This window comes from Rhinolophus hipposideros, assembly GCF_964194185.1.
Source record: "Rhinolophus hipposideros genome assembly, chromosome: 17".
NCBI lineage: Eukaryota > Metazoa > Chordata > Mammalia > Chiroptera > Rhinolophidae > Rhinolophus > Rhinolophus hipposideros.
In genome coordinates, this window is record NC_138063.1 from 13721510 (window position 1) to 13964039 (window position 242530).

The following is a 242530-nucleotide window of genomic DNA, read 5'->3' on the forward strand; positions in this document are numbered from 1 at the left end:
CGAAGAAAGTCAACATGTTTGTAAAAAGTACATACAAGAAATCATAACAGAAGTAAAACATTACAGTAAATTGGAGGTTGGAATGTATTCTGTAGGCAATGAATTGGGTTTCCATTTCTCTCCATTAGATATTTGCTGCAGTAGATGACACTTTGGATAAACTTCTAAAAATATAGGATACGTGCCCAAAAGCAGAATGAGTCATTAAAAGGTATGAACATTTTTAAAGGTTTTGGACATAAATATTGCCAAATTGCTTTCCAAAAAGATGTAGCAATTCAAACTGTTTTCGGCAATGCATACAGTTCCTATTTCTCGGTATCCTTGCTGGTACTGGAGATGAATTTCTACAACCCGGCAAGTGGAAAATACTACCTCATTGTTTTAATTTGTGCTGAATTACTGTTGATGACAGAGAGACATAGGTGACTACATGGATGGGTAGATATATGGATAGGTAGGGTAGGTAGGTAGGTAGGTAGGTAGGTAGGTAGGTAGGTATGTAGATAGGTAGGTATGTAGATAGGTAGGTAGATAGATAGATAGATAGGTAGGTAGGTAGGTAGGTAGGTAAATTCTAAACTTTAAAAGGTGAAAACTTTTCTACAACTGAGAGCAATCAAAAGAATATGCCAGAGTCAGAAAACAAAAAGGAGAATTTCAACAGTGCCGTGAATGATAACAGCATTGCTAAGATAACAATGTTCAAGGATCATTTATTCAGATAAATAACTACACATGTTTATATTTTAAGAAAGGAAGTACACATTTGCATTGGATTAGTGTGAATCCTACCCTGTTTCCCCGAAAATAAGACCTAGCCGGACAATCAGCTCTAATGTGTCTTTTGGAACAAAAATTAATATAAGACCCAGTCTTGTTTTACTATAAGACCAGGTATAATACAATACAATACAATACAATACAATACAATACAATACAATACAATACAATACAATACAATACAATACAATACAATACTGGGTCTTATATTAATTTTTGCTCCAAAAGACGCATGAGAGCTGATGGGCCAGGTAGGTCTTATTTTCGGGGAAACACGGTATATACAATAATATGGGCAAAACACTTGGTGCCTAATAGGAGGTCAGTAGGTGTTGTGTGCTTTTAAAAAGTCACATTATTTTAGAGACATACCTCAAAGGTATCAGATGTATTAGCAAATATGGAAAGTGCAATAAAGATGAAGCTCAGGAAGTGACAGTCATGAAAAACACTGATAACTCTCCAAATGCCCCAAGGATGAGCAAATTAACCACCACCATGGGGAACCACAGAAGCTCTCCAACAAGATTTACCATGAGATGTTTACAAAAGTAACCACAGTGTTCAAACCAGTTGATCCAGTTACTGCCCACATATCATACCTAGATTCTGCTAGCAAAAATCTAGAAAATAATACAATAGTCCAAGACTATCGTACCAAAAATGTTGTTTAACACTATGTTTAGCAGAAGAGAACACAGGTAACTGAATTGTCAGGAGGGACTTATGAGTAGATGCTCTTATCCAAGCAAATTAGTCTTAGTTATAAAATATTACTTCTATAAATGTACATGACTATCCTACGGTGCTTTTAAATTTTAAAAATTCTTTTATACCCAAGTGCAATTTAAAAAAAAAATTTATTTGGCAATAATGATGGATCCACAAAAAGTTGCAGGAGAAAAAAAAGTGTGCAGAGGAGTCCAGGATACTCTCTGTCCAGCCTCCCTCTGTTGTAACACCCACAGGACAATATCAAAACTGGGAAATTGACATTGATATGATCCACAATCCACAGAACTTACCCACATTTCATCGATTTTACAAGCTTGTGTCTGTGTTTCCATGCAATTTTATCCCATGTGTAGCTTTATGTACCCACCAAAACAACTAAGATAGAGAGTTGTTCCACCATCAGAAGGCTGCCTCATGTCCCCCTTTTATATCCCCCCAACTCCCATTGTAAGCCCTGCAATCACTCACCTCTTCTCCACATCTATATATCTCTAATTGTGTTATTTCAAGAATGTTATATAAATGATATCATACAGGATGGCTTTTTTTTTTTCCCCTGGGGAAAGGGCTTGGGGGTCTAGAGTCTCCCGCTCCTCTTGGAGGAACGGGGGCCATCTTTCCTTTTTTGCTGCTGGGGTCCTGGCCGAAGACCAGCAGAGGACTGAGGCTGAGGGAGATCAGCAGACCCAACCTGTACCGGGCGTGAGAACTACAGCCTCATCCCCAGAACCTCTCCCTGCAGCAGGAATAATATTGTGTTGTCTATATAGACACATTCTTTTTTAGTAAATTTATCTCTGTAGGAAACAGACGGGGCCAGCAGTTTTGATTACTGAAGAGCATACCCAGAATGCTTCAGAGCAAAAGGAATCCATTAGGTTGGGCAAAAGCCACCCCCCTAAACGGGCTGTCACTGTAATATGAACATGACCTACCACCAGGGGCCTGACTGACCATCCTTTTCCCATGTAGCATTAATTGGGAAATTCCTGGTTGGAAAAGAATTGTTAATGACTTAACTACATTAACAAGAAGGCAGCTAGTAGCACTGTGATGACAAAGCATGCCGCTGCTGGACCAGATCCAGGATGAGATCACCGATGAGCCTCGACTCATGTGCTCTGAGGCCACCTCAAAGTGACGGGAGAAGCTTTAAGTGGAAACGCCTCAGTGACAACTATGCAAAAGCAGCCAACCTCTGCTGACGGCTCTGGTAACCAGTTTTTCCCGGTGGAGGCATTGCCTCCATAAAAAAAAGGGGGGGAAAATTCCCAAAGGAAATAACAGTGTGTTCTTTGAAATAAAAAGGGTGACGCCCAAAAATAAGACAATGTAAGAAAATTCCAAAGGAAATAATCTGTCTCCACTTAGATATGTGAGAAGTGACTTCAAGCAAGCCAATAAGAATGAAAGTGACCAATGGTGGGGAGGTTCTTAGGAGTCTCAGGTATCAGGACACTTTCTCTGGGATCACTGCAACTCTTGGTTTATGCTTTCCTTGGAGCAGAGACTTTTGTCCTGTTGCTCTTTTTCTGTATTTAATTGGCATTTGTGAACAGAGGCTTATCTAGTTACTCTTGAACGGAATAGATTTATGCTCTTGAATCCAGAAACATTAGTGGAAAGATCTTAGAACTGAGATTCAATAGGCCCAGGATGGAATCCTCCTCTTCCTCTTACCAGCTTGGGCAAGTTATTTGTTTATACTGGCTCAGCTTCATTGATCTCATTGGTAAAATGAAGCTGACAATATCTACTGCATAGGATTATTGCAAGGATTACATAAGCTAGTTAGTGTATGTAAGTGTCTGGTTAAAGGGGCACTCTGTAAGTGTTGGTACCTACTTGCTTTCTGTATTTATAAACCACGGGATCCCATTATGAGCAAAACGAGGCAATGGCCCGCCCTCCAAGAGCTTCAGTCTAGCAGGGAGGCAGATCTTAATCAAACACTCACAAATGTCCAGTTGAACCTGGGTTAAGCTCTGTGACAAAAGAAGGATACAGAATGTTATGAGAATTATGAGGGGTATGGATGTGACTGTCAGGAATGGTTTCTCTTGGAAGAGACGGCTGACCTGGGACTGAAAGACAAACAGGCATCAGTCAAGGGAAGAGAGAGATGGAAGATTGTTCCAGGCAGAGGCCCCCAGTGGAGAGGGCAGGGACCATGGCAAGTAACAGGGCTTGCAAGAAGAGGAGGACAGTTGGAGCCAAAAGAGAGAAGCCGAGACAGTGGATGGGGAGGCCCAATCCGGGGCAGTGCTGATAGAACACCCAGGAGTTCTATCTTTGTCCGAGACCAAAGGAGGGTGGGAAGGTCACTGTTGAAGCCTAACTTCACATTTTAGGGATGTTCCCTGGAGCAGGAGGAAGAGGATAGTAGACTGGGATGGGGGTGGCAGAGATAGAGATATAGAGATGAATTGGAATGCTTTGGGGGACATAAAACCCTAGGCATCAAGTGGCATTTGCTTTATTCATATTTGTAGAACATAAGTCATTGGCATTATTTATTGTCAGATATTGGCCTGGATGTCAACCTGAAGCACATGACAAGTGATCTATGTGTATAATTTGGCTATAAAAAAGGAAGGAAGCACACCCTATAACACAGATGAATCTTAAAAACATTACGTCAAATAGAGAAGCCGGTCACAAAAGACAACATATTATATGATTCCATTTGTATGAAATGTTAAGAATAGGAAAAAGCTATAGAGACAAAGCAGATGGGTGGGTGCCAGGGGCTGAGGGACGTAGGGAAATTAAGGAGTGCCAGCTAAAGGCTTCTTGAGGCGATGAAATCTTTAAAACTTGAATGTAGAGATGGTTGAACAACTATGAATATACTAAAACCCACTAAATTGTACACTTTAAATGGGTAAATGATATGGTTTTCAAATTGTATCTCAGTTATAAATGCATGTATGTACATACCACGCCATAAACACTGCTGCCCATTGCCAGAATACTCCCTTGGGCCTGACCTCCAAGGTGCCAAGGTTGGCATTTCCTGACACAGTGTCCTCGGGGGAGGAAAGCATCCCTGGCTCTTGACCATGACTTCTGACTCCTTCCGGAGCAAATGAGACAGAACCGTCCGCAGACTTCAAGGGATGGAAGAGAGAGGGCATTTTATTTTTCGAACCACCTCATTGCTACCTACCTCAGTCTATGGAACTGGAGTGAACAACTGTCACATGACAGCAGCTACCACTGAACAGTGACTAAGTGGAGGAAGAAACTCCTTCAGGTCTCTATTTAAGATGTCACCTTCTTCAAGAAGCTTTCTGTGACTTCTAAGAATGAGTCAGGGGCCCCTCCTGTCCTCCTACCTGCCTTCCCCCTCAGGGGTACTTCCCATCCGGGTGATGATTGCTGTTGTACTCCCAGGTCTACTATAGGGGCTCGTGCACAGGACGTGCAGAAATGAAACAAACACAGCCCTGAATCCTTCCACAAAGACGAAATCCCCGCTTCCCAAAGATGGCTCACGAAGTCTTAAACCAGGAAAGATTTTGTAGCCACAGCAGCCGAAACAGATTGGTCTGAGAGAGGTGCAAGGGAGCCAGATCCTTCGGGAACAAAGAGAATGTGAGTCAGCCTATGGTCCCCAAAGCAGGGATTATGTTCGCATTGCTCAAGCATTGGGAAGCTCACTTCCATCCAAAACAACTACAGATTGTAACACAGGTGACATGTGACTGACCCACTTGTCTTCTACCTTGTAGGGGGAGAACAATAATCCACTAATGCTAATAGGAAGGTGTTTCCATTTTCCCCCCCTTTTTCCTTGGAATATACAGTCTAACTTGCTGGGATTTGGGGTTTAAATAAATGTCTCCTTGAGTGAGTCCCAACAGAACATTGTCTAGGAAAATGGATATATACTTCCCTATTTTGGTTTCTTTAAAGCTACAAATGTTCAACATGCCCACCATCTCTGAAAAAGTGTCCTTCGGCTGTATTAATAGCTAAAAAGCATTTACATTATTTGGAACAATTCAAAGGGGAAAGTGGAATGTAACAGGGGGCCATTGAAACTGTTAAGTTTGCTTGGCTCTGCCACACCCTCCCCTGGAGCCTTGGTTTCCTCTGTATAAAAGGGTGGTTGGTTGAGAGTTTCAAAGTTGTTTCTATCTCATAGGATATATTATATTTTTACTTGCTGACTTCTTTCTTAAAAAGGCAGACTTTTACCATATGGTCTTACCTTACCACAGTGAGGAACTATATTCAGCTATGAGAGAGTTAACTGAAGAATAGTGGCTTAAACACACAAAACCTTATTTTCCCCCCATAAAATAAGTTCAGAGAGGGGCAGTCTCAGCTGGTGGAGTGGCATTGTGATGTCTTCAGGGACCCACACTCCTTGTATCTTTCTGGTCCACCCTCCTCAGCAAATGGCTTCTATTTTCAAAGTCCCCTCAAATCCTAGATGGCGATCAGCTCAGCAGCCATCGTGACCACCAAGCAGATTAGAAGACTAAGGGAAAGGGCATGTTTTACTGACCTTGAGAGCCTTCCTGGACATCCCATCTGACACCCTGCGTCATCATCCAGAACATAGTCACATAGCCACATCTAGCTGATGGGAGCCTGGGATATGTGGTCCTTTCACTGGGCACATTGCTGCCACAAATAATGTCAGGGTCTGTGACGAGGGAAGAAATAGAGAATGGATGTGGGGCTGGCCAGCTGAAGTCTCCACCACACTACTGTTTTACCTAATAATCATGTTAGTGCAAGTGACATTCGAGTGAGATGAACTTCCCCTTGTGCCCGTGGTGACAGGACTCTTGTATCCTTCAACCTGGATTGATCGATTGCTTCCAAAACAATGGGCAGTGGCCCCTGGTGACTTGAGGGGTTCTGAAAGAATGCCTGCTTCAAGAGCTGCATGAGGTTTTTTTTCCCTCAGACTTGACTGCAGCCACTGCCAAAAATTTCACCCCTAAAGACTTATGCCATTGAAATAAAACATTAATTCTCTTTAAAATGAAGATACTTTTGGAAGGGTTAACATATAGCTATAACCTATTGTTTCTCTCTTTCAACAGATATCTAGTGGGAGAGGAGATATTGAATCATGGGGAGAAGAGAGAGCCATCTCATCGCAGTCACTGAAGTCCTTGCTTCGAGAAGATGGGCCAAGTGGAGCCTGGGCAGGGCCCCGATGACAAAGGAGTGGCATGAAGTTTTCCAGCAGGGAGGAAGAACAAGCCTGGGGATGCAAGCCCTTGTGAGAGAATATACGAAGTGGCTCCAGGGGACTTTGGATCCAAGATTTTTAGTTTTGAAAGGGACCTTGGTGATCCCATTTCAGAGATAATAAAACCAAGTCTGAGAACGGTCAAATGACCTCACTGCGGCACTCAAATGGCTGGTAGCTGGCACAGGCCTTAGAGCCAATCTCATGATTCCTAGTCCATCATTGTACCAACTCACAACTTGTTTTTTATTTGGTTTCACAGAGTATTGGGTTCCATGGAGAGGGGCTACAGAGGAGAGGGGGAGGGGAGAGGCGCGGGGGCTCTGCCACAGGTGGAACCAGGTTTCATGGAGCCTGAAGTTTATACAACTGGTGGACAGGTAGTCTCTTTAAAAACAAACACAAGCAAACAAAAACTCTACAAGTCTCCCTGAAGTCTTCCTGAAGTTAAACGTCATCAACTTCCTGTAAACCTGCCACTGGGGTCCCACCATTGATGTAAACAGGTCAGCTCCTCCTACCTCTGTTTCCCACATGATACACGTGCTTTAAAGATATTATATTAATAGTTTAAAAACAACAACAACCAACCAAACAAACAAAAAAACTTGGCAAAAAGGTTTGAAAATTACTGCTCTGCACGTGCTGTCACTCAGCATTGCTTAGGACCAGCCAGCATAGCAGACATAATCACCTGTCAGCGTTTGATTGTCAACATTTTAAAGAAATTAAATGATTTTAAGTGAGTCATAGGACATACACGCTTATACAAGACTTAAGTGCTGGGACTCAGGGAAGCACAGTAACCTTCAACACACAGGATGGAATTTGAGTAATTCCTGATCGGGGCCCTACAATCAGATGTCACAGATTGTTTAGTTTTCATACGTGTAGATTTAGAAATTGCTTTCAGATGAAGCATACCTTAAAAAGCCAAAGATTTTTGGGTGTGAGTTTTAAATACTGGCATTTATTTCCGTTAGTGGAGAGGGGAAGAGTCAGCTAGAATTCTCAATGTATGAAAATGTGAGAAACATCCTCATCTTAAGGAAAGAGCGGTATTGAAGCAACAAGTTTTATGTACTAGCAGGTCCTTGCTAATCTAGAGGACAAAGCTGTCTTGAGTGTAGCATGGGTTTTGTTAGTTAGCTCTACCCCTTTGTCCTTCTGGATCATTCTTGGGGTCTAAAAATGCTGTGAGGTCCACATGTCAGTGATCTTGACCCTACTGAAAATATAACAAGACTCTTCCCCCCGCCGCCCCCACCCCGCCCTGTAACTGCATTTCTCCTTCTCCCACAGCCCCAGGACAGCTTTCCTTGCTTTGAAGCTCCAAGGACCTGTGGATGGCAGTGCCTGATAGAAGACAGTAATTCTTTGGGGATGCAACATATTTAGAGCCACTGGTGGCAGCAGGAAAGGAATGCAAGGTGCTTGCTCCTGGTCCTCAGGCAGCTCTGTCTCTGAGCCCTCTCTACTAAGCTGGCCTCTGGGGACCGCCTGACTGACATATTTGAGGAATTTGTGGAACTCTGAGCTAGCAGATGAGGGGCAGACCAAGGAAAACATCAGAGAGATGAGTTTTTGCTGTCACCTCAGATTCAAATTCTACGGAGGTAGTCACACCCTGTTAACATGACTCACGGATGTAAACACTGCTCCTCAAAAAGCATTAATCCTGTACTAATCAGGAGACAGCACTACTGCCAAAGCGCCTTTCACTGAGCAATTTCTGGTAACTCCCAGGAGCAGAACAACAGGCATTCTTGGGATGATGATGAAAGGAAGTCCTGCATGGCAGCCATCTATCCATACTGAAACAACGGGACAAGAGGCAACAGCCCGGAATGTCTCAAGGGGGAGAAAAGGGAAACTGATACATTACTTGTTTGACTATCCTGTGAGAAGGTTTATGGTTATGTGAGAAAATTGGGGACTGAATTAACGGTAGGAACATGGGGGGACAGTATATGGGGGTAAAGGCCAATTATTCACTTTAAATATCTTCTGAGAAAGAAAATGAAATCATAGTATACATGGCTTAGCCGTAAACAGTATTTCCATACTCATAATAATGTGCCCACTGAATATGACTTAATTGTAAGTGGAAATTTAATTATGACGAGCAAATGGAGGGAGTGTGAGTGTTTGTGCACAGAGGATGTGCTGGGAGTGGGATACGTAAGGGAATTAAATCATCTTCACCCATAACAGGAAGTCAATAGACAATGTCTAACACAGCCAAACATCAAAAATGGCAATACAAAAAAAAAGGCAATACAAGCATGTTACTAATAATATGAAAATGAATGTAAGAACCAACTAAAAGTTAAAAATGATTGTCTCTGGGAAACAGCGTGAGAAGTGGTGGGTGAGGAATTGTTGTCTTTCATTAGAAATTTTGTAGTGCTACTTGAGTTTTTAAACTATATATGTGTTATGACTTTGACCAAAATAAGAAATTAAATTTTAAAAATTATGCAGAACCTAGTAAAACAAATTTCAACCATGTGAAGACATTTGTGAAAAATTAGTCTCCTTCCATAGAGATAAGGATTTTTACCTATTTCTTGTGCCTCTTTCTAGTTTATATGTTCATCTCATATAAATATAACACACACATACATATTATTTAAATGTTACACAAGTGGAGACAACCTATAAAAATCCCACACATAATTTAGTTACACACATATACTCTTCTGTACTTTGCATTTCTATATGATAATACGTCTTGGAGCTGTTCCAAACGACAGCATAACTAGAGCTCCTTAAAATTTTTTTAAAAAATGGCTGATTATTATTCCATTGTATGGCTGTGACCTCCATTAATGGACATTGAGGCCACCTCTGGTCTTTTGCAATAAATATCTATGCACATTCACCTTTGTGTTAATGTTCAAATACATCTCTAGGATAAATTCCTAAACATGAATTTTTGGAGCACCAGGCATGTATCTTTAAAATTTTACTATGTTTCTGAATTTTCTTCTGAAGAAGTTATACAATTTGCACATCCACCAACAGCATATGAATGCCTGTTTCCTCATAATCATTGCCAGTGCATAATAGTTCCAGAATTTTCTTCTTTGACAATGTGATAAGTAACAATTTATTTCTCACTTTTTTTTTTTTTTTTGCATTCAATTTGTGTGCCTCAGTGAGGTCATGGGAAGGCTATCTGTCTATCTATAATATATAAAAATATAAATATTTTAACATACACACATATGTTGTTTATATGTTATACAAATAGAGACAACCGATAATAGGGACAACCTATAAACATCACACACATATGTTTTGTTTATATACACATACTCTTATAATTTGTTTTTTTTTAAAAGATTTTATTGGGGAAAGGGAACAGGACTTTATTGGGGAACAGTGTGTACTTCCAGAACTTTTTTCCAAGTCCAGTTGTCCTTTCAGTCTTAGTTGTGGAGGGCGCAGCTCAGCTCCAGGTTCAGTCGCCGTTGCTAGTTGCAGGGGGCACAGTCCACCATCCCTTGCAAATCTCGAGGAATTGAACCAGCAACCTTGTGGTTGAGAGCCCACTGGCCCATGTAGGAATCGAACCGGCAGCCTTCGGAGTTAGGAGCACGGAGCTCCAACCGCCTGAGCCACCGGGCCGGCCCCCAATACACATACTCTTTAGACAGTTTAGGAAACTAAAGAAGGCAGTATTCATCCACAGCATAGAATGCTATAACTTTATGGAAGAACTTGAATACCATTCTTTCTATTGCTCCAGTGACAGCAACAAAGGCTTACATGTGTCCTAATTCTAATAAAGCAAAACCTTTTCCTGTACCGGAGGCACACTGTTTCTAGAATGACGTAAAGAAGATCAGATCACAACCCACAAAATAATAGGAACCAGAGAGAAATAAGATGTTTAGAAGCCCTTAAAATAGTGGTGGGTTGTGATTGGTCAGATATTTTTGGAAACCAATATGGAAAATGCATAAATGTTCCACAATAGCAAATGATGAAGTCATCAGTAGAAAAAAATACTGTACAGCTATCAGCACACACACAGAGACTGTGACAATGCAGACCATTCACTCATTCTACAAGAGTTAATAGGCAGGTGGAGAGGTTCTATGCCAAGAGAGACCAAGAAGAAGAAGACTCCATCTTGGGTCTCACAGTGCATTGGGTAGGAGACAGATAAACAGTTAAAATACAATGAAACAAAGGCTTCCCCAGAAGTAAGGTGCAAAATGCTATGGAAGGTACTGTCTGGGGGAGAGTATGGCAAATATTACCCAGAGGAAGTCACTTTGGAGTTAGAGATCAGGGAGAAGAGAACAACTTTTCAAGCAAAGGGAGTATCACATGCTATTCAGAATTCAGTGAACTGCAAACAGTTTGGGATGGGGGGAGCTTAGCATGTCAGTCATAGGGGATGAGGGGTAAAGTTAGAAAGGTAGACATGTTTTCATAACACAATGGTCAATTGTGAAAATAGAGCATAAGGTAATACATACGCACTTCTTACAGCTACATGAAAACATGGCTACACATACTAACGATGATCACAGGACATTTGGGACATTTATTCATTAAATTAATTATGTAAATTAAGTTTAACTGGTGTTATATTATCAACATAAGTTCAATGTAATGTTCATTTCATTCTATGTAGATAGTAGGTTATTAATGTATCCTGTAGAAAAATGTAGATTAATCCTATACATTTACATATCATGAATATGAAAGAAAGAGAAATGAATTTTAATAATGTGCCCACAAATAATACTTCTCCTAACCTTTCATAAATATTAAGCCAAAATAATAGACACAATTACCTGACATTTAATGTTACTTTTGCAATACAATTTTTTAATTTAAAATGTTGGTCAGAAAAAAGAAGTCATTAAATAGAAAAGGAAATGAAAAGCATGTAAGGAATTTGGAAAATTATTTGGCAGAGATAGAATATATCATCTGTATCTATTTTAAATACCACTTAAAAGAAAGTAGGCAGGCTATTTGAAGCTGCTAATTTTACTTATAAAAATGTCAGATTCATATAAGAGGTACCTTCGTATCATGTGTAAAATTCTGGAGCTGGTCTAGACAATGGTTGTGAAGAATTCACCTGCCAACTGAGTGAATCTTGACTGCCAAGCATGGGTTACAGTAACACCTAGTGGGCCACGACTACCTTTCCATTGGCATTAAATGCTTTAGCTTAAATGACCACTGAGTTTAGCAAAGAACTGAATCCAAGCAGTATCACCTCCCTTTAAACATATCTTTTATCCCTTAGCTCTTATCTCGTAGAAAAATATTCTAGGAAATGCATTTTCAGTAAAAGTGAGCTAGTTCTCTTGGCAACCTCCCCAACTTTTCTACCCACATCATGGAAATACGCGGGAGTGTTGCCAAGAAAAGAAAAAAACACACACACACAGTTGAAGGAAATTACGAACTACAAAAGCTGAAAAGCATTGTCACCCGTTTAGAAATGACTGTTTCTTTGTTGCGTGCGTGAGACACTTTCAATGATTGACCTGACAAGGCACCCTGAAATCTGGCACAGTTCTTTCAGAGAGAACAAGGGTCAGGATTTCCAGGTGAGCCACTTCAGTTATCAGCAACAGCACAGCAGCTGACATGTTCTGAAGAGTTCCTTCCCAATGACCAGGAAGGCTCGGAAGGCTTAGGTGAGGGAAACTCACCAGGACAAGGCTTGAGCATGCCCTTTTCTGGTGGGTTCCAGGCAAGATGGGCCTTCAAAGAATTTCTTTCACTGAGAAAGAAACCCCCTCACCTTGCAAGTCTTTTTCAAATGCAGTTCTTTATGAAGCCTACCCTGACCACATTATTTAAAATTGCAACTCACTCTCCCACTCCTAATCTCTTTACCCTGCTCTATTTTTATGATTTTTTAAATGGACACATCTTAAGTGTACAGGTCAATGGACTCTTATCTCTGCATACACTCATCTAACCACCACCCAGATCAAGGTATGGAACTCTTACAGCACCCTAGACGGCTCCTTTAGTGGCCTCCTGCCAACCAGTCCTGTTCTATTCTTTCCCAAAGCATTTGTCATCTTTTAAGATACAATTTGCCTGATTGGTTCACTGATTTATCTAAGTCACCAGAACAGTGCCTAGCACATAGTAGGTACTCAACAAATATTTCTTAAATAAATGAATCTTTGAAACAATACCCATCATGTCCCGTTGCCTACCTTCCCCCCTCCATGTGGTCTGTGAGAGCAGCAACCTAACTTGAAGTCTTCAGTGTCTATTCACAGGTGTTAAATGCAGCTGAAGGAATGGTATTTATCAAACCGGGGTGTGGGTGTGGTGTGGTTTGGATGTATCCTAGCGTAGTCTCTCTTCTAGGCAGTGTTTTCTTAGACAGATTGAGCACTTGCTGATAGATCTGGAAGAAGGATTGGGTCCTTCCTTTAGTCGAGAGTCGCCTCTTGATTCCTAGGTTTACTGGCATTTCTCCTGGCAGGGGAGAGCCCCCTCAGCAGCCTCCCTCCTTCTGACTCCGCTGTTCCTACTAATGCCATCACCCAGCCTGGAGAATGTGCTCATCTCCTATGCTTCCATCTGCCGGGCACTTGCAGGCTGTGGCCACTCTGCGTCTCGGCCATTTCTCCTCGGGATGTTCCTGGATGCGCCTCTGCCTTTGCACTTCCACTGGCCACTCTTTCAGGCCCACCTTATGTTGCTATAGTAGCCTGCCAGATGGTACCCCCATGTTCAGCCTTGCCCTATTCCAATCTATTTCCACTCCTTTTCCTTGACCAGGTCACTGCTGTGGAGGTAAACTCCCAATGGTTTACAGGTGCTGCCAAGAGCAAGCCCAACGTCCTTAGCCTGCATTCCAGGACTTCTGGGCCCCAACTCCCTCACTGACCTTATGCCGGACCATTGCAGTGCCAGCCAACTGGTCTACCCCATTGTCGCTGAACAGACCCTGTGTTTTCAGGCCTCTGTACTTTGCTCTGTTGTTGGGCTCTGAAAATAAGCACTGAAAGGAACCACTTGAGATCATCTGGCGCAGTCTCATTTTACAGATGAGGAAACTGAGGCCCTGAGAGATTAAATGACTGAGCATCACTACCTATTCAAAGATCAAGTGTGACTAATGAAAAAGAAGCCCAGGGCAGTCTAGGGTTTAACTGTATCAGTTGAATAGTTCATATACCTTCATATACCTGAAGGTCAAATCAGTGGACCACTTTTTTATTTTTTAAAGACTAAATAATTTTTAAAAAAAAATTTTTTGGGGAATATTGGGAAACAGTGTGTCTCTCCAGGGCCCATCAGCTCCAAGCCGTTGTCCTTCAATCTAATTGTAGAGGGAGCAGCTCACTGGCCCATGTGGGAATGGAACCGGCAACACTGTCATTCAGAGCTCCCTCTCTAACAAACTTAGCCATCAGGCTGCCCCAGTAAACCACTTTTTGAATATCTTCTTCATGCAACTCTGATTCCTAAACGTGTGAGTCTTTGGATGTCACCTCAAGCATGGCCTCCTTGCTGAAGTCTCCCGTAAGCCTCCCCTTTGCAACTCTGAGCTCTTAATCCAATGACCTGAGCCTCTCTGACCTGCAGGTAGGTGAAATCCTATCTCCCCTACTACATTTTAAGCAAACTGTGATTCCTCTTCAACTTTCCTTCATTCGTATCCCAGCGGCGTGTCCTTAGCTAGTGAGCAGTAAAATTCTTCTGGTGTAAGGAGTGTACTGTACTATATATCCTGCCAGGGAGACCCGTCTCACATGCCCAGACACCAGCTATCAGCCTTGCATGCCTGTCCAAATTTTCCAACCACATCGTGCCATTTACATGCCATACCTTGACTCCTATTGACCTGTAAAGGTGAGGGAGTTTGGTCTCAGCAGAAAGCCTGCTGCTGCAATTACAGGATAAGTTTCTCGAAGTCTTTTGGCGGTGTCTCTTTCCCCACCCTCCGCGCGTCCAACCGCGACGCGCATTTGGTGACCTATCCGGGAACGTGACTTGGCATCGAGAGGGTACAGCTCCCCTTACCGAGGGAGCTCAGGTCCCGGGCGAGCCGTGGCCCGCCAGCTTTCCGGGCTGGCGCGGTCACCGACCCCGGGTGGTGGCCAGGACGGCCGAGGGCTGCGGGAAAGTGACGCGAGTCTGGCGGGGCGGGGTGGCGAGCGCGGCCCCCTGGGAGGCGGGAGCACCCGGGGCGCTGAAAGCGGCCACGGCTGCCAGGTCGCGGAACGGACGAGGCGGAGGCCACGGCCGGGGGCGCAGCAGCAGCCGGGGCGCACGGAGGGCGCGAGGCTGGATCTGGGCCGCGTCGTCCGCCCAGCGACTCGCGGTCCAGCCCCTCTCCGCCCCCAGGAGGGACAAAAGGAGGGCGGACGGCTGGGCCCGCCCCTAGCCCCTGCTGCGCGCCGCGGCCGCCGAAGGGAAACTGGAGGCACGATCCCGGAGCGGAGAAACCAGTTTGGCCGGTCCCGAGGAGCGGAGGGAAAAGGGCGGACGCGGAGGAAGGGCGCGCGGACGCGGGGCGGGGAAAGGCGAGGAGCCATCGGCGAGCTGCGAGAGCCCGAGGAGCCGCCGCCAACTGCACGAGCTTCCCGGAGCCCCGGGCCAGCCCCCGTGCGCCATGAAGCGCTAGCGCCGCGGCCAGAGCGGGGGCCGGGCGGGCGGGCGGCGGCGGCGGCGGCGGCCAGGTGCGCAGCGAGCGCGCGGACAGGCGCGCGCCCGGCGGATGCCCCAGCCGGGCCCAGAGAGCGCCAGGTAAGCAGGGGCGCGGCGCGGGGGTGCGCCGGCCTTCCCCTCCTCGCGGGGAGGCCCCCGGGTCAGCGAACTCTGGGGCTCCGCGCCGCGCCCCCGGGCTCCGGAGTCCGCACGGGTGGGATTTGGGTGGGGGGCCTGGCGCGTTCGCGGCCTCGGGGACGGGGGAGCACAGCCGGCCCGGCCAGCAGCGCGGTGGAGCGGTCCGTGGGGTTTTCCACCTGCCGGGAGGAGACGGAACCCCACGGAGGCGTTGGGGTTCTTCGCTCGTTTGCTGACACGCACGACCAGGGCTAAGCTCCGAGGGTCAAGCCTGGCGGGGCTTGCGGGTCCTCGGGAAGGGCCGTTGGCTTCCCACAAAGTGTCAGCTGCCCCTCTGGAAGTCTCCCGTGACCGGGCTCTTCCGGAACCCCCTTTGGGAGCCGAGGCCAACGCGTCCGAGAAAGACCTTAGGGCCAGACGTACCTGACCGCACCTGCGGGTAGGGATGGAGGGTGAGATCGCCTCCCCCGGGACCAGGCACCATTGGACATCTTCTGTGCGCTTTTACGCAGGTTGGGAGGTGGTGGGGAAAAGGGTTCCTTTGGCGATTGTAGGGTCGTATCCGCCAGCTCCCATCGTACTGACGGCTACAGCCCGTCTCCGTGCCTTCCCAGTTTGATGGCCAGGGCTGTCACCTCGGTTTATGCGTGAGGAATCGCGACTTGTAGGGCGTGGGTGGTGTTGCAGAGAATGGCAAGTGTTTTACCTCTCACGTCCCCATGCCTCCCCAAGTGAAAGAAAAGCTAGAACTAACTGTCCGCGCAACTTCTCCCAGGAGGTGTGCGCGCCTGGTCCCCACGCGGGGAGCCTCGGAACGTAGATTCGTGACAGCTGCAGAGGTAGGGCGAGGAGGCAGAACCGGAGAGCGGGGTTGACATGCGCAGGTAAGGGGGACCCGGGCCACGTTTCCGCCCAGTGACTCCCCCTCAACCTCACCGACCCTTTCGGCCTGCCGGAGCCGCCTCTGACGGGCTCCAAGTCCTGCTTGGGTCGCTCCGGACGCCGCGGAGTTCCCCTCCCGGAAACCCGTCCGCCCTGTTGGCTTGAGAAGAGATTCCGTCCCATCTTCCACGTTGCATTGCCTTCAGATGTCTTTCTCCACTCCTTGAGAATTAAAAGAGACAACGTAGGCGAAGTGCTTGAACTTTATCCGCCAAACAGTAGGTTAGGGACCAAGGTTAACGGCTTCTAGGAACAGAAACTGAAAAATGATGAGTGATAAAAAGTCTGCAGTGATAGTAAATACAAGTGCGTATAAAAAGAGAAAACAACACAAAACGTGAAATAGAAGTTCTGATTTTCATCGTCTCAGGAGTACTTTTGTGTTAGACCTAAAACACCATTGATTAACTCTGGGCCTATTATTGCAAGCCTTAAAACAAACTAACAAACAAACAAACAAAAAACAAAAGAAAAACTATTATAAATGCATGGACTGTGCAAAAGATGATTAATAGTTATTAGCTGATTACTGTCTGGGGAGAAGTCAGTCTGCCTGCAATTACCCCTCTGAATTCTCTTAATGGTTTTCATTATGTAGTGAAGGCCTCCTAATTTTATAATAGGTAAGGAACCTTAACAGCTTTTTTCACTTGCCATTTTCTAGTGGCTGGTGCTCTGGTAACTTTTAGTGATTTTTCATGTCTGTTATTGAGGGCCAAACAAGACCCATGTGGGTTAATGCTAATGAACACAAATACCATCTGTGTGAGAGCAGCTCTGGCTACTTTCAGGCTTCTGGTTTTTGTTTTAAGGAAAATGCATGCAAGTGTGCACTTACTACCTGTTAGTGATAGAACTGGGAGATGTTTTGTTTTTAGTTTTTATAACTGACGCTTTAAAAATAATGAATTGGTAAAGCATATGGCTTAACGAAAAGAAGCTGCAGGTGTAAGTCAAGTAGGACTAGTTCCGTGTTTAATCTGGATTTCAGTCTCTGTGATCTTAGCATCAATGACACTGACCAGATCTGACTGTAAAATGTTTCTTTCCCTGTCTGTCTGTATTTCCTTCCTTCCTTCCTTCCTTCCTTCCTTTCTTCCTTCCTTCCTTCCTTCCTTCCTTCCTTCCTTCCTTCCTTTCTTCCTTCTCTGTCTTCCTTTGAAAGCAAGGAGCAGTGGAAAACATGGATTTAGATTCCCACAGATTTCATTTCTTTTACTTAAATTGTATTTAATTTTTACAATTTATTTTTATTATATTTATATACTTTTTAAATTGTATAACCTCAGATGAATTCCTAAAATTTCTGAACCCCAGTTACTGGGGGGAAAAAGATAATTATTAGCCTGCTTGGGTTGAGAGAATTAAATGAGAGAACAGGTGACTGATCCATATGTTTTCTTGTTTTCTTTATTAAACTGACATTTTTTAAATTAGTATGATGCCTAGGTAGTTGGTATATTTTAAATAGTGTATTGCCTTACTAATCTCAATTCCATTTTGTTTTTCATAAACAGCACTCATGGAATCCTGGTGACCCTTATAACCCATTCCAGAGAGATTTTAATCTACTAGTTACCTTTGCTCTTTAGTTTCAATCATTGTAAAAGAAGCCTATGCTCTTTTTTTTTTTTAAGGGATTAAAGACTTTTTTTTTTTTTTTTATTGGGGAACAGTGTGTTTCTCCAGGGCCCATCAGCTCCAAGTAGTTGTCCTTCAATCTAGTTGTGGAGGGCGCAGCTCACTGGCCCATGTGGGAATCAAACTAGCAACCCTGTTGTTCAGAACTTGCACTTTAACCAACTGAGCCACCCAGCCGCCCAAGCCTATGCTCTTATGAATGCAGACGAATTTGCTTTTTAGGTACCAGAATGAGTTTTATGGGGCCCATTCATGACCCATATCTCTAAAGAGAGGTGATGTTGAAGTTTCTTAGGACTTAATTTTAGAATTTGCGTCTAGATTAATTTCTTAGGAAGTTTTTTTTTTGTGAGGTCTTTAGGTATCTTGTGAGTTTTCAGGTCTGGTTGTTGGCATCATTCAATTAAATTAATTGTTTTCATGACTGCAGATGTTTTGTTACCTTATTAAGATAAGAAAAATTAATTTGCTGCAAGGAGAATTTTAATAACACACAAAAAGATAGCTTATTCTTCTTTCTTCTGTTAACCAAGTTACTCCTGAATAGCCATCCCTGTGCCCAGATAAAAATAATGCCCAGTCTAAGATCTTTTGAAGTCCTATGTCACTGAAGACCTGGCATTATGGAGGAAGAGTCGAGAACGCATACACACACACACACACACACACACACACACACACACACAGAAGCACAACAGTCTTGTTTCTCACTGTTATTCTCAGAAAACAAATTTTTATTATCTGGTCATTTTGGAACACGTAAATACTGTTTTTAACATTTCTAAATGCATTTCATTTTAAAATAAATTGTTGCCAAAACCATGCGCAATGGGAACTAGTATATTTGATAACTGGTCGCTGCACACACTGAGCCCAGAGGTGGCAGTAAGAAGAGGTTAGTCGTACTCTTTGGATTCCTTTGACCTAACCTTGGAATCCAGGCCTCACCACTTCCTAGCTGTAAAACCTAGAGCAAGTTACTTAATCCTTATAGCTTCAGTTTCCTTACTGTAAAATGAAATAACAACAGCAGGACCTCATAGGGTTGTTTGTTGAGTTCCAAATGAAAGAATTTAGCTAAAGGGGCTTAGCACAGAGTTCCACAAACAGTAGACATTACTGTTGTGTTGTTGTTGAGATCGCGCAGTAAATATTTATCGCTCTTCCCGCAATTCATTGCCTTTGTCCTAGACGGTGTAGGAAGCAGGGATCTCTTATATGTTAGCATTTATTTAGCAAACGTAGGTACCTATTTGCATCAGGCACTGGCAAGAAAGTCCCCTAGGTAGGGGTGAAGTTTTGAACCTCCAGATCCAGGGCTTGCATTCTGGAGTGGGGGCTCTGGGTAGCACAAAGAACTGGGCTGCTAGTGACCTAGGGACATGCCCACTCAGTCACAGCCATGTGGGTCCCTGGCTGCTCTCACCTGGGTGCTCTTCCTTCTGCACAGTGGAAGCCCTTGAGACACACTGAGTGCAGCTATGTCTCCTTTAACCCTCACTTCCTGTCTGTCTTCCCTCGCCCTCAGCCGCCATACTTCCGATTTATTTTTTTGGTTTTGTTTTGTTTTTGTAAATTACTCTTTCCTGTTCAAAATTCAGGTGTTTCTGCACCTTGAGCCTTCTTTAAAGGATCTGTGCTCTCCACCTGGTTTCTTAGCGGTGGCACCTGGTAAGTGTCGCTAATGACAGACACTTGGTACAATCCCATTCATTCAGTCAGTCATTGATTTTAAAATGGCTTGAGCATCTTCTCCCCAGGGGCTATGCAGGGGATTACCTCCCTGCTTCATGGAGGCTTGTGAGGTTTTCAGAGGGCCTGAGTTGTGGGTTTTTTTTTTTTTTTTTTCTTCTTTGGTAAGAAAGTTGATCAAGTGTTCTCTCTCTCCCTGCCCTGGACATTGTCCCTCTCTGCGAGGAGAGTTTGTTGCGTTAGACCCTGGAGGATGGCCCAGGCCACTTCCAGCCCTGAAGCTGTGTGTTTCATTATCAGTCTGTCTCCAAGTCGACTGACTTTGCATTTCATAAGGGAGTGCTGAGCCTGGATGCTGTGGAGGGTCAGGGTGGGAAGCCCGCTGACTCCTAGGGAGATGGAAGTCACCCTTGTTCTAGAGCAGTCCTTCCTTGGTGACAACCACCTCCCCACGGTGTGACTGAGAAACCTGGCACTTCTGCATGGAGCACATGTGTAGCCTGACCTTTGGCTGGTAGCTTTGGTCTTTATTTACAGGGCTGTCGTTTATGGCTTTGTCTCTTTACTGAGTGGCTTTTGTTCCACCAGGGTTGAGGTTTGTTTGATTTTGTGCAGGCCGTGTTTGAAATCAGTTTTCTAACCTTTACTCAAATTGAGTTGAGCAGGAATATCCTCATTGGAACGCCTCAGGCACCAAGCACTATCCACTGTCCTTACACACAGCCTCTAGCCGTCCATCCTTGCTGTTTGGGAAAGCGTCCATGGGTTGGGTGTGTTACTGATTTTATAAAGTGTGAGAAGACTTGTACCCAAATCCTTACTCTGTCTTCTTGGGACACAGTGAACTACTGAGACCATTCTCTGAAACCTGTATGTGATCTGTGGACCCAGAAAAAAACATTTCATATTCTTTATAAGAAAATAGATAATCATTTGACTTGAGTGATTTAAATATTCACTCATGTGGGAGATGGATGGGTCAGGTTTTGTACATTTCATGCTGGAAAATGTTGGCCCAACTGCCATATTGGAAATAAATGTGAGAGCCTCTAAACCAGGCACTAAGAATTTTTGTGGGCCTCTAAGTCTCCAGAATTTTTGATAAAACAGTGAAACTAAGAGTGGGGTTTATCAGTCTACAGAGATTGTGAGAATTAAGTGAAAATATACTTTTGGCACCAGAACAACTTTGGGAGGAGAGGAGGTTCTCCATGATCTCACCTTAGTGCAGAAGTTTATTTCATGGGGGTTTCTTAATTGTGATAAAATGCTTAGGAAATTTACCATTTTAGCCATTTTAAAGTGTGACTTCAGTGACAATAAGCACATTCACAATATCGTACAACTATTACCACTATCCATCTCCAGAACTTTGTAATCATTACAAACAGAAACTCTGTACCCATTCAACACATACTCCCTATTTCTCCTTTCCCTCAGCCCCTGAGAATCTCTGTTCTATTTGTCTCTATGAATTTGGCTATTCTAAGGTACCTTATATAAGTGGAATCATACAATATTTGTCCTTTTGTGACTGGCTTATTTTATTCAGCATAATGTCCTCAAGATTCATCCATGTCATAGCCTGTGTCAGAATTTCCTTCCACTTCCTTTGCAAGGCTGAATAATATTCCATGGGTAGGTACAAACTACATTCTCTTTACCCATTTATCTGTCGATGCGCACTTGGGTTGTATCCACCTTTAGCTATTGTGAATTGTGCTATTATGAACATGGACATACGAGCACCTGTTCATTGTGGTTTTTGAGATCTTATTCAGTTTTGTGAGATTTCTGTTTCATAGAAAGTGGTTAAGATGGGCAGAGACATGTAGTATTTAATACCACACTTTCCTCCAAAACAATTTGGAGATAAGAACTTGGGGAACTGCTGGGAGGATGGTTGTGGTGAAGACACGTGAAGAGCAGCCACACACTTCTCCTTTTCACCAGCAGCTGCTCTGACAAAGCTGGTAGTCCTTTGGCATTCCATCACCCAACCGGCCTGCGGTGTGGCTGACACTGCTCTGTGCCAGGGCCGGCGTAAAAACTCAGGAGACCTGGCTCCACGACCTGGAGACCTCTGCAGACCAAAGCTGCCTTCTGGAAAGGACCTTCTGTCGTGGAGAAAAAAATCCTTAACTTTCCTCCAGAATTGACTTGGATAAAAATACTTTTTTTGTTTTTGATGGAGGGAAGTTTAGAATGTGAGAAAAACTGATTTTTAGATGTTTAAAAAATTGAATACTTAAAAGTCATTGTTTTTTACCTTAGGGTAGAAACCAAGATTTTCAACATGAGCTTTAAGGCAAGTTACAGACTATAAAGTGGCAGAACAATCCAATGTTGCGTCTGTGTCGTGATAATGGGTTTGTAGGTGGAGCAGCATAAAAACCAGAAGACTTTCTGTATTGATGTCCGTCTATGTTACAGGCATCTTAATCTATATTTTCTAGACAACAATACAGTCCCATGTGAGTGGATGCTCATACTGTGCCCTGAAAATTAATCCAAATAAGGATTTGCATGTTTACTTTTAGCAGGGTTTTTTGTTTGTTTGTTTTGTTTTTAAGTAAGAAAAAAAAAAGTCTTCAAATCAGCCCCAAATATCACCATCTTGGGTATCATTCCACCTTCCTATCCAATGCTAGTCCCAGCCAGAAAAAGGGTACTGTCACACGGCTAATCTCTCAGAGGGTTGATACTTCCTGTAGCTCAACTTGTTTAAGATCATTTAGAATTTTTTTTTTTTAAATCAGTCTTAGGCTTTCCCTCTTACATAGAGAAACATGGTGAACATTTTTAGAGTCAGTTTGAGAACCTCAGACTGCGTGAGCGGTGACATAAGTCACATCCAATGTGTCTTTGCGATTACTTGGACCAACACTGTTTTTAAAACTTGAAGAAAGTTTGCTCAGGCCCTGAACTCTTAGTTAACTATTGGTCTCATTTCCTGAGTTCTAGCTTGAATGGCCAAAGAAGTAAACTCCTCGGGAACTTCCTGTCTCCTCAGTCATTCCCCCCGCTTTAGCTTTACAGTGTCTGAAACAGAGGCCTCACTTAGCCAGCCCCACGGTCAACAGATACTTATGGAGCATATCCAGAGTGCCAGGCACTTGGCACCTGTCAGTGAATCAAGGCGGTAAAGAGCCGGCCCTCAAGGTGCTCACATTCTAGGAGGGAAGAGAGACGGTAGAGAATGAAGATAATAGATTCTATGGTATGTTTGAAGATAAGTGCTACATGGGATAACAAGAGAAATCTGAGCAGGGTAAAGGGATTGGGGGCCCAGGCATCAGGATGCAATTGTAGAGTGGAGGAGATGACGCTGAAGAAAAGATTTATGAGGGACGAGTGTCCAGGCAGAGGACAAACTTCTTGGTGCAGAGGCCCTAACATGGGCATGCCTGGCTCCTCTGAAGTCTGATGAACAGGTAGTAGGCTGTTCTTCATACCTGGGTTGGGGCGGCAGGAGAAGACGAGAGCAGAGAGGTAGGGGAGCCTCCCTTGTGCAGGGCTTCCAGAAGCTGGTGAGGACTTTGGCTCTTTGACTTTGTGCAAAATGGCCAGGGGATGGTGTCGGTGTAGGACATTGCGCATTGGAGAAGCGAGATCTGTGATCTGAGTTGAGTTTTCAAAGGTTCCTTCTGATTGCTGTGTGGAGACCGTTTAGGAGGCCTGGACCCAGGTGAGATGTCTGAGAGAGAGAGAGAAGGTTGTGGATATATTTTAAAGGTAGAGCCAACAGGATTTCCAGACAGCTTGGATATGAAGTGTGAGAGAAAGAAAAGCCAAAGATAACTTCCTTGGCAGAGCCTGGGTAGCTGACGAAAATCTGAGTTTCCAAATGCTGTAAATTCAGTGGGCTGCGTTCAGATCACTCATAATAGGTTATAAAGAGGCCCTTCAGAAATATGTGTATTTGTATAAGTTTTGGTTCCGAGAACTTGAACTGTGTTTATCAGCAGATCATGTCTTCCTCCTTTGGTGGAGGAGAGGGGTGGTGTTAGAAAAAGGAGAGGATGTGCATGAAACAGAAGCCTTTACTGGTATTGGAAGGAAGATGGTCTGTAACTCACAGGGTACTTGGGGCAAGGAGGCCTCCTCTGCAAGAGAAAACGCTGCCCCTCCAGGTCTGCTGCCAAAGGTGCTGACAAGGCTCTACTCCCTTCCTCCCCTGTGTGGTGCGTTATCTAGTTGGGAAGGCAAGCTCTTCCCAACCCTCCAATACACAGGCTGGCCACCCCCATCTCAATACACATATGCTGTCTTTTACAAACAGCTGTATTGAGATATAATTCATATACCATACAATTCATCCCTTTAAAGTGTACAATTCCATGGTTTTTAGTATATTTAGAGTTGTACAGCCATCACTACAGTCTATTTGAGAAACTTTTCAGCACCCCAAAAAAGATATCCTGTAGCCTTTAGTTGTTGCTCGTATTCCCTTCTGCCCTCAGCTCCTGGCAACCTCTAATCTACTTTCTGACTCTGGATTTGCCTATTCTAGACAGTTTATATAAGTGGAATCATACAATATGTGGTCTTCTGTGATTGACTTACTTAGCATAATGTTTTTCAGGTTCATCCGTGTGGTAGCATTTATTTTTATTTTTAAATGTTATTTATTTTAAGTGTGTTTTTCCAGGACCCATCAGCTCCAAGTCAAGTAGTTGTTTCAATCTAGTTGTGGAGGGTGCAGTTCACAGTGGCCCATGTGGGGATCGAACCGGCAACCTTGTTGTTAAGAGCACTGCACTCTACCAACCATGTGGTAGCATTTATCAATACTTACTTAATTTCTCTATATTGACGAATACTGATGTTATTTTTGCACATGTTGTGTTCTTTTTTTTTTCCAATTACAGTTGACATTCAATATTTTATATTAGCTTCAGGTATACGGCATAGTAGTTAGACATCTATACAATTTACAGAATGATTCCCTCTGATCAGTCCAATACCCAGTATGCATAGTTATTACAATATTATTGATGATATTCCCTATACTGTACTTTACATCCCTGTCACTATTTTGTAACTACCAATTTGTACTTCTTAATCCCTTCACCTTTTTCACCCAACACATGATGCATTTTTGAAAAGAACACAGGAAATGGAAAGGTGTGCTAGTCACAAATAGACTGACACATTATAAAGGGAATTGGTTGTGCCCAGAAAGCTAAATGTGTGTGCGTATGCATGCACGCATTAATTTGTTTTCTTTTTCACAGTTGAGTACAAAGTCCATGGAAATTGCCAGTATATCTAAAGACTGGTGGCTTTCTAGTGGCCGAATGATTTTCTTTCATTCAGGGATTCAACAATTATTTATTAAATAATTATTTAATAAATTACAGTATTACACTGCGGGCCCTGTGACAGGTACTGGTGATTAATACAGGAATGAAAAAAACAGACATGGTCCTCCCCCTCGTGTGGAGTACACAGGGTTGTTGGGTGGGGTTGGGGTGGCAAGAGTAGATATTAAACAGAATATTGGACAAAAGAGATGTGAAACAAGCTGACATTATTAGAATTACAATCTATGATAAGCACTTAAAGGACAATAAGACGTTACTAAGAGAATAATGAGAGCTTACTTTAAAATGGCCCTAGAGCAGGGGTGTCCAAACTTTTTTCAATGTTTTTTACCAAGGTCCATATGCGGTAAAATACACAAACAGCCGGGCCACTCACTCAAGGTGAAGTACTTATTGCCTCACCTGATTTATTTAAGTAAACTAAATATATTTTTGGAATTTGCTGCAGGCCAATTAACAATGGATTACGGACCTCAGTTGGCCCTCGGTCCGCAGTTTTGACACCCCTGCCCTAGAGGAACCCAAATGGCCTTTGGGGGAAGACTGGATAAACAAAATGTGATGTATTCCTACAATGGAGTGTTATTCAGTCTTCAAAAGGAAGACTGACACATGCTACAATGCGGATGAACTTCAAGGATCTTATGCTTCCTGATGAAGGCAAGATACAAAAGGACAAATATTGTACGATTCCACTTATATGAGTACTTAGAATAAATAGACAAAATCATAGAGACAAAGTAGAACAGGGGTTACCAGGGCCAAGGGGAGGGGGAATGGGGAGTTATTGTTTATTGAGTACAGAGTTTCAGATTGGGATGATGAAAAACTTCTGGAAATGGATGGTGGTGATGGTTGTACAACAATGTGAATGTTCTCAATACCCCTGAACTGTCCACTTAAAAATGGCTAACATGGTAAATTTGTTGTTGTGTATGTTTTACCACAATAAAAATGAGCTCAAGAGGGTCTCTTGGAGGAAATTATACTTAAGTTGAGACCTGAAGGATAGGATAAGAGGTCACCCATCAGGCCTGCCTTTAGTGGAGCCAATGGGAACAGCATCTGCAGAGGCTCTGTGCTGAGAGCTTAGTGCTGTGTCTCGGGAACTGAGAAGGGAGTGATGATGGCTCCAAGAAGTATGGAATGAGGTGTAGGCATAGACCAAGCTGATAGGAGGGCATTAATGTGTTTTTAAGCAGTGGAGTGACCAGGTTTGATTTCTGGTTTCAGTTGATAAGTCAGGCTATGATGTGGAGAATGGGTTGCTGGGAAGAGACCAGTCAGGGGGCTGCTGCCAGCGATGATGGAGGCTTGGCCAGGATGATGTGAGTGGGAATAAGACATGGAGCGTAGGAGCTGCATTTTAGAATTGGAAGTGGAATCTTGGTCTTGGTGAGACATTGGATTTGAGGACCTCCTAGAAGGCAAGTGCCAAGTGATTTTCAACTTTCTTAACATAAGCGGCTGAAGGTAATGGTGTCAGAGACAGAGCACCAGGCTGGAGGATTAAGAATTTAGCTTTGGTCATGGTAAGTTGCAGTTTCTGGGGCACCCAGGAGTGGCTAGAGGTCAGGCTTTGACAGATTCAGAACTCCTGGCTGGAGACATGAAACCTTCAGAACTGGAAGTGAAACCTTGAGAACTGGCAGTTCTCAATGGACTTGGGTTTGAAGAGCTCCACAGGGACACTGGGGAAACTTAGGGAACAAGTGCTTCCTATCCTTAGGGTCAACCTTTACATTTTGACAGATTTTGTGGAATCAGACATTTAACTGTTTGTTGAGCAATAAAGCATTTAAATTTGAGCCCCCCCCCCAACTCCCCCCCAAAAAAGCACTTGTGCAAATGCGTACGCCCTGCCTTCTGGGGGAAGAGGACAGTGGAAAGCTGACTTAGTATTGTCTAATAGACTGGACCACCATACACAGCTGAGAATGTTTATCACATGCAGGAAATGGCCAGTTTGTATGTAATGGGAACTCACTAAAGTCAGTCAATTTCTCATGGAAAATAGGGTATTTGAATTGGCTTGTGTGGCCTCACCTAAAAAACAAATCACTCTAACAGCGTGTATAGGGTAATATGACAAAATGGTGCTGCCTTTGCTGGCAAAATCCTGTGCTTTCCACATGTAGTATTTATCCACTCAGTCATGTGGTGTATGTATTTACTGGCCTCTTTTTGCAAGTGAAGGAACTATAACTTGCCTGAGGTCTCAGAACTAGTAATGGACAAAACCAGAAATTGAACTCAGGTTTCCAGACTCCCATGATGAGGGTTCTTTCCCGGACCTCACAGCTGATACTTGGAAAAACAGTACAAATGATCCATAAATAGGTTAGCAAATAAAAATACAGGGCACAGGGTGAAATCCGAATCACAGATAAACAACAAATAATTTTTTTAACATAAGCATGTCCCGGGCAATATTTGGGACATACTTATACTAAAAATTATTTATTATTTATCTAAACTTCAAATTTACCTGTGTGTCCTATATTTTATTTGGTAGCACTACCCAGAAATGAACTTTTGGAATATGGACCTGTTTGTAGTTTGAGGACTATCTGTATATTTAAGCTCCATTTGACAACTCCTGGATCGTCTATGCATTTTTAAAAACTGGGGCATGGGAGTGAAAGAAGGATTGATTTATTTGCTAGTCTCTCAAAATGGCTGTTGTGTTAATTCTCCTGGTCTTTAAGGAATATTCATAATTTGTAATAACCGGCAGTCTGGTATTGATTGGGCACACACGTCCTGGGTTCAGACAATGCCGGATCTGGCCAAGTCACTCACCAGATGTTTGACCTTGGTTAGTAATAACAATGCTTGATGTTTTGAGACCACTACATACATTTCAAATCTTCTCATTTGAGGGTTGTTAGGACAGATATGATCCCCATGGAACAGAAGAGAAACGCAAGGGTTTAGGTGCATAATCAATGGCTGGGACTGGGCTAAGACACTCTTCCCAAAGTTCAGAGATCTTCAGTTCACTTTCTAAGTTTCCATTTCCTTATGCTTCCAATATGGCCCTGATGTTTTATAGGTTATCCTTCCACTGTCATTCCATGACTTTCTGTGGTCTCATTGGCCATAAAATTCCAATTTTCAAATATACATGGTATACATAATTTCAAGCATTATAGGTTAAGAAGTCAATGAAACATACAGTTTCCTGAGGGCAGATAAGTACCGTTGGTTCTGTTTTGGTCATTCTACATTCACTTTTATAAAGTATGTTTACATCTACACAATGACTACTACACATCCCTTGAGAAAGTTTATAAAATTTCAAATGAGGCTTTAAAGGTTTTCTTCCCTCCATTTTGAGAGATTATAAATCTTTAGAAAAATAGAATTATACTAACATTTGTGTACCTGATCACTGAGGTTTGACAAAATTTAGAGCATTTTAAAATGACAAGACTTTTTTTTTTTAAGTTGAAAATCCATAAAGCTGTGTAGTCAATGAGGCACTAAAAGCCAGTTTTGAAAAAGCAACTCATGGCGGGGACCAAGCCAGAATGACAAGAGGAAATCCTTGGTGTACCCCGTGCTACCCAGCTTCAGCGTTCTAGATGGGATTTTATGCTTTTTCTCAGATGAAGTTATGTCTTCTTATAGGGTAATAGGATCCTTTGCATGTATCATAAGGAAATCAGTAAGTATAACATGGCTTTAATTGCACTTGGCACGGGACTAAGGTTGGTGACTGTTGCAAGAACTAAAGTACATTTTACTTGCTAGTAAAATTTTGTTTTACTATGTTGTCTTAGGCATTGCACAATGATTTCCAGTCCAGAGTACTCTTAGAACTTCATATTAATATCACGTTTATTGTCTTCAAAATTTTATATTTGAATACTTCAAATCTTTCAAATAATATTTCTCTTTTAACGTCCTGTTGGCAGTGCCGGGAGTCTTCAGAATTTGACGAAGCCGTAAGTTGTTACAGATAATTTTTCTGTCGCAACATATTCAAAGTCAGTGTTATCTTCCATATCTGGCTGTATTTTAACCCCTCTTACTAGACAAAGATGATAGTACCTGTCCTTTGTACTCAAGCAAATCTTGATTTTTTGAAAAACTTCCTTTAACATGTTTTGGAATTCCTAGTTTTCACTGAACCTTTAGAAGGCCACATTTCTTTATTGAAATGAAGGGGCTTAGTTTAGGAGATAACCAGCAAAATTCCCAGCTCTCACATCCTTGTTTGTGTTTAATGTACTGGATCCATCCCTTCCCTACCTCTGGCCCAGCCAGTTTCCACTTAAAAGGTGATCCTGAGATTTTTTTTTTCTTGGCTCATTTCCTGGACTGTTGCAGACACTGCCTTTCACAGAGCACCCCACGTGTGCACATATCCTTAGTGATGTTAAAATGTCAGGGTTATTACTATTTCATAATCCTGGCATTGTAATACACTCTTTTAAAGTGTGGGCTGTTGTTTGAGGAGGAAAGCATTCAGTGCAAAAAGAAAAAGGATGTCAATGAAATAGAGTGGACCCTAAGGATCTGCATGGGATTGGTTCCAGGACCCCCTGTGGATACCAAAAATTCGTAGATGCTCAAGTCCCCTATGTAAAATGGTGTGGTATTTGCACATAGGCTACAGCAGGGTGTCACTTCATTCGGGTAGATTCAGCGTTAGTGCTTGGCACGTGGCAAATTCAAGTTTTGCTTTTTGGAACTTTCTGAGATTTAAAAAAATATATTTGTGATCACTGGTTATTGAATTCATGGGTGTGAAACCTAGGGATACGGAGGGCCGACTGTATTTGATCATTAAAATGCTTTCAGTAGAAGGAATGTTTTCATTCCTGAGGTTAATGGTGCAGTTGCTTCTGCTAACTTTGCCTGATATCAAATTTCCCTTCCCTTGTTACCTAGAGTTCTGTTGGGACAGAGCACGCTCCCTCTGTCTCAGGGTCTCTGCAGTGACTCTTTGCCCTCTCCCCTGTACCTGCTGACCAGGTGCGACTCCCTCCTGGAAGATGTTCTAATCCTCCATCCTTACCACCCTTCCTCCCTCTGTCCTAGGTCATAGCGAGGGGGCCACTCCCTTGTTCTGGTGGCTCTCTGTGCCAACTTGGATCGTGCCAGCTCAGAGATGGTAGCTAGCTTCTATTTCTTGAGCTAACTTAGTTCATTTACTAGTGGTGGCCTAGACACTGGTTTTCAAAGTATGATCTCTGGACCAGCAGCATCTTGGGCACCCCCCCGAGACTTACTGAATCAGACACTCAGGGATTGGACCCAGTAGTCTGTGTCTGAACACAGCTTCAGGTGACTCTGATGCCTGTTCCAGGTTGAGAACCACTGGCCTAGAGGTTTTTGATGAGTAGATTGCAACATAGTGTCCAGCCACCCCGGGGTAGGGTGCGTCAGGATTCCTTAGTAAGCTCACCTTAAGCAGGTGAGAAGCAGGACAGATGTGGGCCCAGGGGTGTGCCTTTCCTGAACTGTGTTTGTCTGTCTGGACTAGGTTGCACCTTGGTGAGAAGAGCACCTTTTTAGGGTTCATTAATGTAGCCCCGTCTCCAGCACAGTGCTTAACGTGTAGTAGCTGTTCTACAATCACGTATTAAGCAGTGGAGTCAGAAGCATGCCTTTTTCCACACACAGTCACTGGCTTTAACTGCCATTGTTGAAAGATATTCTAAGAGAGAAGGCATTGAAGTTGGTTGTATCTGATAAAAAGAACCCACCATGGCCTGATCAAGTAAGCTTTATGGCTTTCATTCCTTCGGTAAGATGCCAGAGAAGAATAACCTAGTTCTTGGAACTTAATACTTAGTAAAATAGTCACAAATGAAAATAGATATTTCAAGATTTTTGCACCAATTTTTGGTGCATGTTGCCGTGCTTTGCAAATACCACAAAACGCCAGGGATTATTTTTAGTTAGCTCGTACTTGGGAAAAGCAGACTCTTGTGATACCTTCGCCCAGGTTAGAGATCTTTCTTTTTCTTTGAAACTTCCAGACCATTCTATAACTCTGAACTATAAAATATTTGTACACAAGGGAAAAACAACCAACGCCTATATTTACTCACTGTTCTGGTTTGGGTTTATGTTATTGTCAACAAACAATAAAGATAAAGACTTTTCAAGATCTGGAGGGTATTTTGGGGTTAGAATAACTACAATGGTTTCCTCTTAGATGGAGCAAAGTCAAGCTGTGTATTAGGACTGGTTTTATTCAATCAATTTCAGGTGCTTGTCCAGAAAACCAGAACATGAGAAAATTGAAATGATTTGTGGAACTCTTATCCTGGGTTGGCTATGAAATTTTTTGAGACAGAAGACAGGTACCATGTTTATTAAAGATTTTGCAAAAGTATTTCTAACCTAATCCACCAGAGACGATTTTGGCCTCTAGGGGACATTTTAGTTTGGCACAACTCAGGAGGTGCTGCTGTGCCACCAGCGTTTGATGGTAGAAACATCCTGTAATGCACAGGACAGCCCTCCCCCGCCCCCAGCACCCAAGAGGTCGGGAGCACCGAGGCTGGGAAACGGCTGCTCTAAACTAGAGACAGGCATCATCTTAAATGCTGGCGTTCTTCAGGACTGAGTCCCAGGCCACTTCTTACTTTCTGAGGTTATCTCCTCCATCTCTGTGGTTTTCAATACTATCAATGTGCTAATTCCTGCTGAATGCACACTGTAGCCAGCTTTTTCTTTCTACCAGCCTGTTATCTCCAGAGCACCCCAGACACAGCACATCCAGCAGTGAACTCCCAACCAGCTTAGAAGATGACTCCTCTCTAGCTGGTGCTTAAGCCAGACACTTGGCCTTGAACTGCGACCCCCTTTTCTCCCAAACTTCACCACCTTGCCCTCCATTTCCAGTCTATCTCCAGATCTGTTGTTGCTTCTACCTCAGAAGATCTCGAATCTACCTGATCATCTCCCCTGCCGTCCCCTTAGTTCAGGCCACCACCCTCCCTCTCCTGGACCACCCCAGGATTCTCCTAACTGATGTCTCCATTTCCACCCAGAGCAGCCCATCTGATCCTGGAGCCCATCCACACCCAGCTGCAAACTCTGTCATCATTGCAGTTATAACAACATTTCCCTCCTTTCAGGCCCAGCCTGCTCTGACCTCTGCTTCCTCCCTGCAGTTCCATTCTTGTCCTGCTTCAGTTTCTGGAGCATGACATGCCATTTCCTGTCCTAGGACTACACATCAGTTGCTTTCTCGCCTGAAAAGCTCTTCCCCTGATCTTTTGCTTTTCAGCTCACGTGTCATTTCCTCAGCGCATTCCCTGACCACCGTAATTAAAATAGGTCTGTCCCGGGGTATGCCCTCGGCCCTTTTTCTTTTGCTCATTATAGATAGTGTAACCCTTCATTTATTTGTCAGATGGTTGTACTGCTCCATGAGCCTGGAAGCTTCTTGAGGAGGGACCATGCCTATCCTGCTCACCACTGCTCCGGGGCTGACAGAATAGCTGAAGCTTATTGTCTGATTACTATTAGTGGAATCTAAGTGGGAGTAGTTGCTCCCTGGGTCGGTGAGTGAATGAATGGAGACAAGCCTGAAGTGGTGAGGGTGTGGGAGCACAGAGAAGGGAATTACTGGAATTACTAACTCAGTTTAGGGGTGTTTGGGAAGCTTCCCGAGAAGGGGTTACATTGGAGGGCAAGCTTGCAGGATGATTTGGGGTTCATCAGATCTGGGAAATAATAAGACGTTCCAACTGGGGTGGGGGAAATACTTGAAATTAAATGGACCCTAAAGAAAATCTGGCCTCCAATCATGCTCCCACATGGATGCGATGAACGGTCCAGAGCGCAGCTACTTCCACAGTGTTGACCAGTGGCTTCTCAATCATTAATGTGCAAGCGAGTCTCCTGGGGGCTCTTGTTAATATGGGGCTCTCAAACTTGGCTGTGCATTAGAAATACCTGGGAAGCATCAAACATACTGGTGCCTGAGCCCCCACCTGGAGATTCTGTGTCCAACCAGGGCACATCTGGGGTGATTCTAACGTGTAGTCAATGCACAGAGCTACTGCTTGCAAGGTAGATGCTGCAGGAGTGTGCCCTTCATGGGGTGTCTTTTGTTAATATGTAGATTCCGGGTCTGGTGGGTGGTGATGTTTTGCTGTTCTCACAAATGCTCAATGCTCGTTTTGTACACCTCACTTTGAGAAGCAAGGACACAGGGGAGGGGGAAGACCAGCTATATTGTTGAAAGGATGACAGCTCAGTCATCACATGCCCTTTGATATGTGGTAGAGGAGATGGCTTTTGTCTTTTCTCCAATTCTTAATTTTCTTTTGGACTTTTTCTTGTGCATCACATAAAGAAGCATTTTATGGCTTCATTTTAGGCAACATCTACCAGGCATATCTGATATCTTTAAAGTTCTTGTTTTACATAGGCCTTCCTATATTATTAAATGAACTAGAAACATAAAGAAGAGTTGTTTTGAGCCTACCCTGTTACATGTCTGTCATCAGTTGCAAAGGATTGCAAGAAGCGCATTAGTACCTTTGTTAAACAGAAATCCACCTAAATAGCTAATCCATGCCTGCATTCCTCCAGGTGTACTCTCTCCCCTGTAGTCTGCACATTATCTATTTTATGGTTTCTCTGCGGAACATTTTTAGTCTGGACAGTCTGTTCTCTGCCACCCGTCATACTTCTGGGTACCCCCCACTCCCCGATCAGCCTGTGTATCTTCAGAAAGACAGACTAATATTAATCCAGGCCAGCCACCATTCAGAGGGTAAATCTGTTTTCCTAAAAGAACCATTTTACAGATGGATCTCACTTATCTTCTCTAAGATGTATAAACCAGAAGTGACTGAGGAACTTTCCACATATAGGAGTGTATCGTCCATTCTTGGCTTTGCAATAAATGGGGTTCGCAAACTTGGCTGCGCATTAGAAATACCTGGGAAGCATCAAACATACTGATGCTGAGCCCCCACCTGGAGATTCTGTGTCCAACCAGGGCACATTGGGGTGATTCTAACGTGTAGGCAAGGCACAGAGCTACTGCTTGCAAGGTAAATGCTGCAGGAGTCTGCCCTTCATGGGATGTCTTTTGATGTGTCAAAATTCACTCGGGTTCATGGAAATGTCTAGATACAAACATATGGGGTAAGCAATGGAAGTGAATGAGTAACTCAAAGACATCACATTGGATTCTATAAGGCATCAGCGAGGGGTGGCCTTGATCCCGTCACTTAATAACCTCGCAGCTGACATCTGGGCCATGATTTGCCGATTACAAAGCACCGTCACATGCAGTATCTTATTTTCACAAGAATTCTAAAGAGAGGGCAGGGCACCTTTGCCCCTTCTGCCCTTTTCTCTAGGGAACACAGTTCTTCATTGTTTGGATTCAGCTGCAGAGTCATCCTGGCCGGGAGCCCCTCTCCCAGACTGGGTTTAGGCACTGCTTCCCTGTGTTTCCACCTCACCTGGGGCCTGCCATCCTCTGCTGGCACTGTAATAGTCTGTTACAGTTTCTCTCCCCTTAAGGGGAGGGTCATCATATTTTATTCATCCCGAACACCCATAACCTAGTAGGCATTCAATAACTTTGATGATTTAATGAATACATTAATCACCACTTTATAGATGGGGACACTGAGGCACGGGCAGACTAAATACAGGCCCAGCGCTCACCTCCCCTAACCTTTCTTAGCTCTAGGTTCTTGTAAAAATGATGAGTTGGATATTTTCTCTAACAATCCTTACAGCTCTAAAATAGGTACTTCTCTTCTACATGGTAGTGTTATGAAAACTCAACAAAGCTCTTTAGACAGATGTGGAACAGTCTCAAGAATAAAGAGTGAAGAATATGATCAAAGTAACCCATTTACTGGCAAGAACAGAAATTCCTATTTATACTTTAGCCTAGACCAGTAACCCAGTTACTACTATGCTTCGAATGCACCTCAAGAGATTGAGAAAGTGGAAACTCATGTCTGTCCCTTTTGTTTCTCTGTGGTTCCCCAAGTTGTTTTGAATACACCATTTGAGGCTCACTTTCTGGTGTTCTGGAGATTGCTCATATCTGACCATCAGTCGTTCTGTGAATGGTCTTTAAGTCTGTTTTTATGAATTTTAAACAGCTGGCTTACACAAACACAGCCCCATTCGAGCAGCCAGCATTGGTCAACCACATACATCATACACGCATTCCTGAGACAAGGGAATTGTCTTCCGTCCCAATCATGATGGAATCAGGGACGTGGCTACAGAGACTGGACTTTTGACCACTTAGATACCATTTCCCAATCAGCTAGGTTGAGGAGGAGGGGTGGGTGTGCTAGAAAATGGAAGGGAAAAGGAAATGTGAAACCACATCTTCCTTCTTTTAGGGTAAAACCTTTCACAGAAGAGTTGTTTTCAAGTATTGTGTACACTATTTCCATCAGGCAACCCCTTCGCCTAAAGCCAATTAAGAGATTTTTAAGGGTTGCAAACTGTAAGGATTAGGTGAGTATATCTGAGAATTTAAATGACATAATTTCGCTGGCCTTGAGTAGGACTGGCAAACTATTGAAAATCCATATTCAGATGTAATTGTGATCCCCACCCCATTTTTCGAGAAGTTTTCTTTTTCTTGGTCTCCCACCAATCCAACTGTGAGGAAGCCAGCCTATCATAGTTTAGCAGTATGATAAGATCTGAGACTTTTAATAGTTAAGTTCCCAAAGCTGTTAATATATGTAAACATAAAACAGGATGTTCCTTACAGCTGCACACTTGACTTGGGAGGCAGGCCAGAGGGAGACATTTACAGAGTGAATCCTGTAAAACCTTCAGTAATGGTCAGAGTAATTGTGAACTTACACATTTTCATTTTAAAAGGATTTTTAAAATAAATTGACAAGTTGAATATTTTTTAAACCCTTTAAGGATTTATATGAGTAAAAGATAAAAAAGATCTTGTTTGCTTTACCTTCTCCAACTACAGATTAAACATAAAAAAAATTCTCTATATTTATTCACATCTCCAAGACAAGTTGTGAATATGCAGACAAACTTGTGAATTTGAAATTCATAGTGATCAAATATGAGGATCAGAAATGTGGACTTCAGAGTCAATTGATTTATTTAGCTTTTGAACTCTAATACTTATATACTGCAGTAATTTATAATCAGCTTAGTAAAAAGAATGTTTAATATTATACCTGAGTGTTTCGTTTCTGTTTTATTGCATAACACGAGAATTGATAATTAATCATTCCAAAAAAAAAAAAAATAAGATAGAAACACCATGTTTTGTGTTGCTAAAATAAAAAAGAGTGCATATCAGACCATAGCTGATACCAACTTTGATTTTAAGTTAATTTTGAATTTTATTTTTGCCTCTTCTGGCAGCCTTCCAGCTCTGTCTGTCAGTGCTTTTCAAGCTTTGCATTTCCTGATTCTGTATAGAGTGAAGTCATGTCTCTCTGGTTTTCATTTTACCACTAGACCTCTCACGCTTGTTCTGTAAGAGTTGTCTCAAATGACCAAATTTGGGTCTAAAATGTCCCAGGATTCTCATTAAGTATAATTTGTGGCTTCTTTTGTTTCTGGGTATCCTCTCTTCTTGAGTGCAGGCTGGACTTGGTGATGTGATTCAAATGGATAGAATAGGGTAAAAGGGGTGGGATGTCACTTCCAAGACTAGCGTGCAAAAAAAGACCCTCCTTTGACTTGCTCTGAGAGAAGCCAGCTGCCATGTTGTGAGCTGCCTAATGGAGAGACAGATGTGGCAAAGAACTCAGGGTGACCTCCAGCCAGTAGCCCATGAGCAACCGAATCCTGCCAACAGCCCTGTAAGTGATCTTGGAAGTGGCACCTTCACAGGTGAACCTTCAGATGACGGCAGCCCTGGCTGACACCTTGACTGAGCCCTGCCCAAGAACCTGAGCCACCAAAACTGAGGTCATACTTCTGTTTTAAACTGCTACATTTGGGAGTAATTTGTTATGCAGCAATAGATAACTAACGCAAGGACAGAGAATGTAAGGTACAATTTAAAGTGTCCCCTGATTCCGGGAGCTCACTACTGATCCCGTAAGCTCTACAGTTGGTAAAGCATCGCTGGTAAACTGAGATGTGAACTCATCATTGTTAGTTTTGGATGAAGAGCTCCAACAAAAATGGTTTCCAAGCTTCAGTTTGTTCCACATATTTTTTGTTTGTTTTCCAGTTTAATTTTATGAATAAGTACTGCATGCAAATGATATGAGGTTCAAAAAGTATGGAAGGATATAAAGTATAAAGTAAATCTAACTGCTCCCAGTACCTCCTCCCAAAGACAACAGCTATTACCAGTTTATAGGTTAACCTAGTACCGATAATCTTTGCATTTATAAATATGTCCATACATATTCCTCCCTACCCCACCCCCCAAAAAAATCCAAATCACAGTGGAATTTGACTTTCAACTTGGACTTGAAATTAGGAGTATGGTCGATACACCAACAAATTGAAATCTTACGTAATTTCTGCCAATGGATTCTACTCTCAACTTAATAGATAAGAAATTAACTTGAAGAAAACATTGAAAAACCTTTGAGAGAAAGGAAAATACCATATTAGGGCTGGAGTGGGACCTAGAGAAACTCTGTTTTGTCCACTTGCCTTCAGGCAAGATAGTATTTAAACATCCAGATGAGCTTTTTTTCAGTGAAGTATCTTGTTGATCTTTTGGGGGAGAAGGGGGTGAAAGTAACTCTCCATATCAGAAAATGCCCTAGACATTTGTTCCAGTTTTTTCTCCCCTTATTTTCCAACCAACGTCTCCTTAAGAATCCTTCAGTGAAAAATTAGGTGTGTGTGTGTGTGTGATTTGCTTCTGGTCACTTTAGGGAACTAAGAGGACCATGGATTAGATATGGAATGAGCCCTGAGAACAGATAGGAAGAAGGAAGTGAGGGCTTGCTCTTGCTGCCTTTCTACTTCTTTCTATTCCCCCAGTGGTGGAGACTGGGTAACTGTTGTTAACAGTGTGGGTGGTGACCCAGGCCTGCAGAACAGGACTTAACTACTTTCCCAGCTGGCCCTGAGTTCTTGGCCACACATCTTAACCTGTTCCATTTCCTTTATGCAAGGTGAAGGTGATTAGACTGGGTGATGAAACCATAAATTTCAACAATGGCAGAAGCCTAATTACCATGGTATATGACGAGTAATAAATGCAGAAGAAAGGCACCTTATGAATTTAAAGTGATATTATTTTTACAGTCATTGCCTTTACAATTACAGGTGGCGTACCAAACAAATCGCAATGGAGGTGAAAGAGTAATTGGGCAGAATTCAGCTGAACACAGATGTTAGTTTTGTTTCCTTAATGTGTAGTATTGACTTTAAATTGAACTGAGTCATAAAGTATACTCACCCAATTTGTTATGCCGAATCACAAGGTTGGCCAATCCTTTGAATTTATTATTCAGAGAACCACAGAAGAAAGCAGCCTACAAATAATGATGATAATTGTTATTCAGTGACTCATGATTCCTTTGATTAGAATCCAGTGCATTGTTTGTTTCTTGTCTTGGCATCATTACTAGATATTCCCTTTTATTTTGACTAAAGGATCACATGAATGGATAGGTTTTAAATGAATGTTTACTTATTTCACTGCTCCCTGAAAGAATCTCCATATGTAGAAGAACCAATTGTTTCAGGCCACTCATCAGTGACCCTGATAATATGGAGTGAAGATTCTTTCCTTTCTCTTTCTCTCCCTCTTTCCTTCCCTTTCCCCTCTCCTTCCCTCCCCTCCGTCCCCTCTGCCTTCCTTCCTTCCCTCTACTCACTTACCAAACATTTAGATTCTATTCTCACATTTAGTGAGAATCCAAAACTTCTCACTACCCACCAACTACCTAGTTCTAGATACTCTGGATACAGCAGAGTGAAAGAGAGTGTGAGGGAAGAACAAACTTTACTCCACCCTCAAAGTTCTTCTGGCTGATCTAACAAAGAGACATAAGAAAGATTAGCAAGAGAAAATAAGCAAATTTAATACATACACTTGTATAGTAAGCCGGCATACATGAGAGAGTCAGGAACCGCACATGTTCTCAGGAATTTTTTCCGCTTTCCCGTTCCCGAATCCCGAGAAAAGTTGGTCAGGAAATCAGGAAAATCGGCTCCTTGAACCCAGTAATACCCACAATGGGAAATAAACATACTACTCACAATGTATCTCTTAGACATTTTTCCTATTTATCCCTAGATTTTCTGGGCAGGAATTCCCTCCTATTCTCGGGAATTTTCTTCGCTTTTCTGTTCCTGAATCCCGAGAAAAGTTGGTCGGGAAATTGGGAAAATCGGCTCCTTGAGCCCAGGTGGTTGGTAGTATCAGCAGTCACTTTGTGGAAACGATTCATCATGGAGAACAGAAAACAGTTAATATCTTGGGATTCAGGAACAGGAAAGCAAAATAAATTCTTGAGAACGGGTGGGAATTCCTGCCTCTGAGAGGTTGAGAGCTAGAAAGGGAATGTGGGTATGTAAGACAGTCTGAGCTAGGGATGAGGTAAGGTACCTCAGGGGCTTCAAAGGGTCATTGCAGGATGATGAGAAGAGCAGATGTTTAGTAAATAGAAGTTTGCCCTGCTATGTAGTGGATCTAAAAGGTGATTGCTGATAATAATTCAAATTCTGCTAGGCAGTTAAAGGGAGGGGCAGAAGTTTCTCTTGAGCCTAAAGCTAAAATTGCCTATAGCTCAAAGTAATCTGCATACCACAGAGGCACATTTTGGAGTGGCTTGTTCTGAACTCCCACAAGACAAAATCCCTGCCTTCATGGAGATTACATGCTCATGTGAAGAGACAAAATAAGCACTCTAACAATTCGTATGTCGGTTGGTGATAAACACAATGGAAAAAATAAATCGGGAAAAAGGGAGTCAAGAGTAAGGGTGAAAGAGGGCATTCTGTTTTATACCGGTGACTAGGGGAGGCCTCGTTAACAAGGTGACCTTTCTTCCAACCCACAAATATCTGTAACATACCTACTGTGTGTTGGGCTCTGTTCTAGGTGCTGGGGGGTATATCTGCACAAAAGAAAGAAAAATCCCTTTCTTCGGTGAGTGTATGTGTTGGTGGGAAGAGATAGATGGTACATGAACACATTTTAATCTGTTAGGTGATGAGTGGTATGGGAAACTGTAAGGGAGGATAAAAAGCATCAGGAAGGTGGGGCTGCACAGTTTAAATGTGCTCCTAGTTGTGTAGGTCCTCCCAAAAGTTGACATTTGGGCTCTGACAAGGATGAGAGAGGGGCTGAGCTTTGTGGATACTGTGGAACAGTGTTCCAGGCACAGAAAACAGACACTGCTTGGCCCCCAGACATTCTGGGACCAGGAGGGAGCAGTATGGCTGGAGCAGAGGGAGGGAGGGTGGTGGAGGTGAGGCGGAGAGGTAAAATAGCAGGAGATGCTGGGTTTTTGTTCTGAGAGAAACAGGAATCTATAGCAGGGTTTTAAGCAGAGAAGTCACGCAATCTGAATTACCTTTGGAAAGAATACGTCTACCTTCTACGTTGAAATTAGGTAGAAGGGGAACAAAGACAGAAGCAGGAGAGCAGTCTGGAGGCTACCTGTAATCCCGGTGAGAAAAGACAGTGGCTCAGTCAGGCAGCTAGCATGGAGGCGGTGAGAAGTTTTAGATCCTGGAAACTTCTGGAAGGCAGAGCCAGTAGGGTTTCTGATGACGTAGGTACAGTGCGTGAGGAAAGAGCAGAGTCAAGCACAACTCCATGTGTTTGCCCTGCGCACCTGGAAGAATGGAGTCGCTTTTTACTGAAATGAGGAAGAACGGGTTTAAGAGGGAAGACGAGGGGTTCCATATTCGTTAAGTTTGAGTAGCGACCTGAAGGTCTAAATTTAGCTTTCTTTTGGTAATGTGGAAACTCTCAGGGGAACCACCTTTCTCTAACAAAATGCTACACCCACATAAAATGTTCCTAACATGTTTCTCAACGAGAAGGTAAAACTAAGAATATTCCCTGTGTTTAGCTGCTCGGGTAAGAGCAACAGTTACCCAAGCTGGAAGCCTGGTATCTTCCCTGATGTTCTCTGACCCGTTACCCCAACTAAATGCGTTGGGAAGTGCTGTTGCTTCTTCCTCTGTAAGTTTTGGTCTTCCACCTCCACTGCCTTCACCTCTGTCTCTGTCATCCACAGGCCAGAGGAACCATAGGAACATCCTGCAATCTTATCTTGGCCACAAATTAATACCATCTCCCTTTAAAGTAACCGGTCAGGGTTATCCTTTCTAAAATGCAGATCTGATTAGACCAGTTCCTGTTGAATGGGCCCGAGGCTCTTTGCATTGACTGCTCCTAGAACAGTGCTCCCTCTCTTCTGCCACGGTGCTTATGCTTCAAATCCCAAGGCTGACCTCATTTTTCTGAGATGTCTTCTCTATCCCATCACAGTGTATATACTTCTGTGGGCCACATTCCTGTCTGTCTCCCCCCAGATTTAAGCTTCAGCAGGACAGAAGCCTGTCTTGCCCACCAGCAGCTAACTGAGTACCTGTCCCATAGCCCAGAGACATTTATTTTTAAAGCATGAGAAGCCTCTAACAGCCTCTGCTTACTTAGCACATGAATTCCAAATGCCTCTAACCTGCCAGGCTTTCACAGCCGTGCTTCAGTCCTCACCTCTCCAACCTCCTCTTCCAACCATCTTCTTCCTGCACCTGCCTGCACTTCAGTAACTCAACTAACCCTGTGTACTTTCGTGCTTTGGAACTTTCATCCCCAGGGTTTCCTCTCTTGAAATGCCTTTCTCCTCTCACTTCCCATCTCCCAACCTGCTGATGGTCCAACTTGACCTTCAAGGCCCAACTCAAATAACATCCCTCCTCTCTCTAAAGGTCTTCTCTAAAGTCCCTGCTCATCAGGTATAATTGACTGCTCTCTCGTATGGATTCTCCTAGCACCTGTCACACCGAGTTATAGTGGGTGTGTATTTGCTGTTGTTGCTGCACAGGTCTATATTTCATATATTGCTATACACTTTATATACTTTAATATGCTTCATATACTTTATATCATTATATATCTCTATACTTACGTATTTTGTGAGTATAGAGATATATGTCTCTATCTTATATACTTTATATGTAACTAATAACTTGTTAATTGCATTGGCTTTCAGACTAATAGAATAAATGGAATTTTACACTTTAGGAGACTTGTTCCTTATGAAGAATCTTAATGCTTTTGTAAAGCACTGATGTAACTAACAAGATTACAGGTTTGACCTTAGAGAAGCATGTTTTTTGTGGTGGGAACCTGGGGCTTTACATCTGGTTTATTTGTCTCAAAACTAAAGACAGAGCCTGCATGTTTCCTCCCAGGTATTTTATCATGAGTTTCCGGGCCTTGGGCTGCGTTGCCTTCTGAATGTGATTTTTCAGGTTGTTTCAAGAAAAATGCTGAGCTTGCCCCTTGATGGGACTGGAAAACTAACTTGTCTGGTACTATTCAAACTGTTAGAGACTGGATGTGTTCTGATCAGCTCATTAGTTTTTCATGGTTGGGAATCCCCGTTCAATTTAGACTTGAGCCAGCTGGACCCAGAGTATGCTGCCTCTGTGTGTGGCCAGAGTGAATCATAAGGCTCATTTCTTATCAGAAAGGAAACACTGCAATCAACGTTTAAAGTGATGATGCCTAAAAATGACTCCTCAGCCTGATTTTTGGAAGCTTAAGTAAGGGAAACCTGGTAGTCTCCGATCATTCAGGAATTATAAAGAAGGTGCATCGAAGGGTCAGAAGTAAGGCAGAGGAGGGAATTATCTCCAAATATGAGAAGTGCAAAGCCCAGTGCCGAGGAGTAGACTATATCGTGAGCAATAAAAACCATCTGTATGGGCAAAGGACTACTACCATATCCTCGAAAGCAGGCAGTTTCTCTCCAACAGAAACAGCTCTATTTTGATTTTTTGAGGTAGTTGTGAAAAAAGAACTACCATCTTAATTCTCCCATCAGTTGTACCAGCACTAAGTCCCAATTGCCCCCTGAAAATTAAAGTCCATATCCCTCGTAGAGAGGAGACTCCAACCCATGTCTAACTGTTCCCTTTCCTGTTCTTCTCTCTTTAACATGAGGTCATATCAAGATGTTTTCACCTATACGTATATTGCCATGAACTTGAAACATGCAGCCATCGGTAGGCCCCTATGTACCTGTTCTTTCCACGTTTGCCCTCATGAACAAGCCACCCCATTGACTGTTTCTTTCCAAGATGCCCCTCCCTTTAACATGCTTGGGCTCCGAGAATGTTGAACAAAGAAGTTATATGTGGTCTGTCTTGGTACCAAAGCCACCTGTGCCTTAGCATTAAGCCCAGAACAGCAGGCAACCTGGGAGGACCTTCTAGTCACTGGGAACTGTCCTACCAGATTCTTCAACGGGAGTTGGGGGTGGGTCTTGGGTGTTGCCTCTCTACTCAGTCGGGTCAATTGCTTCCTGAGCAGCTGGGAAAATAAAAACATCTCTGGATTTTTATTTGCAGAAATCATCCACCGCTGGCTTCTTGGGTTTGTTAGCTAGCTAACAACAATTGCTGTTACGGTCCGCTCATGGGTTAAACCTTTCTCTTGGGCGTGTGTTTCATTTCACAGCATAACTCATTTCCTCCCTACATCAATTTCCAGTTGTGTCCTTGGCTTGGGGTTTGTTACCCATTTGGCATGAAATATGTCTTGCCTTTTATTTTTAGAACTTAGAGTGAGTGTTAGTAATGTAATAGTATGAATCCTGTGAACTGAATCACAATAGAGAAAAAGCCTTAAAAGGTTAGCTTTTTCGGAACATAAGCAGTCACAGTGGCCTTTTAAAATTTTAATCTATGGTGTATTATCCTCTCTCAATTCCCTTGGCCAGTTATTCTGAGTATTTAGAAATGGCTTTGAAGAATAAGTGTGATTCTAGGATTCTTCTTAGAGGCCTGGAAAAAAATATTCCTTCTATCTTCTTATAAAGTGATTTCTAGGGTATTTGTTGCTTGAGTATATATTGTAAGGAACTGCCAGTTGTCTAGGTTTCTGCTCTGTAATATAAAAAAGTTGATTTTGAGCTGTGTGAGTGTGTGTGTGTGTGTGTGTGTGTGTGTGTGTTCATGAATGACGGCCCAAACTAGTTTCGAGCTGGTTTAATGCAATAAAACAAAGATGTCTGGAGGGCCTTAGATCCAATCCTGCTTCTATCTCCCAGACCAGTGCTGTCCAATAGAACTTTCTGTGACGTGATAAAAGTGTTCTACATCTAGCCACGTGAGCACTTGAAATGTGCCTGGTGCAACTAAGGAACTAGCTTTTAATTTAATTTTAGTGAATTAAATTGAAATCGCCTCACTTGGCTACTTGTAGGAGACCTCACAGCGGACCTGGACTATTCTGACCTGAAAGAGCCTGGAGCTCAGGCAGCATTTGGCTTTCTGAGGAGCTAGAGCTTCTGTAGGACATTGGGTGGGATGGTTCAAGTCAGAGGGGCATGGGATATGTGCCACTGCCTCCTCCCCAGCTCTTCAGGCAGTGTCTCTGCTTGATGTAAGCTTTCCCTGGGATGTGATGACCCAGCCTTAGAGCATAAACCCTTGAATGCTGAAAGCACTTCGGCTTCCTGTTGCCCTGCAGGTAAAATCTAGGCTCCTTATGCCCTCGATTATCTGTTCACCACTTGCTCATCACTTTCCCTGTCACTCTCTGTCTTCCCATGACATGGACAGACTTGCATTCCAAGAACAGGCTGTGTGTGTTCTTACCTCGAGACCTTTGCAAATATTGTGACTTCTACCTGGAATGCCCTTTCCTTTCCCTTTACCCACATGTCCTGTCAGTCTCAAATTAGATGTCAATTCCTGTAGCATTTCCTCTGGGGAAAGCTTCCTTGATCCTTCTTAGGACAGATAGGTGCCCCTAGATGTACCCCCATCATAGTACCTACACCACTTGATTGAAAATCACGGATTTACCTACAAGTCTCTCCTCTTACACCAGAGCTTCTCAAAGTGTGGTCCCTGACTGGCAGTGTCAGCATCACCAGGCAGCCTGCTAGAAATGCAGATTCTCAGGCCCTAGCCTAGACCCTCCTGAATCAGAAAGTCTGAGGGTTGGGTCCAGAAATCTGTGTTTTGTAAGCTCCCTAAGGCAGTCTGTTGCCATGTAAAGTTTAAGAACCACATAGCCCCATGAAGGCAGGGATGCATGACTTTATTTGTCATGGTGTCCCTAGCCTTTGGCACACTACCTGGCTCAGAGTAGTAGAGTCTCAAGAACACCTCCAGGCAGGATATTCCACTTATTCTTTGGGCAGCTTCTCCAGTCAGGAAATTTTTAGCTGAGATTAATTTATATCTCTCCTTCTTTCTCCAGAGGAGATAAAGAACAATTGAGTACTTTGTTAAAACATTGAGGTAAAATACACATAACATAAAATTTACCATTTTAAGTGTACAGTCCAGTGGCATTAAATACACTTATAGTGGTGTGCGACCATCACCACCATCCATCTCTAGAACTTCTCCATCTTCCCAAACTGAAACTTCATCCCCATTAAACAGTGTCTCCCATTCTCCCCTCCCCCAACCCCTGACAACCACTGTTCTACTTTCTGTCTCTATGAATTTGACTACTCTAGATACCTCATATAAGTGGAATTATAGAGTATTTGTTCTTTTGTGACTGGCTTATTTCACTTTGCATAATGTCCTTGAGGTTCATCTGTGTTGTAGCCTGTGTCAGAATTTCCTTTTTAAGGCAAAATAATGGTCCAGTTTGTATATATACACTGTGTGTAAGTACACAGTTTGTTTATTCATCCATTGATGGATACTTGGGTTGTTTTTACCTCTCGGCTACTGTGAGTAGTGCTGCTGTGGACGTGGGTGTACATATTTCTGTTTGAATCCCCACTTCAGTCCTTTTGGGTACATACCCAGAAATGGAATTGCTGAACTATATGATAATTCTCTACTTAATTTTTTGAGGAGCCAACCATACTGTTTTCCACAGTGGCTGTGGAAATATTCCTACCAGCAGTGCACAGTGGTTTCAACTTTTCCACATCCTCAACCAACACTTATTTTCTGGGTGTTTTCTTTTTTTCCTTTTTTTCCTTTTTTCACAACAGAGTACGGTACTTGAAAGAGAAAAGTTAATTTAAGGATAATGTCAGAGAAAGAGCTCCTAACTTTCTTCAATGCATTTCTTTGGTTAATTAAAACCATACCTATTATAAAATAAGTTGTTATATTAAAGGAAATAAGATCAGTAGAATTTATTTCAGTTGAAAGAAATGTTAGAATTTGGGGGAAAAAATGCATGTGGAAACTTAAATGTTGAAATGTTGCTACTAGTTCCTGATACAATTTGTGGAAGGAGAGCTTCATTTTTAGAGAACAGTGTTTTGACAACTAGTCTATCCTTAGAATTTATGCTAAGAAAATAATTGGATTACTGCACAAAAATGTATGTTCAAGGAGCTTCATTTTCACTTATAAGATTCTCGTTATTTTAACTCATGAATTTCAGAGACCTTCAAGTACCAGTTATCTTTGGATTAGGAGAAGAAATTTCTATCAATGTCTGGTTGCTATTTCTTAGATTTCTTAAAAATTGTGTCAGGTTATAAATTCACAGAACCTGTGGCTTATATTTGGGGAACACATTACCTTATCATGGAACACTTATGGGTTTGGTAGTTTAAGTAACAGATATATTGTAGGCAAGATTGTAAGTGCTGAAAAGGAAAAAGGGAAAAGTTTATGGTATTTGGCTACATAGACCGTTGTTCAATCTAAATATCTTTGATTTGTCCTAATTTTAGGGTCAGTGGACATAAAACAGAATTTCCTTTTGTCCTACGGCCTTTTTCTGTGCGTCCACTCTTTTTTAAATTTATTTATAGCTTTTTAAATTTATTTTTTCAATTACTTTTCAATTGACATTCAATATTATATTAGTTTCAGGTATACAGTGTGTATATCTGATTAGACATTTGTATACCTTATGAAATAATCACCCTGATAAGTCTGGCACCTAACTGACCCCACACATAGTTATTACAATATTATTGACTATATTCCCTATGCCATACTTTACATCCCCGTGACTATTTTTATCACTGGAAATTTGTACTTCTTAATCCTTTTCACTTTTTTTGTGTGTATTCCTCTCTTGAGAGTAAGACTTACAAGTATTCAAGAGGGTAGTGTTTAAATTAGAAAACATAGATGTCATTGTACCTTTGTCAAACCTCATAGCATGTACAACACAAAGTGTGAACCGTGATGTAAGCTGTGGACTTCAATTAATAAGAATGTACCACACTAATGCAAGATGGCAATAATGACAACAAGGGAGAGAACTGGGGAGTCATATGTAAGGAGAAATTCTATGTACTTTCCACTAATTTTTCTGTAAACCTAAAGCTTTTTTATTTTTTTTTGGTCTAATTAAGAAAAAATTTTTTTTTTAAATCTGATGGAAATTTAGTGCCAGACAGGATCTCAGACATCTTCTAGAGAAGCCCCAGGATAGTCATCTCCCATTGCCCAGTCCAGTTTCAGGTCTGGGTTCAGGCTCGGCCATCTGTGATTTTTAAAAGCATTCCATGGGATTCTGATGTGTGTGATCCCATTTTAGGACCAGTGATCTGGTTGAAACCTGTCACCTACAGATGATAGTCGGAGCCCAGGTGGGGATATGACCTGCCTAGGGCCACAGAACCCGTGCTGGCCTCACTCCATTACTCTGTGTTATCTCAGGAACCTCAGAGAAGCCGTTGCATTTTAACCTAAAAATTGCTTGAAGCATAGATAGCACCGTTTTCCTGGTTTCTCTCTTGCGCTTTCGCTTTCTCCCTCTCCCTCTTTAAAGGAGATGATTCAGCCCGCTGGACTAGTCCTGTTTTCTCTTATTTCAAGCAAATCCTTTTCAGCGAACCACCCGTCTGGGAAGGTGAAGATATTTTCATGACTTCTTCCACTTTTAGTAATAAAAGTGCTCACTGATTACTGATTCTCGGACATGTTATTCCAGTTAGATGTTCTGATCCTTTTAAATGCTTTCTCTAGAACGGAAGCAATTTTTAAATGGTAGAAAAAAATTACATTAGAATCCACTAAGTACAAATTTGAGGTGCATGAATTATATCTGTTTCTGCTAGGGATAGTTCTCTTTTTTTAGGAACAATTTGGGGGCTTTAAAATCTTGTTTTTACAGGGCCGGCCCGGTGGCTCAGGCGGCTGGAGCTCCGTGCTCCTAACTCCAAAGGCTGCCGGTTTGATTCCCACATGGGCCAGTGGGCTCTCAACTACAAGGTTGCCAGTTTGATTAAAAAAAAAAAAAAAGTTTAAAAAAAAAGTCTTGTTTTTACAATAGAGAACATTATGGTGAACAAAGGGAAGGATAGAGTATGACCTTATTTCCTTGTCAGAAGTTTCATGAAGTGGAAAGGATTTTGCAGGAGGTCCAGGATTAAATTCCAGGACGTGCATTCCCCATGAGCTGTGTCTTATGGAAACCACTAGCTTTTCTTGCCCTCCACTTTGGGGAAGGTGAGAGAGAGAAGGTGAAGGTGGAGATGGGCTGGCCGCAGGAGGGGTCCTCAGGCCTGCTGGAGCTCGCTGTGCTCAGCCTGCCATGTTCCCAGCCAGGAGGGTCCGGTGGACCCTCAGATGTCTCATCTACCCAGACTTTACCTAATAGTGACTGCGTTTGTGTAATATCAACCCCCAGGACCATTAATTATGATGTTACTATACCGAATTCCTCTGCACCTTTCTTTCATTTGTATTTCCATATGCTCACTAAAATCACCATGGTGGGAAACACTTCTGACCATTATTTTGTCCCCTGACCTTTGTATGTTGGAGAGTTTGGCCAAGTTGAAAAAGCCTAGTACCACCACACTCACCCCCTTCCTGTCGCTGTGTCGAGAGTTTGGAGTGCAAGTTCTCTCCAGCGCCTTTGAATTTGGGTGTGGGTGACAAAGTGTGAGGAACTCCTGGCAGCTCTCCTCCGTGATGGGAAGGATGGGAGGGTGTGAGCAACACCAGTCAGAGAAAATTAGCCTTGAACTGCTGTTGACGTGCCAAGGGCAGGGCTAGGAGTGGGTTTCCCAACAGTGGCTTGATTTGTTTTGAGTCATCCTAATACCTTTTTTTTTTTCCTTTCCTGGTTCTTTTTATAGCCATTTGACTTGAGTTGCCAGATACCTATCAGGGATTAAAGGTTCCCAAAGTGATCTTTCTTTTTTATTCCCAATGAGTGAATAGTTACTTAGTTGCTCCCATTGGGACCACCACTTTAGATTGAAATTTTATCTGGGAAACATCCCTGGAAGTCATAAGTATCGTACCTGGATGTTAACACATTCATGGTAGCCCTGGTGAAGTCGGGTCCCTGAAGGAAAGTCAGACCTTAGGACATGGAGTGGTGGGTGATGGCTTCTGTCTTGGAGACCAGAGAGCAGAAAGAGAGAAACGCATGCTGGGATTTATGGATTTCTTTAAAAAGTTTTCCAAGGAAATGATTTATAGACATACATAAGTGTTTCTGTGTTTGTAAACAGTGCCTGAAAAATGACTTCTAGTGATTTCCAGAAGCAAAGAACAGAGGAACATATGTATTCTACTTCTGTATACGAAAGACAAAAACTTAGAAATACATATAGCTACTTATTTTTACAAAAAGAAGCACACGAAGAATAAACAAAACAATAAAGTTGATTACCAACAAGGGATGTGTGGGAACAAGAAGGCGATATATGAGGGAGGGCCACTTGGCTAAGTGTGCCTTTTAGCAATGTTTTAACTTTGGGGAGCATGTTAACGTTCTACGTATTCGAAAAATAAATTTAAATTAATAAAATGTGAAGGAGGGAAAAACCATAAAACTGAAAGTCAAATGAAATGAACAAGCCCAACTGTATTTCAAATGAGTACCACAACCATAGTGAAGAGTGGGGGGAAAGAGAAAGAATCCAAGGAACGATGAACACAGTATTTTACTACGAATGCGTGGTCTTAGACAAGGTGTGGGAGAAAAGCAAAAAAAAAAAAAAATCCTAAATGATTTATAGTGCTATTGGCAAAGCAATTCTGAAAAAATTCTAGATGTATGTTAGCATTGAGCAAATGAGTAAATGTTTTGGGGAGCCAGGTTTCTCATTGAGGAAGAAAGGACCTACAGGTAATATGGAACGGAAGAAATTTTGGAGACTAATTGGAACTGGATGTTTTGGTATGAATGCATTTCTGAAATATGTGCGTGCAGAAGCATTCTCATGTAACATGTATGCATGTATGTGTTTGTATGTATATTTGTATGTACATGGACGTACTGCTTAACTCTGTCCAAAAAAGGGCCAAGAAGCCAAGACACCCCAGTAGCAATGAACACCTCTAGTGCCCAGACCTTGGTCTCTAATATCACTAGAAGGCACAGGTCTGGGGCAGGATAGGTACAATGAGCCCAGAACATCTTGTTACTGCTACAAAGTATGGAAACGCTCAAAGAGTAACAGGGGTCTTTCACAAGGACATATGTGCCAGCTTAAAGGGACTCCCTGTGGCCTAACCTGGGACAACTTGAACACTAAAGTAATTATGAGCAATAAGGAATTATAAACCATTAGGAAAAATAGAATATATACATTCACACTGACAACCAATCAATAAGTAGACAAAACAAGTGTGACTGAGGGAGACCCTGCTTAAAAGGAAAGGCCCAGGATGACTGATAAATGTGGAGGGAACGCTGGAGCTGGGAAATCATCCTGTGGTAGACCTTGTCGTAAAGACCCGATCAGGCAAGAATCATCAAAGATGCCACATGTTGGAGGAAATTTAGGGAAGGAGTAGGATGTTTGCATTGTCTTCAAATGTCACCCCACAGATTGCAAGTTACAAAAAAAATACAGTAGAGAAATGAGACGACACCTTGACCGAGTGATGGAAATTAAATCACCAGTGAGGGGTGGAGGACGTGTGCCTCCAGAGGTGATGTCCTGAGAAGGACACAGCATCACCGGTGGAGTATTCTAGCAAAGACGCATAACCTGGATTCAACCACGAGGAAGCATCAAAGCCCAAAAGAGGACCGTTGTTTTAAAAAAAGGGGTGGGGTGGGGACTGTATTCTTTAAAAATGTCGGTGTCATCAATGACCAAAAAAACAGGTTGTGAGAGTGTTCCAGATTAAAGGACTTGGCCACTTAAAGTAATTCCTGATTCTAGACTGGATTCTGTCTTGGAGGACAAATAATACTGTAAAAGACATTATTGGGTCAATGATAAAATAAGAATATTAGATAACCTATTACTGCTAAATTCTCATGACTATTTTATGGTTATGTAAGAGAATGTGAGAGACTACGCCTGAAGTATTTAGGGGTAAGCAGTATGATGTGACTTACCTTAAATGGTTCAGAGGGAAATACACAAGTACACCCGAGAGTGAGCTAAGAGTAAAGCAAATGGGGGAAAAAGGTAACGACAGATGAGCCTGAGTTAACAACAGAAAAGATTGCTAATTAGAAATGGTCGCTGGTTCTACAGCTGGCATTTCCTTTCTTTTCCCTTCCTAAGACGGTTATGGCAGATTGTTGCTATCTTCTATATTCTAATTCAGATCATCATATATTGATTAACTTTAGAGGGTGCCTTCTCTTTTGCAGATAGAGAATTTGAAAATTACCCAGATGTGTCTATCCTGCCCTTTGATGTTCTACTTCCCTTGCTAAATGGGGACATGTGAGCAACAGAGTGAGGGAGTTAAAGACTCCAATTTGGAATGAAACAGAGCTGAGTGCAGTTCCAGCTTGTCACTTACTAGTTGTGTGACATTGAAGAAATCACTTCATCTCTTCCCCTCCTCGGTTCCCTTGTCTGTAAAATGGGAATAGTAAACATATTTGACCGACGGGCCCCCCAATTCAATTCCTACAAGGGCTGGGGAGGGTACACGGCTGCTGGGTGAGGACTCTGGAAACTGGGGAGAACACAGCACTCAAAAGGGGCAGTTGTTACCCAGCCCCCACTGATGGTTGCCTTGTCCAAGGGCTGCCAGATTTCCCGAGTTAAGAAAATCTGGAAATCTGGATTTTATGTGAAATCAACAGATTTTTTTAAATAAGTGAACTAACATTTAAACAAGAAACCCTGTAAGCCAAACAATCCACTGCTGCAAGCTGCACTCAGCCGCCAGCTGTTCCAATTCCGGGAGGCCCACGTCTGCTTCCAGAAGTGCTGTTCCTGTGTTATAGGTGGAGGTTGGTGGCATTGGAAGAGCGCTGCTGGGACTCTAGAGGAGGGAGAGAATGTAGAAGGATTCTCTGTGTTGAAGGCCTGGAAGTGATTAGGATATGGACCACCTCTGCCCATTCTTTAAACAGTTAAAAGTTAAAAACTGCCTCTGGGAGCTTGCCTGTGTAAACAGGTGTGACCAGGATGGTAGCTCAGCCTGGGAGCCAGGGATAGAGAAGAAATCAATCATTAAACATGCAGAGAACCAGGGGTTAAATTTGATTAAGCAATCGAGATGAGATTGCCAAAACCATAGGAAATTTTATCAAGGATGTTTATCTTGGTCGGAAAAAAATGAGAAGATTCAGTCTGTTATAATCTTTCCCATCCCAAATGTTGACGTGGTTGCATGCTGCATGAGTTTTACTTTTTCAATAGGATGCTGTCATAGGAAGAGTTGAATAAAGCAATTCCGATGGGAGTGTAATATGTGAACATAAGAATACGTTCAGCTCAGGGTTCTCCAATGTACAATTTACACATTGTTGATAAACAACCTGAGACTATTTTTGGCTGGCTGGTATAGCATGTCTTTTTTGGCAAGATATACACCGTATATTGTGGCAGAGGTGTCAGATGTAAAGACAGTTTCTGTTTCTGAAAATAACCCTCTCCCTTTCTGAAAAAAACATCCCACTTTTATTCACAATGCAGAAACGGACTGTAAGTTATTTTGTTTGTATAGTTTAAATTCTAGAGTGTGGATTTTGTGACAGGTTTCCCCTTTGCTCAGGAGATTTGAAAAAGGAGGTAATGGATACAGCCAGGCTGCTTTGTTGTGAGCAGCTGGGAGAGTAAAATATTTAATGTCTCTCTCACTACTAGGGTGACATTTTCCTGCGGCCTGAGCATAGCAGGTTACGAGCGAGGCATTCCCCTCGCCATCAATGATTCAACACATGAAGGTAAATGTGAGCTGCAGCATGGGCTGTAGTAACTTCTCAGTTGTTCCTTAAGTGTCAATTTGGTTACACATTTCTTCTCCTAGTGTTTAATCCTCTCACATAAGAATAGCAATGGCTAATATTTATTGTACCCTCCCTTTGGGCCTGGCTCTGTTCCAGGAACTTTTCTAATATTGATCGTCTCATTTCATCCTCACAGCAGCCTGAAGAGGCAGGCACTATTATTTTACCCATTTTATAGATGAGCAAACTGAGGACCAGCAATGCTATTTAATGAGCTTTTCTGAAGTCTCACAGCTGGCAGGAAGAGTGATTCCAGAGCCCCCACTCTTTGCCGCCGCACTAGAATGAACTGTGGGCATGCTGGGGATGCTGTATGGTGCTCGGTGACAAGACCTTGACAACAGGAGAATTTGGACTTGGTTCCAATTTTAGCCCTAATGCAACCGGCTAGCTACGTGTACCTTTGAGCATTCCATGAGACCTTTCTCAGCCTCAGTTTGCTCATCCGTGAAATGGGGTTAATAATATTTTACTCACATACTGAGGGAGGAAAAAAATATGATAAAGATTGGGAACAGTATTTGAGCTAAAAATGATTCTTAAAATGTAATGCACAAAAACAAAGTAAATGCTAATGTTCTTAGTGATCCAAAGAACAAATATGCCTCCTCAGATATCATACAGATGGTACCTGAAATTAGGCATGCTCTAATTTGTAAAATGTTGTAGCTCTCTGGGACACTTTCACTTTACTAACTATGAAATATTTAATTTTATTTATAAATATTCTTTTAACTTTGAAAACACTTATTTAATATCTTGAGTTCTCAAGATGAGCCAATGGCTGCACAAAGCTTGGGGTCCCTTCTGAACTGGTGAATAATTAAGACACATATGTCTCATACATTGGTGACCTAATGTTAATATATTAGTTTCTTTTAAGGCTAGTTTTTTGTTTCTCTTCTTTTAATTGAAAAAGATTTCAAAATATATCAAAATAGAAACAGTTGTATAATGAACCCCCCCTGTTCACGGTCGTGGCCCATGGTCTTCTATCTGTACTTTCATCTCCCTCCCCCGTATTATTTCAAAGCAAATGCAGCCACTTCGTCTTTTCATTAAACCTGGTTTTGAAATTTAAGTTTGTTTCACTTGTTCATGCCATGATAAAGATTGTTTGCTATGCAGACTGAGGAAAGCAAAAATCTGCATTTAAATTTAAGTAGCTAGATTACCAAGTATAACTCTTCCCTAAAGGACACAAGAGTGATAGTTTTGTTTCTTTGTTTAATTAGGGTCCACTTTTAAGTGGACCTTGAGCTATTATCATCTAGAAAATATATAGTTCTCTGGGATCTTATCTCAGTGCCAAGAGACAGGGTGATGGAGGTGGGCGTTAGGATTTGGATGTAGTTGGTAAGACCTGGTTTTGGTCCTCTGCCTGTTATGGGCTCTGAAGCCTGGATACAGTGTTCAACTCTGAGCTTTATTCCTCATTTGCAATGTGCACTCACTGAGTAATTCTTTAGTAAAGGTCCACTGTGTGTCAAACACTGGTCTGGGCCTTTGGCGACATCACGAGAATAAAACAAAAATAATCTACTTTTCAATGACATTGTATAGATCAAGTACATTAATGGTACGTGAAAACCTTTTGCAAACTGAAGTGAAATATAAAGGTTACTAATACATTTATTTTCTAATTCTGCTTTTCACTGGGAAACTTCAGTTCCCAAGTATTCTAGGCTTATGAGTTTATATTAGGTTGGTGCAAAAGTAATTGCGCTTTAAAAGGTTAAAAATAAATGCAAAAACTGCAATTGCTCTTGCACCAACCTAATAATCAACTAAAGTTTTGTTGAGAAAAATATTACTGTTCTGTCTTGCTGCATTTCTGATGAAGTGGATCACTGAAATTGCTCACTCAGTTGACACTTGTCTCAGGTACTGTGCACACTGCTGAGGGTTTTACGTGATATCAAGACCGAGCTTCCCAAGGACCCTGTAAGGCAGGCATTATCTTCATTTTGTAAATGAGGAGGCTTAGGGAGGATATTTTTCCTAAGGTCTTCTAGTCTGTGAGTGGTTGAGATGAGATTTTAGCTCTGTCTGTCTCTTTGTCTGTCTTCAGACAGGAGCCCTTACCCTTTTCTTGAGTCTGCCCCACTTCGGAAATAAGAGAACTAGGGCTTGGTCCTGAGTCTTTGGAATTTACACTCTATTAGAGACAAAAACAGCCACAATGCAGGGCAGAATACAAAGAATGGGCCGGGCAGACAGTAACGTGTTCGAGTGCAAATGAAAAAACCATTACATGGGGATTTGAGGATCTGGAAAAAGAATGAAAGTGCCTTGTTCCTTTGTGTGTGTCTCTGTGTGCCATCAGGACGAGGCTGGAGTGAGGCACAGCCTGCGAAGGGCGGGGCCAGAACAGATAGACACAGCCTCTCTGATTTCTAACGCAGATGGAGAACTCGAATAATTTCCAGAATGGAGCATGACAGAAACCATCTGTCGCTAGCTTTGGAAGACAATCTGAATAATCTCACCGATTCTCCATCTGACCTATGACAGCCATTTTTTGAGAGTCACTGATTAAGATTTCAGAATATGTTGAAATAATTGTAGTTTGTATTTGGTCTAGACAGCAACCTTTAAATCTCATTCGAATGATTCTTGTTGATAGCCTGAGTGTTTAAAGCATGACAAGCGTTCTTAGTATGTAAATCCTCATGTGATATATATATACAAACATCCACAGTGCTAGCAACCCTCAGGGTTAGGGCAACAGTGTTTTCTGGGCATAGGAGTTAGACTTTGGAAAGCTAAGGTACAAATTCACCATACCTAGATCTCCTAAGGTGAAGGATGAAAAGCAAACTGTGGCCTCGGAGCGTGGGTTGGATGTTAGCCAGTGACGAGCCCAGGGACCAACCTGCTGGGGCAGGTCTGGCCCAGGAGTGCTTCTAGGTGGCCCGTTGTGCGGCTGAACTAATAACTTTGGGACTGGAGTGTAGTTTGGCTTTTCATTGACTATGATGACAGAGCATACAAGGTCTGACAATTAAGTTCGTGAACTTGTTGCCATGATGGTGCTAATCTTTTTTGATATCAGAGGGATTGTTCATTATGAATTTGTACCAACTGGACAAACAGCTAACCAAGTTTACTATTTGGAAGTGCTGAAAAGGCTGCGTGAAAAAGTTAGACGACCTGAACTTTTCGCCAACAATTCATGGCTCTTGCATCACGACAATGCACCAGCTCACACGGCACTGTCTGGGAGGGAGTTTTTAGCCAGTAAACAAATAACTGTATTGGAACACCCTCCTTATTCACCTGATCTGGCCCCCAATGACTTCTTTCTTTACCTGAAGAGAAAGGAAATATTGAAAGGAAGACATTTTGATGACATTCAGGACATTAAGAGTAATATGATGACAGCTCTGATGGCCATTCCCGGAAAAGAGTCCAAAATTGCTTTGAAGGGTGGACTAGGCCCTAGTGTCAGTGCATAGCTTCCCAAGGGAAGTGCTTCAGAGGTGACCAGAGTGATATTCAGCAATGAGGTGTGTAGCACTTTTTCTAGGATGAGTTCGTGAACTTAATTGTCTGACCTCGTATGTGTCACAACTGGAATATCGAGGGATGGCCTTAGGTAAATCTAGATTAAATCTAGAGCACAGTCTTTTCAGAGGGCTTTTAAAACATGCTTTGAAAAGATTTTAATTAGTTCCAGATATGTACAGTAAAGTTTCTTTTTTTTTTTTAATTTTATTAGGGAATATTGGGGAACACTGTGCTTCTCCAGGGCCCATCAGTTCCAGGTCGTTGTCCTCAATCTAGTTGTGGAGGGCACAGCTCACTGGCTCATGGGGGACTCGAACTGGCAACCCTGTTGTTCAGAGCTCGCGCTCTAACCAACTGAGCTACCTGGCCACCCTACAGTAAAATTTCAATCCAGTGGTATTTAAAGGCTGTTAAATAGTCTTTTGTCTTGGGTTGTGCGCTATGCAAATGCTCTTGGTTTGTTCCTTACTTGGCTATGAAGATTTATGGATTATTTAAGCCCCTCATTTATTGTTCATGTTCTTGTCTTTATTCTTAACACTTTTTTTCTTATTTCAAAAGCTCTGGGAAGTCAGGGGAATTATTGTGTTGAAATATCAAGTTCAGACCAGTTAGACTTGCTACTTGTTGGGAATGTATCCCTGGCACTCGTATATGATGGACAATTGAAAGTTTGCTCTTCAGAGTAGAGGTGGAGTGGGAGGTAGAGGGGTTGGGCGTGAGGGGAGTCTTCTGGACAACTCACCCAGACCTACAGAGGATAACAGTGAGCCCTGTTTCTTAAATAAATAGAAAAGTTCATTATCATTAATAATTAGTCAGTAATATATGATAAAAGTTATCAATAGTATGGTAACAAGAGGGTTGAAGAAGTAATTTTTCCGTCATTAGAGTCCAATTGCATTCAAGAAAGGCCTTGCAGGGGATAAGGGTTGAAGTCTGGGTCTACAGAGAAGAGGGGATGTGAAGAATAAATAATAATCAAATGTATTTTGGTTGGTTGTTTTATATTTTATTTCACTTCAGTTTATAAAAAATGTTCTCTCTGTATTACCTTATGTGTACGGGGGTTGGGAATGGGTAGGTGTGGGTAAATCAAACCCAAGCCCTCATCACAGGGTGCTTTTGCTCCCCAAAAAGTACTCTGAGAAATTTTAAAGGGAAGCAAATATTGATTGAGAGGAGAAAATGTCAGCGCAGAAAAAAGTTCTGGAATGAAGTGGCATTTTCCCCTAGAGCCATGTTTTTTAAGAGATGCAGTAGAAAGCTTATTTAATTGGCACCTCTTTAAAACCTCAAAACGTTTTGAGGATGTTTTAATAAATGTTGGAGATTTCTGTGGGTTTCTGTGTTCTCTTAAAATGTAGATCAGAGTACATGTTTGTATGGGGCCTGAGTTAGTTATCTCTATTTGAGCAGCCAGTCCTTATTTGCATGAAATACTAGTTGTTTCTTCCGGGTATGCCCTGCAAATAACTTTTATACCATAGTTAAGTGGCAAAAAAAATAGCATGTTTCATGTTTGGGAGAGAAAAGAAAATGGGGTCATCTATGTCTTGATTATATAACTTGTTACAAAAGCTAGCCACAGCTTTTCCTTTTAGGTACACAAGTCATCTGGCGAGGTGAAATCTGAATTTGTAGACATAAAGTAAGCAGTATCTGACTGTAACACCCTCTGTTTGTAGGAATTAGAAACTTAAATTTTTAAAACTACACATTGAAACGGTATGATTCGTTTGCTGGGACGGCTGTAATAAAATGCCTTAATCTTAAAACTAGGTGGCTTAAATGACAGAAATGTGTTGTCCCACAGCTCTAGAGGCTCAAAGTGCGCGATCGAGGGCGTGCTCCCTTGGAAGGTGCCAGGGAAGGATCAGGTACAGCCCTTTCTCCAGCTGTTGGTAGTTCCTTGGCTTGTGGCAGCACAGCTTCAATCTTTGCATGTGCATATGACTATCGCTGTGTCCAAATGTCCACATTCATAAGGACACCAATCACACTGGGTTCGGACTCATCCTAATGACCTCATCTTAACCAATTCCATCTGCAATGACCCTATTTCCCAATCAGGTCACATTCTGAGGTCCTGAGGGTTATGATTTGAACATATGAAGAGGTGGGTGTGGGGGAAACCACACAGTTCCCCCCGTAGCAGGCAGTGTGACACTGGGAACAGAGCAAAAGCCCACGAGTTGGAGACTGGCCAGCAGTGGTGTACCCTGAGTCTTTGGCACACACTGCAGCTCATTTTTTCACACCCCTCCGCTATAAGATAAAATTATTTTCAGGTAACAATCCTGAAATGAAATGAATCAGAATAATGGCTGGAAAAGAAACCCAGGCAGTGAAGTCTCTTTTGAATTCATGTTGAAGTTTTGGAGATAAGTCAGAACTCACTGTATCTTTCACCTTTTTAAATTTCTGGATACACATTAAAACTCCAGGTGGTCACAGAGGGTGACAGAGTAGAAGGAAGCATTCTGTTTTCTGATCGGTTGTTTTAAATTTAATTTCTTCTGTCTCGTCTTCATAATTGCTTTTTTTTTTTCAACTCTGCTGTATAAGCTCTGGAATATAAAATAGCAAGGGGTGGGAAACACTGACTGCCTAAGCGAGCATCAACAAACTCCATAAACTTAACTTTGGCCACACGTGCCGCTGAACCGGCCTATGACAGGTGGGCTGTGCAACCAGTTCTCAGAATCAGCTTCCAGAGAATCCAGTGTTTATCACAGGATAAGTCACTTCTTTAAAGTGCTTATTTGAAGTTTATGTATTATTAAAACTGAGCAGTAACTACAGCAAAGAGATTTTTAAGGGGAGGAGTATTTTACCACTGACATTACCCATTGATGATAATCATAAAGTAAAACAAATTATACATCTTTTTAGTCAGTTTTGTTAGTTTTTTGAATCCTCTACAGAGGCTGTTCTTTCTTACTACCTGCAAGCTGGGCCAACCAATGCCCCCTCCCCTTCGTAGGTCCCTGTTGGCCTAAGCAGCCTTTCCTTGACCAGCTGTGGGAGTTTAGATGAGTCACATGAATGATTCTACACCCAATTCCAAAGTGTGGATGCTTTTCCCACACCACCAGGCTCTTCTCCAACACCAGCTGGGTATTCCACAATTCAACACAATTCTGACACTATCTACCTGGAGATAGCATCAGATTCCACAGGTTAAAAGCTCAGTCCTACAAACCTCCCCGCCCCCCAACACCTATAGCAAGTTCAGGCTGTCATCTGTACTTCTGACTAGTTATGGATTGGAGGTTCCAACAAGCCCCTTTTTGTGTTCAATTAATTTGCTAAAGTGGTTCACAGAATTCAGAGTAACATGTTACGTATTAGATGATTGATTTACTGTAAAAGGATATAACTCAGGAACACCCAGATGGAAGAGATACACAGGGTAAGGTATGGGAAAAGGACATGGAGATTCCATGCCACTCTCCCTGAATACCCACGTGTTCACCAACCCAGAAGCTTTCTGAACCCCATCTTTTTGAGTTTTCAGGGAGACTTCATTACCAAGGCAGGATTGATTAAATCATTTGCCATCGGCAACCGAACTCAATCTCTGATCCCCTCCCCTCCCCTGAGGTCGGGGTGGAAGTGAGTATTCCAACCCTCCAATCACGTGGTTAGTTCTCCTGCCAACCAGCCCCCATCTTTAGGTTACCTCGCTGGTCTCCAAAAATCACCTATACTACTCTCATCACTTAGGAAATTCCAAAAATTTTAGGAGCTCGGTGCCAGGAACAGAATGAAGACCAAATATATATTTTGAATTATAAATCCCACTATCACACACATGATCTCTCGTTCTTAGTTCCCTGGGAGAATGGACTAAGGCAGGGGTTTTTGTATCTTTTTTCTTTCAAGCCATAATTCCTAAAATAAAACTGCTGTGGTATTCCATAGTCAGATTTGAAAGAGATAGCAGCTGAACTGCTGGGTCCCGCTGCCCTAAGGGCTCTGCCAAGGGGCACCTTTGGGAAGCCGTCTGACCAGTCAGTGTGGGGGATGGATAGGGCAGAGGGCAGGAGAAAGTAGAGCAGGAAACCAGGCAGCTCTAAGCACTGCCTCCCCCAAGAGGGCAAAAGACATTTCATATATGATTAGAGACCTAGATTCTAGGTGATAGTGGAGAAATTCTCTTGCAAGGATGAAAACATGCTTGCCAGCAGTGACCTCCACTTCCTGCCTCTCCCCCTTCCTCAGTTTCCCCAGCGGTCAAGTCCTGAGCAGAGAGAGCAGAAGATGTCAAGATGACTGCACGCCCCCCCCCCATTCTAGCTCCAACGCAGATTTAACTGCATGTCCCTTAGTTATCTGTCTCCAGCTATAAAGTGGATGGATTATCTCTTCTCCAGCTTACCCCATATGGATGTTAGGTACAATTAAGGCACTGAGTGTTGTGACTAAGAGCATAGACTTGACAAGGAATTTTATGCCAGTTACCACCTACACATCCTGGGGCCAAGAACGTAATGTCTCTTAGTGTCAGTTTCCCCATCTGTAAAATGGGGATGATAATTTGACTCTCAACAAATAAGATAATGCACGTCAAGCCCTTAGCTCAATGCCTGATACACAGAATATGTAGTCAGCTCTCTTGTAAATGCTTAGCACCATCATCCCAGGAAAACATGGTCCTTAAACCTATCAGATATGCAGAAACTCAGACACTCCTGTTCATTGACTTGTTCAAAATCTACAAGCCAGAATGGATAGAATTGTTGACTGTCTATAGGAAACTCTGGAGATCGTTGAAGCCAGATGTGTTTCCCAGGGACATAAAATATTAACCATGTGTTTGCACTGTGTTCTTGGTCCCAAACCTCAGGTGTGAATTCAGCTGTCTGGGAAGAGTTTGTAATCTAAGTTGAGTCCTGTAAGCTGACGTTAAGTGCCACAGAGGAGACGGTGATTAAACGCCAGATGTGGCCTTCTCCCCTTAGACTTCTGGGACCCCGAATTTGTGAAGGTGTTAACTTTCCAATGGGATGAGAAGTCAGGCTCTGTGACCAATCCAAGGCATAAAACCATGGCAGTGTCTAGAAAAGGTACCAAGAAGGTGTCCTAAGCCTACTTGATGTGCCAATCACACATAGTGCATATGAAACGTATTTACATATGAATAGATGCAAAATTTGAAACATTTACATGTAAAAACATACCGTAAAGGAGTTTGTGTGTTCAGTGCAAGTCACAGACCTTTGGCATAAGGAACCACTAACTTTATAAATCACTTTGTCACTGGACCTCTGCCCAGGGACCTTGAGGCCTGTTGTCCTTAGTGCACGAGGCACAGAGTAACTTTGGTGAAGGTCAGTGGTTTGGGTTCCACTTGCACATAGTGTAGGTAGGTCAGCAGGGCTTCCTAGAGGAAACGATGGACGCAGAGTGGATTTCATGGCATCTCACGATCTTTAGGAGAGGATTGGAGTCTTAGGTTTATTGAGATACTGGGAAGATGCGATGATACAAAAGACAAAAATTAATAGGTTTCATGTCTCCCTCCCTGACATGCAAACCATCTCTTCTCTGAGCTCAGAGACAGCCTCTGGATGAAACCAACCAGCTTGCATGCTCCTGTTTTTGGTTTTGTAGTCATTGGCAGGGATAGGATGGTAGTAAATTAAGTACGGGTGAGCATGACAGTAAAGAAAGTAATACCCTGATATAACTTTTCTTCCCCTTTGAACAGCTCTGTGACAAATTTTAAGAGATTTGGGGGCAAACAGACCTGGTTGATCTCTCACTGTATGACCCTGGAGAAGTCACCTAACCTCTATAGAGCCTGCAAAATGAGGACAATCCTTCCTTTTGGGTGTGATGTAAGGATTTAATGAAATGATTCCAGCACATAAGTAACAGTTCAGTAGTCTTCAACAAGGGGAGGGTAGGAGGTCTCAATCGCTGATTATTTTGGAAAGAGAAACATACACAGTGGATCTTTCCTTTCAGAGCAAAATTTCTTTTCTAAAGTATACATATGTGTTATTTACAATGCTGCAGTAATAGGAAACGATTCTGATTTCTGTCTTCTCCCCTTTTCATATTAATAATATTAATATCAATACTAATATTATTTCCATGGCTGTTGTTTTTAATTGCTACACTAAAATCATAATTTATAAAATCATTATCATGTAGGACTTTGAGGTGGTTTTTATTCCTGCTTTTTTAGCTAACAATGACAATAAAAAATTTCATTTGAATACTTATTTTACTCATTTAATTATTTCTACTGGGATCATTTGTATAAATGAGATTATTGGGTCACATGTTATAAATATCTTTATATTGTTCTTGGTACATAAAGTTTTGCTATATTGCCATAAGGAATGTACCAATTTCAGTGCCAGCAGCAGCAGGGATGTGTGTGTGAGTGCATTCATTCAGCTTTACTACAGCCAGCATTCAATGTACTCATTGAATATTAACAGGCATAAAACGTATCGTATGTTTCCATCAGTTTGCCTTTGAATTGCTAGTAAGAGTAATCTTTTCCCTGTGTGTTTATTATTTCCATTTACTTCTCACTCCTGCCCCTTCTATACCCTTTTATTCAAACCAGCAGTTCCTATTGGATCTGAACGGGGAATATAAATGGTCTCTTGGTAGAATGAAAATTTTAAGTTTTATGTTTAGTTCTGGCAAACTATGCTGATTCTTTGATCTTTCTTTAGTGTAACCTTTGTTAAATGCAGCCATCTATCGATAGGTTGATGACTTTTCAAACATTAAAATTAATTAAACTTGAAAGACTTATTTTTTTAAATTTTACCTTGGAGGTTTTGCTTCCAGGCAGCCGTCACTTTCAAACCTCTATGATTTTATATTATTTAAGCATGAATACAATTTTTAAAAACCTAATCGTAAAAACAATACTGACGAAGTAAAATGGGACCATTGTCCCTAACAAGTAAGCATGAAACTTGAATGTAAAAATAACAATGCTTTTCTCCTGGTTACTTTCAGTGTTTTTTATAAAAACAATTGTGGATTGAGAGTGAGTCTCCAAAATAAACATTTGGGGGAATTCTGGCATTATTATCCTTCGGGAACCAGTTCTAGTCTTTTGTTTACTTCTTTTCTTAGTTTTCCAGACAAAAGAATGGCAACCCCACCCTGTCTTAATTTTAAACACATTTTTTCTGCTTGCCACCACCCTAATTCCTGTATTCCTAAAGCCTGGATTCCTTCTTACTCCAGCTACACTCACTATGAGCGTTGCTGATCGTGGCTGCAGAAGTAATATGACCAAACTACTTGGTTTTACAGATGACAAAATGGTGACTGGGATATTCTTAGGGTCCACTGTGACCTCTGGATGGTCTCCCTGCCTGGCTCTCACCTTCCTGGTCACCCCCCTCCCGCCCCCGCCCCATCAGATTAATCTTCCTGAAGAGCTGTGCAGATCAGATTCCTTTCCTTGCAGACATTTTCAATGGTTTCTTCTGCTCCCATTAACAAAGCCTTGTCAAGGCCTCATGAGCTGGGGAAGGTGACTCCGGCCAGCCTTTCACCAGCTCTTGCACCCCTAAATCTCTCAGTTGCGCATGTGCCTGGTACTTCCCACTACTGCATCTGCGTCCCAGCTATTCCTCATGCCTGGAAAGCGCCCTCCCATTCATCCGAGTTGTTGTTCCCCTCTGCGACTCCCATACTGCCCAGCTCAAAACACTTCACAAGAAAGTATTCACTTAAGTACTCCCTAATGTGAAATAAATTGAGAAGCAGTTAAAATTTTACCATCACTCGTTGATGTAAGAGAGGCCTGTCTGCAGACCGCAGGGTTTGCTCTATTCTGCTGGTCAGTTTCTCCATTTCCTTTGCCTAGGTTTTTCTTGTGACTAGTGAGGCTCTAAGTTGGTAAGTGGAAGGGGAAAGCAGTTGACACTTGCAATGGGGGAGCAGGCGCTGATGTGCCCCACCCCCACAGAGCTTGAATTCCAGTCTGAATCCAGGTGTGTGCACTGCACCACACCACACACCGATTTGGCTTTGCAGAGAGCGGGGCTGAATCCAGTCTGACGTTACCACTTCTGACGTTACACTTAACAACGTCATCGCAGGGTTACCACTGAAATAACCTTGGGCGAGTTCCTTAACCACCTCAGTTTTCTCATTGCTAAAATGGCAATGCTATTGGCCACACATCTCAGAATAATTCCATGACAATTGTGTGAGATGATGTGTGTGAAAAATACGTAGGGAACTGCTAGGGCCTGCCTAATATTAATGAGAAATAATCATCATTATTAGGAGATGTTGGGGGGCCCATAGCAGAGTTGGACCTATCATCAAGAAATCCTTTAAGTTTTAACAGAAAAAAAACCACACACACAAAATAACCTTCTCTGAAGGGTCCAAGTATTGAGTTTCCCTGCATCTTTTTCACTGGTAGCCATCGAAGTTACGTAATGTGAAATGTTTGTCAGTCTTTTGTGTGGCAGAGGGCACAGGGGAGGACTTTTGCAGAACAGGTGAAGCTATGGACCCAGAGAAGCCTTTTCTATCATAAGTAAAGGTCCAGGCTGACTTGTCCCCACAACTGTGATATTAAAATGGTCCCTTAGTTTTACGTTAGTTATTCCATGCTTCTAGGTTTCCTAGGCTTCAGTTTGGGAGGAAATAAAAAATATAACCCCGTTTGTCCTGGGGACAGTAATTATGTCTCGATAACGGTATAAAGTTTAAATTTAATCTAGATCCTAGATATGTTTTATTACTCTTGCTTCATCAGATTCTCCATCTAATTACAACTGTCATCAAGCTTGTCAGATTTTAGTCTCAAGAGTATTGGGCAGATTCCAAACAGGGTGCGGCGTGTGTGTGGACTAAGTAGGATAACAGGGATTTGTGCTGCCTCTTAGATGGGGCTCTTCTTTAGAATAAGGTGGAAGCATTAGTGGCCATATTAGGTACCTCACCATAGAATTCTTATTATTATTTGTGATTAATGATATGTGTATTATCTATTGCTTACGTAACAAATTACTTTAAAACTTAGCAGCAAAAACATCACACATTTGATATCTCCCAGTTTCTATGGAACGGGAATCTGAGCACAGCTTAACTGCCTCCTCTGCTGCAGCGTCTCTCTCAAGGCTGCACTTAAGGGTCAGCCCAAGCTGCGGTCTCATCTGAAGGATGGACTGAAGAAGGACCTACTTCCAAGTTCATGTGGTGGTTTCACTTTTCAAAAAAAAATTTTTTTCCCAGTTTTATTGAGCCATAATTGACATAAATTTTGCATTAGGTGAAGGTGTATAATATTGCGAAATGGTCACTGTCAGGTCAGTCATAGTGATCATTTTGCAATATATACATAAGTCAAATCATTATGCTGTCCACCTTAAACGAATGCAAATTTCTATGTCAATTATGTAGATCGACCTCACAGAGTTACAGTTTTTTTCTTGTGATGAGAATTTTTAAGATTGACTCTCTTAGTGGCTTTCAAATGTGCAACACTGTATGGTTAGCTGTAGTTACCATGCCATACACGGACAAAATTCATTTCCGTGAGGGGTGTGGGACTGAAGACCCCAGTTCCTTTCTGCCTATTGGCCGGATGCTCACTCCGTTTCTTGCCATATGAGCCTCTTTGTAGGGCAGCAGCTTTATCAAAGCCAGGAAGAGGGGAGAGCTGGCTGGCAAGAAGGAAGTTACAGTCCCTTGTAACCTAATCCTGGGCGAGACATGCCATTACCTGTGCTGTATTCTGTGGGTTAAAAACAAGGCACTGTGTCCAGCCCGCTCTTATGGGGAGGGGGCATACAAAAGATGGTGGGATCATTGGAGACATCTTAGATTATGCCGGCCAGAGTTGTAATTGGTTATATAATATCGAGCATATAATATAAACATACATAGTATATGTACATACAGAACATATAGAACATACAGAAATATAACATCCAAATTTACTATATCATGATATGTTACATATTTTATATTTTCTTTAATAATAATCATAAGCAAATGAAATGAACAAAAAACACATTTCAGAAATACCCTTTCTTGTTGAGGACTTTAAAAGCTGTAAAAAAAAAAAAAAGATGACAAAGAATGAACAAAAATGAATATTGTGAATCTTACTTCCTGTCTAAGCTTGGGTCGCTCTGGACATGAATTAAGTTATACAACAAAGACATCATTGATCAGTGACTCTTGGCCTTTCTCAGCCTCTGAGTTCCCCTTGCTGTGTATGCATACAGATTATACCCTAGCAGTGGCAAAACTCAACTTTCTTGGTCCCCACTTTCCCTTCATTTGAATCTGGAAATCTTGTGATAGCAACAAAAGTTTGTGCTTTCATTCCTTCTGACTTCAGAGTTCTGTTGCAAAGGCTTTTCTGCAAAGGCAGACAGGTGATTCTTTTTGCCTGGGTTCCCTTCTGCTCTCTCCTTCAGGGCCTCCTCCCCACAAAGGGCTCAGAGGATTTCACATATGCGTTCATGTCACAAGTATTTCATAGCCAACCATCCAAAGATGACAAATAATGGATGTTAGGGGTTCAAGTTTGGAAATCCTGCCATTTGCCCCTCTTGTCTTCTGGGGTTTATGACCAAGAGAGCTGAACACTACAGAAGGCAGGATGGGAAAAGAGGTACCACTTGATTAAAAGCTGGAAAAGCCCCAAACTAAGCTCTGGGACAAATGATGCCTCTTAGTTCCTACTCTTCCCCCTTCTCCCTCTTACCCCAGCCTTCCCAGGTTATTTTCAGGCAGGCCTGCAGAAAAGCCTAGAGTCCACTAGCCAGACAATTGCCTGTTGGGGGACAGAACAGAGAGGGGAGCTGCCAGAAGGCAGACCCCGTCCTGGGGTGTTGACCACATGGAGATGGTGAGGTGGGGAACAACCCATGCAATATCCTGAGCTCTAAAGTCAGGTAATACAGTTACATGACCCCTCCTACCTAGTGCTCAGGCTCTAACCAATGTGTTTATCATGGGCCCTTCCTTAGGGAGGAGCAGGTCCGGGGGTGGTGGAGAGGGGGCTGAGGAGTTTCGTTCCTCTATGGGGGATATCGTTTTTGAGTCTTTGTCTTGAAAATTGTTGTCTTTCATGAGCACCGAGAAGGAAGGAATGGAAACTAACGTGCGGGAGAATGGCATGAGTCTGGTGGCCACGTGGAGGTTCATTGCAGGAAGTCCAGTTAGCTTGCACGTGCGGCATCTCAGAGGAAAGATGACAGTAGTCTGAATTAGGGTGGTGGCCATGGAGATGGAGAGGAGGGAATGGTTTGGAGGTGTGTGTTTGGGTAGAAGTGACTACGGCTGTCCTGCACAGTTTACTTATGTGTATCCCTCAATAACCCGGAAGTCTCTAAGTGGTCTGTTCCCAGGGCCTAGTGTAGTGGCCTACACCTTGCTTTAAGGAGGTTGAGTAAATGCACTCGTGTGTGCAATGTGCTGGAGTGGTGGTAAGAGACATTACAACATTTCCAAGCCCATATTATCTAGAGTGCCGGCCTCACCGGGATCATGGCTCAGACCTGGAAACTGCTTTATATCAGCTAGGGCTTCGAAGAAATGATTTCTTTTTAATTTTCCTTTAGTAATCCTAAAATGACACAGCTAAACTAGTCCCATGTGTGTCTACATTACACACACATATGTACATACAGCAGGGAGCTTCCCACTTAGCTTGGTGCTCCCTGCCCGTGCTTTCCAGGTCGGCCTGCGTAGATCTGGCCTACGGTGGACGTTCAGGTGGTGAGGTGGTTGGTTATGCAATGCCTTGCTTACTTTGGATCACATACTCATGTTTATCAAGTCCACTTCTTTTTGCTTGTGTCCTCTTTAACCTTGAAGGACTGGATCCAATCTTAACATGGGACATAAGCATGGAGATGCGTGGCAGTAATGATGATGAAGTGATCGCTTAAAAGTGTTTTTATGCAATGTGCTTAATGCCACACTGACCTGTACACTTAAAAATGGTTTCAGTGGTAAATCTTATGTATGTCTTACTACAATCAAAATGTTTCTATATGGTACTTTCAGACTTTTCAACATTTTATATGCCCCTATAATGGAGAGATTATGTCCTGACCCTGCCACCCACCAGCTGAGCCTCAGTCTACTTATCTGTAAGATGGGATGACAATATTAATATTTACCTCATAGGGTTGTCCTGCTCCACACATAATAAGTGCTCAATGAGTAGTAACCACTTTATTATTTTTGTTCTGAAAGATTTCCGGTGGAAGTTTTGCCTTTGAGAGCCTGGGGATTTTTAAGAGTGTATTAAATTTAAATACTAGCATAGAAGTCACTATATTACAAAACCACAAATAAGGCCAATTAAACACTTGTGAAATCCTAAGAAATAGCCATTTACAAGGGTTAATAGCAATTAACAGGTTTTATACCGAAAATGCCTGTGCTTAACTGTGCTCATATTTTATAATAGTCGAATATTTTGCCTCCCCGTGAGGGGCAGGTGTGTTTTAGAAGTGATTTTTGGACATGGAACAGCCCCAATGGATAAATCCCCGTACAGTTCCATTTGTTATTATAACTAACAGTTTTCTAGTTAGGGAAATGTTAACAATAGCACTGAGTAACATTTGAGGACTTACTGTAGGCTATTGACTCGAGCACTTTACATGCATCGTCTCACTTAAAAGCATACATGGCAATTGTTGGAATTTTGGAAAATGAATAAATGTGTGTGGAGTAATGGGGACTATGCTGTACACATGGATCATTCATTCACCTTTCAACCTAATATGTCTGGACATTTGCAATGTCATTAAAACCCCTTCTCTTCATGATCTAAATTGTGGTCCACTGTCCCATCGCATGAGAAAGCCACAATTTATGTACACACTTGCCAATCATTGGACATCCAGGTTGCTTCTGGGTTTCAGCATTTTAAATAACGCTGGACAAAATCCTCATATAACTATTGGAACATTCCCTCGATGTAGACTTATGGCTATAAAAATTTAGATGTCCAAGAGGCTAGATTTGGTACAAAGCGTACAATCAGCTCAGTAGTCCCACTCAAGGCTACTCACACTCGATTCAAATATGTAACCAACTAACATAATAGTAGAATATAGAGAATCTCTCCTTGGAAAACAATTGATTTTGACGCAAAATTTTAATGATTGTCATGCTGGTTATTCAACATTGCAGAGTTTTGCTGTTCTCCTCTGTAGTAGGAATGACAATAATACTATACCCTTACCACGGTGGTGTGGGAAGTTTCAAGGAGCTGCTGTCTGTAAAGCATTTCAGGCAGAGCCTGGCATGCGGGCAACGCTAAATAAATATGAGCAGCTATTTTTAACAATACTGAGTACGTGGCAGCGTGATGCTTATGTAAATAATACCAGGCTGTAGGTCTGTCCTGAGATATTTGTGTACATATTTTCCTGATATAAATATAGCTAAAGTTGTCCTTGTCACTTGTGTAGTGTCTCTGTATACCGTGGTATATACACAAACACAAATTCTAGATAGAAAATGTGGATGGTGCAGGAAAATTGGCTGGGGACTACTCCCAGGAAGTCATTAGCAAAATTTGAGGCCTAAGCTTGCCTAGAAAATGTATCAGAATAAAGGCTCAGAATATTAATGTTAGCAGAAACCAGATAATTTAGGGAAGTATTTTTCAAATTCTGCTAGCAATCCACCGTCAGAAATTCAATTTCATTAGGCCCACGATGCAATTAAATGTGTGTATGCGTCGTTTTTGTAAACTGTTACACCAAACAGCACTAACTCTTATAATGCCTGCTGTACTCTGACATTTTATAATCTGTTTCATTGTGTTTTAATGTTGGTTGTGAACTAATTACATTGATTTCACTGGGTAGAGATGCACAATCAGAAACACAATCTTAAAGTTTGTCTACCCCCTTAAAAAAATTTTTGCAGCTCTATTTTTGTTGTTAATTCTCACCCAAGCATTTAATCAATAATGAATGGTTTTGTTTTTATTTGCGTGACAATTTGAACTTTTGGGTCATTATTCAGACATATTTACATGTTAGTAAGATAAGGTTTTGTTTAAAGGACATGGTAACCAGACACAGGCAATATTCAACCAAAAACTGGGATTGGGTCAGAATTCACTCTGGTTTCCCTTTCTTTTAACCCAGGTAGTTCCAATCTGCCAGCAGAATGAGTACAAAAAGAGACTCAGAAACGACATTTGGGGAGGATTCTCAGCCTAATGACGAAGTGGTTCCCTACAGTGACGATGAAACAGAAGATGAACTTGAAGACCAGGAACCTGAGGTTGAACCCGTACAGAATCGAGTCAACAGAGAAACAGAGGAAAGACGGGAGACGTTCAGAAAAGGTAACTAACTGAGCTGGGACCAGGAGACTAGGCACTGTCCTCGACCATCCTCACGTGAGCAGTGGCAATGGCTGCAAAGGACAGATGGCCCATTTTACATCATGCAGGAGGCTTTTTCCTGCTCTTCTCATAGGATGCAGTTGGGAGAATGTTGATGGGCTAGCACAAGTACATATCGTCCTCAGTATGTGGGGCTGGTCGACCATATCTGACCAGTTCTGCCAAGAAATAGAAGTTAGTGTCTCTGTGTTTCGGGGGGAGTTGTAGATGGGAGAATGTACTTGTTAGTTCACCCAGGAGCCTCAGAGTTCCCATACCTTTTGTTCGGTCATTTGTGAATATCAAATGGTTTTGGCTCTCTGTTTCTCTAGGAAATTTTTTTATAGGTCTCTGCTTGCCATGTGGAGCCTGTTATATAGCAAACTGAGCTACCTGCCCAGAATCAGGGCACTTTCAAGGCAGGGAATAGACCAGTGGTTTTCTCTTAGGAGCCAGAGAGTAAATATTTCAGGCCCTGTAGACCATACGGTCTCTGTTGCAATTACTCAGCTCTACTGCTGTTTCCTGAAAATGACCACAGACAGTCCGCCTTTTAGGATAACAGAACGTACCTTAGTTTTATGATTATGCTTTTTCCCCTGTGGCTTTTCTGTTTCATTTCCTTCTGGTTCTCTTACCCTGACAAATAAATGTAGCTTTTCTGCTCCATGAGGAAGCTGATCCTTTTCTCTTTGGATTCCAGACTTGTTCCAAGTTGAAAATGTTTCCTCAAGATCCCTCGAATTCCAGCTGAATAACTTCAGTTTCCCATTCACAGAAATCTCCATGAAATTGATCTGTTTCAGACTCTCCAGACACACCTCTCCACAGCCTCTATCAGAATAACCTCTGGCTTTATCCAATTTCCTCAAAGTCTCCATCATAGCTGGTTTGCCCCCCTAGGTCTCCCAGAAGTCTGCTTTTCCTCATGTCACTCCTTGCCCCTCACCATTCCTTCCGGGTTCTGCTTCCTGGTTAAGCTGGGTTTGTTTTTTTTTGGGGGGGGGGTGACGGTGTGTGTGGGGGGTGAGGTTTCCAAACAGTTTTCACCTGTAGAAAAAGTGATAAGGCATGGAATCTGATTTAGGTAGTGATTACTACTGGTCTGGTCAAATGATGCCGCTCTTCAGCTCTTCTAGGTGGGGAGGTTCTGGATGTTGGTGAGTGCACGTGTCCACGTGGGCCCCCTCCCACCACAGTCTCTGAAACCTGTGGAGGCCATTAATTAGTGTATATCAGTTGCCTCTCCTCAGCTTTCCACATCAAGCATGTAGACTTTTTAGACCTTACTGTGGGTTTCTGGCTGTAATGTTAAGCTATTGAGTATTAAGCTTCAATGCGTTCTGCTTCTAAGTAGAAAGTACTGAAATCATGATAATTGAACGATATTAAAATGGAATCACTGCCAATCTGAACAGGAATGTGGCCTTTGTCATAACAGGTCCAGACTGGATATTGGTCGAATGGAGATAGAGCTGAAGTAGCCCAACAGGTTAGCAAGGGAGTTCTAGCTGATTGCCCAAATAGTGAATAACATGTTTCTTCCTCATTCCTTCCCCCACTGTCCTAAGTTTCATATCACAATCTTAGAATCTCTGCCCTATGTGAGTATCTGATGAATTGGCAGAGAGGTGACTCAGAGGGGTGAAGGGTGAACTTTGCTGTTGGTGCTTGCTGCCACGGTATCAGCTCTGTGGGTGACGACGCAGCAGAGGGACTGACTGGGGTTGGGTGGCTGGAGAAATGTCAGGCAAGCACGTAGGGGGTGGAAGCCCTCAGCTCTGGTTTTTTCCAAGTACACCTTCACTTTCTGGCGCTCAGGGCTCTTTCCTGACCGTTCAGTGTGGAGGTCAAAACACAGGTATTGAGGGAACTCAGGCTTGGTCTTGGCCCTTCATCTTTTCCAGCAGTGGCTTCTATTTCTAAAAGAATTTGGTGTTTCTCATGTCTCTCAACCCCTGTCAAAGGACTTTGGCTGTGACTTTTCAAAAACACCTCTATCTGCCCTTCCCACTAGACCTCTCCACCCCCACCCACTTCCTACTTCTGCCTGGCACCCCCAACCAGTCTGCTTCCTCTCCTCTCTCCTTCCCTCCCGTCTTCCTCTGTACCCCCTTTTCCCCTTTCTTAACTTTTTTTTCATATTCTCACTTGGGCGTATTCTCAATCATGGTTATTGTTGCTCTCGTTAACCATCATCTGTCTGTCTTGACATTTTACATGAAGGACAATTTTCTTCAAAGAAGGCCATTCTTTAGAGCGTGAATCAGTGTGAAGTGCCATTGGGCCGAGTAACACCAGGGGCCAGTACCCATCACAGCAGAACAGGGCCTAAAAATGCGTGGCCCACATTTGTTTCTTTAACAATAGCACCTTAGTACAGAAAGTTGGTTTTCTTTTTTTTAAAGATGCCCTAGACCAGCTGAGCTTTAGTGTTCACGAGAGAAACCGTCCATCACAAGTGCTTCTCAGGTGAAGGACATTTACTGTGTGCCGTGAAGAGCGAGAACAAGGGAAAACGTGCAGGTGAAATATGCCGTGGAGGAAGAGAGAAGCCCACAAGTTATGCTAAAGGAACTTTTCCGGTAGTTCACTTTGAGCAAAAACAGACGAAAACCAGTGGGGATGTTTTCCATGCTATGGGACGAACATCCTTCTTTCCTGATGGATACACGAGGACAGTATTTCCTAGAGTGTGTTCTGGGAAACACTAGTTCTGCCAGATGCTCCAGGACACGAAGACTGTGTAAGCACCTGCAACGAGAAACTCAGAATTCTTTATCCTGTTCTTCAGTTTAAGGTCGTCCATTAGCATAAAAGTATCCAAGAAGTTTGGGCTTTAAAGAAACCAGTTGAATTTTATTCAGCCATCGGTTCCTTAAATTCCTTGACTTTAGAATGCTGGGGGTTTTTTGTTTGCTTGTTTATTTTGCTTATGATCCCACTGTCTTGGTGTCACTGAGGTCAAGCCCTTGGGTAATTCTGTGACAGTCAGGAGCCAGGTTAGAGATGAAGTCGTTGGGAAGAAATACGAGCTCCGGAGAGGGTTCCTGGATCAGTGCAAATTGGCTCCTTTTTCTGAGCCTTGGGACGGAATGAGAAAGCTGTCTCCTGCCTCCTTAGCCACGTTGCTTTATTAATGAACTCTCCCATCTTCCCACTCTGGCTGGCTTACAAATACACTCACAGCTGCATCTTACCCGAATCCTGCTTGCTGCCTCTGGCTGGTGTCTGTCCCCTGGTCTCATGGCCAAGCTTCTAGAAACCAGTTTCTCTCCCACCACATCCTCCTGTTCCTTTGGGTTCCTCCCCTCCGTGGGCCGCCCGCCACCTTATTAAAGGTTGCCAAGAACCCCGGTGCCAGGTCCAGTGAGCTTTTTGTCAATCATCTTCTCCCAGTCTCTGTTTTTCCCTGAAGTGCTTGACCTTTTCTCCTTCAGGAAATGCTGACCTCCTTGGCAGGTCATGACACCCTCTTGTCCCAGCACTGCCGTTTCTCCTTCCTTCTGGCTACTCTTCCTCCCACCCTTAAAATGTTCGCATTTCCGTTCAGACTCTGTTTTCTCTCTCTAGGCCTTCCTTTGGCAGGCTAATTCCCTTTAATCGGCTTCATGTACCACATCTCTGTGAGTGACTCTGAGACATAATGTATGTGGTGGGAATGGGGGAGGAGACTGGATGTGAACTATGTTGGTTTCAGCTTTGGCTGCCCCGCTTTCTGGTTGTGTGACCTTGAGGAGAAGACTTCTCTCTGTGCCTCAGTGTCCTCATCTGTAATATGGGAATAAAATTAGCATCTATTTTATTGGGGGATTGTGAGGATTAAATCAGAAAATAACTGTAAAGGACTTAAAACAATTTTAAGCATGCAGTAAGCATTCAATAAATATTAGATATTATCACCCATACACATACACACACCCCAATTCCTTCCTTAATGTCTTTCGTATCAAACCTAAGTTATCTACCCCCCACTCATCATCTACTCTCTCATCTTTTCATCATCAAATCTTCTTCTTGATCCGTCTGCTTCCCTTTGGGATATTCAGATTCTCCTGGACCCTTCAGGCTAAAGCTGCAGAGTCATTCTTTTTTGTTGTTTTTAATTGGGAAATATTGGGGAACAGTGTGTTTTTCCAGGACTCATCAAGTCAAGTCATCGTTTTTTTCAATCTAATTATGGAGGGCACAGCTCAGCTCCAAATCCAGTCGTTGTTTTCACTCTAGTTGTGGAGGACGCAACTCACTGGCACATGTGGGAATCGAACCAGCGACGCTGGTGTTATAAGCACTGCGCTCTAACCAACTGAGCCAACCAGCCACCCCCAGAGTCATTCTTTTTAACAGATCCTTCTGTTCCTAAATTCAAGTACAATGAATGGATGGAGAGATGAATGGAATGACGAACAGTTAATTTTACCAGCAATAAATTTGCCCACATATTGAGGAAAATTTTGGTGATTTAGCGTCATCCCTGCTCCTGGGATGACCTTTCCCTTTAATACAGCCTTCTCTTTGTTTGCCAACCTGTGGACGCATGCTAACCCCACCCGCAGGCTTTCCTCTGCCCCAGTGGTTTTTTTTCAGATAAAACCTTTGACTGAGTCGCAGATAGTTCAGCACACCAGCAGGCAGTCAAGACAAAAGTCTATTTAAAGGCAGAAAACTATATTTGGGGAAAAGTCCACCCATACAAATATAAAACTATGGGGACAAAACAAAAGCTCACAAAAAGAGCCTCACTCATGCAATGACTTAGTCTTTAAATAGATTGACCTGTGGTTCCCTGCAAGAGCTGTGACAAAGGAATCTGCCCTGGATGGGGGTCAGGGACAGCTTCCTTGTAAAAAAAGTCCTGCCTCAGCTGCCAAGTGAAAGATAAGGAGGATTTAATTAGGGAAGTGAGAGGCAAGAGGGTCCGGAATAGGGGACCACATACAGAGGTTCTGTGGCAGGAGGAAAGGTGGCATGTGGAGGAACTGAAATTAAGCTTGGGGAAATGAGAATATTATGAGAAGGGAGGATCACCTCCCTTCACTCACCTCCTTGTCAGCACTTTAAAAACTGAGTGACTGGTTGTATGTTGCCCATCTAACAGCTACTCAGCTAGTGCTACAAGGCCCCAGAGTCCAATCTGTCTCACTCTGAGCTGGTGTCAGGACACGAGGCTCTGGGCCTGGCATTTGGAGATGCTTGGTGGGCATTTGTGATTGAATGTGTTGGCATGCTTCATCAGAAGTATGAGTGGGGAGCCAGGTGAGCAGGGAAGGCTTCCTGAAGGTGCAGATCCCCGGGGTGACTCTTGAATAAGTGTGAGAGGTAAATTGACCCCAGTGGTCTCAGGAGTAGGACACTCCAGGCTTGGGCAGTGTAAAGGAAGGCTCCAAGGAGCTGAGAGTTCAGGGAATTGCATGTCATTCTTGGAGCCTAGGTGATGAGGTAGGATGGTGGCCATGCTGAAGAGTTTGGATACTTCCTGAAGGCCCCAGGGAGCCATTAAAGCACTTTAGGCTGCAAATAACATGCTAAGGTGTGTAGTGGCCTCCTCCCACTACAGCCTCTGCACAGCCGTGTTTGCTCCTCTCAATCCAGTCTTCATCATGGAAAGACACTGCATTGTACTTGGAATCTGATTGCAGCTCCCTCCCTTGGCTGCTCCGGCCCATGTGATTTGGCCCTGTCCTCCTATCCCAACTGAGCTGGTTGACTGCAGCTTGCAGCCTCACTCACCATGCTCCATCCACCATCTCCTACCTTCAGTTCTTGATTCATGCAAGCCTTTCTCTCCTTCACGACTTTCCATTCACTCTTCCCACTCCCTAGGGCAGTCCCTGCCCTGTGACCAGCTCCTTCAGGTCTCAATGTAAGGGTCACCTCCTTACAGAAGCCTTCTCGGACCCCACCCCCAGCCTGAGGACGCCCCTTGTTGTATGATCCCAGAGCCCCTTGCACCTCCCTTCATTCCCCTGAGGTCATTTATGATTATGTCCTTGAATGACTCTGTGACTAATGAAGCTTTCCCCCACCAGACTGTTGGCTTCATGAGAAGTGAGGCCACATTTATCCCATGCAGAGCGCATAACAGGCACTCAACAAATATTTATTGGGTACATGAATTTATTTTAGAAATCCTATGTTGTCAGAAGTGGGGAGAAGGGAGTAAACAATAATTCAAGTAAAACGTGGTGAGGACCTAAACCAAGATGGCCAGGACGGAGGGAATCATGATATACGTTAAGGATTCGGCATTCTCAAGTCCTATTTGATCTGAGGGTCGAGGTTAAAAGGAGGCCTGAGGAGTAATTTCTGGTTTAGGCACCCCAATGGGTATTCTAGTTAAGTATTGCTGCATTAAAACACACACACACACAACAAAACAAAAAAAAACCCACTCCAAACTTACTGGCAGAAAATGACTATTTCATGATGTTCACAGATTCTGCGTCAGGAATTCAGACAGAGCACAGTGGGTATGGCTTCCTTCTGCTCTAGGATGTCTGGGACCTCAGCTGCGAAGGCTTGAACAACTGAGGTGTTTTGAACGGTTGTGGCCTGGAATCATATGGAAGCTTTTTCACTCCTTTCTCTTCTGGCACCTGAGCTGGATGACTCAAAGGTTCAACTGTGTCTTCCGATGGCAGCACCCTCTCGCGTGGCTGTGGTTTCTCCCAGCATGGCGCTGGGCTGCAATGGTGGGAGAGTCCTAAGAGGGACCACCTGGAGAAATAGTGCCCCAAGAGATCAAAGCAGAAGCCAGTGGAGGAATTCAGGCAGCAGCACTCATGCTATTTGTCTTGGTTACAGGAGGGTCACTGAGGCTAGCCCTGATTCAAGGGAAGGGAAATCAGATTCCACTTCTCGATGAGGGAGTAACAAGGTCACATTGCAGGATGGAGGATACTGTTTCAGCCATCTTTGGAAAGTGTTTTCTGCCTCAGTGGTTAACAGATGTTTGTGGGGATGAGTAATGGCAGGGGTAGGAGGAGAAGCCCCTTTGTAAGTCAAGGGGAGGGTGCTTGTTTTAAACCTGATCAGTTGTGGATATTTACGGGACATCTGCTTGTGCTGCTGGCTGGCTGGCAATTAGAAATATAGGATAAAGAAATGACCAAGAATGGTGCAGCCTTGTCCCTGGGAAGTGACAGAATTTTAAATTCTTAACCACAAGGTAATAGCACTGAGCTCTCATTCTCCAGACTGCAATCCTTAGTGAGAATAGTTGATCAACTTTTGGGTTTTCCTGGACCCATGTAAGTGGCATATTAGGGAGAGGGGAGTTCAGGTAAAGGCTTTAGGAGAGGAGTACCTGCCCCCACGCCCTCCATAAGCTCTCGTGCACCCCCACACCCACACCTGCAGCGCCACACAGCTGTCATCAGCACCTGGGCTTCCCAGGGTATACACAGGCTCCATCTGCATACATTCCTGTGCTTGTGAGGTTAGCAACGACATGCAACTCCTGCATGTTAGATCTGACAGATTCAGATTCCTCATCTTGGACCTGGAGATGATTCAGACAGAGGCTACAGCATCCCTTATCTTTATTTTTTAAGCTAAATAATACTGTGAACAAGGTCATGTGGGGCACGCTAAGCCACTGGTGGAGCAGTTTGTAGGAAGCATGTGTGTGCCCCTGTGAGCAGTGGGTGGGCTCTGCAGTCTCCTCTGAATGGCCTCTCCTCATTCATTAGAGGCCGTCTCCCAAAGAGCTTTCTTCTTGACTGGGTTGGGTTGTTCTCTGTGCTTAAAAATATAAAACTACATTGCTTTAAGTATTTTCCAACTCAGAATTTTTTTCAGGGGCGAAATGATCATTTTAGCTGACAGTATTTCAGATGGAATCGCTACATTAGCTTCAGGACAGAGAGGAAATTCTGTCTCTCAGTATCACTTCAAACTAGATGTGGTATCAGCAAAGCAGATGTAGCCATAAACCAAGGGAAAGTGCTCTCTCAGAGAAGAATCTGGAGTTAAGGATGTGGCTCTCTAGAGCATCTATGAATTAATTTTTTTATCCTAAATTTTTATTATTTTTTTATTTTTCAATTACAGTTGACATTCATTATTATTTTATATTAGTTTCAGGTGAGAATTAATTTTTATCTGAAATCAAAACATAGATTAAGCTAGTCAATTGAAATATGTAGATGCTAGGAAATCCTTGAAATGTGCTGAGGAGCTGTTTTTCCCTTCAATTAAATGCATTTTGCATTTTTGACCATACCTAACATCTGGAAATTCCACTCTGACTACTTACTTCTTTCTCTAATTAGCCCTAGACTGCCTTCCACCACTTCAGCCTGGAGAATAGCACAGTGAAATTTCACAGTGGAAGCTTGTGAAATAAAGGGTGTGTGTGTGTATGTGTGTAGGGGTGGGGGTGGGGGATTCCTGGGTGATTTGTAATGGGGGAGGGGTGGCGGCACTCTACCATCTCATTATACTACAGAACTTGCTTTTGAGTAATGTCATTTATGACCAAACCTCGAGCGGGAAACTCTTGCTCATGGAGACCTAATGCGGCTTTTGTTTTTCTTACTGTGAGCTTGGAACCTCTAAAGTAGGTTTTTAATGATAGAGGCACCGTAGGAGGACAGTCATCTTGGAATCATTGGGGGTGCTCAACCCTGCTGCTGTATCAAAATTACATGTGGGGCTTTTAAAACTCCAAAGGTGCCCAAGCCCAGTTCCTGGAGATGCCAATAGAGTACGTCTGGAGTGCGACAATGGGAGAATCCATGTTTCAAAATGAATTCCACCAGTTTCAACTTCACATCAGTAGAAAAGTCCATCTCATGCCCTACCTAGCACACCTGCTCCTCAACACATGGTGGTCCACTAGCTACTGTGTTTCCCTGAAAATAAGACTGGGTCTTATATTAATTTTTGCTCCAAAAGAGGCATTAGGGCTTATGTTCAGGGGACGTCATCCTGAAAAATCATGCTAGGGCTTATTTTCCGGTTAGGGCTTATTTTCAGGGAAACATGGTAGCCTCCCTGGGGTGCTCATTAAATGCAGAACCTCCCGCTCCTCCCAGCCCAGCCAATCAGAATCTGTTAACGAGGTCCCCAGGATTCTCAATGGGAGTGAGGGGCATTTATTTCAAAAGACAGTTGAAAACCCAAAGGGCTGCGTTGCTCAAACCCTGCAGTGTAGTGCTCCAGTGACGAAGCATACGGTTGGGCGGCTTGGTCACCCTCAGGTGTGAGGAGGCAGGAGAAAGACTGAGAAACACCTGTCTTGGACAGTGGATCACAACCTTGGCTGCATATTAGGGCCGCCTGGGACCTTTGCTGTGCTCGCCCCAGACTACAGCAGGAACCCCTGAGAGTAGAGCCCAGGGCGTTGGGGTATGTTTAAAAAAAAAACACCATCTTGGGAATTCTGTTAGGATCGAGAGCAGTCCAGGTACATAGGAAGCCATCTGGGATCTCGTGAAAATGCTGATTCTGGTGCTGGAGGTCTGGGGTGTGGCCTGAGGCTCTGCATTTCTAACCAGATCTCTGGTGACACAGCTGGTCCCCGCTTTGTGTTGCAAGAGCCGGGAACAAGGAGTGAAGTTGGGTGGTTTTTCTTTTCTTTTCACAGCCAAGTGCAGCATTTGGCCTTTTGCTTGGCTTTCAATCACTCCTCCACCCACTACTATTAATGAGTATTGGGTTTTTTTGGCCACAGAGCTGAATGCTAGCAAACACCACACCATCAAGCAGGTTGACACGATTGATTCTTGATTCTGACCTCTTACCTGCCCATCGTTAGCTCTTTTTTCCATTTTTCTCAAACAACCATTCCTACCGTTACTACTGTCCTAAAGGTCCCACTTTGCGCCACCTTATGCTTCATGACTCAAAAACTCACGCATCTTTCTCAGCCACTCACCCGGGGAGGAGGAGGAGACCACCCATCCCGCCTCTCTACAGTCCCCCACCCCCAGCCATTGCCTCTCTTCCTATCTCATTAACCAAACCCCTCCTGGCTTCTTCAGTCTCCCCATTCTAAAAACACCTTCTACTGAGCTCCCTTCCAGAAACTCACCTCGATAAGGGCGCTGATGTGATTATCTGATCACCAAATCGCTGGGTATCTTTGTCCTTTCTTGCTGGGCACAGCTACACTCTTGCTCACGCCCTCTCACTCTGTAACACCGGTTCCCCTGGCTTCTCCCTGAGCCTCGCAGACTTTCGTGGATTCCTCCTCCTCCACCCACTGCTGAAACATCTCCGTCCACTCTTGGCTCGCTGCTCTGCCTCCTCCCTCGCTTCCGATGTGATCCATTCATGCTCATGCTTTCAGCTAGCGTCTGAACGTCGGATACCCTCAGATCTGTGTCTCTGGCCTGCACCTCCGTCTGGAGTTCCAGATTTGATTTTACAGCTCCTGGATGTTTCCATCCAGGTATCCTACAGGCATCCTCAGTTCACCACATCAAGAGGCACTGTCCTCCCCACTAGGCACCCCTCCTCCATTCTCTAACTCATCTGTGGTGCCTCTGTCCGTCCAGCCACCCAAAGGACCATCCTGGAGTTCACTTTGTTTGTTTCTTTTTTTCTCATTGTTTTCTTGCCCACATTCAGTCAGCCGTCCTTCTGTAGTTCTTGAATCTGTGTTCTCTCTCTTTCCAATCCCTTAGTTCTGGCATATGCTCTCATCAGTTCTGCCTTCCATGACTATAGTAGTCGCTGCCTCTAGACTGTTCCTTTCAAACACATCCGGCTCGCTGACGCTAGTGTGACCGGTCAACCACCGTCTAACCGTGCCACTCCCCGGCTGAGCCCCATAAGGTCTCCCCTGCACTTGGCATGCACTTGGCCATGCCCCATCCATCGGCCTAGCTTGCAGGTCCTCTCCTGGGAACCACTCTGTGGTCCCCTGACACCCAGCTCTTTGCATTTGAACCCAGGCCAGGCTTCGCTGCCTTTGTGCTTTAGGTGCTGTTGTATCTATGCCTAGAATGCCCTTTGACCCCTCTCCTCTCCCTGTACAGGTATAATATTGGGATAGTTTTAAAGAGCCCACTCAACGGGCACCTCTTCCAACAAGTGTTTCCAGACATCACCATCCCCTACTGTTCCTTAGAATTTTAATATTGCCAAGTGTTTATCTTTATCGTTACATTGTCTTCCACTGATGTATGTGCTTAGGTGTCTGTCTCCCGCAACCTGGCAAGACAACGGGCTCCTTGAAGTAGGGACTGTGTCTGATGGATAGATGGTTTTTCTTGGAAATGGGTTCTAGCTCTACCTTGTTCCAAATTAGTGGTTCTCAAACGTGAGTGTGTGTGAGAATCACTTGGAGGGCTTGAGAAAACACATTGCCAGCCCACTCCCAGAGTTCCTGATATGCTGGTTCCAGGGTGGTACCCGAGAATTGCATTTCTTACAAGTTCTCAGATGACGCAGCTGATCTGGAACCCTCACTTGGAGAACCACTGCTGCCAAGAATATTATTGCTGCTGACCTGCATTTTCTCCATATTTAGGAGACTGTGAGTGTGGCATAAAAGTTGAGCCTAATCTAGGAAGACTAATCTAAGAATGTACTCTTCCGAGGGGAATGAACTCCATTAATTTTCCCTGGGCGGGGTTCATTTTATTATTTGTTAAGTCTCACCTTTGGTCCTACCCCTTGTGGCCTGTTGGCTGTTCTGTGCCCAGGTTAGAGTGGAAGGACGCAGTACGTGTACGGCTCAGTGACTGATATGTAGCAGTGACTCAAGAGAGGTAGAACCCCTCCTGACAGCAGGAGGGACGAGCACACAAGGCACACTGCTCTTCTTCATGCCTCTGCCCCTGACCATGCCTCCCATGCTACACCATCCGGAGCCCCTAACGAATGCTTGCCTCAGCCCACTGTTAGGTCACGGCTTCTCCCATCCACCTATGCTGAATTCTTTTTGCTGTCATCTGCATCTGGGCTATTTCCCTTCTATCACTACCTTTCTTTTTAGCCTATTCTTGCCTCCTTTTTGATTTGTTTTCCTATATTTTTAAATACTAAAAAGTGCATAAAACACAAGCATATATTAATAGTTTCACAAATAGTTATTAAGCATGTTTGACGGCTGTTGCCAGTTTCTCAAATGTCCTTCCAGAGATATACACTCATGTGTATGTGCAAAGAATACTTCCAAACATGTGCCCATCTATAGCCATACATACACATACACATGTGCAAGTGTGTGCCCACGCATGCATTCCTACTGTGCATTAATTCCATGTGTCACACGGCTGAAAGCACAGTGTGGGAGACACCCTCTGCTGTTGTCACTTAATGTAATTTGGAGATGTTTCCTATCAGGACACATAAAACTGCCTCCCCTTTTTCTGAAGGCTTTCATTGTGTGGCTATTTAATCAGGTGCTCATGGTGGCATTTAGGTTATTTCTAATCTTTCAGATAAACAGGGCTGCATTGAATAGCCCTGAGATATATCATTTCTCCTGTGCACGAGTACACACATGGGGATGAATGTCTAGAAGTGGGATCGTTCAGTTGGTGTGTGTGTGTTAAAGTGTGATAAATCTGGCCAAATTGTTCTCTGCAGAGACCGCTAAGAGGGCCTGTTTCTCCACCCTCTTTTCAATTCAGTGTGTCAGAATTTCTTTACTCTTTGCTGATATGTTGCCACTGTAAGATGAAAACTGGCACCCCACTGAAGCACTGCACTTCTTTTTTTATGAGCTTGAGTATCTTGCACATATTTATGAACTATTTGAATCTCCCTGTGCATGCACTGTCTGTTTATGTCTTTAACCCATTTCTCTCTTTGGTTGTTTGTGTTTTTTTCCTCTTTGATGTTGAACTTTTGATCTTTTTGTTTTACTGGTTTGCTGTAGTTTGTACCAACCAATGCAGTGTTTTGGTTGTTGGTGTATCTGTGAGCAAGAATTCAGAACCAGCAATGACAGGCTGAGCGGCCAGGCCTAGCTTACTTCCTTTTCCAGACGGTGATGATCAAAGGACTTGGTGACCGTGGGAAATCTGAACATCATGTAGCAATATTTACATGTTTTAAGTGCACATTACCAGGCTCGGACCTGATCTTGAACTCCAGCCTTCTGTTAAGCACATCTATGGGGACAAATGCATTGATGGTTTTGCTAGGCACTACCCTTGGGTAGTTGGTATCTTTCTAGCTTTTCACTAAAGGGCCATACGGTGAAGGTGTATTTTCTGCTGGTAAATATCTTAGTTCTTCTTAGTCAATATTTCCATTCTAGAAAATGGGGCAAGATTCCTTCTTTTTCTATAAATTAGCCTTGTGGTCCAAGCGTCTAGTAGTGTTCTCTGTTCCAGTTGGATACTTAGTAAATATTGGATCAAAAAGACAAATATCTCCAAGTACCATTTTGCTGCTCTTTATAATGGCCTGTGCTTTAGCACAGCAGTTCTCAAACCATATTATTAGGTGTTCTGTGATTTAAAAAAAAAAAAAAAGTGCCTGTGGTCACATTAATTTTGGGAAAAAACTGAGTTAAATAAGTTTCTTTACTACAGGACTTCTCAGAACCTTTAACATACCTGTGGGTTCACTGAATATCCAAGAAAGGGATGCAGCATGCTGTCTTTCACAAATGTATTTGACCACAGAACACTGTTTTCACTTTTTTTTATGGTCTCTAAGGAGGGGTGGAGGGTTTGTAGGGGAAGAGAGCTTCCTGGGTCACCCACTTGCATGGGTGTCACACAAGAGAAGTTCTTCCGGCGTGCACATTCGAACACAAATCAGTGGGGAACCTAATGCCAGAGAGAGAGTCTTCCTCAACGTTTCTTCCTAATTTATCACATCCTGGTCCTGAGCTTTCACAGCTTTTATGCCTTCCTGTTAGGAGACCAAGCACAGCCTGATTCTCGGGTAACAGTGGAAAGGTTGAACCTCTACTCCTAAGTGACCCTCCCAAGTCAGCTCATTGGCAGAGCAGTTCTCATGGTGGCTTGGAATATAAGTCACCAAAAAAAGAAAAGGCCCAGTCAGTACAGGGAGGTATATGGAGCAGCCCCTGCCAGACTTTGATTCTCTCACAGGTCAAGTCATTGATCCTGTCTTGCCTCAGTTTCCTCAGCTGTAAAATCGAAATGTTAACTACTCAGTATGGTGCCTGGCACATAGTAAACACTGAACAAATGGTAGCTATAGAGCTATACATCATGGGACAGTAGAAGTCAAGAGCAGATAGGTGAAGACAAAACAGGTGGGTAGATGGGGGGGTGACAAGTAGCTGTGGACCGACTAGGGATGACAAAAAGAAACAAGTCTGGAGCAGCCCCGGGGGCAGCAGCCACAGCCCCACCACAAAGAATTCTAGGACATCCCACAAAGCAGGGAGGAGCCCATCTTCTGCTAATTCAGGTTCTGGAAGTACTAGACCCACTGGGTGGCTCTTCCTGGAGGAATTGCAAAGCCAGCCCTACCACAAAACAGTGGTCCCCGTGAGGTAGAGAAGTGGATGTTGTGCGTAAAGCCATGAAGGAGAGGAACATGCAGGACACGATGGAGATGACAGGATGGCCAGGGAACTGTGTGATGTCACTGTGCTGCGGCCTGAGTCCCGTCTCCAGCCAGGCGACCCCACCTCACACTCATGCTAGTCAGAGCTGGTATGAGGGCACTGCCTTGCCTCAGCCCTTCCTGGCTTTGGTTCCCCAAAACTGTAGCTGAAAGCCACACACCATCACCTCCCTCTCCTATTCTTCCTTCTTTCCCACCGCCACAACGGCCCTTGAATGAGGACTGGACTCATATCACTTAAGGTGACATTCAAGAGAGTGAGGAGGGTACATCAAGATTTGTGGGCAACCAAGAGGAAAATCATCATCTAGAGGCTTCCACAGAATTGAGAATTGTTCTGATAAACCAGGAGACAACATCTGATAACTCTGGGGGGTGGGGTCTAGGGAGAAGCTGTGGATTTTCTCAAGTTCCCTGGAATTTAGACATGGTGATTGAATGGTGGGATGCAACATTAAGTACATGAAATGAACTCACAAAGATGACAGACATTGGAGACCAGGATAAAGTACTGCATCACGCTGATCTGTGATCAGGACTCACAAATGCTGACTTCATTGGTGATGTCCCCCTTTCTTTGGTTTATTCATTCGCTAAATATTTAATGGGTTATACATTTTACACACCAAGTCAATGAGTTGGAAAAAACAATTTAATTTAGCTGTGACCTTCTGGGGCTCTGGGACTTTTGTTTGGGCCCTGTTTAATGAGACGTCTTTTAGAGTCTAATGTTCTATGAGCAGTTGGTCCAAGTTACAACATGTTCATTTGTTTGCTAGAACAATAACAAAGCGCCACGAACTGTTTTAAAATGTCTTGTCTCACCGTTCTGCCAGCTAGAAGTCTGAGATCAAGGTGTTGACAGTTTATTCCTTCTGAGGGCTGGGAGGGAAGGATCTATTCAAGGCCTCTCTCCTTGGTTTGTAGGTCCTATCCCCGTGACTTCATTTTCTTTCATATCCTTGTGATTATTTTCTCTCTGTATCTCTGTGTCCAAATTTACTCTTTTTATAAGAATGTTAGTCATATTGGATTAGGGCCCACCCTAATGACCTCACTTTAACGCGATTGCACCTGTTATGACCCTATTTCCAAATAAGGTCATACTTTTAGGTAAAGGGTGGAGGTTAGGATTTTATATGAATCTGAGGACACAGTAACCATAACAGCATGCTAATTTTCTACTTTATGGACTTTTTTCCTTTCTTTTTTTAAGATTGTACATGGCAAGTCAAAGCAAATGATCGAAGCTTCCACGAACAGCCTCATTTTATGAACACAAAGTTCTTTTGTATTAAGGAGAGCAAATACGCAGTAAGTTGATTTTTAACTGCCTAAGTGATCTTTATTAAAAGCCAGTTTTTTTTCAGTGGCTATCATGCACCTGCCCTAGCTTCTGGTAGTGGTCAACAATTTTGATCATTCCTTGTCTTCTAGAAGCATCACCCTCATCTCTCCCTCTGTCTTCACTTGGCCTTCTCTCTGTGTCCAATTTTCTCCTTCTAAGAACAGCAGTCCATGGAGTCGAGCTTACCTTAATCCAGGACTCTCTCATTGAAACTTGATTACATCTGCAAAGACCCCATTTCCAAATACGATGATATTCACAGGATCGGGGTTAGGACTGGGGCATATCTCTTGGGGCACACAGTTCAACCCACGACAGTGTCTTTTCCTCTTTCTTACACGGTAGCCTCCATCCCTCCCCCTTAAATAATAGTGAGGTTCCTGCTTTGCCGCCCATATTGATGTCTCCTTTTGTCCCGGTTTTCTAAGAGGTTTTAAGGGTTCAAGGTTCTGACGGCAGGGCCCATTTGGTCACAGTTGGATTTGCGAGAGTCTTTTGAGGTGAAATATCTGCATCTTGCTACTGTCTCTGACATAAGCCTCCAAGGAGTCTTTTTGAGGCCTGTTTAGAATGAAAGCTTAAAGGAAATCTCAGTATCTTTCTGACTGAGAAATGATGTCCTTGTGTCTCTGAAGGCCATAGGACTCCGTGACTTTTGCAGATGTGTGTACATTGTGATAAATGCGTGGTGTGACTTAGAATAACTTTCTTATTTTTTCCAACAGAATAATGCAATTAAAACATACAAGTATAATGCGTTTACCTTTCTACCAATGAATTTGTTTGAGCAGTTTAAGAGAGCAGCCAATTTCTATTTCCTGGTCCTTCTTATCCTACAGGTAATGCCCTTTGATATCTTAAATCTATTTTGAATTATGGTGAGTCAATAACACTTCAGTCATGGGCGCATATAATGTGAATAATCTTGAAAATGTTCCTGTTAACATCAGGGTTCTACACATAAGGGAACACTCTTCATACACAGAACCAGCTCATTCGGTGTTAAATGAATAGGGAAAGGAAGCAAACAGAAATGTTATTTGAAGTCTATTTTTTTTTAAGTTCAATTTTATACTGATGTGAATGTTAAAACTGGTTTCCCTGAAGTGAATAAAGTTAACATTTTAATTTTATAAAATTATTTGTACCTTAAAATTAAATCTATTGTTTATGCTTGCCCTTTATTTATTTAGATGACTAATTTCCTCAAGAATATTATTGATTTTTTTATTAACATTTTGGTCATAAATCTGAAATTATTTTTATGAACTGGATTTACATTAGGAAAGGCCTATGTTTTTTCTTTAATTGTGGCAAAAAATTCACTTATCTGCAGAGCATTCATTTGATCCGTTTAGAAACTATTTTTATAATCAAGGGAGCTCTACACCCTCTAGTTACCACTTGGAGTATCAACCTTTCGTATCTCATGTGCAGATTACAAAGGCTAGCATATCCCCTTGGGTTTTATCCGATTCTTTATATCAAGCATTGGATTCGGAAGACGGTCTTTCTTATCTGCTGGGGTTCACCCAGTAAGGTTTTGTGAAAATGGTAGCATGTGTGTATGTGTGTGGGGGTGGAGGATGCATGGAGTGGAGAGAAAGAGACGGAGAAATGGATACTCCACAGATTTTGTAGAATATAAAACCTGATGACTTGATAGTACAGGCTGGTCCTGTTATCAAGAGAGACCTTTGAGATAGGCTTGTGTTGAGATAAACACTACAAATCATAAAATGCAGCTATATGATAAGTAGGCTGTTTTCTCCTTACGTCTAGTAGGGAAAAGGGGAGTTGCACATAATAACAGCAATGTGGGAAATGCTCTTTCTCTCTTCCAACTGCTCCAATTATCTCAAAGTACAGCAATCCACATTAGGGTAATAGTAATAGCCTTAGACAGCCCTTTACTTGCATTGTTACTTCATTTATGCTCTGAGTTGAGTATTGTCATAACTTCCATTTTGCAGAGAAGAACTGAGGCCTGGCAAGGCGAAGAAACTTGCTCAAAGTCCCATATCCATAAGTGACAGAAATGCGGAGGACTTGAATCCAGGAATTTGACTCTAAAGCTTGTCATTTTAGCCAGTACATTATATGCCCCATGATCAATAGGGTAGTTACGAGAGATCTTTACTGAACTTGCTTCCCAATCTTTTGTTCCAACTTGGTGGAGGCGGGGCTTCCTGTAAGGCCAGCCTCTTTCTTGGCTGGACCAATAGCAATGACTATGAAGGAAGTACTTTCTTCTACTGCCCCCAAAGATGCCCACCCAACCACTAGCTTTCTGAGGCAACCACTACCTACTGCCATCTTTGCCTCCATCAGAGACCCCAGGCTAAGCAACCAGTCATGTAAAGCCTGCTGCTTTACATGAGCACCTGGTGCATGATGTGCTAAGGATTTCCCACACACTCCTCACTGCCCCTCTCCCTGTTAATTATGATTTTCACACAAAAATTGGAGCAGTTCTCTGTTTTTGGAGCAAGTTCTCTTTTTTAGATGCCATGCTACAAAGCCTCCTTGGTGTCTAGTTAAGGTTCCCAATGAGACAATTCCCGAAGCTTCTGTGCTCTGTTCCAGGAGGCCAGAAGCTAGAGAGATTGTGAGAAGAAGGTTGGCTGGGTGCTTAGATGCCTTTTCTGCATGCTCTGCAGGGTATAGACTTCAGTGGTGATGGCGACTGGACTTCAAACCAGCAAGTTTAGAATTAGCAGTTAGTCACCCGTAGATCAGCTCTGCCTCCATGGACACACACGTATGCCTTTTTATTTCTTCCAGGCAATCCCTCAGATCACGACCCTGGCATGGTATACCACCCTGGTGCCCTTACTTTTGGTGCTGGGCATCACAGCAATCAAAGATCTGGTGGACGACGTGGTAAGGATTTCCCACACATCTTCCTCCCCCACAGCTACAATCTCATTTTTTTTTTCAGTTTGGCATTCATACCTTACCTTTTGAGATTATTCAAATAACATTTCCCCATCTCTCTTCTAAAGGCTCGCCATAAGATGGATAACGAAATCAACAACAGGTCGTGTGAAGTCATTAAGGATGGCAGGTACTGTGCCTTCCTTAATTGGTACCCTAGTTACAAGGCTGTCATGTGTAAATATGTAACGTGAAACCTACTTAGAGATAACCATTTGAACTTAGAAGTCTATCAACTGCATGTACCCATTCATTGTAAGGCCTTTCTTAACTTACTAAGACTTTGTACTCCCTTTGTGGTCTGGAGGCCATCCCCAAATTGGATTATGGGAGGTTGCTGTTTGGGCTGTGTCATCAGCTTTCTTGTGTTTACACAACTCCTTCAGCCCAAATGTGCTGCTCCCATCTCTACTCCTCCCAAACTACCAGTTCAGGGCTCAGCTCAAATGTCTTGACTCTTGACTCTGCCCTAATTCTGCAGTTAAAGTGATTTCTTCTTCACTGCACTTCAGTGCTTGTTCTCGTCCTTCTTATTATGATCTGAATGTTATTAGAATTATTCATCTCACCTTCTCTACCGAACTGTGAGTTTCTTGAGGAGAATGCCCTGGGTGTTTGTTTTTGTGTCCACCAGAGCCTCCAACACATACAAAATGCTCAAGAAATGCTTCAATTGCTAGTCAACTCTGACCCAAGTGCCAACTCACAGACCAGTAATAAGTTGTTTAGCACGGGTCTGGAGGGAGAACTACAAAGTCAAGTGCTAAAAATAGTGACTAAGGCCCAATTCAAAGACTTTCTATGTGTCAACACTGAGAAAAATAACCTGATTTAAAGCCACACTTTCACTGTGTCTAATTTGAATGTAGATGACGTCAATCTATGAATATGTTTAGATGGCTGTATTTCTCCTCACAAATAATGGATTCTCTTCCAAGGTTGCCTTTCAAGTCCCTTAGAGTCAGTGTTCTGAAGGGTGATGAGAATCACAGGTAATCCCACACCACTCTGGCTAACTAGCCTTCAGCCTGGTGAAGAGTAGCTCTGAGTTGCCTTGAATTTGGGGTCTTGGATGCATATCAGGCAGGGCTGTGGAGTGGGGTCAAACCCGAGTCAGGACTTGAGCATTGATGGGGCAGGGTGGCAGGGGCCTCCTAAGGGGAACAGGCACATCACAGTGGAAGAGTCCAACGGAATGGCCTCCGACACCCACGAAGAGCCATGACAAGAAGGTGTTAACTATTCACTTATCATTTGCGACCCACACGCAAATTGCTAATGTACAATTTTAGAGATATCAAGATATAAAGTAACAACGATTTCATTTTTGGAAAGATAAGCAAAATTTTTTTTTAAATCCTGGGATTAAGAATTGTGTATTAAATTCTTATAAAATTGGGGAAACTGGGATGTAAGCCTATATTTAAAATGCATTTTAAATCTCCAGGTCTTTTTTTATCCATAAATTCATGGAAGACAAACATAGTAATTGGATTTCTGCCTCCAAAAAACTTTAGCTTTTTAGTTGTTGTAGGTTCATAATGTCTGTTGGAGATAACTTTTCTATATGTGAAACCCTTTAAAACAGACTATATCTGAAAACGTTTTAAAGTGTTGATTTTCTAGAAATTGAGATAGCTATTCCTATGCAATTTAATATCGAAGATAGTCACCTTTTTATTTATTTTACACTTTATCAGTATCCTTATTAGACTTATAAAAGTGACACACACTCATTAAAAAGATAATTGAAACTTTAAAGTTCCATGAGGTTTCCAGGTGGTCCATGTGGAAGCCATGCGTTCCTGTCCTGGGACCACCTGGGACCTGCAGCCGAGGAGGTGATGGATAACGGAGATGAAAGAGAACAGAAGAGGCAGGAGCACAGGACGTGAGCAAAAACAAAAGGGAGTGGCATGTATCCCCTTGCCACACATTTAAGTAGCTCCCATTAACCGTTCACTACATGATGTAGAATGGTAAGAACACATCAAAGTTGTCACCATATCATTGCTTCCTTCAGAGGATGATACGAGTCTCATAACCACTTAATGTGGTTACATCATCAAATGGCTGAACTTTTAGTGAAACTTTTCCCTAAAGTTTATGTGTGATTTACGTGTTTTCCCAGAATCTTGGGCTTCCTGAAAGCATAATCCCAAATCTCTTGCCAGTCACTTTTTAAAATCCAAGAAACTGTCTTTATTTTTAATGTTTAGATTCAAAATTGCCAAGTGGAAGGAGATTCAAGTTGGAGATGTTATTCGTCTGAAGAAAAATGATTTTGTTCCAGTAAGTGAACACACTCTGCCTCTCTCATTCTTTTTTTCCCCATCTGACCTGAAGCTCAGTGTTGCCTTGCGGGTGGGATCTGTGTGTCATTGGTGTTTTTTGTTTCCAACAGGCTGACATCCTGCTTCTGTCCAGCTCTGAACCTAACAGCCTCTGCTATGTGGAAACGGCTGAACTGGATGGGTGAGTGGGTGTTAGCTGGACCTCTCTTAAAGCTGACCTTGGAAGGCATGTTCATTGCATTGAACGCCATGCTCTCTGGACAAGAAGACCTGAGAGCCGGCCTTGCCTGTATTACTTGCTTTCTGCCCAGCTGTGCCTTAATCCATTAACCTCTCTTTTCTAGTCCATCTGTAAAGTGCTGCTCTCAAACCTGCCTTTCTCCCACCTTTCAGGGAAGGTAAAAGGATGGGTGGCAGAATGTATGTCTGAACCCTCTGTAAACTGCTGAGCAGTGTCCAGACACATATCAATGACTATTAACATAATCTTTAGAAAAAAAGGGAAATATTTTTAAAGTCTTTGCCAATAGACAGTTTTGAACTCTCCCTTTGATTATTATGCTCCCTTTTGAAAGAGAGTCAAGTTCTGGTTTTTGACTAGTTTTCAATATGTTTATTGAGTGCCTACTTAGTTACATTAGCTTTATGCGTTACCTCATTTAATGTCTTCAACAACTGTATATGACAAGTATTATTACCTCAACATTACCCGGCAGGAGACTGAGGCACAGGAGGTGACGTAGCCTGCCCAAGGTCACAGAGTAAGTGGCAGAGTTGGGACACCACTCCCCTGTGCTCCTCTCAAGGCTACTTCTGTATATTCCACTCTGACATAAACACCTTCTCTCACACCTTAGCTATGCATAAGCTTCTTTATGGAGAGCTGAATCATCTGAGTAATGCCCAGGTCTTCCTTTGTTCTAGAAGTCAATCAGTTGATTGTTCGGTCTTAACTGTAAAACAGCTATTCTTCCCATGTGTGAGAATAATGAGTGGGTGGGACATGCCAAATATTGGGGGTAAGGTTTACCACCTCCTTTCTCAGAATTATCTTTTCAAAGATATGGGATCCAGTTATTCATTCTGAAAAACAGTAAGTTGATAGGGTTTAGATACTTTCTGTAACAAATATGTTTTGTAGAATCATCTTAGTGTGATTAAATGTTAAAGCTAAGTTTTTAAACAGCAGCTTTGATAGTGTAAGCTGGTGGTTAAGAGTTAAGGTAAAAGGAGGAAGGGAAGTTTCTGGGCGCCTCTGACCAGCAGGAATGGCCCAGAATAACAAACAGCAGAGAGGACCAACATTCCCCAAGTTGGAAGTTTTTCTCTAGTTCAGGGGATAACCTCCTCCAAACCTGAAGTTTAAAGGTGAGCAGAAAGTTTGAAAATAGAAAAAGCTAATTATTTAGGAGGCTCAATGTTATTTTGTACAATTTTCTTTATATTCCCTTTCAAGCTCCAAAGTTTATTCATTCTTTTTTTCTCTCTCTCTCTCTCTTTAGAGAAACCAATTTAAAGTTCAAAATGGCACTTGAAATCACACACCAATATCTCCAAAAAGAAAATTCATTGGCAACATTTGATGGTTTGTGCAAACACATCTTACTTTGTTGTAAATTTTAGTTGCTCGATTCAGTCCCTGTTAATTAAAAACAGAAAATCTTTTATATGTGAGTACTTATGTGAATCATTTCTTTTTTAAAGGTTTTCTTGAATGTGAAGAGCCCAATAACCGGCTAGATAAGTTTACAGGAACACTATTTTGGAGAAGCACAAGTTTTTCTTTGGATGCTGATAAAATTTTGTTACGTGGCTGTGTAATTAGGAACACTGAGTTCTGCCATGGATTGGTCATTTTTGCAGGTACTTTCAGAGTTTCTTGGGAAATTGATCTGATAGGTGCTTTCAAGATTTAAAGGAGGGGATGGATTCCTTTTCTGTTCTTTCTCCATCGAAACCAGAAGAAGAGTAATTTTACTGATATGCCAGTGAATTGATTTTCCCAATTGTTGATTGCATTGAATTTTCCACTTTTAGGTGCTGACTCTAAAATAATGAGGAATAGTGGGAAAACCAGATTTAAAAGAACTAAAATTGATTACTTGATGAACTACATGGTTTATACGGTATTTATTTTCTTTTTCCATTGATGAGAGGCTAGATTGCTGTCTCTTGCTCTACTTTTATTGTATGTTTTCTAATGCAAAGAAATCTTACTTTTATAGGCCAGGTACAAAAATACACAAGGCACTTCAAGGTTGGATGCGGGAAAAGAGGATTCCCTCACTTTTTCTCATAATTGCCACACTTCTAATAGGAGAATTCCCTTGGGAATGAAAATTCCAGTTGTAGGGTGTCCTAGATGATTATTTTGATGACTGGAGTGGCCATTTGGGAAACCAGGGAGCCCTAGATAAATTAGTGGGGCTGGACTCCTGAAGTTGAGGTAGGGTTGATTTTACTGTTCTTAGTTTCCCATAGGGATAGTGCTCTTAAAAGCTAACTTTTCAAATATATGGTGATGGAAGGAGAACTGACTCTGGGTGGTGAACACACAATGGGATTTATAGATGATGTAATACAGAATTGTACACCTGAAATCTATGTAACTTTACTAATAATTGTCACCCCAATAAACTTTAATTTAAAAAAAAAAGCTAACTTTCCCCCCCAACATATACTGTATAAGTCCAAATATAAGGCAAGCCTAAATTGAAGTTGTGTTGAGGGGTCCCCAAGACCACCCCCAGGTTTGATGACTCACTAGGAGAATTGCCAGAATTCAGCATCTAGTTGTATTCATAGTTACGACATATTATAATTTATTACAAAGCAAGATCAGCAAAGGCAAAAAGCTCATGGGACAAAGTCTGGAGGAAACCAGACACAAGCTTCCAAGAGTCCTCTCCCAGTTGAGTCACACACACACAAGACACACTGAATTCCCCAAGCAACAATTTGTGACAGCCCATGTGAAATGTTTGCTCTACAAGAGAAGCTCATTAGAGGCTAAATGCCTGGTGTTTCTGTTTTTCATTTTTCAATTACAGTTGACATTATTATATTAGTTATAGGTGTACAGCATGGCGGTTAGACATTTATGTAATTTATGACATGATCCCTCCCCGATAAGTCTAGTACCCACTTGACACCATATATTACAATATTACTGACTATATTCCCTGTGTTGTACTTTACATCCCCATTACTGTTTTGAACTGCCAATTTGTACTTAATCCCTTCACCTTTTTCACACGGCCTCTCTCATCTAATGCCTGGGGTTTGATTAGGGTCTGGTCATGTGGGCACTATCTGCCTGGCATGACCAAAATTCCAGATCCTCCCCAAAGGAATGTGGGTGATCAGCAAAACCGAGATAGTTTCACACAAACAGATATAGTGAGCCATTCTTATCAGAGAATAAGAAATAAGGAAGCAGGAAACGGTCCCAAAATCTTACGTTCCCAGATGTCCCGAATCTTGCAAGCAGGCCTTCTAAGGATAGCCGCCTCAGGCCTGTTCTGTTAACGCTTGTGCATATAGGGTGGTCCCAAATATGAAGCCATCTTCCAATTTCCCAAAGAGAATTAATTTTTTTACAAGTATTTAGTTTAATTTGAATATATAAACTTTTAGGAAATACATAATACGGTACTTTAACTACATATACATATTTAAAATCATGTAAAAGTAATAATTTAAGAAACAATTCTTTTTTTTCCCTGCTCTCACATTTTATGAAAACTTTGTTTGAATTTTTCACGTGCATTTTCAGTGTCATTGTCATAGCTATGGCCAGACCGCTCACAAGTCCATCATCTCTCCTCTGTGCCCATTTGTTTTGAGATACGGCACTTTTGGAATCTGTGTCCAGAAATTTAAATCTGCCCCTGGAAATTTTATGACCACCCCTAAATACCCAAATGCTACTAGGACAGTTGACTACTTTTTTATTCCTCCCTTAAGTATATAATCATAATTTCTACAACAACTTACTATATTGCTTCTTAAATGATCTTAAACCTTAAGTGATCATTAAATCTTCCGGCATAATTACCCATATCTGGGTGAAATTTTGTCGCCTTCTTGAAATCATTTCCATCAAGCATTGTCTAGAAGCATCCCATTAAACATTGTTTGAAATTGTCTTATACTCAGGTATCTTCCCCAGACAGTATGTTGTTGTTCAAAGCATAAGTAATTGAGAGAATGCCGTGTGTTATGAGGGTGCTTAAGGATTTGAATATAAAATACTGTCTTCTCTTCTGAGAGATAACTTTGGAATAAAACCTCACCTTATACGCGGAATGTAGGATAAATCAGTCAGTCCATCATAGACATCATACAGACTTTCAAAGCATTCTTATGGCACTGTTTTTCTTTGAAATGTGTTGTTTTATAACTACTAAATTATAAACATGTAAAGCATTGAGTAAGGTCAGTTAGCATCTAGGAGATGAGTGGGGAGGGACATCCTTCTTCAGAATACACTTACATGTTGTATGTCTTCTAGATCTTTGTGGTTCTTAGCCTGCTTTCTGCTGGTCTCGCCATTGGCCATGCTTACTGGGAAGCTCAAGTTGGCAATTATTCTTGGTACCTCTATGATGGAGAAGACTCTACCCCCTCCTACCGTGGATTCCTAAATTTCTGGGGCTACATAATTGTTCTAAACACCATGGTGCCCATCTCTCTCTATGTCAGGTAAGGCTGGCTACACTTTGGCCTTTGGCTTTAAGGGAAGATTGCAGTACATTTTTACAACCAAGGGACTTCCTTTCTCGTAGTTATTGTTTCAAAGGTCATAAGGAAGAAGTCAGAAAATAACTTTCATTTTAGAATTGGCGGTCATACAGGGGAAAGAAGTTAATATTGAGTGTCTGCTTGGTGCCAGGCACAGTATCTTCTATCTCAACTTCTTTACAGATAAGACTATTGGAGTTCAGAGATCAAACACTACTCCCATAGTCACTCGCTTGGTAAGATTCCTTCTCTGTGAGCTCCAAATCCCAAGCTTCAGAAAGAGTCTGGGAGAAGGTGAAGATTTAGTTGTTTGCTTTTCAAGAGCCTTCCTAACCTCTTGTCTGCCTCTAACTTATTACCATCTCTCACACCCATTCCTTGTCAAACTCACTGGGCTTCCTGGCTACTACCTCCCAATGGAGATGTCACACTCCCGGCCCCCCTTCCACCTCTCAAAATGTTCTGTTGCTCGTCTCAATTTCAGTCACAACCAAAATAAGAGAGTCAGAGTCATGTCTCTGACAAATGGTATTCTCCTTGTTTTGTAATATTTCTTCCTTTGTTTACTTTTTTTTCCTTTAATACCAAGTTCACCGTCACTGTTCAATTGGATTTTAGAACTTTGGGAGAGGGATTGTGCCTTGAAGTATATTCAACAGCCAGAGTCTGCTCTTAGTTTCAGTAAGTAATAGCCCAGAAGCATACAAGGTCACATACATGCTTGTAATTAGAAGCATTCATTTTATTTTAATTTTATTACCTGTGCATTTATTTTCTTTTTAATTTTATTACATGTAGTTACTATTGTTCTTTTTTTTTTAACATGAAGTAAAGGCCTGGGGAGCCATCTGTTTGCAGGTACTTTAAGAAAAACTGAAGATGAGTTTTACCTTTGTCAAGGGAACTTGCACATAGATTATTTTTTTCTAAAACTGCAAGTATATTTTATATAATAAACTGTATATGTAGTTTGGGGTTTAAAAAAACTCATGTGACGAACATGATTGCTTTATTTCTCTTGGAAAATAAAGGTCCTTTTAAAGAATAAGCCAGATCAGGTCATTCCAGATAGCATCTGTGCTTTGTTTTCAATCCTACAATAGCTTTCCGTCTCATTCAGAATAAACTCATTGAGGCCACACTGTAACCCACAAGGCCCAGTGTGATCTGGGCTCTGCCCTCCTCCACCCCTGACCAAAACCTCCAGCACCTCCCTGGGCTCCTGCCTCTCTAGCCTCCTCGATACTTTCATGGTGCCAGTTCCTGCCTCAGAACCTTCGTACCTGCTCCTATCTCTGCCTAGAACATTCTCCCCTCCATATCTACATAGCTGCTCTTTTATTTCCTTCAGGGCTCTGCTCAAACATCACCTTATAACCTTGGCCTTTCCTGACCCACTCTATCTTAAATATCACTTCCATTCCTGGTTGGTCTCCATGTCCCCTTACCCTGCTTTGATTTTCTGCAGAGAATTCTCACTACCTGATATATATATATATATATATATATATATATATATATATATACACACATATATATATATATATACATACACACACACACACACATATATATATACATACATACATACACACACACACACACACACACACATATATATATATATATATATATATAAAATTTACTGGTTTATTTATTTGTCTGATTCTAGTAGAAGGTAACATGCCTGAGAGTAGGGATTTTGCCTGTTTTATTTACTGATGTGCTCCCTTTCCCTAAAACTGGTGCCTGGCACATAGTAGGCACTCAGGAAGTATTTATGGGAGGAGGGAAGGAAAGAGTTATCTCCCCATCTGTTTAACTTGTTATAAGTCATCCTTTGCCCACTTAATAGTTATTGGATATGTAAACAGTTTCCTTATAACTGAGATATATTTAATCACTTATAGTTTTAAAATGAGATGATCCTCTTAGAATATCTTGTTTTGGAATTATGTAACCTTATAAGAATTTAGAAAAATGCTAAATGATTTTTTACAATGTGGAATCACGATTTAAGGGTTGTTTGCCGAAAGCCCTTCCCTACTCAAGAGCACAAGGGGTCTGTAACCTAGTGTACCCTTACTCTTTTTGCACTACAATCGGGGCAAAGATGAACATGGTCATTGCAGTTGTCCCCGGGTGTGATGGAGAATGAGAGAAGAGAGAGTAGGGATTGCCACATCATGCGTTGTGCCTGCAGTGCTACCATGCCACCTGTCCCACTGGGCTGTGTGTTTATAATGGGGCACTATGGCCGTGGCTGGATGTACTCAGGAGTGAGTGGGAAATTACACCGGACAGGGTGCGGTGGCCCTAAATCTAGAGTAAAATGTGTTTAGTTAGGAAAACATAGAGGCTGGGCACCTGGCTTGTGTCTTTGTAGATAAGCAATTTGCTCCTCTAAGCATAAATGAGGATAAAATCCACTACCTGCCACTTATGTCTGAGAACTTTACTGAGTGTAGTCTTTTGTCTTCCTAGTGTGGAAGTGATCCGTCTTGGACAGAGTTACTTCATCAACTGGGACCTGCAGATGTACTACCCTGAGAAGGACACGCCCGCAAAGGCGAGAACCACCACGCTGAATGAGCAGCTGGGGCAGATCCATTACATTTTCTCTGATAAGACGGGGACACTCACACAAAATATCATGACCTTTAAAAAGTGCTGCATCAACGGACAAGTATATGGTGAGCGGAAGTCATTATTCGGTCCCTGGGCATGTGTGCCCAGAGCCTACCTTCCCAGGACTGCTAGTACCACTCCCAGTACTGAGCCCTGTGGTCACCGTGGGCTGAGTTCTGAAGCAGTGTGACTGGTGGCAGTGGCAACATGATGGGAGAGGTTAGCGGTCAGACATAGGCACACGGTCCTCGAAAAATTAAACTTAACATGACCATGTGATCCAGCAATCCCACTTCTGGGTGTATACCCAAAAGAACTGAGAGTGGGGACTCAAAGAGATACCTGCACCCCCGTGTTCACAGGCACATTATTTACAATAGCTAAAGGGTGGGGGCAGCCCAAATGTCCATCAATGGATGGAAGGATAAAGAAAATGTGCTATATATACACAATGGAAGATTATTCAGTCTTAAAAAGGAAGGAAATTCTGGGATGGATGGAAATTCGGGAAATTCTATAATATGGAAGAACCTTGAGGACATGATGCTAAGTGAAACAAGCTAGTCACAAAAGCACAAATACTCATTGATTCCACTTATGTGAGGTATCTAGAACAGTCCAATTTATAGAGGCAGAAAGGAGAATGATGGTTGCCGGGGGCTTAGGGGAGGGGGCAGTGGGGAGTTACTGTTCAATGAGAACCGAGTTTCAGTTTTACCAGATGAAGAGCTGTGCGGATGGATGGTGGTGATGGCTGCACAGCACTGCGATTGCCACGTAATGCCACTGAACTAACTGTACACTTAAAAATGGTTAAGATGGTCAATTGTATGTCATGTATATTTTGCCACAATTATTTTTTAAGTTGATTTCCATTCTAATATTCTGTAATGTGCTGTATATTTATAAAAATATTAAGGCTAATGCTGTGTTCAATTAGAGTGCTCTAATTTTTAAATAAAGACTTAATGTAGTTTTTTAAAACCATGAGAACACCATATGCCTTCCACTTGTCGAAAACCTTAAACTGTTTTCACATAAGAAGCATGTGGGAGGAAGATGGGATGCCGGGGATTTGAGGCAGTGGTTCTCCAGTGGCCGTGCCTTCTGAGCTGGGGTAGCTGAAACACTTCAATGGACATGATTCTGGCCCCCGGAGGAGACTCTAGCAGACAGGAACGTATATCTGAAACTCTAGACCAGGAGTCAGCAAACTTCTGTAAAGAGCCAGATAGCAAATAGCTTAGCCTTTACAGGCCATATAGGTACTGTACCAAGTAGTCTTCATTGTTGTATTTTTGCTTGTTATTTTACAATTTTTGGAAAGTGTAAAAACCATTCTTAACTCGAGGGCTGTCCAGAAACAATCTGTGCAAGCACCACCGTAGACCCAAAGCAAGATGAGGAGAGACCTCTGAACACAGGTGGAGACTCAACTTGTTTTGTCCTGTTTCTTTCTCAGGAGACAATCGGGATGCTTCTCAGCACAATCATAGCAAAATAGAGGTGAGTCCTTTAATGTAAGGAATTGTTGGGGCTGTGTTTTAGATTCCTAGGGCAGCTATAATGAATTATCACAAATCGGGTGGCTTAAAACAACAGAAATTATTCTCTCACAGCCCTAGAGGCCAGAAGTCTGACATCAAAGTTGTCAGCAGGGCCGTGCTCCCTCTGAAGGCTCTAGGGAAGAATCCTTCCTTGCCTCTTCCAGCTTCTGGTGGTTGCATGCAGTCCTTGGTGTTCCTTGGCTTATAGATGCAACACTCAAATGTCTGCCTCTGTTGTCATATGGTGTTCTCCGTGTGTGTGTGTATGTGTCCAAATTTCTCTACTTTTATAAAGGTCATTAGATTAGGGCCCACCCCAATCCAACATCTGCAGAGACCTTGTTTCCAAATAAGGTCATTCCCAGGTACCAGGGGTTAGGACTTCAGCATATCTTTTTTCTTTTCTTTTTTTTTTTTTGGTGGCGGTGGCGGGGTGAAGGGGTGGGGGAGGGGGGACACAATTCAACCCACGACAGGGTGTCTTTTTGCCTTAAGACATGTGTGAGCCTTTTGACAGTTAAGAATGTGTTAAAATCCTACAGTGATTTTTGCGTCAAGTCTTGGTTTCGAAGAAAAGGTCATATCATTTGCTGAGCCCCAGTTGTTGTTTTTGTTTTTTAAACCACATTTTCGTTTCCTTTTCCACTTCTTTAGGAAGTTGATTTTAGCTGGAATATATATGCTGATGGGAAGTTTGAGTTTCATGACCATTATCTCATTGAGCAAATCCAGTCAGGGAAAGAGCCGGAAGTGCGACAGTTCTTCTTCCTGCTTGCAGCTTGTCACACGGTCATGGTGGACAGAATTGATGGTGAGTGCTCTTCTCGCACCTCAGACACCGGAGAACATTTTTTTTAGTGTACAGGTAACTTGTGCTTGAGATTCAAGTGCACATCAAGGAATATGCAGGACAGGTTGGTCTCACTTTCACTCAAGCAATGAATACTTGTGAGTACCTGCCACTAAGTAGATGGGGGAGCAAAGCATGAAACAAGGTCTTGGCCTCTGAAAATTTACATCATCTCCACAGCTATAGCTCCAGCTGTGTTTATCACTCTGTAAATGAAATCTTAGCACTGAAAGAAATGGTTACCTCTTGAATTATAATAGGAGAATCAAAATCTTCCCACTGTATTGTTACTTGAGAGTGAACAGTCAAACCTTATCTGGATCGTAAGTGGAGTTTAAACTTGGACCATCTTTTCTACAAGATACTTTCTGAGATAAACTTTTATTTCCTCAATTCAGATCTGTCTAGTGTTTGAAATAATACCAGCCAAAGCCGAGGCCTCCTTCGGGTGCCTTTCTCATTTGCAGAAGCAGAGTTAATGTGCATTTGCATGGGAACAAGCAAACGTGACTTGTAGCCTTCTTTGCAGAATGCTTAAATGCAGTTTGTCCAGTGTCAGTGAAAGCTAGTCATTTCCTCACATGGGAACATAATGACAAATTATATAGACATATACATTGTAGAAAGAGTAATTCTTTCTACAAGAGCAAAAGTAATTCTGTTGGCATGTTTCTGTACACGAAGGTCCCTCTGTTTCTGATCCTGAAGTTTCATATGTAATACATATTAAACTCCAGAGAAGGGATATGCATAAACACTATGTGTGTAGAAGCTGTATGTGATATCTTGCAGCATGTTTCAAAGGAACCCATTCTCCAAGGATGAATCTAATAGTGCAATAAAGCAAGATAAGAGCAGAATTCAAATTGGGGTAGATTCATGGAAAGGGCTGACAGCTGGCAAAGTGGGGAAGATAGAAAGGGATCATATTAGGTCACCAGTGACCGAAGCAGAGGTCAAAGTCTCTTTGACTCGCCAAGCACATTTTACTCATGCAATAAGGAGCCAGGATGATGTGTTTAAGCAACGTGGTCCTCTTAGGTTTTGAGTGATTACTAGTAAATGATTCTACTTTCTTTTTTCCTTTTTTGAATATCTGGTAGTGTCATTTTCAGAGCTAATTAGCCAACTTAGGCAAATGTTCTTAATCTTATGGTCTCTGTTTTCTTCTTTCTCCACTGGGATATTAATGGCAAGAGCTCTGGACTGTGTGCTGAAGATGGGCCATCCCAGTTTGGGTTCCTCTCATAACACACAGTACAGACCAGGGTACGTGTCTGAGCGCCAGCTTCCTCTGTGATGCAAGAAGAAAGTTGGAGTTTAAAGTCTCTTCCCACCTGACATTGGGCAGCTCTTTGTCCCACTGTCTGCTGAGGCACAGTTTACCATCCTGAGGGATCCTTCCTCACACAGCGTATGATAGGCAAACTCTACGCAAATGTTCTAGCCATTGAGAATGGAGACAAGTTGGATTTCTAAGTGCAGGAGGCTAAAAGAGAAATTGGTTTGGCTTTGATATAAAACGTACCTTGAAAGTTTCCCTTGGAAGGGACCTTTGAGACCACTCCTCCAAGTTTTATAGGTGTTGAAATTTAGACCCAGAAAGCACAAGGAGCTGCCTAAGTGGTTAAAACTCGGCCTTCTACCATGATGGTGTGCCTTTGTTCTTCTGCTCTCACTGTCTCCCTTTTTAAAGAAAATGGAGAATTGGTTAGCCTTTTACTGTGCATAACATTGATAAGAGAGGGGAAACTCCGATGGTTTGTGTGGCCTGAGTGTTGACTACACGCCGGGCACAAAGCGGGTGAAGTGTGGAGAGGCTACATTGGTTTTCTATGCTCTGTTACCAGGTACAACTCAGTGGCTGAAAACACACATTCAGTAGCTCACAGTTCTTTCGATCATAAATGTAGCCATGGTACGAGTGGATGCTGTGCTCAGGATCTCATTAAAATCAAGGCCAGCCCATGTTCTCATCTGGAGCTCAGCTTCCTCTTCCAAGCTGTATGTGACAGGCAATTGCTCTAGTCACTGAGAATGGAGACAAGTTCGATTTCCAGATGCAGGAGGTTAAAAGAGGTGTGGTTGTGGCCGAATTCAGTTCTCTGTGGTTGTAGGACTGAGGTCTCCATTTCCTTGCTGGCTGTCAGCTGGGGCTGCTCTCTGCCCCTCTTTGTCACATGGTTCCCGCCATCTTCAAAACCAGCAGTGGAGACTCTCCCTTCCATGAAACCCCTTTCATGCGTCAAATCTCTCTCACTAGGAAGAGCCCTGTCCCTTTTAATGATTGACCTAATTAGTTGGGAATACCCAGAGGCATTCTGAAGGTCAACTTGATTACTCCTGCAAAATCCCTTCCTGATAGTACCTAGATTAGTGTTTGTTTGAATAACTGGAAGAACGTGTGTGTATACCAGGGGAGTGGGAACCTTGGGGCCATCTTAGACTCCTGACTCCCTCAGAGGCCATGTGAGAACAGAGTGTGAAAGAGTCGGAGGTCTTTTCTTTACCTAAAGGTCTTTAAGTTGGGATGTGCCATGATCAGAGAGCTGTATTTTAGGAGGTTGGAACGGGGAGACATGGAAGCTCGGTGCAGAAGTTGAGCACCTAGATTGGGGGGGTCTTTGGGAAGGATGAGAAAGCCATGAATGTGGGGGACATTTGGCAAGTGATTTGAAGGGGGGAGAGATGACTGAGGGAAAGAGTTGTCTGAAAGCTAACTTGTTTCAAAGCTGGAGACTAGGAGACTAGAAGTGCTGTTATCAACCAGAGGAAGTTATGGAATCGGCATGACGAGAAATGGGATGTGTAGGTCGAGCATCAGTTTCATGATTCATGAATTAGTCCATAAAAGAAAAGAAGTTCTCTCTGGTTGTCTCTAAGTATGCAGTGGTTTTCAGAACTGGTTTCAGAGGACTCTTTTTTAGTCCAGGTTTTCTCCTGCAAACATAAAGTTGGGATTTGGGCCAGGTCTCCGAGGCTCCTCCTCCCAACTCTATTAGCCTTGAGTTCTGTGGTTCCACTTGTAGAACAAAATGGAAGGTTTGGTGTTTTTTAATGATAAAAATATCAGTGTTTGCTCCAGATATGATCGTCTTACTCATGGGAACTTGATCACCTTTTATCAGTTTGTTTCTTGGGTTAGAAATAAGTTTGCCATCAGTATGATGCAATATACATATCTCTGTGCCAGCTAAGCTTGGTGGTGGGGGTGCTGTGTTCTCACTGCTGCTTGTTTAGCTCTGGTTAAATATTTTGCCCTGTGGTGTGTGCGTATGTTTGTCGAATGGCTATTTTAGCAAGTACATTCGTAACTTCTGCTGTGTGACTTTCTGGGTGAACAAATAGAGAGGGAAAGAACCTAAAGTATCACCTTTAATTACTAATTAGGAAGTGATTAATGTAGACTTCATTAGAAGAAACCATCTGCGCAAGTATGTGAAGGAAGTGGGGAGAGGAGGGGTGTTCAGCTTTACCTACAGCCATTCACCCGGGAGTTGTTTCCCCTTCCACAGGGACTGAGGGTGGGGAAAGCTGCCCACCCATCCCTGGCCTGCATCCTGGTCAAACCTTGGTGAAAAACTAAATGGCTTTTCTTGTGAAATTCATCTAACTATAGAAATGCTTTTTTTTTTTTTTCTGCTTTGAAGCAGAAGAACTAGAGTAGCAAAATAGAAAATCTTCGATAGGCAAAGTACTTTTCAAGCTATTTACTGAAGTGAACATGTGTATGGAGACAAGCATATAGCTCAGTGAATTTGCAAACTGAATTCTACTCCCTTGTCATGAGCACTAGATTTTGAAAAACACAACATTATCCGTCCCCTAGAAGTCCCTTTTGTGTTCCCTTCCAGCCACTGCCCCTCCAAGGGTAACTACTGTCCTGACTTTGAGTAGCACTGGTTAGCTTTGTCAGCGTTGGCCCTAATGTAATGGGATCATGTATGTGTGCTTGTATGTCTGGCTTTTTTTCACTCAACATGGTGAGGTCTGTTCCTGTTGTCGAAATGTAGTTACGACTGGAAGGCAGTTTTCCATTATTTAACTTTTTAAAAAAAAATTTTTGAAACTGTTTATTTATTTTAAGTGTGTTTTTCCAGGACCCATCAGCTCCAATTCAAGTAATTGTTTCAATCTAGTTGTAGAGGGTGCAGCTCACAGTGGCCCATGTGGGGATCGAACCGGCAACCTTGTTGTTAAGAGCACCGCGCTCTAACCAACTGAGCTAACCGGCCGCCCCCATTATTTAACTTTTAAAACATCAAGATACTGAACAGATTGACAAATTGTGAGTTGCTTTTTTTCTTTAATATGAGAATATAGCTAAGGTGAGGTTATCACACTCTTCTAAAGGGAAGATAAACTAGTATAACCCTTTTGGAAAACAAATGAGTAATATATACCAAGAGGCTTAAAAACTGTCAGTATTCTCTAGCTCAGTATTTTCACTACTTGGATGCTATCCTTAGAAAATAAAGACAGAGAAACCTTTATACACACATGAAAAGGATATTATTACAGTGTTATTTTTGAGAGCAAAAATTTTGGAAATGAATTAAAGGCCGGGAACAGTGAAATGGTGACATGTTTACTTTCATTAAAATAAGGTTTAGAAAGCATTTTTAAAGCTATAGCAGCATGCTGAAATATAATGTTAAAATAATCAGGGTATAAATGTAGTTTCAGTATGATGGAAACTATTACAAAAATAGGCCTTTTCAAAAGGACTGGAAGGAATTATAACAAAATGTCAGCAGTGTTGTTTTCCTCTGAATGGTGGGATCATGGGAATATTTCTCCTATTGTTGGTCAATTCTTTTTAACTTCTAGTTTAGGTTTATAAGGAGAAATCTTTAAAATTTAAAAGGTATTAATGTCAGCACACTCTTTAGGAGTCAATGACTCGTATTCTTGGGGAGGTTTGGGCCGTGCGGTGAGACATCCTCACTCCCCACCTGGACCCTTGGTGGCGTTACAGCTTGTGTGCTTTTGTCTTCTGCCTCCATTGTTAGGTCAGCTCAACTACCAGGCGGCCTCTCCTGATGAAGGCGCTCTGGTAAGCGCCGCCAGGAACTTTGGCTTTGCCTTCCTCGCCCGGACCCAGAACACGATCACCATCAGTGAGTTGGGCACTGAGAAGACCTACAACGTTCTTGCCATTTTGGACTTCAACAGTGACCGCAAGCGAATGTCTATCATCGGTAGGTCCCTCTGAAGAGGGTGTCTGTGAATCACTCCCTTCGAGGCTGCCTGTTGCACATTTTCTTTAGCGACACCAGGACAAAGCTGCCTATGAATGAACTTCTTGGCTCCTAGGAGATTCCCACAGACTTACTGAAATAAGTGTTTTTTCCTTTCTTCTGCCCCGTGGCCCATTATCCAAAGGGACAATTGCCATGTATCTGAATCCTGCACATGTTAACATTCAACGATAGGGACTGTTAGATGTTGACTCTCGGGTGGCAGATGTAACATGCTCAAAGTGGCAGCTGGACAGCTTGCAGCACTGCCCACATGAGCTCTTACCTTGTGAGTCCCTCCACACACCTCGCCCCACACTTGATGTCCGGGATGGAAGAACGCAGTAGAGGGGGAGTTCTGAGGGAAGCAAGCATACGCTTCTGAACCCAAATCATCCCTCCAGGCCATGCACATCACAACAGGCCGTCACGTGGGGACAATGATTGCTTCCTAACATTGAACGTGTTTAAGTTCATAATGTGAAATGAATGAAATCTTACAGGGAAATTGCCAGACTGGTTTGAAGAACTGTACTCTCTTCCGTGTTCACCAGCTGTTAGCACTGGCCACCTAGTCTTTGTCAGTTTCATTATACAGAGGTTCTTGTCTGAACCATTTGAAAGTAAACTGCAGCAATAATGCCTTTCCCCCTAAATAATTAAGTAGGTATTTCCTAAGAAAAGAAACAGTCACATAGATACATGGATGGATGGATAGATAGATAGATAGATAGATAGATAGATAGATAGATAGATAGATAGATAGATAGATATTACAGTGATAAGAATCAGACATTTCAATGTAATACAATAGTATTATCTAATCTATGAAATGTTTTCAAATTTTACCAGGAATTTTCTTCTTCACCCCCTCACCCCTATCACCCGTCTCACTCCATTCCTTCCTTTGTCTTTCTGTCTTTTCTATTCAGAATCTAACCCACGATCATACATTGCATTAGGTGATTGTTCCTTTGGTCTCCTTTAATCTAAAAAAGTTCCTCAGCTCTTTTAAAATCTTTCCTATACTGATATTTTTGAAAGGCACAGGCTCGTTATTTTGTAGAAAACCTGATATTCCCTCATGATTATATTCAGGTTATGCATTTCAGCTTATGTTACATAGATTGGTACAGTGTGCTTTCCAGCATACCGTGTTTCCCTGAAAATAAGACCCAGCCAGACCATCAGCTCTAATGTATCTTTTGGAGTAAACATTAATATAAGACCCTTATTTAAGATGGTCTTATTTTACTAGTATAATACAAGACTGAGTATGATATGATATGATATGATATGATGTGACATATGATATGATATGATATGATATGATATGATATGATATGATACCAGGTCTTATATGATATAATGTAATATAATATAGTATAACATAAGACTGAGTCTTATGTTAATTTTTGCTCCAAAAGACGCATTAGAGCTGATTGTCCGGCTAGGTCTTATTTTCAGGGAAACAGGGTATCACATCAGAAGGCATATGATTATCAGTGATGTTAGCTTTTGATCATTCATTTGGGTGGTGTCCACAGATTTGTCTACTATGAGATTGAATTTTTAACCAGCGAAAAATATAGGGTTAACTGTCTACTGAATTCTGATGAGGCCCATTTTGCTGAGTGGTGTCTGTGTGCCTCGCACTGATCTAGGCTTATTAACATGCCTGGCATCTACCTTGGAGAACTTAAACTCTACTTAGCTATGAGGCACATACTTACAGTTAAATTACTCGCAGATCAAAAAAATCCAAGAAAATGGTCACGATGGCCTGGGAATTAAAGGCAGTAGTGTTGTGGTTTTATAGGTAAGAAGTTGGCATGGACAGAGAAGGCTCTATGGAAGAAACGAACTGGCACAGGACATGGAACATACCAGGGAGTCAATAAGTATTGGCTTGAAAGAATAAGTAAGGATACAGAAAACTGAAGGAATCTTTTCTTATTTTTTTCACTATTCTATAGAGATAGTGGTTTACCAGCGTTGTTGAGAGCAACACTTTTGTAGGTGCACTGATGATTTTAAATTAATGGTGAATTATTTGCACAGCAACTCTTCAAATTAACTTTATCAATGGAGTTTTCTGTTAAGAAATCAAACCTAACTTTATGATTTGTTTTTCCTTCCCTTGCTACTAGTGAGGACCCCGGAAGGCAATATCAGGCTTTATTGTAAAGGTGCCGACACTGTCATTTATGAACGGTTACATCAAATGAGTCCAATAAAACAAGAGACACAGGATGCCCTGGATGTAAGTCTCACTTTCACACTTTATGCTACAAATTCCAAGCTTACTTTCTGGTACTGTTTCCTAAGCTCTAGAGAAAGCTGTGGGTTACCTGCTGATCCTTTGTCCTGGTGTGGTTGATTGGAAAGGACACCAAAGTCGGAATATGGCAGGCTGGTTCCTCTTCTGTCCCTGCTCCTGACTTCCTGGAAGTTGATCATGGTGTCCTTTTCCAGCATCCAGTTTGGCAGAATCTGAGGATGGGCCGGGGAATGACTGGTCTCTCTTCCAGTAACCTTGAGCAAGCTACCTAACCATACTGAGCTGTAGTCTTAATGGCTATGTGGACCCCCAGAACTCCACCAACCTCCTGGTGTAAATTGAAGGAAAGAAAGCATTCGTATGTGATGGGGCATGACAAAGCAGTATGTTAGATAATTGAGTTCTGATACTTTGGGTAGTGAATCAGTTTAGTCTTCACTACTTCCAACTTGTATTCTGAGAGGACTATGTACTTAATCTCGTGATATTGCAATTATTCAGAATGCTTCTGGGAATGTCTCTTGTGGAACTGCCTACCAATCCTCATGTTGTTTTGGTGCTATATAATGATGGCAATGAAGTGTGGAGGATATCCGGCACACCTGGTTGGTGTCCCAGTTCTGCCTCTTTACTTGCTTTGTGTCCCTTGGGAAATTGCTTAATGTCTCAGATGAATCAATTGCCTGTATGAAATAGGAAGAGGATAATTCATACCCTGGAGGGTTGTTGCAAGGGAACGCATCTTGCACAGTGCCCAGCACTTAGTAAGTGCTTGATAAAGGGTAGTCTCTTTCCTTTACCTCAAGGGTCTGGTTGAGTTTTGGAGCCAGCCAAAGCTTCTTCAGAAAGAAGCCTAATGAATATGCTGTATGCTAATTGGGGTCACATTTTAAGCTTAGATATGTTGTTGAAGCAGTTACAATGGGTAATTTCCCATGAGGATATGAACAATGGCAATTTAATCAAACAAATGCAGAATATTCCAAAGAATCTTTGAAAGCAAACACTTAGCTAGGTGAACCAGTTCTGCCATCTTGGCTAGACAAATGTGACTGTAATGAAATGTTTTTACTGGTTCATATTTAAACTATTGAAAATAGTTTAAATCCGTTCACCATGATTAAAATTTCCAGACACTCTTTTTCATTGAAATGTTTCATCTCAGCTTTAACAGTGGCTCATGTATTTTAGAATTGGTTTGAGGAAACAATTCTCAGTTGACAGTTCATAGTTGATTGGACTTGTAACACAGTCTGTGGGAACAAATTATAAAGTTGTCAGTTCTGTGTTTACATTAGTAGCACCCGAAGGCAGCTCCCATCATCCGTTATTTTCTTAATCATAAAGAGAAAAAGGTTTTCTTCACTCTAGTGACTTGATTTAGAAGAAAGATAGACATCTCTTTTTAACTTGGGAACTTAGAAATACAGTCCTAGGATCCCGAGGAGACTTAAAAAACAAAGCATTTGTTTAATCTCTATAAAATATATTTGTACGAATCCAAGCTTCTTCGTGGTCTCTTTTTAAACTCTCTTATTGTATTACTTCAAGTAAGATTTCAAACTTGATCTTGAATTACACAAAATTAACTATTTTTTGTGTGGATGGATTGTCTTTTAAATAAAACAGATCTTTGCAAGTGAGACTCTTAGGACCCTGTGCCTTTGCTACAAAGAAATTGAAGAAAAAGAATATGAAGAATGGAATAAAAAGTTTATGGCTGCCAGTGTGGCTTCAACCAACCGGGATGAAGCCCTTGATAAAGTATATGAGGAGATTGAAAAAGACTTAATTGTGAGTTTTCACCTTCATAACATTTTCACTGATATTCTAAACAGAGTTGGAAATTTCAGTTTTCTTAATTTTGATCTCATGCTTAAAAGATCATTTTTTTAAAAAAGATTTTATTGGGGAAGGGAAACAGGACTTTATTGGGGAACAGTGTGTACTTTCAGGACTTTTTTCCAAGTCAAGTTGTTGTCCTTTCAATCTTAGCTGTGGAGAGTGCTGTTCAGCTTCGAGTTGTCCGTTCAGTCTTAGTTGTGGAGGGCACAGCTCAGCTCCAGGTCCAGTTGCCATTTCTAGTTGCAGGGGGTGCAGCCCACCATCCCTTGCGGAAGTCGAACCAGCAACCTCTGTGGTTGAGAGGACATGCTCCAACCAACTGAGCCATCCGGGAGCTCAGCGGCAGCTCAGCTCAAAGTGCCGTGTTCAATCTTAGTTGCAGGGGGCAGAGCCCACCATCCCTTGCAGAACTCGAGGAGTTGAACCGGCAACCTTGTGGTTGAGAGCCCACTGGCCCATGTGGGAATCGAACCGGAAGCCTTTGGAGTTAGGAGCACGGAGCTCCAACTGTCTGAGTCACGGGGCCGGCCCTAAAAGATCATTTTAACCTCAGCATTTGAAACTGATACAATGGAACTAGGTCGTACGAATTTCTTTCGTTCCACAAGCAACACAGAAATTGTTATTATGAGAAACCAAAACACAGAAAACGTTAAAAAAATGTTTTGTTCTGATTCTATTATTTTTGTTATTTATTAAAATTCATTATGATTTTTACACAAGTCAGTATATACTTAGTATTTTGTGAGAATTATTGAAACGATTCATCTTTTGCAAAATCTTGAAACAAGACAAATTTACCATTTGTAAATGAAAATTTTCAGTTTGATACCTACTGTCTATAGAGTAGAGATTAATGGGAAATGTTCAACAAATAGTATTGAGCTTTGGCAAGAATTAGCTTATGTTTGCGTAAAGTAACATATGCACAATGAAAGTGTATTTTTAACGTCCTTGATGTTGTACTTGCATTTTTTGTCTTGGTAAGTTACTGGAAGAAAACAGGTTTTGGCTGTTTTGGTTTGCGGTGTGAAGCATGGCAACCTTCTCTGTTAACACTGGCCATTATCGCCAGTGGAGCACCAACGAGGGTATGAGCCTTCTTTTTGCAGGTCAGCAAACAGCAATTACAGAACATTTTTGGCTTATTTGCTCATTCTTTTTTTTTTTTTTTTAATGTACATTTCAGCTATTGGGAGCCACAGCTATTGAAGACAAGCTACAGGATGGAGTCCCAGAAACCATCTCAAAACTTGCAAAAGCTGACATTAAGATCTGGGTGCTTACTGGAGACAAAAAGGGTAACTCATTGTGTAGGGAAGTGAATCTGTTCACTCAGAGATATTCACAGCTCCTGTTTCCCTTGCCCAAGAAGACCTTCTCAGACTTCTCGTCCTACACAAACTCTATCCATTTCTTTGAGAATAGACGCTTTCCCTAAGAAACCTTTCTCTTACTCCAGCCCACCCTGACTGCGCCCTTCCCGAAACTCCGATTATTCCATGTAATTGGACTCCTGGTCGAGTCTTGCTGCTTGTGATTATTCATCTCTCCAACAGACATAGGCTGCTGTCCTGCAAGGCCATCCTTCTCGTCCCTTCTGTCCTTCCCAGTGCTTTGCCACTTGTTGGGCATAGGTTAGAATTCTATGAAACACTGCATAGCAACTTTTGTTTTCTTGCCCATTTTATTCCTTGAAAATTATAATTAAAGTTTTATACCCAAGGGAAGATTTTCAGAGCTCAACAGTGTTGTCTGGTGCTGATGGTTTGCTCCAAAAGAAGCCCATGGGAAACCAGATAGTTTCTCTTGCTCTGACATCATCAGTGGGTTACACACTCTGATAAGCGAAGGGAAGCACAGCCCTGACTGTAAACAAATACCAGTGGGTGGTGATGGGAAAATGGAAAACAATCGCCAGTAGGAGCCCCATGTGAGGGTTGATGGAAATGGTTACCCTTTCGCCCCCATAACAATGATTAAAACCACAAGAACTTAATGTGTTTAGTATTTCAATGAGCATTGATTTATTAAATAACCAGTTAACATATTTGATAATATAGCCCATTTTATTATTGAAAACATCTCGAACCAGACTTTGACTTAGGCTAATTTTATTGCAGAGAAAGGGATTTTTTTTTCTTTATGATTTCTGTACATTGTTACAGAAAAACAGCATATTTGATTGAATCTGGTTATTTCGTTAATTGAAAAATATCATCACCAGATAAAGTCAATTATTAAATTCATCAGTAGGAATGACATTTGACTTAATTTTTTTTCTGTTACAGAAACTGCTGAAAATATAGGATTTGCTTGTGAACTGCTAACTGAAGACACCACTATCTGCTATGGGGAAGACATAAAGTAAGTAAAGGGCCTGCAGGATGAGAATATTTAGCAGCTCATTTTTATAAAGACTAGGTACAGTAAACACAGCAAATCTGGAGAAATGAGAGCTAGCGTGTCACTTCGGTTTCCTCACGTTGAAGTGAAGCAAGAGAACAGGCAGCTGCAAGTTATCATGGTTGTATCATGGCCTTATGTTGTCTGAAAACGTGAGGACTTTATTTGCCCTTCCTGGTGCCATTTTTCTCTATTCCTTAGAAGTCCTCAGTGCTTGTCTGCTGATAAAGGAAGTGGGCCTGTGACATCACTCAAAACTAATGTGAATTATATTCATGTATTGTCTTTTCTAGAAATTTTACCTTTTGAAAGGAAAAATAGAAGAAACTCCCCACCCCCCCACCCCCCAATCCTGCCTGAAAGGAAATGTTTGGGTGGGTGACATCTGTAGTCTTGCCTAGATTGGGCAGGCTGGATATTTCCATTCTTAGCTTACGCTGAAACACTTGTTTGCCCTAAGTCAGAGTTGCAGCAGATCTGGAAATGTGTAGGCAAAACGCCTGTCTTGTTATGAAGCAAAAATGTGCTGCTACACTGTTACCTGGATGTGTTTGCTGCTGGTTTGACCATTCCTTTTATCCCTGGAGAGGTTTCCTCTGACACCGCCCCCTGGCGGTCACAGGCCCAAATGAAGCTGTTAACAGATCCACTTGCCTCTGCTGGTGAGATGATGAAGGAATTGATGGTTGTTATTAGCCTTCTTTCTAATGATGATGATAGAACTTTTGCAAGTCCTTCCTGTATATTAGGCACTCTGCTAAATTAGACAAAATCAATAGCCTAATAATGTAAATAGATTAGTTCTGGTTGAATAGAGATACATAAACCATGCCTCTTTGTGCTTTTAGGTTTTGAAAAATAGCAATGGGTCAATACCTACTAATATGTTTACTTGTTTCTTGGTTTTAAGTAATTTAATTACCATATGGTTTTATTTCTTATAGGCGGGGGGCCTCAAATTCCTTGTCTGTCTTTTGAAAGTGTTGAAAATTGAGCCCTGAGCTAGATTAGAAGATAAAATGTATACAGGTAGCAAATTTTATTATCATGCTCTTACCTCAGTTTACCTTTATAGAGAGATGAGTCATCTTTCTAGATGATTCCTGAAAGGAAGATTCCTGTACAATGGTTTGAATGGGTAACTTCATATTTTTTCTATTCCAGCCTTGTAGTGATTTGTCTTGATCATTGTTTATTTTCAACTTGAAAATGCAAATTGAATTAATGTGAATAAAGGATAGTAGACACCTAAGCTTCTAGTGCAGAGGTTCTCAATCGGAGGCAATTTTGCCTTCTGTGGAACATCTGGCAATGTCTGGAGTCATCTTTGGTTGTCACAATGGGGTAGGAGAGGTACTATTGGCGTTTAGTGGGTAAAGTCCAGGGGTGCTGCTAAACATCCAGTGGACAGACACATACAACAAATAATTACCTGGCCCAAGATGTCAATAGTGTCAAGGTTGAGAAACTTGTTCTTGAAGTTGAAAAATAATGGCTGTGAGCGTGTAATGAAGAAAGCCCTGGGCGGAGAGTTAGGAGACCCAAGTCTTCATTCCAGTTTTCCCGTCGACTTGCTGCAGGCAAATCATATAATTTCTGAGGGCCTTGATTCCCTTATTTGTAATGTGAAGGAATTGGGTAAGATATTTACAGTCCTTTCCACTCCAAATTCCCATGACTCATTTTTCTACCACATGAATATGTTATATGTGGTCTTCTCAATAATGTGTTGATAGAAAGCATAGAGCATTTCTCAAGCAGACATAACTTTATGTGGAAATAAGCTTCTCTCTGCCAAACAGTAGCCTATAATACAGTAGGGTGCACCCCAGTATAAATCAGATTAAGGTTGTCTTCCTTCCGTTGCTTGTGAACACATTTTCCACCATACCTTCCTTTAGCTGGTTTTGGCAAATAATGAAGCACCAAGTACATGGTGCCCCCATGGTGGAGGAATTAAGACTTAGTAAGATTATATGTTACCCGTTAAAAAATGGGCAAAGAATTTGAGTAGACATTTCTCCAAGAAGGATACAGAAATGACCAAAAAGCATATGAAATGATGCTCAACATCACTAATAATTAGGGAAATACAAATTAAAACCACAATAAGATACCACCTCACACCCTTTAGGATGGCTACTTTCTAAAAAAACAGAACAGAACAAGTGTGGATAATGATATGAAATAATTGGGAATCTTGTGCCCTGCTGGGGGAGTGTAAAATGGTGCGGCCACTATGGAAAACAGTACAGTGGTTCCTCAAAAAAGTGACTTACCATATGATCCAGCAATCCCCCTTCTGGGTATAATCCCAAAAAACTGAAAGCAGGGACTTGAAGAGAATATTTACACACCCATGTTCATAGCAGCACTATTCACAATTGCCAGGAGGTGGACGCAAGCAAGCCCAGTGTCCACTGATGGGTGAAGGGATAAACAAAATGTGTTACATCCATACAATAGAATATTGTTCACCCTTCCAAGGGAAGTAAATTGTGACCCACGCCACAGCGGGAATGAATCTTGAGGACATTACGCTAAGTGAAATGAGCCAGTCACAGAAAGACAAGTACTGTCTGATTCCGTCTCTATATCTAGAGTGTTCAAATTCAAGCAAACAGAAAGTAGAATATTGGGTACCAGGGACTGGAGAGAGGGGGAAATGAGGAGTTATTTCACAGAGTTTCAGTTTTGAAAGACGAAAACATTCTGGCGACTGGTTATACAACAATGTGAATATACTCAATAGTACTGAACTGTGCACTCAGAAATAAAGATGAAAATATTTAGGTTGTGTTTTTACCACAATTTAAAAAAGAGGTTAAATGTCAAAATTTTCTCACAGTCCAGGGCCTATTCGTGGCCTTGTCCTGTAAACAGTGCAATTTCTTTTCTCCCAGCGCTCTTCTTAATACGAGGATGGAAAACCAGAGGAATAGAGGTGGAGTCTATGCAAAATTTGCACCCCCTGTGCACGAACCCTTTTTTCCTTCTGGCGGGAACCGGGCCCTAATCATCACTGGTTCTTGGTTGGTATGTATCATCAGTGTATCTGTGCCTTTGTCTCAAACTAAAGCGGTTCATTATGGACCAATCTGAGATGGTTTCCCATATTAACTGCCAACCTAAAAACCTCTTAGCCTATAAATGAAAGTTCAGTTTCCCAAGTTTTAAGACTTAACATTATATGATATATGAAAGGAATTATGCCAGACTGGTAACAGTGATGACACCTGGTTTATCGGTGAATGGATATTTTAAATTTTCTTTTTTGTACATTTTTGTATTTTCTAAATTTTTATAGTCCATATGTTTTCCACTCAATGATATAACCCAAGAATGATCCTTTGCATCAGCAAAATCTTGAGAATGGTACCCTTGATACAAAAACAAAAATGCGTGTAATGCTTTCCCTCTCTGATTTCCCAGAATGAAATTCTTCTCGAGAAAAAGACCAAGACAGGGAACATTCTGAAGCTGAAGTTCCCGAGGACAGAAGAAGAAAGACGAATTCGGACGCAAAGCAAAAGGAGGATGGAAGCTAGAAAAGAACAGCGGCAGAAGAACTTTGTTGACCTGGCCTGTGAGTGCAGTGCTGTCATCTGCTGCCGGGTCACCCCCAAGCAGAAGGCCATGGTGGTAGACCTGGTGAAGAGGTATAAGAAAGCCATCACACTGGCAATTGGAGACGGGGCGAATGACGTAAATATGATCAAAAGTGAGTCTTGTGCAGACAACCAGTGCGACTTGAATGGTTTGAGAAGAAATGGCAGGAACATTTCTGAGGAACATTTCTGAGGGTAGTTGTTTCAGATTTCATTGCTTAGGCTTTCATAAAGCAGCTGTTCAATAAAAGCACTCCACCATGCTACAGCGGTGACCCAGCCCTCAAAAAATGTACAGTTACCTCAGTAGGAGAGAGAAGGCATTACAGCGCTACTCACAGAATGCCACATGGAAGACGAGTTCCATATGGATGAATTTATCTTGTTTTCTTCTTTTACATGTGTTTGGTTTGGGAGAGTTTTTTCCTCTCCTTCTGCTTCTCCTATATTTCTTGAATGAGTTCTGTTAAAAATTCTGCTGAGCTCGGTATACACTATTGAACTCGGGTCTTTGTTTTGAGACTATTATTCTCCCTCCCCTAAGCACCTTTTTCTGGGGCTTCCTTCTTGCCTTTGGTAAATCTATTAGACCGTCACCACCGGGAGACCTGAAGTGAGCTCAGAGCCACACATTTGGCATTGAAGCCAAGTTCCAACACAGTCTCACCGCCCTCCTAACCTCCCTAGAGACTTCCAAAGTTCCTTTTGCTGGTTGGAGGACACTAGGTCCCCACAAATGACAGGATTCAGTCCCAGCATGCAGAAATACAGTTGTACCTGGTGTTAAAGCCAGTGGAACCAAACCCTCTTTACACATCTCAATCCTGGTCCTTTTTTATTCCTTATGTAAGGAACATCTTCTAATGAAAATGCCCAAACCAGGGAGACCTGAATACTTGTCCTCATCCTACTGCCAGTATGCCGTGTCAACTTGGGCTGTGCTATCTCAAAACAAGACAATTCTCTCCAATATCACCTCCAGTTTGGGGATGTTAAGATGACCTGTTACATGACTACACATGTGTATGCACGTCCTGTTGTGCTGGGTAACTTAAGGCAGAATGTATAACTAGTTCAGCCTATTTTGTAACTCACGTGTCTATCTTTCTTTTCTTAGAGTCTCTTCTCCTCCTTCTTGGTATATACTAAGAATATTCCAACTTTATCTTCCTCAACAGGAGTCCGCTGTATGATGATGTACGTCTCCTTGCTTTTTTATCATGTGTGTCTGTCACCACTGGCAGTTTAATTCCTCTCCACTGTGTTTTGTATGTGCTTGTCCTACCATGAAAATGTCATTTCTTGCTCTGAATTAGATTTCTTTGTAGCCAGCTCTAGCTTAGTTTCCATTATATACCCTGAACAGTAGCTGTGCCAAAAGGGCAAGGGACTCAGGCATTATTTTTATTGTTATAATGTAGACTTCTAGAACTTTGGGGGGATTACCTTGCAAATATACCATCTGGTTATATGACTTACACTTGAAAATGTTTTGTTCCTCTGACTTCACCAATTTATAGTGATTATATAGTGAAATGAATCACAAAAAGTCAACAAAGATAACCTTATAGAGACTTGTTTTTCTTAAGTTTTCTTAAGAATTTTATTAAGCTCTGTCACAGGCAAGTGCTTTTATATATAATCTATGGAGCATCCATTTGGGACAAAAATAAAGGAAACTCTGAGGTCTTCTTGGAAGTCAGTAGCCTTATGCAAGTATTGTTAGTGCCTGTTTGTACTTTGTAAAAAGTGTTATCTCTTTCAACTGCACCAAGAACTGCATACATAAAAAAAAAAACTTCTTTATAAAGAAGTAGAGTGAAATGTAAATGTCAAGAAAAATCTGACCATTTGCTAACAAATGTCATGGTCAGCAGTGCAGTCCAGTGGAAGTGGAGGGAATTGCAACCCACCATGTTTTTGCCCCTAGCAAGGATCCAAGGACTCTCACAGGCTGCCCTCTCCCTCTTTTGTACCTAAAGATGTCTACTGGCTGATGGTTGTTATTTTTTCTTGGCCCTGAGAATGAACACGCAGCGTGAGGGAAATGAGGTAGAGGCAGAAAGCCTTGAGGAAATGATTAGTTTGTTAAGGAATTATGAAGGAGCCCGCTGGTGAGGCATTCGAAACCACATTTGGAATTTCAGGAAAACCAGGTGCCTATATTTAGATTTTAGGGAAAAAACCAGTGTGGCCTTATGAAGCACATCTGTTCGTTGCCTGGAATCACGGTGAATCATTTCCCATAATGTCCTGGGTCTGCTGAGCAGAAAGGCTGGATTGGATTCCAGAGCCTGTGGCAGGCATGCCCCTTCCTCAGTTCCAACACAATCTCAACATTTCCCTCTGCTGCTTGTTCAGAAAAGACCGCCTTGGTTTGGTAGGAAGGAGCAGTTTGGCAATCATCAGTGATCATCAGAACTATTTGTGTGTTTTCAAAGAGGTCATAAATATTGAACAAGATGCAAGTCTATTTTTTAGAATTACAAAGTGTTGCTGAACGCTTAGGTTTGGACAAGTCACTACATTTTGAATTTGCCAGACCTTGTGTTTCGCAAATGGGGTGGGATTTTCGGAGCTGCTTTTAGTTGGAAGCTCTGCTGAGTTGGCAGTCACTTCTTAGGGTCTGAGTCATAGGACATGTTCTCCAAACATATGTTCTCTAAATGATCTCATTATCTGTCTTCACTTTCATGACTTCTAAGACTGAGAAAAAATTTGCAATTCTCTAAGCTGAATGTGATTTGACTTTGGGAAGAATGGAGAAGATTGTGACTCATTTTTATCCATTCTAGAAACCTTCCCCCGAGCAAAAAAAAAAAAAAAAAAGAAATGTGTCTTAAGGTCGTGGTAGGCCTTGAATAAGCCTTTGAAATTTTAATAGTGTCTTAGTTAAAACTTTTTTCTTATTTGGGAGGTGGGGGAAATATTGGGGAACAGTGTGTTTCTCCAGGGCCCATCAGCTCCAAGTCATTGTCCTTCAATCTAGTTGTGGAGGGCACAGCTCAGCTCCAAGTCCAGTCGCCCGTTTTCAATCTTAGTTGCAGGGGTCGCAACTAAGCCCACAATCCCATGCGGGAGTTGAACCGACAACCTTGTTGAGAGCTCGCCCTCTAACCAGCTGAGCCATCTGGCTGCCCCTCTGGAAGCTCAATGGCAGCTCGTTGTCTTCAATCTAGTTGTGGAGGGCGCAGCTCATTGGCCCATGTGGGAATCAACCAGCAACGCTGTTGTTCAGAGCTCGCACTCTAACCTACTGAGTCATCCAGCCGCCCAGAACGCTTTTGATTATATGTGTTGGAGAACTAAAGTTAGCTTAAGACAAAAAGAAATTTATTTTAAAAGATACATAGATGTCTCAGGCTGCCCAAAAAGCGAGGCCTCAGAGCATACTAGAACCAGGACCTAGAGCTTCAGCAGAAACCCAATGTCTGCCTGTCTGTCTCTCCCTCTCTCTAGATTATGTCTCTGCCCTTTAGAACCCCTCAGAAATAAATCTATCCATCTCACACCTCAGGAATTTATATGTTAAAGTTTCAAGCACAAACATACCCAAATCCTAATTCCAAATGCCAAGAGAGAGACTGATTGGCCCAGGTTGAGTTTTCTACCAGTCAGGGCGCAGGACAGGAATCAGATGCCTCGAAGTACTTTTAAGCAGGAAGTGATTAATACAGGGGACTGGATACTCCTACAAGCTCGGCTGGACTGCAGAAGCAGAGTCTGGGCTGAGTGTCTAACATCTCGATCACTCACTAGCAGAAATTCTAGCTTTGAGGGTCTTCAGAAGAGCTTTTCACTTGAGAAGCCTTTGCAGGTGTCTGCCAACGTCTGGCAGCTAGAAAATGGCATTTCTGTTGTAGAAACGCCAAAAAGGGAAGTGATGCTGGGCTTCAATTCACTTCTGCTTCCAAGTATCAAGTGGATCACAACAGTGGAACTTAACTCACAAAGAGAACCTAGCTGCAAGAGAGTATGGGCAATGCAGGGATTTTATTTGCGGTCCCATGTCTCCAATTAGAACAGGGTGGAATGAAAGTCGAGAACCTGTTCACAGTATCTACCATTGATTACGTATCTGCCTATGGCTGACTCAGTGTGGCCAGACAGGCATGGGCAGACTAGCACACCTGGGTGCCTGGGGCTCACCCTGTGGGTGGGAAGGATGGCTTATGAGCTGACCAGATAATCTGAATAGAATCCTCACCCACCTGAGAGCCTTTCACAAATATTTATGGTGGCCCAATCACATGTTTAGCAACTTTACCTCTGATTTTGAGTTGAGTTCAGAAGCTGCGGTGGGGGGTGGTGAGCAAGAGTTTTCATTCTTTATTGCTCTATGAATGTCTGTTTTTTGTTTTGCTATGGAAAGACGTTGTCATCTCAATGTTCTACCTTATAATCGGCCTATGATTCACAGTATCTTCTCCCTCTGCCCCATAGCTGCCCACATTGGTGTTGGAATAAGTGGACAAGAAGGCATGCAAGCCGTCATGTCAAGTGACTATTCCTTTGCTCAGTTCAGATACCTGCAGAGATTGCTGTTGGTGCATGGCCGGTGGTCTTACATAAGGATGTGCAAGTTCCTACGATACTTCTTTTATAAAAACTTTGCATTTACTCTGGTTCATTTCTGGTACTCCTTCTTCAATGGGTACTCTGCACAGGTAATATAACATCATCATCATTATTTATTTGATTTGCAGTTTTGGTGTTCTCTTCACTGCTGAGGCACAGATTAAGATTATGGATTACTTTTCTAAAATGTTTCTGGTGCTTTATAAGCTGGAGTTTTTCCCTGGTCTATCGGGTTTTTGTTTGTGTCTCTGCCTTCAACTTAGAGTTTCTTCTAAGTCACCTTGCCATGAAGAATAGTGATAAGAAATTGTTCAACTTTGAAGGCATAAAATTATACCATGACCAAAGCTAAAGGCATAATATAAATTTTAGATAATCAATTATCATGTCTCCATTTGTTCTGGGGTTTTAGTTTTTGCTGAAACAGGCATGGTGGACATATCTAATATGTTAAATTGTTGACACAGCAGAAAATTATCATTAGAAAAAATGAACCTAAGTCAGTGTCCATGGTTGGCCAAACCTCTCTGATGCTATGCCACAGACAAATGGTTATGAGAGGGTCCTCAGAACAGGGCCAGGAGTGACCTTGAGCAGGGCCGGGGGCCTTCTTCCTGTTTCCGTGCTGGGCTGTATATAAGTGCTGGTGCTGAGTAAGCCCACTTCCTCCAGCCCACCCTGAGGACAGGTGTGCGCACAGGCTTAGTCACCCCTTTCAGAAGCACAGTTCTTACATCTGGTCCGATTCTGCCTTACAAAATGTTTGAATGAAAATGCTGGACTTGCAAGACAAATGAAAATTTAATGGTATCTATGTGCTTTTGGGCCAGTTGCATGTATTCAAATTCATTAATTAAGGGACATAAAAAGGATGAACACCGACTCGATTTCCAGCTTTATTCCAATAGAAGACTTTTTCCAAAAACTTTCTGGGGTACATCCCCCACTTACTTAAGGGGAAATTTCATTTCTGCAGAATGGTCTTTGATTCTGCCCATTCCATAGAAACAAACTCACACCTTCTGTAAGCGTACAGGAGCGGTGTTTACTCTGGCAGGAAAAGGCCCTGCTCAGCCTGGGGGACATTCCTGCTTTGAGAGAGCAGATGAATGCATGCCAACGATGTTTCTTGCTTAGTGACGCAGCCAGTCTGTCATCTCCTCACAGATTGCATATGAAGACTGGTTCATCACCCTCTACAACGTGCTGTACTCCAGCTTGCCCGTGCTGCTCATGGGGCTGCTCGACCAGGTAGGAGCCCTGTGCTGACAGGGATGTTCTGGACAGACTGAGCATCTCGTGGAGTTCAAAGCAAATATTTAAATGCATTCCTTTGCTTTTCACTTCGTCTGAGTAAGTCTCATTATAGGTCTGTTGTCTAGCAACAAGAGTAAGTGCTGTGCTTCTTGTTTTGTAGTAATAGGATTTCTGTGTCTGGGTTGAATGCATTGACAAAAGTTTATCATCTTCCTTCTGAACACTAAGACTCTTGATAAGACACTTGACAGTAATTAATTATAACTCACTCATTTTAAAAGTAAATTATCTTAACCCTTTCCAAAACTTAGGTGTTTAATTCCCAAATTAGTCCACCTTCTATCTAGCAGTACTTCTGAGAAGGTGCTTTCATGCATAAAAAGAATAACTTGGAATTAACTCATCAACTTGTATGTGAACACACTTTCCCAAAGAATTAGGGAAAGATAGCCTCCCTACATTTTTCGACATAACTTATTTGCTTTCTCTCCATAAATAGCAAAATAATACACTTCTCCCTAGTCCCTCTGTGATGAAATATCAAATAATGGTGGACTAAAGTAATGAGGTTGCCCTCCGTCCACTGAAACTGTTCAGGACTTATCTTGTTTGGCCTTTGCCTTCCTACAACTTAACAAGTCGAAACTCTTTGTGACATAAAAGCTGTAACATTTCTCGGAGTTCTTTGATTCCTGATGGATGGTACACAGCTCTAATTGTATTTTCCCTTTCAGGATGTGAGTGACAAACTGAGTCTGCGGTTCCCTGGGTTATATGTAGTGGGACAAAGAGACTTACTGTTCAACTATAAGAAATTCTTCATAAGCTTGCTGCATGGGATCTTAACATCGATGATTCTCTTCTTCATACCTCTTGGAGCTTACCTACAAACCATGGGACAGGATGGAGAGGCGCCGTCAGACTACCAATCTTTTGCTGTCACAATTGCCTCTGCTCTCGTAATAACAGTCAATTTCCAGGTATGTGGGTTTAGTCACCTCTTTTCAGTATCTGTTAGTACGTGTATTTCTGTACATAGGCCAGCGTGCACATCCACCTGGTACCCCCTCTCCCTCTAACTGAGCCTCTACCACTTTACAAAATATGAATGCTCTTTTTACCCCTTAAAAGCAAGCACATTTCCTATTTCTTGCCTGAGCCAAAGGTAGTTTCTGATTGTTCAGTATTCAAGCCAAATCATGCCTAAATTGCTGAATTCTATTTTCAGAATCCTTGGACTTTTTATTTCTTGTTAACTCCCCAAAAATGAGTGCTCTGTTTTTCTCTGGTTTCCCAACAGATTGGCTTGGATACTTCTTATTGGACTTTTGTGAATGCATTTTCAATTTTTGGAAGCATTGCCTTATATTTTGGCATCATGTTTGACTTTCATAGTGCTGGAATACATGTTCTCTTTCCATCTGCATTTCAATTTACAGGTTGGTATAGTCTAAATTCCAAAAATAAATGTCCAGAAAAATATTAGAATCTGATACAACTTCTGGGTAAGGAAAAACACAAACTGTAAATGATTGCTAGTGAATGTTAATATGCTGCGTGGAAAATGAATGGATGGTGGTGGTGGGTTGGAAAGGTGGTACCATGATGGGAGGAAAGCAAATTGAAACAAATGTAGTTGTGTATCTGTTAAGTTAGATAATGCTGCTCTCATCCGACACCCCCCCCCCACACACACACACCATAAAACCTAATATTGGTAGGTTATTGGTAAATTTAGAACACATGTATTGCTGGGAGCATTATAATATAGTTTAGTTGTTCCAAAACACTCTTTGGAAATACATAACTATAAAATTTTCTGTAATTTATTTCCACTTGGGGAAAATAAGATAACACACCAAATTTGGGGAAGGTAATCTGTATAAAGATCGCACCACAACATTTCTAATTGTTTTTTAAAAATGGAAATAAGCCAAAGACCTAAGAATATCCAATTAGCTATGAATCCTATATGATAGAATTCTAGAACTCAAAAGTGGGCTACATCATTGAAGATATGTATGCAGAGCAGTAAGTAAACTTATAAAAAAAAACTATATATGACAAATTGACAAATGCTAGAATGAATTTGAGCTGATAAATATATTATAAATAAATGTCATGAATTGGAATTTATGAACTTATTTTTAATAGAATAGCTTGGATTCACAATGGGAAAAATAAATCCCCATAAACTTGTTTCCCTATAAAAGATTAGTGTTTTGTTTTGTTTTTTACGACCAGTTGTTGGGTTGTAAAAGATAGTTGCTATGGTAACTCTTTTCTTCTTGGGGTTGAGCTCGTTTTTTTTATTATTGCGTTTTTCTTTACTGAGTCTGTTTTAAAATTTTGGTAGTCAGTGACTTAGCCTATTCACATTGGGCATGGTTTTTAAACCCATACACATTTAGCAGTGTAAAAACAACATTTAAAAAATAAAGACCATTTTTAGAAACTCCTAAGTACAGAAAATATTGTGACAAATTTGGCTCTAGTTTTAAAATTAAGTAGTATGTATGATTACCTGATTGCATTATAGACTGAATTATTACTTCCTCTGACGTAAACTAGAAGCTGAATTGCAGTGGGAAATGCCTGGTTCTTGTCAGATGGATGTGGGTCTTAAAATTCAGGAGTTGCCATAGCTGGTTCTCTTACCTTGTGCCAATTACTTCTTCACGACTCAATTTCCTTACATGGTAAAGAGGGTAATACTCTTCACTCTGAACTGATAACATGGCACGATCTGTATTACACACCTAGTACAAAGCCTATCACACAAATGGCAGTGCCAGTTGTTAATATTTGGAGTTTCAAACCAAAACTATAAATTGGAAAATGCTTTTATAAGTTCCTGAAAAAATTCAGAAGTACACATTGCCTAATTTTGCATTTTTAATCAATGCAATGTTAACCAATGCACTTTTATGCTTACTTGTTTGCTTGTGTATATTTGCCTTGTTCTAAAGAATTTACCTTCGAAATTTTGCTTTGCTTAATCCGATTTTAAAATGTTCATGTCTTGAGCAGTGAAGGGGATGTTTTGGGAGGACAATCTCATTGTAAAACTTTACCGTAGATAATCAATCCATTTATGGATTGTGGACTAGGAATATGCCCTTGGGATGAAAGGACCCCTGTGATTCATTCTCCATGTTTCTTTCAGGCACAGCTTCAAATGCTCTAAGACAGCCATACATTTGGTTGACCATCATTTTGACTGTTGCAGTGTGCTTACTGCCCGTGGTTGCCATCCGTTTCTTGTCAATGACCATTTGGCCGTCAGAAAGTGATAAGGTATAGAAAAACAGTTCCTCTCCTAACTGGGAGCCCCTCACAGAAATCGAAAAAAGCATTTCCCAAAAGCAGCTTTCCTGCAAAATTCAAGGCTCTTGGGAAATTTGGTATGAACTTTTACGAGTACTACTTTCTTTAATTCCATCTTGCAAATAAGTCCTTGGGGATTGTCATTTTTGTTTGCTTGCTTGTTATTACAAAAATTATCAAACATAAAGAGGGAGAATAGTATAGAACTCCCATATATCTATCCTCTCAATTTAACAATTACACTATTAACATTTTGCCATGCAAATAGTTTGGGGTTTTTTTCCCTTCATTTTCGTCACTTCTTGTAGCAGGATCCTTTGAGATACAAATAACAGAAAGCTGTGGCTCAAAATGGTTCCATACTAATGTACCAATCACCGAAACTCACACAATAATTAGCAGGCTCTTTTGATGAGCAACTTAATGTCATCAAAAAGGACTGGGGTTCTTTCCATCTGTCCCCTCTGCTGTCTTCATTATTAGCTTCATCTTGCTGCCCAACAACAGCTCTATGGCAGTTCCGGGCATTGCATCCTGACATGTCAATGTCCATGGGAAGATAGACTGATTTTATCACTTTCCCTTATTCTATCGCAGGAGCCTCAGAACTTTTCATGGAAGGGCCCAACACACTTCCATCCAGTCGCAAAGCCAGAATTAGGTCACAGGCACATTCCTGGCTTGGTAGCAGGCAAGGGAAACCCATCAGTTCCACCCCTGGGAGTGGTGTCCACATCCTTGGGGGAATGTGGCAGTGTGGAGGAGGGGTGACCTGAATACACTCAGTTTCCATCCATCAGAAAGAAGAGTAGGTGGTAGGGGAGCACGCTGCAGTATACCCTAGATCTCCCCTTTCCATTGATCAGTGTATGCAATAGCAACAAGGGACATTTTTCTCCTGAGCTTGAACCATTCTGATTTAAGGCTTGGAAAGAACACGAGCTTCCCCACTTTCTAGCTCCGAGACCCTCACGTCTCCTCTCTGCCTCCATTGCCTCCTCTACAAAGTGATGCCCGCCTCCACATGGTGGGGGAAAGCCTAGGATACCGTGCCCCGTGAGTGGTTGGTTGCTCCTCTGCCCTCACAGACCTTCCCTTCCCTTCCCTCAGCCAGTTCTTTTCAGCTCTGTCCCATCTCTCTCCCGTCTGTAGATTCAGAAGCATCGCAAGCGGTTAAAAGCCGAGGAGCAGTGGAAGCGGCGGCCCAACGTGTTCCGCCGTGGCGTGTCCTCGCGGCGCTCGGCCTACGCGTTCTCCCACCAGCGGGGCTATGCGGACCTCATCTCCTCCGGGCGCAGCCTCCGCAAGAAGCGCTCTCCCCTGGATGCCATCATCGCCGACGGGACAGCGGAGTACAGGCGAACTGTGGAGAGCTGAAGCCCTGGCCTCAAACGGGCCTGCAGCGCAACAATCACACAGAGGAAATGTCTATTTTTTTAATGAAACTCTCAGGTCTATTTTTTTAAAAATTGAATTTGTCGCAGGATGTTGAAGACATAACCTTGATTAACAAAGTGACTCCTTGGGTTGGACTATGAAGCAATAGCAAAGCCAAGAATACCTTTTTCAAAGTCCTGTTATTCAACTGTTGATGTTCATGGTGATTCAAAGGGAACGTTTTAACCTAGTCTGCATCTAGGACAACAGAATTAGAAAACGTCTTATATTTCAATTCCAATGGTAGTGCATTATAAAATCACAATTAGATTTTCCAGTCTGGGATCTGCAACACAAATTTCCCAGAAGCTCCCTTTTTCCCCTGTAGGCCACCTTTTAACAAAAGATCTTTTGTTTATGATGGTAATGAGAAAAGATTCGGGAACATTCATCACCTGGAAGCTAAGGAGTCCCGTGGTTTTTTTCAGAGTTGACAGTGGGTTATGTGATTCACGTTCCCATATTGCTTTAATAATTCGGTTCAATCAAGGACTATTACTTCCAATTTCCTAAGTACAAGGTTTCAGTCTGTTTCAGTTTACTATGAGGTTAAAATAGCACATTACATACGTTTACTCTTCCTCTCGAATATTATTTTAGCCACTTCCCTGTAGTAGCAGGTGAGTTTATTCCCTACTGTCATTAAAAATGCATTTAAGTATTTATGGGCTTTTTAAAAAAAGTTTTTTAAAACTGAGGACATCAGTGATAAATTGCAGAATATTTTGCAAAGCTTTCTTTTGAAAAGCAAACTTTGTGCCTGCCTATGTGTAAAGTATTTTATAAGGGACTCGAACAGAGACCTCACTCTTCTTCACTTGTGCTATGCCTTGCGAAAAAACTGTTTGTTGGCAGCCACATTTCTAAGACTGAGGCAGAAGTTATTTTTCCAGAGGCTTTTCTCATTCTGTGTCTTTCACACAGTTTCCATATTTCAGTGAAGACGTAGAAGTGTTTTCAGTAACTCTTTTCTTTACCATCAGGCTGCGAATGTTCACAATATCTGTCCTATTGAATTCCTATGAGGAAATCTCAGCATGTACATAGTTCATTTTCTAGGTATGATAAAAGAATGTATGGCTCTTTATGGACGCAAATTTCTGAAAGTTTACAACTTTATCTTGTAAATAAGAACAATTGTAAGTTGTTTTTGTGTGTAAAGAAAATTTAGCTTGTGTAATTCTGTCAGTTTCAGATTTCTCTCCCGTTTTGCGAATTGTGGGAAAGGTCGACAATGCAAATGTGTCAAAGACTTACATTGCTGGGTGCAATATTAATAATTTTAAAATGCAAATTGCTTTCGATAAATTATTTCTACATTCTGTAAATCTGAGATTTAATGTATATTTTTGTTTAAAAAATAAATGCTTTAGTAAAATCTTTGGAAAGTATAATCTTTAAAAATATAAGTTGGGTTATTTATTCTTTTATTTCAGAGTTGTATATATGACATAGGAATCTAGGCCTGCAGGGTTTCTAAAGGAATTTAGGGGTCCTCTGGTGATGAGAAATAAAGTTAGGGGCAGGGTACTGTGTGTCACGGGAGAAATGACTGGGAAAAGGTGGTCAGATTTCAAAGGCTGGTGATACGGATTTATAGTTGGTAAGATCGATTGTGTCCAGGAAGAGTGCATCTTCGGGTACTTACATAGATAAGGGACACTTTTTCCAAATGACCTCAACTTTTTGGAACAAGACTAAGAACAAAGGTAACCCTTGACCAACAGTAGGGGCTGGGAAGTGAGCACGTAAGTCTAGAATGACATGGTGAGAACTAGCAGGAAAAGGAACAAAAGGGAATTGGTAAGGAAAGGGAAAGGCAGGAAAGCAGGTGAGGAGGAGGTGACAGACCCGAGGCTTCAGGTTGGGGGAGAGCCGAGTCTGCTGACTTATAAGCAGCAGTCTGACTTGTAAGACTGTCAGCTCCTGGAGAGTAAGGGAGATGAGACTATGCGACAGAGAAGATGGTTCTCTGTAGGAAGACTGCGACGGGGGGCTTCTTTGGGAAGCACAATTAGCAGCTGGTGATGAGACAGTATCAGTCTGGGGGTGCTTTTTAAGGTGGGAAACAGTAACGCCTTCCCTTGCTATTCCACAGTTGACAGCCTGCTTCTGGAGAATGTCATGTCTACAATCGGGGCGATCCCTTCAAACCGGGGGAGGACAGATTAGAAGTGGTATGAGAAAAAGTTCTGAGCAGCCCCCTGGGAGATAGTCTATAGAAAAAACATGAAAGGCCACTTTTTTTTTTTCCTGGGAGGTACGAATATATGTAAATTGTGTGAGAAGTAAATGTTTTTAACCAAAGAGCACCACCTAAAGGTTCTTACTGAGGTTCAGTACCCAAAACAGTCTGTTCAGTAATGATATTGAGGGAGATAAAATGGTTCCTAAGAGATTCCAATGTGACAGCAAAACGTACTCTAATGGAATCTAAATACATTCTAACAGTTGGTGCATTTCTGTGATGCGATAGAAAGCTTAGGAAAATTGCAAGACAGCTCCGAAAAGTCCTGTCAGGATCTGTTAGGAAGTTATGGCTGCCATAAATACAAAAAGGCCTGTCAAAACACTGAAAGGGAAACAAAGCATATCAGGGAGAAGGGGAGGTTGGGACCTTTAAACCTAAACACTGTAAAAATGACCTTCTTGACTGGAATAGAGATTTCTCCAAAGAGATAAATGGGCAATAAGCACATGAAAACAGGCTCACCATCACTAGTCATTAGGGAAATGCAACAACCACAATGAGATACCACTTCACACCCACTAGGATAACTATATATTAGGTTAGTGCAAAAGTAATTGTGGTTTTTGCAATTATTTTTAATTTTTTAAACCACAATTACTTTTGCACCAACCTAGTAGATTTTTTTTTAAAAAAGTAACAAGTGTTGGCAAGGATGTGAAGAAATTGGAACCTTTAAACATTGCTATTGGCAATGTAAAATGGTATAGCCACTGTGGAAAACAGTTTGACAGTTAAACAATGACCATATGACCCAGTAAAATCCAGATATACCCAAATTGAAAACATGTACTCAGACACATACTTGTACACAAATATTTATAGCAGCACTATTCACAATAGCCAAAAGGTGAAACCCAAATGTCCACCAACAAATGAATGAATAACATGTGGTGTGTACCTATAATGGAATATTACTTAGCCATAAAAAGGAAGCCAGTTCAAGATGACAATTTAGGAAGATCCTGAACTCACCTTCTCCCATTGACACACCAAATCTACAGCTACAAATAGAAAAGGGACGCATATATAACACTAAAAAGTTATTCTTACATATATTGACATTTTAACACTGAAAATTTCAATTTCTAATGAAAACTAAGAAGTAAGCAATTAGTATGCATTAGCTTGGCAGATTTATGAAGACATTTTATAACCTCTAAAAATATATTTCATAGACATCAGAGTCGATTATTAACATGGACCTATTTTTGTAAAACCCAGGCAAAAGAGAGACATGTCTGTTTTACTTACACCAAAAAATTTAAGCTAGCTTTTATTACTAAAGAATAATCATATGAACTTGGAAAGCATTTGAGTTAGTATCTATATTTCTGAGAATTTTAGAATACCCAATTCTTACAAGTGCTTGCCTTTGAATTTTAACAATACCATCTGGAGTTACAGAATTATCTCACATTTACAACATACATATATAGACACAGACAGACAGAAACAGAGACCTTTTAGCCATGAGAAAAACTTTATGAAAGAACAGTTAGATCAAATTTTGTGCTGGAGGCAGTTATAATTTATATCTGTCCTTGACAAGTCAAGTTCTAAATGACCTTTCCCCTTTTAACATAAGGAAAGCCATTTTTAATACCTCAAAGAATTGGGCTGACACCTAAATGACATCATAGGTTTATCTAAATCCTCTTTTTGAAGCTTCAAGAGACCAATTAAATATGATTTCCACTCATTCTGCCCAATTTTATAACCAGGGAAGATGTTATGCACCATGGAGATGGATACAGCATTCTGTAAATTCACAGGTGTTGGTGCTGCAAGCAGGGAGGGCACATTTCTATGTGGACTATTCAGACAGCTTAGTAAGTATGGTTGCTAGGTAGACGGGGGGGGGGGGGGGGGGGAGGGGGGGCGGGGGGGGCGAGGGGGGGTCCCTGGTGGAATAAACAAAAAAGCAGCCATATCCTAAAACTCCAAGACCTGGAATGTCTCCTTCACTTCAGGACAGCCATAAGAATACGCCTTAAGGTTAATAGATAATTTCAAATCCCTTCTGGCTGGATAAAGGAACAGATCTCATAGATAGGAATGGGTTGGTTCATTAATCCCTTCAGGATGAGCAAACAGGAGAAAACATAATAGATGAATTCTATGAGAAGGCTCCAGCCCCCTTCCCCAAGCAGGAAGGGGAAAGTATAAAAGTAAAAACCTTTTGCTCTAGCCAGTAGGCACCCCCCAGTTGGCACCCCCTCCCGCTCGGGAGCTGCAACCTCTTCTCCTGCCTCTAATAAACTATCTTCCTTTACAACTTGTTGCTTCTCCCTGATCCCTGTGTCCATTCTTTGGTCTCACCAGACAGGATCCCGCCACCCACACCCAGAAACTGCCGGCAGATCCAACATTATCTACATCACTATGACGCTATAGTTGAGAGGCACATTACTACCTCCTTTGGGGGTTTAATGTCATCCACCTGCCACTACGTGGCCAGCTGGTTCCTTCAGAGATTTGTGTCCTATTAGGTTCTCTACGTTGGCTTCTGCTATTGGCAGGTTGGGTACTCTGAGAGGCAGTAGCCAGCCAGATCAGCCCTGATGAAGGGCAGTCCATGAGGTCTGACATATGCACAGCCTCCATCCTGTTACTACGGCCACTTTGTATATGACTTCTTTGAGCAAGCACTGGGGTGTTTTGGGGAAAAAGCCAATGTCCATCGATTACAGAGATCTCCTCCTTATTGAATGCCTTCTAATGGACATTTACATGGGACAATACATCCAATTCTATGGATCGGATAAAACTAAATTTATGAAAAGCGGTTTGGATGCCAGTCTTAGTGCCAACTGACAGGAGCTGTGTGGTCTTTAGTTGTGGATGCAGCCAGCCTGTAAGGAGGGACCTGGGAGAATAAGTAACCCACTTCCCTCTCTTCCGTCAGTGCTCCCCATTGGCTGTCTCTGGCCAGAAACCAGAAAACCAATTGATGTGGTTCATGTAAGTCAACCTCTAGGAGCTCAGAGCAGGATGAAGAGGAGAAATTCATCTGGTTAGGCTGTGGTAGACAGCCCCTAAAATGGTTCCCACCGAGCTCTACCTTGGTGGTATTGACCCCCTGTGTAGTCCTTTGCCATATTGCACTAGAGTTGGTCTGTGTGGCCAGTGGAACATAGCAGAAATGATGAAATGTCAATTCACTTATTCGGTTATAAAAAGCACTGCAGCTTAGGCTTTGGTCACTGTGGTAGGCAGCTAAGATGGCTCCTATGACCTCTGCCTCCTAATATGCGTGCCCTGGTGTAAAACCCTTTCCTGGAGTGTTGGCTGGACCAAGTGAGTTGATTCTAATGAATAGAATGTGGTAAAGTGATGGGTTGTCACTTCTAAGAGTTGGCTACCAAAGACTGTACTTCCATCTTGATTGCACTCTTTCTTGCCCTCTTACTTGCTCTGAAGAAGCAACCTGCCTTGTAGAGAGTCCCTAGTAGCAAGTAACTGAGGGAGACCTGTGGCTAACTGCCCACAAGGAATTGGATCCTGTCAACACCCACTTGAGTGAACATGGAAAAGGATCTACCCTAGGTGAGACATAAGAATCTTAAATTTCAATGACTGAACGCCAGCTGACATCTTGATGGCAGCCTTTTGAAAAACCCAGAGTCAGAGGCCCCAGCTAAGCCTTGCCCAGATTCCTGGTCCACAGAAAATGTGAGATCAATGTTCCTTGAAGTTTGGAGATAATTTATTATACAGCAATAGGTAACTAATACAGTTTCGGTCTCTCTCTCTCTCTCTCTCTCTCTCTCTCTCCACTTCCCTTGGGGAAAGTCAGTTGCCCTGTCATTAGCAGCCCTATGAAGGACCCATCTGGCAGAAAACCAAGGCCTGACCTAGCTCAGCCTTCATGTCTGCAGCCCTTGCCCAAACGTGATGCATGAGAGACCCTGAGCCAGAATCCCAGCTAAGCCATTCCAAAATCCCTGACTCTCAGAAACTGTGTGAGGTAATAAACGTTCGTTGTTTTAAGCTCCTAAGGTTTGGGATAATATGCTTTGCAGCACTGGATAACTAATATATGAGCAAACAAAAAACATTCACCAAAGAGAGAAAGTCCATGAAATTGGGTGAAACATTATTGAAGAAAAGTATTTGGTTCATTTTCCTGATAGACTCTGAACCTACGTATGGAGTTATTTTTAGAGTTTCTTTCGTAACAAAAATATGTTTTCCTTTTTTGTTTGACTCAAGGACAAACCCTGGTATTCCACTAAATTGAGAATGATTATATTCATTACACTTTATTTAGTACCTGTTAGGTGCTGGGTAGTGAGTTTTTATCATCCTTCACAAGTAGGAAGTTAAAGCTCAGACAGGTTAGGTAATTTATCCCAAGACACACAGTTGGTAAAAAGCAGAACCAGAATTTCAACTAGGCCATTATTATGGCCTCCATAATAGTGATCCTTATAACTTTAAATACAAATATACCACAGTCTAAGTCATAAATACAGAAGTATGTTCATTCATTGAAGTTAGAAAATAAAAGCATCAAAACAGGCAATGCATATGAGCTAGGATTATTCATATCTATGTTCCTCACCTCCACCCTCACCCCACCTCGTTTCTGGCACTCGATATATTTTATGATGATGAAACTGAGGGTTCCTATGACCTTAGATTAAATTTAGCTTTAAATCCTACCTTTAGAGATCATTTCCCCTGCCCCGTTCCCAACTCAGAGACCTAACCTTTCCCCTGGATAATCAGCAACCCCCAGGCAGCAGAAGACAGTTGTCTGGACTTGTCTTATGGTCACAAGATCCAGGACCTCTGGCAACTAAAGATAACATCTTGACCTAAGTTATGTTTCAGCTCCTGAGGCCTAATGTGGAATGACTCCCTGCTGGAAAAGACCTCAGAACTGTCCTGAAGGCCTGAAGAAACCTGGAAGAGACCTCGGAACTGTCCTCATGATGTGAAGAAATGCTTTATTACCCTTATCTCGGACCAATCAGCTCCCAGAACGGACCCCGCACCCCGTAACATAGGGTGTCTTATGACTCTGCCCTTTATAATCTGTAACCTACATGCCATCAGTACGTTATTGAGTATTAGCTTTTTGAGTATTAGCTTCCTACGTCTGTACTGGCCAATTCAATATTAAACTATTCTTTCTATACTGCAAACTCCTGCTCGTGCATTTCTTTGCATCTTTCCAATTCTGGGGATAGGGAAAGAAATCCTTGGTCTGGTTCCCAAGAGGGCCCTGGCATCTGCAGCTGGGGGCAGCATTGTAAGATTCAGCAGAGAAAGTCGGGAGGCGGACACGGCAGGGAGAGCAGAGCAGCCCGCGCTTGGTCTCCAAGCTCAGGAAGCGCCCAGCCAGTGCCCAGCCAGCGGCGCCACGAGCAGCTGCAGGAGACGGGCCGGCGGCGCAGGACCGGAAGTTGCCTCTGCCCCGCCCAAAGATGGCGGCCGCAGCGACACTCGGCCCGGTTCCCTGACCACCCGTAACCAATAGCGCCGCGAGGCTCGGGTGACTCACTGGGGCTGCTTCTGCACGACGTTCTATGATGCAACGTCGGAGTCGAGGAAGCCGTCGGCGCACGTTGTGGTGACACGGCGGGGGCGTGTTGGGAGACTACCATGTCCTTGGAGGTGACCAGGGCGACCGCAGGGATGGTACTCGGTGAGTGAGGCGCGGGGACGCCGTGGGTGCGATGAGTGGTGCCGGTGCCTGGGGCAGGAGCCTCGTTCCGGCCGATGACTAACCCGGTCGCCTGGCACCGAGGGGGCGCGCCTCCGCCGTTTCTGCGTGAACGCTGGGGGGGCGGTGGGGGCTGCGCTTGGCCCCCGCTGGGCGCGGACTCGCCGGCCGCCCGCGCTGCCCTGGAGCTCGGTGCCCCGGGCCGGCATGGCGGCCGCTCCCGGGCCGCGAACAGTCGGTGACTCGTCTGACCCTCGGGCACCGTCCCACACCAGCGTGGTCCGACACATGTGACTCTCGTCAGCGGTAGTCGCTGATAGTCAGGGAAGGACTGTCGAATTCTAATTCTCGTCTCCCGCCTCCTCCGTCTTACTGAGTTCCGGGGATGCCGCGGACGCATAGGAAAATGGAGGTCTGTGCTGCTGTCCCTGCTGGGACTCGGCTGTGGGGCCTTCGGCTTCACCTGGGAGCCTCGGTTTCCTTTCAGCATCACAGAGCACTGGTATCTATTTGACAGCCGTGCACTGGCCCTGGGGTGTGTCATTTTAGTGCATCCTCAGTGCGGCACTTCAACATAGGGATTGTTGTCCACGATTTTTTTTTTTTTTTTTTTTTTAGATAAAGAAATAAGCTCAAAGAGGTTAAGTGAATTTTCCAAAGTCACCCTGGCTTTTAAGATGCAATATCCCAAGATTCCAGTCTGGTCGGGCCAACTTCAAAGCCCTACTTTATTCCCGGAGGCTCAAGTAGATGGAAGCAGTATCACAAATTAAAGTGATCAAAGTTCTTTTTTTTTTTTTTTTTCTTAAAGATTTTATTGGGGAAGGGGAACAGGACTTCATTGGGGAACCGCGTACTTCCAGGACCTTTTTCCAAGTCAAGTTGCTTGTCCCTTCAATCCTAGTTGTGGAGGGTGCCGTTCAGCTTCAAGTTGTCCTTTCAGTCTTAGTTGTGGAGGGCGCAGCTCAGCTCCAGGTCCAGTTGCCATTGCCAGTTGCAGGGGGCGCAGCCCACCATCCCTTGTGGGAGTCAAAACCAGCAACCTTGTGGTTGAGAGGATGCGCTCCAACCTACTGAGCCATCTGGGAGGCAGCTCAGCTCAAGGTGCCCAGTTCAAACTTACAGCAGGGGGCAGACCCCACCATGCCTTGCAGGACTCGAGGAATTGAACCAGCAACCTTGTGGTTGAGAGCCCACTGGCCCATGTGGGAATCGAACCTGCAGCCTTCGGAGTTAGGAGCACGAACCTCCAACCACCTGAGCCAGCAGGCCGACCCCTCAAAGTTCATTTTGAAAAGCTGAATCTGTAATATGTTTTTATGATATGGATGTCATTGAAAGAGGGGCATGGGAAAGTTATTATGGTATAATTACTATTCGAGTGTGGTAATTTTTACTAATCAGATGGGTGTTCTCTTTACAAAGATAAAGAATGGGTAAAGTAGTTAACAGTATGAGGTAACTGGTAATTATTGTCCAAATGAGTAACTTATTCTCATTTTGTAAAACAGCAGAGCTGTATGTCTCGGATCGAGAGGGAAATGATGCCACAGGTGATGGAACCAAGGAGAAACCTTTTAAAACAGGTCTAAAGGTAGTGTCTCTTCTCACACGCAGACAACTTTGCATTTATTAATGATTTATGTCAGTTATTGTGTGACTTGTGAATAATTTTATTTCAAGCAGTAGTTTTCGAAGAGAATTTTCAGGAAAGGGAATGTAAGGATTGTGTATACTTATGTAGCTTTAAGTGTATTAGATGAGTTAAGTCTAAACTTACTTGAACATATTTTAAAAGTGTCTTTTTTTTCCCTTATCAGGCAGCATTGCATCATGGAATTTTTCTCTCTAGTGAGTCAGAAGGCCAGTTTTGCAATTCTTGTAGAAATATAAACAGCTCTCCTCACTTCCACTGAGCTCAAACCCAAGTTTCTTTGAAACTGACTCCTGAGGCCTCTTAGCGAATTTACCACTAAAACCCAGACATGATCCTGAGCCCTGAGACTCAAAGACCTAATTTATACCAGCATACCAAGAATGGACCCATTTCTCAGAACAGATGCTCAGTAACTCATGAGTCTGGACCTGGAAGCCAGATACTAATTTATTAATGTACTATTATTTCTCAGGGCCTAGACTCCTCGAACTAACCTGTTTAGCATATTTATTTTCTAAGCAGACTTATATAGAAAGCCAACTACAGATCAAAAGGGTATTTAGGTTACTATCAAGTGTCTTGGGAGCATTCTCTCCTCTTTTAGGTTGTACTCGGTGGCTGTGCTTTGGTGTGTCATACATAAGTCTTAACTTTTTAACTCTTAGAGGGAAATCTTTCTCTCATGGCTGGGTTGTTGGGGTGACTTGGGCCTCCCCAAAAGGACAACACTGTTTAGGTGAATGTTTGCAGAATGTTGCTGTTAACAAAAGTGTGCCGTGCTGATTTGGGGAATTATAGTTTGGCTCCTTCAATTTCAGTGATATAAAAGGAGGGATCAGTAGAGAGTATCAGGTATTAAATGAGTTCCTAATAATTTGCAAAGATCTCTACAAATTCTAATTGTTAGAAAGATGAACTCTATTGGATGTTTTTAAAAGATCCAGGTTCCTTCCTCTGTACCGATCATTGAGTTGAAACTATTGTTAAAACAAGATGAGAAGTATTTTTCAGGTTTGGAAACTAGACCTTTAGAAAAGGTCATTTTTGCAAGCTTCAGATCTTGAGACTTGAGACAGTAATTCCTTACGTTTCTTGGTTGACTTGGTAACTTGGGAGAAAATTTGATGGCATATTGGAAACAGTTAATAAAACATCTTTTACATACTTTCAACTATTTAAAAAAACAGCAATAAACTATAAAATATTAAATGACAGCAATACCTGACGTGTCCCAGTATTAGTGAAGAAAGGTATTCTATATATGGTCATTTTTCAAATTAAATGAAGCTTAATCTTTTGTGTCCTTAACCATTATTTTGTTGAAAGATTTTCAGAAATGACATCCCTGTTTCTTAGCTAGGATTAAGCATTTAGATGGAACCCACAATTAGCTTTTGCTCTTAGCTCTTTTGTGTTGTTGTTAGAGTGCCTTCCTCTGGTCCCTATGGCCACTTGAAATTGGTTGCTTCTAGTCTGCTTGTACTGGGAAACTGTATACTGTGTGACCGAACTTGCTAGAATTATTGCAAAAGGACCTGTGGGCTTCTACTTTAAGAAAATGTTCTTAGTGTTTCAACCAGCCATTCTATCAACTTTGACTTTTGACTGTTGGTGTCTTTATGCTTTCTTTTTGGCTCTTGATTATGTCCTAGATAGTGGAAGTTGCCTTATAATTAAGGTGTTATGTTGATTTCAAATACTGTAGAATATTAAAGAAATTTTCTTTTCCTCCCTCCCCACCCAAGGCTTTGATGACAGTAGGAAAAGAACCGTTTCCTACCATTTACGTAGATTCACAAAAAGAAAATGAGGTAGGGTGAACCAAAAACTTTACAGAATTATATTTTCTAAATAAACTTTCGTTTGAACATAGATATTTTTAAAAAATTAAATATCTGTTTTTCTTTCTAGAGGTGGGATGTTATTTCTAAATCACAGATGAAGAACATTAGAAAGATGTGGCATCGGGAACAAATGAAGAGTGAATCTCGGGAAAAGAAAGAGGTGAGCAATGAATTTGCCACTGTGAACGTTTTAAAAGTTAGAACACTTTTAAAACGGGGACGGCGGTTAGCTCAGTTGGTTAGAGTGCAGTGCTCTTGACAATAAGGTTGCTGGTTCCATCCCCACACACAGGCCACTGTGAGCTGCGCCCTCCACAGCTAGATTGGAACAACTACTTAACTTGGAGCTGATGGGTCCTAGAAAAACACATTTAAAATAAATAAAAGTTTTAAAATAAAAAAAAATAAAAGTTAGAACTCTGGAAACCATATTAACAAATTGCTTTATCATTAAAATTAGGCAGAAGACAATTTGAGAAGAGAAAAGAACCTGGAAGAAGCAAAGAAGATTACCATTAAAAATGATTCAAGTCTTCCAGAGGCAAAATGTGTAAGTGTGACATGTATTGTTGCAAATATTGTGGACTTGCGATGGACATCTGTTATTTCTGTGTCTGGGGTGCCTGCCACCTGGTTTGTTCCTTTCCTTTTAGAAGGGATCAAGAGAAATAACGTTTCAGAGTTTTGAGGCTGGTAGTTCTTTGGGGGTTTATTTTATTCTAAAGTTTAGTACTTGTGTGTTGAACGGATTCTGTCCTTATTAAAAACTGGCAGACCTGGGATTCAGCCTGACTGCGCTGTGTGGTGTTGGTCAAGCGATTGTACGCTCCTGAAGTATTCATTTCCTCACGATAAGATGGAGAGGTGGAAATCCATGATTTTCATGATTTTTTGACATACAAAGTTTTGTGATTTTATGAAATTGGATTCCTTCTATATTCTTTTCTAGAACAGAATGCAGGACTGAATGGGCATGCTTAGATTTCAGATAGTTCTTATTGCTGGTGAATTGTCCTATTTTTCTTGTTTCCTTAGAGAGGAAGCTGTTTCTTTGGCTGTACTCACCACCCCCTTCCTCTCCTCATCTCCTGTCTCTTTCATCCTCTAGCGAGCCTTTGTTAAAGTCCGCCTCCCAGAGTGTCAGGTGGGACTGAGGTCAAGGAAAGGGCTGTGTGGACTCGGGTTGTTGCTATTATGAATTCATTTATTCACTGATTTTTTTATACTGATATCTGGAATGCTAGTTGTTTCTTATTGTCAGTTTTTCACTAAGAGAGAAAGAAGACCTGGGTTATTTTTTTAACCACTCCAGTATGGTGAAATTTTTTTGGCTTTGACCTGCAGTAGCGTAACTATCTGCAGTTTTGCACCATTTGTCACTTTTTAATACTTTACTACCATCCATCTAATATTAGTGAAAAAGTTGCTATGTGATAAATGACATGATTGGTCAAATGTTATTTATTTTAACTTGACAGGTGAAGATTCACGCATTAGAAGGATACAGAGGCCAAAGAGTAAAGGTGTTTGGCTGGGTCCACAGGCTGCGTAGGCAAGGTAAATGGCGCAGCTTTCCTCTTCTCTTTTTTATTTTTAAATATCCCTGGTCCTAGATGAAAAACAACTTCATTTTCTTGGAGGAATTTTGGTTTTTGGATGCTAGCTTTTTCAAGGAGATAGTGATTTATATCCCAAATTTATTCTTAATAGCACTATTAAAACTTTTAAAATTATTTAAATGCTATTTAAAGTATAAGCAATCAGGGTATCCAGTAAATATTTGAATAATGGAATTTAATTATTTAATGAAAAGTAGGGGTGTGTTATAGAAAATGAAGAGCCAAACCTGAAACTTATTTATGGCAGTAGTGTTGACATTTATAATTAGTATATTTTCATTCTACTTCTCGATGGGTCCTGATATTTTGCTTTTTCTCACTCTTTGTATTTTATTATACGTGTTTTATTGGAAGTGGTTATCAAATCCTTCATGAAAAGAAATGGGACATAAATAAGAAAAAGAGTGATTCTGTACAACAATATTTATGAACCTCCCACTGAGTACACAGAACCATGCTAAGCACCGCAGGGGATTCAGTGGCTAATAAGACATAATCCCTCACCTCATGTTGCTACTGTGTAGCTTTCCCGTGATCATGTGGGTCATGAGGGTCGCATCAGAGTTGAAAGTACACTGAAGAAGAGAAAATGCTTCACAAGTTCTGAGTGGTGGTTTTACCAGTGGACACTTCAGAGGAAGGGGGCCATGTGGGAGGTTTGAATTTACCATGTTTAAACTTTGGACTTTCCTTTACAGGAGATTGAATTATGAGAAAGTACTTTTAAGTGCCCTGAGAACAGTCTGGCTAAATTTCTCTTTCTCTGTTTTAGGAAAGAATTTAATGTTTCTGGTGTTGCGGGACGGTACTGGGTATCTTCAGTGTGTCTTATCAGATGATTTGGTAAATATTTTCTCTTATTGGTGACTAAAAATTAAATGTTTTTCAGTAGGTCCTTTTACTGTTAGTTTTGGGAATTTTAGGATCTGTATACGTATTTTCAACTTGTGGAAAACATTTATTTATTGGAAAAAACCTGGTTGTTTGTCCTGTGGAATTCCTCACATTCTGATTTGGGTTGATTACATCATTTAACATGTTACTCCACTCCCTGTATTTCCTGTAAGCTGGAAGTTAGGTCTGATCACATTCAGGTTCTTGAGGTGGTGGGGGGGCACAGTGTCTTCATGGGCAAAGCTGTGCTCTTCCAATTGTATCATCGTGAAACACATAATGTCCACTTGAATTTTTGTATGAATTGTGGGTTCCAGTGTTGATAGCCTGATCCCTCCATTATAAAATTCCCCATCACTTTTCTCCTAATGATTTTATCAAGCATTGATCATAGTTTAGAGGGACTGTGTATTTTCTTAACAGTCTGAATTTTAAAGAAAAATAAAAATGAACTTTTCGGATACTTTTAAGAAATGTGGACTGGTATCAATTATGCCTATGTATGTATGTATTTACATATATGTATATCTATATATAGATAAATCTTTTGTAAAAATAGCTGTTCTTCATTAATAATAAAAATTGATGGCCATCTTATTTTACTAGTTTTGGACCAGATAACTTGTTTGTAAATAATCTCCTTTGCTTTCTATATGTTAGAATATTTTAATGTAAAATGTGAATAACTAAATTTGAACTTGATCTTTTTATAGTGTCAGTGTTACAATGGAGTAGTCTTGTCCACTGAAAGTAGTGTTGCAGTTTATGGAATGCTAACTCTTACCCCAAAGGGCAAGCAGGTGAGTGAATTGAGTCCCTCACTGGGTGACTAGGTGTTTGTTTGTTTTTCAATGTCTTTATTTGTACTTTTGGTATGTGGCATATAAATTCACTAATATGATACACTTACTAAATTTAATATGCCTTTTCCTTTTCCAGTGAAATATGAGCACTGTACAGCGCATAAGATATAACAAACTCAGGGACTTCCAACCTTACAGAATTCCTGAATTATCCTCATGGGCCATAATGTAGCGGGTGTGTGAATAATTTTTCAGCTAGGTAGAAAAACTTAACGATCTACCCAAAACATTTCAGGAAAGAACAGTAATCTAAAGTCTGAAACTTTCTGAATAGAATTTGAAAGCCTCTTCTAAAAAAGTTACATATAACTGATATTCAGAGAGATGTTTGTTCCCCAGCCAACAGGCACATAACCTATACCAGTTACAGTTACTTGTTGGTAATTATTGTTCAAATAACTATTACTGTGGTTATATTTGTCGTCTGGGAAATAAAATAAATGTGACATACTAACCACCAGAGGGAGCCCCAAGAGTCTACCAGATAGACTAGAAATGTGAATCTCCCACAGATCATGTAAAAGAACCTATGTTAAGAATGAATATCTGATTCAAGTTCCCTAAATTTTCCTTGTAAGTAATGTGATTATAAATGGAGCAGTTGTCGTGATGTTACTTCCTGTCCAGTGTTTGGCACAAAATAATTATGTATTTCATGGTATGTGGCTTCTAAAATGAATTGCTTTGAATGGAATTATTAGGGAGAATTTGAATTTTTACTATTTATATATTCCAAAGACAAACAGCTTTGAGTAAAACCTTTGCATCTAAGGAATTTTTCAATGTGGGTACTATGTTATTTAAAATGATTGGCCTGCGGCTGGAAAGATAGCAAACTGTTAGCAGTAGTTAGTACTAGTTAGCAGTAGTCACAGTTAACTACTGTAGTTAGTAGTTAGCTAACGACTGCTAACTACTGCATAACCAGTTACTTCAGGTTATGGGATGATAGTTTATTTTCTACTTAGTGCTTTTCTATTTAAAAAAAAAATGTGGGTGTGTGTGTTTACTCTGAAAGAAATATTAAGTATCAATATAAAATTGAATTATTGGGTCTTTATCTTTAGAAGGGTAGGCTAATAATGATGAGGTTCTTAGATATATCAGCTTAACCCAGAATTTTGACATAAATTAAAATCTTTTAACACTGTAAAATTTTTGTTTCCTTCTCCCTGCCTGTCTTTCTCCCCACTCCCTTTCTAAAAATGTAGGCCCCGGGAGGCCACGAGCTGAATTGTGATTTCTGGGAACTGATCGGGTTGGCCCCGGCTGGAGGAGCTGATAACTTGATCAACGAAGAGTCGGACGTTGACGTCCAGCTCAACAACAGACACATGATGATCCGAGGAGAAAACATGTCCAAAATCATGAAAGCACGTTCTGTGGTCACCAGGTGCTTTAGAGATCACTTCTTTGACCGGGGGTACTGTGAAGTAAGTATGCATTCGTCATCGTTCATATGGTACCTTTTGCCATTTTAAAACTTGAATAGAGGTGCTCACGGTAGGCGTTTCTTTTTCCTCCTTTCCATTTGAACAGGTTACTCCTCCAACATTAGTGCAAACACAAGTGGAAGGTGGTGCCACCCTCTTCAAGCTCGACTATTTTGGGGAAGAGGCATTTTTGACTCAGTCCTCTCAGTTGTACCTGGAGACCTGCATTCCAGCTCTGGGAGACGTTTTTTGTATTGCACAGTCATACAGGGCAGAACAATCCAGGACCCGAAGGCACCTGGCTGAGTATGGGATTGTCTTTTATTCAAAAAAATTTTTAAAGAAAATATGTTTAGAAAAGCAATCTTTATGTAAGCAAAGGATGTCTATGTAGAAACGTTACCGTATTTCCCCTAAAATAAGACCTAGCCGGAGCATCAGCTCTAATGCAAAAATTAATATAAGACCTGGTCTTATTTTACTATAATATAAGACCGGGTATAACATAACATAACATAACATAACATAATAATATAATGTAGTGTAGTGTAATGCAATATAATATATCATATATCATATCATACCATATACACTACAGGGTCCTATATTAATTTTTGCTCCAAAAGACGCATTACAGCTGATTGTCTGGCTAGGTCTTATTTTCGGGGAAACACGGTATATTAAGAAGATATGTGATGGGCAGTTGAATAAATTATTGGAAATCATGTAAGAAGTTTTGCCTCTGAGGCCGTAACTAGTTGTGGTCTGTTCTTTCACTTTGCCTTGATCCTTTATGTGCTAAGGAATAAAGAAGAATTTACTCTTCAAGGAAGAAAGGTGGGTGGGTGGTCTAAAACTAATTTGCAGAGTTGAGAGGTGGTTAGCAAGGTTGGCGTTTTCCCTTTCTGGATAGTTTCCCCATGTTAAAATTTTTGCTTGAGGGAAACTTAGTAGAAACGAAGAGCAGCTCTGAGCTGGTGTCTCGTTCTTCAGATACACTCACGTGGAAGCAGAGTGCCCTTTTCTGACCTTTGAGGAGCTCCTGAACCGATTGGAGGACTTGGTTTGTGACGTGGTAGATAGAGTCTTGAAATCACCCGCAGCAAGTATCGTGTATGACCTCAACCCGGTAGGTGTAGTGTTTTATGGAAAAGCAAAATTACGATTCTGTTTTTGGAAGGTAATGAAGTCTTCACCCTCAGTTTTTGTAGATTTGATGGCTTGTTGAGGGATACAATTTCAGTGTCTAGCATATATATAGTTTTGAGGAATAATTAATATATAATGTTATGTTAGTTTCAGGTGTGTACAACATAATGATTGATATATGTATATTTGCGAAATGATCACCACAATAATATAGTTAACATCCATCAGCACACAGTTACAATTTTTTTCCCCTTATGTTGTGACCTTTTAAGATCTACTCTCTTAGCAATTTTCAAATTTACGACACAGTGTTATTAACTGCATTACATTCCCCAGGACTTATGTATTTTATAACTGGGAGTTTGTACATTTTGACCACCTTCACCTGTTTCTGGACTAATACTTTGAAGATTAAAATTTGATACCACTCATTGCCAATAATTACATAGCATTTTAACTTACATAGGAGGAAGTTATGTCATATGTTTTCCATTTTTAGGAGTGTCTGATTGGTTTTCATCTGAAATAATATTTTACAAAGATGCTAAATATTTTTTGTTACAATGGAAATTTTAATGTTCATGGTTTTTTTTATAGACACTATCTTTTTCTTTTGACTGTAGAACTTTAAGCCTCCCAAACGGCCTTTCAGACGGATGAACTATTCAGATGCAATTGTGTGGCTAAAAGAACACAATATAAAGAAAGAAGATGGAACTTTCTATGAATTTGGAGAGGTGTGTATTCCTTTCTAATCATTGTTTCAAAAGTGGTATGGTGCTTAAATGGATTGCTACTTCTGCTTAATTAACCAGTGAAGTAGGTGTCTGCTGAGCATTCATTGAGTTAATAGATCTGGAGTAAGCCTTCCTCTAGTGTTCAGTAAATAGTAGCAAGTTTTTAGCCTTCACATCTGATCCTTTGCCTCTTTCCTTTTCTTCTGTGATCAGTCGTCACAAGCTCTGTTGTAATTCTCTAGGCTGGCAGGATGCTTTAGAAAGGTGTGAACTAAAATTACATGCAAAATCTTGGTGTGTGTATATGTTTGTTTTGTTTGTTTGGAGAAAGAGCATCTGGCTCTTTCAAAAAGGTTTCCGCCCACCAAAATAGTGAATTAAAACTCCTGCATGTGAAGGAGATTCAAAGAAGAAAATAGCCTTTGGTTAAAATGCAAAACCAATGGAGAAAGGCTTGATGGGGAAGGTGGGCTGGTGCTCCAGGTGAATAGAGCATGTGTCTGTTTGGCTTGGGACCACCAACCTGGCATGAATGGGGGGTGTGGATTGTTAACACTATCCTAAGCCCTGTGCGTTTAACCATTGCTTACATGGTATTTTCAAATCTAACTGCTTTACATATGAAATGTAACTACTGCTAGATAGAGTTTTGTTCTGTTTTAAGGAGGACTGTACAGAAGGACAAACAATATACTAGGCCTATATAAATTATTCTTATTGTTTCATGAATTCGGTTGATGATATATGACAAAATTCTATACGGAAAATGTGAGAACTGTTAATACTTAGCAAAGTGGTTTGATTGAGTGCAAAGAACACAGCTTTGGAGTAAGGTGGGCTTAGCTCCCGCCTCTGTCCTCACTGCTGTCTTACTGAAGGCCGGTGACCCTGCTCTGGTTCCTTAGCTCTGCCTTGCAGGTAACGTCCACTTTGCAAAGTCGTGAGCACTCACTGAGTTAAATGCCCAGCAGGGTCCGGGCGCAGGAAGCCCTCAATGCGTGTCAGCCTTTACACCCAGACACGTGAGGGCACTAGAGGAGGTAAACAGTCTTCAGGCTTTTTGGAATGTGCAGTAAGGTTTTTCCCCAATTAAATTTTATGCAAAACTCTAGTATGAAAAGTAGGTAAAAGCTGAGACCAGAGCGGTCCCCACTCACTTCCCACTTCCCCTTTAGAGGGTTCAGGACTCCAAGGACTAGAGCTTGAAAACAGCTGTGCCAGGTGTTTGTTCGGCTCCATTTCAATTCTTATATTCAACAAATAAGTGAGCCTTGTCCAGTTCTCTCGGTCAGTTTTTACTAGGACAAGAGTTTTCAGTTTTTAACTGGAATTTATATGTGATTTACTGAAGGGCGTTTTGAGAGTGAAACAGATTAACTTGATTAATCATTATCTAACATTTCTTGGCTAACTAGTCCAGGTGTGGTTACACTTAAAATTTGACACTGGTTATTTGTCTTACGACTGTGTCTGACTACCATCGAAGGCATAGAGGTTTATTATCATAGGAAAGAAGTATAGATAACAGGAGAGTTTAAAGATTGGTGGTATTAACAACATACACGGTGTAGATCAGTGATGTTCTGGAGCATTCACTGGTTACCCCATGCCTCGTGGGACTAAGTGGACCACTTTTGCTTCAGAGCTAAATAAAACTGGCCGCTGGGAAAAGGAACTAACCGACCAGTATCTAGTCACAGTGATATGGCTCGGGTGTTTTTTGTTTTGTTTTGGGGGATGGATTTGTATTATATTTATTTGTTTTGAGAGAAATTGTCCCTTACACCTGTGTGTATGGGTTACGTGTGACTGTGTGTCCTCTTCCATGTTGCATTAAGCAGATGAAGGGCAGCTACTGGGTGAAAGAGCTGCTTCTGTCTTGTTGCATTTCGAGCTGTAAATGTTAATGAAGTCTTGTTTAACCTCAGGATATCCCAGAAGCTCCTGAGAGACTGATGACAGACACCATTAATGAGCCAATCTTGCTGTGTCGATTTCCTGTAGAGATCAAGTCCTTCTATATGCAGCGATGTCCTGAGGATTCCCGCCTTACTGAATCTGTCAGTTTGTGATTCAAATCGTATTAGTAATTTTGATTTTAAAGGGGGTAGGGACTGTCATTGGAATAAGATAACGGTTCGTGGCAAATATCTCATTATAAATCTAGAATGACCATTATTTTAAGAAGTGGTTTTTTTTTGTCCTCTGATTGGGTTTAAAATATCTTGTTAAATTACAGAATTTGAACAATATTTGAATTTCGCATGATCATAGAGTTCCGTTAGCTATAGGAACTTAATTGTGATTTTCATTTAAACTCTGGAGCAATGCCATGTCTCATAGTCTGGTAGTAACTGCATTTTATTCGCTTATTTTTAAAGGTTGATGTGTTGATGCCTAATGTTGGTGAGATTGTGGGAGGTTCCATGCGTATCTGGGATGGTGAAGAGATGCTAGCAGGTTATAAAAGGGAAGGAATTGACCCCACGCCCTATTACTGGTACACAGATCAGGTAAAAACAGTTTTTCAAATACTCTTTAAAATATTTTCATTGTAATAGTTCTGTATAAATTGAAATTTTTAGGAGGAGAGAATTTTTAAGAGGAGAGTAACTTTAGCATTTGAAGAGCTGTATTCAGTTTTGTGATTATAATAATGTGGTATGTGAGTATTGCTTTTTTTTTACTAATACGTTAATGTCATTTGAAAAGCTGTTTAACTGCTGGCTGGCTTGCTCATTGCTGCTGAGTTTTTAAAAATTTGTCATTAGATGCTACCAACATCTAATGCTAGGTTTCATTTTCCCCTGATAGACAGAGACATTGACTTGGTTTAAAAATTTGAAATCTCTTCTTTCCAGGATGGCACTCAATCCCTAGTTTATTTTTCATACCAAATTATTTCTTCACATGTGGTTCACAAAGATGTATAGATTAAGGGTTAAATTCTTAACCATAATAAGTTAACTCATTTCCCAGTAGAACATTTTAACTATTTTAGACAAAATTGTAAACTAAGTATTATTCTTCTCTCTCATTTTTAAACAGAGAAAATATGGCACTTGTCCTCATGGAGGATACGGCTTGGGCCTGGAACGATTCTTAACCTGGATCCTGAATAGGTATCACATCCGAGATGTATGCCTATACCCTCGCTTTGTCCAGCGCTGCAAGCCATAACCGGTTCCTCCTGAAGATGTAAGGAAAGAATACGGTTCGTGAGAGCAACAGACTGCCTCTTTAAAAAGAACAAAAAGCCAAGATCTTCCCATTTTATATTCCACTGGGGTATAGCTGGTTCTGTTTTCTCTTTTTGTTTTCTATTCCTGCTGCCACAGAAACCAATCAAATCACTTGAACATAAGTGACATTGATGTCATTTTAAGAAAAAATATCCATTACAAAATTTGGGATAAATGTGTGATATGTAACTGCAGTTACAAATACATTTCAGCATTTTATCTAATTATAGTTTATATCTTTGCGCCATACATACCATATATAATTTAGCAGTTTTTAATTATGGTCTAAGACATTCCAGTTACTTAACCTTTCTGTCCTTTTAAGTAAACTGAAATTCTTTAATTTGTATCATTTTATTTTGGGGGAAAATTGACAATACATTATAAAAATCTAGTACTAGAACAGTATAATTCAACAGTAGATATTGGAATTAAATGAATTGTCTCTTGCATTAGTTATGAATCTTTTCTAAATCTGTGTAGCTGTTTATAGTTCTGAGGCATACAAATAGATATGGAAGAATTTGTAAAAATGGAATTGCCTTAAACAGTTTGTTTTCGGTACTTCAGTGGAGAGTATCCTTACTAGCAATTTAAGCTAAAGAGGCAGACTGATCTTCGCTTTTTCCTAAATAATTAAGAATAAATAAGTTCCAAAAGAATTTACAGCTAGAATCTTAATGACAACTGTAAGTGACTGAGTTGTCCCCACTGTGTCCTCAGATCTAATCTGTGCTACCTTATTAACTCTCAGCAGGCTTATTGAATGGCTTCATTTCAGATTTGGTTAATTTCTCCCCAAAAATGCATGTCATGTAATACTCAATAGGCTGTATTCCCAGCAATCAATAAATGGGCACACATAAAAACCCTTTTCTGGCTTAATTTTTTTTTAAACTGAACATTTCTGTCACATTAGTTTGTGCCTTTTGCACTTTTTTTATCTTTTTATTTTCATGGTGTGAAATTAGATATTAATTAAATTTAGTAGGAATTACTAAAATTACACAGTAATGAAAAAGAAATGAAAATTACACAGTAATCACACAGTAATGAAAAATTACACAGTAATGAAAAAGTGGGTCCTAGTTACGTCTTTTTGTAATCATTTTTGTGTTATTTTTGGACGCATTAGATTATATCCTATTTTGGAAGTAAGTGAAATGAGAGATGGGGATTTGGCCTGTATCTTTCAACAATACTTGTAAGAATGTGAAAGAGCTCTAATTGGATTCAGGTACGCAGTTCACAAGATCAGAATTTAGGTGAAGAGGTTAGACTCGATTAGCTTTTTAATTGTGTAAATGAGTTGAGAGTTTTAAATACTGAGGGAGCGCAGTGGAAGTAGATGAGGATCAGGGAGTCAAGGTCAAGGTGACATCCTCCCGAGAAACTGCACAGTGAGTAGCAAACCTCACACACGTACGTGTTTCCCTGAAAATAAGACCTAACCGGAAGATAAGCCCTAGCAGACTTTTCAGGAGGACATCCTCTGAACATAAGCCCTAATGCATCTTTTGGAGCACAGTTTCATAGAAGACCCGGTCTTATTTCCGGGGAAACACAGTAGGTGTTCATTCCCATGGTTGTTGCTGTAATCCAGGCGTCATAACCTCACCCCATGTCCCTGCCGAGGGTCCAGCTCACAGACACACCTGGGGTCTGAGTTCTGCTCTCGTGGCATTCTCCTCTCACCGGGCTTTTACTCCGCAGCTCTTTCCTTCCTGAAACCTGATGCTGGTGTGGCTCACACCAAAAACCCCCTTGGTCTTTGGTACTTGTGCAGCAGACCTGCTCAAATTTTAGAGACAGATGAGAGGCTAATGCTATAGCAATATCGAATGACTTACGTGTTCACTTTCCCTGTTCAATGCCCGGCAGCCATTCCTGGTGCATCATTCCAGTTTCCTCCATGTTGGTTTTTTCTGTTTGTTTGCATCTCTCTCTTTCCTGTTAGAGACTTAGCTCGGGGTGGTGCGTGGTTACCTGCTGAGGATTCCCCAGAGGAGATTAAAGTGCTCAAAATATGTGGGTAGAAGATGTCCTCCTCCTGTCAGCCGAGCTGCCCAGGCCGTTTAGTAAGGGAGTCCACGATGTCAGCATCCTTCGTTCTTCTTTCTTGGATTGGCCGGATTCCAGACTATTTCCATCTCCTGTGGAGGAAAAAGTAGAGAAGGGCTGGGTCTCTGCACCTCTAGTAAGGCTAGTTCCCCAAACTCCATTCTTGGCAGTGGTTCTCTGCTCTCAACAGTCTCTGGTATCTTTAGTCCAGAGCCCTCTGTCGCCTCTCCAGGAACCAAACCTCCCGATGGCTGCTGGGTGGGTGGGGCAGTTGCCCACTGTAGTGGGGGGAGTCTAGGCAATCTGACTACTTCTTTATCAGACTTTCAATCAATCTCATTCTAGCATTTCTTCTCTTTCATCCCCACTTCCAGATATACCTGGTGCTTCCAATTCTGAACCGATTAGGGATTATGTCATGTAAACCTGGATGGTTCTTGGATTACAATTCAGCTTTCTTGGGTCTGCTAAATCAACCATTTATCCATCTCCCTTCCAGCTTCCAAAATTACGTTGCTGTGGTTCCCTTTACTTTTCTCCCCATCCTTTTAGATTTGTGCTTGAAAACAAACAAAACACCACCGCCTACAGCAAAATCTCTGTTTAGTGGGATTTTGGAGAGGGAGTGAAATTACATCCATGTCTTAAGAGTCCCTCTCTGTACCCAAAGGTCTTTATTCTGTATTTGAAGACAAAAGGGAGTGGACATCAGTGAAAAGGAAAAAAAAAAAAAGTTTACTTATTAGCTATTAGGAAGGACAAATTAGCAAGGAAAAGTGATGAATTCTCTGGAAATTGTTTCATAAAAAAAAAATGAGTGAATGAATGGTTAGTTTCAATCCTTATTTCTATATTGATGACCACCAAAACTTCCTGTTGGATAGCTGTACCTGTTTGTCCTTCCTGCTACATAAAACATCCAGTGGAAACAAAACAATATGAAAACAAACAATAAAAAAGCACACTGATCTCTGTCTCTAACCGGCTGTCCTGCTGACCAGTGTGTCTCTGTTTTGGCCTCGCCAGGCCTGGAAGCCTTGGAGTTGCCTGATTTCGACTTGCCTGTGATCTCCAATGTGCCATTAAGCACACTGCTTCCCATGGCCATTCCCCTCAACACCTTCCCATGGCCACTCCCCTCAACACCTCTGTGAATGGTGGCCACTGTCTCATTTGTTCACCCTGCCTCACCTCCCTTGCATACTATAGTTTACACTGCTTGCTTAATTAGTTTCTTCTGAGCGTAGCTGGGAACAGGCTACTCCTCTCACTGTCACGACTGTCAGTGACTCCCATTAGCCTACAAAGTCCAAGTCCTCAGCGTATTCAGGCTTGGCCCTCGGCCTTGTCTCCCCATCCTCCTCTCTGAACTCGTCCCATATCCAGTGTGAACGCCTTGCTTGCTCTTTGGTATCGTGCTCTTCTGCCTTGGTCGTATGCCTCCCACATTCAGTATATTCAAGCCTACCCTTCTTGTAAATTCTAAAACCACCGTAATGAAAAAGCATTCCCTCATCCTCTCAGCTTAAAATCATCACAGGGAATCTTATGCTCCCCTCTTGCTTCCCGACCCTAAACAGGTCGATTTCCTGGATAAATATAATTCCCTCTACCCCCCAAACCTTTGCTGAGTACGAAAAGAAAATCTCTAGGCATCAGAACTGGAGGGGAGGGAGTAGAGAGGGTCTCAAAGCGAGAGCTGTTAGGTTAGGGATGGGGGATTAGAGGGAGAATTGAACCCAGATAAAGGCGCTGGTGGGGGGGGTTTCAAAGAACCTTTTATTAAAGTATAACATTCATACAGAAAAGTCGCATCATAAAGGTGCGACTCCATGCATTTTCACAAAATCAACATATCATGTCCCCAGCTCCTCCACAGGAAGGGAAAGTAAGGGCCTACATGAAGCCGAACCTTGGACACCTCGGACGGCTGGCCCTTCTTTGGAAAGAAATCTAGGAAACGCCCTGTAGGCCAGAGGACCAAGAAGCCTGCTATTTGTCCAAGGCTCAGGAGGGAATGACAGCTTCCTGGAAAGAATCAACTCTCCTGGTTTCAATGTACACACACACCTGAAAGGAGCAGGACTGTGGAGCCAAGAAATGAACACAACCCCGTCCAAGACTGATGAAATCCCTGGTTCTTGGCAGAGTCACCTGGAAAGGCTCTGTGAGGACCCTTCCATCATCCAGGGAGCAGGAGCGCCAGAAAAAAACATTCTTGCCCAATATACGCTAAAAAAAACCCAAAAAATCACACCCCTTAGGAGAAAATGAACACATTTAGTTACGTGGCACGTGTCTTCACATTGGAGTGGGAGCGCCAGGTTGTTCTCCACACCGCAGACAAACTGAGCCTTCTGAAACGTAAGCACAGATCACTGCGGGAGGGACGTCACCCAGTAAGACAGTCTTTCATCTCCCACAAAGTCCTGCATCCATTGGCTGACATTTCTTCCCACTGCACCTACACACTCTCGAGACACATGGTCTCCTTGCTGTTCCTCCAAAGCCTTGCTATGGGTTGAATTGTGTACCCCAAAGATATGTGGAAATCCTCTCTGTGGCCCTTGTAGATGTCACCTTATTGGAAACAGGGTTTTTGCAGATGTAATTGAGTTAAGGTGAGGTTAATAGGATGGGCCTTTAATCCACCATGACTGGTGTCCTTATAAGAGGGGACGATTGTCCTGTGAAGACAGACACACAAGGAGAAGGCTGTGTGACGATGAAGGAGGAGTTGAATGACACAGCTGTAAGCCATGGAATGCCAAGGAGAAGCAAGGAAGAGATGGAAAGATTCTTGCCTACATATTTCAGAGGGAGCATGGCCCTCCGGACACCTTGATTTGGGACTTCCAGGCTTCAGAACTGGAGGATGATACATGTCTGTTGTTTTAAGCCACCTGGTTTGTGGTATGTTGTTCCAGCAGCCCTAGGAAACTAATACAAGCCTCAAATGTGTTGCAACACTTTCTGCTCTGGGCCATTCTGCTTGCAAAGCCCTGCAGACAGCCTCCCTCACTCCCCTCGGGTTCCTACTCAAATGCTAGCTTTGCAGAGGCCATGTCCAGCGGCAGCACCAAAACCAGTTCTGCCTCTGCATTCCTTTGCCTCTTATTGTTCTTTGTGGTCCCTAGCCATACCTGATATTTTACTGTATATCTTTTGTTTATTGTCTGCCTTGCCTTCTACAATGTACGTGCCATGACACTAGAGATGGCACTGGCTGTGTGCCTAGTGCCCACCATCTACCTAACATAGGGAGGCTCTCCATACATACTGTATTTACTTCATAAATGAATGAGCTAGTTGAGAATCCAATTCAGTCTTTACGTTTTTAGCCTTCACGTTGCTTTGGTCATAGTAGACTCTCAGTAAACACATGTAGATGGACCAATACGCCCATCACCACTGGTGGGCTTACGGCTCTGTGGCATTAAGAGGGGAAGTCAAAATGCACATCAGATTGGCCTGGGTTTGGTAGCCTCTTTGCCTTAAAACAATTGTGGGGACAATCGATCAGATTTCTCTGAGTAATCATTTGTTTGCCTCACACAGCCACTGTTTCTCACAAATTGACCACCACCCCCACTTGCCCTGTTGTTTTTCTGATTAAGGAAACAGAATTGAGTAATCTAAATTTAGTTTGTGTAGCTCAGAGTTGCCAATCATGGCAAATAATGAATTAGGCAATCCTCCCTTCCCTGAAGCATTGAGCTGAAACCGACAAATTCATTTTATTTAGGACCAAAGGCTGAACTCGGAGTGCTTTCTGTGACAGGAGAGTGCTTTCTTCACTAATTAAGTCACCCTGGCTCAGACAAACCCTCTCCTTCGAGGTGGGGGGGGGGGTGCCACTTCTCTGAGTTGGCCCAGGGATTTGGCCTTCTGATTGTTAAAGGAAGCAGATATCATTTTGTTATAAATACGTATATGTGAGCTAGAAAAATGCATTCATATAATATAAATGTATAAATAAAAATGCATTTATAGAAATAAAAATGTATGTATGTATGTATATAAATACCATATTGTTTGGCCTTTCAAGGGCCTTTCTGGTTTTCTTAGTAAACCAAGATTTAGAATTCACAATTTCTGGGTTATGGGCTGTTTTCTAATCAGTTTTGAAAAGGACCGATATAAAGCACATTTTGTCTGCTTCCATTTCATTGGAACATAAAAATTCACCCATTGGAAAGCTGTTATATTTGATGTTTGTAAGAACTAAGCCATGGATTAAAAATAACAATTGTTATGATACTCTGTTGGGGAAAAATAATGAGGTTCTGTTTCCATTTATAACCCATCTTATATGTGCACCAGGAGATTTTAACATGAGGAATGTTGACTGAGTTTTTTAAAAGTCAGTAAAAATCAAAACACAGGCTATGAGTAAAATGCACAAAATGGTGTTAATTCATTTTTTAAAATGTTATGTTGATAAATTTAACAAAGCATGTTTTTCTAGCTCCTTTCTCCTGTCTGGTCAGATACAAATGTAACCCCTCCCAACTGTTGATGATGTGAGATGTGTCACCTTTATGCCTCGTCACTTATCATCCCCATTAGCCTGGGAGGGGCCAGAAGAGCCCTGTTATCTCCACCTAGCAGGAGGGGCACAGCACCTAGCTGGGGGTGTGACTTATCCAGAGCTCCCAGAGGTGGCTGAGACGAGCCCATGTAGCTTAGACATCTGACATCCTCGGCCTTTTCTAGTTCTCTGGCCTGGTCTACACTTTCCCCAGCACAGTATTTCAAAATGTAGAACCTTTTGGTATAATTTATTGAAAAGAAATAGATTTAGGCTTTAGGTAGAGAAGTATATAATCTATGAAGATCACTTCTTTAAAGGGCAAATGAAACTGATACAATTTTCGTAAGGAGAGTCGAAAGTTAGCAAAATATGTAGGAAAGCAGTTTGATACTTGGAGCAATTGTCACTGTCCGTTTCTCAGGGAACATCTGCTTGGATCTAAAGATCATGTCGGTAATATGAAAGGCAACCCGTTTAATTTGACATTTTACATTGGGCTTATAACCCTAAGGAGGACTAACATTAACAATAAACTAATGCAATCAAGAGCACATATTTTAGCTTCAAAGTGTAGTCTTCATCTTGCAGGAATGTTCCACATGGCTTGCCCCCTTCCTTTCTTAAGGCGTTGCCCAGATGTCAGTGAGGAGTTCTCTGACCCATTTATTTCAAATTACGTTAGCCTCTCCCCGCCATCTCGCTATGTTGCTTCATTCTTCTTTCTAATGCTCATCATCACCCAAATTAGTACACATGATTGTTCTCTATTTCTCCCTTAACTCCCGTGTAAGGCCCTTGTCTACTCCGTTCACTGCTGTTTTCCCGATGCACACAGTAGGTGCTCAGTAATTATTCAATGAACGAATGATGCCTGAGACCTTTGGTTTCCAAGGGGTGGTCTTGTTCTCCATGATACACTGAACATCTGGGCAGGGTTGGCAGATGATGCAAATGCGGGAATGTTGGACTGACTAGAGAGGCGGGAGGGGCTTGTTCCGTCCCGGACCGGGGCCAGGCGCTTACCTGGTGAAGGTGCGCAGACCTGATTCTAACAAACCTCACTATACCAACCCTCTAAGAAATGCATTCACCGGACTGGCCTTCACTTTTCCTAATGCTCTCCTGTGAGTGTAAGGTTTGTTTTCTGTCCCATCTGTCAAACTCTGCTACATAGAGATACTGCGGAGAAACTGAATAATGGCATGAGTGTCTTTTGCTATTCTGAAAAGAAAGCAAAACAAAACAGAGTTGGCACAGTTGTGCTGTAATTAGGCAGGCGAACGGGAGCACTGAAGCAAAGCATCCTTATAGCTAAGTAACAGTGACGGAAATGTACAGAAAGTTCTTTGCTGAGCTGTGGCTGTTATTTCGGAGTTGGTCAGGTTGGCACATGCAAGCAGGGCATTCGTGCACGGTGACCCGGCGTCTAGCAATGGCTGTAGGGGTGGTGGCGAGGAGGGAGCCACCAGCGCAGCCCGGCGCCCTTGCTGACACTTGGGGCCGCCCGGGCCCGGGCCGGCTCCCTGCGAGGGGCGTGTCTCCGCCTGGCCCCGCCCCGCGGCCCGGCCCCGCCCCGCGGCCCGGCCCCGGCTCCGCAGCGAGAGAGTGGGCGCGCCACGGGGGCGCGGAGCGAGGCCGCGCGGGAGATAAGGGCGCGGGGTGCCGGCGGGGGCGCGCCGCGGCTGGGTGCTGGTGGGGCCGGCCCGGAGCGTGTCGTGGCGGCAGGAATCCAGCTCCCGGGCCGCGGCCGGCCCGAGCAGGCTCTCCGTCGGCACAAACATGGCTGCGGCCCTGCGAGCTGCGGGCGCCCTGCTTCGCGATCGAAGTAAGTGGGGTCGTCGCGGCAGCCGGCACCGAGGTCCCAGCGGCGGCGGGGACCCAGGCAGCGCCCGCCGCTCTCCCACCCCCAGCCTGGGGGCGGAGAGCGCCCGGGAAGGGGCCCTCCCCGGGGAGGCGCGGGGCGCTCACGTGGGTCACCCGGGTGAGGGCGCTGGGTGCCCGGGGAGGGCGTCTGCAGTTCTCCCGTCGGCGGCGTGGCTGCCCGCGCTGGCTGGGCTTCTCAGAGCTTCTTTGTAACAGCAGAATAGTGGTAGGCAAGGGTCGTTGCGAGCAGTGCGGAGAGACGTTGTGTCGAGGGCCTGCGCAGGGAGGACTGGGATGAAGGCACGCGAGCTCCCAAGTGTCAGGGGACTTGGCTAGAGATAAAGGACCAACATTTAGTGAGGGCTCTCAAGGGCTTGCAAAGGGGCAACAGCTCGGCCATCCCCAGGCTGTTCCAAAGGGGAAAGAACAGTTTGGGAGGTTTATGGTAAAAAGCACACATGCGGAAGAAAGTTAGCCCTGCATTCGTGGCCTGCGGGTTGGCTCCAGGTTGTAACCTTGCAGCTGTCCGGTGGCCTGAGTAATGGGACGTATTCCTCTTGAGGACATTCAGATGGTTACCGGAAGCTTCGATGTATGTCCAGGCATTGATACAAAACGGACTGAAGTGCCTCTAGGTACCGACTCAGGACTGGAACTTAAGAAATGTAAGTTCCCAGGCTAGTGACGGCAGGAATAGAATTGTTTCCTAATGCCTCAGCCTACTGTCTTTTAATAATATGGCAGCTTGACCACAGTGACTCCATTTTATTTCTTCATTCTACTTATCATCATCATCATCATCACCACCACCACCACCACTGGCATCTACCCTGGCTTCCCTCCCTGGTGATGGAGGTCACAGTGGGCCCATTGCTGCTCGGCCCAAGCCCCTGGCATCATCCAGTGCTCACTTGTCCTTGGCAGCAGGGCCCATCATGAGGCAGCCTGGGCTAGTGTTTTCTAGAGATATTTGGAGAACAGATAAGACCCATTGACAACCGCAACACATTTTTGATACAAACCCTGAATATAGATTGTGTCTACAGGATGAGCTGATGGGATTCTGGGCCAGACACTCTTGGTTGGGACACCACGTAGCTCTGCAGCATTCCTGTGACCCACTGAGCAAGGCACTCATCCTGGCTTGAGCTTCAATAATTGTAAAAGGAGTCAGGTAGTACCTCATAGGCTTGGCATGAAGATTAGCTAGACACAGGCCACGTCTGGAGCACAGTGCCTGGCATGCAGTAGATAATCGAGACTCTCAAAATGTTCAGTTACTATTATGTAAAAGATTGCCACCTACCAAGATGCTTAATTAGTGCATCTGAATGGTGCCTGGGCACAGGGCTGACTTACTTTTCTAAGAAGTTCCCTAATTCATCAGTCTGGCACCTACTGAGAGGGAGTAGAGAGAATACACTCTGAACCTCCATGTCTTATTACAGGTACCTTTGTTAGGAAAATAACAAGGACCCAGTGTACAATGAGGATCAGGGTTCTGGAAGACAAAAGACATTAGCTCACGAAAAGGAAGCGCAGGGGCAGTAATAGGGCTGAGAGAAGCATCAAATTAATCTTTGCTTTCATTGACCCTTCCTGTGACAAATAAAGTGTGACAGGATCTAGATTTGAGGTCATGGAACAATATGAGAAACTTTAAATGATTTCTTGTCCAGGTTATAAGTAACTAAGTGGAAGGATATAGAAACCAGAAAGTTGATTTGACGTTCAGTTGTATTACGGACTATGATTTTAAGATGTAGTTATGATTATAATATTTTAATCATCTTGTTTGCTATGAAGGGATTAACATTACCGGCGTTAGGAAAAATTGAATAGTATTAGGTTGGTGCAAAAGTCATTGCAGTTTAACAGTTTAAAAATAATTGCAAAAACCGAGGTTACTTTTGCACCAACCTAATATTTCTAACAACGAATTCTGGAAAAGCAAAGTTTTAACCTCTTATGTTTTTGGCATATTATAGAATTAATAAGCTTCCTTGTGGTGGACTATATACCATATTATATACATATATGATAAAATATATATTTTATATAAAATATGTATAAAATAAAAGATATATATATTTATTAGAATAATGAATTATTTTTCTTTGTGGCTTTTTCTTTCCAAGTTTTCTACATTAGGCATGTATGTCTTTCATAATTAGAAAAATTTTGTTTAGAATCTTAGAGTATCAATGTTTACATGAAATTAGAACATTTTCGCTCCATACCAGAAAAATAACAATTTTATTTTATTTTATTTTATTGGAGAAGGGGGTTAGGACATTATTGGGGAACAGTGTGTACTTCCAGGACTTTTTTCCAAGTCAAGTTGTTGTCCTTTCAATCTTAGTTGTGGAGGGTGCCGTTCAGCTTCAAGTTGTCCTTTCAGTCTTAGTTGTGGAGGGCGCAGCTCAGCTCCAGGTCCAGTTGCCATTGCTAGTTGCAGGGGGCGCAGCCCACCATCCTTTGCGAGAGTCGAAACCAGCAACCTTGTGGTTGAGAGGATGCGCTCCAACCAACTGAGCCATCCGGGAGCTCAGTGGCAGCTCAGCTCAAGGTGCCGTGTTCAAACTTAGAGCAGGGGGCAGAGCCCACCATCCCTTGCGGGACTTGAGGAGTTGAACTGGTAACCTTGTGGTTGAGAGCCATGTGGGAATTGAGCCGGCAGCCTTTGGAGTTAGGAGCACCGAGCTCCAAGTGCCTGAGCCACCGGGCGGGCCCCAACAATTATTTTTTTGAAGGCCTCCCTCCCCAACTGTTTATTAATAGTCACGATTTAATAGTCACGATGTAGAACCTTATTTCTCTTAATTTTTAAAATGATATATTATATATATATATATATATATATATATATATATATATTAATTTTTTTATTTGGAAATATTGTGGAACAGTGTATTTCTCCAGGGCCCATCAGCTCCAAGTTGTTGTCCTTCAATCTAGTCCTGTTGCCGTTTTCAAGCGTTAGTTGCAGGGGGCACAGCCCACCATCCCCTGTGGGAATTGAACTGACAACCTTGTTGTTGAGAGCTCGTGCTTTAACCAACTGAGCCATCTGGCCGCCTCAAAAAATGGTACATATTTTTGTAAGTACCTTTTGAAATAATCCTCACCTCCTATGTGATAGAAAAGGGCTCTGTTACATATTTAAGTACTTGTGTACCATGCTTTCTACCCTCTCCTGCCCCACCCCAAGCATCCAAAATATTAAATAATTTGGTTTTGGAGAACCAGTTGATACCCATATACTTCTTAAATGACAGGTTTTCCTTTTAAAAAAATTTGTATTTTCAGTTGACGTACAATATTAGTTTCAGCTGTACAACACAGTGATTAGACATTTATATAACTTATGAAGTGATCACCCTGATAAATCTAGTCCCCATCTGACACTATAAACAGTGATTACTATAATACTGACTATATTCCTTATGTTATACTTTACATCCCTGTGACTGCTTTGTAACTACCAATTGTATTTAATTCCTTCCCCTTTTTCACTTAGCACCCCCTGCCCCCTCCCATTTGGTAACCCTCAAAATGTTCTCTGTATTTATGAGTTTGTTTCTGTTTTGTTTGTTTATTTAGATTGTTTTTTAGATTTCACATATAAGTGACATTATATGGTATTTGTCTTTCTCAGTCTGACTTATTTCACTTAGCATAATATTCTCTAGGTCCATTCATGTGGTTGCAAATGACAAGATTTCATTCTTTTCTATAGCAGAGTAATATTCCTTTGTATATATGTAACACTGCTTTATCCATTCATCCATTGATGGGCACTCAGGATGCCTCCATATCTTGGCGATTGTAAATAATGCTGCAGTGAACATACAGATGCACCTATTCGAAGTAGTGTTTTGGGTTTTTTCAGATAAATACCCAGAAATAGGATTACTGGGTCCTTTGTCTCTTGTTATAGCCTTTGTTTTAAAGTCTTATTTTGTTTGGTGGTGATGAACTTCAACTTTTTCTTGTCTGGGAAGCTCTTTATCTGTCCTTCGATTCTAAATGATAGCTTTGCTGGTAGAGTAATCTTGGTTGTAGGTCCTTGCTTTTTATCACTTTGAGTATTGCATGCTAATCCCTTCTAGCCTGCAAAGTTTCTGTTAAGAAATCAGCTGACAGTCTTATAGGAGCTCCCTTGTAGGTAACTAACTGCTTTTCTCTTGCTGCTTTCAAGATTTTTTTCTTTGTCTTTAACCTTTGGCATTTTAACTATGTTGTATCTTGGTGCATTTCTCTTTGGATTCATCTTGTTTGGGACTCTCTGTGCTTCCTGGCTTGTATAACTATTTCCTTCAGGTTAGGGAAATTTTCTATCATTATTTCTCCAAATAGGTTTCCAATTCCTTGCTGTCTCTCTTCTCCTTCTGGTACCCCTATGATACGAACGTTGGTACACGTGATATTGTCCCAGAAGCCCCTTAAACTATCCTCATTTTTTTGGATTCTTCTTTCTTTTTGCTGTCTGATTGGGTGTTCTCTGCTACCTTAGCTTCCAAAACTGATTCGATCCTCTGCTTCATCTAATCTACTGTTGATTCCCTCTAATATATTCTTTATTCCAGTTACTGTATTCTTCATTTCTAACTGGTTCTTTTTTATGTGTTCTATCTCCATTTTTTTCTATCTCTATCTGTTGAAGGTCTCAATCAGATCACCAAATATCTTTATAAGCAGTGTTTTGAACTCTGCGACTGGTAGATTGCTTGTCTCCATTTTGTGTAGTTCTTTTTGTGGATCTTTGTTCTGTTCTTTCACAAGTTTGCTTTTGAGTGATTCACCTATTGGGTTTGTCCAGGAGTTACAAAGTTGTGTTCTCTTATATCATCTTCTCCTGCATATCCCTCAGTTTTATAGCTTTTATTGTTTGTAAGTCTTCCAAAGGTAGACCAGTTGTCCATGTCAAGAGTAGAATTACGTGATCTTAGTTCATAAGTGGACAAGGCCTTCCTGTTGAATATAGCAGGTCCTCAAATAACATTGTTTTGTTTAAAGTCATTTCATTGTAACGTTGATGAGATGCTGTAGGAAGTTAACTCTGATTTATATCAACTAGCCTGTGGTAAAACTGGTTTTGTTATTCCTTATTTTGCTTGAAATCACAGAACCTATTGATGATGTTAAGTGAGATGATAGTAGTCTTACCTCTTGCTTAACCACATGCAATGCGCCAAGCACTGTTCTTGGGGCTGGACATAGTTTTTGTTTTGTTTTGTTTCATTTTTCTATTCTTCACAACAGCCCTGCAAGTTTGGCCTCATCACCATTTTACAGATGAGAAAAGTGAAACTTGGAGTAGCTCGGCGAGTTGCCCAAACACTGTCACTCAGCTTGTTGGTCCTGTGAGGGATTTCTGATCAGATGTCTCTGGCTCCAGAACACATACTGTGTTCTATGCTGCCTATGCCTTTGGATTTCTCTTCATCTGGGAGCTGAGTGTATTCACGAGTCTTACTTGGTCCTTTGAATGATGACTTTACACTCCTTTAGCTAGACGAACGCTAATCTTTTGACAGGAGACACTCTTTGTTTCTCTAGAACCTCAGATCATTAGGGTGCATTTTAGAGAAGTCCTTGAGAGGTAGATGTACTAACTCTAAGTCCTGAGCAGACGGGATCCATGGTTAGCCGCAGCACCCTCCACTGAGAATTTGTTCAACCACAGAGAAGAGAATTCTGTAAGCAGAGGGCATGACAATAGTTCAGCAGCTCAAAAAGCTCCCAGCTCCCAAATCGTGCTAGGAAATACTCATGTACTAGCTGGAGGCTCTCATCTCACCCCTTTCCCCCAACTCCTTTTTAAGGTTCACAGGAGGAATCTTATTTTAGCACCAGCAGTCATACTGTGGGATGCCCAAGTTCTATTTTCATACCCCTGGGAATCTGATTTAATCTCATTCATATAAGGAGTTGCAGACATTGTGGCGTGATTGAGAACCTGGTTAGATCTCATCATGCAGTTCAGCATTGAACGTGTCTAAAACAAGGAGACGTGGGTTGGTTTGAGACTTCGTGTGAGCAGAATTGAACTTCTTTATGTCAATCTTTGCACTTCCACTCTGAGTTAGTAAGGATTATCCAGCAAAGCGCGTGTAATTGGCTCTGTAGGGAATGGGCACAATGTGGACAGCTGGAAATCTAAGTGGCCTTATATTTTATAGACATATATTTTATATTTTATATTTTATAGACATGCTAGGTGATAAAAAATCAGAGCAGGTATAGTCCCTGTGCTCTAGGCACTTACAAATGAAACTGGTGCCAGCACTAATCATAGGTGCCAGAGTCTGTACAGAATGCTTCACTGGTTTTATCTGATATAATCCTCACAAGGATAGTAAGGTGTCATCATTTTACAGCTGGGGAAACTAAGGCTCAGAAATACTATAATCCAACCCCAGACACATTGCTAATAGGTGACAGAGCTGGATTCAGAGTCAGAAGTGCTAGTACCCAGCCCGAGTCCCTCACCAGGACACCTATGACGACACCTATGACTCATAGGTGGGAGGAGGGAAGAAGGAGACTGATCTTCAGCAGATTGCAAACCTACTGGTTTGAGATTAGGGAAGGGAGTGCCGTGGACAGTATGCGTATGACCCATGGGCTGCTCAGTTCAGGTGGGTTCTCCAGGCCCACCACGGACGCTTGTGGGGCCCAGGGCAAGAGTACAAATGAAGAACCATATAGCATATGTGGGATAGCAAGCTAACAAACTGTGACATATATTCTGTTCTCCTACACTGACAAATAGACTTTCATCACAACCTGGGAGGGTGAACTCTTGAACTCTTTAGAGTTCCTGCAGAAATGTGGAGCTTGCCTCTGGCCTGCAGGCTTCTCTGCTTCTCTTCCCACTGCCGGTTCTGTCCTGCATTGTGAAGTCTTGTGCATACACATGTGGACGCTCCAGTCTATGTGTTCAAGCTCCAAACAACCGCCTATTGGCTACCCTTCAGGTCAAGAATTGCTTGCACTGATGGCATGATCAGACCTCAGAAGGATGGACCCAGGAAAGAGGCCTGTGCAGACCCAGGAAGTGGGTCTGGGGTTTCTGGGGCAGGGAATCCTGGGCCCCTAGGTGCTAGGACACTGGTCAGGAATGTGGGGTGTGGCCTCTGGGAGTCCATGAATCCTTGGCTGTGCAGACTGCACACCCATGGGGTGGCGTGCAGCAGGATGTGTGCCAGAGTTGGCGCTTTAAAGCAGAGGTGCCCCTTGTCAGGGTCTAAAAGCAATACTGGGGTCCTCAGTCCTGGTGCTTTATTGGAGAAGGCACATAGGCAGATATGAGATCTGTGCAACCGGTGGGAAATTGGCCTGTGTCCACTCCTTAAGCCAGTGGCTCTTACCCTTTCTGCAGGCTCCTCACCTTTCATGTGAGCTGCGTGCTACCATCAGTAACTTTCCTAAGGTGGAGTGATTCTCGTGAGGGATCCTATCCAAATCTGCGGCCAAGGCAGGGAGAGGAGGTGCTCGTTTCTAAATAGGCTCCGTGTAGGGCATGATAAGCCATCCTAGGGGGCGCCACCATGTCTCCTGGGAGAGGCCTGAAGTGCCTTCCCCCGGCCTGCACAGAAATGCTGGGAAAATCACCTCTGCTATAGCATCTCTTTAAAATTTAAATCCAGGAGTTGTGCTCTAACGACCTCTTCAAAAGAAATTACTTTCCAGCTAGATTTCATGCTAGCACTTTCATTTTGTCACAGTGGTGCCTGGCAGCTCAAGGGCCGGTCAGCCATGGAGGTGCCAATCAGAAGCAGCCGCAGCAGCCGCCGCCGTCACAGAAACGGCCCAACGCGCCAGAAACCCAAAACCTCAAGTCCAACCAGGGAAGAGGTATGCGTCTAATTTTAGGTACTAATACGGACTTTGCCTTATTTATGGAAAGGTGCGGGGAAAACCCAGTATGTAAGGAGCGGTATGTTATTTTCTTGGCTTCCTTTCAGAAGCTCTTAAACTGTTAAACAGATCTCACCCCCACCTCCCCTTTAGGGCTTTCAATTTTTTTTTTTTTAATTTTTACAGATTTCAAAATCATTTATTTATTTATTTATTTTCCAGCTTTATTGCAAAACAGTTGACAAATATAAAAATCCCACAGAGCTTTTGTTAAAGGACACAGAGTTGAGCATAAACAGTGTGCAAATCATGTAGGAATTTAGTTCTGGAATATGTCACATAACAAATTCTATGTATGCTGGAAATGTATTTATGAACTTAACATAATTATGCCTTTGAAATGTATGTCCTGTACAGGATTGAGAATAACTAACCTACCAAGATTTTATGCGGTAGAGGCTATCGTTGTTTTCATCTGTTCATACAGTGAACATAATTGTAAATGACATCATGTGGTTTATTAAAGAAATGAAGTACGTGTTTCATGCCTCACCTCAGCTGTTTGCGGGTGGATGGCAGCAGGCCTGCCATTGTTGCTGGCTATCCTCCTTTATAACAGAAGCCACAGCCGTTCCCGTCTTCCTCCAGTGCAGAGGCAACAGAAGATTCTGAAGACCAATTGTTCAAATGAGAACCTACATAGAAATAGCACACTTTAACACTAAGCAAAGGGAAAGAAAGAAAATAGCTAGGAACTGTTGAACCCCTGGATCTTTCCGGTAGACCAGATGTTCTATGAAAGCTACACAGCTAGGAAAATAAAGTAGTCTTATTTTGTTTTTGTGATGTTTCATGGTGTGACCAGGGGTCCATTGATTGAACACTAATTCAACTGAGGTTTGTAGGGAATAGGGCATTAGGGATGGGGCCCCAAATCATCTCCTTTCAACTCTGGCCTCTGAAAACATTGAGTCTGGTGAGGAAGATAGCACACGGACGCTGTCTCAGGTCTGGCGGACTGAGCAGGGCACCATTGCCCTCACCCCCCGTAGCCCCTCTTTTCTCACCTCAGCCATAGTAGAAAGTACTTTAAGTACGTAGCATACTTAGTGTAACCTGAAGAACTGATTCGATGTGGAACCCTGGAAAAAAATTATTTCATTATTATATTATCCTCGTGGTGAAAGTAATATAAATAGCCTTACTATTAAATTATTGAAATTTAATAAAAATCTGAAAAAATAGAAATTCTTAAATAACTTTATATCATATTTACACAAAAGAAATGGGTTCATTTTAGAAAATACAGACAGGCCAAAAAAAAATGATTAGGGAAAAAAAAAAGTCACCGATAATCTCATCATCCAGTATTTTGTCTCTATATTTATATCTATTGATATTCATTCAGTATATATTGACCAAAATGTGACAATCCTGTATATATTTTTATAACTTCCTCTTTTTATTTAATAATGCCACCATTTAAATATAAATATTCTACATTTTTTTAATAATAAGATTATTTTATTAAATCATAATTTATTTATCTGGTCCCACCTTATGGGGCACATAGATTCTTTATAGTTTTTAGATATTAGAAATGATGAAGTGATGCGAGTCTTTGTGAATCACTGTGATATCAGACATTCTGAAGTCATTGTGTTGCTTAGTGCCTGGACTAGACTAGACTATACAATATTAGACTAACACTGTACTAGAACAGGGCTTAGCAAACTTGTCTATAAAGGGCTAGGCAGTTAATTTTTTAGGCTTCGTGGGCCATTTGGTCTCTTTTGCTGGTAATCAACTTTGTTGTTACACTATGAGAGCAGCCATAGATAACATGTAAACAAATAAGCTGTGTGGCAATAAAGCTTTATTTACAAAACAAACAGTGGGGGCAGGATACAAATTTGGTCTATGGATTGTAGTTTGCCAAACCCTGTTCTAGGGACATCATAGATCCTCAGGCCAATTACATAGATTGTCAGGCCAATTTCATCTTTTAGGTTTAATGAAAAGCTGGATTTGTTTGTTTTTTGAATCCTGATACTTACTATACACAGAGGTTGCCAAAAATATGTATACACATTTTAAGAAAGGAAAAAAACTGTATTAAAATTGTAATACTCAATAGCAAAAGATGGTATTGGTAAAAAGATGTTATTGGTAAAAATACCAATAACAAAAGATGAATACTGTATTTCCCCAAAAATAAGACCTAGCTGGACCATCATCTCTAATCGTCTTTTGGAGCAAAAATTAATATGAAACCCGGTCTTATTTTAATGTAATATAAGACCAGGTCTTATATAATACAATACACAATACACTATAATATAATATAATAAAATATATATAATACCGGGTCTTATATTAATTTTTGCTCCAAAAGACGATTAGAGCTGATGGTCCCGCGAGGTCTTATTTTCGGGGAAACACAAGTTTCCGGGTACAAGTCATATGCATCTTGTTGGCACCCCCAGTCCAGTAGAATAGGATTCTATTGATTAACTGATGAGCTAAGTTTCTGTTATGTACCATTAATAGTTCAAAAGAAAAACCTCGTATTTTGAGAATCCCATGATATAAAAATGACAAAATGTTAAAACCTTTTCAAGTGAGAAGTTTTAAATATGTTTTGCTGTATACACTTTTACATTTACACAAAGGGAACTTGGCCATTCAGTCCTTGGTCTCAGATGTGCTCTGTCTGGAGAAGTGAAGAGACAGAGAATCTCGACTAAAGCCTTGTACTTCACATTCTGGAAAAGAAGGGTGTCAGACGAAGGCTTTCTAATGCACCATTTGTCATGTACAACACAGTTCTGAATTAAGTGCACGGATATTTAGATATTTTCAAATCATGTGCATCTCTTTCATGTATAAGATCAAACCAACATGGTTTGCAAAGCATGGATTTGCAGGGCAGGGTAATGTCCCCGTTAAAACCACTCTTGCTTTTAGCTCAGGTGTAGATGAAAAACAGTTCTAAATCCCGTTTGCACTTTGATACCCTCTGTGGCTTAGGTAAGTCTCTTAGCCTGGGGTTTCCTAACCACTCATCTGTTCACTGGCAGCAGTCCATGGAAAAATGCACTTAATTTATTGTGAGTCACAGATTTTTGAGAGTCAAAGACAGGTTCCCGGGAGAAAACTGGTGGTCTAAGTAGAAAGATTAAGGGACTATTACAGTTTCACAATATAATGAATCTGGAATTTTCAGCTATCAAGAAAAGGAAGCTAAACATGTTTGTTAATTCATTGATAGGACTTCTGGTCAGTGGGGGTGGAAAAGTTATAGAAAAATGACATCTTTATTGTAGTTGTACAGTTTCATAAAAAGGAGATTAAACCCCTTTCCTCTATTACAGTAGTCTCAACAGAGGGTGGCGGCATTTTACCCCCTTGGGACATATTTGACAATGTCCAGAGATATTTTTGGTTATCACAGCTGGGGCCGGGAGAGTGCTATTGCCATCCAGTAAGTAGAAACCAGGGATGCTGCTAGAGCAGGCAGCCCTCCACATCCAAGGATTCTCCAGCCAAAATGTCAGTGGTGCTGAGACAGTGATGTGAGAAGTAAACTTAGTCTCTACAATGGGGCCTAAATGAGAAAGTTTAGACTTCATCGTAATGCAGTATTTCCCTTGCCCCAGGAATTGATTCTGATTTTGAAAATTGAGGCTGAGAATTCAGATTTCTACCTCATTCACCTACAGTATGTATGGTCAAGAAAACAGTTTCCACCTGTATAAATTTGACACACTCTGCTGTCTAACATTGCCAAACGTTGTTAACAATGGTGAAAACTGCAATTAAAATATCATCATAATATCATTAGCTTAAGGACACATTAAGAGCAATTTCCCAAACGAGCCCTATCTCAGCAGGATTGGTTAATCACTGCGGTAGCTAGAGGTGGTCTTGATGCAGGAGATTTAGAAAGTGCATTCTTAACAATGGTGTTTTGGGTAAACCTCAGACTGGTTATTTCTCAGCTGCTTTATCAAGAGTGACTGGAGAGTATATCCATACAGTGGACTATTATTTAGCCACAAAAAAGAAGTACTGATTCATGCTATAGTATGGATGAATCTTGAAAATTTTATGCTGAGGGAAAGAAGCCAGACACAAAAGTCCACATACTATATGATTCTCTTTCTATGAAATGTCCTAAATAGGCAAATCCATAGACTCAGAAAGTAGATTAGTGGTTGCCAAGGGGGAGGGGGTAGGAGAATGGGGAGTGGCTCTCATGGGTACGAGCTTTCTTTTTGGGGTGATGAAAATGTTCAGGGATTAGATACTTGTGATGGCCTCATCACCCTGTGACTATATTAAAAACCACTGAATTATACAGTTTAAAATGGCAAATTTATAGTATGAATTATATCTAAATTTTTTAAAAGTGAAAAAAAAAGAATGAAAGAATCACTTCTGTGTTTTCTTTAGTTTCTCCACCTGCAGACTCTTCCACTGCCGTCCCATGGCTACCCATTCACGGGAATACACAGACCTCCAGCTCATGGTCCCATCTCAGGCTCTAACCTCTTCATTTAAGGTCTCTGGTCTTGGTCTTCTGGCAGCTCCCAGAGGCCTGTGGGATGCACTTGGCTCTGCTCTGGCTCCACCTTGCCCCCAGGCAGGTTTAGGAATAGAGAACGGTCCTGGCCTGGCTCTCTTTGCTCTTTGTAGGCTCCAAAGCGCTCTGCATTTTATGAGCTGTACATTTTTGTATAGTCTTTTTTTTTTTTTTAATTTCTCAGAAGCTGCTTGACTTACAACTTTTGTCATGGAGTTTTGTTTTTCTTTTAGCTTCTTTTTGCTCATTGGGCACTTGGTTCTTTAGCGTGAGACTAACTTGAGTAAGTTAGAGCAATTTCTTACAGGAATTACCTAAGCATTGGATTTAGAGGAAGGATGGATAGTTGAGAGTAAAGTGAGAAACGTAGTGTTTTATAGCAGGAGAAGAAGGAGTAAAGGCAGAAGCTGGAGAAGGAAGCAGAGTATCAAGAAATAATTTATCAGTAATCATTTAATTTAATAATCATCTAAAGAGAAGGGATCAGAGTGACCTATGGGCTGGTACTGTGCTCTGGAGCTTTAAAATGATAGTGAAACCCAAGCCTTCTCTGTACAATAGAACTTCCTGTGTGCAGGTGACTAAGTTCGTTATCCATTAATTTTCAAAATAACCTTTTGAGGCAGGAGATAGCCTCTCTATTTTACAGATGAGGAAACTAACGTTTGGAGAGATCAAGTAACCTGTGTATTCATAAGGCAGTCACATGAAGAGCTGCTTTAGCCCTGACAAATTTAGGTTTATACCTTGGATCTTTGTTTGGGGCTGACAGTTTAACAGTTTAATAGAGAAACGTTTTGAGCCGCGTGAAGACTAGTGCCGTGGGTGGAGGTCACAGCCTGAGCTGGGTCTGCGCAGAACTGGAGGCCTCGTGCCGTCCCAGATGGACAGCCGTGGGAAGTCAGTGAGCAGGTCTGTGGGTTTGCACCTTTGCATTGGACAGATTAGATGAGGGTTTGCTAGCCGAACCGATTCCACCCTAGAAAATAAAAAGTGTTCCAAATCAACCGTTGCATTTTATCTCATGTAGGAAGCCGAAGACTGGAATATTAATGCTAAACATGGGAGGCCCTGAAACCCTTGGAGACGTTCATGACTTCCTCCTGAGGCTCTTCCTGGACCGAGACCTCATGACGCTTCCTATTCAAAAGTAAGAGACTATGAACACCTGTACTTCTTCATAACGTGTGCAATGCTTTTTGCCTCACATGTTTCTCAATTCTGTAGTTTCAAAAACATGAATGGTTCAGTGCATATTTGATAGTGACTAGAGGAGCATTAGGATTTTCTGTTAGATATAAGAAGATATGGTATTGGAAGAATTTCAGGGGAGAGAGAAAGCTAGTCAGTGAGTGTTCTCTTTGAGCCCTTTCCTCTCCAGAGTTCTGGAAATTTAGTTGTCTCGACACAGACACAGCTGAAGGACCTTTAAAGATCTTCAGAGATATATTTGTTCTTGGCACTTAACAGCTGATTAACACTCAGGGAAACAATGGCTGTTATTCATCTGTACTGTGGACATGGGTTGTTGCTATCCTCTTCTTTTCATCCTTCTTTTGCTCCTTCCTTCTCTCTTTTTTTTAAAAAATACTGTTTTTGTAACGAAAAATTCATACATGTATATGATAAAAGTACAAATAGTATAAGAGTGTTTATAGTAAAAGGCAAGTGTCCCTTTTACCTCGGACTCCAGCCTCTCAGTTACCCTACCCGGAGATTCACGAGCAAACACTGTTACATCCAGAAACAGTCTACGCATACAGTCTACGCCTCTATATGAATACATATGTATATCCCCACTTTTTACACAAATGTGAATGTACTTATGTACATTATTAGGCAGTTTGCTACTGATTTTTTTTTTAAAACTTAACAGTGTATCTTGGGGATTGTTCCATAACAGATTACATAGATTTGGCTCATTTTATTTCATGATTGTAAAGAGTTGCATTGTATCGTTGGACCTTAGTTTATTTAACCAGTGCCTCGCTGATGGACATGTAGGCTGTTTACACGGTTACAATGAACATTCTTGTCATACACCTTTGCTCACATATGCAAGTATATCTACAGGATTAATAGGGCATTTTCTTAAATTAAGAGGAATATATGCTTCCTAATGTCTTATATGTCCCAGTTCCTGCTAGATGCCCGATAAGGAGGTGTTAGGATGGTAGCTAGCACACACCCAGGGTCTCTGCCCGGGTGTTTATTTACCAATTCTCCAGGCTGTGCTGCTGGAACAGGCTGTGGAGCGTCTAGTTTTCTTTGTCTAATTTTGGCCAGAAGAGCCGGTCGCCATCAATGACCTCAAGCTTCCCAACAGGCTTGATCTTGGTAGGCTCTTCTGAAAATTTTGCTCATCTTCTTTTTTTATTGAGTAGAAAATGTTTCTGAGGTTGCGAGGGTGGAATAAAATTCATTTACCTACATGTTAAATGATTTAGTCAGCTGGCACCAATCATCGCCAAACGCCGAACCCCCAAAATTCAGGAGCAGTACCGCAGGATTGGAGGCGGATCCCCCATCAAGATGTGGACTTCCAGGCAAGGAGAAGGCATGGTGAAGCTGCTGGACGAGTTGTCCCCGCACACAGGTACAGTGTCTCTTAACTGACAGCTCACTAGGGGTGCCCTTCTAAAGTAGGTAGGACATTCAGAACACTCTCAGATGCCAAATGTAGAGCTGTGTCCCGCCAGTTCTTGGTTTGTGCGGGCTCCTACGTGGTGCACGGTCACTTAACTCAGAACCTTTTATTTTACTTCCCTATGTTGCAAATGGAAAAAGCTAAAGATTTGGAACATTAGTTGCCAAAGGAAATTAGAGGTGTATGTTGAGCTACGTTATAAGGAAGAGACCATGTACCATGAGTAAAAGATGCTTGAGTAAAAGTTGCTCTGGAAAGAAATTGGGGGGGGGAATGAATTGAGGCTGCTGCTCTTGCCTTGCCTTTCTGTGTGGATAGCTAATTCGATCAACATTTAGAGCGGAATTAGCTGGTTGTTGCTGCGCCCATGACATTCTTAAGCAATGGTCAGCAACTGCTTCTCAGCTCTTGGCAATACCACCATTGTGAGGCATGTAAGTGCCTCGTCAGATGTGGCACTAAAAAGAGCATCGCACACATCTCGTGACTGTCCTCTCAAAATCTCTAATGAAGATGTGCAGAATGCAACTGACTAGGTGAATGAACTGTCGTGCCATATTTAATCACATGCAGGACACACCATTGTTTTTATGTAATACTAAGACACACACACACACACACACATATGCATCCTGCCAGTTAATTTTAAGACAGGATCTGTTGTAGGTGCAGACCAATATGAGAAATGTGAAAACAAAAAATGTGCATCTTAGGACACATGAAATATATTAATTGCAGATACGTTTTAGGGCCTCATGATCAGGAGAAGAGTGTGACATAGTGGGGACTCTAACAGGAGCAGCCTGCTAGGCATGGCCACCAGCATTTCACTCTTCTCTGAGAAGACGTCACTGAGCATCAACTCCAAGTGCTCTCAGGAGCCAGCTTCCCATCACACACAAATAGGGACGAAGGGCTCAGCCCTCAGCAGATCGTCTCACTTGGGAAATGGCTCAATTGTACTTTCGAGTATTAGGTTTGCTTCCTGCCTTGGCCTGTGGCTCATGGGCATTTCTTACACAGTTCAGCCACACGTGCCACAATGTACCTTAACGTGTTGGGTGAGGGAAACTTAGCTGGCCTCTACTCACCCCTACCTGACAGAGAACAAACTCTAGTCATTAACAGTTTTGTCGCGTTAAAAGGTTCAGCACGAATCAGATCTGCAATTGCTGTGCAGTCTTCAGTGGAAAAAGGAGATGGAAAGGTGCCGTACCCGTGATCATACAGGGCCCAGAAGAGTTCTCAGACTTGAAACAGGAATATAGATGGAGGGCGTCCTTCTCACCTTCTCCTCTCTCCATGGCGAGGCTGCTGGGTTGTCCAGACCAGACAAGCCAGCGATGGCCTCAGCCTCCCAGCTGGGCCTGGAAAGACGCTTGTGGAAGGACCTGGATTTGACTCAGTGTTTCACTTACTGTCAGACGTCTGATCATTTTACTATGTGGCCATTTAGTACAAAGAGAGGAAGTTACAAGCATCTAGATTCTGGGATTAATTATTCCCTGCTTTGGTAGGGACCAAAAGATAATAATATTCACTTCTTATTTCCATAGTCAAAATTGTTGTAAGAGTCACTTTAAAAAGTCAGTTATTAAGCCTTCTATCTCCTAGAGACTTACATTAAAAAAGAAGAAAAAAGTATGTTATTCTTCATTTTAGCTTTAGGGAATAAGCACAAATCAGCTCAGCGGCTTGCCTGTCCAATCACTAAATCATTACTTGTGTGACAGGAAACCATCTTTCTTCCTTTCCTGTTCCATTCACTCATCCGTTTGCTCACTCATCCACTCTTCCAACCACTAATTCCCACATCCATCCATTCTTCTTCCATCCCACCAACCACCAGACATTTATGAGCACTGCTCACATATCAGGTATTGTGATAAGGAAGAAAGTAGTGAGTAAGTTATACCCTTACCTCCATGGAGCCGAGTTGCCTGGTAGTTTTCACTGAGGCGGGGAGTGAATTCTCTTGGGTGCTACTGTGGGTTTTTCTGGATCTTAGAAGCTTGTCCAGGGCCTGGGGCTGGGAGGGCTTTGGTACTGCTGACCCTTTGGCATATGTTCATCCTCTGTGGCCCATAGTTGGCACCCTGTGAGGCAGGTAAGCAAAATTATTGCTTTCTCCGGCATGATAGATGACACCTAATCCTTTCATCAGGCCTGCGTGGGGGGATATGGGAGAGGTATTTAATAAGACCCAAGACCACCCACTCATTCATTCCTCGGTGGCCCATTCATGTGCTGCACTGTTTGATGCTACTAGTCAATGTTGAAAAACATGATTTCTGCTTACAAGAAGCTTCCAGTCTAGTGGCTTCCCCACTGCTGTTGCATGATTTCAGGCAGATTACTTACCCACTAAGCCTCATCTTGAAAATGGGGACATTAGCAGAACCCAACTCGAAGGATCATTGTGAATATTAAACACAATAATCCCCAAAGGCATTGTTAGCATGGTGCCTGGTACATAACCAAACTTCCATAACGGTGAGCTTGTATCATCATTCATCTTTGGCATAGGGTTCATGATGTAATACAACTTACGAAGCATCGTGCCCTGTCTTTCACACCTCTCTCTCCAAGAGTCATGTACAAATCACACATTTGAGCTATTGTCCATGCTAAATTCATGAGCTGGAAATTAATGAAGTCTCACTGTTTGAAAATCCAATTTCTCTGTTCCTTTTGTTCCGTTTCCTCGTCCTCGCCAAGCAGTGTTCACTGAGCCGCTGCTCCGAGGGTAGACGAGGCCAGGCCACGAGTCCTGCGTTTTGGGCGCACTCTGGCAGGTGTGGCGCTGCTTACCATTCAGGAGGCTCTTCCCCCTCCCTGCACACAGCCAGCTGCCTGACCCGCACAGAACCTTCGCGAACACTTGTTATTCCCTCAGGATACACCCAGCCAGAGAGAGCGCATTGTCATTTTTTCTAAATGTGTCTTTGCAGGCTATCTTTAATCAGGTTAGCAAGGCTTATCTGTTCTGTCCGGAGTATTTTACTCTCTGACTTGGCAATGCAGTTGCCACCCTGCCTGTATCTGTGAGGGCATCCTCTCCGTCTCTCTTAGTCTGCAATATCGAGGAACTCCCAGACCCCAGGCATTTAGGCTGCAACTTTTCAAAGGTGAAAAGAACACGTGAGGCGCTAGTTGACCTGCAGCATTGGGGGCTCTTACTGTGCTAATCGATCATAGTATTGTCTCAGAATAGATTAGAAAACAAATTCCACTTCATCCGCACCTTAGGTCGCCCAGAGCTCACTCCTTACATGTGGGCTTGATTGGCAGCTGGCTAGCTCCGTTGGTTAGAGCGCGGTGCTCTTAACAACAAGGTTGCCGGTTCGATCGCCACATGGGTCACTGTGAGCTGCGCCCTCCACAACTAGATTGAAACAACTGCTTGACTTGGAGCTGATGGATCCTGGAAAACTACTTAAAATAAATGAAAGTTTTTTAAAAAACGGACTTGATGACACCGCAGGAGTTGGCAGTTTTAGGATGAACCCCATCATCATTGAACAGTCAGTCGTTTGGAGTTTGCTTACAGGGTCACGCCCTCTGGTGTGTTTGAACTGCAGTTCACCGTATTTTATGCAAGAGAACATAAGACTGGTGACTTTGAAGGGACAGACAACTGAAAATGATTCCGTTTATACCCTTTCCTTCCTCTTTTTTGCAGTCCCCAACCAGAGAATATCGAATCAGACCAACCTTCCCAGGCCCATACGTGCTTGTCTCTCCTTTCGATATTCTGCTTCTGTCCTTGGTAACATGCTCCGTTGATTCATGGTTTCCTGGGTCAGGTTATTCAGGAATGTGTTCATATACAAACAATAAGTGCATTCATCTTTCCCTTCACTTTGACCTACATGTCTCTTATGTGGCAGTTTAGTGTCACATTTGCAGTGGCAGCCCCTAATGGTCGGACAGTAACATCATCGTGGGCTTCCTGTTACCTACTGTTTATGTGGTGTCCTCACAGTATCTTCTCTGAGTATAAATTAGGGGGTAATCCTATGACAAGATAAGGAAATTAGACTGGGGGACTTTAGGAAACTTTCAGTTTTATGATTTTATACACGCCTAAAAAATGGTGTGGTTGTGGATACTTTTAACATACAGGAGAAAAAAACATGCAGGAGGACAAAGGGGGAGATAGAAGAGGGAATTGACAAACAAAGGGGAAGGGTCACAGGGATACGCAGCTGATGTGGGCGAAAGGGGAGACAAAGACAAGTGTTTTACATCCCTCTCGGTGCCCCTAATTTAAGCATCGTTGTCAGTTTTTTGATTCCATATATTAAATGAAGAGAATCATTTCAATCATTTGTTATCAATGAACTTGTATCGAGTATCCCAGAGCTTTCCCATAAACTAGGTGGCCTGGGGTCTGAGGGCACAGAAGGAGAGAACTCAGGTGGTGGAAGCAGCGGGGGGCCTGGAAGGAGCATGGGCTGTGGGGTGAGGGGACCCACATTTTAATTTCAGCTCAGCTATCTGCTAGGTCTGATTTCGAACAGGTTCATTAACCTTTGAGAGTCTCTGTTTCCCTATCTGAAAAGTGGGGTTGAAACGAGGGGGAAGGAAATGGAGCGTCTACCACAGTGTCTGGTGCGTGAGAGAATTAGTGCTAGTTCTTCCCTCCTCTTGAGTCTCTCATCTCAGTGAAGAGCAGAGAATTAGGCACGGACACTTGAGTTTTAAAACACCATTGTGCTAAATAAAGATGTGTGTGTGTGAGAGGGCCAGTCGGTCCTAGAAAATAGTGATTAAAAGTCCATGTGCTAGCCAAACGCTGGATCAGAGCCAAGGAATATTCTAAACGTCCCCACATTATCAGCACCGTAGGAAATGAGGTTAACTGTTCTTTGTTCTGGACATTGCGTCATGTTGGGCAGCTCTGAGGAATCTATGTAAAGATTAATACTTTCTCCTTTCCACACATGCTTTCTAATAGCCCCTCACAAATACTATATTGGATTCCGGTATGTCCATCCTTTAACAGAAGAAGCAATTGAAGAGATGGAGAGAGATGGGCTTGAAAGGGCGATTGCTTTCACACAGTATCCGCAGTACAGCTGTTCCACCACAGGTAAGGGCATCTCTTTGACAATGGGAGGGTGGACGTGCCCCTGGCAAACATAACCAGGGAACCTGAGTGCTGAAGGAAAGGATAAATCATTTGTGATTTGAATGGCAAATACAGTCTGTCTGCTTTAAACTCAAGAGTTCAGGTCAGTCCATTTGAAATCTCATGGTTCACCTGCGCTTTGAGTTAGTGGCTAGTCAGCTGAGAGTTACAGATGGTGAGTGGAAGGCAGTAGCTGCTGGTGTTCAGTTGTATGATGGATCAACAGTGAACCTTAAGCCACTTTCTACGTCTGTGTAATAAACCTTACTTTTATGGCTACCCAAATATTCTTATTAATGTAGCAAAGGTGATCGCTGTTTCAAAAACAGAGGTGCCCATATAACATTGGAAATATTGGTATATGTTTTTGTTGTTAGGCTTCAGTTATGGGTGGGTTACTGGTGAAACCAAAGTCCAGTTTGAGGTTCCCTTTGCAAACTTAGTGTTCTAGATTTCGGAAAATCATACTGCATGTTATTTCCTATATATCTAACTAGAGCAGGAGAATAATCTGCATTTGCCAGTCCCTGTCTCATTAATTGTAGATTGTGCTTCTGCTCTCACCCACAGATGCATTCGTTTGTATTCTATTTCAAGGATTGGGGCCAGCACATTTTTACTCCTAAATTGCTTTTGGCTATTAATGCATATTATTTCTGTAACTATAAAAAGAATCAAAAGGCTACTGGAAGACATATTCAAAGCCTGTTGTGCGCTTTAAATATTTGTCAGAGCACCTTCTGAAAACGCCTGTGTTCTCAGATACCCTCAAAAGTTTGAATTGTGATTTCTTTTGGAAATGTACCTGTAGTACTTCAAAATGCCTAATAATACCTAATTGGAGAAGGAATCCAATTTTACAAATTTCTAAGCTATACTTTTGTCTTCCTTTGAAAACATACCTCAGCCTGTAAAAGGCTGCTCTCAAAATCGGACAAGTTAACAAGGTGGTTATTTATATGACAAAGAACTGACTGCTGGTTTCATTTCACAGCTGGCTCTATCAGTGTGTTTAAAACATCGACGTCTGTGCAGTTTTTCTCCAGTCTAGGCACACCTTCACTTCAGAGACGTGAAAATGTTGGGGAGGCACACTCATTGTTTGAGGACACTAGAATGTCATTTATCTATTGCTTTGTTGTGGCAGAGCCAGGAGCATATCAATCACAAGTAAATTTTTAGTTATATTTTCCTCTTAATTACTACTTGTGATAGTTCATGGAATGTTTCTGAGTGACGCAGGGGAACTAATGTGGCTTCCAGAAATCCTTTCGTACATCTGAAAATGATACTGACCCATAAAATGTGGTTTGCGACGCGAATATAGGGGTGACTGCGATTTCTGGAGAGATTTGTTTTTGAACCTGGAATGGACTCAATTTGGATTCATCTGATTCATTGTATTCTACTCACCAAAATGAAACTCATATTTTTTTTGGAAAGTTGTCTTAGCCTAAGAGTCCTACCTTTGATTTAAATATGCTCTGTCCAGGTTAGATTTTAATTTGGAAACCTATCTGATGAATAGTTCTCATAGAAACCGGGGGATTGGTGGTGGGAAGCATGGAGACGTCTTGGAACTTTTGCCTTATGTTAAGATTGAGGAAGAGGCCCTGTATTAGGATTAGTTTTTTAGGATTAAGGCTTCACCCCAGTGGCAGCTCCTCTAGGTCACGGTAAAGTTGCATGGGTTGGTACCATTTACTTTCCTTTAGGCTTTGAATTTTCATCTCTTGCTGAGAAGTGCAAGTTTTGTTAGATTACCTATATATAAGGTTTTGATACCCATCTGACTTATTCTAGGGAATGATGATGATTTTGTAGAAGCAGATAAAAATAGAGTGCTCATAGAAACCTCAATAAGCTACACATTTTATCAACAAGCCATTTGAAAGGATGGCTATAAAGCTTTTATTGTAAGCTGGGAAACATTCACCTCATAATATTAAGTAAAAATGCCCCAAACACTGAGGAAACAAAATTGCATATATACTAAAATCACAACTTTGTAAAACAAAGCAGCTATAAAGAAAAATAATTGGAAAGAACTATGCTAGAATAAAACAATGACTGTATTAGCATGCTGGAATAATAACTGGTTTCTTTTTTCCTTTCTTTCCCACCCCTATATTTTCTGTAATGGGGTTGCATACCTTCATAATGGAAAAAAATTTTTAACATGTTTTCAATGGTAAGACTTGGTCCCTGCAAATAACAACTGCTTATGTTTCATAAATCCACCACCATCATGTTTCTCACCAGAAATGACCTCAGTAGTCTTTGAAAGGCTGTTCAAATTGATTGCTTTTTAGTGATCTTCATTGGCAGGGTAGTTAAATCTGTATGCATTTTGGAGTATTGAAATTATTGTGATCAGACTGATTCAGTATAGAATCAGTCGTCTGTTTTGAACTTATAATTACTGCCTTTACTAGTCTGTTTTCTATTTTCACCATAATCAACATGCATCTACTAAGTGGCCCTCTGCATATTTCAGGCAGCAGCTTAAATGCCATTTACAGATATTACAATCAGGTGGGAAAGAAGCCTGTGATGAAGTGGAGTACCATTGACAGGTGGCCCACACACCCCCTCCTCATTCAGGTAAGCCGGCAACCACCAGCACCCCAGTCACCCCAGCTTCCGGCCCCACCTGGTTTCCAGCCGTGCCTCTGAGCCTCCCAGTTCTCGTGCTTAAATTGTGTGCTGGGGATTTACAAAAAGTTTTAGAGTCTTGATTTACTATAACAAGAGAAAATAAATTTACAGATTAAAGGTTAGACCTTTTCTTTCTTCAGATTAATACTGTTAGTCACAACTGTAGCAGAATTATAATTTCAGTTTTGTGTTTCCCAATGACCAGAATGTTAAAGATTATGCAGGCTGTTTCTGCTAAGTTACATTCATAGATAGAATGACTGACAAATAAATCCTTTATTTTCTAAATCCTTTAAAATGCCAAAAGGCTTAAAAAATTTAAAGGTAACATAGCTACATGTTCTGAGACATGAAAATCAGTTTAACATTTCAATTGAGAAAATTTCATATATTAGAAGAAATTTGAAATTTCTCCTATGTAATTTATATTTATAGTATTTATGTTAACAGATGCTTGATTTTAGGAGAATGAGTTAAAACTACAGTTCTAAAGCCAACAGCTTTGAATTGGTGTTTTTCTGTTTTTTGCCCTTTGAATATGAGAGTGCTAGTGGTAATTACCCTAAATCATGTAAATATAATTTTGTTCTGTCGGTGAAAGTTAGAGTTCGTTTAGGTAGGAGAAATATTAAGTGAGTTAGATTTCATCCTGTTTATGTTTCATTCCTTGGACATTCTCTGGCAAAATACATTAGCACCTTTTTCTTTAAAAGACCTTAACTCCTTTTTTTGAAAGCCTGGGGTCACTTAAAATCTGCAACCACTAGATGGTGCTAGACGTTAAAAGCAGGCGCTCTCCCCAGCGCTGACTAGGTTCTCAGGCGCTTAGGTGATGTCAAGGGTTAACCCTTAGGTTGAAACCCCGTTTCAAGTAAAAAGTGAAAAGCCGGCGTCGTCCCTTAGGGATGGGTGTAGTTTGGGTCTCAGTGTCCCCTCCCCGCCCTCGTTTGCTGTGCTGCTGGGTCCGGCCAGCACCGCCTGAAGCCCCAGCGTGCCCTGTTTTGCTCTCGGAGGCCGCTGGTGGGAAAGGAGGGGTGTTGCAGGTCAGCCCTGACATGTGGTTACAGAGAGCTGAGGATCTGCACAGCATCTGCCTGCCCATCCAGCGAGCAATTAGATTTGCATTCAAATTCAGCCCTTTGAAAAGGGGGGAAGCTGAAAGATAGAAAGGTCTCTAAACTGACGAAGTCTCCTTCATGAAATGAAAGGGAATTTTAGAGGCATTTATCTGCCCTCCTAGATGGTGTGATTGAAGGCTCTGAGAGCCGCCTGCCTCTTTCATTCTGCTCAGGGATTGCGCGTAGAAAATACTGCAGATGGATTTTAGATGCTGCAAGTAGCACCTCTGCTTGCCCACGGCTCCTCACTTTTGGCCATGACTTAGACTCTGTTGTAAGCCATAGCAAATTGTGTTTGTACTTGTGGTTTTGCAAGACGAGAAAAAGAAAAATACTGAAATTTTTCGGAAACAAAAATTTATAGATGTTATTCTTAATATTATGTAGATTACATGAGGTGATTGGATATCTAGCAGAAATAGAAAAAGACCCAAACTAGACTAAAACTAAAACTATAGTTAAAAACTAAAACTGTGAATATTTTCAATCCACATTTCTACTTATTGTAGGTAGTAATTATTAAAAATAATCATTGTACTACTGTTATCTAGCTGTTGGAATAATTGGAGAAAATGGATGTTCCAGGCTGTTAGGTAAACTTTGCAGGGGGCCTCCTTATCTGGCCTTTTGTGCAAAAATAATCCTCTCTGAGCATCCTTAGTTTCCAAACGCTGCAAAGACCACCAGAAAATACTGTTTTTGTTGGTGTCTAATCCTATCATGTTTACTCTGTAAGTAAATTATACATTTTGAAAAGGGAACTAACTCTCTCGGCACCGTGTTGTGCCTTCTTAGGCATTTGTTTACCCCATTTTGAAGGCTCTGGAAAGATTAATACTATCTCAATATTTACTTGGGAATAATTTGCTCATCCTATACTATTAACTACTGATATATCCAAATACCAAGAAGAACAAATTTACATGGTTCTGGTAAATTGTCCTGTATAATGTTTTAAACATGCAGAAAAGTTACAAGCCTAAGAATAGTATACGGAACTCTGATCTCTGTTCTTTGCCTAGACTCACATATTACTGTTTATCTCTGTGTGTACGTGTATGTGTTACATATACGTAACTCTCCTGAATAAGTTTCATGTGTATATGATAGATATCACCCTTTACACCTAAATAGCAGTGATATTTTCTTCCATAACCACGGTCCAATATTCAACTTCAGTACATTTAACATTGATTAATTTATGTAATCTATGTTCATGTTAGAATTGTGTCCATTGACCCGTTAATGTCCTCTGTAGCATTTGCTTTATAAGTGAAATGACAAAGAATGATTAAAGTGTAGGATGAAAGCAAGCCTCTTCAGAGCTGGTATTTCAGCACCTATTGATGTGAATCAGAAAGTGCCAACTAGACGAAGGGAATTAACTGGTCTGGTGGACAGAGATTTGGGGGAGGAGGTGGAGCCTGCGTTCTAGCCCAAGTTCCACAGATGGGACTGAATGGGCCCCCAAGTCGGCCGCACGTTTCCCCCCTCTGTGAATTTAATGAGGGTTGTACAACCTCTCATCTGTTTTATGAAGATTGACTCAGTGAGGATACTGGGCTCAGAAGGAAATGGTCATAAAAATAGATATTTTTTTTATTCCTCTACTATTTCTGTCTAATGTATTTTAATGCGATATGCCTGAAAGCCAAACTAAGGAGATTTAGAAAGACCCTGTAAGCTGTTTTCCTGCTAACCGAGCAAATCGGAGGTCTTAAAACAACTTCTCCTTCCCATCTGTGTTTTCTTTCCATCTGGAAGTGTGCCCTGTTCCTCCCGAGGGGAAGCAGATCCAGAGCGTTCATTTTCAGTGAGCCATTAGCGAGCTTTAGAAGTTTCCCATCAAATTCCCTAGGCCCCTGAAACCGTTATGAGCCATTTTGATGAACCAAAGCAAGAGAGACTGTACTGTTTACAGTTTTTTTTTTAAAAAGAGGTGTCCGATTTTTGAGGGTTACTCTGAGATATTTGGTGTAGCTCTCATTTTAAAAATACTCTCTTTTCCTTCCATTTCTTTCTTCCCATTTTCTCCTGATTCCCCTTTGTGAGTGTTCCCACAGTGCTTTGCAGACCACATTCTGAAAGAACTGGACCATTTTCCATTGGAGAAGAGAAGCGAGGTGGTCATCCTTTTTTCTGCTCACTCACTGCCAATGTCCGTAAGTAAGAACACTTTGTCAGATGACCTTGTGGTAAGAGATTTCTAAATGTGTAACCTGGACCCAGCTTCCAGAACGTCCGAAGCCCAGTACAGGATGAATTCTGAAATCTCAGACTTAACGTGGTGCTCATTTAACTTGATTTACTTCTTGAAACCTAATAATAACTCATTCAAATTATAATATTTATAATTTATAATATAAAAATTATAATTTGAAAATATATTCATATCTAAAAATTTCAAATAAGTGGGACAGTTAAAAGAATATGGATTTCAGTGGATTGGAATCATAGGACCTCCTTCAGACCAAGCGCGATCAATCCCACTATTTTGTCCTCCAGACTTGATGGGGCAGTTTGAATTCCAGGAAGCGATGGACGTTTTTAACTCGTTAAGACTAAGGACCACACTTTGGCAAGTGACTATAGAGTGTATCAAGTTGTGATTGATTGCTCTTTAGTTTATATATTACACTGGCTGTTCATCAAAATACTGCATCTGTGCCATAGCTATTATAATTTTAGGAACGAGAATGATCAAGCTTGTGTGCTGTGTGATATATAGAAGTGTCTGGAATGAGCAGCCAGCTTTATGAGCTCCGAAGTAGCATTGTGTCCTACAGACACTGCTTTCAAAGCTGGAGAGGTGGGGAATTACATTTTCATAAGGTGTTATTAAGGTTTTAACTCCAGGATTAATGGAGTAAACTTGAGTGTCTGGGGCACTCTTCTAATTGGTCTTTACTGCCACCTGGTGGTCACCAGGGTTGAGCCCTTTGCAGTTTTTCCACTCCTACATCTCAACTAAGCCATTGCCAAGTCGGCAGTATGTGGCTCTGGAGATAGATTTCTGGCTTCGGGAAGCCGGCCTGTTTTCTTTGAACAGGTTCACATTTTCTTTTCTTGTGTTATGCAAATGCTCTTCACATGTCCATCTTCCTTCTCCTCCCTCATCCTATTTATAACTGTCCTATGTGTGATGAGGCCATGTCTGAAGTGCCAGAAGGGAAGCTCTTGAACTGGGAAAGGAGGAAACACATTTTTATACATGAACGTTTCCAGGTGCAGCCTTCTCTTCTCTCACCCTCAGCATTGCTTCCCTTTTTTCCCCCCAGGACTGAGCATGCTGCTTCCAGGTTTGTTTGTGAATTTTTTTTTTTTTTCCCCGCTGCCCAAGGGCTCTGTGTGGGACCGAGGAATGCCAAGAAGTCATGGGAATAAGAAAGGGGTTGGGGACAGGACAGTGTGGGACTGCTGAGGAAGAAAACTGACCAAGCAAACTCTTCTTTTTCGCTGCATTTGCTTCTAGTGACTTTCCGTCCTCTTCACGACTTTTTGAAAAAGTATGTGAAATAATTTCAGACTTCACAGAAAATTTGCAAGAACAGACAGAGAGCCGCCACCTCTCCTCCACGTAGCTTTGCCCAATGTGGACAGCTCATATGACCACAGCCGAGGCGTCAGAGCCAAGGACTGATCGGGGGTGCAAGGCTGCTAGCTGAAGGCCAGGCTCTACTCGGGGTTCGCCGCCTCTCCACTGTTGGCCTTTCTCTGCCCCAGGATCCAGTCTAGGACCCATCACCATTAGCTTCAGATCTCCTCAGTTCTCCCGTCTGCGACAGCTCCTCACACTGTCCTTGTTTTCATGACGTTGGTAGTTTTGAAGAGTGATTTTGTAGAATGTCAGTTGTTGCTTCGCGTGCTCCTCCGTGTGGAGGTAGCTGGTGTGTTCTCACGATTAGACTGAGGTTCTGTGTCACCTGAGGGAAGAGCCCCCTGGGGGATCCGTCCTTCTCAGGGCATCATGGCCGGGGTACATGATGGCCGTGTGACTTACTGCTGGCATTGTGACCTGTGGTCATTGGTCGAAGGTGATGTCTGCTGGATTTGTCCATTGTATAGTTACTCTTGTTCTCTTTGTAATTGAAAATATCTCCGGGGGGATTCTTCCAGACTCTGCAAATGTCTTGTTCTTTCTCAGGCTTTTGCCCACTGATTTTAGCACCCATCCGTGGAGCTTGCCTGTGGCAGTTGTTTCTGTGCCGTTCTGATGACGACTTATGTTTCCCTTAGTCCTTCCACATTGGCATCTGCTTAGTGACGTGGACATTGTCAGTATCCCATGAATGGTACGGAACACAGAATCTGACGTATTCATAGGGCTTTAGAGATGATCAAGTGCAGTGTTCTCCTTCGGCCGATGAAGAAATGGATTCAAGGAACTTCAGTGATTGAGTTCCTGTCGTTGCCATTAGTGCAGCAGACAGAAGGGGAGGAGTCCGCAGGGCTCACGCCATCTCCCTGTGCCGTTGGAGGTTCTCAGAACCCTCCACGGTGTTGGCATCTGTACACCCGTGTGTCTCTGCTGCAGGTGGTCAACAGAGGGGACCCCTATCCTCAGGAGGTGGGCGCCACTGTCCAGAGAGTCATGGAGAAGCTGGGGTACTCCAACCCCTACCGACTTGTCTGGCAGTCCAAGGTAGGTGGCTTCCACGCGTGTGCCGGCGGTCAGCTCTTTTGTGGACGTCTATTTTAGGACTAGGTATAAAACGATGACATTTGGCTCTTTCATATAGACAGAATGTTGTGTAACCTGATTACTCACCTCAGTCAGAACTCTGCAAGCAAGATGGAAGGGGAAATCAAGTGACTAGCTGAGTTCCTTGGACTTAGCAAACTATTTTCAGTTGTAATGACAGAAATGATTTGCATGCTGCCAACTTCTAGAAGGATTCAAGCTTTAGTGTGGAAATACCAAAACCCATTAAAGCAGGTGTAAGACATTCACACCTGTAAGGCCCTCGCTGTGAAGGGAGGGGGCAGTGGGCTGTGGTGTGCGTGGACACAACGGGAGGAGTGGGTCCCTCTCTCCGTGTCTGCATTCATCCTCCTTTCTCGCAGGTTGGTCCGATGCCCTGGCTGGGGCCTCAAACAGACGAGACTATCAAAGGGCTTTGTGAGAGGGGCTGGAGAAACATGCTTCTGGTGCCGATCGCGTTTACCAGCGATCACATTGAAACTCTCTATGAACTGGATATCGAGTACTCTCAGGTTCTAGCTAACGAGGTAAATGCCACCGTCGGCCTTCCGAATCCCACTGTGATTTGTTTTAAAAGGAAATGTTCTCTGTAGCAGTCTACTTATATCATTCAGAAATATTGTTTGGTGTATATGTTTGCATGTACTGCGTCCTCCTCGTTCTGAATACTTAATCTGAGTAATAATCTGAACATACCTAGTCAATTCCATGTCATGGGAAACACTTCTGTGCGTTTCTGAAACCAGGTGGCCCACTGTGAGCAGCAGCATTTTTTTTTTAGTTTGACTTACTGTACAACCTGAAAGTAATAACTGTATTTCCTTTAAGAAAAAAATAATTGTACTTCTCACCAATTTGGAGGAAAAAATGTTCTATCATTCCTTAACAGTGCCCTTTACTTGGGGCTATTACCCTGCTTCTCATTGGGTTTCATGGTCATTTAAGAGAAGAGCATGGAATGAATACTGAAGTAATTTTCTTGGCTACCTTTTTATGCACTCACTTAATTAGTTGTTTGCTACTGTGTTGTGATCAATCTGATTATTGAAATAACAAATAATGTAAGATGGATGTGAGTTGTCATTCAGAGTAGAGAAAAACTATTGTTCACCCATCTCATAGCTTCTGAGAGCCAACCTGAAACTTGAGTTCGATTTATAGCATTATTTCTATGGGAATTTTGGAAGCCCTTGTGGGACCCAAGAAGCCCTTCCCCTGTCATCTTCTGCCAGAACTCCTGGTCCTGCTCATCCCATGTGTGATTGATGGAGGCCTGGCCTCAAAGGATACTTCATCGTCCCTGGGACTGGGTGGCAGGTGCAGGGCAGGGTGGAGAGTGGGCCAGGGGAGAACTTTAGCCAGTATTCAACCCCACAGATTGTTGTGTATACTTGCTGGTCATCATGCAAGCACTGATGAAGTTAGAGGGGGCCTCAATTACTTGTCTATAGTTCTGATAAAGAATTTAAGGGAAAGTTGTAATTGGCTGCAATGAGTTTGCAGGGTTATCTACGGATTTCATTTAAAAATGCCTTCTGTTATCTCACCTTGACCTTGACTAATTGTGAGCTTGCTAAAAAGACTTAAGTGCAAATATAGTGCATATAGAAAACAAGTTTTTGTTTGTATTGAATGATAATTCACATTCATTCATATTACTAAACTGAGGTCATTCCTTAGTAATCAAATGGATTATTAGTGAGTAATAAATTCATCCATATAGAGAATAAAGAAAACCACCTAGCTACAATTTATTTCATTATTTTGATGGGAGAATATACAGCGTTTAAAACAACTGACTTTCTTTTAAAAGTGTTTTGAATGTTTTCCTCAAGTAGAAATAATTTATTGCTTTTTTGATGATAAAAATAATAAAGAGTTCGGACAGTTGAGAGAAGTATAACAGAGAGTAGAACTCACTCAGAATCTTACCCCTCAGACATAATATGTTACTATTTTATAAAAATAAGTCCCCCTTCTCCTCTAAATGAGTGTGTATTTGAATTAAAGTGGTATTCTTCCACACATCTAACAAAAATGGTATTTTATATTTTTTCTTAAAAATATATTATGGCCCCAAATCAATAAATATAATTAGATCTATGTAATTATTTTTAACAAATTCTTGATTAGTATACATTAAAGATGTTTCTAACTTTTTGTTGTCGTGAACTGCTCTGTAATAAACATCATTTTCTTTTTTATTTTTCCCACTGTTTTGTTAGGATAAATTCCTAGGAATTGAAATGTTGATGTGTGTATTTTACTGGATTGCCCTCCAGAAATGTATCCTTTAACTCTCCCATCAGCAGTGTTTGAGAACACAGTTTGCCAACACTGGTTACTATGCTGCTACTGAATTCTCCAGGAAGTTTGAGAATACAGTCTTTCTTTTATTTTCTTTTATTGGGGAACAGTGTGCTTCTCCAGGGCCCGTCAGCTCCAAGTTGTTCGTTGTCAATTTAGTTGTGGAGGGCGCAGCTCAGCTCCAAGTCCAGTCGCCGTTTTCAATCTTTAGCTGCTGGGGGTGCCGCCCACCATCCCTTCTGGGAATTGAATGGGCAGCCTTTTAGTTGGGAGCTCGCGCTCTAACCAACTGAGCCATCCTGCCACCCCTACAGTCTCTTTTTAAGTTGAGAACTATATGTTTGCTGAATCTCAGCATTTTCCCCATGCCAGTCTCCTGATGTTAATGCTAACGTAAAATATAAAGCAACTGAAAAATCATCAGCATTTTAGAAAGGGAAAGAGAAGATCCTAACTACCTGAGTAAATAATAATGAGATATTTCTCACTTACTTGGGGGGTAATTAACTGAATATTTTTGGAGAGGAGAGCAGGAATGGTAGTGAAACAATCCTCAGATTTTTATATAGATTTCTAAATGTAAGAGTATATTTAAAATCCCAACGGTGAATTCGATCCAATCTAGGTTACATGTACAGTAAATTAATTTACCTCTTTTAGCACTTAGAATCAAAACAGTTATAAAAATTTACTTAATTAAAGCAACATTGTGCTTAGGTAGAGTCTATGCAGGTGTACATTAGAGAGGTACAATAAAAAAAGAAGGGTAAGCAGATTTAAATTACTTGGGGATCCTATCAAATACAACTTCAAAAATGGTTTGGAAACAAAGCACCTGGGAAGGCAATGGGGTGCGGGAAAGAATAGAAATTGAAGAGCAATTTTATGATAACAGAGGTGAAAAGCAGCATATATGCTAGGCCCTGTGACTACTTTTCATTTCCGAGTAGTCCGGGAACTCTTTCGAAGTAAGACTTTGAGTTGTATAGGTGTATGTCTGTATGTGTTTGCTTATTTGGTGTTTTTTTTTGTAGCAGTCAGTTTCTTTAAAAAAAAAAAAAGGAAAATAAAATGTGTACTTGTTTTTCCTCCCTTTTCTTATTTGATTCAGTGTGGAGTTGAAAACATCAGAAGAGCAGAGTCTCTTAATGGAAATCCATTGTTCTCAAAGGTATCTATAGTATTACAACCATTTTAGTAGAACATATCGGAGAGTAATCCTCTGAGAAACTCTTACAGAATATTGGTTTTCTCACATATTAGAACATTTTGAGTTCCAATTAATTACAAAAATAAAATCGAATTCCTTATACTCTCATCTCACTCCTTTTTTCCTCTCGATAGCCCCAATTTTCTGATTTCTACCCACCTATAACTATGTCTAATTTCAAACCTACCTTTCAGAGACAAGGGGTTAGCAGGTGGGGTAAGAGGATTTCATTTTCTCAAATCTCTATTTTAAGTTTTCTCTAAGCGGAGCTTCTTGGGAAAGGAGAATATTAAAGAATTGGTTCAAAGGATTCATGATTCAGATTAAAAGAAACCCCAAGCCATGATGATTATCTGGGCAGATGGGCGGGGGGGAATGCATGGGGAGACAGCGGACTTCTTGCTTCTGATGGGTCTTTGCTTCTTGTCGTCCGCCTTCCAGGCCCTGGCTGACTTGGTACACTCGCACATCCAGTCAAACGAGCTGTGCTCCAAGCAGTTGACTCTGAGCTGTCCGCTCTGTGTAAATCCCGTCTGCAGGGAGACCAAATCCTTCTTCACCAACCAGCAGCTGTGACACCTGCCAGAGGACCCCGTGCGGTTAGGCAAATGCCCGGCCTGCAGACACTGAGGCCATGGGGGAGGATGTACTTGGAGATCGAAGAAGGGAATTACATGAGTATACGTACAGCCCCTGGCACATCATGGGATTCCTTGAGAAACAGACTCTGAACTCCGTATTGAGGGTTTTCTATTTTTATATACAGACACAGTGAGCACTTATATTCCCTCTCTGTGGGTAATGTTACTAGTTGGGAATGGCCACTAGGCTCTTTGAAAAATGAGTTTTAAAAATTTATCATACAAAAACGCACACATATTTTAAATACAGATTTTAGTTTTATTGCCCCCCAAAAAAACCACCTGCAAGGGTATTACGAGTCCCCTCTGGGGGCTGTCAGTGTGAAGGGCATCTGTTTACAGTCTTGTGCATAGAGTTGGTTTTTTTTTTTTTGAGAACATAATTGAGTAAATGAAATATAATTTGAAAAAGAGGTGTACCTAATCTTTCCTAAGCCTGTGGGTTACAGAATGCCAGGGAAACCATGTGGTCGCCTGCAATGACTGCTTTTGCCAGTGCTGTTACTGTTACTGGTTGTTTTAGTACTTGGGTGTGAACCTCACTGTTCCTCACCATGAAAGCAAATCAAGGGCAGATTCCAAAAGTGCTCTGAGATTCCCCAGGCACACAAGGCTAATAGATGTGTAGAAATCCAGCGCTTGTCATCCGTGCCTTGGTGGGAATCTGTGTGCCCCAGGACAGGGGGGGTTCCTGCTGCTTCCTATCTCCAAGGACAGCAATGCTGGGAAACGCTGATGATCAGCTGCATCTCCCAGGACCCCCGTCAACCTTTCCATCAGGCATCTTCTTTATCATGGTTGAACATCTCCTTTCTGCATGCATGTTTGTTTGAAGAATTATTTTGTAAAGTCAACCATGTTTTATTTTATTATTTTTTTCAACCATGTTTTATAACCTTGAATTCTTTCTTAACTTACAATGTTTCATTTCAGAAATTATATAACATGCTATAGGAAATTTGAAAAATAGAGAAAAGAAAAATAATCACCCTAATGCAACAACTATTCATCATATTGTATTTCATGTCAGTCTTTTCCTGTGGATATTTTTAAGGCCATTGTAACCTTGAATTTGTGAGTGAAAACTTGTTCTAAAAAATGTAGAAATAATGTAGGATCGGAGTTTGGTTTACTATACTTGGTTTTAAATGGATTAAAAAAAATCACTGATGGATCCATAATGAATTCGTAATGATTACTTTGTCTTTCCTCATTGCCCTAAAACTTTGTTCTTCAAAAGAGCATTTCTTTGATTTATTTTTTTAAAGCCAGTTTATAAAGTGGAAGTATTAGAGGAATCATAGATCTTCTATATTCAGGACTTACTATATTAATACATATTATGACATCGGTAACGTTTTAGCCAGTTTGATTTATGTTCTCTGTTAAAAATAATCCAAATTAGTGAATAATCAAAATTATTAAATAAGAATTTACTTTGTAATACAAGAAAAGAAACATGCCATGCACTTTAGTTAATAGTTTGCCCACACTGATAATGACTGAAATCTGAGTAGTATCTACATTTTTTTTTTCCAAATTGGTTTTCCTATTAGTAGATTGTGTTTCCAGAGAAAGGTACAAGGCATAGGTAGTTCTTTAGAATTTTCCTCATTTGTTTCCATCAGCTTTTTGAAGATTCCGTTCAAGGCAGACTTTGAGTGACTGTCCCACATGAAGTGAATACTCTGGGTTAGTGGCGTGACGCTGGAAGTCAGGTTCTGCTTGTGGCCGTTCTCCCTCCTTCAGGAAATTTCCTGAGGGCCTGCCTTACTTCCACTGCTTTAGAGTCGAATATATATTATTATGGACACGTTGCAGAAAACTCCAATTCAGGAGCTCTTGCTAGGGTATCTGAAGCCCCTCATTTGCTAAGGATACATCCAAATTAACGGTATGACTGAGCTGTCTGGATATCCTTCATTCTGAGTTGGAACCAGACTGGCCTTTGTAACGAGAGGCAAATGGGGTTTATTGGGATCACTGCCCATGGTATTTGTTGTTCTAAGAAGTGTTAACCTTTGTTATTAACCATAGATGGTTATGACTCTCGTCATAAGCAAGGGTAGCATTTGGTAGGACAAAATCAGCAATTGCTCTTTTTAGGGCTAACAGTCTTTGAGAATTGTTATCCTGTTTGTCAACCTTGAAATACAAATGTTTGCCCTGGTCATTAGTGATACATTGCTAGCAGTTTCTTCAAGCTGCACTTATTTGCAGACCTTGCTTTAATTGATGAATCAACTTACTGAAAACTTGCAGGAGCTGCGGTCAAGAGGCAGTTTAGCTTGCCAGGATTACCTAAGGCCCAGGTCCCTGTACAAGGAATTCTTGACAATGCATTCTGGAACTACTTACCTTTCTAAAATTAAAAGAAATGTTTGCACTCAAAGAAAATTTGCTTCATATTAGGAGAAATTAAACTTGTTAAAAGCCCTTGAACGGTATAACAGCAGTGTGTCTATGCTGACTGAAAGGTAAAAAGCCATGACTTTTTCTCAGAGTATATATATCCTTGCTCAAGTAATCCATGCGCAGAACATAACATTTTGCTAGGATTCCGTTAATTTTCCCCTTATGGCTGAAATTATTTAGACAATGGTTATGTGGGTTTTCTGCTCCAAGTTGCCCAAACTCAGCCTGCCAGAAGGTACATTATAATATAATAAGAGTCCTAAATTTACATCATTTATGTGTTCAGCCTTTTAGACCTTTTAGAATAGGTTTTCTTTTTCTTGGGGGAAAGTACACTGATTTGGTGGGATGAGTCGCAGAATAAAGTAGCTTTATTCTTTTCTCTCAGCTAATCCATTTACATAAATGGGTATTTCATTCATGAAACCCTAACTTAGGCATACAAGAGAGCGTTTGCTCAATCTGATGCCATTGTGTTTATCCAAAACATGTTACACCACGAAGGTGAGCCCGCACCACTGAGTGGGGGCAGTAGCGACGCGGGTCTACAGTCCTCAGAGTTCTGCTGTGTTTGCGCCTCCATTCTGGAGCCGGTGGGGTTGGGGTAAGGGGCCAACTTGTGTAGCTATAGCTGGAGGGCAGAATTTAGAGCTGGTGGTCCTAAGAAAGAACCGACATCTACGTATGTGTCTGCGCGTGTGCATAAGCCAGGAGCCTCTGACCGCATCTTGAGTACCTCAACATAAGCCCTTACCCTCTGTCCGAGTCCTGAAGATGGCATTAGGAACAGGCTTCCCAACAGTAAGTGGAAATGGGAAATCCAATGAGATGTCAGAAGCTAGGAAAGAAAATTCTGAGTTACCACTAAACTAGTTACCACTAAAACTAGTACCCTACATTAAAATCATAGCAGTATTGGCAGTCCTCAGAGGAGGACAAAAAGCTAATCATTTCATTATTTCTAGAAGTTGTAAAATTAAAAACATTTAATCAAGGTCATGCCCCAGAATGGCTTTGTAAATATCATTCCTAGGAGTTTTGTTCTCATTGCCTAATAATTGGGATTCCTTTGTAAGAAGCCTCTTCAGTAACTTCTCCAGTCCAGGTGGCTTTTTGTGACACTCAGCATTCATTTTATAGAAACAAGTATCATAAGGTTTCAGGGACCATACATCAAATAGATTAAATCTGAATGTCAGATGGCTCAAGAAACCTGAATTCTGCTTGAATTGTTGCCAGTTAAAATATTTAATCATATCATCAGTATATTGAAGTTTCATGTGCTTACGTTCTAGCATTCCTGGTTACTTCAAACAGTGGCACCTGAAAACTTGATGTTTTTTCTTTTTTCTTTGCTAGATTTCTTTCAGCTGGACCGTTGTGTGGTATGGCTCTGATCTGATCTTCGCCTTAAACGTCATGCTTTTTTTCAAAATGCGCTTACTTTGGAAAGTATAAAGTGTGCCGAGCTCTATGGCACCGAGCTGGGTGGTGGGTACCCGTGGGTGCTCAAGAGAAATCAGTTGATGCTGCCATTATTTGTCAGATGGCACTGATGCGGTGAGCAATAGCGGCCAGTGCCCTTTGTGGGATCACGCCTGCCTGCGTGAGCTGAATCGCAGCCGAGCTCTGGGAAGTGGGTACCCTCTAGACAACACATTCCTAATAGTCTAGGATCCCAGGACAGGAAGAAATGCTTTTGCTTTCGATGTGGGAATCTTATTAAGCCTTTCTTCAGGGAAAAGGAAGTGGAAAACAAATGTGCCCTGTGATAATCGGTTTCTTATAATAAGTATACTTTGATAGTACCGGCTTAGTTGTTTTCAGCTGAAATCATTAGCTTCTATTTTTAGTATAACAACTACTGGCTAAATTAGTCTATAGTAAGCCATTAAGAGGGATGTTGGAATTAAAAACAGTTTTGGAAAAAAGCCTGGCTTGGGCCTTTGTTAGAAGCCCCTGGGCAGCAATCGGGTCCTGTTTCCGGTTGCTTGATGGCTATCACTGACATTCCACACACTTTTAGCAACACCCTGCTCCTGAAATGGGAACACATAGGCCAGTTTTTCTCCTGCCAGTCTCCTCTCTGGGTCAAAGCTTTACCTTCCTGACATGTTAAGAAATAATAGGTTTTCACCCTGAGAATTCATGAAGTATTTTGTGTTTTCACTTTTTCCTTATTTAAAAAAGTTTATATATATGGGATGGAACAGGCTACACAGGTGTGCAAGCAGGGGTGTGAGGGTTCTCGAGAGCCAACTGTTAAATTTTCAGGTTGCTAAACACAGCAATCCTTAAAAATTCTATAATTTACAATTAAGTTGCATTAAAAACAAAGGTAACACGTACTCAAACTTCGCCACTTCCCAATTATTTTACTATATTTTATTATCTTTGTCCTAGAGGTTATTTCTGTCTATTGGACCTATCTGGTGGCAATTCGATATAATGGGCCACTGTGCCTCTTTCCAGGTTCGTTCAGTGACATCACGATGGTAGCCTGAAATGGGCTGCTGTAGGACGTTCTATGCTGTGGAAATCAGCAATGCTACAAATTAGGACTTGATTAATTGTTTTGTTGATTATTTAGATTTATGAGAGGGATGGAAAAATTGTTAATAATGCAGATTAAAAGTTGTGTCTTGGGGCTGGCCGGGTGGCTCAGGTGGTTGGAGCTCCATGCTCCTAACTCCGAAGGCTGCCAGTTCAATTCCCACATGGGCCAGTGGGCTCTCAACCACAAGGTTGCTGGTTCAAATTCTCGAGTCCCGCGAGGGATGGTGGGCAGCGCCCCCTGCAACTAAGATTGAACACAGCACCTTGAGCTAAGCTGCTGCTGAGCTCCCGGATGGCTCAGTTGGTTGGAGCGCGTCCTCTCAACCACAAGGTTGCCGGTTCGACTCCTGCAAGGGATGGTGGGCTGTGCCCCCTGCAACTAACAACGGCAACTGGACCTGGAGCTGAGCTGCGCCCTCCACAACTAAGACTGAAAGGACAACAACTTGAAGCTGAATGGCACCCTCCACAACTAAGATTGAAAGGACAACAACTTGACTTGGAAAAAAGGCCTGGAAGTACACACTGTTCCCCAATAAAGTCCTGTTCCCCTTCCCCAATAAAATCTTAAAAAAAAAAAAAAGTTGTGTCTCGAGGAAATACTCTTCCACATATGAAAACTATTATCTGATTTATCCAAGTGAAGCTTCCACATACGAAAACATTGTTTTCCGTTTGCATTACTCGTTAATGTAGGCAAAAAACACCAACATCATGTCAGAAGTACCATGACCATAGGTTGGCTACAGATACCAGAGCTTGGGAAAAATCAACAAAAGCATTCTTTGAGAACCAATCAGCTATGTGGAATTTATAGTAAAAAGTCCTGTGTATTTTATTATTTGTGAATTGTGTTTCCTACGTCCTTTATACTGCTAAAATTTATAATAAACATACTCACAGATATATATGCATAGGTTGTTATTTCAGAGTGCTGGTTGGCGACCATTTAACCAGCACACTGCCGAAAATGGAACTTTTCTGGATGATAGAAATGATATATGTGGAATGCATACTTGTATTGTTCTCCAGATTCATTATCTACAGAGAGGCAGCTCTTTCTATCTATCATTGTCTAGTTAGAGTGGAAGCTACCCCACGGTGACTAGATATTTTAATCTTTTTAGTAAGATTCCAGTTGTCTCCAACAAAATCCCACAGGCCTGTTGTACTAACAGAATCCCTGAAAAGTGAAGGTGTAACTCTCCCAATCAATTCCAGCCAGAGGGAAGGATGGAGAACTTTCCAACAGCAAAGGGCTAAAGAGTAGGGCTTTGTTCCGCCTCTCATCTCACTGGGTCCTGGAGAATTGTCTCAAATGAGGGCCACACACCGCAGTTGGCACTTGTTCAGGGAACACGAATCACTATTAAGATCAGCAGTGGTTCTCTGAGTGCCTTCTCTTGGTTCACGAGGGTGGTTTCCTCCCGGCTGTTTCTCCAGTGGGCCAAACCTTAGGACATCTGTGACAGCCGGAGGGAATGAAGTCGAGCTCGGTGTCCGGAGCCGGTCTCAGAATGGCGCCCAGGTCCCTCCTGATACCTGAGCGACCCTCTCACCACAGGCTGGTCCTCATAGCCTCCCTACCTCTGGTTTCATGGTTCCTGGTTTTCCTGAAGCAAAGCGATCTTTGCTCAGGGCTGAGCTCTGCAGAAAAGCAGTTTCTTTGATTTGTGTCTTTCTCATGTCAGGTCCTTGACAGAAAAGAAAAAAAGAAAGAAAAACGACTGTGTCAAACTGTGCCTGCCACCTCTTCTTCTTGCCTCAGAGCTTGACCAGATGGAGACGACCTCCATACAGCCCGTTCCCCTTTCTGTGTCCCTCAGACCTCTTTCCACCTCCACTCCGCTCTCCTGCATCTGTGCTTCTGCGATGCTCTCGTTGGTTTCCAGCCTCATGTTATCCTTTACTACAATCCTTTAATCCTCAGGAGCGAGGGCTCTCTTCAGGGTTTTATGCTGATCCCGCTTGTGTACCCCAAGGCCAAGCACCCAGCTGAGCCTGTGCTATCCCATAGGAAAGGTTAGCCTGGCTTTACCTTCCTGAGAGCTGAATGTCTCTCTTCACACGTTTGATTGCAGCTCTGCAACATGAGGTAGCATTCTGAAGGTAAGTGGCCGCTTGGGTACAGTCACCTCTCAAAAAAAGTTTAAATGGATTCCCCCAGACTAAGGATATGGGCTGCCGAATGCTTCTGCTTGTTATTTCTGTCTGCATTAGCTCCATCTGGGCCAAATTATCTCCTGATCAAGTTTCACTCCCAGCTGAGTTGTCCACGAGTGAAGAAAGAGCAGAGATTGTTCAAGAAGCCTCAGTGGAGGTGGCTCAAGGGCTGGGAGCCAGAGCAGAGGCAACAAGTCGCCTCGCCCCAGGGACCCTGAGGGAGCAGGGCACACTTCTTGTTCCGATCATCGTTTGGGCCTGTTAAGTTTAGAAGGAAGTGCACTAGACGGTCTTTCTTTGACTGTGAAGAAGACACAGCAAGAGGAGACAAATTTAAGTGGCCACAAGGAGGATGAAGAGTAGGCAAATTGTCAAGGTTTGTAAATATTGAAAGAGTTTTGTGAATAATATGTTATTTCCAAACAACGTTCACATCCTGCCTTAGTTGATGCAGGCATAGTCTTGTGTAAATGAAGGGTCTGGATAGGCTGACTCTCATTTCAATATATGGATTTCTGTGTCTGAGACTATATGGTGGTATGCGGGTAACTGTTTAACAACCTGCTCTCTGGCGTGGGGGAAAAAGGCCCTGGTTTATAGCGTTTGCTGGTTTCCACGGTCTAAATATTTCCTCCACAGCCAATTCCAAGCTAACCTTTGCGGTGTCACTGATGGCAGAGTTGGGGAAAAAAGCCAATAATTGCCTTTCCTGAGCCAGCATGAGCCAGCTCCATCACACTGCTGACTCCAGACTCTGTCAGAGACTTTGTTTACCATATATTCTGTAATATTCCCTCACCCCAGTCCCTGTCCTGAGCAGAGCAGAATCCTAGAGAACCTAAGCACTCATGGGGGGGAAAGCCAAAGGAAGAGCGAGGTATATTGCTTTCGGAGCCTCAGATGGAGCGGTTGGAGCTGCAATCCCCAGTGGACAGAGAGAGCTCAGAGTCGACGCCCTGGGGCCAGCAGCAGGGGCAGCCCCTTTGCAGACAGGTCTGTGTGCTGCCTGCCCAAGAGACAGGGGGAGGCTCCTTGTTCTTTATACTATTCTCTCTGATAGTTTTTGTATATTTGAAGATCTCCAGGATTCTACAACACCGGTTCTGTCTACCTGAAAAGGTCCCTGTGGGACTCAGCTGAGAGTGTGTAAACCCACGTTGCAGTCAGTAAGGGCTTTGTATGTGAAATGGGCTATTATTAAGTTAATTAGCATCTAGGGCTATTTGGACATAATACCTAGGTCAAATTAAAAAAATATTGTTCCTATTACAAATTATAAAAAATTAGAAAGTCAGACAGATTTAAAAGAAGGGATAAAAAAATCACCCATAGTCTTAGGACACTTTGATGAATCTCATCTCACATATTTTACATGCAAATGTATGACATACTTGGCATTTATAAAAATATTCATGTTCCTATTTTTCTATACTCTGTATTGCTTGCTGAATAAATAGCTCATGGACGTATTTTATTTGTCATTATATACTCTTTTACAACTTAGTTTTACATGGCTACACAATATTATATTTTATGCGTATATTGTAATTTGTATACCCCTCTCAATTTTTGGAACTTATTTTCATTTTTTGCTTGTATTTGACAGACATTCTTGGAGGTGAAATCTCTGGATGTATTCTCAATCATTTCTATAGGAAAAATTTTTGGAAGTGTATTTTCTGGATCAAAGGATATTTTTGCAGATTTTAAAACAAGGATTAAATGAGATCACATGCATAATGCATTTAGGACAGTGCAGTACGTATGTGTGCACATGGCGTGTGTGTTAAAAGTATAATAGATGGTAGCTATAATTAATTTGTGTTATTCACCCGATTTGCAGACTAGTGCTGTATTGTTCTCGGTTGTGACTTTATTTTAGGAAGTGGAAATTTACTGTTGTTTTTTCAGGAGGGTATTATGAAGACAGTATGATGGCAGAATGGATGTTAGAAGTTCAGAGCACTCACAGAGCCTCCAGGAGTCAGGGATCAATTCTCTAGTCCTGCCTTTTATGTTCATTGTTACTGTTTACTTTTGGTCACTTGCTCTGAGTGGGTCATGGGTAGAGGGAAAGAGAAAAACTATAAAGCCATCAATCCTTATTCATCAATAATTTTGCAAAGAGTTTGAATGTTGGGAGAAAGTTGAGTTTCAGGTTAAAAGAACTTGGGGGATTATGTGTGGAATTCAATCATCCTTTACTAGTCTGCAGGTACCTGTGTCCCCCCATATCCGTCTGTCCCCACGGGACTCTGAGCCAGCTCCCAGAGGGCAGAGCTGTCCATCAAAGTGGGGCAGGCCTTCAGCTCAGGTGACCACTGCATTTGCACAATTGTCCCTTTAAAAAAGGTCAGCAGGGAATGTGTTTTTTCCTGCTTCTGCGCTCCTGAAGGTTTTCATGTCCACACTAACCCACTGCGGCCCTGAGCCAAAGCCAAGTTGCCCATCAATATTTTAAAGTAGCGGTGTTACAAAATTCATGGAAGACGCACAAAGGACAATTCCCTGAAGTAAGGAGCCTACTGAGAGGGGATATTGGCTAAGAGGAGATTTCCCACTTTGAAACAGTGTGAGATCAAGTACCAAGCTGGGGAGATCCTTTATATGCGTGGGGCTCAGAGCTTGGTGGAGAGGGAAATCTGACCTGGTTTCAAATCCCACCTACAACTGTTAATTTATTTGCTTATCTATTAACAGTCTCCTGGCAGCTTACTTTTATGTTTAAAATTAAGTGCTTGATTGATTATTTTCTAGAACAGTGATGGGATGTTGTTCTATACTTAAGCCAATCCATTAGTGGGTTCTCTCATTACTGATCTCTTTTCCTTCCTTTCTTGGTTCATTGTGTGTGTGTGTGTGTGTGTGCGAGCGTGCACGTGTGCCCCTGCAGGTTGGGACAGTTGGAGGCTGGAGGAAAGGAGGCTTCATTCTGGAAGTGGAGGAAAGTTGGGCTTTTATGTATGTATTCTCGAAACTGCATGTCCAAACGGATTCCCCAGTGTCCAAGGAGAGATGGTTATTTCTTGGCATGATTCACAGGTCAAAGCAGATAGTCCCAGAGAACTTTCATTATGGTGATTTCAATTTATCGGAAATCTTACCATAAGCTTCTATCTTTAAAAAAACTCTACTCTCCTTTTATCTGCTTTGAAGGTATCTTCAAATATTTCCAAAATTTACTTCTGAGGATTGGGATTCCATTATTTTTTACATTGGATATATTAAATATTGAATAGATACAAAAAGAAAATATGTAAGGCAGAGCCTCCTGACACATATGCTATGGCAGGTTTCTCAGTGTTCTGGTTGCTGGTTGGTCCCTAAGCCCTCGGCCTGGTCTGGGGTGGCCTGAGGTGGCCTGACCTCCTGGGCAGTTCACATCTGGCCACCCAGAGTGGTGCTCTGCCGGGCTCCTTGGAGCAGCAGGAGCAAAGCAGGATCTGACCAGGGTTCTACCTTAAAAAGGGAGGGAAATGCCGGAATACAGTGTCCAAAACGACAATCCAATGAACATCTGTGTCCACAGCACCCAGCATAAGGAGTCAATTTTGTCGTTTCTTTTTGTAACCTGCCTTCATGTGGAGTAGGTGGTCCTTCGATTTACAGATGAAGAGACTAGGCACAGGGAGGGTGACTCAATCCATCAGTGGTGAAGCAAGGGGGAGCACTTAGTTGCGTCAGCGGTGTGTTCTGTCACAGAGTCATCTTGTAAGAGAGGCCAGCTCCTCTGCCCTTTCTCCCACAACCAGAGGGTTGGAGGGTTCCAGAGATCATCGTGAACAAACAGGAAATGTGAACCATGGACGATGCTTTACATAAGAATTGTGTTCCGAAAAATTTCCATGGAAACCGAGTTTTGTCAATCTAATTGCATTTCACAAATATTTAGGAGGGATAGGGTTCTAAAGGAAAGGTTCACTGAGGTAAAGAACCTTTCTCTAACATGCTCTCACCTTGGCTCATTTGTAAACCTAGATTTTTTTTTGACTCAGGCTAGAATGTTTTGGCCTCAATGGTCAAGTCTTACAGAGAGAAAGACACGGGTTCCATTAGGGAAAAGACAGATGGAATAATAACAAACAAAAACACCCCATTATTGGAAGCTTTATAATGGTAAAGAGTATGAAGATGGCAAATTGGAGTCTAGGCTGGGGGTTGACGCTAACTTACCAGGTGGCTTTTCATTCAGCTCTTGCCCTTTCCAGAAGTGTGGAGATTTCAGTTTCACAGCAGCTACCCAGACCTAAAGAGGAGAGCTCTGATGTAGCAGGTGGAGGGGTGGGCTCCCTCTGTACCCACACCCCCTAGAAAGGAACACTACTCTTCTGAAAGAAAACCCTTTTTCCACCCTGTTTTAGTTTCCTAGGGCTGTTGTAACAAAGTACCACACACTGTGTGGCTTTAAAAAAGAGACACTTATTCTCTGACTTCTGCAGGCCAGAAATCCAGGTGTTGGCCGTGCTCCCTCCGAAGGCTCTAGGGGACAGTCCTTTCTTGCTTCTTCCAGGTTTTCCTTGGCTTGTGGCAGCACATCACTCCCATCTGCCTCCATCGTCACACGGCTATTGCTGTGTCTCCTCTTCTGTCTCTTCTAAGGACACTTATTATTGGATTTAGGACCCACCCAGATCATCCAGGATGATCTCACCTAGAGATTCTTAGTTATATCTGCAAAGACCCTTTTTCCCCAATAGGTCACATCCCCAGGTTCTGGGGGTTAGGAAGGATGTGGATATATTTTCGGGGAGACACCATTCACTCACCTCCTTCTTGCCTTTCCTAGAAACCACCCCCCGTCCTCCCCGGGGTCTGATAGGCTCACATCCCCTGCTTATGAGGCAGCCTCGTGTGGTCAGAGCATAGAAACGGGATCTCAGGGCTGCAGTGGGTGGTTACAAGCACAGGCCTGGAATTCGACAGAACCTGGAACCTAATCCTGGCCCCCCAGGTACCAGCTGTGAGACCTGAGCAAGTAGTCGCACCTCTCAGGACTCTGTCTCCTCGTCTCTAACACGAGGAGAGTAGCATCTACCAGCAGTTTATTGCGAAGATGAACTGAGATAACCTATAAAATGCAGATATGCTGGGCCAGAGAAAACACTCCCTCTGTAGCCATTATTATGGTCCAGGAATGGAGAAACTGGGCCTCAGTCCTGACTGGTCCCAAGTAGCCACCTCTCTGAGCATCTCTGGGATGTATAAAGAGGCACTGATCTAACCGAATGACTCCTAACCTTACCAGTCATGGCGGCCTTGCGCTTTCAATAGGGCAGAGGCAGTCCAGAAACACTCTGAGGCTCCAGCAGCTCCCATTTTTGACCAGCTTTACTATAGACCATATATATTTCTTACACTGGGCTTCCAAAATAACATGAAGAATTTTGTAGCACATTTAAAAGTAATGTTTGCTGCTCAGGGATCATTTGGAAAATGGTTTCAGTGGGTTGTATTTCACTCCTCCTGAGAAGGAAACAGGTTGTGGAATCCCTGAGTTAAAGAATAGGGATAGAGAACCAGCTATTGAATCCTTTCTCCTGTGTCTAGGTAAGATTGTCCAGGAACAGAGGCAGCAGGACAGGTCAGAGATTGTCCCTGCACCGGGGCAGAGCCTATGCAGACCAGGCCCTCAGAAAACACAAGTGCAATTTGAATTTACAGATGAAGAAATGGAAGGTCAGAGACCAGGTGAGCTGTCCAGCATCGCACAGCATTGGTTTTCCAACTCTAAGACCAGGATTCTTTCTTTCTAGGATTCTTATTTCATCTGAGATTGCTTTTGGGGGTTCAGGGCACATTTTTATTAAACATAGTTGTGCTGCTGTTCGGATATATGAACCAATATCTTCACTCCTGCCAGTGAAATTACAATTTGATGCAAAGTTAAAAGTAAACAGGCACCTGAATGAGACAGAGCAGAGAGAAATTCTTCCAAACAGAAGGTCTGTGATTAGGGTCTGGATACTTCTACACAATTTTTCAGTTTCCCTGTAGAAGAGGACACGTATTTTATTTGCAAGCCGAATCTTTGTTTAAAAGGGAATCTTTGTTTAAAAGGGTAAGGTGTATCTACTTTTGTTCTCTCCCCATGGTCTGGTCTCTGAACAGAACTTTCGCGCATACAGACTTATTTGGCAAAGTTCTCAAGACCTCTTTCCCAGTGTCAGCATCTTATCTAGGTAAGCTAGATACACACACTTAGGTATTTTTCTTTAAAGAAATAAAAGTTCAGTGGTCATGAAAAATAGGAGCATCTCCTGCTCAGCTCTCTGACTATCTGAATAGTATTTCTCATCAATGCAAAAATTAGGCTGACTTTTGCGCGGAGGCGTGTGTGCCAGGTATTAAGGGCCTGTTGAGGGACAATCTGTGCAGTCTGAGAGGTGACATCTGTTCTGCAGAATGTGACCTGCTTTGTGGGGCCAACCTTTTCACCTGTTTCACAAGTCCTCGTCTTTCTTGTCAGCTGCCTGCTCCTCTGACTTTCAGCCTGTCTCTGAGGATGGTTCTAGTGGCCACAGAGAAAGCAAGTGGCCTTTGATGGTCCTCACATCTGTCCATGGCAGGCTTGGCCCCTGGGCAAACCTTCGGAAAGGAAAATGCTTGATTTGCAAAGGGTGGTGTGGTACCCAGCGTGTGTGCGAGCATGTGTGCTTGTGGGTGGGTGGGGGCAGGAGGAGGGAGGAAACCAATGTATAAATCACATCTTGCAAATCCTCCCATCCTGAGCCGGTTGTAAACTCATTGCTTTGCTGTTTTCAAGCTCTGATTTATGTATGTGGGATCATGGGGTTTGTGTCCCTTCTTCTGGCTATAAGTTTGGATTTAGCAGGGTGCTCCATAAAAATGTTCAGTGATTTGCATGCTCTGAGCTGATTGAGTTGCATTCTTTATAGGACCATTTTTAGATGGATTGTCTCTGTGGGCCTCTGTCCTTTTGTTTTCTAGGGTTCAGAGGTTACATCAAAAACCTCCCTGCCTGCTGCCTGATGTGACCTTTGAACGCCAAAGGGCACAAGATCATGAGGCCATAAAATCAAGCACAAACACTAAAGGTGTCATTCTGATTGTCCTCTGCGGACAGGAGTTTAGGGCCTGGTCATGGGATTCAGGATAGAGGAAATACTGAGAGAGCAAAATGCAGGGAACACCACGCATCTGAATCTCAAACCAGAGCCAAGAAGGACATAAAAAAGCCTCAGGGGATTGACTTTATGCAAATTGCTGAAAATGTCAGCTGTGTCTTTCTCTAGCTGTTTCTGGCAGGACGGCCCTGAGAATGCCAAGCATGCCACATCTGCAGACCATTAGGTGGAAGATGTTATTATTATTATTTTTTAATTTTTAATTAAATTTATTGGGGTAACATTGGTTAATAAATGTATATAGGTTTCAAGGGTGCAATTCTATAATACATCATCTACATGTTGTATTGTATTGTGTGTTTACCACCCAGAGTCAGTTCTCCTTCCGTCACCGTATATTTGACTCTTTTTCCCTCTTCTACCTCCCCCAACCCCCTCACCCTCTGATAATCACAATACTGTTGTGTCTGTGAGTTTTTGTTTGTTTAAAACAAACTCTCCAGTTAAAAATGGGCAGAGGACCTGAACAGACACTTCTCCCAGGAAGACATACAAACAGCCAACAGGCATATGACAAAATGCTCACCTTCACTGGCTATTAGGGAAATGCAAATCAAAACCACAGTGAGATACCACCTCACACCTGCTAGAATGGCTATTATCAACAAGACAAGTAATAAGTGTTGGTGAGGATGTGAAGAAAAAGGAACCCTCATAACGCTGCTGGTAAGAATATAAATTGGCACAGCCACTACAGAAAACAGTATGGAGGTTCCTCAAAAAATTAAGAACAGAATTACCATATGACCCAGCAATCGCTCTTCTGGGTACCTACCCCAAAAATCTAAAAACATTTATCCGTAAAAATATATGTACCCCTATATTCATTATAGCATTATTCATGGTGGCCAAGACATGGAAACAACCAAAGTGTCCTTCGATAGATGATTGGATAAAGAAGATGTGGTATATATATATGCATATATATATATACATACATATATATATATATATAATGGAATATGACTCGGCCATACGAAAAGATGAAATACTGTCATTTGCGACAACATGGATGGATCTTGAGAGTATCATGCTAAGCTAAATAAGTCAGACAGAAAAAGTCGAGAACCACATGACTTCACTCACATGTGAGATATAAAATTGAAAGCTGTTGTTTTTTTACTGTGTCACCCTCATCAGGTTCATTTTTCCATATGCTGCCTGCCCTGGCAGGCATGCAAGAAGCAGGAAGTTATGGGGAGGAGGTCTGTATGCTGGCATGCGGTGTTCCAACGCTCAGGAAGGACAGCAGAGGGAGATGAAACCTGAGAGCAGCAGCTTGCGTGGCTTGGAAGGAAGAGCTCTCGATTAGCTGTTGGTTTTTTAAAAGGGGAAGAAGCACTGGCTCAGTGTCAAACCTCCAAAGATTATGTCATTAGAAAGGGGAAAAATCTATTTGGAATAATGATAAAGGTCTCCTTGTGGCTGGCTAGCATTTCAGGGCAAACCAAAACAAACATGCAAGGGAAATGCAGTGGAGCCCTGCAAGGGCTCAGGTTGAAAAGTGAAGGCTCAGTTCAGGCTCAAGGATGTTTGACACCAAATAAATTATCCAGAATATTCTAAAACCATAAATGAACTTATACTGATTTATGCAGAGGCTTCCAAAGTCTTTCAAAAATGCATGTGAGGAGCATTTACACTCCCCAGTGGCATGGAAAATGTTCCACAGCAGCAGAAAGGAGCAGAGCTGAGCGTGGCTGAAAGCCTACGGCTGCAAATAAGCTGCCATCATGAAAAAAAGCCCATAAACAGGATCAGGAAGAGGGGGAGGGGTCGCCCTTGTCCAGAGGTCAGGGTCCACCCTGGAGTGCACAGAGGCGGAAACCCAGCCCCATGACAAGGGGCACCCAGAGACATCTGTCCCCGGATGTTATTCTCATGCCCAAACTGAGAGGAGGGGAGAAATGTTTTTAAAGAAATGGACGTGTAGAAATCTGAGCTCCCCCCAAAGGACAAGGGAAGGGGACACCCCTGACCTGAAACTCCAACTGGAGGCTCTGGGTTTGAAGGCCTTAGAGGGTGTCATGCAGGGTGTCATGCGGGATGTCAGCTCCCGCTCCCCGCACAAGAAAGCAGGACATGGTGAGGCCAAAAAGGAACACCTACGGAGCCATAGATAGGGGAGTCATACCACTATATTCTCACTGGTGCCATCCACCTTTTTGCAATCTGCGCTTGCTAGCTCAGCCACCATCTTCTTGCTAGCCCCCATTTGCTGCTAGCATAGCCACGGCAATTATATTAGTGGCCAGTGGCTCACTGGTTACAGCTGACGGCCAACCAGCCACAGCTGATGGCCATCCAATCACAGTTGATGGCCATTTACTACCTGAGCCAGCACCTTTCCACGTGAGGCTGAGAGCCCGGAAACTGCATTCCTGGCTCTGTCCCCACAGAGGGCCGGGCAGATATTTGAGAATTTTAGGCTAAAAACTTGAGAGTGAACCTGATGAGGGTGACTGCAGGTAACATGTAAGGGATCCAGCTAGAGATGGGGAGAGGGAAAATGGGGGGACTTGGTGGGGGCAGTCAGAAGACAGGGAAAGAGCCTCAGAGGGAAGATAGCTCTCTCTAGGATGGCTGGTTCTTCTCAAGCTGGGGAGGGATTTGCAAATGTGGAGATAGGATGGAGGAAGGACATTTCCATGGGAATGACTAAGTTTTATACTTTCTCCAGGGCACTGAGGGATTCGTTCCTAGGTAGAGCTGGACAGCTGGGAAGAGCTGGACAGCTGGAGCTGGACAGCTCCAGGAAGAGCTGGACAGCTGGAGCAAAACTCTTGTGTGTCTCTACCTGTTAGGGTAGCTATTTGGAAGGTGGGGCACAGTTCAACTGGGAATTGACTGGGAAGTTCAAGTGCTTCCTGCCTGGGTGTCTTTGAAAGGTGGCATGTGCCTGGTGGTGAGACCAGGTCTCCTGTCTTCACTGATCACCCATTTCATCTCCCCATACCTGTTGTCAGAGAGGTCAGATGGCCCCACCTGGGTCCTTGTGCTTTCTAAGATTTGAACCAGGAACAGTTTAAGCTCCTGAGTTTCTCTGGTTTGCTTGATGGAAAAGCAAGTCACCTTGTTGGGGAAGGAGACACATTCCAAAACTGTAGGAAAGTAATGCTCTGAGGGCAATATAGATTGAGGAGAGTTGCTAGGAGTGGGTTGGGAGGAGTCCTGAGAACACCTTCTTGGGGGGGCAGTTTTTGACAGTGGGGTGGGGACGATGCTCCTTCAAGCCCCCACACTGCTGGTTGCCCTGGTCCATGGGCCTGCGGTGGGCTGCCTGCCTCTTCCACCTGTTTGAATCCCACCTTCTCTCAGAAGACTTTGTTAAATCCCCCCACCTTCAGGAAGTCTTCCTGGTCGGGCTAGCCCAGAGTCATCTTCCCTTTCTGATCACACAGAGCACCATTTGTGCAGCGTGTATTATGCTTGGTTTCCTACTGTCAGTCAAACAGACCGCACATGTATATATGTATTTTTACGTGTGTATATCTACGTTGACATCAGGACCCCTTCTGCAGCTCGACTCAAGACTCCTCTGGAGCAGAAACTTCGTCTTTCCTCTCATTCATCCCCCTTGTTGAAAACCATTTCTTGGTTAATTGGTGTATTGACTTCTTGGGTGCACCACACCTCTTCATTTGATGGACATTAGTTTTATTAGAAGCTCAGCGGGAGAATGATGGTTCAAAATACCCCCTATTGCAGTGTTCCACGAGCGCATGATGTGTAGAATAGCCACACGAATGATAGCACAGTCCCATGTCACTTCCACACAGTGATGCTCTCAGAGGGCTTCGGGCACAGCAGTTCAGTTTTGGTGAGTGTTAGGGACCAGGGGCTCTGATACCTGGGCCCCACCCTGAGAGATTCTGATGTAAGTGATTCCAATTGCTACATTGGCATAAGTATTTCTCACAATCTCCCCAGATGGCTCTATCTGTAGCCAGGGATAAGGATCTGGTCTATATGGTGAAGTAAGAATGTCTCCTGGCTCCAGATTTACCTGTTACAATTCCACCCACACAGGTCAGCAGTCTCTGAATCCCAGTTCCAAATCAGTGGGAGAGGACATTTGATTGGCTGAGCTTGGGACCATGTGTCCAGTTAGGTCCGATTAGCCATGGCTGAGGAAGGAAGGGGGAGGTGAAGTCGTTAACTACAAACCTGCCTATTGCTACTCCTTTAGATTTGGGGTGTATTTCCCAAAAGTGGGAGCTTGTGAGCTGGGCAGACATCTCCAAAGGTGATTGGTACAACTTCTTGTGCCATTATAGTATCAAACTCTACTGCAATTGTTTGTTTTGAGGTCTGTGAGCTATTTAATAGCAGAGACTGTCATTTTTCAAGACCCTACATATTAATCATATTGTTAATTTTCTATATTTTATGATGCTTTGACATCTTGGGACCTTGCAGACCCAGGGAGAGACTGCCCCACTCAGGGTTAGCTAATTCCTAGGGATGACACACAACTTGTCTGCAAGCCCTGACTTTGATATGCCCCACATCCACACCACCCATCCACCTTCTTTCATCAGGCTTGGCATTCCAGGGCAGTACCCTCCTGCCCCAGATCAGCCATGTTCTGGACAGCTGGGGACCATCCCTCTAGCGCACAGCCTGCTGGGGTTCTTCCACCCATCCACTCCAAGCTTGCTCAGTTGCTTCCCCTGCCTCTCCCATTCCTTCCCATGAAAACCACAATAAAGCCTTTTGCCCATGCTTTCCCCTCACTCCCTCTGCCTCTGACTGATCATGGCGTCTCCATGTGTGGCTCCACCTGTGTGGTGCGGTGTGCCCGTCTTCTTGGAAACTACAACAAACTATCTTCCCTGTTTCTTTCTTTCTTTCTTTCTTTCTTTCTTTCTTTCTTTCTTTCTTTCTTTCTTTCTTTCTTTCTTTCTTTCTTTCTTTCTTTCTTTCTTTCTTTCTTTCTTCTTTTTTTTAATTTGAATCACTTATATAACAACCACGCAGAGCACCTTATGTAGCATTTTTACCACCCCAGAAGTTTCCCTTGTACCCCTAAGTCAATGCCTACCCACTCAGAGATAACCACTATTCTGATCTCTATAACTCTTACATGTTCTTGAACTTCATATAAATGGGGCTCTTTTGCATTTGGTTTCTTACACTCATCTGTATGTCTCTGAGATTCATTCATGTTGCTGCGTTTATTTATACCTTGTTCTTTTTTGCTGTGTACTGTCCTGTCACATCAAGATGGACATTTTAGGACCTGCAGATAGCGTACAGCAAACTGTCTTTTCAGTGGCAATCATCTCCTGATCTGTCGGCCTCAACACACCTGAATAAAACCAAAATCTCTGGTGCATTTTAAAATACCCCAGCACCTGGCATAGTGCCTGTCACATAGAAGACAAGTGACACATATTTGCTGAATTGAATAAATGGATGGATGGATGGATGGACGCGCAGACCCTTGAGAATTTAGTGGGGGCCTGGTGGTGACGTGTCTATGCCTGATTTAGCGCTGGGTGATGCATGCCTGGGCCATTTCTCCCATGCTCCTCCCTCTGTCAATAGAAGAACCACAGGCAATTACAGGGGAATAACAGAATGGAGGGACCAGATGACTGACTAAAAAGTAGCAATCAGACTGAAGACCCAGGGCAGAAGAAAAGGTGTGAGTTCAGCGTCCCTGATCTTGTGGGAGCCCTTCATAGAATAGTGCCTGTAAATAGAAATGATGAATGAGTGTGCTCGGACATTTGTGTCATCATGCCAGGACTTTCTCGCCCCTTCTCCTCACATTCTCTCTCCAGGATAAAAAATGCCTGGAAGTAAAAAACCTCTTGTCCCTTCTAGTCAAAACTGGGGGAAACTGACAAACTCAATCCTGATTCATTAGACGCTCAATGAATTATGGGAAACAGAGGGAAATCATGACTGGAGCACACTTAATGAACCTAAGAACTCCAGTGATGGATGGATGGAAATGAACATTAATCTACTCTCACTCTCTGCGATGATGTCATTTTTAACCAACCATGAACATCACCCAGAAGCCAACCTGGAGACAGAGCGGTGATAATGGGGGGTGGGGTTACTGAGGGACTAATGTTAACCAGATTTCAGAATCCTGAGAGTCTGTCCTGCTACGAGTTCATTTAAATGCTCCACTTAGCTCTTGACTTCAAACAAGACAGGGCTAAAACTTTAATCAATCCTGTTCAGTCACCACACTCAGGCACGAGCAGAGAATAAAATGAAGGTCACGGGAGAACTCCAAGAGAGAGAATGTGACAGTCTGTGCAGATGAATGGGGTTGTGTCAAATGGCCTTTGAGAAGAAAAGGAGACCCAGGTTGGCAGTTCATTTAGAAACAGACTGGCAATCTGTCGATAGCTGGAGCCAGATTCCTGATCCCTGTTCCTCTAGAACACGCAGGTGTGTATGTGTGGATGGGTGTGGATGTGTGTGTGTGTTCACCTGCCCATATGGAAAAATAGGTAAGAAACTTCTTTAAAAAAAACAAAAACAAAAAACTCCTAAAAAAGAAAAACCCCAAAACCTTCTCTTCCACATTCAACTAATTAGAGACTTAATTACGTTAGTTAGTAACTAATTTCCATGGACGTTTACTTCATATTTTTGATGTACATGGTATTTTCACTAATCACATTGCTTTAGTCTGAACTCCTGAACTTAAGGAAGAAGTGGGGATTTAAAAGCCCGGTGCATATTCGTGGGAGGCCAGGCCTTAGGCAGCCTGTGTGTAAGCAGCTAATGAGGGTGCAGAGCAGTGGACAAGGGGGTGCCCGGGTCCAAAGAGCAGCTTCTCCTTTGGACTTTGCTTAGCATCCTACAAGCACCCCTCACAAGGCCCACGGGAGGCTAGCTGTCTTCTGGGAGCTTGCGAGGGGCTCAGAGGTAGGGAGAGGACAGTGGGCAAAGTGGCCTGGCAGGGGGAAGCCAGGAAGATGCTGTGGCGGTTATGGGGACCATCAATCACTTCTGATGTGACTGTAGCCCAGGTACTCCCCCTTGTGACACCCTACCCTCGTTGCTTGGTCCTTTATAGCCTGGACCTTAGACACTAGCCTGGGAAAGGAGGAGAGAGGCCCTGGATTAAGTCAGGCTGCCTCCGTCCTGTCTGCTCCATTGGGGGCGGCCTCCAGCCTAACTCTCTGACTTCATCTCTCCCACCATCCAGCGCTCTCTCTCTCTCTGCTTAGCCACACTGGCTTCCTTGTAGCTCTGTCAATGCCAAGAAACACTTCTGTGTCAGGGCTTTTGCACTTGCTGTTCTCACTTCCCAGAATGCTCTAAGCCCAAATACGCCCATGGTTCCCTTCCCAGTTCACTGTTTAAATGTTATGTTTTCAGAGAGGCTTCACAGACGCCTTATTTAAAGCAACACCACCATCCCTTCCTCTGTCCTGTTTTATTTGTCTTTAGAGTACTTATCAGCACTGCCATTATATATGTAGATGCCCCCACATGTATCTAATATATATTTGTTTGTTTTCTGTCTCCCCCAATCGGGATGTCAGCTTCCCCAGAGCGAGGACTCAGTCATTTTGTATCCACAGTGCTTGTGCACCAACACTTCCGGAATGAATGGGCGAATCCACACAGCGCTCTCTATTCTCCTTCCTGGGCTCGAGGAACGCATGGGACTTAGCTTCAATCTGCCCCTCAGGGCTTCTGTCACACACCTCTGCCTTCGCAACCTGCCATTTAAGCCCTCTGTTCCTTCTCTACTTCTCCATTCCCTCAGCCCAGAGAAACTTTATCTAGCCTGGGGCAGAGCTGTCTGGCTCTGACTGATCACGTATTCTCCCAAATCTATTATTTATGCCTCAACCGTGTGCCCTGAGTCCTTCAGGCCTGAGGCTTCTTATGCTCAGAAGTCAGGCTTTGAAACACATAAAGCTTTTTCCCCCCTTTAAAACTATAGTCTCTGCTGAGAGTTTCCAAAAGCCTATTTTGTAATGTAGAAGTGAAAGCTTGATTCCTTTTACTACAGTTTGCAATGTCATCACTTTTGTGGTTGCCTGTATCAGAGGGCAGGCCAAAAGGTGAGGAATAGGTTGAAGTTGGTAGAGCAAAATATTCTCTGCCACATACTGTACAGTAAAGGAACTCCCACTAAGTATTGCAAATGTAAATGACCTCAGTAAAATCTCTTTAAAGACTTTCTAATTGGTACCAAGAAATTAACGAACATACGTAAAAGTAATAAAACGCAGTGTTACTGGCATGTGGGGAAACACCATGCATTGCTGATGCTACATTCATTGGCTCCAGTATTTCCAGAGAACAGTCTGGCACCAGTGTAACAAGAGCTATGAAATAGCTAATCCCCTGGTAATACATTGGTAATGCCCCTGGCAATCCCCTCTGGGGAATATATATAAACCTGAAGGAGCAAGTGAAAAAATGATAATTTGTTTAAAGATAATTGTGGCATTCTTTAGCAACAATGAAAATGTCCCAAACAGGAAAGTGGTTCAGCATCTGTTAAGATGAGGGAATAGTAGCTAAGTCTTTGGAGTCAGGGTAGGATAACTGCTTTAACAAACAACATGAAGACTGGGTGGATTATCACAAAAAAATGTTTATTTCTTGCCCACATCACAATGTAATGTGGGTGGGTTGGGGAAAGGAGCTTCTCTACTCTGTAGGGGGACCCAGGCTCCTGCCATGTGTGGCTCTACCGTTTCCTCTCCGTGTCTGATAGGTGGATAAGGAAACAGGGATAACAGAGGAGGCCATGGTTATTTTTAACCATGAACCAGAACAGGCGGTCTGGAGGCAACATTACATCTACCCACATTCTAGTGGCCAGAGCTCAGTCATCTGGTCACACCTAACTGCAAGGGAGGCTGTCTGGGAAATGAAGTCTCAATACATGCCCAGTTTGAAAGGGCAACAGGGTTTGCTGAACACACAGAAATCAATTACAGCCCCATCATTAAAGTGATACGCATGTTGACTCTGCTGAGAATTTAAATATTAAATAATATTAAATGGGAAAAACAGAACACAGAAGCACTACTTAGGACTAATGACTAATAACCATGTAATCGCCACTATATATATTCAACAACTCAGAAGTGATTTTGAAGTACTCTGGGCTTTGTAGTTGTATGGAGTCTTTCTTCCTTTTGTGAAATGAAAAAGTGTGATATGGTGGAAAGAACAGTGGATATGGAATCAAGTAACTGGAGGTTGATTTCTATTATGTTGTTTACCTTTTTGAAACTTTTTTATTAAAACCACAGAGGCTTTTCTCAATTATGTTTTTCTGGCTATGAAATAAAACCCTTTCATTGTAGACAATTAGAAATATATTTTTTAAAGTACTTGATCTCTTTTCAACTCACTGGTAACCACTGTTGACGTTGTTTCCCAGTCATTTTTTTTTCTAGGCCTATATTTATATATTTGGGATCTTATACTGAAGACTATTTTGCAGCCAGCGTTTTTCACTTAACACTCTATCATAAATATTTTACCTTGCCACCAAAATTATTCAAAATGTTAATGTCTTTATAATATTCCATTCTTTAGATGTGCCATAACTTAAGCCACTCTCTTACCGGGGGACATTGTTTCCAATATTTTACTGGTGTAAATTACTCTCTAAGGAATGTCTTTTACATATATCTCAGACCACGTTTCTGATTATATTTTTAGGATAGAGTCCTTTAAAAGTGATAACCAGGTCAGAGAATATGACTATTTTCAAGTTTCTTGATGCTCCTTGCCAAACTGCCTTCCAGAAAGGGCACATAATTTATATTTTTCTCTCACTTCACCTCTATAGCATCTGGTACTATCAATCTTTCCATTTATTACTAATTTGATAAGCAAGAAGCTGTATCTGGTGACGTTTTTAATTTCTTTGATTATGTTTTGTGGCTGAATAGTTTTTCTTGTGGGCATTGGGCAGGCATTTATGTTTTCTCTTCTGTAAATTGTCTGCTCATAACTTTACCGTTTTACTATTTCTTTTTCTTATTGATTTCTATGGATGCCCTATATAGTGAGACTATTAACCTTTTGCCTGTCATGCATGTGGCTAATATTTTTCCAGTTTATTGTTTTTTTATATGTAGACATTGAAAAACTTTGTGTGATATAATCTGTTGGTCTTTTACTTTGTGACTGCCTGTAATTTTTTATGCTTGGAGAATTCTTTCATTTTGGGGATCAGGTAAATAAATATTCACCTCCATTTTCTTATAATTTGGGGGTATTATAATTTTAACATGTCTGGAATTTATTTTATTTTATGATGTGAAATGGGAATTTAATGTTTCCCACCACAAGGAAATGCCAATTTTTCTAAAATCATATTTGAATAATTCATTTCTTTCTCACTGACTTGTAATATCTCTTTTATTAGCCATGGGGCTCTTATTAAAGTGCAGGTTTTAGAATCTGTAAAGTAGAAATAATAATCTTTTGCTCAGTACCCAGAGTTGTCATGAAAATTGAATGAGATAAATCTATGTGAAGTGGTTTCTCAAATTCTGAAACATTCTACGAATGCTCTGGTGATGAATAAAACTTAAGAAAGAGAATGAGGACATATACACGAAAGTGCTTACGATTTTCCTAAAGTAAATGGACATGATGAAGTGCAGTGAGCTACTGATTACCTGGGGTTCCGACACCAGGAGGGTTATAAGACTCTTTATATTTTCCTCCTTCATAACAGTGTCTCTGTTTGTATTCCTATCTTGCCAAAGGTAGGAGAAGAAAAGACAAACTTTTTTTTTTTTTAACCAAAGTCTTATAAAAATGGAGAGGGAATGGGTTTTTTTGTTTTGTTTGTTTTTTATGGGGGTAGAGGGTGCGGGGGTGAGATGTTGCAGTACAAGAAAAAAATTAAACAGAAATTACATTTGGCATTGTCTAGAAATTTCAATTCTTTCGTTTCCTTGACCCCCACATCTTCAGGTGAGAGCTGGCTAGATTCAACAGTTTAGTTAACTGACCAAGGATTGATTGATTGATTGATTTTTAAAATAATTTTTTAATTTTTCAATCACAGTTGGTATACATTATTATATTAGTTTCAGGTGTACAACATAGTAATTTGACATTTATATAACTTAGGAAGTGATCACCCCAATAAACCTAGTCCCCATGTGACACCATACATAGTTATTATAGTATTGACTATATTCCTTATGCCATACTTTACATCCTTATGACTATTTTGTAACTATCAATTATGCTTCTTAATTCCTTCATCTTTTTTGCCCATGCTCCTAACGCCCCTCCCATCTGTCAACCCTCAAAATGTTCTCTGTATTTATGACTTTGTTTCTGTTTTGTTTGTTTACTTTGTTCTTTAGATTCCACATATAAGTGAAATCACATGGCATTTGTCTTTCTCTGTCTGACTTACTCCACTTAGCATACCTTCTAGGTCCATTCTTGTTGTTGCCGATGGCAAGATTTCATTCTTCTTTTATGGTGGAGTAATATTGCATTGTACCATGTTTTCCTGAAAATAAGATCTAGCCAGACAATCAGCTCTAATGCATCTTTGGAGCAAAAATTAATATAAGACCCAGTCTTATTTTACTATAATATAAGACCGGGTCTTATATAATAATAATTAATATAATATAATATAATATAATATAATATAATATAATATAATATAATATAATATAATACCGGGTCTTATATTAGTTTTTGCTCCAAAAGATGCATTAGAGCTGATTGTCAGCTTCAATGGGCATGTGGACGCACATGTCCCTTTGAAGTAGTATTTTGGGTTTCTTCAGATAAATACCCAGAAGTGGAATTATTGGGTTCTTTGTCTCTTGTTATAGCCTTTGTTATAAATTCTACTCTGTCTGGTATAAGTATTGTTACCCTATCTTTAATTTCCATTTTCATGAAATGTCTTTTTCCATCCCTTTACTTTTAGTCTGTGTGTGTATTTTCATCTGAAGTGGGTCTCTTCTAGGCAGCATGTGTAATGGTCTTCTTATCCATTCTTATCCAATGGTCTTCTTATCTTCTAATCCATTCAGCCACCCTATGTCTTTTTTTAAAAACGTTTTTTTTTTTTTTTTTTTAATTTAAGTGTGTTTTTCTAGGACCCATCAACTCCAAGTCAAGTAGTTGTTTCAATCTAGTTGTGTAAGGTGCAGCTCACAGTGGTCCATGTGGGGATTGAACCGGCAAACTTGGTGTTAAGAATACTGCACTCTAACCTACTGAGCTAACTGGCCACCCCACCCTATGTCTTTTGATTGAAGCATTTAATCCATTTACATTTAAAATGATTGTTGATAGATATGTAATTATTGCCATTTTATTACTTGTATTTTTTATCTTTTTTTCCTTCTTCTTTTTAAAGAAGTCCCTTTAACATTTCTCGTAATACTGATTTGGTGGTAATGAACTCTTTTAGCTCTTTGTCTGAGAAGCTCTTTATCTGTCCTTTGATTTTAAATGACAGCTTTGCTGGGTAGAGTAATCTTGGTTGTAGGTCCTTTTCATCACTTTGAATATTTCATGACAGTCCCTTCTGGCCTGCAGAGTTTCTGTGGAGAAATCCGCTGACAGTCTTATGGGAGCTCCCTTGTAGGTAACTAACTGCTTTTCTCTTGGTGCTTTTAAGAATTTCTCCTTGTCTTTAACCTTTGGCATTTTAATTGTGATGTTTCTTGGTGTGGGCCTCTTTAATTCATCTTGTTTGGGACTCTTTGCACTTCCTGGGCTTGTCTATCTATTTCCTTTGCCAGGTTAGAGGAGTTTTCCATCATTATTTCTTCAAATAGGTTTTCAATTCCTTGCTCTCTCTCTTTTTCTCTGATACCCCTATGATGTGAATGTTGGTATGCTTGATATTGTCCCAGAGGCCCCTTTTTTTGGATTCTTATTTCTCTTTGCTGTTGTGATTGGGTGTTATCTGCTACCTTATGTTCTAAATCTCTGATTCAGTTCTCTGCTTCATCTAATCTACTGTTGATTCCCTCTAATGTATTCTTTATTGCAGTTACTGTATTCTTCATTTCTGACTGGTTCTTTTTTATGTTATCTCTTTCCATTTGTGTGTTTCTTATCTCTTTGTTGAAATTCTCCCTGAGATCATTGAGCATCCTTATACCCAGTGTTGTGAATTCTGTGTCTGGTAGATTGTTTGTCTCCATTTTGTTTAGTTCTTTTTCTGGAACTTTGTTCTATTCTTTCATTTGGGACATATTTTTTTGTCTCCCCATTTTGGCTGCCTCTCTGTGTTTGTTTCTATCTGTTAGAGCTGCTATGTCTGCCAGTTTTAGTAGAGTGGCCTTATGTAGTAGGTGTCCTATTGGGCTCAGTGGCACACAGTCTCCATGGTCACTTGAGCCAGGTGCACCAGATGTGTTCCTTGTGGAAGTAGTGTGTGCCCTTCTGTTGTAGTTAAGCCTTGGTTGCTGTTTGCATGTCAATGGGAGGGACTGACCCTCAGGCTGGTTTGTTGTGAGGACTGGCCATGACTATAGTGGAGGAGCTATTGTGTAGGGCCTGACCCTACAGAGCAGGATTCAATTTAGCAGGGCTCCTATGCCTGCTCTGTCTGCTCTTTGGGTGTGTCATCTGCTGAGGCAGGCAGGTGGTGCTCTGGCTCGGTCAGAAGCCAGCCATTAGTCCTTGGGGCCTCCTGGAATGAGCCACAAACAAATCTGCAGATGGTTTCCACCCACAGTGAGTTTGGAGCTGCCTAGGAGAGGCTAAGCTGTGAACCAAAGCCAGCTGCTGCTAGTGCCAGGCTTGGGGTTGCTCAGCAAGAGGTACAGGGCATAGTGAGGCAAGATGCTCCTTGTTTGGGGATTGTGAATCTTTGAGAGATTTTAGGAAAGTCCACAGCGTAAGCCAAGACAGGCCATTTGTATGGAAAAACCCCTGGAAGAGGCCTGGGTGGGCCCGAAAGTTGGGTGAGGCAGGATCTCAGGGAATCAACAGGGTGGAATGAACGGTATTAGCCAGGTTGGTGGAGATATGGTGGCTGCCTGTGTCTGCACATTGAGAGGGGGGAGGTTTCAACAAAGAAACTATGGCTTCTGTCAGAACTTCTGTCTGGGAAAATGCCACCCCTCCAGCCTTCATTCTAGAGCTAGACAATTCAGTTTCCTCCCCATATGCCCCTGGTGACTTTTGAGCTACTGCCCCAGCACTGGAGCTCAGAACAAGCAAGTTCATCAGGGAGTAAGTCTGTGTTCAGTCTCTTTAAGAGGAGTGTCTGGCATTCAAGTAGCACTCTGTTATACTCAGCCACAATCTCCACGGGTTTTTACAGCCTGAAATCATGGGGACTTCTCTCCCCAGCACTGGAACCCTGGGCTGGGAAGCCTTGTGTGGGGATGGGACCCATTGCTCCTCAGGGGGGACTTCCACAGCTGAGTTTTTCCTCCTGAATTTTAACTGCCACACGTGGGATGTGCCCCTTCTTCATCTCTTCCTACCTACCTTCTCTCCTTCCTACTAGTCTTCTTCTCTATGTTCTTAATTGTAGGACTTCGGCTCAACTAGACTTCAGCAATTCTCAATGATGGTTGTTCTGTGGTTTTGTTGTAATTTTGATGTGGTTGTGAGAGGATGCAAGCACAGTGTTTACCTACTCTGCCAGCTTGAATGGAAATCCGACTAAGCATTTATTGAGGTTCTGCCATGAGCATTGCACTAGGTCTTGGTGAGAGAAACACTGAAATGGAACAGACTGTTTTGTGTTCAAGGAAAAATGTCTGTAACCCATGCAAAAGCCAAGTGACTTGAGGCAATATATGGCTAATGGCCACATGGGGTCACAGAAGAGCTGATGGGAATCATAAGTGCTCTTGATGATGGGAGCTAGAAAAACAAAAGACCAATAAATATACACCACTTTTTTTTGGTGTGTGACCAGTTTAGAAAAGAAGATGAAGAAATGACAGCTGTAGGCAGGTTCAGAATACAAACAAGGATGACCTGAAATCAAGTTTAGGTCTCTTCTCCTGGGGAGCCAACCAAATGGAGTTCTTTGGATGGAAAATAGGTACTTGGGAGGGAAGGCAACAACAAGCTAGGGACTTATACAGGTAAGGAGAGTGTGAGAAATTGGCAGATTTGTTTGTCATTCCTAGAAAGCTATTTCCCAAGAGCAGAGCGTTAGGGTTGGGAATGAGTTTGGGGGTAGATGATTGGGAAGGAAAGAAGGAGGAGTAATGGGGAAATGGCTCAACATTTTGGTGGCATTTTATTTCATCATTCAAACTATTAGATGAAAATGGTTTTCAAAAGATTACATGCTCCCAATGTTTAATCATCTCTGGGCTGGTGTACATCTGATGAACTTGATTTGTGATTTTTCTGGAATTTTTGTCACACCTGGTATTTGACAACGTCCCATGAATGGAAAATGACTTACACTCTTCCTTTCCTATGGATTTGACTACGTCTGTCCCCATAATGTCAGTCTCAGGGTTCCAGTACTCCCTGCCTTCCTGCTCTCCTGAATTTTGTCCTTCCATTTCAGAACAAAACAAAGCCATATTGTTTAGTTCTCAACTGTGAGTCTAGACAGGAGATTATTAAGTGGGATTTTTTTTTTTTTTAAGGAGGACAATGGTGAGAGATCTAATATCCACTCCGCATGGCCCGGGGTAATTGTTTTTTTCTGTCATCTTTAAGGATGATGCACAATGTGTGAATATGGCCCACAACTGAGGCCTAATTATGGTCCTCCAGCGAATGTGCTGCCTTTTGGAGGAAGTCTTAAACGAACACTTACGCAGTAATGCTTCTGAGCACACCACTGTGGATTTGGAGGAGAGCTTTGACTCCTGCTCCAGGAGCAGCCTGCTCCCACGCTGCTCCCACAAGCACTTTTATCACCAAGTTATTAGACCATAATGGTCTATGGTTGTCTTTTACCGCCTCTGATGTTTTTCTGTTGTCGGACGTGAGGAAAATGATGTGTAACCTGATCCAAAATGCTCTTGTTTGTTTTAATATACTGTTTTAATATATTACGGCTTCCTGCCATTACCCTTCTCTGGTAGGCCCTCGGGGAGAGGGGGGGCCTTGAAGGCAGTGTGAGCCTCAAATGTGCCAGACACTTTGGGGCTTTGGTGCAAAGTGTGGCATGCGTGCTTCTGCCAGGTGGAGACTCAGAGCTGGAATGGACCCTGGATGTCACTGGGAAGAGGCTCTAACAAAACTCAGAAGAGATCATTGGAAATGTTGTAAGCTAAATTCCTCCTCTATCAAAGAGAATGGAAATGACTTGATATTATCTACTGCTGGTAAATCAAGACATTGAGATCTTAGCATATTGTTTAGAATTTATAGCAGTAATTTATCGGAAGAATAAAAACTAAAGGTTAAAAGGGGTTTCCTCTGAAATGTGGGACTTGGGTGGGGAAGGTAACATGAAGAGCTTTATTTTTCATTTAATGCCAGTGTATACTGTGAATTTTTTAACTATATGCATATATTATTTTATAATATATATATTTTTAAAAGTATATTAAAAAATCGGTGTTAACAATAGCTATAAAGAAAGCCCTCATTAAAGAATTGTTTTCCCAGCTGGTGACATTTGCTAGCTTGGGTCTTTAGCTAATGATGTATCTACTTGTCCTTTGGGGGTCCCTACTCTGCGGCTGAGTTCCTGTTCTTTGCTTTGACACTCTCCATCATTCTAAATGAATGTGTGCACTTAACAGTACTATTTAAGCCTTAATAAATATTGTATCAACATTTGCGGGGGATGGTATGCAGAGAAATGAGAACTCATGAGAGAGGGACTTATCTTGTCAAGGCCATTGTGAACAAGTTGTCAAAGAGATGGATATAGAGAGGAAGCAAATTTTCCCAGAGACTTTGGAAAACTTGACGGCGGAACTTACAGCATCCTTATACATTTCTTTGGGAATGGGAGAAAAGTCAAGGGTTCTCTGGGTTGCCCGGGTCTTGTGCTCCTTCCTCCAAATAAATCTGCCTTAATCTGTCTCTTCCATTTGTTTTGTAGCCTGTGAATGCTCTCAGCAGCATGGTCATTCTGAGGCCAGTGTGTCTGGGCACTTCTCAGGGTCTTTCCCACAGGAAGTAAAGTCCCCACCTTTCCACTCTAGCTGGCTTTGGGACTTGCCCTACGCATGAAATGGTGTGTTCCACCAGAACCCGGTTCTCCCTGGTTCAAACCTAAAGCTCAGGGCCTCACTTCCCAACAGAACACTGGTCACGCCTGCCCTCTGCTTCCATTAGTCCTCTGCCAACGAGTGTGCTGCTAACACTTAGCTAGTCCCAGACCTCACTTCTCTTGCTTTGTTGGATGGCTCTGGCTTCCCTTTCTCCTGGGCCTGACTCTTCTCATTTTCATTGTTTCCTACTTGCCTCTAAATCTCGTGTCCCACTATGTCGAAGATAAGATGCTGGTGACACAAAAATGAATACGATTCAATCCTTCCAAGCAGCTCATAGGCAGTGAGGAAAATAGAAAGCTGTGGGGTAGGTGTCGGGCTGGTGCACAGTGCAACATGGAAGTTCATAGGAGAGACCCAATCTAGACGTGTCTTAAAAGGTTAGTGGGAGTTCATCAGCCAAAGAAAGGTATTTCAGAAAGAAGGAAGAGAGTGTGTAAAGGGCTAAGGGCAAAAAAAATGGATAGAGTCTCTAGGCACCTGTGAGAGGTTCTCTAAGACTGGGCTCTAGGGTGGGAGGCTGGATAACAAGCGGGTAGGCTGAAGAGGTGGACACATTTCAGATCATGAAACTATAAGTCCTTGAAGAAAACATTAGAAAATTCTTTCTAATGTTGTCATGGCAAAGGCTTTTAAAATAACGACTTACATTCAAAAAGCATTAAAAAATTTTAAAAAGACCAAAAAAAAAAAAAAAGGCCTTGAAATACATGCTAAAGACTTGGGACTTTATCCTAAAACATTGTAGAAATGTTTTTGCCCATATGTGTGGTGGCACCCAGTGCTCGGCTCTGTGGTTTTCTTCTTGAGCCTGAGGACCCAGGTGTGGAGCAGAGGCAGAGAGTAATGTGAATTCCAGGCTGGGGTGAGTGAAGGTATTTGGAATGTAAGCCAGCAGAGGCAAAGGAGTTAAGACCTTGTGTGGGGTCAGAGCCCCAGAAAGCAGTTTCCAGGCTCTCGGCCTCACATAGAAAGGTGCTCACTCAGGTAGTAAATGGCCATCAACTGTGATTGGATGGCCATCAGCTGTGGCTGGTTGGCCGTCTGCTGTAACCAGTGAGCATTGGCCACTAATATAACTGCCATGGCTACGCTAACAGAAAATGGGGGCTAGCAAGAAGATGGGGGCTGAGCCTGCAAGCGGTGCAGTGAGGGTTGAGAACAGTGTGGCTCCTGCTTCCTGTGTCTCCAACCCAGCCGCCAGTGAGACTATAGTGGTCTGACTCCCCTACCTATGGCTCCGTGGGTGTTCCTTTTTGGCCTCACCATGCCCTGCGTTCTTATGTGGGGAACGGGAGCAGAGACCCTGCGTGATACCCTGCACCACACCTTGGCACCAGTTTCACTTGAGTTCAGTGCTGTAGACTGGATAGGAAAGGAAATCAAGATGGTAGGAGGCTAATAGATTAAAAGAACAAAATAGGTTGAAAAAACTCCTTTGAGAATACATATTATTTTTTATTGTACTTTAAAGTCACTCCTAGTCAAATCTGCTAAAGCTGGTGGGTGATCAAACAGGAAGCTATAAAATTGAAAACAACCACGAAAACCAAGCTCTCATGGTGAAGTAGAGAAGTCGGTTTTCTTTTGTGATTGTTGAACTAGCACTGGAATGAGCCATCCAAACTATGGAAACACATTTGGACCACAGCAGTACTGTTGGAGTGAGTGTTTTATCACTCAGGTTGATTACTCTAGATATGTATAGGTGCTATTGTGATTTATGTATTTGGTCTTCTTCCAGGTTTCTGGCAAAGAGCTCCTAAATCCCTCACAATTTCCTAAGTGGTGAGAGTTTAAAGGTGTCTCTTATGTTATGTTAATGAGGTGATTTTTGGAAAGCACCTAAGAATAGGGATTGGTTGCCAGGAGAACCAACCAGGTGATCAGAGGATTAGAACTTTCAGTCCCACCCCCTGGGAGGAGAGAAGGGCTAGAGTTTGAGTTCAATCACCAATGGCTAGTGATTTACTTAATTATGCCTAAGTGAAGAAGCCTCCATAAAAACCCAAAAGGAGAGGGTTCTGAGAGCTTCTGGGCTGCTGAACACCGGAGTTCGGGAGAAAGTGGTGCACCAGGAGAGAGCATAGGAGCTCTGCACCCTTCCACAGGCTTTGCCTCATGCACCTCTTCCATCTGGCTGTTCCTGAGTCCCATCTGGCTGTTCCTGAGTCCAGTAAGTAAAATATTGTATTTTTCTGAATTCTGTGAGCCACTCGAGCAAATTAATTGAACCCAAGGAGGGGGTCGTGGGAAGCTCCAATCATAGTTGGTTAGTCAGAAGCATAGGTGGTAACCTTGTCTTGCAAGTGGAGTCTCAAGTGGGATTGGGGCAGTCTTGTAGGACTGAACCCTTAACCTGTGGAATCTGATGTTATCTCCGAATTGAGTTAAATTGTAAGACATCCAGTTGGTGTAAGAGAATTGCTTAATTGTCATTGTATGTGTGGGGAACACCCCTCCACACACGAACGTTGGAATTTGGGTGTAGAACCCCGTTAGTATAGCTTAGAGTATTTGTTTAAAACACATTCATATTACTTGCTAATGTTATTTAACCGTATTTTGTACCTTGACTCCCAATTGGATTGTGAGCTTCTGATGGAAAGTGAGTTGCCTTTTTGTATGCTTTTGGTTGCTAACGTAGATGCTGGGCCCAAATGAGAATGCTCATAATTATGTGCACAAGGAATAAAGAGACAATGTACTTGAGAGTCAAAAGACAGTAAATGCTGTGCTGTCTGGATTCTTACCAACAGGGAAGCCCTGGGAGTGGGCATTTTTGATAATCCCTACTGCAAATCACTGATCGCAGTCATTGCAATTCAAGCACAGTGCCAGCACATTCGAAAGCAGTCTGATAAAAATGCAAAGTTTATGCTGTCTCCAATGACTTCAGCTAAGTAAAAAGAAGCCTAGAGGGGAAAACAAACGTTTTTTCTAAAACTTCACACAGGGAGAAAGCAAAGTTTCCCAAATTTCTGAGAAGCGACTAGTATTTCCAAAATGGAGTTTGATTAGCAATGCGAGAAGCTGTGAAAAATAATGGGGCAACGGGGAAGCACAGGTTACCTTAATCAGGCTTGGAGAGGAAGTGACAGAAGTGCAAATCTAAGTCTGCCTCTGCCTCCCCTGGCTAAGTAGAAACACCTAGAGGCAGAATCAATTTTTCACAGTTAGATGATGTGGGGACAAAACCCCAAAAAACAGTTTCCAGGCTCTCGGCCTCACATAGAAAGGTGCTGGCTCGGGTAGTAAATGGCCATCAACTGTGATCAGATGCCAGCAGCTGTGGCTAGTTGGCCGTCAGCTGTAACCCGTAGGCCATTGGCCACTAATATAACGGCTGTGGCTATGCTAGCAAAAAGGAATGGGGGCTAGCAAGAAGATGGTGGCTGGCAAGCGCGGACTGAGGCAGATTATGTAGATCCTGCTTCCTGTGTCTCCAGCCAAGCCTCCAGCGAGAATATATTGGTTTGACTCCCCTACTTATGGCTCCGTGGGTGTTCCTGTTTGGCCTTACCGTGTCCTGCGTTCTTGGGCGGGGAGTGGGAGCTGAGACCCTGCACGACAAATGGCGCAGCGAGCGGGGTCCGCCGCGTGACACTTGGCGTAGTCGGCAGGATACGGTGCTGGCCAAAGCTTTCCGAAGGGCAGTGGAGCAGTTTGTGCGTATGAAAGCTCAGTCTGAGGAAGACCAGGAGCAGCTGTCGGAGAGCTCGATTCCCGTGGAGGGGTGGAAAGATGTGGACGGTTCCCCAACCAGCAGAGGCCGAAGAAAGCGGAGAAAGCGAAGGTTGTTGCCGCCCTGTGGGCTGGGAACTGCTTGCTGAGGCAGCCCGGATGCAGGACTTTTAGTCCCAGGAGGAAACGCTTGCTGAGTCCTCCGTGGGAGATGAGGGTGAGGTCAAGGTCATCCCTCACCCCCAGTACAGCCCTGGCGATTGACTATGGACTATGGGGAATTGCCTTCTATCCCTAATTTAATGGACGCTTGACTGTTTGGGAACATACCACCATGTAGTGGGACTGGCGAGAATGTTTGCTTTTGTGTCTTGACTGGCCGCCATTGATAATATGTAAGCACCTTGATGTGAGCCACTGTTGTTCCAGCACAGTACCCCGAGAGGCCCAGAGAGAGAGTGGCAGTGCCCTGAGAGCCCTGGCTGTGTCCAGGAAGTCTGGCTGTGTCCAGAGAGAGTGGCAGTGCCCTGAGAGGCCCTGGCTGTGTCCAGGAAGTCTGGCTGTGCCCAGAGAGAGTGGCAGTGCCCTGAGGCCCTGGCTGTGTCCAGGAGGTCTGGCTGTGCCCAGAGAGAGTGGCAATGCCCTGAGAGGCCCTGGCTGAGTCCAGGAAGTCTGGCTGTGTCCAGAGAGAGTGGCAGTGCCCTGAGAAACTCTGGCTGTGCCCGGGGAGACAGGTGGTACCCTAAGAAGCCCAGGAAGTCTGGCTGTGCCCAGAAGTACTGTGGTGGTGCCCTGAGAAAACCTGGCTGTGCCCGGGGAGACAGGTGGTACCTTAAGAAGCCCAGGAAGTCTGGCTGTGCCCAGAAGTACTGTGGTGGTGCCCTGAGAAACCCTGGCTGTGCCCAGAGAGCCTGGCTGTGTTCGGGATAGTGCATTCACCTCCAGGCTCCTTGCACAGGGCCCCTCGCAGAAGACGCTTGTCGCGTAGATTGTGAGGCGAGACCCTGTAGGGGTGGAGTGTGGGGACAAAACCCCAAAAAACAGTTTCCAGGCTCTCGGCCTCACATAGAAAGGTGCTGGCTCGGGTAGTAAATGGCCATCAACTGTGATCAGATGCCAGCAGCTGTGGCTAGTTGGCCGTCAGCTGTAACCCGTAGGCCATTGGCCACTAATATAACGGCTGTGGCTATGCTAGCAAAAAGGAATGGGGGCTAGCAAGAAGATGGTGGCTGGCAAGCGCGGACTGAGGCAGATTATGTAGATCCTGCTTCCTGTGTCTCCAGCCAAGCCTCCAGCGAGAATATATTGGTTTGACTCCCCTACTTATGGCTCCGTGGGTGTTCCTGTTTGGCCTTACCGTGTCCTGCGTTCTTGGGCGGGGAGTGGGAGCTGAGACCCTGCACGACAAATGGCGCAGCGAGCAGGGTTCCCTGCGTGACAGATGATGTCTGCATTTTCTATAGGTTGAAAGCACAGAGGTAGGCAACTTTCAAAGTTCTCAGGAAATGACAAGTAAACAGATTAGAAATCATGGTTTTTGCCAATCCATCCTCCATGGCCTCTTCCCTCCCCAGGAGAGACTTTGGTGTCTCCATCCCACCTTTCCTGTCCCGGATACAGTTTTGCAAGGCCAGCGGCTGTTTAGCTTGTGATGGTATCCTGTCTTAGGAGGGAGGAGAGGCAAGGGATCTAATGGAGAGGGCTAGTTGGGAGCAGGCCAGGAGGACATGGGGGATCTCTGGGGAGAGCCTGAAATTGCAAGAGAAAGGCTATCAAAGATAAGTTCCATCTGTTTCAGGATTTTGCTAAAGGCCTGTCCTGCATCTACACTGTGTATGTAAGAGTGTGTGCATGTGTGTGTTATTGAATTGATGACTGATTTCTGTTGGTGTGCTTATCTCCTATGTTGAGGATGAAAGCATGTTTAGGGGACGCTGTATTGCTGTATCAAACAGCTGAGGTTGGAACTTTCCTGGGAACTTGGGAACTGTTGTCGATGTTGTAAAGGAAGGTGAATAGACAGACACAGGTCACTTTCCCAGAGCTAAGGCTGCTCCTCCCAAGTCTAAGCTTGGAAAGGCCGGACAAGGGAGAGAATTAGGTTGCAGCTCTGTGTCACTGCAGATGGGCTCTTAGCCCTTCATCTAGATTTGTGCTGAACTGGAGATGCTGAAAAGATGGGACACTGGGAGCAGGGAGTGGGTAACGAGAAAGGTACCCCACTCCTTACATATGGGCTACATATAGTGACTTCCTTCCAAAGTGTATGGCATGGAAACAGGGGGGGAAGACTACCTTTACAGTGGCGAAAACTGACAAACACTACCTCAGCCAGGTGATCAAGGTCAGCATCAACGGGTGAGTTGAGAGTATAAACCTTTGATTTAATGTGATGAGAATGGTACTTTATTTCTGTGGTCTTCTTCTCTCAAACCTCTAATCTGAGTCTAATCATGAGAAGGTGCTCTTCCTCTGACCTGGACTCCTGGGGGTTGCCCATCGGGATCCCCGGGCTCAGCTCAGTTGCCTAAAGGCACATGGGAGTGGATGAAAAGGAATAAACTAGCAGCTACCCCTGGTTTTAAGGGGGAAAATCTCACTAGAAAGTAACTTGGAATTTTTGCAGAATCCTTTTCTTACCCGAAGGGGCTGTTTATTCTAAAGAAGCTTTGGTCCCTACCCACCTCTGAGAACATTTGACCCTCTACAGCATTGCCATTGGGAGCATCATGCCCTCCGGGGAGCTCCCTGCTGGCTGGCAGCCTCCCTGACATCCGTGGATGGCCTGCTTAGTCCCATCTATCAGACTGTCAGGGCTCACTGTCACTTGGTAGCCCTATTGGAATGGACTAACTTCGGGACACTGGAGATGACCAACTTCAGTGTGGAATGCCATTGAATCTTCTTTAAAAGTTGCTTTTAAACACTCCTTGCTAATGTATTGCTTATAGGCATCTGTTATTTGTGGTTCTATCGCTTTATTGATCCCTGTGTCCCATGGGCCCACTGAATGACTAAGGAAGCATGGATGGAATTGTGGGGGACCATCCACATCCACACTTCACAAGAGTCTGGACCTCCATGGGCTTCTGTCTCTCTAGGTTGCTCTTCTTGATTTATGCTTGAAGCTGTTTGTGGAAAAAGAAAACGCCCTTCAAGTTGAAAATTTATCTCAAAAGTTAAGAAAAAATGTTCAATAAAGGAAGATACCAAACAACCCACTGAAATGGGCAGTAGAAGTTCATGAGCGATGGAAAGTCTCTTGGGATGGGAGTCTGTCTCTGGGTTGTCTCCTCCTGTTTGCTTCCCCTACTTGAAGCCTTTCCATTCAAGGCCACAGGGCCAGTTAAGTTACTTCCTGGAAGGGAGATGGGCTGCCGAAGTGACCTCATCTTCCATGCAATGGTGATTTTATATGCTAACTTTAGCACAGCTTAAGCACATTTTCAAAGAGAATAACTTTTAAATAAAGGCGCCAGGAAGCCTCACTCACTGCTGGTGTGAGTGTGGACTGCGGCAGCCTTTCGAGAGAGCTGTTTGTCCGTCCTTGGTCAAAGGAACTGTCCACGAACCTGATAGCCAGCGATTACATTCCTGGTAGTTACCCCACAGACATTGTCACAAGGGGCCATATGGGGCCGTGAACAAGGGTGTCCACTGCAGGACTGCTTATTGTGGCAGGGAGCTGGAGGCAATCCGGGATCCCTCTCTGGGGGTGGTACACGGGTAAAAGGTAGTGATGTGCTCTATGGATTTATCTGCAGCACTTAGAAGCAATACGTCAGAGTATACACACACTATAAATGGACCTTAAAAGTGGGGTAATGAGTGAAAACTGTAAGAAACAGAATGAGATTGCTAATATTAGGTTGGCACAAAAGTAATTGCGGTTTTTGGAATTATTTTTAACTTTTAAGCAGTTCCTTTTGCAAGAACTGAGTAGAATAATTACATCAACTAAAAATAACATGCACCCAACAATACACATTCCATATGGACACATACAAACAAAATGTTATGTTTTGCTCTGAGGGGAGGGAATGGGGACAGAGCACAGTGTCTCATTCTTGGTACTGCTGACGTTTGGGGCTGGCCGAGTCTGTGCTGTGCAGGGCTAGCTTGTGCCTTTACGATGTTAAGCAGTATCCCTCGGCCTCTGCCCATTTGATGCCAGTCGCCCCTCCCTTACCCCCCCACCCCCACACTGAGAGACTCAGCAATATCTCCAGATATTGCCAGGTGCCTCCTGAGGAAAAATCACCCCTGGCTGAGACTCACTGGTATAGAAGTCAAGGAGAAAAGGAAATGAATGAATATATAAATAAACAAATATACAGAGATGGGCCTTAAGGGAAAAGTAAATAAACAAAACTGAATACCCAAAGAGGGCAATATTGAACCCAAAAGAGTACATTGTGCATGGTAGGGTTTCTGCCACCATTATCAGGGCAGTCAGCTTTTTCCTATGACAGGCCATCAAGGCTACAGTCCATTGTGTGCCTGCATAGGTCTTCCACAGTGCAGCACGCGGGAAGGGCCGCGGTCTTCTGTCCCAGAAAGAAACGTCTACGCGTGGCTTAACCCTGAGGTCTCCGGGGCTAGATTTGGTCTGGAAAATGCAGCTACGTCCCTGAGGGAAGACCAGGTGCGCCTTTGTACAGTGAGCCACGAACTGTCCTTGCTCAGGTCTTGAGGACGAGTTCCCAGGACTTCTTGTCTTCTGCACTGCCCTGTGGGTGGAGGCGGGCCACTCGAACCCCGCTGAGCAGAAGCGCCAGGACCCGAGCTCCCCACCGCCTTTCCCCACTGTTGGAGCAAGCTGAGGCCCAGCCAGGAGGTGGGAGGGTTATTTATGAGTCTCCTGAACATCCAGCGAGCATGGTGAAGGGAATGATAACGATGACATTGAGGGCCATTTAAAGCTCCAAGGAGGTTACTCAAGAATAATTCTGTCAGGAAATGTGTTCCTAGCCACTGGTTCACACCACCACCAGGTACTTCCTTTGCGGTTTCAATTTTGCAACTTAGTATCCTTTAAAAATTCATTTTTGTGGGCACTTTGAGCACACACAGCCAATAGGGAAGTCTTACCTGCACTTCTGTATGCTTCTGTGAGGTTTGGGAAGCCCCATGCACATGGCCTGGATGGAATTCTCTGGAAATGCGAGCAAGTTCTCCACATCACAGCTGTGAACACGTTTTGTGGAGCTGTTGGGAGGGCATTGGAACTGTTTAACCTTCACTTCTGCTACTCAGCAATCAGGACCTCCTGTTGTAAGAACACAGGAGTAGACACCCCACACTGTGAGAACTAGCCTAAGCTCTGCCATTAACACTACACAAATAAGGGCTTAGCCCTGGAGTCAGGCTGCCCAGTGTGGGACCTGCAGCCAGTTACTTGATCTCCCTAAACTGTTCCTTTATCTGTAATGTGGAGATAATTGTAGTACTTGCCTCATAAGGTAGTTGGGAGAACAAGATGAGATAAGCCATGTTAAAGTATTTAGCCCAATGTCTGGCACACTGTAAATAGTCATCGTGTAAGCTGTTATTATGAGATGAGTATGAAAAAATGATTTAAATTCGTAGCGTTTAATTAGTCAATGGGAATAAGAGTGATACCTGCAGTGTAGGTGGGAGGGGGGGAAATGAGATGAAAAAAAATATGAGTAGGAAAGTACTTTTTAAAATGCAAATGTAAAGTGTTGTTATTTATGTTACAATTCACTTGGACTTACATATGCTCTCCAATCTTTTCTAACAGGATGTAGATAAAACAGGAACTTTTGTTATCATGACTGACTTATTTGAACAGGCCTTAGGCACGCACAGTTTCGTGTAATGGGTGTGTCAGTTTGTTCAAGCTTCAATCTGGGGGGGGCGGGAAATTGTCCTAATTAGCAGTGTGTGCCCTGGGTGGTCAGTGAACATCTTTTCTGAAGGGTCTCCGGGGCAGCCACCATTCAAGTCTGGGCTTCAGCTATCATCTCAGTTATCTCCATGCTCTGCTGATGAATTAACATACTGACTGCCGGAAGTGGAGTTTTAATGGTGAAAATAGTAGCCTATCAATTATGAGAAATGTGACAAATGGACTCTGGTGATGGGTTAGATTACATGCATTTAAGTTGAGGGGTGGGAGTACTCCTCCCGTTCTCCCCGGCACCACAGGGTGTAAGAATCCAGTGCGATCTTTTGCCGACACCTTTGGGGTGTGCACAGGAGGGAGTTCTGAGCCCGAAAAGATCCTGTATTCTGTCTTGATTTAGAAGGTTGCCTGTTGTCTGATGCTCCTCAAAGGCTGACAAAAGCCTGCCCCTGGAATGTGGCTGGGTCTCTCTGGAGGGTGCAGAGCTTCCAGTAGGACAGAGCTCACTGCATACTGCATGGAGCTCACACAGCAGGCATTATGCAGAGCATTGTGCCTGAGTTGCTGAATAGAATTTGTTAAAAGTCTGTACGTGGCAGTATTTGATTTTGGACTTACTTTCTTTAAAATCTGGCAGAGAGTTTGGGGGAAGCAGGTAGAAGTTTGCCCACTGCAAAGCCATTGGGTAGCTATTATCAGCTATCAGAAAAACCCTAACTGTGTGCACGGCCAAAGTGGCTTAGTCAGTTCATGACAATTTTTTTTGACTAGTCCTTTCAGGGCGTAACGAACATGTTTATTTTACTACTAGTTACACATCTAGGCTAATTGTTGAGTAGTACTGTATGACTTGGTATTCACAGGTACCATGACATGGAGCTCTCCTTTCACTTGGAGAAATCCATGTTTAATCGGCACTTTCATGTACTTTCAGGCGGGCTTTAAAGCTGATGGTCTGGGTTCAAATCCTGGCTCTGCTACTGCATTACCTAGGGCACGTTACCGAACTTCTCTGAGCCTCAGACTTCTTTTAAAAATATTTTATTAAAAGTAGTGGGGTAACATTGATAACATTGTATAAATTTCAGGTGTAGGACTTCATAATACAACACCTGTATACGTGATTGGGTGCTCCCTACCCAAAGTCTAGCCTCCTTCCATTACTACATACTTAACCCCATTTACCTTCTTTGTCTTCCCTTGAGCTACTCCCCTTTCCCTATGGTAATCATCATTCTCAGACTTCTTATATTAGTAAGAGGTGGACCAAGGGCATAACCTCACATCTTCTGACTCAAAGCCCTGGTTTCTCTCCCAAATCAGAGCTGGGAGTATAAATGGAATCATGATTCAGACACCTAAATGTTACTAATCTGAAGGACATCCTGTACATTTGAAGTTAGTTATGCTGGAGAGGGGTGTCATCTACTCCTCAAACTTAGATTACTTGCCCATGCATTGAGCTGTGCTCAGTTGGGCTTGTTAATAAGGTGTTGGACTTGGAAATCTAAATGAGATCAGAGAAGCCTTTTTTGACCTGACCGGTTTGGCGTGATCTCCATTTCTTCTGAACTCTTGGCATTTTTTGTTTGTGTCACTTATTTTGAATCTAGCAGAGATGACTCCACAGCAGGAGTGATTTTGTGGTATATGTTTTCTCTCTCCAACCAGAGGAAGTGTGCCACACTGACCTTGGGTCCCAGGGAAACACTGATCGCCCAGGTACAGGGCATCAATTCTAACGTCTGGGTCTGAATGCTGGTTCTACCACTTAGTCCTCAGATTGTTACATCCCACTGTCTCACGGGGGAGAAGGGCACAGTGATCCCTGCCCCAGCTTACTGCACAGCGTTGTTGTGCAGTATAAGGAAAGGATTATGAAGGTGACACCATCGTGTGCATCTCCAATATTGGCTACCACCATTATTGCTTCCAGAAATAATTATGCTCAGTGAACAGACTGACCAATGTTTCCTCGTGTCTGATGAGGATACAGGGATTTCACTCGTGCTTTTTAGTTTCCTTTCGCAAGTGCTTCCCCCTCTTGAAGTAGCTCAATTTAAGGGTGAGAGAGTCCAGGGAGCAGATTAAAATAAAAGAAGGGATTTGCAAAGGCTGATAATTTTGGGTATTTTGACTAAAGGATACTCCATACCATCAACTGGCTTTAACCAAAGGCTATACAAATGGCCTCATGTCAACAAATTTCCCAAACAAGAAAGTATTTTCCTCCAGGGAGCCCAATTCAAAGGCTTACTCAAAGGGGCCCACCTAGACTATGAAATTCCTCTTGTTTCTGCTGTCCTGAGGGGGCTAAACTGAGACCAGAAATCTCTTAGCCTTGAAATTTGCCAGCTCTAGCCACTTTCACTTTCTGAGTAACAATGGTGGATCATTGAGGCAGAAGGTAGCAGAGGTGGAAGAGGTTTGGTAATCATCTGGTTTAGACTTGGTATGATCATTTTATGTAACTGTTTTTTAAGATGCTCCTCTCTGTCCAGGGGCCATTTGGGGAAAATTGGTGTCAATAAAAGATAAGAGGGATTCCATTTTAGAACCAAAGGCCATGTTTGGACAATGCTATTTGGCATTCAAGATCTCCATGATTGGCTCCAAGGTGGTGTGAGACCCAGTACTGTTCCCTGAATGTGCCTGAGGTAGCTCAAGATTCCTCTAGAACCTTCTAACTAGAAGAGCTCCATGTATGGCCGGCCTTCCCATGGTTTCCCACCAGCCCTGCACATGTAATGGCTTAGTGAGCAGCCCCCAAGAGCTGAGGCTGGGAGTTCATGGGCCAACAATACAATTTTCTAAGTCATTCTGGGTTGTGGAAGATTTTTTTCAACTGTATACAGTCAGCCTATGCATGATAACTACTTTGCATGTTTGGAAGTTGTAAATTATTTTCCCATAAAGTGAGCCCAAGCTATCTAATGAAGGCATTTAAAACCGTTGGCACAGATAAGGGCTGGGGTTGTGGGGGGCAGGGGAAATGGAGAAAAAGTAGGCTTTACAGTGGTGTTTACAAATGTAGCTGGACATTAGAATTTAGCTGGAGAGCTTTAAAAAATGTAGTGGATTGCAAAAAACGGCTGCCATCTTTCATTCTTCCTTTGGCAAAGTGACTGTGTAGCTCTGCCCATTAAGAGGGCAGAGTTCCTACTCCTGTGTCTGTGAATCTGGGCTGGACCTGGTATAGTTGTCTTTTTGGTCAAAAGGATACAGCAGAAGTGACTGTACCAGTTCCACGCCCAGTCCTCAAGGGTTGTCCAAACAAGTCACCCTAGACTGGCCAGTCGCCAAGCATCTGGGGAGCTGACAGCAGAGGTATGCACGAGCCCAGCCAAGACCAAAACCACCCTATGGAGACCAGCCCAAATGGACAACCAACAGAATTGTGAGCTGTAACATGGTTGTTTCTTTTTAGTCACTAGGTTTTAGAGTGCTTTGCTAAACAGCAAAATCTAACTAATATGTAAGTGTTAGAAGTCCACCCTGTCCAATTTGATTGTTTTGGGACAAGACCTAAGTATCAGTATATTTTAAAAAGCTCTCTGGGTAATTCTAATGTATATCCAGAATTAAAAAACCATTGTCTAGAGGAAGGCACTTAGAGATTCATGGACTGGGTTATAGGTGGGTCTTCCACTTAGACCAAAGTTTGTCTAATGGAACGCCTGTGAAGTATGGGGATATTTAAGTTTAAAATGAATGGTATTTAAGTTTAAAAGAACTCTTTAATACATTAACTTATAGAAAACAATAAGCTAAGATGTGACCTATACCAAAAATAGAAATATCTTCAAAATCTTTTGACAAAAGAGAAAAGAGACTTTGGATATAACCTATCCCAACCTCACCTTGTTGGAGAAACGGAAGCCCAGAATGTTAAATGACTTGCTCAAACCCATATAACTAATTAGTGGCAGAGCCTCGATTTCATATGTGGTCTCCTGGCTCCAAACCTGTTTGTTTTTCTCGATTGTTCTATATGGTAACAATAACGTAATCCTCGTTTTAACTTACCACGTGTGACCTCATATGGAATCTGCACAAGGATAAGTTTAGGGTAGGTTATCTCTAAAGTTTGAATGGGTTCAGAACAAGGCAATCTTTATAGGGGTATCCCTAAGCTTTTGTGATCGATAACATGAGTGACAGATTTGTTGATTATAAAATGTGCCTCGCATCCTGTCAGAGGTAAGAAGTTGCAGTCTTATTAAGCAGAATCACTTTACTGTTCTTTTGGGAACCACAGTGGGGTGCAATAGGGGGGAAGGATGCTTAAGCCTTTCTGTGAAGAGAGAAAGAAGCCCACTGAGCCATGGTCAATGAATGAAAGCAGTTTATTTGACATTAATTGCAGAATTTACAGCACTACCATTTAATGATAGGAATAAAAATAGAAAGAATCCAGTGTAAGCAACGTTGCAGACAAAACATCAGGGTGGGAAATGAGCAACATTGAAAATGCAATTAACATTCAAAGAAATCTTCCAAAGGACAGGGAGCCTATTGAGGGGTGAGCACCCCCTTGCTAATGGTGTACGATCCTTATCCCCACCAGGATTTCAGGGCAGCCACTGAACATATACCCTGTTGACCATCCCTGGAAAATATTTCCGCAGAGTCTAACTTAACATGTCTGAGATGGGGCAAAATCTGGATTATAATATGCTTTGGAAATATAGCTCAGGGTGAAAAGAAAAAAAAGAGTATGGATTAACTAGTATGTGGGTTTTCTTTTGTACAACAGAAGGGAGCATACATTTTAGGGGTGTGTTTTCCTGATTTTAAATATGAGAGGTGATGTCAAAAGGATTGACTAAAAATAAGAGTTTAAAGTTTTCCCCTATGATTTGTCTTGGAGATAATATCTGAAAAAGCAAGGAAATAGAACAAGAAGTATGCATGTAAGTCTTTGCTCTCTTGTCACCTTGGAATCTGGAGAGAGACCTACGAAAGGCAGCTGGATTTCTACACAAGGACTGGGTTTCTGGAAGAGCTGACTTAGAAGCCAAGTGGCAGAGCATAGGTCTTACAGGGAGAGTTAACCACTCTATAGCCATTTTATCATGGCTTAAAGAGTATTCTTTCCATTATAAAACTTTAAGTAGAGCTGGAGCAACTTCTTCTCTCTGTCCCTCTTCCTCCCTTTCCTCATTTTAGTCAACTTTAAAACTGTAAAGTAACCAACGGATTGAAAGAAAGGATTCAAGCCCCACAGGCCAGCATGTGAAATTAAAAGGTGTTCTTAATACCCCAAATCAACACATCTGAAGTCAGGGCCGAAAGTGAGAAAATAGCCAGGACTGACTCAATCCTGAGAACAAAAACCAATGAAAAACAAAGATACGGGAATGTGTTCTCATTCACTTTGGTGGGAGGATAGTTTCTCTAGGAAGAATTCATTGACCAAGCAAGAATTAAGCTATAGTACCTGTACTAATAAAATGTAAATTTGGGTAGAAATTTACCCAGGAAGGATGAAAAAAAATTGGCCAGGCTCTTTCTCTGCAGTCCAGAAAAACACCTTCTTGGAGAAAAGCAAAGGATGAAGAAAAGAAAAAATTGAAAGGTCGGTCAATCCCTAATTATCTTTGCCCATGAAATTCTTTGGCATCCTAGACTGGGAGAGAAGAGACTGAACTTCTAATAAGATTTAGTGATGGGAGATGTGGATTGGAAGAGAAACCAGCACCAAGATTTTATGCCTGTGTCATCTCAATCCCTGCTTTCCAAACTTAGATGTTATCATTTTGTGTGAAAGTTGTCTTCCTGTTTCAGGAATTCCAATTTGCCAGGTGTCTTACAACCTCTCATGGTAAGACGTTTGCTGGTACCATTTCAACTTGTGTAACACAAAACAACTTAGTAAACAAAGGAAATAATATTCTAGCTTCAAGGAAGTATCTGCTACTGGTATAGCTACCTACTAATAGTCTGTGAGTACTTAACCTTTCTTACCAGGTAGCAGGTTCCCTGTCATAATCTGAAAAATACTTTCCTAGACGGTTAACGGACGCTTAAGCTAAATGCCAAATTGAAACAAAGGAAAATGGGGGAAAACCCTAAATTCTACAACTTTTTGGATAGGACTTTCAAGCAGAGATAAAGTATGCATTGATGGGCTATTTTCTTGGCTCCATTGCTATGGTTCCGCCTGTCCCCTAAGCAAGATCGATGGCATGGGCAATGTGCAAGGCCCCCTGGGAAAGGGACAAGGCACAGAGAGGCAGTGGGGTTGCCTTTTCTTGTATTTTCCCAGATCAAAGAACTGGGAGTAGGCAAAATATAAATTAGAAACAAAATGACAGAGAAACCCATCCATACCTTTCTTTGTTTTCCAAATAACCATCTGTAAAATTTATAGATGGAATTGCGGATTGGGATGTAGAGGAAGAGTGGTAAGGGGGGTTTTGATTTGGAGGAGCCCACTGCATTCTAGAGACCTGGATCCTTTGTAGTCAAGATGGAGGAAGACATCTTCAGTGATGGCGCAGATAAAACCAACCAAATGCACCACCCCCCGCCCTGGCTGGTGGAAACCAGCTGGGGGAGAGGTGAGTGCCTGGGGTGCTACAGAAGATTCAGGATCGCTCTTTTCTCCTCTTGCCTTTCCTGTAAGAATGGGGGCCTGCCATCATGCTGGCATGTGCTCAAGGCCAAAGGATCTCAGAGAAATGTTGGGGTCAAGAGAGAGTGAGGTGAGAAAGCTTGAGCCCAGCTCTCTTTAAAGCTGATGTTGGGAAGATCTGTTCTAGTGCCAAAATCTACCTTCTAGCTCATGATCTTGCATTTCCCAGGCCAGGTCCACATTCCCCCATGAGAGCAAGAGTGAAATCCAGGCCAAGCTGAGGTAATTCCATAGTTCTGTGTCTCCGAGAAAAGGACATCCACTGGCACAAAGCATTGAGTAAAAACCCTTTAATAACAAAATAACATTCACGATGTAGCTACTTCAGTTGTCTGGAGAACTCAGCTTACACTTGATTCAACATATCACTTTCCACAAAGTTTTAAAAAAAAAAAGACATAAAATGGCATAACAAAATATACCTTGAGTTTCAAAAGACAAGTCTTCTTGGCAAATCCTAGTGAACCAGACCCAGGCGTTACTTGTAATAGAAAGGGCTGGGCACGCTCACGTCTCAGACATTCCTTGGATGGAAAATGCATTTGAACCTTGTAGATACTACACTGTCTGCATCGGGGGAATAGTAAGTGGGTTTGTGAGGGAGAGGAGAACTTGACTGAAACAAATATCGATTTGGTTTATTGCGGAGAACACATCAACCTTTCTGGAAGATTAAACACTATTACAATCATTAACTGTCTTACAAAAGCTGACTTAAAAGTCTTGTATCCATTCCCATCTTTGGCAGATTAATAACGGGAAAAATTAAGAAAAACAACTATATATTACAAAGCTTTCATTATCACAATCTACTTTATAAGGCCAAATAAAAATGTTTCTTTGTATTGAGAACATACTCCCAATATATTCTCATTGACAGGTAATAGAATGCTCTATTATCGGCGGTTTCCGACATTTTGCACAGCAAACTGCTGCGTTCCCAACACTGGGTCCTACACTGCGAAGTGTGCTTGGCAGTTGATTTGGCTTTATGTCAAGCGTATTGCTTTGGAAAACAGGTATGAAACTTAAGAATGGGTCTCAGAACCAAAATATAAGAAAGTTTGCCCAATCCAATGCAACTGAAAAATACTTTTTGAGATTTTGGAGGCCTTTGCTACCTGGGACTTCAAATGAAGATGGTTTTCCTAAACTAGGTTTTAATAGTTCTTTGATCCCCTGTAGTATAGATCTGACATGTTTGGGCAGGAAAGAGTAAGTTAGAGTGGTCTCTGACTCTAGGGAAGAAGAACCGTGATAGGGCTGCACAGGTGATATTTTGGGGAATGGCCATCTATTTTTGCCCGAATCACTGGAATAGTTGGTGCAGCTCTCCAGGAGAATGGACCAAAAAGCCAGAGAATAAATTATTGATGCCATTTGAGTTTCTACTGGGAATTACCTGACAACAAAATACTAGAAGAAACCAAGCACAGTCCAAGTGGCCATTCCCAAGCAGAGACCCAGGGAAAGCTAGAGCTGGATGAATTCACATGTCCATCTACATGGACAGTTAGGTCCAAGGGCATGAACATAAAGCCAAAAGGACTCCTTTTAGTGGAAATTAAAAATGCAGAGTTGAGTTGTTTTTCTATGCTTGTTTCCAAACCCCTCTCACGTAGAGTGAGACAATTGGGTTATGAGGATCCCAATTGTGGACTGCAAGTTGGCTAATGACCTTTTTCATAAAATTTGAACTCGATTCACTCTGACTCATTTTGAAATCCCAACAGATGGAAAGGTATTTTCGAGGTGAGACATCTCCCAATAAAACCAATATTACCACTGTCTGAGGCTGAACTGTGTACATTTTCACAGTTTAATGTATACACAACTGTTCACAACTGCTAACAAACAATTGGCGCCCATGCATAAATAAAGTCCACTGAACCAAAGGGGAAGATCTAGTTCAAAATGAAACGTTGCTATTAAGACCACAATGCATCACACTGCTAATTTTTTAGCCTCATGCATAAAATTATAGCACTGATTGGCAGTTGCTAATTATAATACTACACTGTTAACACAGAACAATTAATTGTTCAGACCAAGTAGCACAAATGTAGAAAATAATTTTTTTCAACAGAGCAAATGAACACAGATTGTTTCTTCAGCAAAATATGAAACTGTAAACTTTGGGCTCATTCTGCAACTTTCCCCAATCCAGAATAAATAAAAATCCAAAGGGGAAAAAAAGAACATACATTTTTTTAAGCGCACCTTTTCGTCTATTACAAAAGCACAACCTAAAACGTATAAAGCTATTTTTTTCTTTTTTCTTTTTTTAAATCACAGTTACCAAAAGAAACAGTGAATAATTTATTACATACGCTATAATAACATTACTCTAAACACTATTATCTATGAGGTATATCTGAGAAAATTCGGTAAGGAATTGCGCGGTCTGCATTGCCAACATGCCCAGGTTCATATTAAAGCTTTGGAACCGTGAAGAACTAGAAAAGGGAGAAGGATGGGGGAGCAGAAGAAGAGACACAGAGAAAGAACCTTTGGTATTAGTACAAATCTTGTTCTTTGCAGGGTTGCATTGCAAAGCACCACAGTACAATAAGCCCACCAATTTACTGTATGGAGGCCCAGTTGAAGCTGAGGTATTCACAGGAAGGATTAAAAAAAGCACAGAGAGGTCCAGACTGGCTAAATCGTTGCTTTGGTTCAAGCAAGGCACTCGTCCCGTGGTTATGTCACACTTTGCAAGTGAAGCATGAGGCTGAGGGGGGATTGCTGAGGAGGCGTCTGCCAATTGGGGATGTTTTCTGTGTTCAGGCTGCCATTGCTTTTTTTAGGTTCCCTCTGGTCGGGGCCTGGTGGTAGGAAGGCGGGGGAAGGTGGTATTTGCTTATAGGAGAGCACTCTGCTCTCAGTGATCAGATCTTCTTTGGTGTCTCCCAGGTAGTCTGAGAATTCTATTTCCAGTAGGAATGGGGGAAGAAAATTAATACAACTTGCTGTTTGGAAGGAAGGCCTTACAAGCTTGCCATGTGTAGGGGGAAGATGGAGCTTTGAGCTTGTTTCGACAGGAGAGAACTTTCACATATGTCAGTACAGTGCTTGGACACTACAGAAGGGGGATAAGTGTTTCCTAAAGTCTATCAGTCTCTCTTCTAAATTCCTCTGCTAGCTACACTCTGTTGAGGCATGGAGCAGATGTGTTGATTGGTCTTTCCCTTTCCTAGCTCCTTTGTTTGAATATGGTCTCTTTAAAAGCTCCAGGATAACTATATCATGTGAAAAGCAAAATACTAGCACTCGACTGAAGAGCTGTACAGACTAGAGGTTGGAGCTTTGCATGTGTCTAAAACCCATTTGGTTAAAAGCTGAGGATGATTCATTAGCTACCATACAAATCACTCTGATGAATGGATCTTAATAGTGATTTAATCATTTAATGAAATCAAAAGAAGACCAACTAATTTCATGACTAAGAAGGGAAGAGAGAAGCAACTGTCAGTAATCACTTCTTAAACTGGCTTGTCTACTCTTCCAAAATTTTGGGGGTCATCTTTTGTTTACAGTGAACAATCCTTTAGCACCCAATGATGTAAGGCTTAATCTTCTTTCATAAATACAGACTAGGCCTAGAAACAAAATATAAACACCTACAAGTCAAGAGGAAAAGGAAAAAGCTGAACACCTTAAATGTCACATGTGCAAACAGTGATCAAATTCCCTTTCTCTGATAAATACCGACCTAAAAATATCCATAATAATTAAACTCAACAGACCAAGAACGAACTTTCTCTTCTCACTGAATGGAAAGTGTATGTGTGAACACACACACACACACACACACACACACACACACACACACACACACACATTACATTTTGTAATGGGAAGTGTCAACAGTGACCACACTGCACCAATGTGTACTTCCAGGGCAAAATCCTCTCTGAGCCTTCATGTATGTCAAGGCTGGCCACCTTTACAAGCAACTGGCCATATGTGGCTTTCTGCTGCGGGTCTAACTTGTCACTGAAATGCCTGTGATTATTTTTACCGACTGAAAATGTTAAGCGATAAGCCCCAGGCCCTAGTCATTGCGAAAGGGTTGCCAC

The 242530-nt window shown here is 42.3% G+C and overlaps 3 protein-coding genes across 4 annotated transcripts; all 3 read left to right on the top strand.

Moving 5' to 3' along the window:
• Positions 1 to 15185: 15185 nt before the first annotated feature.
• Positions 15186 to 129530, top strand: ATP8B1 (ATPase phospholipid transporting 8B1). The gene is made up of 28 exons (XM_081078402.1): positions 15186 to 15490; positions 71056 to 71258; positions 87022 to 87119; positions 87879 to 87992; positions 89938 to 90036; positions 90159 to 90220; positions 92310 to 92382; positions 92495 to 92565; positions 93887 to 93969; positions 94089 to 94247; positions 94422 to 94510; positions 96898 to 97088; positions 99612 to 99820; positions 101218 to 101261; positions 101957 to 102113; positions 107165 to 107353; positions 109543 to 109655; positions 111303 to 111467; positions 112708 to 112819; positions 113810 to 113885; positions 116828 to 116960; positions 117357 to 117645; positions 121976 to 122199; positions 123278 to 123361; positions 124102 to 124347; positions 124668 to 124806; positions 126534 to 126664; positions 127847 to 129530. The coding sequence occupies exons 2-28, from the start codon at positions 71078 to 71080 to the stop codon at positions 128069 to 128071; spliced, it is 3756 nt and encodes a 1251-aa protein (XP_080934528.1). The 5' UTR covers positions 15186 to 15490; positions 71056 to 71077; the 3' UTR covers positions 128072 to 129530.
• Positions 129531 to 135444: 5914 nt separating this feature from the next.
• Positions 135445 to 150365, top strand: NARS1 (asparaginyl-tRNA synthetase 1). Of its 2 annotated transcripts, none has more exons than XM_081078405.1 (15): positions 135445 to 136035; positions 137565 to 137647; positions 139456 to 139521; positions 139622 to 139714; positions 140015 to 140104; positions 141033 to 141111; positions 141946 to 142016; positions 142781 to 142867; positions 144142 to 144363; positions 144470 to 144669; positions 145357 to 145492; positions 146136 to 146249; positions 148178 to 148309; positions 148631 to 148762; positions 149298 to 150365. In XM_081078405.1, exons 1-15 carry the CDS (start codon positions 135993 to 135995, stop codon positions 149427 to 149429), a joined length of 1680 nt encoding a protein of 559 aa, XP_080934531.1. In that variant the 5' UTR covers positions 135445 to 135992; the 3' UTR covers positions 149430 to 150365. The 2 variants fall into 2 exon arrangements, with proteins under 2 accessions (XP_080934531.1, XP_080934532.1); XM_081078406.1 differs by having other exon boundaries at positions 135861 to 136035; positions 137568 to 137647.
• Positions 150366 to 157688: 7323 nt separating this feature from the next.
• Positions 157689 to 192170, top strand: FECH (ferrochelatase). The gene is made up of 12 exons (XM_081079005.1): positions 157689 to 157745; positions 157820 to 157911; positions 165683 to 165812; positions 171431 to 171550; positions 172848 to 172996; positions 178008 to 178142; positions 180679 to 180785; positions 184021 to 184119; positions 186492 to 186599; positions 187022 to 187186; positions 190078 to 190137; positions 190618 to 192170. The coding sequence occupies exons 2-12, from the start codon at positions 157866 to 157868 to the stop codon at positions 190750 to 190752; spliced, it is 1254 nt and encodes a 417-aa protein (XP_080935131.1). The 5' UTR covers positions 157689 to 157745; positions 157820 to 157865; the 3' UTR covers positions 190753 to 192170.
• The last annotated feature ends 50360 nt before the right edge of the window (positions 192171 to 242530 follow it).

Excerpts from the sequence above, each read along its gene's own strand:
- FECH (XM_081079005.1), top strand. The coding sequence starts at position 157,866 with ATGGCTGCGGCCCTGCGAGCTGCGGGCGCCCTGCTTCGCGATCGAA. Across the intron at positions 180,786-184,020 it reads CACACCCCCTCCTCATTCAG|TGCTTTGCAGACCACATTCT; the intron begins GTAAGCCGGCAA and ends GTGTTCCCACAG. Across the intron at positions 186,600-187,021 it reads GACTTGTCTGGCAGTCCAAG|GTTGGTCCGATGCCCTGGCT; the intron begins GTAGGTGGCTTC and ends CCTTTCTCGCAG.
- ATP8B1 (XM_081078402.1), top strand. The coding sequence starts at position 71,078 with ATGAGTACAAAAAGAGACTCAGAAACGACATTTGGGGAGGATTCTCAG. Across the intron at positions 90,037-90,158 it reads AAGATCTGGTGGACGACGTG|GCTCGCCATAAGATGGATAA; the intron begins GTAAGGATTTCC and ends TCTCTTCTAAAG. Across the intron at positions 109,656-111,302 it reads AGACACAGGATGCCCTGGAT|ATCTTTGCAAGTGAGACTCT; the intron begins GTAAGTCTCACT and ends TAAATAAAACAG.
- NARS1 (XM_081078405.1), top strand. The coding sequence starts at position 135,993 with ATGTCCTTGGAGGTGACCAGGGCGACCGCAGGGATGGTACTCG. Across the intron at positions 137,648-139,455 it reads CTTTTAAAACAGGTCTAAAG|GCTTTGATGACAGTAGGAAA; the intron begins GTAGTGTCTCTT and ends TCCCCACCCAAG. Across the intron at positions 148,310-148,630 it reads ATTCCCGCCTTACTGAATCT|GTTGATGTGTTGATGCCTAA; the intron begins GTCAGTTTGTGA and ends TTATTTTTAAAG.